At 40.1% G+C, this 288,358-nt stretch overlaps 10 protein-coding genes across 15 annotated transcripts; 9 read left to right on the plus strand and 1 right to left on the minus strand.

Annotated features, from left to right (window-relative positions):
• Positions 1-495: 495 nt before the first annotated feature.
• Positions 496-21,204, plus strand: TNFRSF8 (TNF receptor superfamily member 8; the record flags this gene model as incomplete). Its single annotated transcript, XM_082328712.1, has 11 exons — positions 496-567; positions 10,238-10,328; positions 13,745-13,870; positions 14,291-14,446; positions 14,550-14,643; positions 15,020-15,276; positions 15,489-15,599; positions 16,154-16,201; positions 17,388-17,413; positions 19,257-19,464; positions 20,960-21,204. 11 exons carry the CDS (start codon positions 496-498, stop codon positions 21,202-21,204), a joined length of 1,434 nt encoding a protein of 477 aa, XP_082184838.1.
• A 5,565-nt stretch (positions 21,205-26,769) lies between these two features.
• On the plus strand, positions 26,770-44,351 carry LOC309598344 (tumor necrosis factor receptor superfamily member 1B-like). Its single transcript, XM_082328825.1, has 10 exons — positions 26,770-26,826; positions 34,516-34,618; positions 36,756-36,884; positions 37,620-37,769; positions 38,660-38,753; positions 38,838-39,031; positions 39,805-39,879; positions 40,861-40,898; positions 41,371-41,641; positions 42,211-44,351. Exons 1-10 carry the CDS (start codon positions 26,773-26,775, stop codon positions 42,507-42,509), a joined length of 1,407 nt encoding a protein of 468 aa, XP_082184951.1. The 5' UTR covers positions 26,770-26,772; the 3' UTR covers positions 42,510-44,351.
• A 560-nt stretch (positions 44,352-44,911) lies between these two features.
• Positions 44,912-154,220, plus strand: VPS13D (vacuolar protein sorting 13 homolog D). 4 transcript variants are annotated; one of them, XM_082328884.1, is made up of 69 exons: positions 44,912-45,046; positions 47,669-47,839; positions 48,789-48,866; positions 49,105-49,295; positions 49,607-49,687; positions 51,010-51,126; positions 51,351-51,455; positions 51,803-51,973; positions 52,948-53,048; positions 53,670-53,838; positions 55,617-55,709; positions 56,431-56,641; positions 57,229-57,408; positions 57,838-57,968; positions 58,732-58,804; positions 59,331-59,501; positions 60,695-60,825; positions 61,729-61,861; positions 63,109-65,328; positions 65,691-65,842; positions 66,620-67,654; positions 68,573-68,663; positions 69,211-69,337; positions 70,265-70,445; positions 71,474-71,656; positions 74,274-74,496; positions 74,956-75,166; positions 75,291-75,462; positions 76,832-76,944; positions 77,489-77,698; positions 79,723-79,988; positions 80,170-80,303; positions 81,243-81,398; positions 81,985-82,210; positions 83,066-83,140; positions 83,866-84,072; positions 84,548-84,637; positions 85,633-85,773; positions 87,070-87,192; positions 90,329-90,434; positions 90,791-90,943; positions 91,635-91,770; positions 92,787-92,834; positions 93,597-93,747; positions 94,390-94,600; positions 96,337-96,584; positions 97,262-97,453; positions 98,061-98,187; positions 99,131-99,273; positions 100,145-100,275; positions 100,524-100,699; positions 100,830-100,953; positions 101,803-102,038; positions 102,796-102,904; positions 103,542-103,702; positions 104,059-104,167; positions 106,106-106,285; positions 106,552-106,668; positions 106,997-107,146; positions 108,109-108,258; positions 109,111-109,207; positions 110,922-111,070; positions 113,574-113,708; positions 114,055-114,222; positions 128,611-128,743; positions 130,614-130,809; positions 148,520-148,651; positions 152,902-153,142; positions 153,977-154,220. In XM_082328884.1, exons 2-69 carry the CDS (start codon positions 47,743-47,745, stop codon positions 154,106-154,108), a joined length of 13,110 nt encoding a protein of 4,369 aa, XP_082185010.1. In that variant the 5' UTR covers positions 44,912-45,046; positions 47,669-47,742; the 3' UTR covers positions 154,109-154,220. The 4 variants fall into 4 exon arrangements, with proteins under 4 accessions (XP_082185010.1, XP_082185011.1, XP_082185012.1 ...); XM_082328885.1 differs by having other exon boundaries at positions 74,277-74,496; XM_082328886.1 differs by lacking the exon at positions 106,552-106,668.
• A 27,221-nt stretch (positions 154,221-181,441) lies between these two features.
• On the minus strand, positions 181,442-209,792 carry DHRS3 (dehydrogenase/reductase 3). 3 transcript variants are annotated; one of them, XM_082328876.1, is made up of 6 exons: positions 209,107-209,792; positions 185,926-186,069; positions 185,504-185,623; positions 184,520-184,758; positions 183,383-183,508; positions 181,442-182,106 (listed from the first exon to the last, which is right to left on the minus strand). In XM_082328876.1, the coding sequence occupies exons 1-6, from the start codon at positions 209,299-209,301 to the stop codon at positions 182,022-182,024; spliced, it is 909 nt and encodes a 302-aa protein (XP_082185002.1). In that variant the 5' UTR covers positions 209,302-209,792; the 3' UTR covers positions 181,442-182,021. The 3 variants fall into 3 exon arrangements, with proteins under 3 accessions (XP_082185002.1, XP_082185003.1, XP_082185004.1); XM_082328877.1 differs by lacking the exon at positions 209,107-209,792 and adding an exon at positions 208,868-208,877; XM_082328878.1 differs by lacking the exon at positions 209,107-209,792 and adding an exon at positions 188,477-188,531.
• An 8,585-nt stretch (positions 209,793-218,377) lies between these two features.
• On the plus strand, positions 218,378-227,331 carry LOC309598339 (arylacetamide deacetylase-like 4; the record flags this gene model as incomplete). Its single annotated transcript, XM_082328816.1, has 4 exons — positions 218,378-218,548; positions 223,084-223,300; positions 224,805-224,868; positions 226,560-227,331. 4 exons carry the CDS (start codon positions 218,378-218,380, stop codon positions 227,329-227,331), a joined length of 1,224 nt encoding a protein of 407 aa, XP_082184942.1.
• A 5,448-nt stretch (positions 227,332-232,779) lies between these two features.
• LOC309598533 (arylacetamide deacetylase-like 3) lies at positions 232,780-255,620 on the plus strand (the record flags this gene model as incomplete). The annotated part of the gene is made up of 7 exons (XM_082329213.1): positions 232,780-232,935; positions 237,317-237,533; positions 238,349-238,412; positions 239,430-240,183; positions 250,906-251,122; positions 254,444-254,507; positions 254,846-255,620. The coding sequence occupies 7 exons, from the start codon at positions 232,780-232,782 to the stop codon at positions 255,618-255,620; spliced, it is 2,247 nt and encodes a 748-aa protein (XP_082185339.1).
• A 2,082-nt stretch (positions 255,621-257,702) lies between these two features.
• On the plus strand, positions 257,703-262,081 carry LOC309598338 (arylacetamide deacetylase-like 4; the record flags this gene model as incomplete). Its single annotated transcript, XM_082328815.1, has 4 exons — positions 257,703-257,879; positions 259,994-260,210; positions 260,606-260,669; positions 261,307-262,081. 4 exons carry the CDS (start codon positions 257,703-257,705, stop codon positions 262,079-262,081), a joined length of 1,233 nt encoding a protein of 410 aa, XP_082184941.1.
• A 2,270-nt stretch (positions 262,082-264,351) lies between these two features.
• LOC309598534 (arylacetamide deacetylase-like 4) lies at positions 264,352-266,487 on the plus strand (the record flags this gene model as incomplete). Its single annotated transcript, XM_082329214.1, has 2 exons — positions 264,352-264,734; positions 265,734-266,487. 2 exons carry the CDS (start codon positions 264,352-264,354, stop codon positions 266,485-266,487), a joined length of 1,137 nt encoding a protein of 378 aa, XP_082185340.1.
• Positions 266,488-268,068: 1,581 nt separating this feature from the next.
• On the plus strand, positions 268,069-272,172 carry LOC309598372 (arylacetamide deacetylase-like 4; the record flags this gene model as incomplete). Its single annotated transcript, XM_082328870.1, has 4 exons — positions 268,069-268,236; positions 270,221-270,437; positions 270,639-270,702; positions 271,398-272,172. 4 exons carry the CDS (start codon positions 268,069-268,071, stop codon positions 272,170-272,172), a joined length of 1,224 nt encoding a protein of 407 aa, XP_082184996.1.
• Positions 272,173-272,686: 514 nt separating this feature from the next.
• On the plus strand, positions 272,687-276,093 carry CFAP107 (cilia and flagella associated protein 107; the record flags this gene model as incomplete). The annotated part of the gene is made up of 4 exons (XM_082329215.1): positions 272,687-272,977; positions 273,994-274,107; positions 275,000-275,177; positions 275,807-276,093. 4 exons carry the CDS (start codon positions 272,687-272,689, stop codon positions 276,091-276,093), a joined length of 870 nt encoding a protein of 289 aa, XP_082185341.1.
• Positions 276,094-288,358: the final 12,265 nt, after the last annotated feature.

Genomic DNA, 288,358 nt, shown 5'->3' on the forward strand with positions numbered 1-288,358 from the left:
ACTGGGAACTCTCCTGAGACTTGGTTGCAGCTATTGAGCGTGTGGTGGATGGACGGGGCAGGGCTTGGACTCGTGCCTGGCCAAGGCTTTGGGGTAGTGAAGTGCTCTCTGAGGGCAGCCTAGATGACTCAGGAGCCTGTGTATCTGCACAGCCAGCCGGGTACCTCGGGTGACAACCTTGGTGCATGCAACCAACGCACAGAAACCCGACAGCTCTGGGACTAAATGATTGACGCGGTTTTGTTTTGTTCTTTTTTTACTTTTCTTTTTTGGGCAGGCCCCCCCCCCCCCCCCCCCCCAAACTGTTTTCTCAGCTTGCTTGAGTCTCAAAGCCTGTCTCCTGCTTGTCTTGAACAGCTGGAATGGCTCTGGACTGAATGAACAGACACCGAGCAAGACTGGGCTGGACCCTGGGAGGATCTCAGCCTCCAGGAGGAGCAACCTGGCTGTGTAACCTGCGATGCTGGGAGCTAGGGAGATTTAACACCGCTGCAGATGGCTGCCTGCAGCCTGGCACTAGGACTGTGGCTCCTGCTGCTTCTCCAGGATATCCAGGCAGCCCCACAGGTAAGGCAGGGTGGCACCAGGGTCCTGCAGCCCCTCAGGATGCAGGAGCCTGGAGAGGTTTGGGGGCACCCTGGGCTGTAGGGCTATCCTGCCCACAGGCTGGGTGCCGGGTAGTGGGCGTCCACAGAAACAGGCGTTGTGATCTGCATCTTTTTGTTGGCATTGCTAGTGTTGCTGCACCTCCAGGCACATCACAGCTAGGGAGTGAGGAAAGATTTGATAGGGATGGAGGACTGTACTTGTTTGTTTGGGTGAGTGGCTTTTATTTTTGCCTGCATGGCCAGCTGCTCTGTGACAGGCACATTCCTTGCAGAGCTTGATTCCAAGGACTTCTGCTCACTCTGCTGATGTGAGTCAGGGCTGGCAAATTGAAAGGTGTAAAGGCAAACAAAACAACAAAATACTTTCTCTTTACAACCGCCCACCCCTCTGACACTGAATTCCTCATGAATGGGCTATTATTTCTGCATCAAATTGACTTAAAATAGACATAGCCCACTAGTTGCACTCAGCTGATGCTGTAGATGCAAGCTAGCTCCCTGCTCAGATCGTATCATCTCTTGTGGGTTTGCCCCCCCTCCTCCCTGGTGGATCACATGGCAATGAGCCCTCAGCACCTGGCATAAATCCAGGTAATTTCCCTGGTTGACACTTACCAGCGCGCACACATGCACGCACGCACACACACACACACACACACAAAACGAGGTCAGTTGCAGAGGCTCTTTGCACAGGTAAAGTCAAGCAGGTGAGCAATTGCACACTGTGTTGGATCCTGAAATTGTCCCTTTTCCCTTTCAGTGGAAATACGAGCATGTATTAGCCTAAGACACCTGTCTGTACATTGTAACTGAATGATATAGCACATCACTTGGGCTGTCAGGAGATTTTTTAACAAGAAACTGACTCTGATTAGATCTTTGAAAATAACCAAGTCCTGCATACTCTTCATAGACATTTGAAAAATATCCTTCTGGCTCTTCTGGTAAGAGTAGGAGTTTGCTCTTGTGTCTTTAGTTGTAAATTCCCCTCCCACATTGCAAGTTTCCTCTACTTTGCCCTGGTTATCTGTCCTGCCACTGTCTCCTTCCTGAAGGATCACTGTTCTTCTATAGGATTGGAGTCTGTAGTCCTTACTCAGCTGAGGAATACTTAGGAGGGCATTCAGATAAGCTTGTCTGGTCTGCTGAACGCGAACTGCTTTAGGAGACAGGCAATAGAAAAAAAGATGATGTTTTTGCTATTTGACATCACTTTTGGTGTTTTGTTCACAAAATGAAAGGGGCAGAGAGAAAATTTGGTTTTCTGATACTCATTGTCAATGTTCAGACTCACTGCAAAATCATCAGTTACCTGGAATAAATATGCAGATCTTGCTGGGATAAGCAACTGGCTTTTCACTGTCTTTCTGTATTGCCTCTATCACAGCAACGCTTGCTTTTACTGCTACTGGAGTACAAGTGATACCATTTAATGTGAGCAAGTCACAGCTTATTAGTCATATTTTAAACCATATTCCACCTCACTTGAGTCCACAGTTTGGGTTTTGTTTGTTTTAATATTCAATTAACTCTCAGTTGTTAATAATGTCTTTACTATCAAGCAGATGAAGCTTGACTACTTGAAGTCTTAGATTATCAGCTTCTTTTGTATTGTCAGAATTTGGATAGAAGCTTGAAAGGGAGTCAACTGTTTTGCTACAGTATTAGTCAGTTCTAGAATAGCGCATGCTGGTAGAAGTTTTTTTTTTTTTTACTGTAATATGCTTTCTTCCTGACTTACAGCTCATTTGTAGCAAGCTGATTTCTTACTCTGCCTCACCATCACTTTTTCTCTATGAGCTCAAAAGACCATAAATAAATGAGTCAAACCTTGTCCTGACTGAATTGCAGAGTAGCCTGCTGAATTCAGCACCATCTTTACAATTGCCATTATTTAAATTGGAATAGCAAACGTGTTTGTAGATACAAGGAAAGCCTATTTTCTAAAACAAATTCTCAAAAGCAAGCACTGAAAAACGCAAATGCTTTGTATCAAATATGTTTGCTTTATTTAATTGGGCTTTGATCTGCAACGCTTTAAAAAAAGAAAAAGATAGTTGGCCTGATAGGTCAATGAAAGCAGTAAGCCAAGGGATCCCTGGCCATCCTGTTACAGAGCAGTCCAAACAGGATATGAATTGTGGTCTTTTCTTTCACAAGATGTATTCCAGCTTCTTTTAAATCAAAAACCTTTATTTGAAGTGCATGCAGGAAAAGATTAGTGAAAGTCAGTCTCTGCCTCCCTCCAGGTGAACAGTACACTGAAACGAATTTAAGAACTCCTTGTATTAGAGCAAAACCAGATGCAAATTACCAGTCTGATATAGACTCATGGCTTGTTCAAATTTTTTCAAAAAATGCGGACAGATTAACTTTGCCGTGGCAGGCTTTCTGCTACACCGGCGGTTGTTCACTACACCAGCTTACCTTCTTGTTAGTTTAAATATTTATCTGTTCCTCTACAGCTGGCATAAAGCAGCATTAATTGTGCATTGGGTCCTCATGTCCAATCCAGATCAAATCAATTCTGATATAGCATGCAGATGCAGAAATAACGTCTGTGAGGTTTCCCGTTACAGCTGTGCCCATCAGCAGAGACCTGTCACACAAAGGGGAGGCCCTGCTCCTGGCTACACAGTGCCACCAACTTCTTGCATTGAATTTAGTGCGAGTGACTGTGCAGCCACGGGGTGAGTTGTTTCAGTGCAGTAACCCCCTGAAAAGCAACTCCACAAATTCAGAAAGCAGAGTTTTTAGTCAAATGAACTCCTAGAACCGATTCGTTCTCTGGAAACACAATTGCTCTGTCTTAAACAATCAAGGAATTAGAGGGGAAGGAAAATGTGGGTACAGGCAAGAGAGGTGAAGTGGGATTGCACCCTTGGATGGCAAAGAGCCACAGGGTTAGCGTAGCTGTAATAGACACATATTCCCACTTTGCTAATACATTCTTAGTACAGACCCATCCATTCCGTTTCCTCAGAATCAGAGGGAAGGACAAAGACGTACTGTTCACCACAGCTGGATTCCTTGCCCCTACCCACCAATACTTCTGTGATCTTCCTTGAATTTTAAAGGTTTTTTTTATAATACATATTAATGGACAGAACTGTAAGTACTAATGGACAATACTATATATATATGTCATTGGGATAAAATTGGTATTTCTTCATTGAGACTCAATTATCTTTTGGAGAGAGGATAGGGAAATGTACAACGTCTCCTCTTTTCTTCAGGAAACACTAGGAAATCATGCCTTAAAAAGTGAAATTGTGCTAGAATTTTGCATTTCCCTGGCAGAACCTGAGTTCTGTTTCTGTCTGTCTTGAGATTCAGACAAGAGTGGATAAGGAGGAGGGACAGTCAAAAGATGAAAGAGAAAAATACTTTGAACAGTAATTAAACAGGATTTTGAGGTTACTGCATTTCATTCTGTTCCTTGCAGAGATGAGGAGAGTTTGTTCTGTAAAACTTATTGGAGATTTCCTTGACGAAGCAAAGCCACATGCTAGTTGCTGCTGAGTAGGGATTATACCACACTCTTCAGTGTTTCTAGGCATTCCAGGAAGAGGAGGGAATGGGGCAGAAGTGAAAGTTCTTACACACAAATCCTTCCCTACAAAGTAAGTAGTAAGGGGCAGAAATCATGAAGTGAATCTTCTCTCACTGGCTAATTGACAATTTCTGTAAGCATACTGGAGCCAGGAGAAACGGCCAACACTGTAAGCGGAGAATTTCTTAGCACCTTCTTTTTTGTGGGCTTCTACGCACAGGCACCATGGAATCAAGAAGGTGAACCCCCCACCACACCCTAACACTCACAGCTAATACTTTTTTGTAAGAAGGTGATAGTGTTGAGGTTTTGTAATGCGAGGCTGAAACTTTTTTCTGTCCCCTTTGCTTTATCCCTCCCTTTCATTTCAAGAGCTGTTTATGAGCAACTAGGACCTGCTAAGTCAAACCTTAACTGTCAGCTTCTGCCTAACAAAGAGTCTTAATTTAAATAAACTGGTTTTGCTCTGGAAAAATGAGTTTTATTAGTGATATTCACACAATCCTGAGTCAAAGTAAGTTCGTATTTTTTTCTGAGACAGGGTTAAATTTCCACTGTCATCCTAGAACGTATTAAAAAAGGATTCTTTGACTTAAGTTCATACTAACAAATGGGATAATGGTCCAAGGCAGAAGACATTCACTATTTCATAGTTAAACCTTGTCTGTCTTATTCAATATTTTATAATGCTTGGTTTTGTCCAAGCACTCGCAACCAGAAATATATTAGAAATGTCTTAATGCTGAGATTTTTGTTGTCAATGAGAGCAGTAAGAGCACATATGCTTTTCCTTCCCACTGTGTTCTTCTTGAGCCCTCGTATGATAAAGGACCGCTTTTTACATTAATTTTTCCCCTTTTCTCCTCACTGCCCTTGTGATTCCCTCGCTTCTTTTAGGTGATCCCTGTTCTGATTAAGGCTTGACAAGAGGGACATTGTCTTTAAAAGCTTCCACTGTTGGCTACCATCATCTCAGTCACAGTACCGGAAACCCAGTACATAACAGGCTCCCACAGTTGCAGCCGTTGGTAACGTAGGTCAAAACAGGTCTATGCAGCTCAGACCAGTATGTATGTGTGCTGAGGAGATCAATGCTGCTACTGTTGGTGGGAATTTTTCTCAGAATTTCCCTCATCTAAACAGGATCATTCTGTGCTGTCACCAGATTCCTTTGTAGCCACAGTGTTAGCAGACAACTAGCTTTTCCTCTGTCTGTTTTGATTACAAACAGCATGTGATGTCTTTCTGAGCAAACTGCTTACCCAAGTTTTTGAGTGGAAGCGTACTTTTATGTTTCACTGGAAAAGCTAGAGAGAATGTAACCTGTAAGTTCTGCTGTAGCAGACTGACCTGTCCTGGTAGTAGTTATCCTCCCCTTAGCAATTGAACTGCGAGTGTTGGCAGGATAAGAAGTGTTTACAGCACCATTGGTGATAGTTTGGATAGGACTTGGTAAAACCAAGCAAATCTAAAGTTGAAGACCCAGTGGGATGGGAGGGACAGTATGTTCCCTATGCCCTTACAGAGCCTATCTGGCGTTCCCCGGTGCTACCACCACAAAAATACCTGTAATTGTAGATAGACATTGGACTCAGTACCGCAAGGACTTTAAAGTAACACATCTAAGGCTGAGCAATGATGGAGCCAGGCACGGAACCACCAACCTCAAACATTAAGCTACAGGGCCTTTTCCTGTCCTCAGCCTTGTGGTGGCCTCACTGTCACGTTGCTGTGGGTTTATACAAAGTTGAGCCGGGAGGTCCAAGCTCAGACAACAGGAGTTCACCCAAGTCGTTTTGATATTTACCAGGTGAGTATTAGAAATCCGGTTTGTGTTCCAGCTGCAGTTTGTAGTAGGCTTACCACTATATAGAAAAGATAAGTTGCTATTGAAAATAGACATGTCGGTTCAACAGCCTTCATTTCTGAGAAGTCGTGCTTGTATGTTGCTTCCATAATTCTGTGGAAATCTAATGCTTTTTTTGGCCAAGCCACTGAAATATTTTTCACTTTTTAACAGTAATGGTTAATCAGCATTAAAATATTTCATAACTCCAGCACTCAGTTGTCATTCTGTCCAAGGAACAGCAGGACAAATATGCATTACATATTTTGCAGTCCTTCCAAATTTGGATGGATTCGATGGTTGATGTCTAGATTTCTGCTGTTAAAAAGGAGTAGCCAACAGCTGAGGAACAAAAAAACCCGAACGCATCAATCTTATCACTTGAAGTCTTCTTGCACACAGAGATCTAAGATGATGGTCAAATCAAGAAAATGTATAAGATATCTCTGCAGAAGCACTGGGTCACGAAGGGATTGGGACTGGAAAATATGATACCTAGAATTCCCTGTATTTCTTGGTGAATTGTTTCCAGTAATCTCTTCCTAATTATAAATACTGAGCTCATCAAAATGAAAGATCAAACAAGCCAATATTTTATTGCAAACTTGCACCCTAATTTCCCTAATTGTAGATGAGATATCAGAGGTGGTATTTGACATGTGGGAAGAGTAGTTACATGTGGTGAAACTGAGGTAATTCACATGTTCCGTCATCGAGTGGGTAAATTAAATCAGGCCTATTGGTACCCCCTAATAATGCACATTTTTGTTCCCTTTTCACTTCGTATCTTCGGATGGTTATCTTTTGTTTCAGTTAACTTATTACACATAGACAGAAAAATTAAAATTACATTATTGTTGTATGGCTGACTTTCCTTCCCCCTTTTCCCAAAAGCAGCCTAATCAAACCTCTGCAGAAAATGAGTTGGCACCATCATTTTATGGAAGACTTAAAACATTTTGACCTTGGTCCTTCACCTCTGCCATTTCTTCAAGGCATGTTCTTTGTTTTTAGGCACCAATTTGTTTCATTCCCCCAAAAACTCATAGAAGTTTTGGTGGGTTCTTAGTGCAAGATTTTTTATTCCAGATGCATGAAACCTTGAAATTTAGCTTACAAAATGCGTTGCATAAGTTAAGAAGCAGAGCCCATATCATTTTTAGTGACACTTACCTTTCCACGCTGCCAGTTTTGCTTATGTAATTTATTTTGGGCTTTTAAGCCTGAAGTGCTGGAGGTATGGGGGCTTGGTTTATACTCAGGTCCTCACCTTGAAGTATGTTGTCTACAAAGGGCCAATCTTTCTGCTTAGTTTAAGAGCAGAACTTTGCATCATTGTATTGCTGTCACAGGTCACATTAGGAATCAAACAGTTTTAGGATTTAGAGGGAAAAAAATGACAAGAATGGGGAGATGATGACTGATGCTGCGCATTGATATGTACATTATTTATCACTGAAAGGATCTATAGTGAGTTTCATACTCATGAAACACCTCTACTGAACAGATGGCAACTCTTAAAGATGTTTTGCAGGTAGCTGCGGATGTGGGGGGTGGTCTTCAGAAGGAAGAAGTGGTGAGGTCTTCAGAAGGTGGTTTCTCAGCCATAGAAATCATGTTATGATTTGTTAAAATGAGTTCTTTTTACAGCAGAGCACCTTGGGCTTGGCTGAGTAAACGGTAAAGGTGGCTACAAGGCTGTGCTTGTAACTGGATACTTGAAAGCAGCATTTTTTGTGAAGCTGCAGATGTCATGTATTATGTAGCTGGCTGTAGTATATAGCTGCCCTCTTGTGGAAAGGAGAAAAAAAAAAAGGTTGAGTACTCCCTTTCGTATGTATATTTTCATAATTTGTGTAGTACTTATGCATAGTTCATGCAGTAATTTATCACAGCACTAGCATCAGGTCAAATTAATAATCAGAATTTGCATTGCTCTAACTAAGAGCAGAATCTAATTCTAAACTGATTTCAATATTTTAGACAAGGTGACTTTTTAAAAGCAGCCCTTCCCTCACACTTTTACACAAACAGTATTGCTTTATTTAAACCCCAAAAGAGACAAATAAATAAGCTGTAAGCTTATGTGCTGCATAAACCATTCAAGAATTTTGTTCCCACCCTGACTTAAAATTTAACATCATTTGCAGCCAGAGTTGGTTGCCCAGGAGAACCAGGAAAAGAAGATCAGGTTTTTGTGGTTACTTCCCATAGCTAGTACAGAGAAACTAATCCAGGATGACTTAGCTACAGCCAGCATGCTGTTGTTTCTTAAATTTGCTTTTTAAAACTAGTTAATTCACTTCATGTCACTGAAGTGACTCCTGAATGACCCTCTGTCTAGTGGCTGGTCTCGTCGTGTCATTTCCTGTTATTCAGTTCAGTCTCAGCGTGGCTGGCTAACCAGGGTGCTTCTCCACGCAGATGCGAGGAGATTCCACTTCCTTTTCCTACAGTCTAGGGCTTCCTCTTCAGAAAAGAAAAATACAGGGTGAACATTTGTAAACTTGATTTGAGTCAGGCTGAGCAAGCAGCCATCTGCTATTTCCTCTATACTGTAAGCTAGTAAAAATGCTTTGTAGGGAGACTGTGTGGCCCAGTGGTTAGTGCTGAAATGTGTCAGGCAGGATTTCTCCGTTCTATTACTGGAGCTTGATGAAATTTAATGGTTTCACTGTGTTTCTATTTCTTGTCCTTTTGTTAATTTCCTCCTTGACTGAAAGTTCCTGTTATCTGATGTAACCTGGGGCAAGTTAAATAACTTCCGTGTTTTATGGTCCTGCTGTGAAAAGAACAGCGTATTAAACAGGAGAATACGGCTGTGAAAGTAGTTAGGTACTAAGATTCTGCACTGCATACAAAGGCAGTAGGAGACAGTAGGTATTATTTCAAAGGCCAATGGGAAATTCATCTGCAGAAAGTAAGATACAGGTTTTCTGAAATATTTAACTGCTCTAGTAGTATCATGTGGAAAAATCTCTGGGGAATCTGCTGATTGAGTCTTAAAAAAATGCCATTTGTACCTTCTAGCAAATACTGAAAATGAAATTCAGATAACCACATTTTTAGGGGATTATTAAGGGAGATGCCAAATTAAAAAATCTGATTTTCTCATCAGAAAACTTGCAGCACTGTAATTTCCCAGAGCATGTAGTGGCCTTGCCACACTTCAAAAATGAAGTCTTATTATATGCTTCTTGATACAATTCATAGCTGAGTCTCATTTTCTAAGCTAATATTAGAACTATTGTGTGGGTTTTTTTTAACTAAACAAGTATCAGTTATGTAGTCAAACAAAAGGTTGTTCCTGAAAACCTTCACTCACAATAGAAGTGGCATTAGTTATTTGAATAAAGGCTTCATTATGTATTTGCAGCATTCTTTTCAAGGCAATAACCTCTTGTTCTCAGTGTAGGATTTGTCCCTAAATGATAAGTAAAACAATTTATTGGTTTGTAATAAACACATCTTTAGGTCACTAAATTCAAGCATTATGAGTGCATAAATAACTGAACAGAAAGACTTGTTTGCTGCAAACAAGAGTCATCTTTGTGGATTACAGCCAATCTAGCTAGATTTAGATGATGCTGACTATGACACCACCTCTTATTCCAGTGCACACAGAGCTGGAAATCTGTTACAGATGTTAGGGATTCTTTTTTTTTTATTTTCTAAAAAATATTTATCTCAAATTAACATGGGATCATTTCAGGACAGCGATTTTTAGCCTTTTTTTTTTTTTTTATTTGCTAACTGCTACAAGATTTCTAACGGAGATGCAGACTAAGAGACAGGCTTTTCTTAGTGATCTTACTGATCCTGCAGCTAGGTTTCTAAGGGTGTTTGGAGGATTGGCTGAAAAGCATTTTTTGTAGGGAATACCACCATCCTTTTTATCGTATGAAACAAGGAGTTAGTTTCTGAGTTCCGAAATGCTTGATACACGCGTTGGGCTACAGTGTTCCATTCCTATGTTTAAATGACTTGCAGATAAAAGAGCCTGCTGAGTGAAGACACAGTGAATTATTGCTAAATACACTGAATATTGCAATCTTTGCTTAAGCATATGGGCAACAGTAACTTAGTTGCTTTGGGGATACTTGAACTTAAAAATCTGTAGGCTTTTCCTTACTGTCTGCAGCTACCATCTCCTGAGACGGATACTGGGATCTGCTCAAATATAGAACTAATTGTTTTCTAATTGTGGCTTTTGTCTGTTTCAATTTCTAGACATCGTTAACCCCATCTCATTCCTGTGAAACACTTGAGAATTGGTTCTATGATGAAACTTCACGGAGCTGCTGTTACCAGTGTCCCTCAGGTCAGTATGTTTGTAATTCAGTTAAATTAACATGGAGCCTTTCTCGTAGAGATAGTAGGAACCAGGTATATCTGCAGAATTGCATTTTGTCCCTGAAGAAAACTGCAATTTCATTAATCACTATCTAGTGTGGATCCAGATGTGAACTTTTTCTCCACTGCTCTGCTCCTGTTCAGTCTGCGTGCAAACAATCTGTAAATTGCAAACAAGATAACTTGCGAGAATTTTTCATGTGTTTTTTATCAGTTGACATGACACTCTGAAGTAGCTAGAAGCTGGCAGGTCAGCATTAATTTCAACTTGCCTCAGGGTGTGAAATAGCGCAGTGAAATTAGGCAAAATAACTTTCTGATCAGAGACAAAAATATAAAATGAAGGTGTGGAAAATCTGTCATTATCCTCATAGTCAAAACGGTTTAGAAAGTGTCTCACATGAGAAAGGGAACAGCCCCTTGTCGGGGGACAGAGTGAGCTTTGCTGGAAGCTACGTGTGACTCAGAGGCACATGAGGTCAAAAGCAGGAAACACCTTGGTGAGACAAGAGTTGTGGAAATGTCTGAAACTCCCCCTATTGGCCAAAAAACCCCTCAGTGGGTGGGGCATTTTAGGGTACTTCACCATCACCAATCTCTTCTTATAGAAATTTTTTCTTTTTCTTTTTTTTTTTTTTAAAGGAAACTTTTGACATTTATTTGTGCTCTAATAATAAAGAGGCATTTAGCGCTTGGTTGCTAGCATTTGCATGCAGTTACATCAGGGTTCCCACTGGGACATCTTGTACTGCTAGCCACACCACTAGGATCGCTCAGAAGTTGTATGAGTAAACAAGACCAAGGGACGGAGAAACTGGTCCTGTAAAAGAAGAAAAGGGGCGGGGATCTGACTCTGAGCCGATCCCAAGAAAAGCTCTTTTCTCCCTCAAAACCATACTTTGCAAAAGCTCCCAGATGTCATAGTGAGGTCTTGTGAAAAGCAGAGATCTGATTTACATCTAGCTGTAATGAGCCACCAGTCTCAATCATTTCACCTCTGCTTATTCTTGAAACTCATTTTGTTGCCACAATCTCATGTCAGTTTTGGACATCTCTTCACATCCTCCAGGGCCTCCTTCACAACAAAAACTGATAAGAATCCTTTTTCATTTTAATCTTCCACTACTCCTTCAAGAAATAACCTGTTCATACCTGCTACTAACTACTCACTACATAACTGCTCACTGCAAAGAAAGAGAAGCTTTTCTAAAATTCCATTTAATCAAAGTGGAGCATCTCAAACTCTTGATGCATTCTGGCTTTACTTTCCTTGGTGTTCCACCCTACAGATGTACAGCTTTCAGTCTGAGAACACGGGCCCACATGCAAGCCCTCCTCTGTTTCAAAGTTAATTTCGTGTTCAATTTCAAGATAAACTTCAAACCAAACCTCAGAAGATCATTTTAATCAATTTCTACAGTTGCCACACCTCTTCTCATGTACTTAATTCTTGTGCAGGTAAAATGAGACTTCATACCTGGGATACCAGAAGAATATTTTCTTTCTGTTATTACAGAACAAAACATTTGCCTCCTGTCAAGGGGAGGAACAGAGACTTTCATGGGAAATAATGGTATATGCTAGAACAGCTCATGTTATGCAGAAGTTGGTATTCCACTTCACTTCTGTTTATTCTCTCTGTGGTTTTTTACCTTTTTTGTTTGGTTGTTTTTTTGGTTTTTTGTTTTAGACTCTAAATCAGATATCCAGCTCCACAACATAGCACTGCAGTCAACACTCAAGATAATTTCCCACCCACAGTTAAGAGCAAATTCTCAGGAGTGAATGAATGCACATACTCACAAAAGAAAAACACTTAAAACACTTATTTCATCTACTTACTTTCAGTACATTTTTCTGTACAGGTGATTGCAGCTGGTATTCCTACTGTTCAGGCTTTTATCTGGTGGTTGAGCTATGAACACAACCAGTGGAGAACAGCACCAGAAGACACTGTTAGGCAAGCTTCAAACTACTGCACCTGGGGCACACGTCCCCCAAGGGAGGGACCCGTGCGTACAGGAAATCTCGAATAACTGAAGTTAAAGCTTTTGGGTTGTTGCGGGAGGAAGGGGAAAATGACACACACGTGCAGGTACACGTGTGCAGCTTGAGTGCTGAGATTCAGCAATCATCCCCCACCTTGAAAAGAATACTCAGACAAGTAGTTTTGAGGAGGTGGGAGTGACATGGTTCAGGCTTGTCTGGTGGTATTTAGTGGGCCAAATATAGCACAGCTGTTTTTACCTGCACTCCTACATCATGCTTGCCAAAATGCATAGTAGGTGAGTTATTTCCCTGCCAGGTTCCCCCTCCCTGTGGTTAACTCTTCGTGACCCTTACCACTGCGCCTTCTAATTTCTTTGGCACTATGGCCAGTGGTAGAATACCTCATCTGTTGCTTCAGGAGCTGAAACATTAGGAATGCTTGTGTCCTAACCTTTCTCGTACTCCTAGCTGGTTATTGTACGTAGCTTGCCAGACAGATGCTTTTAAAAGCTAGTCGCTAGAAAATGATTACCAGACATAAACACAGAGTCATAGAATAGCTTAAGTTTGGCAAAGACCTCCAGAGGTCATCTAATTCAGCCAGCTGCTCAGCTTCATGCCTGCTGCATATACACAGAAGGTCTGCGAGATCCAGGGTAGTGTGCTTGCAGCTGGGAGTAATGAGTCCAGGTGAGCTGGAAGTCTTGAGCAGAGAAAGTGTATAGTATGTACATCTAGCATCAGAAAGACATACGTATGTAATTTGATTTGTTTAAAGGAAAACAATTGAAAAAACATCTCACAACTGTCAAGGCAACTGTAAAACTAGCAGGACTGCTCAGAAAGCAACCTACTGCAAACCTGCTAGGGGTATATAGGGCACAGCTCAAGAAGTACCATCTTGTAACCTCCCATTCTGAACATGGGAGATGGTGTTGTCCCTGCATCAATCCATGTGCACCTAGGTGATTCTGGCAGCTTTTGAAAGGAAAAGTGATGTCTTAGGTAGCAAAATATCAGGACTTGGTTGCTACAGTCAAGAAAAAAACATGGAAGACAATTGCCTGGGAACCTGGTAATGGCAGGACGATATTGCCCTCACTGCAGACTTGGCGGTCTTGTCTAACTGGCAGCAGATGACTTGCCATGTGCCCGTTCCGCAGGAATCCACACTGACTGTGATAATGCCATGCATAGTGTTGCTGTAACAGGACAGGATCCCTTCACGCTTGAATGGGAAAGGCAAAAATGTGCTAGAGAAGCCAGATGACAGGTACAAAGAGAAGACTGTGGTAGTGTGTCTAACAGGTAAATGAGCATACAAGAACACATCAGGATGGTTGTCTCCTGTGATTCTGGACAGGTATCCTGCATATTTTGTTTTTCTTTCTCTAGGCTACGTTAAAAAGAAAGCATGTCCTAGGGACCCAGATGAAGACTGCATGAGATGTGGACCTGAACAATATGTGAATAAAGAATCCCCAAAGCCACGATGTGATGCTTGTGTATCATGTGCAAAAGGTTTGCTTTCCCTCACACATACATCGGAGTTATATTCTCTCTCTGTATTTTAGTTACACTTCATTTATATTTTATTCATTTAGAATTTCCAGCAGCAAAATTATCCATCCTTGGTTACTGATTTGGAGAGCAGAATGCTACCTTGCACATAATCAGTATTGCTTCCTGTGTGACCTGGGACTAACTAAAAATTCTCTCATTGAAATCTATCCAAGTCTGATTCCTGCTTTCTGTCTTATATTACAAGCCATTGTCTATAGGCTGCTCCAATTATTCATGACTTAAGTTGCCATTGCGAAGAGTGCCAGCAGCCTGTTCTGCTTCCTGCGCCTTTGAACTGATGTCGCTCATCTTTGGCCCCTGCTTTGCATTTTCCTTGCAGGGTGATCCTTTGTTACTGCATCTGTTTCTTCCCCACAGAATCTGACCTTGTGGAGAAAGAGCCCTGCTCCTTCAATTCTAGCCGTGTGTGTGAGTGCCGACCAGGCCTGTTCTGTCAAACCGCTGTTGAGTACACCTGCATACGATGCCAGCAGCACACTGTTTGCAAGCCTGGTTTTGGAGTCAAAGTCAGAGGTAGGAATGTCCTACCTGTCTAGCTTACCTTTCCTGATCTTGGCCATAGGCCTGGACCTGACGCATTTTGGTTGGTTGATCCTCACTCATTATTTTTATTCAGGTACCTCAACAAATGATGTTACTTGTGAAGAGTGCCCTTCTGGAACCTTCTCTGATCAAAACTCCAGCACTGACATCTGCAAGCCCCACACAAAGTAAGTCCATAGTTCTTTAAAGAAAAACTGATTAATTAAAGCTAATAAAGGACAAAAAGGGACACCTGTCACTTTTGGTGCAAAGTATACAAATTTATCTTGGAGGCAATGGGATAGCTTTGGGCCTATGTGTTTAGAAGGCTTCTCTTTATACCTCTTGCACAGCTGGAGGAAGGAAGGAATCCCTCTTTCCTCATTTTTAGTTTACTAAGTACAGTGGAATCATACACACATGTGAGTATCAGTATCACTGAAAGCAATAAATGCAGGTGGTACAAAAATGACCAAAGGGATGTTTGTCACATGGAAAATACTCTTGTCTTGTACCATGGCAGTTTCCTCTAGCGCTGATACACTGTTCTCTTTCATTGCCTAGCTGTGCCAAGTTAAACAAAGTAGCACTAAGCGAAGGAAATGCCACACACGATCAGGTTTGCCTGGACCAATTGCCCACCTACCTCACCCCAAGCACTTTGTCCATCAGATTCAGCAATGAAACAAATAACTCTGACCTAAGGAGGTCTGAGGAGAACCTGGTGACCATTGCTAATATCCTTTTACATTCAACTCCTGAGGAGAAGGCTCCGGCTGGCACTTTTCCCACCTCAGCCAAGGGGGAGATGACAACAGGAGGTAACAAAGATAAAGTATTTACTCTGTCTAGCATGTTTTATTTGGATATATCTTTGGTAAATGCAATTTTTATGTGGGAGCCTCTGGCAAATCCCCTACAACTTGTGAAATGTTGTCCACGGTTCTATGTCCAAACACATAGATATACTAATAGTCCCCCCTCTGCCTTTTCCTGGCCTTTCCTATACTCCCTGTCCCTTTCTGTGCTGTAGGTCTAGTTCTTTGGGGAGTGATTCTCTCTCTGATAGTGCTGCTTGTGGGTATGCTGTTATTTTGGAAATGGAAGGTTTGCAAGAAACGGATCCTCATCCTCAAAGGAAAGCGTGAGTTTTTAAAGCTATAATACATAGTGTGCTGTTTGATCTCTGAGTATATGCCAGCTGGGAGCTCAAATATCCCAAAATTTTGCGGAGGTTGCTGGGGAAGAGAATGTTGCCTGGTGGAGGTGGGCCAGATGAGTGTCCTAGGCAAACTGTTCATGCAGTGTGTTGGAGAACATGACAGAAAGATTGAAGTAGCTGTGAATTTATGGAGGAAGATACTACAAGCTGGGTGGGGAAAGGGTAACCAGTGGTTTCTTCTCTCAGTACAGACACTAATATTAAATGATACCTGAAGTGTTTTGTGAGTATTTGTGGGTTCCTGGAATAGGGTTGGACTTTGAGCATGAGAGGAAGAGTGATTTTTACTGATACTGACTCTCTGTAGCTTTGCGGAGGGTTACATGTGGGGTGTGCCTGCAGAACCACATTCCCTCTTTTACAGAAAGCAGGATGTACACGTTGTAGGTTAGTTGTAGGCTTGTGGGTGTGGTAAAGCTGTTAGAGCCTTTATGCTCCATGATGAGTTTTGCTAAATGAGTGGTTTCTTTTATCAGAACATCTGCATGCCGTCACTTCACACAAATCCGGGCTCAGATCTCAAGGTGAGTGACTGATGGACCAGGAATTGTAATCTATATGTCTAAAGAATAAGTGGATAGTTTTAATATGGAACTTTATTTTGTGGAATTTTAATTTAAAATGTGGAACTTTTCCATGGAAAATGTATGTTACCTGCTGACATGCAAAGGCCAGCTCTGCTGTCTGTCCTGCACAGGCAGGTGACGCTCTGGATGTGACAAGCCACTAGATGGCACTTTTTTCCCACTGCACCTGAACGGTTGGGCAATGTGTCAGTGCAGGGACGCTTTACGGGAAAAATGCCCAATTAATTTCTGGGCACTCAAATGTGGGAGACGTGTTCCAAAAAAAGTGGATGTTAGCCATAGCAACCTGTACAGATCCCCTAGAGTACACACGTTTAGCCCAATTAACTAATCGCGTCTCAGCACTTCCATTTCCATTGACTGATTTATTCTCTTCTATTGTGTTAGATTCTCCTAATCATCACACATCAGAGCTTTTTATACTCCTTTATTCAGGAATACAATTTAACACCTCTTGTGTGCAGCTTAATTTTCTCAAAATGGAATTTTTCCTTCCTCATTTGCCTTACACAATAGAAACTGTTACTGTGCAGCATTATAAAGCTGATGCATTGAAAACAAAGGTGGCTGTGTGTCAGGGTGAAATTAGATAGTAGGCCTGAGCCTGTCTAGCTTCATGGTACTGCAGAAGGATGCTGTACACTCCCTCCGTCCCACCTCTCTTTTTTCCCCAGTGTTCCTTTCCTCCATCCTTGCATAAAATCCCATCCCCTTAATATTCATCTGCCCACACGATGAACTGATCCAATTTGTTAATCCAGTAGAAAGTTATTAATATTTTTAAACTTTTTTTTTTTATAAGCCTGTCTTCTGCTTATCTAGAAAGTTTAATCAGTTCATAATTTCATTAGATGAATACCAGTTGTGGTGTGGGGAGAATGATAGGGATGGCCACAAAGGGCTTCGGGGAGAGCAGGACCTCACAGTCTTGGCAGCAACATGTTGCTGGTTCACCTCAGCCGTGTCATGTGAGTGTGCCCTCAGTGGTAAAGAAAGCATAATGCGGGTGGGTTGGGCAGTAGAGCAGTTTAGGACATGGCTAGGTGATATTTCAGAGCAAATATTAACATTCTTGTGATTGCTGTGAATTTTCTTCTGATAATTTTTCCTCTTTCCATTGCAGGTTCTGATCTAGTGGACGAATATGCAGTAAGTGCGAACAATATCCCAAAACAGATCACTTTCCATTCCAATGTAAATAATGGTATTTTTAAATGCCCTATTAAAGAGTGCCAGCCTTTTTGTTTGGACTTTCCTCTACAATGAGTGATCCTCTACATGCGGCGATGAGATGTACTAGGACTTGTTACTTTCATGTCTTGGGCTGTGTTTATTGTGGTGTTAAATAATGTGATGCTGCCAATCTTGCTTGTGAAGGGAGTATTTGGTTTAGTCTTATGCTATTCGTGTTGCATCCTATGGGACGAGATCCAAAATGACAGGATGAACATGCCTTTTCTGCCTTCTGGGAGAACCTTGTCTGTCAGTCCCATTTTCTCTTACTGCTTCAGTCACACAAGTGGGATTTGTACTCTTCTTCTGTTTCCCTCTTTGTAGGATTTGGCATGACTGTAATATGGGTACACAGTGGGTATTGTTTGTCTGGAAGACTGCGTCAGGACCAGCTTCTGGTTTAACAGTATAGTTTGCAGATGAACAAGACAAATATCCCTCAATATGGTAACAACAGAAAGCAGTTCCTCAGCTGCTGAAATCATCACAGCTGTCTGATTCCCCCACTTCCAGTGAAATTACAGCAGCTTTCATCCTCTGAGTCTTCTCAGTTTATTAGGCTTGTTATCTTTAAATGTCCGTATCTGCTAAAACGCTCTTTAGACTGTTCCTTTTTTCTTTTAAATCAGTTTGCTTTTAAATGTTGTATATTTGCATAAATACAAGATACTACTTATTCTAATAAATCTGGTTGCAATCAGCTATCATAATTTCAGTGTGTCATTGCTAATTTCTGAGTTGTGGGGAGCTTCCACTCTTGCTTTCATAGTGACTCAGACATCAGCAAGAGTTTTAAACTGCACTTTTCAAAATCTTACTATGGTTTTTTTTCTTTTCCAACCTTGTGGAAACAGAAACAGAGCTAGGAACCATCAGAAATTTGTGATGCAGGACCTTTAGCCTCTCTCAGATTTTGGCTTGTCTTTTAAAGGACTGTTTGTAATTAATTCTTCACCTAATAGCTAGTTTGAGCTTGTTTCTCCTACCTGAGGTTTTGCTGAGGCAATTCCATTTTGAAGTTCAACCAGTTCAACCTCTGGCTTGTTTTGTTCTTCCATAGGAGCGCGGTAGGTCTTTGCAAAATCTAAGAGGAAGTTAAACCATATATTTTCAGTTTTGACTGTTTGACTCTCTCACCATATGACTACACATCTATACAGGTTTGTCCTCTGATACTTATCTCACAAGTAAATATGAAAAATATCTTGTTAAAGTTCTTTCTGATCAAATCCCTTAAAATTCTTACCTCCAGCATCTATCTTTCTTACTGATGTTATACTCTTTGCTGAAAAGTGCTACTGAGCATCAGCCCCCCAGAACGCAGCTGCTACTGTATTACAGGAGAGCAGACTCTGCAACAGAGCATACAACAGAAGACTTGTGGCAAAAAGTCAAAATGACAAATAGGTGGATTTACAAAGGTTCATCAGCATCTAAATTGCAGACAAGGCAGTGGAATTTACCAAAGCATCCATGCAGGTCCAGGAAACTGGATTTCAGTGGAAGTGAGGTACATTCTTGCAAATGTCATCAAAAATCTGTGAATTTAGCTTAGAAACACTATTTTAAAATATGGCCTTAAGTGATGCAGGAACCTAGTTCAAAGAAACACTTTGGACTTTTTTACTGCGTGTGGCAGTGGTGCTATGAAGTACAGTATGTTATTCTGACTGCCACAGAAGGATTCTGTAGACCTATTGCAATCTTCAGTGTTGTTTTTACATTCACCCCACTTCTACTCTGCTCTTTGTGTTGGCAGAAGATCATCCTGACTACTGAGAGTGGGCCAGAAGAGAAGGAGTTAATTGACAGAACTCTCCCTTTGGAAACCAACAATAACTTGGTCTGCAGCACAGAAAAAGCAGATATTCCTGATCTGAGTCTGACTGACGTGACACAGAGCAATGGAAATGCCCCAGATTGCCCTATCGATTCTCGAGTGAGAGACCACACAAATAATAGAATTGGTGAGTCTTGCTTTTTTTTTTTTTTCCCTCTTTCCTTTTCAATTTTTCAACCATGGGCGCATAATGTCATTCTGAGATTATTAGTAAGCTGCAAAGCGTCCAAAGCTTCTAACAAAGATTGGGGCTGAATCTGCAGAACCTTGGACACACAAAATCTGGTATATCTAATCATTTGAATATAATGCTTTCTTATTTTCACATTTGCCTTAGTCACTTATGAACCTGACAGAAAAACGCTTTGCTCTTCTTCCTCTTTTTCATTCCAGAAGATGTAAATTTGCAGAAGAAATTTTAAATCCAAAATTTATCAGCTGGAAAACGATGCTGTAATACTTAATGAGAGTTGTACTTCGCATGTCTCAAGCTATCATTTTTTCTCTTGGTTTCACATTAATAGCTTGAAATGTGTCTCCCATATGTTCCCATAAAGCCTTTGACCATGGCACAGTGTAGGAGATAAAGTCAGGCAAGGAAGCTTACTCACAGGGGGAGAATTGTTACCTGAGACACAGCCTGCATGAGACATTCTGGCAATGTTTCCAAACCCAATTTTGAGGGCATTTGAAGGTTTGTTTTTGTTTTTTTATTACTAGAGTTGACCTTTCCTTATTAAATGCCCTTTCTGTTTTTTCTGTGAGTGATGGACTTGGGATGAATGTGATGATTTGACTTACCATACCCAAATATCTCCAAGCAATTGTGAACAATAACCTACAGTGTCTGATTTGCTGCATCCTTCTGAATAAAATGTAGTCGTGCAAGCCATAGCAAAGGCCTTATTTACCTTTTGTAAAGAAGTAGGTTCAACAAGTTGGACACAAGGTTCAAGTCTATCTCAGAAAATTTCGTAGTTGATTCTCTGCTGGAAAGAAACTCATTTCTTAGGCAATTACCTGGAATTTCTGTACAGTGCTGATCCTTGCCCAAAGGCTGCTTTTAATGCAGGTATTGTTGCTTCTTGAAACAGCAGGAGCATAAACCTTCAATTCTCCATATCTACCTTCCCCAGATCCCGGTTAATGGCTTCTTCTAACAGACTCTTGTGAATATCTTACTGCCTTTTCTAATTTGCCTTTTCCTCCTGTAGTCCTAGCTATAGTGCAGTGGCTTCATCACATGGGAGCTAGATCTACTTGATCTAAAATGCCCAGGGTCCCCTTGACAGTGGTCCAAAACCAGACAGTGTAGTATAAAATGTGCTGGCCTTCTTTATCGCTTTAATATGTTCAAGTGCTTTGATTTCAAAATTAAAAGCACCTTATGAATAAACAATGAAATAGACAACTCATAATGTGCGAATTCCAAAAGCTGTAGTGGGTTAGTGAATTCTGTGTTTTCACAGTGATGGGCTTGATCTGCATGCCTCTGATTAAAAAAAGAAGCGAGGCGGGGAGGGAGAAAAACTGAGTACCAAATAAAAGTTTTGCATGAAAAGGAACCATCTCTAGGGTCAGCAGTGATAACTATGCTCAGCAGTATTTTTTTCCTTCCTCAGAAAAAATATACATCATGAAGGCCGACACTGTTATTGTGGGGTCCATTTCAGAAGTGCCTAGTGGCAAGAACTGTGCTGCTAGAGGATGTGAAAGTAATGTTGATGCCCAGGAAAACGTGGAAGAGGAACTGGCAATGCACTATCCAGAGCAGGAAACAGAGTCTTTCCCAGGGAATGATGTAATGGTTCCTGTGGAAGAGGAGGGAAAGGAATTTCATCACCCCACCACTGCCACTGAAAAGTGATAACCCACTGGGAAGATGTGTGAAGCTACAGAAACATCATGTGACACTAAGCCTCAATCTATGACAAGGAAGGTAAACACTTAGTGCCTTAGATTATCTGAAAACTCATGTAAAACACTGATACACATTCAAACAAGGAGTGCTAGAACCTATTTCATCCAACGAATGAGAGGATCATCCAAACCGTTGGCGTTCATAGCTGACGTCAAATATTTCGCTTTGCCTCTCTCTCCCAGTATCATAGAATCATAGAATTGTTTAGGTTAGAAAAGACCTTTCAGATCATCAGGTCCAACCGTTAACCCAGCACTGCCAAGTCCACCACTAAACCATGTCCCTAAGCACCACACCGACATGGCTTTTAAATACCTCCAGGATGGGGACTCAACTACTTCCCTGGGCAGCCTGTTCCAATGCTTGATAACCTTTTCGATGAAGAAATTTTTCCTAATACCCAATCTAAACCTCCCGTGGTGCAACTTGAGGCCATTTCCTCTTGTCCTATCGCTTGTTACTTGGGAGAAGAGACTGACCCCCACCTCCCTACAGGCTCCTCTCAGGTGGTTGTAGAGAGCGATAAAGTCTCCCCTCAGCCTCCTTCTCTCCAGGCTGAACAACCCCAGTTCCCTGAGCCACTCCTCACCAGACTTGTGCTCTAGACCCTTCACCAGCCTTGTTGCCCTTCTTTGGACACGCTCCAGCACCTCCATGTCCTTCTTGGCGTGAGGGGCCCAAAACTGAACACAGGATTCGAGGTGCGGCCTCACCAGTGCTGAGTACAGGGGGACAATGACTGCCCTAGTCCTGCTGGCCACACTATTCCTGATATAAGCCTGGATGCCACTGGCCTTCTTGGCCACCTGGGCACACTGCTGGCTCATATTCAGCTGGCTGTCAACCAGCACCCCCAGGTCCTTTTCCGCCGGGCAGCTCTCCAGCTGCTCTTCCCCAAGCCTTCAGCGTTGCCTGCGGCTGTTATGACCCAAGTGCAGGACCTGGCACTGAGCCTTGTTGACCCTCACCCAGCTGGCCTGGGCCCATCGACCCAGCCTGGCCAGGTCCCTCTGCAGAGCCTTCCTGCCCTCCAGCAGATCGAAACTCCCACCCAACTGTGTGTCGCCTGCAAGCTTACTGAGGGTGCACTCGATCCCCTTGTCTGGATCATCGATAAACATATTAAACAGAACTGGCCCCAGTACTGAGCCCTGGGGAACACCACTTGTGACTGGCCGCCAACTGGATTTAACTCCATTCACCACAACTCTTTGCACCCAGCCATCCAGCCGGTTTTTTACCCAGCGAAGAGTACGCCCGTCCAAGTCATCAGCAGCCGGTTTTTCTAGGAGAATGCTGTGGGAAACTGCGTCAAAAGCTTTACTGAAGTCCAGGTAGACAACATCCACAGCCTTTCCCTCATCCACTAAGTGGATCACCTTGTCATAGAAGGAGATCAGGTTGGTCAAACAGGACCTGCCTTTCATAAACCCATGCTGACTGGGCCTGATCCCCTGGTTGTCCCGTACATGCCACATGATGGCACTCAGGATGATCTGCTCCATAACCTTCCCTGGCACCGAGGTCAGGCTGACAGGCCTGGAGTTCCCCAGATCCCCCTTCTGGCCCTTCTTGTAGATGGGTGTCACATTTGCTACCCTCCAGTCAACTGGGACCTCTCGGTGAGCCAGGACTGCTGATAGATGATGGAAAGTGGCTTGGTGAGCACTTCCCCCAGCTCCCTCAGTACGCTTGGGTGGATCCCATCTTGTCTATATGGTGTAGCAGATCACTAACCATTTCCCCTTGGATTATGGGAATCATGCTGGAAACAGATTTGAATCAAAGCTACAAAATTCAGAGGACATCTGGATGCCAACTCAAGTTTTACAGTTTGCTTTGTCTGCACGAAGGAATGGATTGAAAACGATGTCTGATTACTTCTATTAGCTATGAAAATTCCGGCCAGAATTCCGAGTTAAGTTTGAGACCGCCATGTTTCGTATGTTGTTTCTATTCTAGTATTACCAGTACTTCCAATTTTGTCATCTATTTTGCAACATTTGGTATTTTTCTTAAGGCCTCAACTCTTGAATAAAAGTAATGACGATTTCAGTTTTCCCTAACACAAACAGAACTCTGAAGTTTGTGGACTTCATGTTTCTTGAAGAAACGGGATCAAAAGGTGTCAGACAGGCTCAGAAAACAGAAGGCAAATAAAACGAATTGAAGTCCACTGTACTTTAGGCCATTCTTTCTAACTTTTGAAGTCTGATTCATGTTTTTTGACTACTTCAAATCATCAGTAACTGTACAAAATGGCCTCTTCTGATGGAAGCCAAACTGGCTGAACATTTGGATGTTGGATGAACATGGGTTTAGCCCAGTGTGGAGTCTGTAAAAAAGGAAAAGAAGACAATAAACTAGGTTTCTACAAAAAGGGAGGACTGAAAAACAGGCACAGCAGTTATTTCCTATAACATTGTTAATATCCGCTTGTTTTAGAAGTGCTATAATCATCAGAGTGACACTGACTTGCGTATCTATTCTTTAAAAAAGTCTGTTTTGTGGTCAGCTGGCTTGTGTTATGCTATTTCTCAATCTTTCATGCTACTTGTTTGATAACTGTAAATGTAATAGTGCTGACTATGTTTTTGCACAGGACAATGGAAAATGAGCAAGATGACAAAGTGTGCCTCAATAGTCAAAAAAAGGAACCACAAAAACAATTACTTGCTTTGTCGTTTTACCCTGGACAGAGTGCTGTAATAACAGCTGTGCAACTTCAGCGTCTTTTGTTTTAGAACAGAGAAAAGGAACATAAGGGCATAAAAAACACCTTCTTGGGCCAGACTAGTAGTACAAGCCCAAGATTTTCTCTCTGACAGTCGCAGTAAAGAGATGTAATTTAGGAAGAGCACATAAACCTGGTTAATATCTGCTTTTGCATTCCTCGTAGTTCTGCAGCATCAACTGCAATTGGATTAAGGATGTTAAAGAGTTTGTCCCAGCCTTTAGCATTCATTCACATTGCCGTTAATTTTTCTTCTCTCTTTTGAATTGCCTGGTACAATCTGCCTCCGTAAGCACCTGTGGCAACAGGTTACAGATAGTTACCATTCTACTACTACCATAGTAAAGAAGTACTTTTACCACTTTTAAACCGATCTCTTACTTATTTCAGTGAGTGCCACTAGTTCTTGTATTACAGAATTTAGTGCAATACTGAGTTGCTTTTATGATTCTTGATTGTATCCTCCTCAGCCTCCAAGCTAGGTTCCCGTCTTTTTATATTTCTCATGTAAGTTAGATGCTCCACTGCCTTGGTCATTTTAGTTGACCTCTTCCACATCTTTTCAAACTTCACTACTTCTTCTGGACATCTGGAGGCCAGAACCATGCACTGCACTGAAGAAGAGGGGTGGCCCAAGGTTTTAAATAGTGGCAAAATGATACTTTCTGTTTTGTTCTCAATACCTCTCTAGATGATGCCCACCATTTTGTTTGCTGGTTTGGGCTGCCCCTGCACACTAATCAGATGATTTCAGAGAACCATCAAGGATGACTCCAAGATCGCTTTTCTGAGTAGTAGCTGCTAGATGCCAATTCAGCACCACGTACGCCTGGTTTAGATTATTTTCCCCTAAATGTATTGTCTTATGTTTATCTATGTAGAAGCTCATTTGCCACCTTTTTATGAGCTCCTTCTGGCTTTATTTGCCTTCTGTGTGTCGTGTAACTACCTGGAGAAGTTTTGTGTTGCCTTCACTGTGCGGGCGCTCTTTTCTCTACATCATTGATGAAGATACTGAATAGAACTGGCCCCACCTATCCCGACTGCTAACTGTTCTCTATCCTGAAAAATTACCATTATGCTGTGCTCTTTCCTTCCTGCCTTTTAAACAGCCATAACTTTTGTAGCCTGCAACCTTTTAGCAAATCCATAAAATGACCTTTCCTCCAATCCTGTGACAACTTTGTTTTTCCACCACCATAGGTGTGGAACCTCATCAAAGGCTTTTTGAAAATCACCATGTAGTAGCTCCACTGGATCTTGTTTATCTATTAAGCCTCACAATATAAGGGAAGGTATATTATCAAGGTTTTGTGATTGAAGAAATAAATCCAGAGAAATTCATACTTTTGTGGAACCACAGCCCCAGAGATGAAGTGGGAGAATCTCAGCATTATGGGATCTAGTCACTAACTTTCAGCAGTGCATAATCTACCTGTACTACACTTGAAAACTGGTTGTAATTTCAAGTGTTGTTAGTTCCAGTATTTACTTCCTGAATTCCGCTCTTCTCTGCAAGTCCAGAACATAAAATAATTTCTAAAAACAACTGCTGCCACTGTATGTTTTATTTCATCTACCGAGTCTTGCAAGAGAGGTGATTACCGAATCCTTTCTGTGTACTTCTGCGTTTGTACTTGGTTTATTTCATTCTGAAGATAATGCTCAGATGGAAATTTCTTTTGGCTCTCTGTATTGCCATGTCAGCAGCAGTTACGTGAGGTGAAGAAGGAAAGAGAATTAACCTTTTTTGGTTTAACTGCTAGTTGTGCAACAGAAGGTCAAGTCACCAAGCACTAACATAAAACAGCAATGCAAGGAAGAGGGAAAAACTGTGTAGGACAAATACTGCTCCCCCTTTTCTCACTTCCAGTCAGGGTAGTTTGGTAGTTCATTGTTTTCCGGTGCATACGCTTCATTCTAGAAAAAGACAGGAACTTCTATTTCATTTTAGAGAACACCAATTTGTCTGTCCACAAACTGTGAATAACCATGTTCACCTGGCTGTGATTGTTAAAGGATGTTCTGTAATGACAGCTAATTGTATATTTCAGCTCTGTATATAAATTAATCTTTTTTTTTTTTTTTACTGGAACAGCTTTCTAGATGAATCATATGCATTGCAACCTGCTAGATGTATTATAGTTGGTTAGTTTAATAGTGCTGGTAATCTTTGAATTAAAAATTACATGGATTTTAAGCCATAGCCATGCTTTTCTTGTCTGATATGTAAATGTTTCATTGTTGATAATTTCAGTACATGTATCAGTTGCAGATAAAATATTTTTGCAAGAGAGCTGTTCAAAACTTACAAAGCTATTAGTCAACTGGAGTTTTTCTCAAGAGCAGAGCAGATCTGAATTTACATTAAGGTCTCCCTATACCATCCCGGCAGCGTGTACGAGACGAGCGAACACGGTGCAGTGGTACGGTGGGTATTAATGAATGCCAGAATGCTGCAAAAGGTAAGTTCGTATTTTGGGGCTAAAGGAGCATAAATACGAGTAAAGAGACCCTTTACGCGTGCTGGGAGTCTCTTCTAAGACACTTGAAGTAACTTTTATGTCCGGCCAGCAGGCAACACCGCTACCTAACCTGGGGAATCGTGGTCAGGCTTATATTTAGCGCCGCGCCGCGCTGCCCCGCAGCCGCCCCAGCGCTGCGGCCGCCTGCCCCGGGGCGGTGCCCCCGCACCGGGGCCGGGGCCGGGCGCCGTCGGGCAGCCGCCGGCTCAGCTCAGCCCCGCCCCGCGCCCGCCGGCGGCCTCACTCGGCGGCGGGATGGGGCCGCGCTGGGCGCTCCTCGCCGCGCTCCTCCACGCCGCGGGCGGCCGGGTGAGTGCGGGGCCGCGGGGAGCCCCTGCGGGGGGAGGCGGGGGGCTGCCCGCCGCTGCGGCGTCCAGCGGCTTTCCGGGCTGTAACGGTTGCAGTGCAAGGTGTCACGCAGGCGGGCATCGCTTTACCGTTATGCTCGCAGCGCTGTAACGCAGGCGGGCATCGCTTTACCGTTATGCTCGCAGCGCTGTAATGCAAGCGGGCATCGCTTTACCGGTGTGCTTGAAGTCCCTTGAGTTATGTCTCCCTCTGCTTGTACTGAACTCAGCGTGATCTCTGCAGGAGCCTCAAATCCCACTCTGAGACTTATTTGAAGCTCATCCTCCTCCCTTTGACTATGTCGTTGTTATTTCCTGGCTTCCCAAAGCCATGACTAATCGTTTTTCCTGGATTTTCATTGGAAATGGGTTGATTTTTCAGGCTTGTTTGAGTATTTGCAGAAACCATGCGTGTCCTGGGAAGTGCAGAGCATAACTCTGTATGTATTTTACACCACTGTTTAAACAGGAAGAGCTTGTTGTGCTCTGTTGGATCCCTAAAACTATTCCCTATTTACATAGAAAAGCCCTTTAATTTACATCTGAGACCTAATGTGATGCAGCTGTGACTGTTCTCTTCTATATCCAGCTGTACCACTTTTTGGCAATGAATGCTTTTAATCCTTTAAACCAAAGAGCTTGATGGGCCCTATTTGACTTTGATTGTCTCTATGCTGTACTAGTATATTGATACCATTTTTCTATCTGATCTTAAAGTGTCCTGGATTGTGTAGATAAATATGGAAATGCTGCTGAGATGTCCAGGTCATTGCTTTTTCATGGGATGTATATGTTATTTACATGTTTAAGTAATCATATTCATTTAGCCTTGATAAGACAAAGGTTCAGTGAAACTAGGTGAGGATGTCAGAATGTATATTGAACCTGGAATTCCACAGTGGTCTTTCAAGGTGTACTGGGTGCTATAGTGGGTTGATAATATATTAAACTAATTTTTTTTAACTGCTTCTCACTCATTTTGAATTCAGCCCTGGTTTGTAAGGTGATAGTATTTTGAACCTGATTCACTGAACACCTTGGAGTGGATAGGATAGAGCAGGTAAAGAAGGGAGAGTCTCAGAATTGTAGAGGACCTTATCACCAAAATTTAAGCGTAAAATTTGGTCATGCTTCTTGCTGAACAAAGGGCTTTGATTCAAAAACAATTAACTCTTATCTCACGCTAAACATAATAATGGAAATCATGAAGGAAATTTTCAGCATCACTTTTTGCATTGTGACAAACCAAAGAAAAGTCCATATATACATTAGAAAAACAAAACCAGTAGTTTCAGAAATACCACATCTGCCACAGAGCTGGGAAAAAACTGCCTGTTACATCAATTTTAAAAAGTGATCAGTTAAAGAAAACTTATTTTGGTTTTGAGGGAGAGAAACTGGCAAAGCAGTAGTTCTTGAGTGGCACTTTTTCGTGTTTTTTCTCATTCAGCTGAAATTATCTGAAAGACTCTAGCCTAAGCCCCTGTGTTACTCATAGGAACTGAACATAATTTTTGCCATTTTGAGCAACTCAGTCACCAGATATTTTTGACAGAAACTTTCTCAATAGCGTCAAACCGAAGTAGCTGTCCTTTGCAACGCAGCGCAGCGTGCTCTGTGGTGTAGTTGCTGGTGTGTGCAGAGAAGGTCATCCTCTGGGTGTTGCTGACTGGTTGTAGGGGAATGCTGCTGGTACGTGGAAGGTGTGTAGATAACCACACCTTCACACTGTGAACTACAAAGGGATGAGCTTAATGGAGATCTTGTGGAAAAATACTGAAATAAATCCCACTCAGATGTCCCTGCTTTTTGATGGTCAGAGCTAGGAGGGCTGTGGGTGACCTGCAGCTTTGCTGTTGTACGTATCCACGCTTGTGGTTGTTGCGTCAAAGTTCATGAGGACTGGAAGTCTTAACAGAGCATTGCAAAAGCCATTTGTGATACAAGCAACACCATCCCAAGAAAATTATTTGTTTCAAAATAATAGAAAAATGCCAATTCTGGCATTTGGCCTAGCTGGAAGACAGTTGTCCCCTCTGGCAGTCTTTTTGGCTGGTACACCTGAGGCATCTTGGGAAGGTTCTTCATCTGCCGTCTTTACACTTCGGACTCACATAGCTTCTCCTTTCCTGCTCTACTCTCAACATCAGGTATCGCCCTGTCTCCCTTGGGTGCATCTCCAGGATGTCTCCATGTAGGGTCAAACCTAATGTGGCCAGTCCTGACTTGCTGATCCTTTCTTGGGAACTTGCTCATCACCTGTCCTTCTCTGACGAGTGATGAGAATAAGACCTGCCTTTCAGGCCTGCAATCTGTTATTCCTCTTGCTTTCACTCCTTGCTTGCCTGAGTATCTTCGCTTTCCACAGGGAAACTGTAGATTTTAAGGCTCATCAGCTTTGACAGTGCCTGTTACTGTAAGCATCAGATCTTGATTTAGTGGAAAGTATCTTTCATTAGGGCAACCTTTGGGAAAACAGACCAACTTTCAGATACATAAGCCTGAAGTTTTGAAACAGAAGAGCTGGTATTCCTGAAAATGTGTATGTTTTTCCAAATACATATATAATAAAATATGCTATGTCTTCCTACAAACTTTAACTTGTTTCTATAATTTTTTCATGTTGTCAATAGCCTCCATGTTCTATGCAGCCTCATGCCATCTCATTCTGGGAAAATATTATGGTGGTGAGTGGCAATGAAGTAGAATCCCTAACAGTAAGCAAAAAGATACTGTTTTCTCAGGGAGGGCGAACGTGGAGTTGTAAATCTGTTTGTCTGTGGCTATGCAAGGACTCGTGTTTTACAGAAGTAAAGTACAATATAGGATGGGAGAACAATTCACATAATGGACCCATAATCTTAGAGAGATATTTGCAGGAAAGCAGCTTTAAAAGATGCTTTATGGTTTGAGTATAGTTGGTACAGCTTGATGCAACTCCAGCTGATTTTGGTGAGACTTGCTATTATGTGATAACTAATCTTCAACAGAATGATTTTTGTAAATGACCAGTTTAAATATTTTAAACAGAATTCTATTTTTTCCTGTCTTCAGCAGGTTTGGTAGCTAAGCAAACATTATCTCTTTGCCTCAAGTCCTTTCCATAGCAACAGATTTTTACATCAGACTCCTTGGTGACTTCATTGTGGTTTCATATGCGTAAAGAACATTATACACCAGATGTAGTTCCTGTTCAGACTCTTTTGTTTGATAGCTTGACTTTGAAGAAGGCAACTGTATGAAAAGAAGAAGAATAAAAATGTAGACATGTGAGTTAGGATTAAAATATATGCTTAAATATCGTTGTTTAAATGGCCTCCTTGAGTGAAGATGAATGTTATGTGAATGGATTAATATATTTATCCATTCATCCATTATATTAGCATATTTTATTTCTGTTATTGAAGATACTTAAATTTGATTGCATATAAAGTCCAAGAATACAGGAGCAAGTTGTAAGGCAGGAATTAAAGGAAATTATTTTCATTATAATTAATACTGAGCACACAGGGAACGCATTACATTGCGACGTGTGGTGAGTAGCTGAGACTTGGACTTCCTCACCAATAGGTAGAGCCAGGCTGGTGCATTGGACCAAGCCCTTCTAATTTTGAAGAAGTCTGAATCCAAATCTTGTTCTGTAGTTCATGACTCGGGCTCAGCTGTGGTACAGACATTAGGCTCTCAGTTGTGGTTCGCCTCTGTACGACTGTGTGGGAGGGGACAGCCCACAGGCCCTTTGCCTTCGCTAGTGCTGCGCCACACAGCACAGATACAGCTGCAGGCCTGAAAATCATGAGGTACAGGCACGTTCTCCGCTAGGTTTATCTTCCAGTAGGGAATCTTGGAAACAACTGTGCTTGTGCATACATATTTAGAAGAGTGTACTAACCTCTCAGCTGGTATGGAAGCTGCTGATAGCCCACTCCTCTCGAGTGACAAACTAGGTCACCTATCTGCTGGGTTTCTCTGGTGCAGATGGGAAAATGTTTCAAACAATGCAGGGACGAGAGAGAGAGAGTCTTAAGTCATTGACTTTTTGTATGTAACTTTTAGTTATTGCTTAATACAAAGGCATTGCAAAAATCTCCCTAGTGAGTTGTGTCGTCAAAGGCAAGCATAGTTTACCCATTTCTATGCCAAAATATATTGCTTAATTTGACTGCTGTGCATAGAGCTAGGCTAAATTTCATGTTTAATAATGTTTGTACCTCTGCTGCTAGATAGATGAGGCATTGTACTTCTACTTGTACCTGTCAAATTAAATTAAGACTTAATTTTAAAACTTTTTGCTTAATTAAATTAAGTCTTCCAACGTCTTCATTTTGTCTGTATAAATGTCTTAAAAGTCTGGTGCCATTAGACACTACTACCTAATGTGAGAAGTTCTAAGGCTATAACACAAAAGATGCAGCCTGATGTTAGTCTTCCTTCACACAATCTGCTTGCAGAACATTGAATCACAGTAAAAGCAGAAGACAAAATAAGGACTTATGAGAGATACAAACAGTAACAAAATGTAAAGATTGTGGAACAGAATCTGTCCCCTCCTCATCAGTCTGTCAGCCCAAAGTAGCCAATGGATCTAGATGCCAGAGGGTTTGGTTTGGGCAGCAAATATTGTACTGCCCAACTCAGACCTTAAAATTGGTGAGACAGCTAGAAAAAGCGGGGTCTTCTTGTAGCCAAGAAATCCAGGAGAGTTTTATGCCTAGTAAGAGGCCTACACTTCCCCTGATGTAGTAGGAGATTTGGCTGCTGGCCTTGACAGCATTGATTAAACTAGTTTACATTGAAAGTAATTACTAAAATTAATGGCATCCTTCCAGTGCAAACAAAGCTGAGCTCATGTGTGTATATAAATTGTATCTAAGTGATTTACAAGTCCCTTTTAGTTTCCCATAATGTTCTTTGAGGACAGTTGGCAAGAAATTGTCAATTGTATGTCATTGAGAGCCACAGCTCATCAGATAAAATTTCAGGGAGATTGTATCAGACAGTAGACATATCCTTTCAAGCACAACTTAAGAGAAATAGATGTGAACCCATCAACCAACAGGTTTTCCTGTGCCTTTAACTGCAGGGCAGTATTTACAACAGGCAATGCAGAGGATGAGATAAGAACATTTTTTGCCAGGAAGCATCACCAGCAGGATAATTTGTGATGTGGTTTATTGTATTTCTCCCCTTTTTTTTTCCTGTGTCTGCTCTTGCAGTGAAGTTTAACGTTTTAAAAAGACTCTCAAGTGCTTGTTTTAATGAAGTTGATCATAGTGACTACAAAAATGTGATGACAACACTTGATCTTTCTTCTTTTAATAAACAAGAAAGTAATTTAAACAAAAAAATACTTTCGAGAGCAGAGTCCTTTTCTTCTCCTTCGTCAGATTTTAGTGTCAGCTCACATTTGCAAATGGTATGGTTTATCGTTGCCTATCATATGAGCGTATAATACCAAGTCCAGCATTAACAGTTATTACTGAACCTAGAAGGTATTGAAAAGCCTTGGTTTTGTTTTTTAATTATTATGGTGGTTATTCTCATGAATAATGATGAAACTGATAATGCTGAAGCCAGCCTCCTGGTTCTGCTTCAAAGTCTTCAATCCTTGTGCAAGCCCCCTTTAAATAAGCCTTCTTAACTAGAAAGCAAAAATGGAGGCCAAAGTAGATTTTGGAGATATTTGGGGTTGCAGCATGGTTCCTGCAAAACTGGCTTTCTTCTCATCAAAAGACAAAGAGCAGAATTTGAAAAATGCAGCTTGTGCTCAGCAGCTGTTTCTTACTTCACCTGCTCTAGTGCTTAAGAAGGAGAATGATTTTTTTTTTTTTTTTTTCCATCCTTCCCCACCCCATCACAGTTTCTAGCATGTTAAAAGCATCTTTACAAGTTTGTTCTTCAGTTTGCAACTTGACTGTTTCTTGTTGATCTGGCTGAGAGAATGGGGTGAAACCCATCCCTGGTCTCCCTGGTTTTGAGTCTTTAACTCAACTGACTGATCAGAAGAGATCAGAATTGTCCTGATGTCTGGTCAGTGTTACCAGCTTTCACAGTGTTTTAAATAGGAGCAATGAAATTACTACTTAAATAGTTTGCTTTCCTTTTTTCGTTTCTGGAATGAATATTGAAACTCAAGAAGGCCTTTCTCTGCCTTCACATACTCAGGAAAGGTACTTTTTGACACTGACCATTAAGTAGATGGGTGAAATCCTGTTTCTGACATACAGCTAGATAAGAGGTAAAATATTTCAACAAGCTGCATAAGAAAATGTTGGGTTCCCTTTAAGTAATTGTTGAGAGTGGGAAGTGTTAGTCTGCTTTATCAGTAATGTGAAGACACAATAGATAATCAACATGTTTTTTCGGTAAGGAGGAAGGATATTTTCATTACCGGCCTCCAAAGGGCTTGTTCCTGTTTTGATTTCTCTTTTTAATAATATTTTAAAAGTACTTCTCTAAATGTGTGTAGATTATACATGGAGCAATCTCTTCAGACTGTAGAAGATTGAGCAGTGTCACATACTTTTTGAACAGCATCTTTCTGATCTAGCAGGAAACTCCTACGCTTATACTACCTAAAATTAGCCTTTTTCTTTTGAGTGAGTATATTTTTCCCTTGAAAACAGATGGCAGGTCCTCAAATATTTTGACACTCGTTCATTGAAGTCACTGAGCTGTGTTGATTGGTATGAGCTGAAAATTAGGTACGCTGTATTTCATGACTGTTTCTTATGCATTTGACCTGCCATGTGAGGTAGGCTTTTTGGTTTTGTTCAAGTCTTGTAGTTAGTTGCTCCTTTTCAGAAGCAGCAGTGCAGTTTTTGGAGACATCATTTTCAAAACATCAAGGCCTTTCTCATTCAGAAAGGAACCACAAAGTATCTGGAATGGTAAAAGCCTTTTTGACTGAAGGGACAGGTTATCTTGCCTGGATACTGCATGGGTGTAAGCGTGGGCATAATGAACATAAGCACAATAGAGAATTAGACTTAGTGTCCTGTGTCCTTAGCACCCACTGATGAAAACAGAAAGATTCCTTCAAGCATTGCAGTAGTGCTAGACCCACAGCTCCCTCTTCCACTGGCTCAGGAGGCCTGAGGGAATTAATAAGTAGCAAAGTCAACCTTCTAGTTTTCAGCCAGGGCTCTAAATGTGTATAGGGAGTAGACCTACTAAGGAAGAAGGTACCATTTTTAACATAGCCACTTTGCAGAAAATGCTTCCCCCCACAAACCCACAGGTAAGAATTTTAGGTTTCACTGGCGTTTTGTCAAAGGTTGTTTGAATCATGGCAACTGAGAATAGGTACGTAGCCCTTTGGTTTAGGGGATGCAGTAGTGACCAGGTGTGATGCTAATCCCATAGTTCCATTGCATTCTTTTGAACATGAAACCTGGAGAACTCACTTTGTTCATTGTGACAGGTCTTTGAAAAACAGGAACCTCTAAATGGTCTCAAGTAGCTTACAAGCTGGGCATTCTCCTTCAGCTTTTTGGCATCTGCTGCTTTCTGTTTCATCAGGCGTACATCAGGGTCTTGGAAAAGAAAGTGGTTATAAGTGCACTCATCTTTAGGTGTTTGCCTCTTTTAAATCTCTACTCTAGGGTCAGAATGGACTTGTGACTCATGATTTTCCTTCAATTTCTCCTAGGAATATTCATTGCCTTATACACCACAGTTTGCACAATGCAAAGATCCCAGCACTGAGTTCTATGAAGAAGAACTTAATAAATGTTGCAGCCAGTGCCCTCCAGGTAGGTTATAATTCAAACTATTACTGTACACAGCCAAATGCAGTCAATTTTCAGGTGAGCATAGTACGTTTTGATTTTTTTATACATCTTAAGAGCATCGAATTTTGGATGTTGTCTAGCTGGAAGACAATAAAATGCTGTAACTGTAAAAATATATGCAAAAGAAACACACTGTTCATCAGAATTGGAATTCTGTCACAAGGTTAACCTGGCTGGGGCTTATCAGGAGGTAGACTGCTGAGCTCTTGTAAGCACAGCTTTGCATGGTGTTTTGATTAAAGTATTTTTGAGTCAACATTTGGGGGAGGGAGCAACAGCTCACTAAGGGAATTACAAAAATTAGACAACACATGTCAGCCCCAAGCCCACTAATAACAAATATATTGTAAAACAGGGCATGAGGTAGAGCTTGGTTTCTGTACTTTGATAATATCACTTATATAAGGGGCTTTCCATTGGACAGGTTAATCTGTAGTTGCTCATTAAGGGAGTTTTGTTGTCTTTTACTGTAAATCAGACACTGCAGACCAGTATCGGAGACTGGGTACAAGACTACAGAAACTGTCTGCTTTGAGGTGTCATGTCTTACACTCCAGTGATAATTATTAGCGAGCTTTTGTTAGCAAAAGTTGTTCACTGCAGAAAGGTGGGTGTGTGGGTTTGGGTTTTTTTGGGGGGTAGTAATGCCGTTTCAGTATTTTAATAATAGAGTTTTTGCAAGAAGTTGTCATTAGACTATTACATTAGACACAGCAAAAAACTGCCTATTTGTCTCATTACATGCTGAGCAAACAAAATTTGTCTCCATAAATGCTGAGTTTCTGCCAGAGAGATCCGGAAGTTGAAGCAGGAAATCAATATATGCTGAAGCAGCCACAGTTGCTTCAATTAACCGAAAATGTCTAGATAGATCTGTCAAGCTTCCTTTGTTAAAAACACAACGGATGAAAGATGATAACTCATAGGTAAAACCTTTTTCTGTTGTGGTATGTATTGTTCAGTCTATTTCTCCTTAATTTTAATTTTTCAGAATAACAAACTCTGGGCAACAAGTTGTAGGAAGTCTAAAATCTTTATTTTTGTTATTATGAATTAGATTTTTTTTTTTACCATAATTTATCAAAAATTGAAGCCTAAATCATTAGCAGGATGTGGGAGGCAGAATTTTAAGGTTCAAGTAAGTACATGGAAAAACAAAATCTTTGGAAATAATTTCTATGGCTCACCTCCAGGGCCTCTTCTTTTGGAGAACAGAGATTTTCCAAGCAGCTTCAAAGGCTTTCTCAGTGTTATTCCTGCTTTCTGAGTATGTTTTCCAGGATATTTCTGTACAGGATATGAGACATTGATTTCCTCCTTTCAAGCAAGGGGAAATGGCAACTGAGGTGTTTTCCTTTCTCCAAAATGGATATGTTGGAGCTCATATTTACTTATTCCGACTACTACGCTGAACTCTGTTGTTGGTGAGAAGCATTGGAGAAACTACCTTTGATAGCTTTTGATTTTGTCTGGAATGCCACTAGCTTCAGAAACTCATTGCTTTGATCTGTTAGGGCTGGCTGAAGAGGTGAAGGAAAAAGAGTGAGCTCATGCCCCTTCAGTAGTGACAAGTGGTGAAGTTCTAATTCAGGTCTGTTTGTGGTAATACTTTATTATGTGTTCTTCACTTGCTGCTTGTAAAGGTAGTAAGGGCCTCACCGAGACACATCTTTCTAGCTCGTGCCTGACTTTCAGCATGAAACACCATCCTGTGCTTCACCACAAAACACAGCTTCTATGAGGATAAAAAGTTTGTTTTATGTACTGTGGTAGCAGCATCTAAGTATATGCTGAGGGGTTTTGTTCAGGATTGAGGCCGCCTTGTTTTGAACATGGCTGAAATTCACTGAAATGAATGTAGGAAAAGGGGTCAAACACAGATAACATAAAAGAAATCAGAGTTTCCTTGTATATACATGCAGTCCTCCTTTAAATCAATTCTTGCTTGGTATATGTTACCAATCTGATAGTGGCACTGAAAGGACAGGGTTTCTACAGCTAAGAATGAAACTTAACCTTAAACAATTCCTAGTGATCTTTTCCAATGAGATGCTTTCTCTGTTTTGTTTTGTTGTTTTGTTTTGTTTTTTTTTAATAGGTCAATATAAGACAGCGAGCTGCAGTCACACTGTGGACACAAAGTGCAGTCCCTGTAGCCCTAGCACGTATACGGCAATCTGGAATCGGTCTCCTCAGTGCTTTGCCTGCTCACCACCCTGCAGGAAAGGTAGGTTTGAATTATTAAAGAGGCATTTGTGACTTTAACAGCCTGCTCAAAGAGTGGGCGTGGTTTAACCTAGTCTTTTCTCCTAAGAAAACTGGGAGGTTTTGTCTGTTATGTATAGTCCCATTCTCATGCTTTTGGTACTCATAAGATTTGGGGAAAAGAATCAGGGAAAAGTCTTGCAGGGGGCCCGGTCCCTTTTTCTTTCTAAGTCCTAAAAATGTGACACCAGTCTCATATGCTTGGAAACTAAGGTGCTGCATCACTAAAATAGGTACAAATGTCATCAGTAGAGTAACTTCCTGCTTATGCTCTCCATCCAAGGGAGCTTAAGACCTGACTTGCACAGGGGTAAATTGATAATTACATTTCCAGCATCCAGTCATTCCTACAAATCTTAGTATGGCCCCCAGATGCTGCAGTGATGAGCACAGGTAACACAAATGTGCGTATTTATAGTTATGATACAATACAATGCAACTGCAGGTACAGAGTTTCATGTGTGAATTCTACAAAGGCAAATCTCTCCTTTCCTAGAGAGAGAGAGGAAACTAGTCTGAAAATGTAGATGTTGGGGCATATAACATATTTGTATTATGATGGCATACTAGGCAGAAGCTGCAAAATTGTCTTCAGTTTGTGGTATGTGAATATCACCTCATATTCATTTGAAACATTGCAGACTATGATTTTAAATGTTGCTAATGACATCTTGCTTTATTCTTGTTTTAAAAACAGGGTTTGTGCAGAATCAAACATGCACTAGGTCGCAGGACAGAATCTGTAGCTGCCCACCCAATGAGTACTGCATTTCAAAAATATACGAGTACTGCAAAATATGTAAAGTGCATAAAAAATGTGGAAAAGGTTACCGAGTTTCCAGAAGAGGTAATTTAATTCTGAACACTCTACACACAAAACAGTTTTACTGTATGAAGGGGGTTATTTTTTGTGTTAATAGTCCATAAATATTTCTGAATCTGCCTCCAACTCAGTAAATTACAGGAATATTGTCTCTTAATTCCCTATAGTTATGCATTCTTTTTAGTGCAAGCATTATCTTAGCAAGTAGGTAGTAACTGGAGCAACAGTATTCCCAAGAGGCATATCCAAAGGGACAACATGTTGCAATTTGTTACTACCATATATCAAAAAGTTCCCGAATCCAACTTAATCTTCCTTTCTTTTACCCTACTGTGTGATTTCTTTCATACAAGTGGCTCAGATTCAAGACCACTTAATTCCTGCTTAAATCCTTGAAACAGGGCTTCAGGTTGAATTTTGGTTATGGTAAGTAATGATGACTCTATGCTGTCCTGCAGAATTAGTCTGTCTTTATTAGATGATGAAAGTCACCACTCTGATAACGTAGCTGTCTCAAGATGATGAACAATAGTCGAAGAGGTGGAACACTGAATATTTTTAAGAAATTAAGAATAATTTGAAAAAATACAGAACTCCAACAGAATGGAATAGGTGGTCAGCCTGTCAGGGACAAGTGAAAAAGCTCAGCTCTGTCTGCAGTACCACATTTTAACCTTTTGGTGGGTTTTTACAGTCTTTGAAAAAGACTATCAAGGGCGCCAAACTAACAGCACCGACTAATCTTCTGATTTGTGTTTGGGTTGGGTGTTTCAAATTAATCTCTTCTGTGACAGTTAAAGACTGTATTTTGTGTACTGCCTGTGTATCACTTCCAGGATCTGTACCGCAGACCTTGATTTTTCATTTTTGTTTCTCAGTAGATGACTAACGGGAGTTTTTCTATTTCTTTAAAGGGACAGATAGCACAGATACGGAATGTAAACCTTGTCCTCCTGGCACTTTTTCACATGAGGAATCTTACGACACCAGCTGTAGACCACATACAGTGTAAGCCAGTGTTTCTGTCTAGTAGCAACCTTAACTGTGCACAGGGTTGCTTTCTTTCCTAACTTCTCTTTTTGTTTCTTGCAGTTGTAAATCAGTGGCTATTCCTGGAAACAGCATGAATGACACTGTTTGCAGTGAGTCAGGACCAGCAGTTGCCACAGTTCTACCTCACACTATTTTGAACCTGCTCCCGACCCAGAGCTTGGCTTCCAACAAACCTGAAATAATAACTCGACCTGTCATTTTAAACTCTGTACCTGACATGTCTCACATCATTGGTGAGCTACTCACCAATTCTCATTTAAAGTCATTTTTGTCTGGCTAGGAAGCAAGTTTATATTTAGTTCTCAGTTTCTTTCCAAGACCAATTACCCATACCCAAGCAGAACCTCAGAAGAGCTGAATTAATTCAATAGGACACTGCTTGTAGTGAGTTGCATAATATTTACCTATGCATCTGTGCTACCCCAGTGCATTCTACTGTCCTTGTAATTCTGGAAATATTTCTAAAAATCCCAAAACTAGATTATACAAGGCATTTCCTGAGAATTGCTGCTATGAAGGAGCTGGTAGACAAGGTTGTATCTTAGATTCTGGACTGAGGCAAGGCTGACTTCATAAACCTCCTGGTGAGAGGTCTTTGGAGACTTCTGGCAGCCTTTCCCGAGACAGGAAGTCCTTATACCATTCACAAGGGTGGATGTATTCTCTCCTGTTCACAACCTATCCAGAAGGCATATATGTTTAGGAGCATTCTGGACTGCCTGGCCTTGTATTTAGCAAACTGTTGCTAGCCTAGAGAGATATCTTTTGTGACTGAGGCCAAAAGTCTGTCCTTACTTTTCAGGACAGGAAAATTCACTTTTATGAGACTGAAATGAGGCCTTGGTATCCAACAACAGAGGCATCAAATGTGAATGTCAGACACACCTTATACTTGTAAATTTAGCTTTTGTAGCCATGGACAGAAACTACAAAATTAAACTCTTTCTAATTAGATCCTTTGTCAGATCAACCTGCTAAACAATTTATCTTTTTCATTTATTTTCAGGATCAGTAGCAGGACCATTGTTACTGGTCCTGATAATTGCTATTTTGGCGTATTGCTTAGTCTCCAAAAAAAAAGGTAAGATTCAGGAAATGAAAGCAAGCAGATCTGTAAATATTGGAAAGAGTGTCACCTTATTTCCTACTAATTTGAGCCTAGTGGTTGACTGACTTTAGTGTCTCAGAAGTTAGCTCTCTTTGAAGCTTTTCTCATGGCTGGATATGGATGAAGTATCAGTAACGTGTAGATTCTTTGGTGTCTAATAATATATGAGTTAGTTAGGTTATTTTTTTCCAAGGGGACAAGGCGACGATTTACGTGTTTCTGCCTCACTAGCTGGCAACCTATAGCTTCATGAAACCTTGAGGAGCTTTTGAAACCATTCCTCTGTTACATTGGGGGTGAAATTGGCCAAAGGGTTCACAGGCCAATGGAAGAGAGACTAATAGAAAACTCATGCAAATCAGCTTGATCACGTGAGCTTTGCAGCTACAAAAAAAATAGAATTAAAAAAAAATACTCCAGGAATTCCATATGTATTTAGAGTAAAAGTATCTTTATTAAATCACATGGGGTGAAATTAATCTCAATACAGGGATACAGTGAGGCAAATGTCCCATTCAAATCTCTCTTGTTCCTCAGATTTTAGATGATTGTCTCAACATAGAACATCCCAGTGGAGATGGGCAGCTGTACAACAGTTGCGCTCCTACTAGAGCTTGTAAAATATTTTGTACTTCATCATTTAAATATTAGACACTATCAGATGTTATTATTCAACAGTCAGAACTGTAGTTTATTGTCATCAATACCTTTTCTCACTGACACTGTAGAAAAATTATTAATTCACACAGAGGGTCCCCTTTGCTTGCTGGCTAAATTTAAGTCACCTTACAAAATCAATACAATATAGCTCTCAACATTTTCAAACACTGTGTAATAAATGTACATTTGGAGTTTATTCCAGGAGCAGAGGATATCATTCAGACTAGTTAAAACAGCAGCTTTTGCAAGTGAAACAAATTTAGGTGCTAATGAACTGTCTTTCCTCACTTGCAGCCCTTGTATATTCTCCACCGACTACAGAAGCAGATTCGGTCAGTGTCACTCCTTCCTTTCCATCTTTTCCATTTCTTTAAAAGTTATATAGAAATCATGCAGTCTTATCTAATTACAAGTAGAAGAAAACTGCACAGCAGAAAGACAACTGGAGCGAGAATGGGGTGGTTTGGTCCCCAAGCTAGAGTGTAAGATGTACCTTACATAACCTACATAATGTACTGTCCTCGCTTTATGTTAGGCTATATTAGCAATAAACCATGGGTGTGGTTCACAAGACCAAATTTTGGAGCTTTTGTTCGCTAGGTAATCAATGAAGTACTGTAGGTCCCTTCAGGAGACAGGTTCATTTTCTTGAACGCCTCATGAGCTGGTATGAATTTTACTTACAATCATCACTATGCAAATGGCAATTATCAGTGGTTTCTTTAGCTGCATAAGTACTGACCAGTTCTTTGTTAGTGTTTTTAAAAAAGATTAATGTTTTGCATTTCTCTGCAAATGTTCCAGCCTTTTTCCCCTACAGAAAAGCAGTGTGACAAAAAAGTAAGAAATACAGGCTTGCAAAACTCCAGCAGTTCTGAACAGGAGGAACAGCATCTCTTGGAAACTTCTGGGTCCAGCAGTAGCTCCCTGAATAATCCAGCCAGGCCTGCAAGAGTCAGTGTAGTAAGTAACAAGAACAATGAAAAGAAAGAAACAGAAGGATTTCAGCAGCAACATTCAGCTGCAGAAGGTTGTAAGCTTCACCGTGGAGACAGACACAACTCTGCGAGTTCAGGTAAGAATGTGTCGGAATGATCCAGAATCTCTTGAAATTTGATTATCACTTATGGGTCTTTTTAGCAGAAGCTTAAATGGCAGGATAAAACATCAGGCCCATGTTGAGCAGAGAGAGTAACTTTTGAAAAGAAAAAGCAATTGTTTTAAGTTGTCGGCCTGAGACAGTAAAGAGAGTGTGCTCAATGGAGAAAAAGTTCTTTGCAGACTAGGGGATCGGTGTGATGGTAGGCACTTACCTGTGAGCGGGAGTAAGAGCCAAAGGGAGCAGTAGGAAAAGAACATTGTCAGAAGCACCTGAAATGGCAACAGATGGGTAGGGAGTTGGCTGTGATCCAGGGGTCTGTATTAATTTTTATGGCTTTTTTATTTCTGGGATGACGCGTGGATTTTATTGTACCAAAAAACCCCTAAAGTGTTACAGAACCAGCTCCGCCAGCTTACCTAAATTAAGTGAAACAAGAAGATATTTAGTGTCTATTTTAAGTCAAAGAACTGGATAAAGAATCCAACCGTCCTGTTCTGGGTTTCCTTCTTCCATGTTTAATGTGTTTTCTGTTTATTTGACAGAACATTCTGGTAACGGAGGAACGCAGGTGAATGTGACTTGTATTGTTAAAGTATGTAGTCCAGACTGCAGTTCCCAGTTCCCAGAACAGACTAGTTCATCTAGCACGGATTATGGAAACGTTCCCTATTATTCCCCAACAGGGGAAGAAATTCCCCTTTCAAAAGAAGAAAACCCCTTGAAAAAAGAAACTGAAATTCAAATCTCAGTGGAAAATGAGGACAATTTACTTCAAGACTTACTTCCAGAAGAAAAGAAGTTTCCTCTGGGTATTCAAGATGCAGGGATGAAAACCAGTTAAAGGAAATTACAGATCGTATACTGATTGACTGATAAAATTAATCAAACACCTCCTTATTTTCTAAAATAAACATTATGTTAAATGTTCCATTCCTACAGAGACTTGACATTTCAGGCGAATATAGACACTGATGCTTTTGAGGTTTTTAATCTCTTTTGTCAGCTTTGAGAGTTGAAGGATGATCTTTGCAGTTTAAAAAAAATTGAACGATTTTTCATTTAAACTGAATGGCCACCTCCTCCCTTTCTTCTGTGATACCTTAGAGAGACCTTTACCGGATTTGAAAAAGAACATTTTTCTAACTTTATGCCATTGATTTTTGTGCTGAGACTTTTTGTGATGATAATTTGGGTTCAGGTATGCCACCTGTCAAGAACATGCCTGTGACCAGCACTTCTAAGAGACTGGAGTTAAATTATCATTCATTCCATGCTAATGAATTATCCATTTGATTTTAATTTTAAAACTATTGCATTCAATTTCCCAGCCCATATCTTCATGGACATACTTTCCCTCATCCTCCTGGATATTTCTTTCATTATTACAGTTTGCTTTCATGCAGTATTGGACCAAACTTTTCAAATCAACCTTAAGTATATCAAGGAGTGAAGTCTTCTACAGGAGCTTTTTTTACTAGATTACAACTATTATGTCTAAACAATAGCATTTCATTAACTGTACATCGTTCATTTTATTTTAGAAGAGAAAATCTAGATTAGATAGTTGTTATCCTGGATTAGGAAGTAAGGTCCTTTTATTGACAGCTCTAAAGTTTGTCATCTTTCTGTCCTGGCTGATTTAATATGGTTCCCTAACTGATTCTGACCTCATTTTTGAGGTTAACCATCAACCCAAAATATTTTTCCCTATGTTCCAGTCAATATTAGAGAAGATCCATGTGAATATGTCTGCCAGATAGCTCACGCCCATTGACCTCAGGAAAAGGTCTGTCTCTTGGTGATTGCATAACGCAATCTGTAAAAAGTGGAACTGACTCAAACCTCAGAACCAGAAAATCCTGTTCTCCTTCGCTTCTTGTGTGACACTGAAGATCCCACCACCTCTTACAGAAAATGAGTAGTGGTTCTCCTTGAATCAAGTGGGAGTCTTTTGGTTCTGGAAGTAGATTTTTAGGATCCCATTTCCCATAATTATATTTTACATATGTGACTTAACTGGCAATTGTGGTGTCTGTATTCAACCAGAATTTGCAATGCGGTGTCTGAATTACACTTGAGTGAAGTCATACAGTAGGCATCACTTTTTTTCTTTTATGCCATAAAAATATACTGTTGGACTAGATGACCATTGTACTTCCCTTCCAACTGAGCTATTCTACCTCAAGTGAAACTAAATGCAGTAGTTGCTTCTGAGGCCTTAGACTGAAAAAGGATATTTTGCAATAGCATTTATTCTACAGCTACAGAAGAGATACATATTTTAAAATACAAATTTTAAACTTCCGCAAAAGGTATGAAGCTTACTAACATTGTTTCTGGAACCGAGAACTGCCAACAGGTCTTTACTATGAAGAAACCTTTTACAACTGTATATTGTACTTGGAAGTAATTTTCAGAAAAGACTTTGAAAAAGGCCGCACTGAAGCTATTACAAAACTGAAGGACTTAGGCAAGAAAAGAACCTAATTTTATACCGCGCTTTGAACCTTTTGCACTGTACTGAGTATTTTCGTGCCCAGCGTTGGGACCACGTTGAAGCAGCAGTGGAAGATTTTTGAAGAAGTTTTTAAAACGTTAAAAAGGAGGATCCTTTTACAGCAGTTAGTTTACTGCGTTTTCAAATTATGGACCTGTGTGACAGAAGGAAAATCCAAGTTTTATGTCGAAGTAGGAAAAATGTGCTTGCATTTGCTTATAAAAAGTCTGTATTTTTATCATTACGGGTGTCTTCCAGTTCCCTGACCTTTCCATTAAAGAAAATTCTAGTTTTTAGAACGGGTTCTTTCATTCCATAGGTTAAGCTGCTGCTTTCCAAACAATTTTATATCCTAACGTTACTGCCTAATTAAAAGAGGACTGCCCTGCTGCAGCCTGTGCATGAGCACCGCGCTGAGGGGGACTCCATCAACCAAGGCTGCCCTTTCACTTCAGCGTGGATGAACCACGGCCTCACCTCCACCTCCAGCCCGGGCACAGGCACCTTTGACGCTCTTGAGAGCCGAAGGACTTTGATGACTGCAATTCACTGAACGCGACCGCGGCTCCGAGCCGCCCCTCGTGAGGATCCCGCCCCGATAAACGCTTCTGGCCACGCCGGCTTCCAGCCCCGCAGCCGCCGCCGCCCTCCCGCCGCCGGGACCTGCGCGGCCGCGGGCGCCCCTGCAGGCGGCGCGGAGCCCGCCCGCCCGCCCCGCCCCGCCCCGCCCCGCCCCGCCCCAAGCAGTCGGGGGAGGCGCACATCGACAGCTCGGCGCTCCCCTAGCCGGGCGTCCCGCCGCCGGTTGGCTCGGGATCGATTGGCCTGCGGCCCGCCGACCCCGCGCACCATCGAGGAGGCGGCCGGCAGCGGGAGCCCAGGTGGGTACCGGCGGGCTGGGCAGGCGGGGCGGCGGCCCCGGGCCCCGGCTGATCGCTGCCTGCTGCCTCAGCCTCCGCTCCCAACGCGATCGCGGCTGCGTGGCGCGGGCCCGGCCCTGAGGGGCCCCTCCCTGCCTCACGCCCCTCGCCGGGCTCCGCCCCGCCGTCGCGGCCCCGGGGGGGGCGAGGGGCAGCCCCGCAGTCCCCGGTCGCTACGCCTCGGGGCCGGGGAGGGGAGCGTGTCCCCCCCCGGGGCTCTGCGTGGCGCCTCCGCCCTCAGCCCGGTGGCCGGGCCTGGAGGGTGGCCCTCAGCCGCCCTCCCCGCCTGGCGCGCGCCGTTTGCCGCCGGCCTCTCGGTGGCTCCCTCAGGGCTCTGCTCTCTCCGGCCGCCTCTGGGCAAGGTGACCTTTCGCTTCGACTCCCACAGGCGTTGCGTGCCAACAGGTCTCCTCTCGCCTATCTGCTCCTCCCCACGATGTGTTTGCTTGCGTGGAGAGAGACGGGAGAGAGTCCTGAAGGCTCCTCCCCGCCCTTTTTTTGTGTAACCGGGCGCTGAGTAAAATGCCCCCCTTCTCCCTTGCGCTGACAGGAAACATCATCCCGGCTCCCTTCCCTCCCTGCCTTTGTGCTGCCCCTGGCCAACCGACCCAAGCCCCACTCCTTCAGGGCCCCTCTCGTCCTCCCTGTTGGAAAAATTATATCTTTCTCCAGAAAAAGTGAGCCAGCTTTGAGTGAGGTCCTGGCTTGGGCTTTGGTTCTCATCCTGATAAGCGCTTACTGTTCCTTTTTTACTATGTATGTTAAGAAAATAAAACCACTGTCATGGAAAGCAAGTGTTTTGTTTTTCTTTCCAGTGGCACAGCAGTGGACTAGAAAGTTACAAATGTAAAAGCCTTAAAACATATGAAAGATTCCTGAGTAGTTACTTGTGTTCTACAAGTTTAGGTTAAAGAGGTGATTTACTTTATTTGCAGTTCTTATGATGACTTCAGGCATGGAATTGTTCATGCACTGGAGGTTTTCAGTCACTGGGATGCTAACCTGCTCTGTGCCTCTCAATAGTTCCTCAAGATTTTCTTCTGATTTGGCTCCTAACACCTGTAGATTTCTTTTTTTGTATTTTTTTTTTTTTTATTTTTTTAAGGGCAACATTACAAGGATTACTGTATTTGCTTTTGTTTAAACTTCAGCTTTCTTGTTAGTTTTATTATAATAAAAGCCTATAATGTAAGGTGGTAGCCCCGTGTGTACATCTTCATTATGTGGAATACTACTATCGTTTTTGGAAAATGTTGAGAAATTTTACAAAGATAATAATGTTAAACATGCTTAACATGAAGACACACTTTATTTGAATGTAGCTTCCCTGTGTTATTTATGATGGGTGTGTTTCATTCTGCATGACAGCATAGTTCCGCTTTTCAGCCTTTAGAAAAAGCCTTTCATTATTTGCTTAATTCTGGTTATTTTATTTAACTGTATTAGTTAAATATTTTCACTGGCTTTTTTTTAAAGAAATAAAGGCTTAAATGGAGGTGCCTAAAATCAAGCAAACCTCGTTATGGGAAAACCCTGAATCTTAATATAAAATTTAAAATGTAACTCTTGAAGTTGTCATTTCCATCTGTTGTCAGACATAAATAAGTCTGACACACCTTGCTTTTCTGCTCTGTAGTGCTCAATCTTACATATACTGGTTTAGGGAGGTATGTGGCGTTGGGAGACTTTTCTAAACACAGAACTGATACATTTACTGCATTCTGACTACAAGATATGGCCTGCATGCTTTTTTCCTTACTGCAGTAACATGCTTGATCCTGCCCTTGCAGAAGCTAATAGTGGTTTTGCAATTCACTGATTAAAAACTTGAACAGGGACTTAGGGGTTTTAATGATCTGGTTACCACATAAGTTGAAACAGAAATGGTTGGAGAAGAGCATGAAGGGAAATGTTTACACATATGACAAGCGTTGCTTTCCTAATGTAGCTTTTTTCCCCTCCTTGATGCAGTAATCTGTGCTATCGGTTTGAAAACCTGTTAGAGTAACTGCTGATGAGCTATTTATGGGACTTGTATCTGATTACTTCCCACATATACTCTCTTCCAAAAAAAGGGGTTTGGGTAGGGTGAGTTGTTTCACAGATGTCGTGTAAAAACTCTAGAAAAATGCAGTCGAAGGCTCTGGGCTGTTACTTTAGACCAGGCTTACAAAACCATAATGCTGGCAACTTGAAGAAAATAATGGCAGCAGAAGTTGAGGAGGCCAGTGCAAAACTGCTGCAGATCAATGTGGAATTTTAGTCTTCCCTGTTCTGGAAGAGGATTGTAGATTGGCCTTCGTGATATTTGCAATAAAATGTGGTGTTTTGATTAGAAAAAGGGTGGAAAGATGAACTTAATTTGCAAATGGGAGTGGTCTGTAATCATCAAAGCTCTATATGAAACTCTGCTTTGAGACTTAAAGGGCATAACATAAAGCATTTTTTTAAGGTAGAAATCAAGCTTAGTGTTTTTACTGCTTTTTAGATTGATTACAGTAAGAATTACAGTGATAGCAGTATGTCTGCTCTGCTGGGAGTGTATATTTCAGACCATCATTTTCTTCATGTTTTTTCTTTCAGAGCGAGACTGTAATTATGGAACAGAAATCCAGAAAATGACAGAAAAACGTTAGTTTCCCTCTTCTAGGACAGTCATGTTGGAAGGATTGGTAGCCTGGGTCCTCAACACCTATCTGGGCAAATATGTCAATAACCTGAACACAGACCAACTTTCAGTTGCTCTTCTAAAGGGTGAGGCTTTGTGGTATTTTCTGTAGTGTTTTCATACTGTGATTTAAAAAAAAAAAAAAAGTCTTATGTTTTTGTAATAACTGGAAGGTGGAATAGAAACAATCACTAAATATCGTGTTTAACATTTATATAAACCCTTTCAATATAGAGTTTTGTGCTAGCACTTTACAATGAATAGTAAATTCTCTTGTGTTCCTGTCTTTGTTGCTTTTTATCAACGCTGTTAAAGCAATTTATATGACACTTTCAAAAGTATGCTTAGCATATCTTAGGCATGTTTAATTTATATAATATTTGAGTGTCATTTTTCTTCATACTGTTCAGTAACTTTCCTGTTGAGGGACTGTGGCAGGAAGTATTTGTAGTCTTTCCTTCTCATGTTTTGGTGCTAGTAGTTACTCCCCTGTAATTAACACTTCTGGTTTGTGTCGTGTTATGTCATGTTATGTTCATGAGTCTTGTGCTTTTACAGAGTCCTCAAATCAGTGTTTTCTAATTTACCTTTTGTTGCTGTTACCTGCTATTTTTGAGAGAATATTTTATAACACTTCAAAGCTTTTCTGTGTGTGCTTTTGTAATATTGAGAAAATACTTGAAATATCTCTTTTGAAAAGACAAAGAGTAGAAGCTTTCTCTTTGGTTACAATAAATTCAGATGTAAAACCTTGCAGAAGATTGCTTCTAGATGACCTCATCAAATAGTCTGAGCATGGCATTAGAAAATTAACAAATATATTAAATAACCATTGCAATTGTAACACAGCTTGAAGTGGTAGGTTGGCTGTTCTCATGAAATCCTGTTTGATTTTTTTTCTTTAAAACATGATGCTAGTCATTTTAGGCTTATAATGTTCAAGCTGGCATTCTTTAACATCAAGCTGGCATTCTTTAACATAATTTTGTTTAACATAATTTTGTTTTGACTTGCCTTTTTTTCTGCTTTGTATAGGTGCTGTTGAATTGGAAAACTTGCCGCTAAAGAAAGATGCCTTGAAGGAACTGGAATTACCATTTGAAGTAAAGGCAGGTTTGTATTTTGCTTGTGTGTGCAGGACAAATATTTATAAACAGGAAGTATTGCATATTTCAGAAGAACCTTTACCTGTGAGTCAGAAGCTTGAACAAATGAGATAACTTGGTTTTCAGGTAATCCAGTTCTATTTTAGCTTGTTTGTTTCTTACACCACTTTTTCTTCCAGTTTTTACAAGGATGATAAAGTATGTTTACATGGGAATCTGATAGCATCTGTGTTTTGTATATCTAGGTTTCATTGGCAAAATAACACTACAGATACCTTTTTATCGCCCACATGTGGATCCATGGGTGATATCTGTCTCAAAACTGCACTTAATTGGTGCACCAGAAAAAAAAGAAGATTTTGATGAAGAAAGGGAGAAGTTGCAAGAAAGAGAACACAAGAAAGCCCTTCTTCTAGCACTTGAAGAAAAATGGAAAGTAAGTCACCCTTGTCTTTCATGGTGAAGAAACCACTATGGTAGATGGATTGCATTTAAGTCTCCTAACAAATAGGAGAACAAATGCATAGGAAACTCGGTTAGAATTTGATTAATGCATGCTAACATAGTGCAATTTCTGCCCCACCCCACCCCTGTCATGTCGTGTGTCCCACATATGTTGGAGATACTGAAGTCGTCGGGTTTTTTTTCTTTCTCCCAGTTCACAGTAGTTTCAGTATAACAAGGTATGTTGTTTCTTGCCCAGTTGTTACAGTGGTGGTTAATGCTTATCCCTATTTTCTCTTTTAGAAAGAACGACAACAGAAAGGGGAATCTTACTGGTACTCAGTTACTGCATCTGTAGTCACAAGAATTGTAGAAAACATTGAAGTAAGCCTTTGCATTGTAGAGCTTTTCCCACTTGTTAAGACTTACCTGTGCAGCCCACCATGCTTCACATTGTGTAGTCCCTAGAAAACAAATACGTGAATCAAAGGTAGATGTTTGGCAGAGGACAGTCCCTTTTCAGACTGAACCTTCATAACTTCAGTCTTAAACTAGTCCTGATAGGGACTTCTGGAAAGGAAATACCCTCCATCCTGCTTTTACCAACTTTTTTTTGGTTTGTAACAGTAGGTGGATAATGAATTTGCATGAAATGTGATGGGTTTTGCTCACATTTTAATTCTTTTATTTATAAGCCCACCAAAATATTGAATTGCTTATGAAGCAGAAGAGCATGATTTATTTTGATATAAAGATAATTTGTAAAGAAACAACTCTCAGAGTGTCTGCTGATCTACGATTTTGATTATTTGACTGTGTGTTGTCTCTCACGTTCTTTAATTATTCTTTTTCTACTACTAATAAAAATCTGCCATGTGTCTCTTAAGTATCAAAATGAGTCAAAAGTATGGCTGTTACACTCGGTTGCTTTTTCTCTTTGGAAGTCTTAATCTAGTTAATGATGTTTTAGCAACAGTCACATCATTAATCATTTGTGTTTAAGAACCAGAAGCTTTCTACATATTACTTGCTAAGGTTTGTGTGCTTGCCTCCATGAAAGGGCTGTCCTTTTTTTTTCCTCATGTGCAGATAGACTGACTATATTATTTGGTTGCATTTCAACTCACTAGAGGCAATTTAGAAGCAAGATACCTCAGGGTACTTGGTTTTCCTGATATGTTTGAGATTAATTTGGTGCAGGAGCTCAAGGCGAGAGTATCTATACTTTTCGTAGTCCTGGACTCTACATTCTCTGAGAAACCACAGTAACTCGGTGCTCTCAAAGGTTTTACCAATATGAAATTAGAGTTTGGGTCACCTTGTACTGTTACTAGTTTGTAATTCCAGCCCATACATGATTCCAGTACCTAAAACAAATTTGAGTCTTCGGTTGGCAATTACGCATTTGCCTTTAAAATGGAGAATAATAGTAGGATAGCAAAATAAAGTACACTGTCTTGTGAAAGTGGCTAGTTGTTTTTGGGGAGAAGGGCAGGGACTAGTGGTATCTGAGGAGAAGATAGAACCAGAGAGTACAAAACCAGAAGCGAGGAATAGGATTTTTATGAGATCTGAATAACTACCAGAAATTTGTTGGAGAATTGCAGAAATTAAGTATTAAATTGCTTCAGTATTAATGAATAGTACTGCTGTCCACTCTAATGATGTAAATAGTTGCCTTTAGTAATGTTTTTTTTTCTGTCTAGTTAAAAATTCAGGATGTCCATTTGAGGTTTGAAGATGGTGTCACAAATCCTTCGCAGCCATTTGCGTTTGGCATATGCATCAAAAATGTATCAATGCAAAATGCAGTATTTGAACCAGTAAGTATAACTTTTTGTACTAGAACTCATGGCAGCTAAGATGTGGTGCTGTATTTTATGGGTGCTAGTAAATATTTAGTAAAAAGCGTGGCATTTTAATAATCTTCTGGTTATTGTAATACATTTATTTTTGGCATTTCATATTGTTTATTGAGTATGTAGAACTAAAAACTGCATGGCACATGGTGTGTGATCTTGACTTTATTCCACTTTTTCTACTTCAGGTGGAGAAGCGGATGCGGAAAAAACAGTTGGATGTTGCTGACTTCAGTATTTATTGGGATACCAGCTGCACTTTATTGGGTGACCTGCCTCCTGGTCAGCTGCAGGTACAAGAGAGAGATTTTGCATATGAGAGAGATATTTTGTTGTTGTTGTTGTTAGTCTCCTTTCTGTATTGCAGACCTACTTGACTCGGAATTTATTGGATTTGGTGCTTTTAAGAGCAACAGAACTTCATGGTTTCATGCTATAATGATAGGATACGTGTGCAACCCACAAAGGTTGTGCTGTGAAAAACCTTATTTTACCTTTGAAGAGAGAACATGTTTAAGAGTTGTGGTTTTTTTTTTTAATGGACTGGCATGCTAAGTGTATTCTAGTATATGAAACCGATGCATCCCAGTAAGCATTGTACACTCATTTCTTAGAGAATAAATTTGCTTGTAACCCACAGGAAGCAATGGATAAAAGTATGGAAAGTCGTGATCATAATTACATCATGGAACCTGTATGCACTTCTGCGCTTCTTAAGCGAAATTGTTCTAAGGAGCCTTTAAGATCACGCCAGACTCCGCGGCTTGAGTGTGACATTCAGCTTGAGACTATACCCTTGAAGCTTTCACAGGTGAATACCAACCGTCTTCATTTAACTCTCAATATCTGAAACAGAGACTGTTGAGAAGAGGATAAATGAGGCTATCATGAGCTCTTTGCTATTAACTGTGTTAGGCTGTCCAAACTAGGTACTCTTCAAGACTGCTTGAGTATCTGTATGCTGTATTGCACACTACTTTATGGTCAGTTTCTAACAAAGTGACTGATTGAAGAAGATATTCCTTTATGTTTTGGTTACCACAATGTCTACAAATTCAAATTGGTAGTTTGACATAGAGTGTATTTTTTCCTACCTACGTGCTGCAACTGTTGCTTGTATGTCAGTGCTTCTGAAGATTCTACTGGTAAAATGCCATCTTGAATTATCTGTCAGTTGCTGATTTGAGTTGCTGATTCAAAGAGTGAAATACCTGTAAGGGCATTAAAACTGTGGTAGTGTTTGTAACAGCTTAAATACCAATTATTGTAGCACAAAATTAATACTTTCTTAAAGACTTAGTTTTAGAGGCAACTGAAAGGGATATACTAAAGAAGTTGTTTGTTTTAAAACCAAGCATTCCAAATTATTTAATTGTTTTACTGCAACTGATTATTGCAAAAAAATTACATTCTTGTTTGTTTGTTGCAGTAATAGGAGAGATGCATATGGTTTTTTTTAGCCTATCACATGTACAATAGCAGCTGATGTTAGGTTGATAACCCGACATGGAACGAGAGTTCATTCTGTGTGTTTGTAAGTATGGAAGCCTGTAAATTGAATGTCACACATTAACTCCTAGCTGCTGGGAGCAGATACGTGACACTAGAGAACCAAATTATGAGTTGTGATTAACATTAATTTTAATTCTGAAGCCATATGCAGGCCATTGATGCAGATAAACTGAGCCTGTGGTTGTTTTTTTGTTTATTTTGTTTTTTCGTCCCCTTTGCTTTGGAAAGCACTCCAATGTTGCCTAATTGATCTGTGTATTGTTTTACTAAAAGACGCAGTATCGGCAGATCATGGAATTTTTAAAGGAACTGGCTAGAAAGGAACGACAGCTTAAGTTCAGGAAGTGGAGACCAAAGGTTACAGTAACAGAGAAGTAAGTATATCTATATATGTCATGTTGTTAATATGATATTATAAACTGTATTAGGGAGACTAGAACGAAGACAAATATAAAAAGGTAGATAATAATAATATATTAGAGTTTCAGTTTTCATGTTTTGTTCCCCTGCCTCATTAATTAGTTTTAAATATTCAGATGTAATTCAAACTTAAAATAAAATTATTCTTGCCTGAGGCTTTAAGGCCTTCTTTCACTGCTTCCAAGAACTGAAATTAAGTCAGAGGTTCTACCCCCTCACACGCACTGTGGTGTTCTTAAATTTTCTCTGTGGAAAGAGCTCCTATTAAGTTTCTTTTATTGATAAATAAGAAAGACGGTATCAGTTCAGACCAGAGGTCTGTGTAACTCAGCATTTTGTTGTCTATGCCTGATATATAAAAGCTATACTAAATCCCACTAAAGTGATGGGGACTTTGCACAACACTGTTCTACTCAATTTGTAGAACTAGCCCATATATACTGTCTCTAATGCTGATGCTTTTTCTGACCAGTTGCCCTCTGTTTTTTCACTGAACCTCTCCCAGGCCTTTCACCAGTTTGACATGCATTTGGTTTTTTACATATTGGTAATACAGTAATTTAAAAATGTTTCAGCTGCCGAGAATGGTGGATCTTTGCTTTGAATGCTAATCTTTCGGAGATCAGGGAGCAGAGGCAACGTTCTACCTGGGAGTTCGCATTACATCGGGCCCAAGATGCAGTATCTTACACTGACATGTATTATAGCAAGTTGAAGGGAGAACCACTGTCTACTGCAGAGCAGGTATTTAGATTTGAGTTTCCTACAATGTTGATTAATCATCTTATATTTGATTTGTTTCATCTTCTCAAATTTAAAATCTGTTCTAGTTTAGAAACATCTTTAGTTTTACAGCAGGCCATTTTCACTGAACAGGCTGTCTTTTGACCGCAACTGAGTTTTTAATGCTTGAAACTTGGGCTTGTGGGAGGTGTGTGTGCAGCAGGGTTCTTGTGTTTTTGTTTTGCTATGCAAAAAGCTGTCTTTTTTTTGAGCTGTAACTGGTTTTCACCACAAATAACATTAACTCTCATAGAATGCTCATGTCAGTTTGACATGCTTTCTTAACTCGTGTTCTCTATAAACTCAAAATTATTTAAGTATCAGAAGTGTGTCAGGTCACCCATATGGCTGGGTAGATAATGTGGGAAAAATTGTGGCTAGTTGACAGTGTTTGGGGATGCTTTGTTGTTTTTTTGTTTTTGTTTTTCCACAGTTGATTTTAGGATGAAGAATTTAGAGGGAAAGTGCCCCTGATAATGAACCTGTGTCCTACTTCAGAAAGAAAAAAACCTATAATCAGCTGCTTTTTATCTTTAGGTGTATTGGGACTTTTTTGTTAAATCAGTTCAGGGCACCATGTACCTTACCTGCCTTAATTAGAGGTGCGATTCTATTGATACTTTAAGTTTATGAAGAAAGGCTGAGAGAGTTGGGGTTGTTCAGCCTGGAGAAGAGAAGGCTCTGGGGAGACCTCACTGCAGCCTTTCAGTACTTACAGGGGGCTTAAAAGAAAGATGAGGACAGACTTTTTAGCAGGGCCTGTTGCAATAGGACGAGCGGTGATGGTTTTAAACTAAAAGAGGGGAGATTCAGACTAGTTATAAGGAAGACATTTTTTACACTGAGAGCAGTGAAACACTGGAACGGGTTGCCCAGAGAGGTGGTAGATGCCCCATCCTTGGAAATATTCAGGGTCAGGTTGGACGGGGTTCTGAGCAACGTGATCGAGTTGAAGATGTCCCTGCTCACTGCAGGGGGGTTGAACTAGATGGCCTTTGGAGGTCCCTTCCAAACCAAGCTATTCTATGATTCTATGTAATCCTTACTTGTGTTCTTCAGACATGAACTGTAGGAGTAGGTCAATGTACTGGAAATTTTATAGTACCTGGCAAAGCGCGAGACTTTTACTTTGATATAGCTTGTATTGTCTTCAGGGCAATGCCATTGGACTAGAAACGTGTCTTTTGCTTTCTTGTTTCATAATATATTTTTTAGACTTGGGTGACTCATAAGCTTCCACGAACAACTTCTTAAGCAGTTCAAAGAAGGCAACATGTCTAAGTAACTGAATCTGAATACTACATTGTCCTAATTTATGCAGTTCATTTCCTTTACCTTCTTTACTCAAGACAGAAACTTTTTTTTGCTCCTGGCTAAGCTAGGCATTCTGTTAAATCAGATTCTTTTCCATGGCTTAAATTTTGTGCTGCAAAGCTTGCTTCTGATGCGTGATAGGAGGATATAGTTGGGCAAGGAATTTTTATGATGAAAAGTGTTAAAGGAATGTATTTTACAATGCAAATAAACTTTATTTGTAATACGGGGGAATGTCAGTGTTACGGTTGCCCACGTGACTTCTGGGTGTTTTCATGTGCTTAGACACTTGGATACTGGCGTTAATGCCATGTTAGTTTTTTCTGTGAATCTCTAACTTACTCAGTGCAGAGATGTTTGACATGTTTGTGAACAAGATGCTGTATTCTTTTAGTGCAGTTACTTTACCTTTTTTGTCTTTTCAGGCAGAAATGCATCGTATTGAGGAGGAGCAAACTTATGAAGAGTTGAAGATACTATATGAGATAGTTCATGATAAATTTCATGACCTAGCTGAGGTGAGGAACATTCTGCATACAGGCTAATATTTGGAATGTTTAAGTGGGGTATTGGGTTCTGTTCTGCTGGAGAGTGCTAGCATGTATTTGCTTTGATTTAGAAGTGTGGCATTAATGCTAAAATTGCAAACAGTGCTCAGTTCCTGCAGTTTTTACTGTTGTGTCGCTTGCACAGTGAAATCTTTTGTCTAGTCATATGACGATCTTCCTCAATAGTATCCTTGCCAGAATTCCTAGGGCAAGTACTCTTCATCTTAAAAACAGAGAGTGGAAGTAAGGGCCTATAATGAGTATTTTCCCAGAATAAATATATGGCAAAAGTGAGCCTCATGTAAATGGCTTTCTGAGCACACTTCATAAAATATGGACTCATCTCTGTAACAGCACAATGTTGTCTCTCTCTCAAATACAGTTGCCAAATTTAGAGCTGTGTCTTATGGTATCAAATGACTTCTTATTTGATTTAGTGTTTCTAGACTAAGATTTAAATAATGCCCTATGGCTTCCTATATGCAGCAGTTAACTGATGATATGTTTGTTATTTCTTTGCTGCTGCTCTCCTAATAAGCTACATATTGATTGAAAATATCACTGCTGGTATACTGAAGAGTGCTGAGTAAATAGTAGATGGAATTGTATTTTTATTGTGATGGTTTTGTATGTTTGTGGTATTCTTTCACTTATCAGCAGTAATGTGTATGTCTTCAATGTTCAAACATAGAGTGTTAAAGAGCCGTTGCCCGATTCCCCTGGAGGTTCCCCTACAGCAGAATCTGCACATGGCAGCAGCACTGGAATGCTTCAGTATCTTCAGTCTTGGTTTCCTGGTTGGGGAGGTTGGTATGGATGTGCTCAGCAGACATACGAAGGTGAACCTTTTGAAGGGCTGCTGCCAGACCCAAAGGAACAGTGGAATCCAGAAGACATACTAGGTATGGAAATACAGGGTTTTCTGTTTCTTTTTAAGGCTGTTAACGCTACCATAGTTAGAATCCTGGTAAAGGTGAACAGAAACAACTCTTTGGTTCTGTACTGTTAAAAGATGACATGTGTCAGCTGATGTACCTAGGCAGCAGAGCCTGTCTGAAGCTTAAAAACCTGTTAAAAAATCTCAGTACCTGGTGTACCTGCTTATTTCTAAAGTGATACATGGAATACATTTGCTTCCACTATTACAGGTATTTACAGCAAAGAGCTTTGGGACTTTTTCTGTTCAGGTGGGTGGGGGTCGTGTAGGGTGCTGTGACTGGGTATAACATTAGCAGTACTGGGTTGTTGGGGTCTTCGTAAGTTTAGGTTTACATTACCTTAATTGAAATAGAATATTCAGTTTTGTTAAGGAAGAAAGTATATAATCTGCTTTATTTTTTTTTCTATTTTTCTTCCCTAGAGCTGGGGAAATATTTATATTCAAATTCAGAGAAATGTTTTTGTTCTTCAGTAGCCTTCCAGAAACTTGACTTATTTAATGGGTTGGTTTGTGTTTTGTTTTTTGTTTGTTTTTTTTTTTTTTAATTAGGTGCAGATGAATTTTTTGATCCTGCTGCAGATGCTTCTAGCATGAATACCTTTACAAAAAGAGATCATGTTTTTGCTAAATTAAATCTACAGTTGCAGGGTGGCTCTTTCACTCTGTTGCATAAGGAGAAGAAGGTGGTGCGTGCTGAGGAGACTGCTTTTATGCAGCTGGAGTTTTCAGGTATTAAGTCAATTCTGTTCTTTCTCAAAAAAGACCAGAGCTTTGTCCGCTGTCAGACCTTCCTTTGATTTTTGCTTTTAATTATTTAAATTACTATACTGAAACAAAGTTCAAAATGAAAATATGAAAACAGCTTGTGGAAATTGATGTATGCAGTGAATTTAAGTTTCTCTCTTCAGATGTGTGAGTGATTTCAACACAGAAATCTAATTTTAGACATTGTTATGTGTGAAAGGGAGACAGCTATAGAAATATATGCTTCACAATCATTCCAAATTTCTGTGGTTTAATTTTTTTCATAGAAATAAACATATATAAGCAGTTCCAAAAGACTTGTTTGTTGGATGATATTTGTTATCTGTAAAATGTAAATAAAACCTATGCTATGTACTAAAAGAAATAAAAGCATTTTATGTATTTATATTCCAGGTGTAAAGATCTTAGCAGAATCCCTTCCTCGCAGAAATTCCTCGCTTCTCAAAGTTCAGCTTGGTGGTCTTTTTCTGAGGGATTTGGCAACAGAAGGGACCATATTTCCTGTTCTTGTTTTCCCGAATCCTGTAGGTGAAAAAAACTCTTTAAGTTACTATGTAGGATGCATAAGCGTGTATGAAAATAGTTATGTTCCAAAACTCAACATGTATTTTTCTTAGTTTGTGTCTTATCCGAGAAAGAGAACACAAAAGTCTTGAAGAAAAATTTCCACTTGTTGAACTTAGTTTTCCCCTCCCTTTCCAAAGATCATTCGTAGAACTCTTCATTGTTTGCTCTGTATGCTTGTAACTTTAATGTTACAGCGTTGGGAAGAAGATAATTTGTTGAACAAGATTTGATTTTTGGAACAATCAGCATTGCTGCTTAATTAGTGATTGTTCTTTTTCATATAGCTCTTTGGTCCAAGTAAAGTTTTATTTCACCTGTATACTGTTACACTAAAGGCAGAAATACAGAAGGTTTTTTTTTCTTCCTAGTGAATTGCTGAAAAGATTTCAAATATCTCTTCTGAGCAAGCAAAATTTGAATCTAATGCCATGAGAATTTTCCATGAATTTTGCACTTTGTAATTTATAGAGAACTGACTGAAATATGCACTTCCGACTTTGGTCTGTCTACTACATGAATAGATAGCATTAGCTCTTAGTCGTGCTTCCTTCTCTTGTTTGACTACATCAGGGAAAAAAATGCATATAATAATCTCAGACTATGCATATAATTCACTTATAAAGTGACCATAAGACTAATACAGAAAAGTCTTTTATGCTTATATCAGGTGGCTTGGTTGATTTTATCTAAACAATCTTTTTTCTTTTAAATTCTTTTCAGCAAAAAGAGGTTGGCTGCATGTCTTCCTTTGGACTCCCAAGTTTGTCCTCAGAAATGACTAATCAGAACACTGGTAAAGATTTCAGTTTATGTTTGATGATAACAAGCATATGAGATAATAACTACAAACCAGGAATTTCAAAACCGAGTGCCTAGAGTTTGAATTCATGCAAATGCTTTTTGCAAATAGTAAAGATAAAGTCGTAGAAGCTTTGTTCAGACATGAGGGTGCATGCAAGTTGACTTTAAAGAAAGTGAGTACAAAAAAACTTAGTTCAAGACAATGAGAGTTGCACTTGCTCTTTGTCTTAGTTTTAAAAAAGAAAGAAAAATTGTTAGGAGTTCAACATCAGGATCCCAGTTCTGAATATGATTTTGTATATACAAATATGTTGAATTCTGTTGATTGTAGGAGTTGATCATATTACTTGCTTTTCTGTTACTGAAGAAGTTTCGGACAGGTACTACTTTCCTAGTAGTACCAATCAAAAAATTGTTATTAAATTCTTTGGGGTTTGTTTTTTGCTTTTGTCCATTTGTTTGTTTTGTTTGGTTTTTTTTTTTTACAACTGCTTTTTGTATTTCATTTTTTTATTCAGTTGCAGATCCTGATGCCCCAGTGTTTGAGATGCTTTATGAAAGAAATCCAGTCCACAGCAGTTTTGAGAGACGCCTGGAAGTCAGTACCAGACCTCTAAATATTATTTACAATCCACAAGCCATTAAGAAAGTAGCTGACTTCTTCTACAAGGGAAGGGTTCATACCTCAGGTTAACCTTTAATGTGTTTTTTTTGGTGGGGTTGAGGGTGTTTTGGTGGTATTACATCTTTTCTTATCTCTGATTTTTATTTATTTTCATTCTTAGAAATATAAAGCACTAATCAATGAATCTCCACTTTAAATTCAAATTAAGCTGTACTCTGAGTCTTCTCTGGATGATTCTTTTTTTGTTGTTTCTTTGTTTAATTGAATCAGGGATTTTGCTGGCAGACTCCTGAAACTTCTACTTTAAAACTGCAAGTTGCTACTATGCCACATGGTGGATGTTCATGCTGCCTAAATTAAAATGCATAAATAGGAGGCCTGTTTCTGTAATCTCTCCTGGAAACTGATGGATAACAATAGATTTTTTGAGAAGACAGTTAAAAGCAGAATATTTTCTATAGTAACGATACAGGGGAAATTGCATTCTAATTCCCATTGTATCTCTTCTGTTGGTTAAATTGTCTGACCTTTGTTACAGCTGCTTTTGAGGTACCTTGTTTTTTAGATGTTGAACATACTGCTTCCCTAAGCTTCTAAGGACAGCAAGATTTAGGAGTCTAGTACCTGAGCCTGTAACATTGTAAAGTGACTGCCTTTGCATTTTTAGTTGTTAAAGTTCAGTTTCTGAGGAGATGGGGTGAGAATAAGGAACATTAAAATGTTCTTAAAGTACCAGTTCTTTTTCTGCTGATTTTGGCAAATACCAAAAGATTTAAGTTACCTAGCATAAAGGTGTGAATGATACTTACCTTTTGTCACAGGATGGGAATATTCCATAAATGTTAGAGGTAAAGTTTAAAACAAACAAGCAAAACAAACAAACAAACAAAGACTGCCCACACATTCCACAAACTTCTTAATGTTTAGTCAGAATTTCCTCTGTTGCCATACTTATCACCCTTTTTGTCTCCCTCAAATTTAGTAACTCAGGTTGAAGGTCTGTCAAATAAAGACCAGAAGAAGGTTTGGGAAGTGTTTTTTTGGTGGGATATTTTTGTGCTTAGACGATTCCCTTTTTCTGTGAAGCAGCCTGATGTGTAGGTACAGCCAATGGCTTTCAACTGCTATGTTCTCCTGTCCTATATTTTACTGCTAAAATTTAAAATGGATCTTTTTTTTTCTTTTTTTTTTTTTTTCCCCTGATTCAATAACAGATGAACAAAATTATACCTCGTTGGTTTTGTATCTCTTGTGCAGGTTTTGGGTATCAATCTGAGTTAGAGGCAAGAGTGGCTGAAGCTGCTAGAAGACAGTACAACAAGCTGAAAATGCAGACGAAAGCTGAAATCAGGCAAACTATTGATCGTTTACTAGTAGGAGACTTCATTGTAAGTTTTTGCTCCCAAGATGTTTATGTAGGCTTTAGGACTTGAAGCTCTAGAGAGTGGGGGTTTGTTGTTGTTTGTTTGTGTGGTGGTCTTAATAAAGTGGGAAGTTTTACGTGTGGTATTGTAGTATTCCTTTTGCTGTCAAACAATCCATTTTTGTGGTGCAGACCTGTTGTGATTAATGGCAGAATAGTATTTCTCTGTTCTTGACCCCGTTACTGAGATGACTTCATGCCAACTTGTTGGTTCCAGTGTGTGTTGGAGCTCCTTTACGTCAAACGTATTAAATTTGTGTGTAACTTATTTAAAGATTATTTTCTAAATTAAAAAATTGTTCCACCTTTATTTGTTTTTTTTTTTTGCTCGTTCTTCAGTTTTCAAGTAATATTAGTATATGTATCAGTGTCATTAATCCCTAGCCTTGGAGTTAGGTATATTGATGCAAGATAGTTGTTTTATATTGTTCTCAGTGAAATGAAAAAATATTTGTTATGGAAAAGTAATAGTTTGATGTTTGATGAAACAGTGTAGCACGTTGTATTTATGGATAGCCTTGACAAGGATTTATCTGATCCAATGTCGTGTAAAAGGTAGATGCCTTCTCTTAGCTATGCAGGTAGGTTCACTCTCCTCAGCTTACAGGTGGGGAGTCCCTCTGGAGAGGGATTTGTTGCATCTCTCTTAGTATGGGACGCTTCACCTACTGAAAATGTCCCTTCATTGACTGCAATGGGAGTCTGTGATTTAACAAGCTACTGAACTTTAGCGTGGCTGAAGTTTGTGAAGGTTAGCTCTTCAGGTGAAAAAGTGGCTAAGTAGATTGATGTGTTTGACGCGGCTTTTTTTGTATGTGAGGGGAAACTGTTTCTTATGGGCTATTATATCTTTCTTCTTAACTTCCAGGAAAACAGCAAAAGCTGGACCGTGTGCCTTGATATTTCTGCCCCTCATGTGATCTTTCCAGATGATTTCAAATTTGTGGATCCAGTGTTAGTTGTTGTAGATCTGGGAAGAATATTACTTACCAATTCTCAAGGTATGATCCAGAATTATAGCAGCTTTCCTTTTCTTTCCGCCTTCTCCCAGGAACTGGTTTGTCTGTGCAGAAATTAGAGATGTCTTAAGGTAATTTCCCCTATATATGCAGAGAGTTTCGCATAATAGTTCTGCTATTATCAATAAATTTTTAATTGAGATTGATACACAGTTTTAAAAATAATGGGGGAGATGTGAATTTTTTTGTTTTGTTGGGGGCTTGGGGTTTTTTGGGGATTAACTTTTAAATTAAAGGCTCCTCTGTGATATCTTGCACCTCTTGAAGACTGTGTGTCAGGCATTTTACCATAGATAGGATTTTGGCTTAGAGTGGTATAAAATTTAGCTGTCGAATACTTTTTTGGGACAGTGCTCCCAGTGAAAGTATGCTTTGAATAAGCCCTCCAATTCTGGAGTCACATGGATCTCTGTTCTTAGCACATATGTCTATAGCTAGCCCAATAAAAGTGAAAGGCAAATTGGTGTCCTTTGTTTGTATCAAAACTGCTTCTTAAACAAATCATTGCTTCTTTCCTGTTCCACTAAGAAAACAATGCAGGAGAATTAAAAAGAAAGTACAGTGCAACTTGCAAATAAAATTAGACGTACTTAAAATCTAGCTGTACTGTATGGTGTGTGAGGATATGGTAAAAAAAAAAAATGGAAGAGTTATCTATGTGCTGTTCATTTCCTTTTTTAAAAAGTACAGCTGTAGGATGAGCTGTTTGGTGGTGCAGTGGAAAGTTGAGGTGTCAAGCCCAAAATTGTTTACAGTGGAACGTTTTTATTCTGGATGTCTTGAAATCATTCGGTCTTTTCTAGCACCAGCTAATCTCTGCAAGCTTTTAGTAGCTTCCCTTTTAGTAAGTTCTGTCTTAGGGCAAACTAGAAAAAGAACACAAACTGTTTATGCAAGATTGATTTGTATTTCCCTGTGAAATTGAGGCATTGGGCTGTTTAGAGTAGCTTAAGCTTAAAAAAAAAAAAAAAAAGAGTAAAAATGTACAGGAAAGTTTTGGGGGGTGTTCCTGCTTTGTAGAGTAGAAAAAATCCTTTTCTTATGATAATAAAATGAAGGTTAGTATTAGGCAATAAAGTTAATTGGACAAAAACTTCTGATCGTAAATATATTGTGGTTAAGTAGCTCTTACCTTTCAATTGGTTTTGAGGATCAAAAGAGTTGCGCAGGCAGAGTAATGGATTTTGTTGTTTATTTGTTTGTTTACTACTATGTTTTTTAATCCACAGAAGAATCTAAGAGGAGTGCAGATACTTTTTCTTCAGAAGTCAATGAACTGAGCGATGAGGAATATAAAACACCTCTTGCAACTCCTCCCAATACTCCACCACGAGAATCTAACACTAATAGTGGCATCAAAATGTCTGAATTTACTGGAGTAGAAATAAGTGAAGAGCAGCTACAAGCACACTTAATGAGTAAAAAAATGTATGAGAGGTACACGCTTTCATTTATGGACCTTCAGATCATGGTGGGCCGAGTGAAAGACAACTGGAAACACGTTCAAGATAGTGATGTGGGTCCAACTCATGTGGTAGAAAAATTCAATGTTCACCTGCAGTTGGAGCGCAGATTGATATACACATCTGACCCAAAATACCCAGGAGCTGTCTTGTCTGGCACTCTGCCAGACTTGAAAATTCATATCAATGAAGACAAAATATCGGCTCTGAAGAACTGTTGTACACAGCTGAGTACATCTGAAACTAAGTCTTCTGATGCCCTACATTTAGGGAAAGACAAGATTTTTGCGGAGGTAGACCAGCTTGGCAGTTTGCATGATTCTGTAATGAATCTAACACAGAGTGTTGTAATGCTAGAGCAACATACCAGGGAAGTTCTTGTTGAATCTCAGCTGCTTTTGACTGAATTCAAAGTAAACTGTATGCAGCTGGGTGTGGAAAGTAATGGACGATACATCTCTGTACTCAAGGTTTTTGGCACCAATGCCCGTTTTGTGAAAAGGCCGTATGATGCAGAAGTGTCCCTGACTGTTCATGGCCTGTTACTGGTTGATACCATGCAAACATATGGAACAGATTTTGATCTTTTGATGGCTTCTCATAAGAATCTGAGTTTTGATGTGCCAACAGGAAGTCTTCGAGACAGCAGGGCTCAGTCCCCAGTTTATGGACCATATGATGTACGTCCCATTGATGTAGCTAGTTTGGCAGAGAGATGCACTACAGCCTCAAATACTTCATCTGGTAACAATGGAAAAGATCAAGAGTCCCTGATAAAATTAGAGTATCAGTTTGTGAGTGCAGAATGCCCATCGATGAATTTGGATAGCAGTCTGCAGGTGATCTCTGTACAGGTGAACAACCTGGATATCATCCTTAATCCAGAGACTATTGTTGAATTGATTGGGTTTCTCCAGAAATCTTTCCCGAAGGAGAAAGAAGATTCTAGTCCTCAGCCTTTAATAACTGACTTGGAAAGAGATTGGAGGGAGCAGGAAACCATCCAGTCTACTTATGCACAGAATACAGAGGTAGCAGTTGATATTCACTGGTTAAATATACTCCTCCTCAGGACAGTTGGCATGACAAATGGAGAAAAATATGGCAGAAAAATTGCAACAGCCAGTATTGGTGGCACCAAAGTCAATGTCTCCATGTGCAGTAAACTTGATGTAAATGGCTCTCTTGGATGCCTTCACCTGATGGACCTAACACAAGATAGTGTTAAGAACCGATATGTTGTCAGCATAGGGAATACAGTAAGGTATGAAAATCTCATTGGTGATGTAGACTACTGTGAATCTTTATTCTTTAGGCTTGATGATGGAAATAGCCTTCCAGATGCTTTAAGTTTCACTTTCACAGAAAAGTCAAAAGAGGAGTGTTCTCTCAACCTCAAAATGGCCTCCTTACACTACAACCACTCAGCTAAATTTTTGAAAGAACTAACTTTGTCAATGGATGAATTGGAAGAGAATTTCCGCAGCATGCTGAAGAGTGCAGCTTCAAAAGTTACTACAGTCTTGGCAACTAAAACTGCTGAATACAGTGAAATGGTTTCTTTGTTTGATACAACACCACGATCAAGAGATGTTGCCAACTTAGAAGATAATGAAGGCTATGCACTTGGATCACAACCTCTCCAAACTGATACTATTAAGCTTATATTAAATGTAAACATTGAATCACCGATTGTCTCAATACCTCGAAAGCCTGGTAGCTCTGAACTGCTTGTAAGTCATCTAGGACAAATATCTATTCAGAATTTTGTACCAGGAGAAGACGAATCTACAAGTGACAGACTGCAAGTTGAAATTAAAGATATTAAAATGTATTCTTTAAATAGCAGTCAATTTACGAGCAAGAAGGAGCCTGCAAGTGAAATACCTCATGGCCTGCATTCTTCAGGTCCTGCCAGCGTTAATAGCCAGGAAGAATCCCATTTTACTCGTCATGACTTCTTTGAATCGTTACATAAAGGCCATGGTATGTTAATCAGAGGACTCTTAATTATTTTAATATGAGTAGTACATGGTACTAAAAATGTATATTGACCATAGCTCTGATTGTATATTCTGTCTCACCCATCCTCCTGAAATATACTGCTCAATTTTAATTACAATGGATAAGTTATTTTATTTATATCCATTTTTAGTCTCCTAAGCAAAAACTGAATAGTGCCTTTCATGCAGAAATTTAACAAAACGTAGCTGTATATACTTACTTCAGCATTGCTAAGAGATTCTGAGCAAGTTAAATAGCTACTATGTTATCTCTCCTGTACAGTCTTTATAGGATAATTAGTTCACTTATTACAATGTTGTTTTAATCTCACTTTCTCTTGACAGCTTTCCACATTCTGAATAACACCACCATCCAGTTTAAATTGGAAAAGATACCACTAGAGAGAGATTTGGATTTAACTTTTCCTCTGAGTAATGAAGACTTTGGAATATCAAGCATTATGAAGATTGAAGGGAAATTTGTGAACCCTCTTCAGGTATAGTAATGTAGTATTTCCACTATCGATATAACAGTATTTCCCTGCATAGAAGATAAGTATCTTTCAGGCAAATATCTTCAGGTTTAACATGTTGGTAGTTCAGAAATCAGATCCTTGTACATGGGGTTAGAAGACACAGTCTTAAGTCGTAATAAAAATGACCAAAATTTAATCTTGTTTTGGGGCATTTTAGACATCTTTATGAATTAGTCTAAGTTTTACTTACTGTGAACACCTATCACAGAAGGAAAAATAAATGTATCGCTGTCCAAATGCCACTGTCCAAATATGTCTATTTGCAGTTCTAGTAGAAACTAAGAATTAAAATGCTATTATCTTGATAAAACCTCTGCAGGAGCAGAGATTTTAAACAGAGGAAATGGAAACTTCTAAAGCTAAGGAGACAAGCAATGATGGCTAAGGAGAGAATGTTTTTCCATATATTACTGTATAATCTCAGCATGGTAAATTCAGGCTAGTTTGTATGGTGAATTATTTTTAACTAACCCTGTGTGGATGCTTTTTGCCTAGGAATACAAGTATCCTAGTCTAGGATCCTAGGCTGTACGTTTTCAGATTGTGTCATCTTACAGAGCTAATAGAGAAGAATTCTTTTACTTTGACTTTGCATTGTACCTTGTTCTGGATTAACTTAAAATTTGTCTGGTTTGAAATTCTGCAGTCTTTCCACTTGTGAGTTTTAAAATATATGTACTGATTTTATTAATATAGAGAGCTCTAACGTGATGATTGTTTCTTTTTTCTACATTGTAGGTGGTGTTAGCAAAACATGTGTATGAACAAGTCCTGCAGACTCTGGATAATTTAATTTACAGTGAAGACTTGAACAAATTTCCAACCACTTCTGTATCTTCAACTTGTCATAGTTCTCCTTCAGCATCACTTCATAGTACAGGCGCAGAATTCTCAAGTGAACGGAAGGAAAATGGCTTATTCAGCCATTCTAGTTTTAATTCTGTTCCAAACAAGTCATTAGCTATCAGAGAAACAAAATCTTTTACTCAGATTCAAGCAAACTTTCATATCTCAGAGCTCCAGGTTCAGTTAAGCGGTGATCTTACACTTGGTGCACAAGGCCTTGTCAGCCTTAAGTTTCAGGATTTTGATGTTGAATTTGCTAAAGATCATCCTCAGACTTTGTCTATTCAGATTGCCTTGCGTTCTCTGCTGATGGAAGATCTTCTGGAAAAAAACCCAGACTCTATGTATAAGAATCTCATGGTGTCCCGTGGAGCACCCAAGCCATCCAGTTTAGCACATAAGGAATATCTTTCACAGTCTTGTCCCTTGGTATCCAATGTAGAATATCCAGATATGCCACGTTCCCTACCTTCCCATATGGAAGAAGCACCTAATGTCTTTCAGCTATACCAAAGACCAGTTTGTGCCTCCCGTAAGAAGCAAAAAGAAGATGCTGATTCTGAGTATCCTCTGACTCCACCTCCTTCTCCAACAGCAGACAGATCCAAGTTACCCTGTGGAAAAAGTAACTTTGATGATTCATTAGTTCATATCAATATATTTCTAGTGGATAGGAAACACCCTGAGTTTTCTTCTCACTATAACAAAATTAACCGTAGTGTAGATGTTGATTTTAATTGTCTAGATGTCTTAATAACTTTGCAAACTTGGGTAGTGATACTGGATTTCTTTGGGATTGGATCCACTGCTGATAACCATGCTATGAAGCTGCAACCTGAAGATACTCAGCAGACAATCAAATCAGAAATAAATACCTTGTCAGCTTCTCAAGCCCAAGAGCCTGTAAACACTAAGCTGGATCTGAAGGTATACTTGAGATACAAAATAGTAATTGGATTGTCTGTCATAAAACGTCTGGTTTATAGAAACTTAAGGTGACATTTAAATCAAATGTTTTATATTCTAATGGAGAATGCACATAAGTTCAGAAACAGTAGATTTAAAGCATGCATAGATGTAGTTAAAAAAAAAAAGTGCAGAAGTTGTAGAAAAGCAAAACATTTGCAAAATGATTGGCTCCCTTGCTCTGTGACCCTCCTTAGAGGTGTGTACGCCACTTGAAGGGAGGCTGAAGTAGAATGCTCCGTGGTCATCCAATGGAGCTCTCGTGGGTAGCGTTTGACACCCACCCCCCAGCCCACCCAGTCTGCTCTATGCCAGAGGGTCTAAGGAAAGTCTAAGTCTTGGGGGCAGTGACTGTTATTTCCCTGGGATAACACAGGGCACAGACTAAAAGTCTGTGATATCTTAAATGATAAGGTTACTTCAATATTAAAGACCTGACATACTGAAATTGGCACTGTGCTGTTCTAGGTACTGTGCAGTTTATTTTTCAGAAAAAAAGTATATACTTTTATAAATGTATATACATATGTCTCTCTGTGTATAAATGTGCTTTTTTTTAAATTATGCATGTATATATATGTAGTCTTTGTCCAGAGGTCCTGCGATCTAACTTAAAAATGACAAATCTTGAAAGAGAAAAGGATGAAGATGACAGTGCTAGGATTTGTTGATGACCTGATCATTCTGAGTTGCTTGGGAGACCTGTTAATGTGCCAACAGGGAAAGAAAAGGGTTGCTTTCCTCCAGTGTCTCCCAATCAGATAATTCTTGTTTGCCATTTACGTGTTAGAGTGCAATTGTCTTGAAAAAAAATAACAAGACGTTCTAGCTATGAAGTCATATCGTTTAATACCAGCCTGTTCCTTTTTGTTTGACCAGGTCCATTCTTTATCGTTAGTACTGAATAAGACAACTAGTGAGCTTGCTAAAGCCAGTGTGTCAAAACTTGCAGCCCACTTGGAGTTGATTGGTGAGTAGATTGGAGGGCTAAGGTTGTATGCAGTTTAAAATAAAAGGAGGTGTGCACTGGAGTTGTGATTTGAAATGCTTTTGGTTTGGTGCTCATTGGGTTTTTTGTGTGTTGTTTTCTGGGGAAGATGCACATTCTTTTCCCACCGCTTCTTTCTCTGCTTTTTTAGGCTTGATTTCAAATCCTCACATCCCTCCCAGTTGTCAAACGCTTGATCATTTTTGCTGAGATTGGCTAGGATTTTAATACTTTACTTTCACAGAGCAGAACAATGTGTTACTGTTTTAGAGGAAAAAAAGTTCTATGTAAGCTTTCACAAATCATAGTGGTGTAATCACATTACGTATGTAAAGCATAGAGTTATGTTTGGGTTAATATAATCTTTGTAGCAGAAAGATGTGATTTTCATTGAACGTGAGGTTTAATGTTTAATTGAATGTGATTTATTCAATTACTTGTAATGAGTTTATCCCACTAATAGAAACTTTTGGGTTTTAGTAACTTATCTGTCTTTGAGGATCCTAATTGTCTGTCTCTTGTTTTGCAGAGGGAGATTTAGCCCTGCAAGGAAGTATTGGAAGTCTGTCCTTAAGTGATCTTACAGCTCATGGAGAATTTTACAGAGAACGTTTCACTACAAGTGGTGAAGAGGCACTCATTTTCCAAATCTATAAGTATGAATTTAAACTTCTTGTTATTTGATATTAATACCATTAACACTCCTCCCCCCCCCCCCCAAAAAAAAAAAAACCAAAACCAAACCAAAACCCAAACAAACACCAAAAAAACAAACCCACAACTATCATCAGGTCTGCATGATTCTGCTTTGGATGTTTGTGACTTAAAGGAGACTGAACATTTTCAGTCATAAACTTACGATTTTTAGCTTTTCTTTATCCTGCAATGTACATGGCTTATCAGGAAAAATAGTTTTTTATTTCCCTCTAAAGCTGTTCTTGAAAGTATTTAGGTGATAGTTTGTTCCTAGATAAAATAGTAGTTGCTTTTTATAAGTTGCAAGAGGTTTTCAACTGATGAAATAAATTTTCCATTGCTCCTTACTTTTGGAATTAAAGGTTTACTTTCGTCATAGTGTACTCTTGAAGTTCTGCTTTGTGTAAAGCAATAGTTCTTCTCCTGTGATGTTTCATGGTTTTCCACCCCCTCCTCCACCCACTAGAATTAATCAGATTAGAAATTATCCAAGTAATGTTATGGAGTTAATTTCAAATGTAACAGCACACTGATTCAGAGTTGAATCTACATATTATCATGTGGTAGAGTACTTACCTTATAAGCCACTGTTCAGATGTATAAAACCACCAAAGGTGTATCGGTTAGACGAGAGATTAGAGGTACATTCCAAATGTAGAATTTTCCTATTTGCTTAATTAAAACTCAGTAGCACTTAAATATACATAATTTAGAAATAACTAATATAAAACCAGTTTCTCATACTTATAATTTAAATAGTTTCAATTTATATACTGTGAACATGAATTAAATCCTCTATATTATTATTTTGAAAGCAAAAAAATGAATAGGACTATTCGTAAAATGTAGCTAAGACGGCTAAATTTTACTTTCAACCTTTGTCATAGATACGGGAGGCCAGATCCGTTGCTACAGAGGGAGTGTGATATTCGTGTCACTCTACGAATGGCATCTGTTCAGTATGTGCATACTCAGCGTTTCCAGGCAGAGGTGGTGTCTTTCATCCAACATTTTACTCAGCTTCAGGATGTCTTGGGGCGGCAAAGAGCAGCAATTGAAGGACAAACAGTATGTCTGGGTTCTTTCTCTGTTCTTTCCTAGCCTATTTTTGGAAGTTGAAATGCAGTATAAAATTTATGTTACTTCAGCAGCTGCGTGAGTTGAAATGATGGGAGGTTGTGAGTTCTGATGTTAGTGGAGATTGCTCATACTCATGTTGTAGTTAAAAGACCTTATTTAGGACCACCTTGCTGCTATTTGAAAGTGTAGAATGCCAAATTTACACATTACTTAAAACTTAGGCACCTGGATCCTGCCGTATACACGGATACAGGTGTTTTCTTATCTTTGTGATGCTGGACAAAAAGGGCTCAAGATTTTATCTTGCCTTTTTCTCCGCTCTTCACCAGGTAGTTATAATACCTGAATAAGGAGAACCAAGTGAGAGGTCCCGCTGTTCTATTCAGGTGTATGTCTTTGATTAAGTATGATGGCTAGTAGACTGAGAAAATCAGATGCTGAACTTCTCCACAATAGAGTATACAAATAATCATGGCAGTCACAGCCTGTTTTGTACAAAACCTAATGTGGGAGTGATTAATACAGTTAATAGTAATAGTCTTGTTTAAAAAGTCGCTTCTTATAATTGGGAAAAAGGCAGTTAATACTTGCATAAATTAAAATGCTTCATTGCGCATCAGTTAGGAAGTTTGAATCTGATTTTGAACCATCTGTTGTAAGTATTTTTTTTTTCCTTTTGTAAATAATTTTTCTTAAGTAATCTTTAAGTAGTGAGCTGAGTAGTGTGTTATGCCTCTTAGTTTGGTGGTGACAGTGTGCTTCACTCCTGATTGCTGCACCTGTTGCACAGGTGTGTGCTGTTTGCGTCATAGTCCTTTTTTAACTAGCCTTTATCCTCTGCCTAAAACAAGAGTTCAAGGGGGGGGGGGGGGGGGGTGTGGTATAAAATTTTGTCACATCTTAATTTTGTAAATCAAGGAATAGTGTTCCTGAATTCAGTACTAGTCAGTGTGAAATATTCACCCACTTCCTGTATTTTTTAAATTTTTTTTTTAATGGATTTTTGCTCTTCCCAGGTGAGAGATAAAGCACAGCGAGCTTCCCGAGTTCTTCTTGATATTGAGGCTGGTGCTCCTGTTCTGCTTATACCTGAAAGCTCAAAGTCTAATAGTCTTATTGTAGCTAATCTTGGAAAATTGAAAGTCAAGAACAGATTTCTGTTTGCGGGTATGCCGGGTACTTTTTCATTAAAGAACAAGGTAAGAACATTACTTTTTAATTTAGTAGCTTGTGGTTTTTCTAGTTCTTGTGCATTTTATTTCTATATCAAAATGGTAAATGATTCTTAGATTTTACTTTATATATACACTTTGTACTACTAGTAGCGAAACAGTCCATGGCAGTATGCTGGGTAATCTTCCGGATCTGGCCTGCTGCTGATTGTACCCAGCTGCTCCCTTCTGCGCCTGCACCTGGTCTTGCTTTCTGAGACCTTCAGGGCAGAGGGGAGACTGTTCTGTGGAACTCACTAGAACTGGCCTTGTTAGGAAGCACAGGACGCAGCTGGGCGCACACCTGAACGTGGGAGCGTAACAGGCTTTCAGCTAACCCTGGTTGGTAGCTTCTTCAACTCTTCACCAAACAAAATTTCAACAGTGTGAGTAGCGGAAAAGAGAGATCTGTATTGGCTGAGACTTCCTGGAACATACTGGAGAACAGAGTTGTTTGGTTGTTGTTTTTTTTTTCTGCTCTTATGAAACTGAGTGTGTGTAGTTGCTTTGATTACGTGAAACCTAATCTAGTGAGTGCTTGAACCTATGGCTAGGCGCAGGATAGGGAGTAGTTGGTGTTGCTGTTGAGAGATGCAGCCACAAAATGTGGGGTAAGGAAGATCTATCTTGGATGGCTTTCTGTGTCTAACCTATGCAATAAAATGGGTAGTTGTTCTGGGAACCCCCTAACCTCATTTTAAAGGGGGGCAGAAATGAGGTGGACTGAATTGCTGCGGCAGTTTTGTGGTGTGTCTGTTACCTCCATGTGATTCGTATCTACCCACGTCTTTACTGTAAGGAAATATTGGACTGTAATATTGAGTTGTCTTCTGTACTCGAGCGTGCTGACGTATTTAAAGGTTTGTAAGTGGTAGATTCCTAAATTAATGTTAGAAGTTAAAAGAAAGGATGTGTGCATAGTAATTTTATTTCAACTTAAAAATACTCTGTTATGTAGCACTGTAGAAATTTGGGGGTTTGAAATGGGATCAGGTGGGCGGTTGGAGGTTTTTTTGTTTGTTTTGTTTTCATTTTTTCTTTGTCCTGTGTTTATTTTTGAGGATCTGATTTTACAAGGCAATGCATACAAGGATCCAGTTTTATTTGAGGTATTTTCCATCTTTATAGTAGTGTTCAGGTGCTGCTTATCACTTTAAAAAAAAAAAGGAAATTTTCTTGTGGAATTTAGCACTTTAAAGGTTCCTTTATATGTTAAAAATTATGTTTCTCTTCTAAAGACTTTGCTGAATTCTCTAAGAATTGTATTTAAATTTGTTGTGGTGTGCTCTTTATGCATGTCTGAGGAGCTATTAACTTGGATTTATTGTATAAATTCATAGATTTATAGATGATGTGATGATTTTTCTTTGCATGCAGTTTTCAGTCTTGTCTTTACAGTATAAAGTTAAATGTTCATGTCTTCAAATTTTTAATCTTAAAATCCTTGATCATAGCTGCAATGATTTTTTCCAATAAATAATACTTAAAAAACATGCAAGGCAAGTAAAATTAATAATTAAAACCAGAAAGAAAAGTTTATGGGTAAGGATTTTATGGTGACATCAGAAGCTGGATACAGAAAGAAGGTGGGAAATGATAGTAACAATACTGCAGTCATGGGTAAAGTGAGCAATCCCAGAGCAAGGAACAAGTGGATCACTAAAGACAGAAGATTGTTATCTGCTAGGGCATGTGAAGCTGAGTAAAATTGAAACATGAAGTTAATAAATTTGCATCAGGATAGACTAAATGAACCCTGAAATTGGCTTCAGAGTATAAAGGTAGTGTCAACCTGTTCCACCAGACATACGTTTTTGGGAGAATAAATTCCTAATGTTGGTGTGACTGTTTTACCAGTGAACTATATCCTTTGCAGGTTTTTGATGCTAGACAGCATCATGAAGGTGGAAAAGCTAAGATTTTCACTGGATATGTGGTGGTGGGGAAGTGTCTAAAATGTTATACATCAGTATAAGCAAGTTTTTCTTTTTTCACCTGTGGGGATTTTAACAATTAGGGTAGGGATTTATTCTATCTTAAACTTAGCTACTGCAGAAAAATTTTGGGACACATTTTGGTATGATGACAAGTATTTAAAGTCCATAAAATGATAACTTCATGTATAGAAGTGTTGGTTCACCTATTCTAATACTAAGTTGCTGACGTGATCTTGCAGAAATAATGGCATATGTTGTTTTCATCATCTGAAGATGTTCTGAGAAACAGTGTTAAATATTTAACAATCGTTATTCTACAGAAATGCTTGATATCTTGACAGTCTTACCTTTCTATTTTGTATTCATTTCATTTGCATGTTTTTTTTGTTGTTTTGTGCAAAACCCACAGTTTTTGAATTAATTTCTCATTGAAAAGATTTCACAGTTTTTTTGAAAATGTTGCTGAAATAAACTTTTTTTAAAAGAAGATGTTTTAATCTGCTGTTAAGGTTATAAGTTTGGCCATCTTTCTACAGTAAAAGATACTGGCATTCAAATAAAATATTTAGTTTTTTGAGAGGAATTTGTTACAGCTTGAACCTTGGTATATTGATTCTTTAGAATTTAAATTAAAAATCTATTGTTAATTACAAAATTACTTTCATTAGCAGGATTCAGTTCAATTTTCATCTCCTTTGGGAACCCCGAAACATAGCGTGAAGAAAACAACAAGTGCTGATGAATCAAAAGTTGTGATGGAAGGATTGTTCATGAAAAAATCATCAGGAACAAACATTTCTAGGCTGAAGAGTGAGCCTCTGCTGAATACATTGAGTAAGCAACAAGGGCAACAATCAAAGCTACCAATTGTACCAAACCCTGACAGCCCAGGTATGTGATAGATAGAAACCCCATATAGCTCTTCTTTTTTTCCTTGTAAAATAATGCAGTGCAATTTTGCTTGTATCTTATGTGACACTGCAAAGGCAAGGCTCTGGGTCTAAAGACTGTAGATTTAAAAAGACATGACTTCTTAGTTTCAAGGTTGATTTTTTGCAACTTAAAGGATTAGAGAATTGTAGTTCAGTTTCTGGAAGAACAACACTGCAGTTTGGCATGTTTTGAGATACATATTGCAGACATATAAGGCATATAGTTGGACTCTTAATTAAAGAGTTTACATTTACCTGTGAATGAGGTTGGTATCTGGTAGTTACAGCTAAAAAAAAATCTTAATAACTTCCAGGAGAAACTAAATTTCTTTTTAAAGTAAGTTGTATTAGTTTTGTACAGATACTTTTTTTTTTTTTTTTTTCCTCTCTTAATATGTTATCTCCTGTGCACTTGCAGAGGATCACATCTGCCTCTTAGACTGCATTGTGGTTGATCTGCAGGACATGAATATATTTGCTGCAGAAAGGTACCAGAGAGAGTATTCAAAGGCTGTAGAAGATACAAGTGCGGACTTGAGCTTTCCATCCTACTTCGTGAGGCAGACGGGAGGAAGCCTATTGACAGAACCTTTCAGACTGAAGCTACAAGTAGAGAGAAACTTAGACAAGTGAGTTCATCTAAACAGGATCGCTTTATGCTGTCAGCCAGTGTTTTAGATGCCTTTTATCTTAAAAGTATTGCCTGCTGTATTATAGCACTTTGAAATACTGAGGTTTTTTCCTGTGTTGTAGAGAGCTAAGTCATGCAGTTGCAGACATATCGATACATGGCAATCTGTCATCAGTCCATTGCTCTCTGGATTTGAATAAGTATAAACTGATACGTGGACTGCTGGAGAACAACCTTGGAGAGCCTATAGAAGAGTTCATGCGGCCTTATGATTTGCAGGATCCAAGAATTCATGTAAGAGGAACTATATGCAGTTGAAATTCTGTCTTGAAATGTCTGGGGCTTTTAATGATTGGGCTAAATATCTGTTATTTTTTTGTAGTTTACCAGGTGAACTGGTAGATTTAAAAAAAAAAAAAAAAAAAAAAAAAGAAAATTTAGGTAGGCAAACAGCAAAGGAACCTTTTTGTCTGTAGATAACTACTGTGAATTCAGGTTTGTCTTGGCAATACTGTTGTGTTTTCAGGTATGGCTTGCTCTTATGATTGCTTCATGTTTCCAAGATTCTAATCTTTAGAAGAGATGTGTGAGAAACAGCTGTCATTGTTTGTATTTGTTAGTTCATTTTAGGTCTGCTGAAATATATCGGTGGGGAAAAAAGTTAACAAATCTATGAAAACTGTACTTTTTTTTTCTGCAGTATTTAAGCTGAGCTGCTGTTGCAGTATATTTTTGGTACATTAGCAAGCTTAAGATTTTTCCATTTGAATGGAGCTTTTTGGAGGGACTTGAAGGTTATCCTGTAATGATGTGCAGGGTGATGATTCCTTTCCCATGGTGTCTATGACATTCCTAAAGACTTAGGAGATTGTGGAATGTGTGTTACTTTGTTAAAAGCCCTCTTTTTGTTCTATAAATCTGAAAGAAGAATTTCGGTAATAAAAGGTTTACAGCAGAGCTGAGCCATTCTCTTTTTTTTTTTTTTTTTGAGCAAGTTCTCAAGTATTGGCTCTTTGGCTGTTGTCACATACTATCCTTTCAGTAAGAGCGTGGGCAGCACCTGGAAATAATCAATATTTATCCTTATTACTGGGAAGGGAAGCTGTTGAATAACATGTTTTGTCTTGATCTTGTGGGGCTTCTAAGTGTTGTCTGTGTTGTACGACTGTAATCTTTGCTTAAGAAGCAAATATGTGACCACAGCAGGGGGAAAAATTGCAAGGAGGCATCTAGGGTTCTCTTTAAGATCTGAGGAAAATACAGGTATGCTCTTCATGTCAGGCTTTTCACCTAAAACTTTTAAAAAAAAAGAAGTTTCAGAAACTACAAATCCAATTTAATAATAGAAGGTACCTGAAATAGTTTGAAAGAGTTGTTGGCTGTTTTTTTGCAGGGGATGATGCAACATTTTGTTTAGGAACATTTTGTTTAGGAACAAAGAAGCTATAGAACAGTAGTGTGAAAATGGTTAATAGACATTTTTCAAGTTGAAGCCTACACTGTTGTGAAATGTAACTTTTTACCCAACAATGGTTAATGAAACTCTGAAGGAGAAAGACACTACAGTTGTTTCCATTTGTCTGAAATAAGAAAATTTAATTCAGGAATGAAAGTTGCTTAAACAGATGCTTTTAAAAAGAACGTTGGTGTTTTCCACTTTCAGACAGTTTTGAGTGGAGAAGTGTATACTTCTATGTCCTTCCTCATTGACATGGTTAATGTGAGTCTGGAACTGATGGATCCAAAAGGAAAAGATGGATGCAGCTCTTTAGCCAGGTACAAATTTTCTGTTGTTACTTTATCCTAAATCCTATGCTCATCTGAGAGATTATAGGACAGGAATTGGCATAATACATGAAATTATGGTTTAATAATGCAATGAAATAGAATTTCTTAGAGTCCAAATTGAGAGTTTCAGCTGATCTGAAAGATGAAAGGGAATGACACTGTTCAAAAGATACCATCTGTGTCTTTCAAGTTGTCCTTGAAATCACAGTTCAGTAATCAGTTGGCTTGCCCAAGAGGAATTATATTCTAATTAAGAAAATGTTGAGAGGTAATCTTAAAAAACCCCCAGATTTCTGCTATGTTGTTTTGTTTTTTTAATCCAGAAGGTTCTGCATCAGTGGAAAATATTATTACATATAGTATAGATCTACTTTGTATCTCTGTGACATGAGATGTGATTATAGTTGTTTTAGAACATATGTAAATGAAAGATACCAGCAGTATACCATGCATACTTTTAAAAGAAGTAGCTTCTAGCAATAAGTGAGCTACAAGACTCTTAAATGTATTGTTTTGCTTTTTATTCTTTTAGGTTTGATTTTAAGAAATCCAAGTTGCTTTTTGAAAGCTCTTCAAATGGAACAAAGTCTGTAAATTTGGTTTCTCATTCCATGATGGCATTTGACACACGTTATGCTGGACAGAAGTCTACTGGAGGCACGCCGAATGTGTTCAATTGCATCTTTCAGTCATCAAAGAACACTAGTAGTCCAGGAGCAATCCAGATTGAATTGCACTTCAGGTTGGTAATTCTGGGATTTGTTGGTTGGTTTGTTTGTTTTTAATGCTTACATACTCGATGACGATTGTCTTGGTTTAGTACAGCTGTTATTAATATCGATAAACTTGCTGGCATTGTATTTAAATCTGAAGACATTTTTGGGGTGGTCATGGTACTTGATAGATTGAAATCTGCAGTTAACTGAAGGTTGTTGGATTCCACCCCCCACACACACACTTCCCCGTTGCAATAAAAAAAATTTAGGTTTGAATATGTAATGTATCGCATGAAGTTCTGGCCTATTAAAATCGGTAGTGCTTAAAGCTTGGTAAGTCTGACCTATCACTTGTATGTTTGCATGAAACCATATTATAGAATTTTTAATATAGGTTGTGCAAAAGCTGTTTTCCAGTAGGTGTCACACTTGCCTTTCTGGGAGAATCAAATAAATACAGAAATGGCACCTCTTTCAAAAAACAATCTCTACATTCTGTTCTGTATTCTATCCTACCCTGTTTGGTTTTCCTTATCCAAATCTCTTGGAATGCTTAAAGGCATCACAGTGGATATCTGTTTTGTTCTAATTTAATATTGAAAATGGGAATATAAAGTATAATGTCAGTATTTACCTGTATCAGCATGGTGTTTTGTTGAGGGATGTTAACTAACAAGAAAGAGGGTGAAGTGAGATGATGAGAGATGTTGCTTTCACTTTTGATCAGGCTCACTGACCAAAGTCAGCTTTCTAACTCTCTTGTAAGTGTGATAGCTTCTGAAGCAGTTGCAGGAGTAACACAGAAAAAAGTCTGTAGACTATTTTAGTCCAATAGAAAATCTTGGAAGACATTTGTTCATAAAGACCAGACAAACTTTAGGCAATTGAGAGATATTTGTTGTATAGATTTGGATACTGCATGATGGTTTTAGGTGCTTAATAAGTTTGTGTTCAGAAAGGCACCAAGATTTTCATTTGAATAAAACTAAAATGCCATGGGATTTAGGGGAAAAAAAAAAAAAAAAAGGTTTCATGTAACCGTTGATCTAGTATCTGCCTGGATTGCAGGTTAGTTTGCACAGTATAGCCTAATCTGGTTTATGAGTGATAGTTACGGGAATTTTCTTCCCAACTCTTGTGCTTTTAAATTTTAGCCACATAAGCATGTGTTACGTTTTTACTGGTGAGAGCATCCTTGGCACTAGATGTAAGCTTTTGCAGAGCTCAGTGATAGTGTTATACTGGCTCGTGCCTTTTGGAAATATCCTGGAGAGCCAGGGAGGGTTAAAGGCTTTTACTATTGGAAGCAATGCAGGCAGGCTGCTTCTCACAAAGGAATTACAGTGCTTTAGAGATTTTATAGTTCAGAATGTGTTGGATATAAAATTGTTTCATGGTATTTAAGCCCTTAGATTATTTTCCAGTTAGCGTGACCAAATATAATTGGTATTCCAGATCATGAAGCCAAACACTTCCACCCTCCTAGCCAGATATTGAAAATGTGATGCTAAAAGTTCAGTAAGGCTAGCATTTTTTCTGAATGACAAAGAAGCTTCCTGTGCTGCAAAATGCTGTCAGAGTGTGAGAGGAAACACATTGTATGTCTAATCTGAGGGATGTGGAGCCAGGTCTAAATTTCACACGCAGTACGTTAGGTTTGATACCGAACAGATGTAAAATAATAATAAAAAGATCAGTTTTAAAATTTGAGACTTTGCAAATTAGTATTGATAATGTAAATGTATTAAAAGAGCTTTTATAATTTAATTTCTTGTTACATGGAGATTTTCAATTCATCTTTTGTATCATTACAGCTTAGAATTCATGCAGTTAAGCTCTGTTGGGTTTCTGTGGGTACAGCAACTTGCTGAATTTCAATCTGTTTAAATATATTTATATATGTATTTTAAAGGCAAGACACTCTGTAAACTAGGTGTATCCCTGTAAAGTTCCCTATAGTGCTTACTTGCTAGATACTGGTAGTTTTCTACATCATTTTAAATATATGCAAGATATAAAGCTCATATGTGTGCTTCTCTCTTCTTAAAAGGTCTACTAAGGATTCCTCCAGTTTCACAGTTGTTCTGAACAATCTTCGTGTATTTCTGATATTTGACTGGTTGTTACTTGTTCATGACTTTTTATATACTCCTGGAGATACCAAAAAGCGAGAAAATCACCTTTCTTCCCGGCAACGCACTTATAGCAGTGAAACAACTGTAATCCCAAAAACAGTGAAAAGTGGAGTAGTTACAAAACGTTCATCGCTACGTGTGTCTGCAGAAAAACAACTGGAAGTTAAGGTTAATGTGACAGGTAAATGTATTCTTCTCTGGTGCTTTTTTAGGAGCTTTTCTGGTTAAAAGCCATGTTGTGCTAGTGGGGAAAAAAGGTCCTTTAAAAGATGGAAGATCAAGAAACCTGCAACAAATGCTTAAAATACCTTAATGGTATTTGCAATTGCCTTGTTTATTATTTGTCATTTTGTTTTGTTAAGGAACTGAATTTGTGGTTGTTGAAGACATGTCCTGTTTCGATACCAATGCAATTATTTTGAAGGGGACTACTGTTCTCACTTACAAGCCCAAGTTGTTAGATCGTCCTTTCTCTGGTAGTTTGTTTGGCGTTGAGGTAAGAAGAAATAAATTTGCTTTTGTAAAACATCTAAAATTAGAGAAGCTTGTGAAGATACTTTACTATAAATATATATACACCAGGAGTAGTCCACAGATGACTTTTGAAGTTTGTTAGTTCCTCATCAAATGCTCTCATTCTACATCAGTTTTAAGAATGGTTTTATATTGTTTCTGTTAAGACGTTGAAACACTTGACTATAATCTCAAAATATTGCTAGTTACTAATCTAGCTTCCAGCCATAAAGTGGCAAATTAATTGAAAGCTGAGGAGTGACTGGGTAGACAGAAGCCCATGTGGTCAGCAAAGGCCTGCAAGCTGTAATCGTAACTGACTTGAGGTGAACAAGCAGTATCGTGGCCTTGGAATATGCAAGTAGGGATCTTTTGCGAGTAGGAATTCTGAGTATGCAAAGTGATCCTTGCATCCCGTTCAGCAGAGTAGGAGCACAGCTGGAGCGCTGTGGTCAGTCTGGGGGAGACAGGGCTGAAGAAGCTCTGAACAATTGTGAGAGCAACAAGAACACTCAGAATGGAGCGGTACATAATATATAGGGAAAGTTTAAAAGAACTTGCTCAGAAGAACAGACTGTGCAGAGATGTGGTAGATCCTAAATGGTTGTTGTAGACCAAAGAACAAAGCGTTTTCCATATCTGTGATAGGAGGAGTAATGGAGTTAAGCTTAGCAGTAAAGGGAATGTTTGGCTGCATATCAGAATCTCTTTTCCTGAATTTACAGCATAGCTGGGCACTGGAATAAATTGTCTGGAAAGATTTTGGAATCTCTGCTGTCTTAAAGTTTAGAAAGGAATTGTCTGTAGAGAACAGTTTGGCTATAGCTCATGTTTTGTGATAGAGTCAGTCGTTGATTTTGAGGTTCTTGCCAGGCCTGTTTTCTCGGCTCCTAATTTTTTTAAAACTATTTTTAATTTTTAGGTTTTTTCGTGCCGGTTAGGAAATGAGCAAGAGACCGCACTGTCAATTATTGATCCAGTACAAATTCAGATGGAACTTGTTGGGAATGCTTCCTACCCAAGTGGTTCAGGACTGTTGGATGCTTTCAATAGTGAGGATTTTCCTCCTATTCTAGAGGTAATATTAAAGGCCTGAATAAAGCTATATGCAATAGAGAATACTAGATCACGATCTTGCACAGATTTTTTTATGCCCATGGATTCCATAGAATACTTTCAAATGTATAAGAAAAGACTAAGATAAATTTTTCCTGAAGTGGGAAAGGCAAAGAAACAAGCATGAAGAAAGTGGTCTTAGTGGTAACGAAGGAGTGGTTTCTGGGATGTATTATAGAGATTAATAGTGGGGGCAAAAAGCGGGCTGATACTGTAAATGTGTTAGATAGTTACTAATAACTGAAAGAAAAAGGTTTATTTTCTGTATCTCATTGCTAATGTTTATTAGAGGGGAAATGTATTTAGAGAATTCTTTTTACCATTATACCAAAGGAAAACTTTATTTTCCCTGATACACGCTTTTAATGCTTTTGGTTGTTAGTAAATGATAACGAGTTTGGTAATTTTATTACTGGAGCTTTAAAACAGTGTGGTCATCAGATTTTAATATCAAATTTTGTCTTCCTTTGGGAAAAGCTTTGTTAATATCCAAAGTACACAAGAAAAATACGTAGAAAGGGGTAACTGAATCTTAATTTTTCATTTAGATTCAGTTGCAAGCACTGGATATCAGACTATCATACAATGATGTTCAACTCTTCTTGGCGATTGCAAAGTCAATTCCTCAACAGACTAGTGCAGCTATGCCTGACTCAACTGTATCGATTGCTGAAAATACTGCTAATCCTTCTAGTTTAGCACTGGTGAATGAGACTTCCTCCTTGACACATGAAAACAGAGAGATATCCAAACGTGTGTTGGATCCTGTTCTTGGTATGTTTTTAACGGTTGGGGCGAAGCCGGTTTTTTATATCTAAAGGAGGTTTCTGCAGTGTCAAGCTAGACTAGACACTAAACACAAAAGATGTTGATATCTTCATTGTGTAAAAGCCTTCATTGATTTGAATTCTCTGATGATAGCATTATACTGATGGTACTATTAAAAAAAAAAAGTAGATTTTTTTTTTGTTGTTGTTTTTTCTGCTTGTAGTATGACAGTGAGTTGTTTTATAGTAAGTTTTATTTAGCATTGCTTGTCATTGTAAATCATCATGATGGAGTACTTCTTAGGTAGCAAACTTTTAAGGGGGGAGTGAGGCCACCTCTTCAAATTCATTAAACTGGAAAGCGTCATAATTACCAGTTATCTCTTTGTGTCTGGCAGTCTTTTGTTTTGGTGACATTGCTTTTTTACAAACCAAAAATTGTGTGTGGTCGGAACCACTGCCTGACAATAATGAGGAAATACACACTAGTGAAAAAGGCTTTCTCTGCTACTGCACTTGAGAGCCATGTGGGGAGTTCTAAGTAAATAAGTAATTGTACTCTGAATGAAGGGCTGGTTTACAAAAAAAAAAAAAATTAGTCCCAACTGAAATTCATGGAGTACGTTGGCTTCCTGTAGGAGAATAAAAATAACCCATATCTTCTGGAATATAAACATTATGGGTTGGGGGTTTGGTTTTTGGGTTTGTTTTGTAAAAGCAGTGCTGAATCATATGCTTTTCCTACAGTTGCAATCTTACACAAACAAAGCCCCATTTTTCATACAGGCATATCTTAATTTTAAAAATGAAAGCAAGTAGATAACTGTCACAGGTTTATGATGGGTTAACTGTTCGATTACAGAGGTACAGCTGGCTCGCCTCCAGGACTTGGGATTCAGTATGGACGACTGTCGTAAATCTCTTCTCATCTGCCAGGGTAACCTCAGATGTTCTTACTTGACTTTGCAGGTTGTTCATATTGCCTAACTTGCAATTAAGTAAAAACTTTCGGACTGTGAGGCAGCTGATGCACAGGCAGTATTACCTTCTCTTCTCTACTTTGGCTCTGCGTCATCTTAAGAACTTTCATTTTTCTGTTCTGCTGTGTAGAGCCCACCCCCTAAAGATTCTTCTTGCCTTTTGAGATGTCATGTGTGGGGTGTTTGAGTGTATTTTTGTCTGGGGCTTTGGGTTGGGGGTTTGGTTTTGTTTTGTTTTATGGTATACCTGTTCCTTGCTATTATCCATCTCTTTCTCTTTAGAGCACGTATTTTCATCTCTCCTTTTTTGAATCATGTATTTTACCTACTTCTACGTGCAATATATGAAAAGTAGATGGAGCTTTAACACAAGTGATTCTTTTTCTTTAGCACTGTCATGTTTCCCGCCTTATTTATAGGCATTCGTAGTATTAATATAGATTTATATTATGTTGCCACTTGGTTTGCAAACTTCAAAACATTTCTTATTCTTAGAAAATATCAATGCATTTATAATCTTTTCATATTTATGTTATTAAATAGAATGCATTCAAGGTACTGTTGGTGTCTTGCTATACTTCTTAAGAGAGAGGGAATTAGTTTGCTTCCGTATGATTTTTAAGTAAGTACCCTTAATTGAGAAAATAGATGATGATTGATTGGTTGTTTGGTTTTATCTAAGGTGACTTGAAAAAAGCAGCGAGTTGGTTATTTAAGAATGCTGAACCTTTCAAATCGGATTCCCTGACCTCTTCTGGTCGAAATAGCCAGGGGATTGTGCCTTTTCAGTTCATCTCTGGAGTGGAAATAAAAGCAGAAAGTATATGCATTTGCTTTATTGATGACTGCATGGACTGTGATGTTCCCCTTGCTGAGTTAACCTTTTCACGTGAGTATCTTGTTTTGCTGAGTGAGTTGCATGAAATTACTGTTGGTTACTGTGTATGTGCAGCACCATGCTCCAGTTTCTTAGGACTTGTGAAACTTCAATTGACAGTGTTGTGGTGGTGGTGGTTGTTGTGTGGAATCTTGGGGTTTTGGGTCTTCTTTTGGTTTGTTTTTTTTTAGTTTTTGTTTGGTTTAAGTTTTGTTTTTAAGAAGATTACAGTCTTTGTAGGGTTAAGATTCTGGTTTCCCCTTTATACATCACATAACAAATGGAATGTGTCCTCAGCAAAACCCTAGGGAGGCTCTGTGTTGTAAAGCATGTCTGTCTATAAATGTTATTTGAAGAGTATTATGATACACTTTTGTACCATTTCAATTTAAAAGACAAGACAAAACCTTCCATTGCTTACTTAACAGTTCACAAAATCAGGAAACTTGATTGTTTTGCATTAGTATAACATTCACTTTTTTTGCAGGTTTGAATTTTCTCCAACATTTGAGAGCCAACCCTGAAGGCTACGCTCATTTTACCCTCTCTGGAGATTATTACAATCGTGAGCTTTCAGGTGAAATACTGGGGGTTTTGTTGTTTTCTTAAGTTCAGGAAAACAGCCTTGCCTACTACAGTAGCCTGAAATTCACCCAATGTGAAATACATATAAGGGAATGTGAAAGATTGACTTTTGTCATCGTGTGTGTGTGAGAACTTGTGATCCTAGGCAAGATATCCTAACTTGATATCGGATAGAGGGATGTGGAAAGCAGAGAGATTGCTGATATGAAAGTTGCACTGAAGTTTTCAAATGTAATTGCCTAAAAAGGTTATCCAAGAAGATGACAGTTACATAACTTGCTGTCTCTGTATTCGCTTCTCTTTTTTAGTATTTAATTGTTTTGATGCATTCAATTTGTTACTTATTTCAGGGAGGAAAAGCACGTGAGGGTAGGCGGTTAGGTTGAAGACAATGGGTTAACATAAGAAGACCATCATAATTTATATTTTAGATATAAAAACGCAAGTTATGCCTCAATACAGGTCAGCCACTGACAAAAGAAATAATCTAGTTGTGTGTTTTGTCTGAACTGAGAAACTAAATCTGTTATAAAATTGGTGGCCACAACCTCAGGAATTATCTGTCAATGGCAAGGTAGTTTTTTTTGGTTTTTAAAAATATGTAGAGTGGGTTTTTTTAATAGCTTTTAGATCTTTGTCTTTTGTGATACTGAATAGGAGGCCAACTTATAGCGTGAAATGAATTTCAAAACTATTTCAGAGAACTTAGTTCCAGCTAACTTCAATATGAAGCTGTAATTGCCTTCTAATGCTTTCCTTGGAATTAAGATATTTCTGCAAGACCCTACATGTAGTATACGCTGGTTCAAATGGAGAAGCTGGAGCAACTTTGTCTTAGCTAGTAAATTAAATCTGTAGGCTTACAAGTTCATCTTGAACGCAGATTGAAAGTAAAGGATCTCATTGTTAAATACTTAAGTATGTAAACAGCATTTCAATGTGGCCTTCAAATGTGTAATACATGTGACGTTTTCTGTTTGTTCTCAGGCTGGGAGCCATTTATTGAGCCATGGCCGTGTTCCGTTTCTTGGCAACAACAAGCTTCGAGCCGCCTCCACCCTTCCCGACTGAAGCTGGAAGTAAAGGCTAAACACCGTTTGGATATCAACATTACCTCTGTCTTCATAGGTATGTAGCAGTACTCCCCGAGAGCATCACTGTACCGTCTGATCTTCACTGTACTGAAAATGACAGCCGTTTCTGATTGAGGCTTGCTGGTGTCCCATAGGTGGAGAGAGGGAGATTTGGCACAAGCCCCTAGATACTTCACATGATATTGTACACAGGTGTGCATTTAGGCAGCCTGTATTTTATCAGATACCGTGAAAGTGTAAAGACATGAGCTACATATTTTAGAGGTTAGTAGGAATTCTTTGTCTGGTCATATGAATTCTATCAAATTCATATGTTGTTTGAAATTTATTTTTAATCAGAAACAGACTTTCATTTAAAGCTTTCCATACTTTACAGTACTTAAAAATATTTTGATAAGCTCATCATTTTTCAATACATCGACAGGCATAGTGGGGAGCTACTTATTTCAGTTCTGCAGTCTCTGAAAAGCTGAGCTGTCAGTTCCCACCTCAGGAAATCAAAATATTTTGTTCATCATTAAGTCAAACTTCATGCAAGCTTCTGTGTTGTGAGACTATGATTGTGTGCATTTCCTAGAAATATTCTTGCTTAGTCTGTATGCAAATCTGAATTAATTTGGTGGTCATAATAAAAAAATGTAAATGGCTGAGCTTGCAATTGTGCAAGCCTTGCAATTGTGCAAGCCATGGAAGAGCCTTCCATGTTCCCTGAATATTCATTCCTTTCTCCTGCAAGGCCTGTGGGATCGGCAGAAAGAGGGAGCTAAGGTGGGAGGAAAAGACACAAATCAATGATTCCTAGGAGTTCCCATGATGCTTTTTAATACTAGTGATAACAAGTAGTGAGGCTAGTTTATGATTAATGCTGTGCCAGAGGACTCCGTTGGTGTCTTGATATTTATGCAGGAATGTGCATGTACCTCTTAAAAATAAAAAAAAAAAATCAGAAACTGCTTCTAACCTGAGCATATTCAAGGTTAATTGCCTCCTCAGGGAGAGCTCTTACATTGTCACAGGAGTGTCTTAGGAACATGGAATTCCACTGAAAGTTTTTAAAAAAAACAACAAAACAAACCAACATAAAAACCAAACCAAACCCCCCCCCCAAAACTTAAGAATATAAAAAAAATTGGTTTTGAAGACACCGCTGTGATTTTGTGAGCTGTTGTTTGTCTTTAGCTTATGTAAGAGGCTCACAGAAAAAGCAGTGAAATAAAACTTTTGCTGTTAAAGTGGAGTGACTTCAGTGTTATGAATTTAACATACTTTCCAATTACTTTGTTTACTGCTGCCTTGGAGACATTTACCGTCTGTGCTTATACTCCTCTAGAACAATACACATGTACCAAACAGTCATGGATGGAAGATTACTGTAAACAGGACAAAGAAGTGAATGTCATCAGTTCAGAAGACTGGATGGGTTCTTCGGTGGATCCACCATGTTTTGGGCAGAGTATGATACTCATTAATCACACTTTATTTGAAACAGTCCTGACATGCAGAGTCATCTGTCTAACGTATTACAAACATAAGTATTTGGTCTTCATAGCATACAATGAAGTGTTAGAGATATTTGGCAAAAAAGACAAAAATGCTATTTTCTGTTCAACTGTGTTCAATTCTTTAAAAACAAAAACCTTTCTGGCTACTTAGCTTTGAGTGAGAACTTTGCACTGCTAGTTCTGCTTCCTTTTTTTGTCACGCTTTCTCAGTTGATGAGCGACTATCCTCTCAAAGATTAAATAAGAGTATCGAGTTTAGGGTATGTGCAGTTCACAGGTGATCTTTTTCTTTCTGAAAAAGACCTAAATGACTGAGTTTCTGGAAAAAATGGCTTTTATATTTGTGAAACAATTCTCTAAGTAATAGCTGTTGATATGTGGCAGGTTTTTTCAGCTGCTTTTCTCCCAGTGTTACTTCTGGAAGAAATGTTATCAATTCAAATGCCAATTTAGTGTAAGCAAATGGGTAGAGACTCATACACTGATTGCATGATGCCAACTGTCTGTATCTTTCCTGATGCATGATGGGGAAGAGTCTACCTGTAACTGTGTGTTTTTTCTTACCTGCTAACTTTGTCTTTCCTGTCTGCCAGGCCTTCCTCTTGTCTACCTTAGAACTAGGAGTACAGCCAGTTTGACTAACCTAGAGCATCAAATCTATGCTAGAGGTACTGTATAGCAGAGAGAGACAAAAAGGCTTTTTTCTTCTTTGGAAGGCTCTTGTACAATAAATACTGTGTTGCATGTGTGACTGGCCTCTATATTTAAAACAAACAAACAAAAACCCCAAACCTAAGCAACATAACAGCTACTTTGCTTTTAGGCTGCTTAACTTAATATTTCACCCTATCTTTCTCTTATGTTCCTCTCTGGGCCCTTCAGGAAAGAAGGGAGAATCCTGTGTAGGAAGACTGTCTTTTTGAGGAAGGTTGTATGAGTTGTTGACTATTCAATGTCCCTTTTCTAGGAGAGACAGTATACTGTGATTAAAAACAGTGTAATAAAATCACAAGATTTTTTTATTTTATATTCTAAAAATATCCAACAGTATGTTCGATATACATACTTATGCTTGATTCAGCATGTATATTTAGCTACTTAAAACTTTGCCTTCAGAAGGAACAATCTGTTTTCAATAAGCCTTAGGAAGTAAGGCATTCCTAAAAAATATCCTGTTAATTTGTTTGTTTTATATTTGACAGTACAGTCTTTGGGCAAAACCATACAGTTTAAAGTAAGATTTTTAAAAATTTTTTGTTTTTAAGATTTGTGACATTATGGAAGACAAAACAGCACGCTTGATAAATATATTGCCCCTGTAGAAAAGTTGCTGAATGGGAGGAGAGAAAGCTTTCTATAAACGTACATCTGTGGCCCGTTCACACTGCCCCTCAGAAACATTTTCTCTGAGTGGTTGCAGACAGTTCATAGATGTTTAAAAAAAACCCTCAAAAATGGAAAATGATAGAATGATTTCTTTTTCTGAGGTATTTTTCAGGAAGTTGGGTTTTTTGTGTGTGTGAAAAGAACAAACAAACAACAAAACCTCTTAATATTTATTGCTTGGCTTTTATAGGGTGTTACAACTAAATGACTAAATGAATTATGAAAAAAGCCTCCTTGTAATGGTAGTCTTTATTTTCAGGCAATAGTCTCAAAATGCAACTTTTACATTATGTTTTCTTTTGAAAATCAGGCCACAGTCCCAAAAATTCTTTTTTAAAAGTCTCAAAAAATAAATTAGCAGATGATTAAATGCCAGAGTAAAAGTTAATTTGGCTTCTGGTCTGTAATTTTGTAGAACCTGAGCTAGCCAAAAAATTGTATAAAGTCACGCTCCACACTAAAAAGATTGTTTTATTTGCGGTTGGCAAAAATCGGAGTTTTCATTTTCAAGAATTTCATCTTCTTGCCATTTAGTTAGAAAGAAATTTCTCTGTAAGCTTTAGAGAGATCAGATTTAAGTCTTCAGTGACAATGTAAGGTATATAGGAATTTGTTGTCATTGGTGTGGAAGAAAGTTGTATGCGATCATCAATAATGCCTTCAAAAACTTGCCTACCCACCCTGCGTTATCCCTTCTTGCCTCTGTAAACCTGTGCGTAAGTTATTTGTAGTTAGACACATGTTGTAGTGGGATGAATGGGTCTTGGAACATGAAGTACTTCAGCTTGATACCCGTCAGCCCTTGGAGTGACTGCAGATAAATTCTGTGGAATAGATTTCATTTCTGTCTCACCTTTTCTTTAAGCAGCTGATTTATTGTGTGTGCCTTCTTTCTACTTCTCTCGTACAAAAAGATGCATGTGTTTAGGGAGCAGCCATTTATCTTCCTTTTTAAGTAGTTACTGGAATTTGACAGGGGTTTTTTTCTGTACAAACACAGTAAGTATTTTCACAGATATGATGTACTGCAGTACGGAAGACGAGAGTAACACTTGTGTGCTTGTTAGTAGTGCATACTTGAAAAAAGGCAGACATGGTAGGTGAAGTTTCTTGTTGTGAGGTTTTGCTGTCCCGGCATTTTAACAAAACCAGATTACCTTTGGTTGCATTCAAATTAGTTTTCATACTTTTTTTTACTAGGCTTTATCCTGCGTAGGAAAATATTTCTACTTGTTCAGTCTTTGAGGATAAAAGTCCCATTTCAAGAGAGTACCGGATAATCCTGTATTCCTCACGTTAAATAGAGCATAAATCTTACTGATAAGTGAATAGATGTTTAATACCTCAAGAGCATTTGGATGTACATGAAAAGTTACTGATCATGATTGGGTTTTTAGTTAGGTTTTCTACATGTTAGTTATAACTGAAGGCATAGTATTTTATAAGACTTGATATGAAAAAACAAAAGAACATGTAGATTAAGCTCAGTTCCCGGGGCAGGGGGTGATGTAGGGAGAGACTTTCTGTTTGCTTTGTACCATTTATATAATAGTTACTACGTTTTTAAATGTTTTTAGTAATCTGTTATCCAGTTTCTTTGATCTGTTTTTCTTTAGTTAGTGCAGGTTGTGGTTCTCCAGCCATTGTGTCTCATCCTACATTAGCATCTGATGAATGCTTCTCTCATTTTCTGTTTTATAGCTGAAATGAAGACTCCAAAACGTAGGCAGCCATTTGTCCCATTTGCTCTAAGAAATCATACTGGATGCACTCTGTGGTTTGCTACCCTAACTACAACACCTACCCGGTAAGAAGCTCTTGTGGGATCACTCAGTATTTGTCTGGCTTCTCTAACGTGTCAGCCAAACCCTGTTGTTTTCAGTGCTTTTGTTTTCTTGCAGAGAAACATAGGCAACTCCCAGTCTGTCTCAGTTAAGAGCCTTTTCCTTGACAGTGAGCTAGTTTTACTACTAAAAAAAAAAAGATATTTTTTTTTTTTTCCCCCCCCCAAGAGGCCCAAGAGAATTTGAAAACCGGTCAGATACATTCATGATGTGTGTGTGTTTACTGCAGGACTTCTGTGGACTGAGGCGGACTAAAAAGCACTTGTGACTTGAAATAGTCATTTTGGCAGTTTGTAAAATGATGTGATTCTCTTCGCAGGGCTGCACTGTCTCACAGTGGGAGTCCAGGTGTTGTTCCTGAGGAAAATGGGACATTGCTGGATGATGCCCATAATGTCAGCGAATGGCAAGAAGTTATCACTGGGGAAGAGATTCCGTTTGAATTTGAAGCCAGAGGGAAACTCAGACACAGGTGAAGGGACCGGGCTGTGAGATGTGTTTTGACAGACTCATATATGGAACACGTAGGATTATAGTTGTGAGGACACTAGCAGATATTAAATTAAATTTAATATTAATTAAATTAAAAGTAAATTAAAGTGGATTTTTTTTTTAAATCTCCTGTTAATGTTTTGTTCCTAAATATCTAAAACTCATGTTATAGAGTGAAAATATCAGTTGTCTAGTAAGCAGCATATATTGCTGTTGGTGGCAGCCGTTCCTAGATGTGAGTTGGATCATTATGAGCTTTCAGAAAGACTTAGGGGCCTCAATTACAAATCATATGTCCTTTATTCTAAAGGACTTGGGGGGCGAGGGGGGCATTGGTTGTTGAGCATAAGCATTATCAGTGTTAAGAACTAGAAAAAATTGTTAACAAATACGTAGTATGCTTTTATTTTTGCTTATATGACATAGTTGTACTTCTGTATGTTCGTTAGGGAAGGTGGAACAATTGAACAGACAAAATCAGGCCTATTTTTATCCATGAAATGGAAAAGCTTTTGAGACTTTTTTTTTTTTTTTTTAAATGCTTCAGTGAGATTCTTTATTCAGAATCCAGAGGATGTTCTTGGTTTGAACTGTTTGGTGTTTACACTGTATAGTAATGCTTAATAGCATTATTATAATTAATAGTAATTTAACTTAATCTAACCTGGTAGGCACACACATGATTTAAGAATTCATCAGTTGCAAGTGAGAGTAAATGGCTGGGAAGAAGTCAGTCCAGTATCTGTAGACAAAGTTGGAACGTTTTTCCGATACGCTGCACCAGATAAGAACTCATCCTCTTCTACTGTAAGTTCTGATTTGGAGTGTTAGTTTTAATAGCATGTGTAATTTGGGAGTGATGATGTCTCCAAGATTTTGAACTTAAAGCAGCTGCTGTTGTCTGATTGTCTTCTTTCCAGTTAGTTTGGATTGGGAGAGTTTGTTGATGCTGGGTTCCTAACTGGCAGTTTTATGCATGACCAAAACACAAACAGAGGAGTCAGCAGTTAGTCTGTGCTTAGCAGTCAGAGCTTCCAATGACAGAACTAATAGATTAGTGACAGTGTCAAGGACTCACAGAGATTGGGCTTTAAAGCAGCACAGCATTTCAGCAACTACTTTTATTTCTTCTATTGCAGGAATGCTTTTCATGTGTTTAATTTACTTAAAATAAACAACACTGGCAATTTCCTGTAAGCCTAGAGATTGTTGAAATATGTGGCTGCTTAGACAAAATATACTTGTCATGAAGGAAAAATGCAATTGTAATAATCAGCAGGCTGGCAGTTGGTCGTTGAGGCTCGATGATAAAAATGATCTTGTGGATTTTGAAACTAGTTAAGTTTTGAGACTAGCTACTGAAAATTGTTGACCGCTGGAGAAACTGGAAGTTGAGATCTTTTCGATATAAAACAGGATTAGAATTTCATTTCATGATACTACTGACAAGACCCAGTGGTCTCTTATTTGAATTGTTTCTGATGTTTTCCTACTGAAGCATAAAAAGCATCATCTCCCTGTAATTTGATTTTTGAAGGAAAAGGATGCAAATTAATGAGAATTGCTGTTCATGAACATCATCTGTAGCTTTTTTCCTTTTTTTTAAACAAACCTTTCTTTAGCTTCATTTCTTTTTAAAGCAGTATTACAAACAGGTTTTGCTAATACAGTTGTGACGTGTTTTCCAAGCTGTACTGGAGATCAGAAACACAAAGTGATAAAAATATTTAGTTTATTCTTCTGTAGTAATGTTCTGTATTACAACTGAGAGTAATATCTTAAAAGTTGAAGAATTTTAACTTTCTTGTTTATTTTTCTCCCAGCTTGGAAGCCCAATAAGTAGAACAAATATAATACATCCACAAGTCTACGTGAGTATATATTTTCCTATTTTGAGAGCTACTTAAATAAGACTAGCATAATTCTACAAGTGAACTGGCTTTTCCATCCTTCTAGAACCTTTTCAATAGAAAGGAAACAAAAGTCAAGCAAACAAAACGAACTTTCAAATCAGAACAAGTATTTAACACGACTTACCATTCCTCACCCATGTAGATGGTTGTTTGAAGAATGAGTCTTACATTCCAGTATGTGAATTCCAGCATGTGAGCCTATATAAAATGTGGTTTTCAGGATCGAAGTGGCAATGGCTTTGTGTAATGTAGGAGATAAAACACCACAGTAGAAGGGCAGCTAAGAGTGAAGAAAGTATGAGTATTTTAAGAAAGCTCCGCCTTAGTTTTTAGTTTTGACAGATAGGAATGATGAGTGACTTAGTTATATGAGGCTTGGAATTCAAACTCCATGAATTTATAAAATAATGTAATAGTGAGATAGCGTATGAAGTGTTCTTTTAGGATCTGTGTTGCTCTTATTTGAACTTGCATCATTTTGAAAAAGATAATGGAGTTAGTATTTAGAATTGCTTTTTCATAGTTAATTTTATTGTGTTTTGAGGAGGAGGTACAGGATTATAAATCATTATTATGAAACTATGTATACCTTAGGTGTTGCATGTGGTTGGACTCAGTTGGCAAGGTTTTACTCCAGCAGTTACTGCTTCAAACTTGAGGTGTCCCTCTTCTAGGTATAATCATTACCTGAGCTTTTTAATGCTTTTAAATATCTTCCAGTTTTCTTCATTGCCTCCAGTTCGTGTGGTATTTGAAGTTACCATGGAAGGTAGCGCTCGGAAAGTGATAACAGTGCGCTCAGCCTTGATTGTCAAGAACAAGCTGGAAACACCAATGGAACTAAGACTAGATAGTCCTTCTGCTCCTGACAGTAAGTGTTGTGTATTCCTTCCATACCATGGGGAATCTTAAGCTTCCTCCCCAAGGAGATTCACTGTTGCCTCTAATGGTTAACGGCAAAGCAGACCCTCCTGGAGGGGAAATGGCTAATCTTAAGAAGAAAGTGATCAGCAGGGTAAGCTGGAGAACCCAGTAGGATTTTTCCTTTTTGTTCAGGTAAACAGGAAAAGCTGAGACTCTGTAAAGACTGAACCTTATTTCTGTATGTAGCATGTTCTGTCTTTTAGCAGTAGTCTAGAAGGTTTCAGGTGTTAGCATGCAAAGGTGCAATCTAGAAATGTAGTGACATGTGATCACGTACCCAAAATGTAATGAATGAGGTCTTTTTGAAATAAACATTTTCACTAAAGCATCCAAGGAAAAAGAATTTGAATTCCAGCAAGTTTTTAGTCTGTTTCCAGTTTCAGATTTACACACCTAAATTTGCCTGCTGCCACATTGTTAATAGCACTTAAAACGGCGGGTTGCTGTTTGAAACATACATAAAGTAGCTAGTGTTTCATGTTAAAACAAGGTGTGTTCCTGCAAAAATTTGAGACTTGCTATTTTAAAATTTTATGCTTTTCAGTAAAGCGGCCTGTTTTGATAGGTGTATTTTCTTCTCTGGTTGCAGAACCTGTAGTTCTTCCAGCAGTTATGCCAGGAGATTCCTTTGCTATCCCATTACATCTTACATCTTGGCGTTTGCAAGCCAGGCCAAAAGGAATGGGAGTCTTTTTCTGTAAGGCTCCAATTCATTGGACTAATGTTCAGAAGACAGCAGAAGTATGCAGCAGCAAGCGCGAGTGTCATTCGATGGAGTCTGAAAATAGCCGATTTTTCAGGTAATTAAGATCTAATTATTTCTCTGTAAGCTGTGTTATCTTCTTCTGATAAATGAAATACTGTGAAAGTGAATAACAGGTATGGTGGTTTAACCCCAGCCGGCAACAAAGCATCACCCAGCCGCTTGCTCCCTCCCCCGGCCGTGGTGGGATGGGGGAGAGAAGCAGAAGGGTAAAAGTGAGAAAATGCATGGGTTGAGATAAAAACAGTTTAATAGGTAAAGCAAAAACGGTGCACGCAAGCAAAGCAAAACAAAACAAAACAAGGAATTAATTCACTCCTTCCCATTGGCTGGCAGGTGTTCAGCCACCTCCAGGAAAGCAGGGCTCCATCACATTTAACAGTGACTTGGGAGGACAAACACCATCACTCTGAATGTCCCCCTGCCTGCCTGCCTTCTTCCCCCAGCTTTATATGCTGGGCATGGCGTCATATGGAACATCCCTTTGGTCAGTTGGGGTCAGCTGTCCCAGCCGTGCCCCCTCCCAGCTTCTTGTGCACCCCCAGCCCGCTCGCTGGTGGGGTGGGGTGAGGGGCAGAAAAGGCCCTGACTCTGTGTAAGCACTGCTCAGCAGTAACAAAACCATCCCAGTGGTATCAACGCTGTTTTCAGCACAAACCCAAAACATAGCCCCGTACTAGCTACTATGAAGAAAATTGACCCTATCCCAGCCAAACCCAGTACAACAGGAAAGAAAATACTTAGAGGTGAAAGCTTCTGCAGTTTAAGGGGATGTTTTGTTTGGTCTGTTGAATAATGAGAAAGCATTGAAACGTAACTGCTCTATTTCTGCAGGGCTCCTTGAAGCCCCTTTGACAGTGCCTGTTAGCAAATGTCTGAGAATACAAAGTAAGCACGCTATTAATATTGCAAAAAAGAAAAGGTTAGAAAATAGAATGTGGACTTATGTTAAACTATCTGGTCTGTCTCACTAAAAATAATGAGTGGTTTGCCATAGTGTGTTCACAAATACTCATTCCTTCTTCTGAACATCCTGTACTCTGTTCTAAGCCCAAAAATGTCGCTGCACAGTGAGGACTTATTGGAATTTTGTAGTTATCTGATATGATGGATTTAAGGATGCTTTCAGTTTAGGAATAGAGATTATGGAAATTGTTTCAGGAAATGACCTTTGCGTACTATATAGTTACTGCTGTGTGTCACTTCCATAGTTCGTTTCTTAATACACTGTTTTTGAATGTATCAGAGCAAGGAAAATAAACAGATTATTTAAAATGAAGGTTTACTTACTCTATTTTTTACCTTAACTAATGAAAAACTTAAGTGTCAGGTGGCCAAAGCAAGGATACTGGGAAGAAGGACACGTTCAGCATTTATGTTTAAGAACATGATTATAGTTTACTTTAATAGTGAAAATCTCTTTTTAGTAATAGTTGATAACATGTTTCTGTGAGTTTATGGAATTTGGTTTTAAAGTTGGTAATCTGTAAAAGCGATTTTGTGTTACATCTCTGAACAGATGAGTTTTTTCAGTGATGAAATTAATTCTTTGCTTAAAATCAGGAAACTCCTGTTGCCTTAACGTTAGGCATAAATACAAAACATGTTATCATCAAACTCTAAAGTGATTATGTGGAGAAAATTCTGAATGCTGGTTTTGCTATCAGTCCTGAAGTTACAGCGTGTTGTGGGGTTTAGTGCAATACACAAAGACAGGGTTCAATTATTCCATCGAGTTTATTGACTTCTTCTCATATACGTCTGCCTTCACAGGTTTTGTGTGGCTATAAAGAAAGAAAATTACCCGGATTACATGCCTTCCAACATATTTTCTGACAGCGCTAAACAGATTTTCAGACAGCCTGGGCATACTATTTATCTCTTGCCAACGGTGGTAATCTGTAACTTGCTACCTTGTGAACTCGAGTTCTATGTTAAAGGAACGCCAATTAAGGGGACGTTAAAGCCTGGCAAAGAGGCAGCATTGCACACGGCCGATACATCTCAGAACATCGAGCTTGGTAAGGTTCTTTTTCAGATACCACTTTCTGATCCTCCTAGAGGAGTACCTCAATGTAAACTGTTTCTTGTACAAGGAACTATGGTGCAAGAATGGAAAAATGTAAAAAATGAAAACATTTATATGATTATTTCATTAGGTTGCAGGGTTTCTTATAGTTAGTAACGAAGTGCACGCATCCAAAAAAAAAAAACCTATTATTACCATCATTCCCTCAAATCTGTCAGCCGTCTTGGTCTGTTCCTTATTCGGCTCTTTTCTCATTTTCCTGAGAGTGGAAACAGTGGAAGCTGGAGAGAACAGCGATAAAGAAGGGAATAAATCAAATAAGTTCCCAACGTTTTGGGTGGTTTTCCTGTTTTCTTTCTGACAGAAAAAGTTGTTGTTGAGAGTACGTATGGAATTGTTCAACGCTGGCGGGACTTCTGGTGCCTAAGGCAGTAATTTGCCCTAAGCAGGGTTCTTTACAGAACTCTCTTTGCTGCTTGTGACTTAAATTGAGGCACTTCTTCATGAGGTCAGAGGTTACTACACTGGGCAGATTTAAAAGTTAATCTGGGTAAGCTGTATGGAATATTCAGAAAGATCAAGCCATAGGAAACACCCACCTGTACGCTTATCAGAAACAAATGTTTCTGCGTGGGTGATGTTCGGGTTCGTTTTGTTTTGTTTCTGTAGGGGTATTGCTAGAAAACTTCCCAGTCTGCAAGGAGCTGTTGATTCCTCCTGGGACACAAAACTATATGGTGCGGATGCGATTGTATGATGTCAACAAACGACTGCTAAATTTGACCATAAGGATTGTGTGTCGTGCTGAAGGTTCTCTAAAAATACTGATTTCAGCGCCTTATTGGTTAATCAACAAAACAGGTAAGTTTACAGTATTTTCTTTCATAGCTGTAATCATGAACTGGGAAATAAAGATTTCATGCAGTGTTTTGATTTGCATTCTAGCCAAGTAGTGCTTTTTAAACACTGCTTAAGAGGGATTAAAGTTGCAGGATTTTTTTTTTTTTTTTTTTTTACAGTGCCAGCAGCTATTGTTTGATGAATGTTGCAGCAGATAACTTAGTTGCTATATTGCAGATTTTCAAACATGAGCTACTGTACCGCTAAATAAATCAACATAGATTAGATCACTGTTAAAATTGTGGTTTTCAAAGACTGAAATGCCTTGAGAAAGCAACAGGTCTAAATCGCAGTTATTCTATGCTGACATCCATTGGCACTTTCAGAGCTACAAGAACTCCTTTTCTGCGTGGACCAGACTCCACGGCTCGGGGCTGTTAATAGGTCTAGCTGTTAAACAGGTTAGATGGAGAACGCGAGGGAAAATGCATGCAGACTAATGGCTAATATTACGACCAAAATATTTTAGGTCGTTTCTTAATTTGAAGTAGCTTTTACCATTTTCATTTTAATTTGTGCAAAGGTGAAGTGCAGTTTGACACTCCGTTTTTTTTGTGTTTACTTAAAGGATTACCACTTATCTTCAGACAAGATAATGCAAAAACAGATGCTGCAGGTCAGTTTGAAGAGCATGAGCTTGCTAGAAGCCTCAGCCCACTTCTGTTCTGTTATGCTGATAAAGAACAGCCAAACTTGTAAGTAATACCACAAGAAGAGCAGACAAGGAGGAACCTTCCAAAGTATGAAAGTAATTCACAGAGGGTTGGGTGCTGATACATCAGAATGAATATCATGTAGGAAAAGTCCTTCCCTATTAAGATGACCTGTTAAGTTATTAAGTTTCTAAATACTAAAATAAGCATATTGGATCTTTAGACCTTTCCTACTGAAAACTCCTTGATTGGCTAATTCTGTTGTGTCTGCAGGCTGCTCTGGTTTTATTTTGCATGTTTTGAACTCATGCTTCTTTTGTAAGAAAACCAAAAAACTTTTTGAAGAGACTTATCGAGTTGTATAAATTACTTTGCTGCCACTAAAAAAAAAACCACTCCAAACCCCTAATCCTAAATTCTGAATGTTGATAGGGAAGTAGTAGCAGGCACTTAGTAGGAAGTCCATATGCAGCAGAGCTATTGTGATTCTGATGTAAAAGGAAAGGCAGGTTTTTGGAAAGGAAACTTTTCAGCTACTTTATCTGGCATCAAGGAGAGAACTTGCTTTTTCCATGAAAATAAGAAATAAGAACATGATTTAAAGTAAATTTCTCTGAAATGTTCTGGGATTTTTGCTCAAATGAACAACAGTTTAAATTACCATAAAAATTTATTCCAATTTTTTTTTCTTTTTTTCTTTCAAAGAAAAAAGACACACAAATGCTGTTGTGGTTAATCAGCCTGAAAATTGCCAAACCTTTTACAAGAAATGGTCACTGAATCTTGACCAATATGTTAAAAGAGCTGATGGCAGAAATGCAGAATGAATTACTCAAGAAGAGATTTATTGTTGCTTCTAATGCTTTTATATTAAAACACAGGGTGTTCTTTTTGTATCTGGGTATGTGTTTGGTCATCAGCATCGTGTTGATATCTGATCCTTCATTTAAATGAGTAAATCTTTGTGTTTTCTTCTTGCCCTTAGTTGTACAATGCGGGTTGGAAAAGGAATCCATCCTGAAGGTACGCCTGGCTGGTGCCAGGGTTTCTCCCTGGATGGCGGTAGTGGTGTCAGGGCCCTGAAAGTGATCCAGCATGGAAACCGGCCAGGCCTCATTTATAACATTGGTATGTGTTGAGAGGAACATTTGAGAAATACTGTTGAACTTGGTAAGACATGATGTCAGTGACACCAGAAACAGAACAATTACAGCAGGGCAACATATGTTGTTAAAGGTTTTTGAGGGTCCAGAGGAAATTATTAAACAAAAAATAGAATTCTAAGTATTTGTACGTCTTTATTTTGAATTTCATTAGCTTAAAAATCAATTTTCAGTTGTTTTTATTTGAACATTTCATCATTGAGTGTTAATAACTGCATTTACAAACTGTTCTTTCTGTTTCTCTGTCTTTATTCCCCCTGTATGTTACTTGAAAGTACATTTGAAATCCTACCGCGTTACTGTCTTTGGTTATTTTGAGCGTCTCTGTACAGTAACCGTTCAGCCATGTGCTACTTCTGCGCCTTTTGCTTTGTGGTGCCTCTGTAGGCTGACGTGGAGGAGTGCAACTTCTGTCTTCCTTGTGCTCCTAGTGTACATAAAGTACAATTTCCTCGGAAGCTTTTAGTTTTTAATGAAATGACAGTTTGGAAGTTACTCCACAGTGATTTTTGAGGAATTTTTCATATGTTTAAAAGTGGAATAATTACTTGCATTGATTTACTTGTGATTGGAAATAGTGTTTTGTTTTTTTTTTTTTTTTATCTTCAGTGCTTATTATCTCTAAATTGTACTTGAGAAACAGAGGGTAACAGGTGGCATAAAATTATGTTTACTGTTTAAAATAATGTTTCAAAATATGGCAGCGTTATGGCAGAAACAGTGCATCTCAGGAACCCAAGAAAAAGAATTTCTGTTATGTGAAATATATTGTGGCAGCTGTCTTTTGTTTTCTCTTGTAAATAATAGCTTTATTTTTAACTTGTTTTTATTACTAGGTATTGATGTTAAAAAAGGCAGAGGCCGTTATATTGATACATGCATGGTAACATTTGCGCCCCGTTACCTATTAGACAACAAATCAACCTACAAGCTTGCCTTTGTTCAGCGTGAATTTGCCAGAGGTCGGGTAAGATGCTTCCTTTTTGTTACTTGTTATTACACCACCTGTAGTTAGTCACAGCGTCTTCTAACCCAAAAGAACACAAACGTTATACTTGAAAGCATTGTTGGCTGGTTATGAGGATCTTTCTCATTAGTCTAATACCAGCATCCACCTAACAGAAGAATTGCTGTGTTCATATCTGAGAGGTATATAGATGAATGCTGTGTTTTCTAATACCTATAGGACATGTATTTACCAATTTCTCTCACTAGGGAACATCCAATCCTGATGGCTATATCTCCACGCTTCCTGGTTCCAGCGTCGTGTTCCACTGGCCGCGGAACGATTATGATCAACTGTTATGTGTGAGACTAATGGATGTCCCAAACTGCATTTGGTCTGGGGGCTTTGAGGTCAACAAAAATAACTCGTTCCATATTAATATGAGGTAGTTATCATATATAAATCTTCTGTAGCATATTTCCATTTTTTTGGTAGAAGCAGCTGTTTAACACTTATGACCGTGGGTAACGCAGATCAGAAGCCTACCTCTCTTGCACTTGTTTGTTCTTGTTCAGGGACACCCTGGGAAAATGTTACTTCTTAAGAGTAGAAATCACTCTTCAAGGAGCCACATACCGCATTGCGTTCAGTGACACAGATCAGTTACCGCCACCTTTCCGCATAGACAATTTTTCCAAGGTAAAGAGCAAAAAAGCACATTTTTTTCTTTTATTTTTTAGTAAAAAAAGTAAAGTAGGAGTTCTTTTATTTTCACTAGAGGAGGGAGCTGACTAGCTTGTATAATGAAATAAAATGAAAGTGCGTGTAGCAAGAGGTATTTGTATATAATAAGTGTAACTTTCTGAAGTTTTAGTAAAAATTGATAGTACTCAACTACTTCATCTTGTTCAAATAATAGTGCTAATGTTGTGGCTTTCCTGAGTGCATAAAAAGTCTTACAAGGAAGATCATTATTACTGATGAGAATATGGTGCTAGGGTGATAGTTTACAATCTGTTCTGTGTTATTTTCAGCACTTGAATAACCTGTAAAAAGAACTTGGGCTACTGCTGCCACTTCCTTTCTCTCTGTCTTTGGGCTTCCATGTCGGTGATGACAAAAATCAGAGAACTTACTTTGCGTATTTTACAGTGACTTACTGACTGCTTTGTGATCAGAGCAGGAGACAGAGCTCTTAATAGCTATTGGTTCTCGTTCTGGATTTTGGTACTGAACTGTTAAATAAAACTGGGCAAGTGTCTTAATTTTGGTTAGGAGGGTTTGAGGTGCTACCATGGGACTAAAGACATTTTGAACCGCGGATGACTGATAAAAGCAAAGGCGACATTTCTCATGCCTTTGAGACTATCCTTAATTGAGACTCGAGTGGAAGAAAATGCATATGAAACCACTGGGGGCTGGGGTGGGAGGAGAGACCTGAGTATGTTTCGGTCATCAACTTCTGAAAAATGAAAAAATTATAGCAAAAAAATCTGCCTGATTAACAACTTCTGTGTGAAACTAAATCCTCTGTCATAACTGTTACAGGTCCCAATTGTTTTTAATCAGCACGGTGTTGTCGAGCCACGACTCTACACTGAAGTGAAGCCCATGACCTCTCTGGATTATGCATGGGATGAACCTGTTCTGCCACCTTTTATAATGCTGACAGTTAAAGGGGCAGGCTCCTCGGAAATCGTCTGTAGCATGAATGACTTCCAAGATAGCAAGCAGCTTTACTATGAAAACTTCATTTACATTGCTGCTACATACACTTTCTCAGGGTAATTCTTTGTCTATTAGATGAAAATACGTTCAATGTTCATGATGTTCTTTGGGCTTTGTGTTCATGTTCTCTTAATGGTTGCTGTTGGAAAGTTTTTTCAGATGGAGCTAAACTTTTGTCAGCCTTGTAGCTAGCAGAAGAAATGCCGAAATTCAGCTGAGTCTGGCAGCAATAAGCTGTGTATCTTGCCTCATTTGGTTGTGGTAACTTAGCTTTATAGGTGCAGCTTGCCATTGTTTATTTTGTCACATAGTGAGAAAGATTTAGCATATGGCATCTGCTGTGACCCCTGATCTTGGAAGAGCAGGGATGTTTAGGGTCATGCCTGGGGGCTTAATCTCATTTCGTGGATTAAGAACACTTGACTACAGGACCTACCTGTTTTCGACATGCATGTGAATTTTAAACTTGCACTAGTCTATATGCTATTGAAAACAGCTCTGAGAGATTGATACGTGCTTTGTTGCTTTCCTCAGTATAAGGTGGGAAATTTTCTTTGGAATTCATCTTATTTGCCTGTGAAGTTCCTAGTGGCAGTGAGAAATCAAAGCCCCTTTTAAGAATGTACTCAAATTGACAGCTTACACTGGTAATTCCAAAAATAACAAGAGGAAAAAAAACAATATAAGTTTTTGTCTGATTGGTTGTATTGGAAGCGTAAGCTTCCTCGATTGGGTTTTGGTACAGATCTAATTCAATCTACAGAGGAAGCGGCTACTCTGAATAAACACGATGACGTTTTCTTGGTGTTCTAGTTTACAGGAGCCAGGTGTAAGACCAGTTGCTTCAAATAAGGATGCTGCATATGCAGAGCTTGTCCTTGATGTTTCTCCAAAGACTCAACGAGTTGTACTGAAAAAGAAGGTACCAAGACACAACTGATTTTATTAAAATGCTATTGCTGCATGCTAAAGTCAAATCGTGTCCTGCCAGAAGGAAAAAATAAAACATTTTCATGGCAACTTTTAAAGGGTGGAGACAGACTCCACTGAAAGCAACAGGTTATTGCAATTCAGGTTGCTTGAATTATAGTGGTGCTTCCATGTAAGACTTTCATGGGGATAAGGGAAACAGAAAAGGGAATTGGAATAAAAGTAAGGAATGTTGTAAATTCCTCCAAGACCAACCAAGTGTGGTAGTTGTATGTTGGAGGTTCTAATGAAGTTACAACATAGGGCATGCTTCCTTTTTGGTTGTGTTGTAAGCTAAGGCTTCTATTTCCGGAGCTCTTAAGAAATAGAAACTGTATTTAAATATTGCTGAGATTAAAAATAGCTTGTAAATACAGCTCTGCATCTAACAATGCTAACGTGGGATGCATATTCATTGAATATCAGAGTTGAATTAGAAGTTTTTATACAAACTAGTTTCTAATTCAGGGCTCTGAAGTTACACAAGTCATTCCAAGAATTATAATTCAAAGCATCTGATAGCAAAACAGAACAGAGATATTTGCTCTATACTGCTGTGTTCATTTAAATGTTGAATTTTTATGCAACAGGAGCCAGGAAAACGATCCCAGCTTTGGAGGATGATGGGCACAGGAATGCTTTGCCATGAAGGTTCTTCAGTTCCTCATAACCCCCATAAACCTTCTCCTCGGTCTGTGGACTCTTGTATGATTTTAGATATTGCAGGTCTGGCAGCTGTCACAGATAACAGGTATCGCACACACAGTTTCTCAGGAAACTGATGTAGATTCTAACCATGTCTTTGAAAGCATACTTAACGTGATATTCTCTGAATAAGGAAAGAAATGATTCTGAAGGCATGTGGAAGAGCTAGATTTTATCCGTCTTCGTGAACGGACCTCATGATCATTTTTGTGACTTGGAAATATTTTTAAAAGCATGGCTAATGTATTGTCAGCAGCAGATTGTTAAAAGAGCACTTCAGAAGTGAGATTAGGAAAATGAGCTTGAACAAAATTAGAGTAAGTGTTTGGCATTAACGCATCTCAAGAGTAAAACTGAGAAGTTGGAATCCTCTAAGTATTGGGTGGCATGCTTTCGTTGCAGGTACGAGCCCCTGATGTTGAGAAAGCCTGATCGACGGCGCAGTACTACCCAGACATGGAGTTTTCGTGATGGAAAGTTGACCTGTGGTATTCATGGACTTGTTGTTCAGGTCAGTATTGATTGTATGTTGAACTTGCTTGGACTGTTGCTGTTAGAGAGGACAGAGGCATTTGGGCTTAGTATTGCGGTAAACTAAAAGTTCTGAGGCCAAAGTTCAGAATACAGGGGAAACCAGACTTGTGCAAACAGCTTGTGTGGTTTAAATTCATGTTTGAAGGTTCTTATCAATTTCAAATAATTAAACTATTCATTTGAAAGTAAATAATAGTACACTGTTGCTGAAAATGAACAGTATAGTGATAAACAGGGCCTTGATATTCTAACACATACCAAATGTGAAAGTGCTGCAGGTTCCGTCAGTTACTATCACTGGGGAAAGTCAAGGTTTGCGTATAACCAGCGCTTCTGAGAATCATGGTTCTAACATTTTAGTAATAAGAATTTTAAAAGTGGTTTGAACTGTTTGCTCTTTCTTTGTGTTCCAGGAAACTCTGACTTGCAGACAGCTAACGCTTGCAAGCTATTTGATAATTCTGCCTGCTGATGTTTGAATTTGTACTCACAGACACTGGATTGCTCTTACAAATTCTAGAACTAAATACCAGAAGAATTTTGATGCTCTTTTTTTTTTTCCTAGTGTTTCAACCATATTTATCCATTGCTTACAAACAAATTCGAATAAGTTATCCTGCATATTGTTGAAATAGCAATATATGTTTGTGATGAATAATTACATTATTTCTAATGTTTTATTTTGAAAAATAAATTGTGCCAGCTATGTCAATGCAAATCAACCTCAACTCAGTGGAAAAAGTACCTCCCTAGTGAACATGTTAGCTCTGTGATGAAAGTGAGTCTTTTATGTGCACAATGAATCTGGAATGGGTCTGTAAAGTATGGAATGATAAGATCACTTTGAAAATCCTGCAAATAGGACACCATCATGTTCTACTGGAGATCTCTCTCCCGCCCCGCTTCCTAAATTCCTTGTAATTTCCCCAAAACACGGGCTTTGGGTATTTCTCAGCAATGACAGAAAACCAGCATCTTGGTCATTTGCTCACTCTGTAATAGCAGGACAGTATGTGTCCTCTGTGAAACTAGAGGTATCCTGCAGAAACCAATTTTTGAAGTTTCAGATGCTTGTTCTGGTACAAGCAAAGAAGAAAAAGTATAGAAAATACTCCTAAGGCTTCACAATAACCTTTTAAGACTGTATTTGTAGTTCTGTTCTGATTAATTTTAAAGGAATGTAGTAGCCATAAAAGAAGGTTCCAGCCTCCAGAATAGATAGAGTAAGGACAGCAGCAATGTGGTGTTCCTTTGCCACCTTTAATGCTATGTTTCAATTCTAATACTAAAAAAACAGATCTAGAGAAAAATATTTTACTTAGTCCCATGATGTTGCACGAATCATTTTGTGATCAAATTACTGTAGCTTAATAAGTTACTACTTGTCAGTTTGAAGCACCCGAAAAGCCCTGCGTTGCTGTTTTAAGGTGTTTACTCAGTAAGGATTTACATTCTCATCTGCAGATCCAGAGTTCATCTTTTAAAAAGCTTTCTATCATTTTGAAAATATTTTCAGGAAGGTCTTCCCGTGTTCGATCATGATATGATAGCTTCAGTTTCTGAACGTGCAGCGGGAATGCTTAGTATCTTGGCTGTTTGATCTTGGCCTATTGATCTTGGCTGTTTCTTCTAGCTGCCAAGCTGATTAAACATGAGTTACCAGAAGCTTTAGTAATATCAAGTAAAATGCTGCTGGGCTGCTTTTCTTTTAGTTCTGAAGAGTAAGAAATGTGTTAATTTCCCTCACACCCAGACTACTCACTCTGGGATGGAGTCTCAGATGACTTTGTTCTTCAGCTGTCTAAGGAGAGGAAAGTAAAAGACACTGTTCAATCAATGTATGTAAATAGTTGTCTGAAGCCTTTACCTGTCACTTAATTTTTTTTTTTTTTTCCTTACTCATTTCTTTCTCCAGGCAAAGGGAGGAATACGAGGTCTTTATGATGGAGCAGAAGTTGTTCTTGGTCCCGATACTTCACTTGAACTTTTGGGGCCTGTTCCACCTGAACAGCAGTTCATAAACCAGAAGATGAGGCCTGGGTCGGGAGTACTAGCTGTTAGAGTCATCCCCGATGGGCCAACTAGAGTTCTACAGGTGAAAGTCCTTCATTACCTAGAATCTGGTTTCATTATTTGCTTGTACTTGAAATACCTTTTTCTGTATTGCATCTCTTAATTCTTAGAAAAAGTTAACTGTCTAATGATATGAGGGGGAGGGGAATATCATAAAACAGAAATAATTACAAGAAACGTTTTCATTGTGTTTATTTTTAAAAAAAGAATGATTTTATAAGGTAAGACAATATAGCTGTAATTTATAAATAGGAGAGTGATCATTGTAGTAATTTATTTGTTTATCAGATAACGGATTTTAACCAACGTAGAAATGATCGTTTATCCAGTGAAGCAGATGAACTTCCAGTTACAGAACAAGATCTACGCAAGTTAAAAAATCCAGATACAGAGCAGGAATTAGAAGTAAGATTACTACAACTAGTATCTGTCTCTTTTATTTAGCCTTTTCCTTTCTAGATTTTAGAGGGGGGTTGGAGGGGTTGTTCATGAGCTTTTCCCCATGATGACCTCTTGTTATGAACTTGCAGATTTTCCTGCTAAAACTCCTCATTCTTAGAAGTTGGGTTTATATGTCTTAACACCGCACTTAACATCAGTGAGCTGTTTGGCCTCTCTGGAGATGAGTCTAAAAAAATAACTTCTTTGCAGAAGTATGTATTCAGTATCACAGGTGTTTTCAGTGTTGGTTTGTTAGTGTTTGTTTTTTTCTCTTCAAATATTTCTTTCTCAGGTGCTTGTGGAACTGGAAGGTGGAATAGGATTGTCTTTGGTCAACAAAGTTCCTGAAGAGCTAGTCTTTGCAAGCCTCACAAGAATTAATGTCCACTACACACAACTGTCGACAAGTCAGGTGCTAGAGCTCAATGTGCAAGACATACAGGTATTTGCCATTTTGAAAGGAATTTATTTGTTCATGGGTCTTCTGTGGTTTTTGTTGTCATAATAGGCTTGAAAAACGTTTACAGCTGTTCCTGAGATTCAATTCCTCAGTATCATAGAAGTTTTGTTTAACATCCATGTTTCCTTTTTTCATTGTTCTCTGCTTAGTAATAGTTGAGACAATGATGTATGGTATTTCATGCTGTTGATTTCTATTAGGCAAGTGAGAATCTTTTTTGTTTTGTTTCTCCCTTCCTGGTTTTTGGTTCTTTGTCATTGCATAACAAAAAAGGCAGCTACTGAAAGCAGGAGTCCTAATGCTGGTAGTTCCACAGTATAAATCATAGAATCATAGACAAATAAGACAAATACAAACCTCTCATATTTTTTTCAACTAGATTTTGTTTCCAACTTTGCAGAGTTTTGCCTTTACCTTTGTTTTCAGTTCAGTCTTCAAAAATTCAGAATTCACAAGTTAAACTGAAGACTGTAAAGACTGTTTTTATTCTGCTAAAAAAAAGTCCTCTAAATTACTAGAATTCTGTTCCCAATATGTAAGATTTCCTCGGAAGGGGAATTGTGTGTACGGATGTAGATTACATGAGATAAATGGATACTTACATGCATCAGTCAAACTTAAATGCAGGAGTAGCTTAACTCCACTGTTGTTTAATATTTTTGGCTGTGTTTTTTGAAAAAGGAAAAAAAAAATCACAGAGAACATAGCAATTTTGTTATAGGTTTTGTTTGTTGGTAGCTATAACCACTGTTTTTAATGGAGGACATTTCTGAATATTTTTTGGCATGGTCTCGGTGGTGATCAATAACCAAGTGTGTTCAGGATCTCCCTGGCTCAGGGACCATGTATTTCTGAAAGCTTTTAAGTCCTCAGTGAAACAGGATCGATTTTGCTGTTTATTGTCACCTATTCAGATTTTGCCATCTGTCTTGTCCACTCTGTAGGTGGACAACCAGCTTATTGGCACCACACAGCCTTTTATGCTCTTTCTGACACCTAAGATGAGTGAAAATGAACCCGCGGAAACTGGGCCTGCAGTGCAAGTAAATGCGGTGAAATTTCCCAGTAAAAATGCGCTGACTGATATATACAAGGTAAACCACAGTCTTCTGTTTGTGCCATGCAGGTATTGCTCTGTTCAAATGACCTTTTTCTGTTCCTAGTTTTTCCTAGTAATCTGAATTAAATAATTTGTGAAATCCACTTTGTTGAATTAATACTGAGTCTTAAAGGATGCTCTATCTACCTTCTCATGTTCATTGTGTTTAAAGCTGCAGTACAGTGATGAACAGGATAATATGTTCAAAAATATAACAAATTAGGCCTGACCCCTGTTTGTTCATGTCTGTGACCTTACTTTTCAAGCCAATTATTCTCACCTCAGGATTGATAGGTACCATTGTAGCATGGTGAACCAGAATATCTATGTTATGCTTTTCCCAAGTTGTGTACAAGGCTATTACTTCTCTCTGATAAGCAGTTACCTTGCAGCACAAAGCCTGTTCTGGGTACTGCAGCTATTGATGTTGTTTGGAAATTTATCCACCAACTGTGGTTTGCGTTGTGAGGGCAAAACTGAGTTGGTTATCAAGACCTATTTTCTCACTTGGAATCTTCACCCATGTATTTTGACACTATTTTGAAAAATAGCTGGTTTTGGTGTTGGAAAATGGCTAAGCATCAGATTCTGAAGTGTTAGTATTAGGTAATGAAGCACAATACCTTCCAAAAAATTGAAACAATCATCACTAGTTGTAGGTAAGTGAAGAACTAGTGTAGGTAAGTGAAGAGAATTGCCAAAGACGTTTTGAAGGTGGGAACCTTACTATGAATCCATTCCAGTGAAAACAGTCCGTTGAAATAGAACACATTTTCCTGTTTAATGGCTTACATGGATCGTATTTCTAGTGTTAATACTGTAAACTGAGACTTGTTTATCTTTGTAGCATCTGATGATCACTGCTCGAAAGTTCACAGTTCAAATTGAGGAGAAACTACTTCTGAAGCTATTGAGTTTCTTTGGCTATGATCAGTCTGAATCAGGTATAGTATAAAATTACAAAGACCAGTTCTACAGCATACAGGAGTATTATGATCTTTGCATATGAAATAAGTTCAAAAGGCCTAGGAAACTCTTAGCTGCTTGGAAGCTTCCACTGTTGAACAGAAAGCTGGAAAGCTACTGCCTCAATGGCCCCTATAAAGCTGTTCATGTATGCTGTGCTTGGTACAGTATTCAGGTAATGACCCACGTAACGTGCTATTGTCCAGTACACAGTGGCTGAGCTCAGCCTCTGTGGGAAGGAGCTTAGTATTCATCTTCAGTTCCTGTCTCTGGATTCATCTAAATTGGGATAAAAGAAATTGTGTTATTAATTTAGCAAACCACTTTGTTTAGTAATGTTTGTTTATTTAAATCCAAGGCTAGAAATGGGATCTCTGTTCATTTGTTCCTTGGGCAGTTCCTCTTGCCTAACTGAAGGAAAATTTTGGCTGTCTGACTTTTTAGTTGTGGCATCCATACCCCGGGCTTTAATTTTAATATAAGTTTTCTTCATTCAGTGAGGCAAGACAGAGCTCTTGAATCTTCTCATCTCATAGATGTTGTTCTAATCCTTCTGTTGTAGGGCTTATCTGTACTTTGGAAACTTTCTGAAATGTCTGTTTTGGAGTGGCAATTGAAAAAGTCACTTTTATTATGCAGTAGGGTGTGTAGTGTTATATAATGAAATAACTGTTGCAGGAAAAAACTATTTTTGGCATGATTCCAAATGTGGGCAAGCCTGCAAATGATGCTCAAGAGTGCTGTGTCTGGCTAAACCACAGTATTTTCTGAATTGTTTCTGAAAAAAAAAAAAGTATTACGTTTCCCAGTTTCACAGAGGACTTAGATTTGTAGCGATGAAGAAGAAATAAAGATTTTGAGTTTTGCTCTTATGCTGTTTACTGATCTGTTCTTTGTTGTGGTTTACCCTGATGCTTTTGCTGTTTTTTTGTTTCCTTACCCACTGTCCCCTCTCTGTAGTTTATCCACTGATGCTGATGATGTCATCCAAGATTCAGACAAAAATGATTTTGTCATTTACATTCAGCATGTTTAATTGTTCAACCTGAGTTCATAAGACTTTTGTCATCTTTCGTCTTTCCCCCTGCCTTCTCACACCAGCAAGATGCTTTTAGAAATAACATGTGAACCTGTTAGCGTCAACCAAATTTGGCTCACTCTGTACATAAATTGAGGTATTGAATGTCTTCCAGGTAGGCATTCTGTCCAGTCTGTAGTGATAATTGAACAGATTGCCAGCTTTGCTTGCTTTGTACATTATATTGATAGTTGAGCGTGTAAGGAAGTATAGAGAAAGTAGAGAGGAAAACATATTTTAAGACCACAACTACGCAGTAGGAAGCATTGCATAGTTACGTTTGTATCGCCTTGCTTCTGTACGCTGAAAGATCAATTAGAAGTGAGATTAAAAGCTCAAATAACTTAAACTATGCACTTGGATGACTTTTTTTTTTTATCTAGCTACAAATACATTCAGGTTTGAGAGATGCAGGCAGATCTGAAAAAAATTCTCGAGCCTCAAAGGTCAACTTCATGTCACAAGGCATGAGTAATTTTGCTGGCTACGCTAGCAGTCGCACATACTTTTTATTTGTACAGAGAAACTATTAACTCTTTACAGAGTATGCATTCATAACCCCGTATTTATTTATATATAATCTATTCTGATTCCTATGTTTTGTCTGGATGCAGAGGTTGAAAAGTATGATGAAAACCTCCATGAAAAGGTTGTTGAACAAGGTGGAGGACAAAAGCGATACTACTTTGAAAATCTGAAAATTAGTGTGCCTCAAATCAAGTTGAGTGTCTTCACTTCCAACAAGCTACCTTTGGATCTCAAGGTACGTCAATGCATTCACAGAGTGCGCTTCCAAGTAAAGAAATTCTATTCTAGGAGGAAAAGGGGAACAGAAACTTTAACTTACTACTATTAATTTCCATTTACTCTTCCACTATTTAAGTTACAAATAATAGAAGTTCCAATAACTTCTGTTGTTTAATTTGCATAATTTCCAGTCTCTTCTGTAATATTCTATCATTTTTGTAATTTCATTTGAAGCACAGCCAGCTTCACCTACTAACTCACTACTTTACAAAGGATCTTAGTTACATCAATGGTAAAGAGGTTTAAAGGGAATGACTATCATATGGGAGGGCTGAGGTGAGGGTGAAGAAAAATAAGTTACTCAACTTAGGGAGCAGAAATACAGGACAACTCTGAGTATTTCCGTCCAATAAATGTTGTTTCATTGGAATTGGAGGGTTTGCATGAGCACTGTGCAGTTCGGTTCAATATTAAAGTTAATTCAGATTGAATATGGACTTAAACAGGTAGAAAATCTGGTCCTTTTCATGTGGTAATAAATGTTCTGGCACAGTCATTCAAACAAACCAGGGATTCCAAATTATAGCAAGAAGATAATCTGTCCAGTATTCCCAACTTGTGTGGTGGGACCTTCCTGGACATAATAAGGTGGCAACAGTCAGCAATACTTCAGTTCCCTCTGAGCTAACACAACCAATGTCCTCCAAGGTGGGGGAACAAAACCAACCAACCAAACCATAAAACACCCTCCCCACTGTGGAGGAACTGAGCTGCTGCCTGTTCAACCTGTGTGTTCAAAAAACAAAATTGAGACACTGACCAGGCTTTTTTGTGCCCTTGATATTATGGACGTTAAGATGTGCAAGCTTTTAAAGACGTTTAGTTTCGTGGAACAAGTGTATATCATGCAGTCCTATCAAGATGACCCAACAATCCTTCATTCTTGTGTTGCTTTTACCAAATCCTTGTGCAAAGGAGGACAATTCAATAGCTAGCTGTAATATTCCTTACCATTCAACAACATCAGCAGTGTCTTGAATGTGTTTCCACTTTAGCTTCAACACAAAAATGCTTATCATCTGATTATCCCAAATTTAGAGAGAAAAAACAGTGTTAGTAGTGAGTGGCTTTAAGGAACTAGTAACGTGCACTGTTCTGTTTGGATTTCCTACCGCCTTTGGTATATGATTGCACATGGATATGTCTTGGCAGCTGCCAGCATTGTTCCCGAGAGAAAACTTGGCGTATACATTTTTTCTCCCCTAATGATAACAGTTGCTGACTGTATTCTGTATATTAACTTGCACAGAAAGAGTTCCATTCAGTTTTGTAGCAGAGGAGAGTTCAGGGTAGGAGGGAGAGAATAATCACAGTAGAGCCTTTGTAGAAGTTTTTCTAACTACCTCTAATGTTTCTGGCTTGGACATTGCTGTCTGGTAATTTGGTGTAGACAGATTATTTTTATTAGGTACCAGTATTAACAAAGTTGCCTTATATAATATCTGATAGTTAAACAGGAAATTACTTCCTACCCAAGTGAATAATGAGGACTACTCTAGTTAGTCATCCATTTACTGAAAAAATAAATAGGTCCTTTCTTACTTGCAAACTTAAATCAGACCTGTAATTTACCTTAATTGCCTGCAGATGGCAGAAAAACTCGTATTACTTACTACCAAGCATGCTTTAGTGATTAACGTAGAGAGATATAACACAAGTATCAGGCTTCTTGCTTTCTTCAGATTTTCTGATGTTGGTGACTGTGCAGATGCCATTATCAAGACGTGAAATAGAGGCAATCTCTGTCTTTCTTAAAAGATTAGTTTTCTTGTTAATTTTTCCAAACCTGTTTTATTTATGTGTGTGTGGATATATAGATGTATAGCTTGTTCGCCTTAAATATGTTTTTGATGTATAGATTGCACAGGTTGCAGATGGCCCATGGGCTAATTACTGTCTTAGTTTTCTTCCTTGAAAATAATTGAAAAAGCTGGTTTAAAGAATTTCAGTACACCATATGATGTTAAGAGATGAGCCTCAGGCTTACAGGAAATTGTGTATGTTGTTCCAGCTCATCCTGACACTTAATCCATTCATAGAACTTCAGCAGGGTGGAAAATACCCAGTTTTGTCTTCACTATGTATCAAGGAAATTCATTTAGGGTTCAGTTTAATTGAACATTAGAGCAGTTACAGCAAAGCGCTAAGCATGGAATCTTAAATACGTTTTGTTTTGCAATATTCCTATCAAGTGTAGGAAACAGGTTGCGTCAGGAGGAGTGTTTAGTGACTGTCTGGTTACTGAAGAAATGCGGTTCTAATAATTGATCATTGCTTACAAGTAAAAGGTTTACGGAGTGACGGCCCTCTATATCAAAGTGTCTAAATGGCAGTGGTAAACTACTCCAGCAGCTTCAGATAATTTTGGTTTGTTACCCATTTAAAGATTAATTAATTTGGGTGCTGTGAGTGAGAAGTAGAGAGAAAAATTAAAGTAGTGATATCTTTTCTTTAATTAGGCATTGAAAAGCACACTAGGATTTCCTCTAATCCGATTTGAAGATGCTGTGATCAATCTGGATCCTTTCACTAGGGTCCATCCATATGAAACTCGGGAGTTTATCATTAATGACATTCTGAAACACTTTCAAGAGGTAAGTGTCATACAGATTTTGCTGTGGCTGGGGCTGAACTTCTCTTGATTGATGAGCTCTCTACTGAGGGTGGGAGAACTCTTTCTTGACTATTTACTTAAGTGTTAGTGCTGTATCGCTTCTTTGGTATACGGAGAAATAGTATCACACGCTTCTAAGAATACGCTGCGTTTTAAGATGAAACTATTGCTGATCTTACTGGTATTTGTGCGTTCATTTCTTCAGTAAAACTGTCTGGTTTTGTATATGCTTTTGTTGTGGGTGGGACTTTTTTTTCTTTTAATCAACCTTGCTGGTGTTAATGTGATCCCTAAGTGGTATTTCATTCTTTCTGTTGATTTTACAGGAGCTGCTTAGTCAGGCAGCAAGGATTCTAGGTTCTGTGGATTTCCTTGGCAACCCTATGGGTCTATTGAATGATGTTTCAGAAGGTGTTACTGGACTTATAAAATACGGCAACGTTGGTGGTCTCATAAGGAATGTCACACATGGCGTATCAAACTCTGCTGCAAAGGTAACAATTATGATATTAAAGTTTGCTAAAACAATAAGCAAAAAACAGTCAGGAAACAAGTCAAATAGAATTATTGACCATCTTTAAATTGCTTTTATGTCCTGTTTGGTTTGTAAAAATTGTGTTTGACGTGTACATTTTTTTAACACTTTATATATACACTTCAGGGATGCCAGAAACCCTGCAGGAGTCAATGAAACCACTCAGGGCCTTATTCTTGATATACACACATTTTGCAGATTGAACGCAGTAGTTAACCAGAGTGAAAACTAAAATGTTGCTCAAGTGTGGCGTCATCTCCTATGTGCAAATGAACAAAGTTATATTATATTATGTATATGAGAGAGAGAGAGCGTGCATTATAGACATGGGGAGTATTTAAGGGGTTATTTAGTGTAACAGGAGTTGTTAACTTATTTCTGGAAAGTGATTAAGCTGATGTGAATATCAATTATTATGCTAACGCTTGAGTTGTTTTTTTTTTCCTATGCCACATAGCAACAAACTAAGGAATTCCTAGATTGCTACGCATTTATCTTTAGTTTAATTCCAAAGTCTCTGCATGATGAACATTCTTCTGTCCTTCCTGATAACGACTGAGAGAATTCAATTATATCAGTGTTATCAGTGAAAATAACTAGTGCCTGAGAGAGGTATGATCTGAGACAGCAGCCAAAAATAGGAAGTGATTTTGATCATGGTTGATACTGTCCTTGATACTGAACAAACGTATTTTTCATTACGTACATGGTGTGTCAACGCGTACTGTAAATGAACTTGGTGATCACGGGTAGAACTGGAATAATGCTTTCTTCACATAAGGACGTGTTGTTAAAATTTGGTTTTGTGAAAATTCTTTACTTCCTATTATTTTCATTTTCCAACCCGGTAAGTTTGTACATGTATATTATCATGCTTCATCCTTTCACAACCTATTCAACGTATTTGTATACAAGGAAATCTACTTTTTTCCCCACTTCAGTGGGAAAAGGTAATTCGGAAGATGAGAAAGGTGAAATGTAGAGCTTGCATAATTACAGATAGCTCAAGACTAACGTCATCAAACCTACTTAAACTGCCATAGAGATCCCCAGTCCATCACCAAGTGCATAGCTGTGAGCATATGTAACCCAGATAGCTGAACCCTGAGGAAAGATGACCTACACCTCCTCTGTCATAATTATCTTGTTGCCAGCATTAGGCCATTTTGGGCAATTTCAAGAAATTCAAACAAAATACCATGTCGTTGATATTCCTGTTTTAATCCTGTGCTAGGCGATTCTGTGATTATCAGCGCTGCAAACACAAGCTTACCCAAGCAATCTGGTAGAAGACTTACTGAGCTTCTGTAAGGCGGTATCCATCTGTGCAAATGAGTATTTTTGTCCATACTTGCTACTCGTGGTTCTAGTCTCTTGTGACCCATCCGCTCCACCCAATAGAGTGTGTTTCTTTAGAGTTTCCTTTCTATAAAGTGTTGTTTCCTCATTGCAGTCACATCTGCAGCAACAGACTCATAAATCTTTCTTTAAAAGGCACGAGTCTTCCTACGTTTCCCACAAGGGCAAGGTCATTCTTTGAACTTTGGAGCCATTTGTAACCAAGGGTTTTGTGAAGGAAGATTTTCAAAGGCAGAAGGGCAGTTGGATGCTGAACTCCTTTCAAAATTCAACAGGAGCTGAGTGCCTGCTTCCCATTTATACCTTTGAAAATCACCCCATGCACTATTTATCTGTCTTCCCAGGTATTTTTTTCTTTCTCCTTGATATATCTGAAATGTCTGTGATGCAAGTCTCACACAGTTCCCTTTTAAAAACTTTTCATATGGATTATGTATTTCTCCTTTCAGAACAAGGAGAGAATTACATCCTTTAGGAAGGCTCAATAGTACATTATAGAACTCCTTGATTAATCCTCCTTCCAAAGGATGGATCTTAATTCTGCTCCATAGAAGATAACGGTAAAAAAGGCTCAAATAATCAGGATGAATTCTTCCCTATATGTTGCACTGCTTTTAGGCATCTGAATCTGCCAGAAGACTAAGCCAGGAATGTCCATACGATAAACAGTTGACATTGCAAGTGCAGTTTGTTACGTACATGGTACAGCATGAACTTTGTCCTTTGCTCCTTTCTCTACCGTGTATATGCCTTATGATCGTGTCTAGGATATGTGAAGTTTCAGTAAAGAGAAAAAGTGGGGAAAAAAATAATTCCAATTACTCAAGAAAAACATGACTGAAACAATAGATCATTTTCATCTTGCTATCGGTGCTCTCTGTAGGGAGAGTATTTTAAAGTATATTTTCACTGCATAAATTTTCACCCGATTCAGCTGTGCCACAGAGGTCCCCATTTTCGCAGCTTATTCTGTGGAGCTGGTAGCTAATGCGGCCAGAAATAGGTGAGCCTGTGTTCTGCACAGAAACTGATGGCTGAGAAAGCACCCGCTTTGGTGGTTCTCAGCACCTGACTTTTAAAGTGTCTTAAATAAAAATCTATCCTAGATTTTAGGATGAGTTAGCTTTTAAGGTGTGAGTAGATAGATAAACAAACTTTAATACTATAATCATCGCTTTAAAAGTAACACTGCTTGACGGAATTGAAAAGTAAGCTATTTGAGTTGTATCTGGTTTTGTCATTTTATTGCTTTTCTATTTTATAGTTCTGTTGATTATCCCTGTAATGGCTTTTCCATGCATTTCAGAACACGCAGTGGGTAATGCCTTCTTTCAAGTGGAGAGCTGCAGTGTATTTAAGTTGGCACAAAACCTTAGGTTAAATAAAGTTCACTACAGACAGTTTTGTAGTTTTTATCCCTTGGAGACTCCAAGTTCTGTATTTTAAAAAGTTCTTTGATCCTAAATATAGACACCTGAGGGAATTTCATTCCCTCTGAATGGAGACTTCTATAGCTGCCATATGCGTAGAAATGTCTTACATTCTTGGCATCCACACTTTTTTTTTTATTCCCCCCATTAGGCATGATAGTACTAAATCCTAAATTATTCCTGTTTCAGAAGTGTTTCAATTAGAAATGAATATTGAAGACTGAATTAGCGTCTGAACAGAAATATTCTGTAGCTTGTGTTCTCCAAATGGAAAATGAAGTGTGGTTGTACCTGTTATGGCAAATAGGTGTTGTGCTGACGTAATGAAATTCCTGGTAGTAAAGGATTGAAAAGACTAATCAGCTTGTCGATACTGTATTGAATTTGTCCGATTCTTTAAACCCTTACAAGGAATTTCATTATCTTTTATGATTTATGAGCACGTAGTAATGTAGTTGTTATGACTCTGCAGCTAGGCTTAGTTTCTGGAGATATATATATATATAGGATGGAAATAATTGTTGTGTCCCTCCCTTCCTCCTGAAAAAAATAATATAATGGACTTCTTGAAAGAGCTTAATTTTCATATTGAACTTTGAAGTTTCCAGTGAGAAATTTAATTAGGCTGCCTAAGGAGAGGTAAGCCATCAGCCCCAGCTGCATTTCCTCGTTCGGTTTTTGGGGAAGCTCGCAGCGTTCCAAGAGGCAGGCTTCCGCAGGCGTGGGAGCAGGCACCCGAGATGCCAAAACTTAGGTATGGAGGAGTTGCAACAAATTGTATCGTGGGCGTTTGTTTTCTTTTATGGCTGAGGAAGAGGCACAGAGGAACTTCTGCCCTGGACTTTCATTCCATATATTTATTTTAATTCAGTTCAGAGTGATGGCAGAGCTGTTTAAGTGCTCAACAGAGACAGGAAAATCAGCAGGGTGTTGGAACCAGGTAAGACTACAAGCCTAGTAAGGATGCGAATATTGCTCCAGGCGAGTGTTTGACATGGAAGCATTTGTAGAAAAGGAGCATGAAAGCAACACGAAGGGAAATAGGAGTTTTAACCCTCGTTGTAAGATAAATCAAAGCAGAATCTCAAGTGGTTGACAGTGACAGAAAAATAAAGATAACTGAATGGAGAATGAAGAGGAAGTAATAAAGGGATTATTTAAAAACAAATCATGAAGAAGTGTTTGACTCGTATGAATGTTAACTTTAACAAAACTGGCAATAAATAAGATGAGAAGTGGATATAGCAGAGCACAGAAGGTAGGCACAATTTAAGCAGGTTCTACCCGGGAACAGAGAAACGTTTCCGGCGCAGTCAAAGCTGAAGGTTCCCTTTTGTTTAAAGCTTCTTTAGTTTGCGTAGCCATCCGCTCTTATTCGATAGCATTCAGCAGCAAGAACAGCTGGCATTCTCGCATCCTTGGAAACACTGTGGTTCAGTAGTTCTATGAATATTAGCTCAAAACGCAATTCAAGTAGCTGAAAAAAAAATTGTATCTTGGTGACAGGGAACTTCTGACAAAAGCCTTTGTATATGAAGGCTGAGAAAGAAGTACGTGGCGTTGCTCTCCTCAGGAGAGTATTAAACAAAATAGTCAACTGATAACGTAGAAAGGTCATGGCAGCATTCGGGTTCTGAGTTTCCTACCATTCTATATTGTCACAATTTTCTTTTGACTCCCTACTCTTCTGTTTAACTGTTAACAGCAGAATGTGTATGATTACTGGCAGGCTCATACTGGATAATAATAAGGCAGGCTGGAATACATGCCATCTTTCTGGGCAACTTCACAGATTTGAATTTGGGTTGTACTTCGGGAAAGCTGACAGTCATCCTTTATAAGGATAGTCTAGGTATTGAAGTTGTGGGATTTAGCAGCAATTGCCATAAATAGTTTTTTCTATTCCTAGAAGTGATTTATACAGTTCAGGTCAAACGTAGCTTTCCCTGTGTTTTCTTCAGTGTAATCTGAAGATTTTTCTCCCCGTGTCTTCCCCAGTATCGTGTCGGGGCTACTGCAGCTTGTTCAGGTCATGCATCCAGGTGGCACTGCAGATCGTCTCCAGTTTAACCTGGGTTTCATTCAAAGGTTAGCGGTTCATGGGCAGGTTCAAGTGCTGAGCAGTGAGAATCTGTATGAAAATGTGCAGATGATGAGATGGAAGGTAACTGAAATTCCCCGGCAGAAATTTTCAGTGCTGGGAGGAACATTCTAGAAGAGGCCATTTACCCATTTCCCAGCAGTTTTAAAAGCCAGCAAGTTTTATGGCCAATTAGTGACAATGAAAAGCCATGGAAAGTGTCACTTTTTATGTGCAGGACGTGGTATCTGTGATCGGTATCTTTGAAAGAGTTTTTGGGATAAAGGATCGTCTTTGAGAAGTTTTGAGGTATTATTTTGTTCTTCCTGTTTTTGATTTGTACCATGGGATAAAACGTGTGTGGCCAGCATCCTGGCTGAAAGTTTTCTTTGCAATTCAGGTTAAATTCAGCCTTTCTTTTACAAAGCTGCTTATACAAAGTGTTTGTGAGCCTGCTTTGAGCGCAACATACTTTTATGGGGGGAAATGGGCATGGGTAAGATCAAACAAAAACGGCCGTGTATTCTATGGGAAGAACTGTTTTGATCTGGACTTGATGTCTTAAATGGGCACATTCAGAGTCGAACCGGCACTTTGGTGGGGGCTTTGAACGAGCCTTTTCCAGGGGAAATTACTCAGTAGACAGTGAGAATCCTGCACCAGTGCAACAACGGCGATCAGCGAGATGCTTCGCTGCATGCAGATGTCTGCAAGTGACCATCTTGACAATTATAAAAAGGGGGGGGGGGGTTAGAAAGCTTTAAGTTTTACACCTGCTCTAGAGCTTTATTTTAAAGGGTTTTACCAGCTGATTTTCTTGCAAATTAGAATACAGTGTTCCTGTTTTGCTGACTCATTGGGGAATTAAGTGAAAAAAGGAGAATTTAAAGCGTGGTATGCAAAATGTTGCCAGAAGCACAAACTGTGAAATTAGAAATAAGCATTTGTCATAGAGATGAAATGAAATTTGATCTTAACCTACGGTTTTTGAATGGTTAGCACGTCATGAAAACAGGCACATGTATCCCATATATCACAATTAGCATCTAAGGCGGGAGAATGGGGGGTGGGTTTGAAATTAATGACTTCAGTCTTGACAAAAGGCTAACTACACCTCCCTGCTGTATAAATAAAGTCATGTAGTTGTGTAGAATATGTTAAATAGTACAGATTTAAACTTGAAATTCCTTGGCTGTGTATGCCTGAGGAGGGAAAGCAATATTGTTATGTCCCCGGGAGATGGCCAAGGTATCTTCTGAAGCTGTACCAAAAGACGATGGGCATCAGTTCAGCAGAGCCAAAGGCGTCATCCCGCAGAGCTGTTTGCTGTTTACACTGCGCACGTGATGGCAGGCCCAATTAACGGGGTTGCATTGGGTTTCCTTCCAAAATGTAACGGAACACAGAAAAGCTGTGGGTTTTTAAATAGGAGGTTCTTTCAGATCCCAAGCGTGGTCTCAGGTGGCCGGCCGGAAAGAGACGGCCTGCCGGGGTGCGCTGCCCCAGGGAAGTGCCCTAGGAAAATAAAAATCAACCGAGTTGGTAAAGGTGATGTTAAAAAGCAAACTGAATCTGCCGCCCTCTGAATACCTAGCTGTTACGTGTATCTCGAGGAGCTGGACTAGATCTCTTTGGGCTTTTTCTCGGGTTTTCAGCCTATAGAGGGGTTTTTCAGGAGGGGGCCGTAAGGGCCAATGATTCTGTTCCCGAAAAAGAAACGAACAGGAAGACCTTAAAGCTTTGTAAGAGTTAACGCTGGGGGGAGGGGAATTATCTGTTAAGAGTATTAGTTGTTTAATAAAGCGCGGTTGTCCTCCAGATGAACCCGCCAGTGACTCTGCAATTGGGGTCATTCCAAGTTCATGCTGTGGACTTTTGACTGCCTTCTGTGTCTGTGCAAACAGCCGGCAGTTCCTGCAGGGATCACTCACTCGGCCCTGTAACACAAGCCTATTGCCAAGGGGCACCTGCTGGCGCGGCTTCCCAGGGGGTCCTTGAGGGAAGCTCCCCAGCTCCTCGGGCATCTGCGGGGATGCAAACGGCGGGGGCTCCCCTGGGATACCCGGCTAATGGGGCAGCCAGGCGGGCAGCGCACCGGGGGGCCGCGCCGATTACCCCGCAGCACGCCGGTGTCAGGATGCATTAGGAAGCTTAGTTAACGATGGGATGTGAGCTAATTAAAGCGCCTTTACTGTGCTTATATGACATAAATAGGGGTGGGGAACGCAGCACAGAATCCCAAGAAACATATGTTTGATCAGTGGGAAAAGCCGTTGCCTCCTCTTGGTTGTCAGTAATTTAGAGAGGGTCAAAGTTTATGTGTCTCTTAAAATGAGAAGCTGCTTATAGCGTTTTGCTGATTTAGTATTTTCTAAATTAAGACCATGTCAGTTCTAGTCCTGGTCCCATTACACGTTTCTCTCTGCACAGTTTGACTCGGTTATAAATGCATTTTGGGCTCGGCCTGAACCATCCTTTCTGTTCAGGGCTGTAGTTAACGGTTGACCTGTGTGTGTGTGTGTTAATGTGTAAAGGAAAGTGTATATAGCATATAAATTTATCTGAATTCACAAACTTCCCTGCTTGAGTATTTTGTGGAACAACTTCAGATAGCTAGGACTTCTAAAGCTGACAAATAAGCACCTGCTAGTTTTTCAAAGACTTAAAGCATTTCGTTTTTCAGTTCCGGTATATAATGCGCAGTTGACCACAGTGATGGGAAAGGAGGAGTTGTGTTGTCTGTCCGCTTTCTGATGTCCAGTTTGTAAAATTAAATATGTAGCGCTTCCATTCCACAACAGTGCGGGTATTGATTAGTAAAGAAGCTACTCTGAAAGGTTTTTTTTATGGTAAGTCGCAGAAATGTATTAAATATCAATCTTGAGACACTGCAATAAAAGCAAGGAAACTTAGGCCGAAGAATTTACTAGACAACTTTATCTGTCCCACTGTACCTAGTCATTACATATATATACTGCATGTCTTTTTTAGTTTTACACTTTCAAAAGAACAACACCAAGGATGGCTCACTGGTCTAAAACATTTTTTAACTATAACAAATCCTAGTAGCACGTATATATGTCTGCTTAGCCTACGACATGTACGCTGTGAGGATTCTTGCCTCCATATAGCAAAATACAAGCTTAATTTTGAACTGCTGTAGTTTACTGTCAGTCAGCGTAAAAATTGGCTTCCTCTAAAATACCTGTGACGGGTTGGAGAGATGTAGGAAATAAAGGTGATTTTTAATGATATTGCTAGAAGGCGAGTAACCACAAGGGATTAAACTTACAGATCTGTGTTAAATATTTAGACGTAGTCCATTGTATTTAATCACTTGGCCGAACACTGCTTCCAAAACTGTTTAGCAGGGAGTCAATGTGGGTTTTTTTAGAAAACAAAAACACAACTCAAAATAAAGTAGCCTTTAGTTTCTAATGCTATCAATCTACTTGAGTTTATTATATAATTTATAGCTATGTTTTATGTTAACTGTTTTAAATATATATAAAATGTGTTGACATTTTAAATGTATTAGATAATATCTAAAGAAACAGATCATCGTTTCATGCCAAAAAAACAGCTTATTAGAATTTTTAAAAAAAATTGTAAAAATAATGTTCTGTGTAAAACATTTTGTACTACATTAGAGTCTATATTTTGGGGCAGGAGGGTGTCAGTATTTTCCAGCTAATATTTACTGTCTATATATTTATTAGGGTTTTACTGTTAGGTTCACAGTATGTGCTGATTTGAGATGTTTATTCCTTTCAAGCCGTGCTGCGATGCCTTCTGTTGGCAGCACGTCAGGAAGAAGGTGAATGTTCGAGGTAGCAGAGAGGAGGAAAATTAAGTTCCAAATGCAGAGTTCCTGCTTAGGGCTGGAAGGAACAATGTATTTAACAGAACTCGCGCTCAGAAATCTGATAATCACTGTTCTTTCTTTACCTATACAGCCTTTGTTTCCTGCGATGAGCAGCTCTTCTCTTGCACGCAGACAGTTAATTATATTTAGGGGAATTACTGCTGAAACTGTGGAATGACTTCTAGTCGTCATGACTAGGGATTTTCCTGTTTTAGAAAATGTAAGAGTGTGTGTGAGAACTGAAGATGACAAAATTCACGGTTTACAATAGACTTCCTAAATTAAATAAATTTTAAATACTCTTTCTACCTTGCTGAAATAACACACTTAAATTTGTGCTTTGGTCTCTGAGAACCAGCTGTTATTACTGGAGATGAAGTATGAACATCATCAATGTGTGGTGGTCAAGGCTTTTTGGAAAGGTGGTGGTTTGGGGGAAGAGTGGAATGGAGTTCAACAATGCAAAGCGAAGATGAGAACTGAGTAAACCCTGTCATTTCTCATTGAAGTGCAGTTCGCTGTGAGTTTTGCACAGGAGTTATAACTGACCTTTATTTAATTTCATCACTTTCTCCCTTAAAATTTCATCTTGGAATGTACTGCTTTGCTCAGTCAATAGAATTTGTAAATGTACCGTTCTCTGATGCTAGAATTACAATGGAATGTTTGGACTAAAGTCATAATTGTGTATTTATCCTTTTGGGATGTCCTTCGAGAACCAGGCGGTGCCAAGAGCTTAAAAAGACTTTAACTGAAAACTTATTTCCATGCTGTGTGCTTCATGCATCTGGCTTAGAAGGAACACGCAGTACGAAGTCTAGAATTAGTTTTCATTTGCTTTCAATTCTTCTTGTGCCCCATAAGCCTTAGTGTTTGGCACCAGCTTTGATTCACAAACACTGTATATGGGTGTTTTTATTTTTCTTCCATTGCTTGAAACAGCAAAGGATACATAGTCAGTGGTAAAAGTTTTTGTGGCAGAACTTCCTTAATTATTGGCCTTTAAAAAGAAAAACACACACACACACACACCACGAAAACCCAAAACACCACTAGATTAGTTTCTTGTACAGATGCTATTCCAACTGCTTCTGCAGGTCATGGCAGGTAGTTAACATTGACTGGTGACACTGTAAACATAAACCCAGACATGAGGAGTCCTCTCTTTACTTAAGTCTACAGTGGTGAAGGCCAGTGTGCCCCGGGCTTAGGAAGTGTAATAACATTTTCAATAAATGTGAAGTGCTGAGAGTGGTTTACGTGTTGTTCGAACGGCAGTGTTCACAGTAGCATAATGTCCCGGAATTTGGAGGGAAACGTGTAAGTCTTCGTATTTCACCCTCCTCGGGAGGGTCAGTTTATGTTAGACCACGTAGGCTTAAGTTCATGAAGCGCAGTGGGTCGTATTTTCTGCTTGCAGTGTGTTACCAGTTGGTAGCTTCACATCATATATGAACCAGTGTGGGGTGGAAACCAGGGATCAAGTGTCTTTAGACTGCAGACCTGGAAGCAAAGGTCAGTGTCCCTCGGAAGAGGGGGAATGCAGGAAGTACCGTCTGCTTCGGGGACGGACAGAGCCGCAGGAGAAAGAAGGTATCTGTGAATGAAGGTGGGCGAATGTTCAGGCAACTGGAGCTTCTTGGAGAGGTTCTCCTTTTTCTGGCCAGGCAGAATGGATAAGGCAAAGGATTAAACGGTGCATATTAATGATAAGTTGAAATATTTTTAGTACTTGAAATGACAGAACTTTTAATTAGGAGTGTGGAAGACGCATACTTTGCTTCATTTGGAGATGCCAGGTTAACAAGTAAAATACGCGGCTTCTTACATGGGCCCAACGTGTGCACTGGCTTCATTCGGTAACGCTTTGGTGCCTTTTGGTTAGGAAGCAGGTAACTTATCTTGGCTGATACTGATGTATTGGGTTGCAATTCTGTTTCAAGGAAAAGGATATCTGAAATGGGGAAAAATGCAGAGATAAAAGACCAAGTTATTAATTTCTTTTTTTTTTCCATCAGCAAGTAGACAAAGAACTCATTATTAAAATTAGGGTAGAGAAGGAAGGGGACTGGTTTTTAGAGGTCCCTTGATTAGTTTCATGTTTGTTCCACAGACTGTTGTATTTGGTTTTGTTGGCATTTACATGGTCTTAAGTAGGCTTTGAAGTTATCAGGTCACACCTTATTAACAAAAGCGAAGGAAGACAAGGGTGGATCGCACTTTTGTTGTCACCTTTGTTTATCTGGAGACTGTTTTCTGCGTGACCGGGTTAACAGCTCAATAAGCCACCATCGCTGCTCTTCTGCGAGTCTTAATATCTGAATCTCGGTATCTAATATTGCACTTCTCAAAGGAGGCATCTAAAAAAGCATTCGGGGGGGAAAAAGGCAAGTCTGCTTTTGTGCTCTAACTTGGTCAAATCTCCCTTCAAAGTTTACGTTGGGCTTAAACTGCTTAAATTTGTGATGTTTACTCAAGTTTCTGATCCTGAAATAACTTGCCACTGCTGAGTAACTTTTTCTTAATACAGTGATTATAATCTGCACAGACTGGGCATAAGGTGTTGTGCGGGTTTGTGTTTGGTTGGTTGGTTGGTTGTTTTTTTTTTTAATGTTAGAAATCTTTATTTTCCCTTTTTATACAGGTAGGTACAATCCTGTTTTCTGAAATAGGCTGCAGAAACCATTTCAGGGAAAGTATTTCTGAGGTGCACAGAAAAGGATGGTTAAAAATGTCTGATACCCGGCAGTTGTTTCACTCACGTGGTATGACCTGTAGTGGGCAATATGAGAGATGAGGTAGGTCTTGCTCAGATCGCAAATCACCATAATGCGGAATCCTTATTGCAAGTAAGAGTCTAAACTTCACAGCAGCAACCGGCGAGTGGCTCACTGGCCTAGCAGGCCTTAATGCGACTTGCTAATGCCTGTGAAATGGGTCAGCTGTCTGATTTCACTGGCGTTTTACCTCTAACTGGCAAACTTGGTCCCATTACATTCTGTACCTCAGAGCAGGACAAGTGCTGCCATGTCCCCAGCTGGAGGTTGCTCAGAAGGGACCATTCACGTGTGCTCACTGAGGTAACCCCCTGGTTTAGGTCCAAACGTTACCGATGACTCCACAAGTTTGGCTTCAGTCCTTGTTAAATGAGGCCAGAAAACAAACAGTACTGGGGAGGGGGGAGGAGGCATGTCAAAAAGTAACCCAATGTGAAGTTCATGCTCTGTAGTTAATGTGTGTTGAGTTTAGATTTTGGCACCCGAGTCAGGGCAAAATGGAAGCATTTCGTAGTACATTTGGTACATTAGAATCCTTAAATTGTTCTGTTTACAGCTGTAATTCAGTGTTACTTTCTAACAAAGAAAAATGTCCCCGTTTAACTTTGGTTTTACAGTTAACGGAGACTATGACTTTTAAACTGTGTGATTTTTCCTTTTTTCCCCCTACGAGAATAATTTACTATTACATTAAAATTTGTTCTAGACACTAAACAGAATTGTTATTGACTCTCAGGTGTCAGATTCTGCTTCACAGAGGAAGGAAGCTCTGAGGAAAGACTGGATTGTATTTACTGGGAAAGCTGGTAGAGGGGAGCTGGCCAATTTAGACAGAGGGAGGGGGAAAAAACGCCACAGCTGTAAGGAGAGGTTACCAGTTTTGATCAATATTAATAAGTTGGGTTATTCCTGCTGGCTGGTTGTCCGATCATGCACTAAGGTAGCTTTCAAAATGTGTTCTTGAAAAATCATTTTCAGGCCTTGACAGATTCCTTAATGAGGTTTGAATTTTGAAGGCCTATTGAGCCTTTTTATAGCAACTACTCTAATCCTCTTAAAGCAAAGTATTTGTCCAGAAAAAAAAACAAACAACCTTAAACACGGTTAATAGATAGCTTCAGGTTGGTTTGTATTTCTAGGCTAATTTAAAAAAAAAAAAAAAAGAACATCTACATTAAGTTCACAAAGAGGTCAGGAGTAATTCAGTCACTGATGACCATGCTCTGTTTAGTGTCCATATGATCAAGTCACAAGAAGGGTCATGGGATTTAATTTTCATTCATGTTGTTAAAGTCTGCTTGTTTAGATAATTGGAGCCACTGGACTAGTTTGTCTTTGAGCTGGAAAGAAGTATCTAAACCTAGAAAATCATGTCATTAGTGAAAAAGAAACGCAGCCTTGGAAAAAATGACAAAAAGGAAGGGACCTTTGTCATCGCATCAAGCACATAAATTAACCGTTTGTCTGTTTCTTTTTTAATCTTTAGTGTATTAGAACCAGAATTTCACACCAGGTTTGAGTTGTCTTCTGGTGCACGCCTTAACCACATAGGTTTTTTAACATAACCAATTCTTAACATAACCAAAGGAGATAGGACTGAGCAATGGAAAGGGCAGCGTCCATGTACAGGTCTGAAACAATGAAGTACTTGTTGTAGAGGAGCTATGACCACACGGGACAGCAATGACTTCACTGCTGCAGCCATCGAGTCTCTCGGACATTCCTGCGGCACCTGGGACACTCCCCAGCCCTAGTCTAAGACACAACAAAGCATTAAATTATCTTTCCTTTGCGGAGGGGTGGAAAAAGTTCATTTATTGAAAGGAGGTTGTAAGAATGCTGATGCTAGTTGAGCGAGGTGCAGAAGATGAACAACTACACATAACCAAAAAATAGCTGTGTTTTCAAGGTTATTCCAGGAAAATGCCTGCTAGGAATCCTTTTCTATAATAATACCCTGAATATGAGGTAAGGTTTCAGGGTTTTTGTCTCCTTTTCTTGCCTCCCTTCCTCCACCAAGCTTCTGTTTTAGATCTGATTATGTCAACTAAAGGTCAACAGATCACAATAGATCATTTTTATTTGGTGCTTTTTCATTGACTGGTACTCGGTAATGGTCAGAGTTCTCAGAACAAATCCTGTTTGCACTTAGGTGTCTTCTTTTATCTGTAAATATTCCTCAAGTCTTCCCCCATACTGTTAAAGGTAAGTGTAAGGAGTAAAAATGCTCCACAGGCACATTCAGGGTTCCCCTTAGACTTGTTTTACACTGTACAGCACCTGGGGACGCCTGCCGACAGGGCCGTCGTTCAGCGGATCGCCCCGCGTGCTGCAGTGACCGTGGCGTGGCTCCCCCACCAACTCGTTTCACAATAGAGCCATTTCTACCTTGTGTTACTAAGAAGAATGCAATTAACTCTTGCCAATTTTTTAGTTTCATGACAGGCATATTTACCTTGAAGCTTTTCACGTATCTTTGCAGAAGAAAAGCTTTGTATCTAAATAGCATTCTTGTGAGTTTTCGAAAGGCTGCAGTTGGGTCTCTGGCACTTCTTTTGGTGCATCTTTCACAGACTTCATTTATTTTGGCTTGACCGCGGCAGTTGAGCACCTGCTTGGTTTTTGACTCGGGATTTAAGTTGCACCAGTGGAAAGCACAGGTTAATGTACTTAGAGCTTTCTTCGTGGCAAAAAAGCTGGAGTGACTGTGTATGTGGAACAAAACGAGTTGTATAAATCTGTGCTTCACAACTAGAATGTAGGAATTTTCTTCAGTAAATCTACATAAGAGAAGCCTTTTATTCTCTTAATAACAGAAAAGGTTGCTCTCTTACAGTTCGCTGGGACCCTGTCAGATGGTTTGGGAAAGACAATGGATAACAGACATCAAACGGAACGAGAATACATTCGATATCACGCTGCAACTAGTGGAGAACATCTTGTAGCTGGAATCCACGGACTTGCACATGGTAATCCTTAGCTGTAATTTTAACTCATTTCTCTCTTAAAAGTAACGATCACATTGAAAACAACGGTTTGTATTACTCTTGGGTGATTATTTGAAGCCAGGGAAGTGGAGCTATAATAGGCTTTATATTGGAATCTGAATGCTTGCAGGTCGGGGTGGGGAGGTTGTTTGTTTTTTAAGTAGACAGAAACTACATTTAAGAACAAGGTCTTTTCACGTGTACCTGTAAGTAAAAGCGTTTTTGCAAATTAAAATGAAATTTCAAAGAAAATTTATCCAAAACTTCTGTTTCTTTGTAGAGTCATAAAACAGTCACGCGAACAGTCTTTTTGAGGGCCAGACATTAAAATAAAAATTGGTATGGTTGGATTGTAGCTTTCTTATGTTTGCTTTCATTTCCAGAAACTGAGTTTCCTCAGAATCAGTACAGCAGTTTAAAGTAACATTTCACCAGTTGGGTTATTTTGTGGTTTTGGTTTGGTTTTTTTAAGTCTACTAAGAACTAGAGAAATGAATTTGTGTAAAAGGCAGTGGACTAGTCTTAATTTGGCCAGAATTTCACATCAATTTAGTTCATGATTTATCTGTTGAAGAAAGTTAAATCAATACAAGCCAAGTTTAAATCAAATATTTATATTTTGCATCATCTTGACTCAGTTTGTTTAAATGTCAGTCTTCTAGTGCAAGGGTTGCAGGCTGTGTAAAGATAATCTGGCTTTCACTGAGAGGGCAGTCTGTTCTCTGCTGAGCAAAGGTCCCTGTGCCGGACTTCTGACACCCAGAGACGCTGCAGGTATCAATGGATCATGAGAGAGGTTTCTCTCACACCAGCGTGCTGTAAAGTCTGATACAACTTAAGAGTGGTAGAAATGCAGGAAATCTGAAATATGTCTGTCTGTGCTGAAAAGTCAATTATAAAAGCACTTCATTGTCTTGTACTATCCGGCAATTAGCAGGACCGTTTTAGTTCAATTTGTGGAGTTTTTAAAGGCTTCCCATTCAATTTTTTTCAAAGAAGCAAATAACTGTTAAATCCTATCTGTTGAAATGTAGGAATTAACCATGAACTATAGTTACTCAAGAGAAGTGATATAAATACTTTGTGCTTCTCGAGTGTGGAAGTTAAGATGCTGCCTGGTCTGTACTTCAGTTACAGACCTTAAAAGAGAGCCTGGCTGCTGAAAGCTGGAGAGCCAAATGCTGGTCAGCTTTTTTAAGTGAGCGCTTAAGCCAGTTCACTCAAACTTGTGATAATCTAATCGAGGAGATGTGAAATCCGTAACGCGCGTTCTTGGATGATGTGAGCTGGTCCAAGTCTTTTGCAGCCTCGGTAGGTTCTTGATTTCTTCAGAGCATTTAGATTCTCAGCAACGGAAATGTGCACGGAAATGTCTGTCGGCAGCATCGCAGTTAAAATCACACAATGCCTGTTTAAAATTATTGACTTTTTCCCCACAGAGAAATGCACTTTATTTTCTGTCTCGAAATGTGTAAATTTTTGTGGTAATAGAATTTTGTCGCACTGTAAGTAACCGCTTCACCTCAGGAATGGATGAGGACCATTTGTGTAAATACAGCTGGGAAATAGTATAGAAATATTTTAAAATACATGTATTTAATAATGAATTAAATCTTTTTCTGTGGGATATTATTTTCTGTGCGTATGCAGGCGTATACTACATACACAAAGTATAAAGTTATTAGCTAACGTAATCAGTTGTGAAACAGTTTTTGTATGACGTGAAGTGCACAGCACGTTTCTGTCAGGCTCGACAGTAAATCATTTAGGCAGACAGCATCAGCTGTGACAAGGTTCGATGATTTTTAGAGGCGGTACTTCTGGCCTACTTTGCTGTTCTTGTCTTCGCTAGGTATCATTGGAGGATTGACAAGTGTAATCACTTCAACAGTTGAAGGTGTGAAAACCGAAGGAGGTGTCAGTGGTTTCATATCAGGCCTCGGGAAGGGGCTGGTTGGCACAGTAACCAAGCCTGTGGCTGGAGCTCTGGATTTCGCATCGGAAACGGCGCAGGCAGTGAGGGACACTGCAACGCTAAGTGGCCCCAGGTCAGTAAGCAGTTTATATTTCCAATCAATAATGCTGTAAAAATGCATATTAATACCTGCTGCAATTTTGGATCTGGTCATCTTTCCTTTCTTTCTAATCACGTTTACCATGAGCTGTTATTAGTGATGTAGCCCATTTAATTCAATTTGCTTTTTCTTTAAGAGATGGCATTTGTTCATACTATAAAAAGAGTGAAATTTGCAGGGAAAAGCTGCAACATAAAATGGGAATTATTAAGCTACAGCATTAGATTAAAGCAAAATTTATTAAAGGCTATATATAATGAGATTAAACTTCCACCATGGAATCCTTACGCAGAGTTGAAATGGAAGAGTTCTCCTCCCTGCTCTACCTCCAGCTTCCATTTATCTGTGTAGAAAAACAATTCTCCAAAGGTCTGAAGAGTTCTGGCACCAATATAGTGTCATTATCTTCTACTTTTCATTTTGTATGATAGTTCTCACTCACGAAAGCGAGGATCTATGCCCTTATGTCCACATGCTTAGCTGTTTACCCATACATATGTGGCTGCTAAGTGTCAGCACACCGGGACAGATGCTTTGGCTTGCTTCCTGTGCTCAGTTACTAGCACAACGTGCTCTCTGCAAAATAACGATTATGTTTAAAGTAAGTGAATGTTCATTAGCACTGACTGAATTTGGAAGAGGGAAAGGGCTAAGTTCTAAAAAGGCTGCTGAGAGAAGGTTCTTTTCACCCTTTGTGGCCAAGAGTTTAGTTTATATGACGGTACTATGCCAAGAAGTCCTGTTGTATGTACAGGAGATCCTGCATGCTGAAGAAGTGAAAGAAAATCCTAAGTAAATCTATTGGCAGAAAGCTTAGAGAAAAATGTTAGCAGAACGCTGGGTTTTCTGGTGTTTTGTCTTCCCATTTGGCTTTATTGGAGTCCTGAAGTGCCTGCCATCAGCCTTTCAGTAAAGAACAATAAGCTTGATGAAGTGTGAGTGAGGCGCAGGAAGCTTTGAAGAGTGAACCTAGGTGTACTTGGTGACAATGGAAGTCTTTACGTGTATGTCTTACGTATTTGGTACTCGGCTTGGTTTGTAAAACCCAGAGGTCAAGGATTACAGTTTGATAACTACATATGCATACATAAAATGACATGAGAACTCTTGAGTGCATCCCTGAGAAAACACATCTACTGTTTTGCTTGTACCTGTCTTAATTTTGTGACTGTACAGCTTGATTTATTTATTTAAAGGTGGGGAGAAACACACCTGGCTGTACTGTTAGTTGTCTTACCAGTTGAGCTGTGTTTTTATTACCGTTTGTTTCAAGATACACATATATTAACATTCATGTTTTGACATACTTCTATAAGATGCAGCCTATGCACAGTAGCGATGATGTTATCAACAGCTGACAAACGAGACGGCACCCGGGAGAGGGCCTCCAACCCACCTTATCTCTAGCGTGTTTGCCTGTGTGGCATATTTCCCTTTAACTTGTTAACTGTCAATTAAGAGATGAGGTTAAGACAGATGAGCTGAACCACATTTTTGCTTCCGCTAGGTTCTGAAATACTACCGTCATAGATGAGCACTGTGAAATTATTTCAGTGTTTACACACACTCTGCAAAGTTTCTGACCCAGCAACCTTCTACGAGGAAAAAAAAAACAACAAACCACCAAACAAAAAGAAAAACCTTTCTCACTTACTACACTTCTCCAGTCTACAGAATCTGATCAAAACTTATTTTAGATAAACAAATGTACTCGAGATTGGGGGGGTGGGGGGGAGGCGGCGACACAAAAAACACAGCACCACCTATAAGCAACCTTGCACTCCTGTTTTGTTAGGTAAGGGTTTTTTTAATGTGCTTATATAATGAAGCAACCAAATTGTTCTTTCGAGCGTATTAAAAAAAAAAAAAAAAAAAAAAAAAAAAAAAACCAAAACAACAAAGGATTTGTACATTTTTTAGACTGCTGTGTACCAATATCCCCCTGCCGCATTTGTTAACTGTTCAAATATGTGTGGTTTGGAATCAAAATAGAAGAGTGTTCCAAACCCAAGCTGCTGGCTCCAGTTGAATATTCTGTGTACGCATGCTGGGCCATGTAGACTCTTCCAAGCTAAGTACACAAAAACAGCGAACCCTGATGAATGTAAGTTTGTGGCAGTGTAGTTTTGAACCACTGAAGAACGGGAGTTAATAGGCACGGCGAGAGCCACCCTGACCCCACCTTGCGACTGGCTGCATACGTGCCAGTTTCCGCTAGTGGTGCAAAGGGGAGTCAACCAGTTAATGACAGTTGCATTTACATAGCATGATACAGAACTGTAAATTACAGGCGCCTTGCAATTTGCTAATTACATGGTTGAATTTTTAAAAAGCTCTGAATTTAAGCTGCTTGACTTGAACCATTGGATCAGTTTTGAGTGAGATGAAGAATTTTAATTGAGGTTGCAGGTTTTCCTAAAAGGCATGTCCTAATTCCAGCCAAATTGCTGAATAGAACAGAACACTGAGGAAGACTCTGTAGCGTGTGTTACTGTGATCATGCTACATGGACGTAAGTCTCTTCTGGCTTCAAAATGTACTGATCTGTGTTGGGACTCGTGCGGCTAGCGCAACCCCTGTGCTTGGAACGTGACACCAAACTAACAGGGCTGAGATGCAGACGATGGCTTTATGGCTTCTGGTGGTAGTTTAAAAGGTGATGTGTTTAAAGTACACGAAAATGTTTTTTTAAATCTGACTTTAGGCAGGACTTTTTCAAGGCTAATCTTATAACTTATTATGTAATCATGTCATTTATTATGCTTGTTATTTATGAATAAAGCTGCCTTAATACTTTCAAATTTTAATGCAGAGGAGAGCATAAAATAGTTGTTGACAATGCAGCATACATCTAATTTATAAACAGTTAATGCCTGTGACTTGATACCTTTTTTTGAGTGGGTTTTATGTGTTCCAAGAACTCTAGTGTCACATACAAGAGTTCTGATTATTTCCATATTTGTCATATACTGCCAAAAGTCTTAAAGACCAGTTCAAAACAGGAAGGCTGCTATGTCTCTAGATATGCTTGGAAAGCTCTCTCCTAGAAACGTGTTTTAAGTCCTAGTGCAGCAGAAGTAAAGAACATTTATATTTAGACGTGTGTCTAACTTAACAAGTAGTGCAGGAAGCTGCCATTGTGGCTTCCTCTCAGGCTTCTGCCAGGTCAGTGCACGGTTAAGATTATTCTTCAACTGTTGTCGCAAGGGTTTGTGTTCTTTTCTGATAGTCACAATGTGAAGCTTACAAGGAAGGAGGTAACTTCATGACCTACCCAATTCTCCTGAACTCTCTCAGGGAACTAGGCCGTATTAGTTAAGAACAGTTTGAGACTGGCAAGCCATGAACATTTGATTCTTTTAAATGTACTTCACCTGGAAAGAAGCGGCCTGCACTGTTGTTCTTTTGTTCACCGCTTTCATGCCATCACTTGGAAATGTGCAGTGAGGTTGCAAAGTCTGAGACAATGTCAACAGCAGGTGATTTTAATTTTTTTTTCCTTGTGCGTCCATCTCTCTGTTAGCTACGATTTTGTTTTTAAAGTCAAAAGCAGTAGACTTGAGAGCATGAGTATCAGTGATACTGAGAAGAAGTAGAAAATATGTACCTCACTGTGTGGAACACCAGCCTAGCTAATATACTGCTAAGAGTATATTCTCGAGGTTCACAAGTTTTAAAGATAAGTATTGCTTGAACCTTAACACCTCTGTATGTGTCCCAAATTTCATCCTGACCTTGGACTCGATCGAGATCTGACTTCAAGAGTCTTTACCGTAACGTCAGTCATGCCTGGGCAGTGACTCTGGTGAACGAGACGTTACTCTTCTCCTGGTAAGCCCTTCCTGAGATTTTCCAAGAAGCCAGAGAGAAAAATCTACTTATCGGCTAGTATTCATTGTGTTGTGTGAATCTGGAAATGTTGCATACAGGACAGTTTAGCTGATTTATCAGTCTAATCTGTAAATGACTTGGGCAGCGTGATTTCCTTCATGTCCTCTTTCCTTTTTTCCTAGTGGGATAACAGGTCTTTATAATGATCTGTTTTCTTTTGAGCAAGTTTGTCCATTTTGCTCCTGTGGCACCCTGTTAAATGGCTGTAGACACTGGCTTTTCCTCAGTGTTAGCCCTACATCCCATCCTCAGTCACTGCTGAACTTGATTTTATGGGTTTACATTCCTCTGTCATTAGTCCATCCAGATTCTTCCACTGCTGTCGTGGAGTTACTCTGAAATCCCCCCACCCGGTAAGTTCCCATCAGTATTGTGTGAACAGGGACCGTCACGTCCCTGTTCTGTGACAAGCTGTGCTCTGCAACTCCTCCAAAATTGTGCTGGCTGGGTTTACTGCCATATCGCATTGCAAATTGATATCCAGTTTTCTGCTTGCTATTTTCCCCCAAGAGATGTTTTTTTTTTATGTTTTATTTTACTGCTTTGCAAATATCTCCTTGTCATTTAATATTTGTGTTCTCGATTATTTTTCCCCAGGTGAACCAGGTTGCAATTTTGCAGGTTGAATCCCATTTCATTTCCTGCCATATTTCTGACCTCTTCAGGTTCTTTAGTACTTCACTGTCCTCACTGGGGTTTTAAACGCCTCTTAGTTTGTCCTCTCCAAATATAATTTTACATGCTGCTTCTACTAGATCCTTGAAGTTAAGCAAGCCTGGTTTTGTGCCCACACATTCTGCAGCACCTCAGTAGGCGCTTCTCCCTGCTTTCATCATTTTCTGTTACCAGTCTCACCTGCTCAGCAGTATTCTCTTAGGTTTTAATTTACCACTGGTAACTTGGGTGTGGAGTTCTGTTGGAGATCCTCTTCTTCAAGTGTCTCCTCTTGCTTGTTGCCTAAGTGAATGTACCTTTTCTGGTGGGGGAAGCAGTTCTTCAAGCTGCAGCCCTGTACCTCCTCAGCACGGATAATTTCATCTCGAAACCTTAATCTTTTTTCTGAAAATGCACCTCAGCTATTTTAGTTTCTTAACTAGAAAGAGACAATAATCCACCATTTAAGACCTAAAATGATTTCTAAATAAATGAAGGTACCTTAAGAATGAACAGAAAATGGTCCTTTATTCCTTTTGGCTATTCAAAGAGTGCTTCTGACTGCCATGAGACGCTTCTGGCTTGTAGTTGTGACTATGGTTTTCTTTTGTACAGCTTTCTGTAAGAACGATTTATTTTTTTCTTGCCCTTACTCAGAATTATTTTCCAAAGGAGTGACTCAGATTAGGAAGAAGTGCAGTCTTCCCTAGACTACACAGAAGTGAGTCTCACATGCTGTACATCAAGAAGCTAATAGGGCTTTTTGTCAGAGAAGTCTCAAGTAATGACTGCATTTGACTGTCAGTGAAATCCTGTCAGGAGTGCTTTGCATATTCGCTCCGCCGGTCTACTTCCCAGTGAAGCTCTATGGAAGGAATTCAAGCAGTTGAGGCATGCGGTTACTCTTCTGGAGTGCCTAAAATCATGAGAACTGAGGATGGAGTGTGCTGCTGTCTCACATTTCACTGCACTTCTGAATCCCTACATGCTCATGCAGTGACTAATCCTAGAGAAGTCAGTCTTCAGTCGACAAAACTTATTTCAAGAAATAAAAATATAATTTTCAAAGTGACCTGACTGTAGAAAGGAAGGATAGTGGAGTTAAGCCCAAGAACTCCTGTATGTGAGAAGGGGGGGGGGGGGGGGCAGGTTTTTTTCTCTTTTTTGTTTTGCGCCCTCCTCCAGGAGCGCAGGCTGGGCATCTCAGCTGTTTGCCTTTGCCTTCCCCGCTAGGACAAAGAGCTGAAGGATAAGTACTTGGGAGCACAGCCTCTGTTCTTCACAATAAAGCAGAATTTACTATGCATGGTTGAAGAAAATAACATGTAGTTTTCTTTTTTTTCCCTAATCCACAAGATAGAGTAAAAGAAAGATGAACCTTTAAAACATTGTTTGCTTAATCCTATTTTATTGCAGAGTCTGTCATTCTAGAGCTGCACGTATAAAAGTCACGATTTCCCGTGTTCCTACATCATTCGTTGCAGGAAGGCACCGTTAGCTGCTTAGCACCACTAGAGGAGACCGGATGACTTGGAGCATCCGAACGCTGTGCTAGCACGTCCCTCTCCCTTTCCTTTTTAGAGGGTTGAACGGACATAAATGGGTCCCCGCTGTAAAACCAAACTGTAACGCCTTTTTATGCATTACTGCAATACCTTGCTTTACGGCTGAATAACGTTTGCAGGAGGTTATTGCTAGGTATCTGCATTACTAGGTACCATTTATATTGGGAGTATCTGTGAAATCAGTTGTCTTTACAGTTGGCTGGTTTTGTCCCCCTTTTTGAACTTCGCTCAGTGTAACTATTTGGAAGGAGTGGAAGAAAAGAACCACAGTGTTTGGACCTACAGCAGCAACACACGACTTCGTTAATATTGTACAGATGTGGTTACTTTCACGTCTGCTGTGTATGAATGTTTTTAAGTAATAGGAGGTCTTAGGAAAAAATAAGCGATTACTGGCTTGCATTAGGCTGTGTTTAATCATAGAGGTCTAACATTTTACATCTATTACATCTGATTAGCCGCTGGAGCTTACGAGCTAGACTTTGAGTAGCAGGGTCTGAGATAGGAAAACTTGAAAACAAACATCTTACCTGTTTTTAAAAAGATGCTTTTTCAAGCCCGAGGGTTAAAGTGGCTAACGGTTGTTCATTAGGGCTCCCCTTTGCATTTTACTTCTGGGGTTTCATGCACCCTACATACTAGCAAAGAAGTTCTAGATGGTTTAAATTCCAATAGGGAGTGCTAAACCTTCAGTTAAAACTTGTGTAACTTCTTCTGTTTTAAAGCCTTTGTGCTTTGCCATGACAATGTATTCCTACTGTTAAAACTGGACAAAAGCCTGGTTTAAGAAAACAGTGAGGTCACTGGGGTTTGCCATTGGTAACGTGTCTGTTAACATCAAAAAGAGAGACTTTGTGTGGGACTGAACCGTCATGCTGAATACCAGCATCTATTTTGTAAGTAAGAAGGATTTTCCACTAAAGCATCAGCGTTTAACTTGACACTTGAGGGCAGGAAGACACCCTGGATGCATTCAGGCTGTTGGTTCAGGGACAGAAAGGGACGGCGCGCTGGAAGGGAATGTTGCAAGGGGAGGACAGATGACTGAAAATGGGAAACATTAATACTGCTGAGTAGTTAGCTGGGCATAAAATGTGGAATTATGGTTTTCTTTTTATGTCCATTCATTATTAGCAACAAGTAATTTCAAAAAGATGACTGAATGCAGGGTTCTTGCCCTGACAGTCTGCACAACTATTTACTAGCCCCTGGTAAGTTGCGACTAGCGGCAAGTATGTTTCCATCCCTGGTTAAGGGGTACTGCCTCCAGTGAAACCGCATGGCTTTTGCGTTAAACGACGACTCCTGCTCTGGCTGGGCTCAGAACAGGAACCAGATTAAGCTTGATGTCACCAAGAACGGTAACTGGTTTGGAAAAGGCGTGAGTTCGTGAGGAGAAGACATTATGTTGTATTAGGCCAGTCTGGTACGAAAGGAGAGATGGCTGAAAATGGCCATCGTGGATAACCGCTCGCTCACTTTCAAATGTGACCCTTCTGACGGCGCGGGGAAGCTGCTGCTTTTCAGGACAGGCAGGCGGCTGCAATAGGTAACTGACGTTTTCCAGTTAGGTTGAATCCGAGGCACTGTCATGTAGGCCTGGCGTAGCCCATCAGAAATTTAAGCAATTATGAACTTCCTTCTGAAAAGAGCTGATAAATCCTTCGTTGGATTTACCACAGATTTATTTTACTACTTACACTTTAAGTGATGATTAAGAGGACTGCACTTGCTCCACAAAACGGAATTCTCATACTGCGTGCCCACGTCACAGTTATTTAGCTATTAACTAGAAGGAATGCATCTAGACCGGAGAAACTTTTAGTTCCTTAGGAAATACCTGTATTTCTAGAGCCTGCATATTTTGTCTAATTATCTTAGATTTCAGCAAAAGCTTTTGGATGCCAAGACCAGAAAGTAAAAGGAACACCTTTTACTGTGTTGTATGTATCCTGTTTTCTGGCATTCGCGTGTTTTAGAACCTTCCTCATTCAGAAAGCACTCTGCTAAATGATGCTGCTGTTTCAGGGTATTCCATGTAACAGTTTTCTTGGGTTGAAACGATTACAGAGATTTAACTAGTCTGCAATGGTACCTCCTAGAATGGAATTAAGAGAGACTTTGAAAAAGAAACAATTATATTCAGGTGTTAGCATCAGCAGAACAAACTAAGAAGTCATCAAAGGCCAGGCAATGAAGTATTCACAATTTCCATTCACAAATCTACTTGCTTAGAATGAGGTGAAAGCGTATGCGCACCAGAAACGAACAAAAGCTTTATTCAAACCAGACGTGTCTGCTGGAATGTACCAGGACAAATCATCAGACTGCATTAAACCAGTCGGACTTGATCCCCAGAACTGAAAAAAATTTAATGCACATTCTGGGGGTTTTTATAGTATCTTTTGGCCCTCTTACTAGTATTTTCAGTTCATAAAAATAGCAGGAAAGATGAAACTGGTGTAATGCAATAGGAATATAGCATTTGTTTATTTACTGATTTCTAAAGCACAAATGGCACGAACGGCTCGCCAATGCAGTGGCTGTATGACCTCATGTCCCGAAATATCTGCTGCTTGTGCCACAGGGGTGAGGTCTGGTACCGCAGGTCTGGGAATCGGTTTCACTAGGCTCTGCAGTGATGAAGGTGAGCATAGATGTTTTCTGTACTGAAGAATAAGTACACGAGTACCTTATATCACGTGCATGATCAGTAAGAGTCCTTGTGGTTTTCCCTGTACGTATTTGTTTCTCTTGCGTGTATTTGGAATACCATCTTTCAAGTTGTCTTTCCATTTACTTCAGCTCCAGATGATTTTGCCTTGAGATCACAGTAAAGGCTTCTTTACATCCTGAATTTTGTGACCTGTATCAAGAAGTGGCCTTTAATTACCACAGTAATAAAGCTGAGAGTTGAGAGTATCTGAGCATACCCAAAGGTGGACTTTTTCCATTCTGAGACCAAATACAAAGAGGTAGGAGATGCCCATTATATACAAAATGGACGTCTTCCCTGCATACTGCATTTCCAGTAGTTCTGTGTCTTACTAGAATTACTTCCTATGTCTTCCTCTCCAGCATAAATATCACGGCGTCAGGTTCTCTGATGTTACTCCACATGTTTAAAATGGTAGAAATATTAAGCCATGGACAGGTAGTACTGTTTGTACTGACAGGTTTTATTTTCAAGTTAAAGATAGAGCATTGCTTTAAAACTCATACCCCTTCTAAGCAGTATTTTAAGCCAGGATAGTTGAGGTGCATATTTATGTAGTAATTACAGGCTTACTTGAAAGCAAGGGGCCTTGCGGCAAGGTATGTGCTAACGTACTGCTAGGCTGTTTACCTGTTACTAGACAGACTTTTTCCTTTGTCGTTAACGGTGAGGTTTTCTGTTCAGTCCTAGTCCAGAGTCTGTAGATGGGAGCCCAGGGCCTGCTGGGATGGGGTTTTACACTTGTGCTGTCCTTTTGCCCTTCCACTGAACTCTTTTCATTTCAGTCATGAGCAAACAGTCAGTGCCTGAACTAACAACCCTGCAATCCTCCAAAGCACGCCTCGCTTACAGTACCAAACAAAGGGAGGCCCGCGTGGGCCGGCCCAAGCCAAGGAATGCAGCTTCGGGGTTCTGCTCCATAAATTTAACCAGCACGACAAAAAGGAGATAATATGAGCCTTCGTGATGATCTGAAAGGGGGAGGTTTGTGTCCCATTGATTGCGGTCTGGCCTATTGCCAGGCCCCGAGCCTGACCGACAGTTGAACCATATCGTGAAGGCGTGTAATACAGCTCAAGTCTTGTACAGCAGCCAATGAGTACATATCCAGAGGGCAAAAGTTTATAAAGAGTTGAGCCTGTCCTGTTTAACCCTCTCACACTGCATGTAATATATACTGCTGCCATTCAGAAATAGTCACATTGCTATTAAAAATGTAAACCTTCAACTTTCTTTACTTGGAAAAAGTACATGTGTGTCTGATTTCTGATGTGCAGCAGATTTATAAAGTGATCTGAGAAAAATATGTAAAGCTGATTTATTTTTTTTTTTAACAAAAAAAATTCAACCCACTTTTTTTTCGGTACTACTTTATCCATAGTTAGTTACTTTTTTGTTCAGAGATGTCTTCTGGGTTGTTCTACAGACTCTTTCATACAGATGGAGCTATTTATTGCCTTGATGTCACCTCGTTTAGCATGTGGCTGGTATTTTTATAGATCATTTTTTCACCTAATGTTTCTGTTAACATGTGGAACGCTCTTTATCAGTTTTGTAAGTACAGCCAGTTGATTTGACTTGTTATTGCAACTGCTAACTTTAAAAACCAAAACAAACTTTTGAGTAGCGTTTTGTTAGGTGAAGTTTGTGCTAGAAGACTTTGCTGTGCCTGCTGCATCCCTGGTTGTCCTAACTGAAGAGCATATAAAGGAGGGCCTGAAGAGCAAACACGTCCAGTCACCAGTTCATTGCACACAGCTCTTCATGCACACCTAGCTGTTCGTGTCTGGGTGCTGGGCAGGGGCCCCTGGCTTGCTTTCTTCCCCAAAGAGGATTTGCTTTCCCAGAAAGATGGGAGTACAATACGGAAACGTTTCTCTTACACTCCAAGTAAGGTGACCATGTTTGCACGTACAACAAACGGGCACTGCTTGGCCAGCACTGATGGGTTTGGATGGGCCCATTATAAACATGAACACAGAAACAAGACTAATGCTCCATCTACTACACTGCCCTGCCTGTCAGCAGACTGTATTCAAAGTTTTAAGACCTCGCGCTGTGCCCTGAGGCACAGTAATGTTATGGCCCTGGGCCCCTTAATCTTCACTAAGGCATGTGCAGCTCTTGGTTTTTCAGATAGGGGTTTGCAAGAAATCCCTGCTAAGAACCGTATCTGTTACACGGAGTCAGAAGGTGAATGGGAGCGTTTTTCAGCACATTTGTGAGACGGGAATCTTTAAGGTGACAACTCCAGTCGTCACCCTGTGAGCAGTACAGGAAAAGTCTGGGGGAAGTTGGAAACCGAGATGGCAGCGTTACATTTTCTTAACTTCTTAAGCTTGATGATCTCAAAGTGCTTGAAAAAGTGTTTGAGCAAGTGCCAAAGGTTGAACACTGGTTGATGCACAGAGCATGACTGGTGTAGGTGCCATGCAGTTGTCCAGTATGCAACCACATCCAGCTTACACACATCTTGGACTTGTAATATGGACGTCATAAGCATGTGCCATTTGGGTGAGTGCATCTGCTGCTCTGCTGTTTAAAGAAGCAATTCTCGATCTCTTAATTAAGCTCTTCTCGCTTCGTTTTGAACTTGGAGCCAGAAGAAGTTGTATACAATCATAAAACCAATGCATAGTTTTCGATTTTGTTTTGATCTTGTATACAAAAGAAAGGGGAAGGGGGGAGAAGAGCTACAGCTCTAAGAAGTAGGCAGGAGCAGCCTACATGATAAACAGTTGCTTCTTCAGCATGCTGTAGTTCTCCTGAAAGTATATTGGGTCAGATAAAGGTCTTCAGCATCTGAGCTGGTAGATCCCTCAAAAGAGGAGGGATTTGACTGTAAGTGGGAGGTTTTAACTCTAGGCACCATTTATTTGCATGTTTCTGCCTGAAACTAGCATTTTGGGAACACATTTAACAAGCGCAATATATTCCATGCATTTGCTGGAATAAACGGTGCATATAAGCTTCCTCAGATATGCAGTCAGCAGGGAGCTGTCTGGCTCGTGATTTTACACATTCTTGCATCTAACTGAGACATTCTAATGCCAAGTCCAACACTCAGACGGACTGCACTGCGTGTGCATTTTTAACACACCTTAAAAACATCTGTGTCTGAATCGGTGAATGAATTCCATCAGAGCTGTGCCAAATCTCTGGGTTCAGGCATCAAGTCTTCAAGAAATTATCTGCCTGTTGGGAACTGCACCCCCAAAGCCCAACACTGGGAAGGAGGCAACTGTACTTACCCTTTGAAACACAGCATTACCGTCTGCCAGCAGAGTCACAACGCAACATGAAACCTAGATAGATTGCCACAGGTTTTTCTGAAATTGGGCCCAAGTCATTTAATGTTCTCGGACACAGAGCACCAGCACATAAAAAATGATGCTGTCTGTCCCCTTACGCTCAGGCCATTCCTGCTTATCGCAAGGGTTCAACATTGGAAACAAAGTAAGTACATCCATGAGGAAAGAATTGTGGAAATAGTGGCTTCTCAGTATTTTGCAAAGATATGATATGAAGTACAGACCATATCAGATATGGCATACATTTGTTCTCATTTTTTATCCTTATGATCCTGTGGCAGGACTGCATCATCTGTAGTTTGTTGCTGCGACAGCTGAACTTTTAGGATCGTTTTAAGCTGTACGTTGGTTAGCAGTTAATTGATTCTGGCACTTCTGAGTGTGCTTTACGCTGTGTCCTCCCACTACACGCCTATGAGGCACGTACTGTCTTCGCTCTGCGTTCTGCGGGAATTCTGTGCCTGGGATGACGATACTTACAGAAGGCTGCAGGTGCAGCTCAGTCTTGAACTCAAGCAACTGTAGCAGGTATTTTAGTTGTTGCATCTTTTATAATAGAAGGTGTAAGGCTATTATTTCTCCTTTAACTTATCAGATTAAGTCACTTCTTAATGTCTGGAATGCACTGAAGCGTCCTTAGACAAAGCACTCTCTGTATTTATGAAGCAGACTTTTTCCAGAGCCAAGTAAGTAACAGGTTTGATATTATTTCTTCAAAATACTAGCAGCAATTGAATTGTTTCATAGGCTTATATTACCTGCCAATTTTCCTTTGTTTGAACTAAGGTTGTTTTATAATTATTTCAAGGGGATAAAAATTGTTCCCAGGCTGAAAGTCCGTAGGCCAAGTTACAGCCCAGAGCGGGCTTTTATCAATAAATTTTATGCAAACCTGAAAAAACAAGTTTACAATGGAAACACTGACAGAATTTGAGCTATACCAGAACCAGTAAGTTACTGCTTTAAATGGGTTGGAATGATGAGGTGGTTAAACTGGGACACCTTTATGAATGCGGCACATTGACGACAGTTGCTGGAAGTTGTGGCAGCAAGAACTGGGTCTAGCGGAAGAAAATGACTACCAGAGAGCGTGGGGGAGCGCCCCGTGGCCAGGGGTCACTTTGGAGGGCTTGCGAGGCTGATCTGCACACCAGTGCTTCTCAGCTAGAAGGGACTCGGGGTTTTGGTGGCAGGCAGGCAGCACAGCAGGTGACGTCTCTCTGAAGAGCCTCTTCCGTTAAATACTGGTTTCAGGTGCCAGAATTGCACCTCCTTGCACTTACAGCTGTTGTTTGTGCAGGATTTGGGGTGTCCTTGCACGGTTACGGTTCAAAATCTGTATCCATGCTCAAGTTGGGCTTTTTGAAGAGATGCCAGTGCTGTGCTCTCACCAAGAGGACAGGTTAGAAATTCCACATACACATTTTAAATGAAAAGTTGTAGTGATTGCTGTGTCGGTCATAGCGTTTTTCCTTGTTGCTTTTTTTCTCTCAGGAGAAGTTGCTACGTTTCCTAAAGTTGTTTTATTCTGAATAATAATTCTAGGTGTGATACTGAGGAACCTGAAAGGTGCAATAGCAAAAACACACACACACTTGTATTTGTATATGATTTTAGAAGTGTTTTGTTTTCACAGAATATCATCTGTTGATATACAAAGTTTGATACCTTCTGTTATTTATTTTTAATGTTTTTGTCAAAGCAATCTAGGGACACTTCCAAGGAAATTTTTTAGGTCCAAAAGACACTCAAAGATGAGTAACAGTTACTGTTCTCAAAAACACTGTGTATTTATGCACCTCAGGAAGAATCACATCTACATACCTGATAGTGTAAACCTGATAGGGGTAAACATGTAGGGAAGGAACAAGGATAAAAGTAACGCTGTAAAACACGCGATGTCTCTTGTAGTGTTTTCCAGTCTAAGTTGGTAAATGATGATCACCAATAATACCTGAACAACTTCCTTCCATCAGTGGGTCAGCAATCTGATTGATTACAAAACTTCTGGCTTAAAAGTGGTCAACTGAATCACAAGAATTCTGTGAACTGTTAAGCAAAAGCCAACCAATTAACACTGTTAACTGGTTTTAGTGTGCATACAGTCATCTGACATGAGATTCTCCAGCGTTCAGCTTTGTCTGAGCAGCGAAGAACTGGAGTGTGTGCCTCAACCTTCTGACACCATTTCCAATCTCTTTGTGTCTTCATTCAGCAGCACTCTTCCCTGCTGTGACCAGTAGACGCGAGGGCATTTCTGTCTTGTATTGCCTTTGTGTGCTTATTAAAAAAGAATCAGCAAATCTGTTGAGTGCATGTTTAATGTAACACAGATGTGGGCACACCACCGTTCATCTGCTTTACAAATCTTCAGCTTTTTGTATTTCATCAGCATTGGTTATTATTTACAGAATGTAACTTGAGACAGTAGAACAAATTTTTAGATTAAAAAAATCAAGTCGTGTGGAATGTTTTTAGCTGTCCAGACCAAACAGACCAGTTTGCCAAGGGGCTGATGGACTACATCAATGCAATTTATGCTAGCACTAGTGGCACTGGGTTGAAAAGCAGCTGACTTTCTTATCACCAGGATGAGAATTCTCTTTTATCAACAGGGTGCACACTTTAGCATGGAGGAGCCCTGGGGACAGTAAGCACTGTACTTTTAAATACTTCTTTCATTTGAAAACACAAACAAAACCTAAAAGCACCACACAACCAAACCCACAACTCGGGAATTGCCACGCCTACCAGAAATTCATTGTGGTGCCTAGCACTTTTGTAGTACTAGTACCTTCTCTCTGACCTGCTTCTAAGCCAGACATCAGAAACCAGTGTTCGCTGATGTTCTGGTTTCTACGGGATAGGTCTGACTGAAAGGCCCTATTCTTCCCTCATTTCTACAGGAGCCTTGCCTGCTATGCTTCAGATACCTCTTCTCACGGTACTACAGAATATTAGAGAAAATAGCACAGCTGAATGTTTATTTGAAAGGTGGTTAATGTAAAAACCGTTATGCAGTGTTGTTGCTCGCTCCCGTACGGATGATTATTTAACTTCCCTGAATACGTAATAGGAAAGTGTCTAACTAAAAATTTATTGTTTGGCCAATAGTTAATTAAAACCTGCACATTACACTGCAGACATCTGCTCTTTAAACTCGGCGGTAGAAGCCGCAGGTGCTGTAGGGAGGTTTAACAGCCAATGGGGGCTTCCTGGATCAGTGAAATGTTGCCGTGTTACTGCTTTTGGGAGTCAGGAAGCAGGACAAACAGCAAGACGTGAGTTACACTGCTTGGAACCCTTTCATTTCTTGGGAACTTTGCCTCAACATTTTGCCTTTCACGAAGGCAAACACATACTTTTGTTTACTACTTTGTAAGAATCTAATAGGTAAAAACAGGCACTTATTTCTGTGCCTTTGGTGTAGGTTCAGAAAGATAACAATACTGTCATGTAACTCTACCTGGTACAGATGAATCCTCTTTGTATCTAAAAATCTAAGGGGCAGGAGAGGTGACTTGCTCCAGAGTCGTAGTACTTAATAGTGATGTTCTAACCAGTGTGTACAGCTGTTATTCAGTGGAATAATTTTAACATATACATAGGTTGTAGAAGTCATCTCTTTACGTAGCGTTTAGGTTATTCTGACTCAGAGAAATGCTACTAACGGAAGAACACAGTTTTACAACATTGCACTTCTTGCAGATGAGGAAAACTAAGTACCTTTATGCGGCACGTGGCAATTTTCATGCTGGCATTTTTAGCTTGGATGTGTAACGCTGTAATTACCTAATGAATGTCTAACCAAAACCGAAAGCAGTGCAGCAGGACAGATAAAGCAGTGAGAACATCTGTCAGCAGAGGTAAAACTGAAAATTTGACTGGTAACATTTTACTGGCACTATTAATGACAACATTTGTTATGGTTTCTTAAGCCCTTGCTCTGTTTTGCATTCTTTTAGTTGGAGAATTTCCACTCTTCATTTCATCCTCCCTGCTGACAAACTGACTTTCCATCTTGACGTAACCATAGTTCAACTGAAGTGAAGTCAAGAGCTTTTTGTTTCTCCTAAAGTTTCTCTCAAAGAGGATCAGTGATAAGCACTACTTCTGAACCACTGTAATTTGTTACGCGGGTCAGGGCTGTAATAATCTCATTAACAAAATCAGAACTCACCAGATAGTCAGAATGTATTACAAATATAAATTGGCTGATGTTTTGCTGTGCTGTGCTGGAAAGCCAGTATCTTGTTTGCAAAATAATGTTGTTGATACCAGACAGAGCGACAGTCACCAAAACAGACTGAGAGGCCAGTCGCCCAGCGGAGAGCAGCGAAGATGATACAAAGCCCTGAATGACACCTAAGAGATTCTGTTCCAGTAACAGTTACTGCAGCCAGGAAGGGAAGGGGCAAAACCCCATGTCTGTCACCATTAAACAGCAAGGGTGTCAAAGACTCGAAGGGAAACAAATGTTAAAAGGGTGCATGGGTTTCAAGTCTGGGACAGGACTGCTGAAAGGGAAAGGTAACAAAGGAACAAGGCTCCAGAGAAAACATCTGCAGAAAGCAAAGCTTAGAAGGCAAGTACTCTTGTGTGCTATTGCCAAGCGGCTTAAAAAGAAAACGCGAGGTTACATGGGCTATTTTTCCTGTCTTTTGATCAAAAAGGATAGAAGCAGTTCATTGTACAGGATCTTTACAAAGCATCAAGATGGGAAGTAGAGAGCACTAATCAAAAATGGTGCATTTGGCTTGGAAAATTACTAACGGCAGTAGCCTGAACGAGAGATGAAAAGGCATGTGGCAGACCCAGTGATGCTGTTGGGAAAGGACAGAGAATAAAGAAGGGCTAGGCAGCCTGTAACACTATTCTTCAGGGGTAGGGCGTTCCAGAAGCTTAAAGGAATTCAGAATATTATTTTTTAACAAAATACTGCTAAGGGAGGAACCTAGCCTGCAGTTCTTTAGCACTCTAGCCAGTATCAACCTCTGATGTCTGTTAGGCCACATGTGTGTGTCTTTTTGTCATTTTTTTAATAGATGCTCAAGAAAGGTAAAGTATGCTAAACCCTACTACAGAAACTCTAAATAACCATGGATTTTTATTTTGTTTTAACTGCATGTTCCTATTTCTATAACCCTTCAATTTTCAAACTACTGATGCTCTCAATCAACGTGAGCTCTATCCCGGTCGATGCACTCTTAGTTTTCTGTGGAGAAGTGAGAAGAAACAGTCAAATCTGCAGAGAGTATACTTAGTTTAGGTTGCTTCTTCCTATTAATTTAGCACACTGCTCCTTAATTGTAGAGGAAAACTGGGAGACATTTCTTTGAAATGTGAAGCTATATGAATAGACCCCCTGTCTTCCAGGTCAAGTATTACAGAATCTGTGTGCTGTATTTGTGAAGACCTTGTATTTTTCAAGGCTTTGTCACACCTCATATTTCAAAATAAATAAAACTTAGTGTGTTGACAGGTTTAAGTGGAAGGAAGCACTGCCGTTGCACTAAGTCATTATTCTGCATCTCTTCTGCATGCAGGACACAAGCGGAGAGAGTGAGGAAGCCACGCTGCTGTAGGGGACCTCAAGGGCTCTTGCCCCGCTATTTAGAAAGTCAAGCAGAAGGCCAAGAACAGCTGTTCAGACTGACCGACAACATCCAAGATGAGTTGTAAGTACTGACTTAGTTACTTCTGTTTGCTGCCATTGTATCTTCATGTCTTTGGGGAAGAGGGACTAAAATGGCTTTACGCACGCGTGTGCACATATGCGCATACGTTTCGTTTGTCTTCTCTTGGTATGGATTAGCAGCGCAGCCTGAGCACCTGACAGCTTCCACGCTGGCCTGTCCACCAGCTGCACGCAAACATCGCTGCAGGTGCCACAGGGCTCCTTTGGTCCACGTGCGGCTAACTGCCGCTGATCACACAGCACATACAGGCCGGGGAAGAATCGGAGCCTTGCTTTGTTGACTCCTGCTCCTGTTCGTGTCCCTGGTCCCCTTCTATCGTTACAAAAAATGAAATCTCAGTAAGTTTCTAAGTAATTGTTAGTCCATTTAACATGCATAACACATGTCCAACCCTCCACATGCATTGATAAAACAAGGGCATGTTTTAACCCTGTGCTCTTCTTCCTCTGCAACACGCACACAGGCAGAGCTGGTCTCTCTTCCTGTACCTGTCCCTTATCGTCTGCTTCTCACAGCCCAAAGCCTAGGACAGTGGCTCGTGATTCCGTGACAGCAACAGGGGAGCCGCCACTGACCTGCACGGAGCGAGCTCTGAGGTGGCTCTGGTTTAGATGTGAGAGAAGCTAACTTGGATAGCTGTGGTACACGCTATTCCTAAGCTATGGCTGTTAACAGTTAATAACCTGCAAAAGTTATTTTTTTTCCCAGAAAAGCCAATACTGAATAATTTGCAGGGGTAGTACACTAAAGGCACATCTACGTTTGAATGCTCTGGATGTGGGTTCACGAAAGCAAGTGAAAAGAGCGTATAAATGTTGTTAGTGGTCACGTTTGAGAGCATGAAAAAAACCACATACAGAGTGAACGCGTGGAAAGATACCTGTGCGTTTGTTTCTACAGGAGATGTCAGTTTGTTGGATTGGGGTCTTAAGGCCTAATTCATTACTTAACGCGAGCTTTACCACAGCTATCTGAACAGCTGTTTTCAGTGGAGAGTGTAAGATACTGTGGTTTGCATCTAGTGGCCATCAGAGGATCTGCCGAGGCAAAGCAGTTAAAACTGGCGATGGTGAAGCGCGTGGCTGGGGGGTACCAATTCAGCAGCATCTCTTCATCTAGCCCGTGTCCGTGACCAGGCTCTGAAGGCCGTGTGCTACTCTGGGTTCTACCTTGAGCTGCCTGCGAGGAAGAGTTTGTAATCCACCACTTTTTTGCAGCCCTGTGATCTTATACTCTCGTTATCCTGTTTTCATCTCATTTAAGAGTCTTTACGCATATACGGTCTGGCTCTTGGGTAGGGAGAATTGAAAGAGAGCAATTTGTGACCAAAAAAGTTGTCAACTTTTTGCAAGTGTAGCCCGTAAGCAGATCAGTGGGCTTTTGTCATCGAGTCACACTGTTCATGCACTGTGACTTTCACCATTAGGAACATCATGCAACAAGAAAACAGTGTTTCTTGTCATGGAAAATAAGTACAAAATTATGCCTCTGACTTTTATCCTAGTATCGTAATCAGAAACACATTTAAAGACCTGATTATTTGCATATTTTCCTTCAGAGTTAAATCCATAAAAAGGGGTTTAATACCTTGCTCTACTGTTCTAACTAAATGTTTCCACATTTTTTCCAGTTAGGCTCACTGTTTCACTTCTGGAAAATATTGTGTAATTACTTCCTGATGTTGTTAAAAAACCCACAAATTCTCCAGAGATCTGGTTGCTTCTACTTTGTTCTACTGGATCATGTTTCATTTAATTTTTCATTTTATTAATTTGAGATCTTTTTAATAGTGTAGCAGTATGGGTTTAAAAAAAAAAAAGTAGTATCTTGAAGTAGTGTCTTAAAAGGTTAAATACCCATTTTGAGAACTAGACACAGAGAAGAAAGTTGGCAAGAGAAAATCTGTAATGATGCATGACTCAAACTTAGAACAAAATGTAGAGCTTGAACTACAAATTAGCTAATGTTTCTGTGCTTCACCATTAAATCACTGACCTCTGTTTCCATTCCTCAAAATATATACATGACACCAGTGAAAATCTTATATGGAAAATTAAGATATGTTATCGGTTGCTCTTATGGAGAAAATACAAACCTGGAGTCTGATTACCCAGTTGTTTCTGCTGAGCTTTATAGTAGCTCTTAGTGCTTCAGTCCTCTCCACGGATGTCCCCCGTATCGCGGGCGGCAATACCATACATCAGGAAACAGCTGTTCTGCTTTTGTGGGTATACAAAGCCTCCTCAAGTTCGTCAGCGTTGCTGTGACGATTGCTAAGGACAGTGGTACAGCATTAGGGGTTTCGCATCATCACCTTTTCAGCTTCTTTCCCCGCTGGAAAAGAAGCAAGGCAAGCCAGTGTGCCAGCAAGTCTCCTCTGGTTCCGCTTCTAGCGGAAGTCTGACCCGAGTCAAAGCTAGGATCTCTGTAAAATACTGTTCTTGCTTTTATGTGCCTGTCCTAAGGAACAAGTCTGTTATTCTGCAGGCTACAATGCTGCTCTATTTTAAAATTAAGTTTTCTATGACACTCCATAAAAAAATATCACTCTCCATCCTCCTTAACTTATTTCAAAGATTTATGCCAAAGCGTTTGATGGAAAACTGAGGGGCAATTGCTAGTTTCAGTAACTGCATTAACAGTGTCTTTCACCTAGGTTTTTTTTAAGATGAAATACACATTTTTGGCCGTTTTATTTTACTTAAAGGAACGCAATTCAATTATCCTATCCTGTAGTTTTATCCAAGGTTAGAGCTGGGCAAAGTATATTACAGGCTTTTTTTTTTTTTTTTTTTTTTTTTTTTAAATTTAACTAGAACGGCTGTGCTCTTCTCAGCACTTACTTACATGAAAATATGAGTTGTTAACTTGAGTAAGTGCGTGTGCCTTTCTCAAGTTTATGGAAGCAAGGGTATTTGTCAGCTGACATGGCTAGGAGGCACAGGACAGGGAAAAGACAAGTTCAGTGCACAATACCATCCTTCAGAGGACTATCAATAGAAAAGTACTGGAATTATTCTTTTATACCACAAAAAGAAACTGTGATCTGACCTCTTGAAATATTTTTGGCTATTAAAATCCCATTTATAGCATGGGTTCATTTGGATATAGCTCAGAGTAATTTGTGCAAAGTGTTACATAAATGGTAGCGCCGACAGTAGTTTTGGAGATGATCAGCTTTTCTGAGCTACCAAAAACGCTTAGTACGGACACTCTTCATTGATTTCAAAGACAGGGAGTACTTTGCAGAACGTATTAGGACAACAGCAGATGGATTTGTACAGGCGACGGTTCAGAAAACAGCAATTTTGAACCCACCTGACAGCATGAGAATCCTAGTTTTACAGATACGCTTCTACTGCTGCGGGCTGTTGACAGAGCATTATTACTCTGTCTAACACTCTTTCTTAGTCATGATTTCATATTTAATTTTCTGAACTTTTCAGCATTTTAAAAAGCCCATTAATGAGGTTCATTTCAGTAGTAAATCAGAAGTGGGGGAGAAGCGTTTGTGTGCGAAATACCTATTTGACTTTTGCATTCCTTACTGTTACTTTTTTACACATCAACCTTTTCAGCCATCATAATTCTCAATATTCTTAACCCACTCTTTTCTACCTCCACTATTCATCACTCAGACTAATCTCTCTGGGGAAACCTGCTTGCTGCTTAACCTTTCACCCCAGTGTTAAACAGCTAATTTCTCTTTTCGAGCTACTGATCCAGGCAGCAGGTTAAACTTGTTTTTTGTTTTTAAAGGCAAGGGAGGTGTGTGGTAAAAGGAAGCACAGTAGGTTTACAATGTGTCGAAGGATAATGCTCTTGTCATAAATGTCTGCAAACCTTTCACGTATCAGCAATGGAACTGAAGTTAGTTACAATTAAACTTCAGTATCAGGACCTGCAGTGTTCCAATGCAAGGAAATTACTCTCCTTAAGCCTTGTTAAAGGATATTTTTATATGCCCTTTTAATGTCCGAAGCTAGAAGCCAGGCATTTAGAGCTAATACCTGATTTACAGCATCATCTTTTTTAACTGGGTGAGAGGGTACTTCATCAGCTTGATTTTTAGAACAGTTTAAATTAAATACAGATGAATTGTACATGTTTCGCTATGACTTTTTCTGAAAGACTTCTAAAGGTCACTCAAAACAGAACAGGTGAAGACATTTGTTAGTTTACTATTTTTAGCTTCAAGTGAATAATTTTTCTTTTTTTCTTCTTTGCAGCTTCATAGCAGTGGAGAACATAGACAGCTATTGCGTTCTCATTTCATCTAAAGCTGTTTATTTCCTCAAGAGCGGCGATTACACAGACCGCGAGGCCATCTTCCTAGAAGTCAAGTATGATGATCTCTACCACTGCCTTGTTTCAAAAGATCACGGGAACGTCTACATACAGTTGACGAAGAAAGCTGTTAATACAAGTAGTGGTGTAGCAATGCCAGGCCCATCACAACAAAAACCAATGGTAAGGATCTAGCACCTCTTGTTTCATTCAGAGGGGGTTTCTTTTCCCCTTTATGCACGTACTGGTGCTGGAAGTGTTTGTAGTCATTAGTGTTTGGTTTCCTGTGCTGCGCAACAATGAAAACTTTGTTCTGTCAGCAGTGAAAATAGCTGCTGCTGAAAAGGTTTAGGTGACAGCAGAACTTGCTCCCTAAGCTCCTGAGAAAAGCTGAAGGCAAAATCCTGCAGGCAGGAAAGTTACAGTAGGAAATGTGCCTTTACCTGAGAAGGGCTTTTAACTTTACAGTACGTACATGAAACTGAAGTCCTTTGCTGTCCATTTACTCTCGACTGCTCTTCTCCTCCTATACGTGGTATTTTTTTACTGCAAAGTATTTAAGATTGGAAAGAGTGTTTATGTCACGCGTGTAAAGGGTAATCGGAACTCTCACTTCTAAAACCCATTACAGGGGTTTTTTGCTTCATTACAGTAGTTGCTCAGGGGTCTGTTTTACAGACAAGGTTACAAGCTCACCCCTGACCCAAGTCAGTTTACATTCCAAACAGACAAGCCAGATAAAAGGTAGGAGGGGAAGCAAAGGAAATAACTCCAAATATTGCAAGATGTTTCTGCTCTCATCCTAAAATACCTCTCTCCATTTACCTGTCTCTCCCTCTCTCACTTCTTCCTTACTTCAGCCTCAGTGCTGAGAAGGAATCTCCACTGAAAGAGTTTTGTTCCTTACAGGAGACTTCAAACCTCATCCTTTCAGTTAGTGAAGTAATAAAAAATAAATATATTCTGCTTTAGACGATAGCAATACCACATTAAGAAAAATCACATTTCTTTTTGCAGGTGAAAGTGAAATCTGAAGTTCTTGCAGTAAAGCTATCTCAAGAAATAAACTATGCAAAGAGCCTTTATTATGAACAACAGCTTATGTTAAGACTCAGTGAAAACCAAGAACAATTAGAGCTGGACTCTTGAAACCTCTTCCTTACTGCCAGAGTGAATTGCAAGTGTCAGTCTGGAGCCGATGGTATTCTGTAACTAGAAAAAGTACTACACGGGAAGGAAATAAATATGATTTTAGTATTTAGCTACATGGAATCATTGTGCATAAGAAAACAAGTGAGGTGGGCTTTTTTTTTTTTTTTTTAAAAGCATTAGTTGTATAACAAAGATATAGCTGAAATGCATCTGGTTCTGGGAGAAGCCCTGTATTTTGCTAACATGTATATATGTAAAAGTGTTTCATGTAAATAAGAAAGTACAGACCAGGGTGTTGGTATAAATACAAGTCTGTTTACTGTGTAAAGAAATTAAAGGAGCTATGCTGAGTCTTACTGCACTACTTGAAACTAGCCATTCTCTCTCTCTTTTTCTTGAGAAAGCCGATTTTCACAGTGCAGGAATGTAGATAAAAGTTTAAAACATTAAGATAAAATTAGGAGTTAATTGCAGCTGTTGGAGCACAGGCGTCCTGTAGTTTGGAGCTTTAACACTGTGATTAGGGTGCATTGTTTGGGGTTGGTTGTTGGGGTTTTTGGGGTTTTTTTCTTAAATCACTAGTACCGCTAAATGCACGTGTACCTCGTGTTCCACTGAAATTTCATCCTTGTTTTTTAAAAAAAGAAAATGCGTTTTGTTAAACATTGCAGTGAGGACTCACTAATTCAATTACATTTTCAAAGTATTAGAAAACAAGAAGCCGATTCTGTTCTGAATGCAGCACTCCAACTTAGCAAAGTCTGCACCTCTGAAGGCCCCTGCTTCCAAGTTGTTTTTAAAACAGTTCAAGTGAGCAGCCCTGGAAATTGAAATCTTTAACTTCAGTTTTTCCCTTCACTCGGATTGAGTAAGTGTATATAGTTGGCTGGTTAGTGTGGAATTCTGCCAGCAATGGAAATGCCGGGGGCGTGGGGGGGAGAGGAAATCACTGCATCATTTGTCTTCATGACAACCTCTTCAAAATTAAACTTTTTGAAATAATAAAAATACCATGCTTCTTCAAATGTTGTACATCAAATCAGTATTTGTCTCGTCAACTTTAACGAAGCTGAAGACTGAGGAATGAGTGTACTTACCTTTATTCACAGCAACTAGGAAATCTCCTTTTCATGTTTGCTCCCTGGAGATACTTCAGCAACTGTGCTGAACGTCCGTGTGCACACAGCATTTTGCCGTGCGAGGTTCAAGTGTGAATACACAACTTCCCGAGTAACCTATATTCTAAAAGTGTTCTTTTGTAAACCTTTGACTCAAAGTAAGGAGCCCACTGTAGCTTTCAACTTAGTTTACCTTTTAATACCCTTTCATAAAGGCATACAGGAATATTTTTAAACTGAAGGTTAGAATTAAACTAATTCTCAACTCCTGTAAAGTGAAGGGCAGAGGATTATTGTCTAAGGAGAAAATGTGGCATCAGTCGATGTGTGTACGGTCTGTGACTGGAAATCAAAATCCATAAAGGTCCGTTACGCAAATGAAACTGACTTAATGCATCACTTTTGTATATTTCTCTGTATAATTTTTAGTAAAATAAGGAATTCAACAAGTGCATTGGCTCAACAGTGCTTTAACATGTCAGTCCTGTTGGACTCTGCTACCAAGACTCCCTGCTTCTCTCCCCTGTAAAATTCTTTTTTAATGCAGCAAACATCTAGCTGCTAAAGACGGTAAGTAGACGGGGAAGGAAAATAAAAAGTAGTTCACAGCTCTGTGTTGAGAATTTACTGGAGAATGGCTTGAATACTTACGTTTCCTAACAATTATATAAGGAGCTGACATGCAAACACCTGAAAAGCAGTTTGGTAATACACCGTTTGAGCTACCTGAACTCAGGGAGCCAGAGTAGATAACGGATCTAATTTGTGTATTCGTTTATTTCTTTTGGACTGTCCTTAACCTGTTCTTTTGACTGTTGATAATGACTAAAGGGAATATTATTTACACCTTTGCAAAGTGTACCCAGCAGCCCGGACGTGTGCGAGTACCACGGACCATAACTGGCTTAGGTCATTCCAGTATGTTACGATACTGTGCTCCTCTTGAGTACGGTGGCTGAAGTTGCTCCCTTGTCCACGGACAAGGCAAAGTCTTCTCTTAAGGGTACACACACAGTGCTGATTACAAGGAGTGATGTACAGACATAATTGAAAGAAGCATATTGCCTCATTTAGCATTCCAAAACAAATTGAATTAGAACTTTGTTCTTTTAAAAAGCGCAGATGATGTTATTTATTGCTGTAACTCAACTATTTTTATATAATTTCAGAACTCTTACTGTGGACTTCCTATTGCTATTGGCACTACTAACATTATTACTCAGTGAATAAATATAACTTTCAGATTCTAGGAGCCATACTTAAAAATAGTTTACAGAGGATGTGGAAAGTAAGTGCAAGTCTCCAGCTTTCACTCAGATTCTTAAGAACTCAAACACAAGCTGTAAGCAGACAAGACAACGTAATAGTTCCATTTACCAAATTCTGCGAAGTTCTTCAGATTCTGAGCCTTACGAAGGCAGTACGCTTACCATGCTTAGCCTGGTTGCACTGGAGGACGTATGACTGCTGCAGCAATGAAAGCAGATTCAGTCTTCAAACTTCAGAAGCTGGGGAGGAAAAAATTCTCACGAGGGACAGAACAGCAGCTTTCTCCCCCTGCCCGCTGTCTTTAGCACACAGCCACTACAATTCAGGGAAGACAATGCTTGTTCATGCCTCTTCGCTCAAGTCTTTATAAAAGCTGTTCACCTTCACACTCTAATAAAGATTAAATATCCCATCAACAACACAGGCAGTATTTTAAAAACCCTATAACCCATGCAGTGATATGCTGAGGTAGAAATACTTTGCTTCAGCCCGTTAGCTTTGATTTTACCTATACTTTGCTGAGAACTGTACAACTTGTTCTCTGTCTACCCTGACGAGCTTTGTTTTCTTGCTGGAGTTGCTACTGAAGAAATGTAAAATAAAGATTATTGACGTAAGAGTTATTTCACCATAATTCTGGAGAAGTGCAATAAATTGATTCCACCCACGCTCTTCATGTGCCCTTGCTTGCAAAACCATTGATTATGTGCAGGAACAGAAAATGACTGTAGAGGAATGAATAATTCTCTGTTAGACACATGCTTCTTGAGGGGCGGAACAGCCCTCAAGACTGTTCTTACATCACGGAATTCTGCTGTTTGAGGTAAAACCTGGACAACCCCCTGGAATGTTGGTTGTCACTGCAGGTCAAACCCAGACTTACACGGGACACTCAAGATAATCTGTGTTTGAGACAGTGTCATTTAAGAGTGGGAAATCTAGATGCTAAGCTATTTAAACTTCAAAGAAAAAGCACATCTTGTAAAATAAAACCCAGACAGCTTTCTTACACGTCTGGATGACCAGTGTGGCTGATAAATGCTTTTGTGCTATAGTAACACCTCACAGTACACGTCACCTATCCAAGCTAAGTCAAACAATACATTTCAAAAAAACGGCACTTTAGGTATTAATATAATTTTATGGGGGAAAAAGGCATCCTAATATTTCTAACACTTATCCAGACCCATGCGTTCTGCTGTCACTGAAGACAGACTTGTGACTGAATTAGGTAAGCGTTTTTAATGTGCAAGCTATGCAGAAGAACACAGATGGCAATGTCATTTTATTCTAGAAGCAATTCTGGACAAGCAGAACTACAAAAGTCCTTTCTGTTCTGACCTAAATCCACAGCTGTGGCTGCAAACTTCCGTTTTGCTGCCCTGTGTCTGACAAAGCAAGCAAACCATGGAGAATCACTATTTTTGGATCATATTGTTTTAAGCTCTATGATATGCTCGTAGCTAACAGGAATGTGACAAGGCCACTGAGACACCTGTTTGTGGGTTGGTTTTTTTTTCTGAGGCAACTGTATTACAGGTAAGCAAGCTGGTACTGCAAAAGTATAAAGATACAGGGAATATGTGCATACAATGGCTGCTAAAAGAAGGAAACCCCACACCACTCACCAATACATGGTTTTGTAACCAAATGTAATTCCTGGAGACAGTCCTCAGCTGGTAGCAGGATCTACCATGGTTCAGGTGGGAGGAGCAGATAAGGTGTCTGCCCACTTGCTGCCTCGGGAAGAAGAGAAATGAATCACTTTCTGAAGTCACAGAATAAAACCAGAAAACATTTGGTAACTTTTAGACACTTTACCCAAACCAGGGGTGAGGTTCTGCATGTACTTAGGCATCTTACTACGGTACAATCAGGCTGAAACACTTTTTGTTATAGTCATTACTGGATCATAAACAAATCTGTTGCCCACTTAAACTCAGCCATTTATAAATAAAGCCTAGGCAGTAAACCAGGAAATACAAAATGAGGTATGCCTGAAATGAGGCAAACAGTGTGCAAGATGTGAACAACAGCCTTCCCTTCCTTCGGCTCCTGAACAGATTTCCAATAAATCAGCTAGATGATACTACCTGAACAGCTTGTGAATGCTCTTTACCAAAAGAAAGTGCAGTGCTTACATCTTTGTGGAGAGAATGTAAGTGGCTAAACGGTCCACATCTCAAAACAGAAAAATAAGCATAACATTTCCCTATGACAGGAGGCTTTGATTTATTTGCTAGCCCGTTTCCTAGACTGCATGATGGTTTTCAGCATTTATCTGTTTTCTCATCAATACAATACTTTTACTTACTTTCTAGGATCCTAGGCCAACTATGAATAGTTTTTAACTTTTTTTTTTCTCTATAACACAGCTTAGCACTGACCTGTTTCCTACAGTGCACGAACCACTAGATGATGACTCCTCTAGGAATAACCTTGCTTGCTCTGCTTCTCTTCTTAGAAGAACATGCCTCTATTTGCTAATCACAATGATGTCACCTCTGGTACCTGGGTCTGAAAAAGCAGGTTTCAAGGAGTATACTCTCTTCAGGTTACAGGCTGCTGCAAAGATCTTAAAAAAAAAAAAAAAAAAAAAAAAAAAAACACAAACCACATTTTTATTAAGTCAACGGTTGCTCAAAATCCACTTATACAACTTGGTTTCTTACAAAGAGTATAAATGTGTATGTCTCTGTGTGTGTATGCTTATATATACTACTTTTTTTAATACACACACGTGCGTATATACATCCATACTCATACTGGTTTGTGGTTTTTTGTTTTTTTTTTTTTTTTTTTTTTTAAACTTATCTTGAAACATGATGGCCATACTCCAAACTCCTCTATTCTTAAAAGCACAGTTGTTATAAAGAAGAAACAGATAGTCTTATTTTTCTGAGGAAAAAAAAATCAAACTGTGCCCAATGCTTTGGATGTTATGATGTATGATGTAATGTACTCAGTACGTGTTATGACGCTTAGTTTTATCCAGTGCAGGGCTAGGACCAAAACACGTCCAATTCCCCACTTGTATCATTGGTTCCACTTTATTACAGCCTATTTATTACAGCCTACTTGTAGTAGGCCCAGTGCTCTGACAGCCTTAGAAAAGGAACTGGGACAGCGCAAAGCCAGCTGCCTCAATAATACCATAACGTTACCTAGCTGAGAAAATGTTTCATTAACAGAGGACACAGATTAGTTTGACTGAACCATATGCTTTCCATAGCCCTCTATCAGCAGATTTTTTCTGAAGTGGGAGAACGTGAGGAAAAAACAGCACCAGATGTGGCTGGGTCCTCGCACTGTAACTGGCTTTGCACGTGTCTCAGATGTGAGAGTGCCGTGTTAATCATATGAAAGGAGGCTTGCCAAAAAGAGGGGGAAAAAAAAAAAAGTTATTCATTAACCACTGACAAACATTGGGGATTTTTTTTTTTCTAGTTTCCTCAGTAGAACTACAGCACATTCTAGTATAGAAATAAAAATAATCTTGGAGCAAAATGCAGTTACATAAGCGGTGCATGCCAACTGCGTTGTATCGGTTCTATTAATGGCCTGTTCTACAGTTATGTTGCCTCAATGCCTCCAGCATCACAAGGGTTTTGTGTTTTGGTTTGTTTTTATAATTTTTTCCTCTGTTGCTGACACATTGCTGCCCAAGCAATGTGCCCAGCACAAAGAGTTCTCTCGGTGGATAAGAATAACCTTGCACCTCAGGCCTACTCTGGTCTGACTCAAAAGTACTAAAAGGCCATGAGAGAAGTAAACAGCTTTCATGTGCATTTACATTTTGGATAAATGGACGGGTCACCCAAAGGACAAGGACTGTGTATCGGAGCTACAGAACAATTGTTTCTCCACACTGAAAATGCCAGCAAAAAAAGTCCCCTGGATGCTGCAGCTGTAGAGAAATTTTAACAAATACCTCTAGACCCTCTAGACACAGCAACAGCAAACATTTGCTCTGACCTGGGAGGGTGACTCACCATAGCTAACGACTGTCGCTTCAAGGCCCTTGGCAAACAATGGACAATCAGCAGCACAAACCACCGGGTATCAGCATAATGATGTAGCAAAAAAAAAAAAAAAAAAATTGCGCCTGCATGTAGTTGGGGGGGAGGCAAACCACCATTTGCAGGACCAGACTTCCCCCCCAGCCTCATTTGGGTAAGGTGTATTCCCCCCCCCCCCAACACAGCAAGTCAAATACCAGGGAGAACACCACCAGCGATATTTTCCCCCTGCCTATGTGCAATTCTAGGCCCTTTGAATAATCCTCTGTGTGCCAATACATTTTCCAGGATTTCTTTTAATGGAGGGAACGGTATTTGAGGTAAACATCCCAGAAATGTGAAGATTATATTTAGCACTACCTCCTGTGCCAGACTATGTCTTTATTTGTGGTACAACAGCAGTTGCACTGTGAGTCTTCAGAGGGTTATGCAGAATCAACATCCTTACACCCCGAGTTCAGACAGGTATATGTAGACTACAAGAACACAATACTGTATATAAATGGAGTAAAATTATTCTTTCTGACCTAGCTCAGTATAAAGCTGATCTCCAGTCATGCTATTTACTGGCTACCTGTATTAGTTTCCTCTAATGCTTCTTAAGGGCTTCTCGCATCTGTACCAGCCTCAGTATGCAATAGTATGTCACCTTGAAATTTGACCGCCTTGTTAGTTTTTGTGGCAGGAGAATCTATCACTCACAGTGCTCACTCTTAGGTCCTGAAGCATGAAGCTAGTTACTACTTGTACATTTTGCTTCACTGACACTAATTCCAACTGCTGATCCCACCCATTAAAAAAAAAAAAAATTAAACCAATATCCACCTGGAGAAACTATCATCTGCTGATAAAATGTTGTGAGCAAAAATAAACAGCTGCCAAGTTCATAATCACACCGAGATCACACCAAGAGCTGACATTTATAAGCAGCTTTAACAGCTAACTCCCCAGCTTTGAGCTTCCTGATTTCAAATGCTAAATCCACGTAACAGTAAACCTTCACCCCACCTTTCTTTTCAGCAGCTACCTTTTTGCCCTCTCCTCCGAGCACACGCCAGAGGGAAGCTGTCATGCAGAAGAGCATGTATTTATATACCAGAAACCCAGAATGCATCACAAGACATCCACAAATTCCCACAGCATCAGCAGTGTTGGATGCACTCAGAATTTGACAGACACGCATCCATTGCCAAAGCAGAGGTTACATGCTTGTTTGAAATATTAACCATCAAAGACAGGCAGCTTAGCGCTATCAAGCACTTGAGCCTTAGCTGTATATTCACACCAAGATTACGGTTATTACTGCAGGATCTATTTGCTGCGGGTTCCTGTGGGAGTCTGAAATAACCCCCACACGGCACCAGAATCCACTTTTGCACTTTGCACACACAAGCAAGCCTTCTAGACGCGTGGCAGTAACTGGACTGCTGTGGGGAGAAAGCAGGGTTCTCTGCACCTTTCATGCACAAATGCTGCAATATGAGCAATTTGTGACAGAAACCGTGCCACTGACCGACTGACGATCAACACAAGCACAGCACAGTGCCTGCATATTCCACAGAACAAGCACCTACACCCTTTCTGGGTTACGTTCAGCAACGCTTCTTCCCACTACCTGCACTGAATAGGTAGTGGTAAGCAACGGGTTTCCACCGCAAGCAAGACACCCAGAAGAGCCGCTCAGCACATGCTCTCCCAGAGACAAGCAGAGAGGAGGTATTTCTGGAGGTCTGGCTCCTACTCAGAAGAGAAATGTTTCCCTTGGCTTGTGAAAGTTGCTCAGACGGAGAGCAGTAACAGGCTGAAGAAGCCAGCTTTCCATTCCCTGTTCCATTACTCTTTTTGATTGGCACTTTAATGAGGGCGCTAGGGGTCGACCCCCTGCCAGGGGGCCGGTTCATGCCCCGTTTATCTCACAGTCCATGTAAGACTAAAATAACACGCCAGGCTGAGTTTCACTGGCTTGTGATCCAACAGCCCACCATGATGGATTGAGTGACTGCAGCAAGTTGGCAGCTAAAGTGTGTTGTAACAGTATCTTTCTGTCAGCACAACACAATGGATTTGCTGATTCCCGGGTTTTCCCAGTGTTCACCGTTACCATCGGCTCAGAATTTTCTAAAGTTCGTTTTCCAGGGGGCTGCAAAGTGATAATAAATAACATACCAAAGGTTACGCCAAGCTTTTCTTCCCCTTACTGTCCTACCGCTGACAAAGTAGGGGTTGTGGTGCCAGCTTTACTACATACACAAGAACAGCCATAAATTCACTTGCTTTTCCAGAAAGGAAGAAAGGGGGCAGCTACATTGATCTTTTTGTGTGAGCTCATTCCGCTAGGCCAACACATGCTACAGAGGACTTTTCACCCCTGAACAGAACAGTGAATATAATCCAATACAAGAGGAGGTTGCTATGTAAAGCAGCTCTCTCCAGAAGAGCTGTCGGTTTATTTGGGGGCTAAGTTCACAGGCTGCAGAAACATGGCTGACGAGCCACAGTCCTTGGGATCATCTTACTGATTCGCATGGCTTAGAACCATCAAAATAACCCATAAGTGAGCTAGAAAATCCAGGAATCCTGTGCGAGGGATGGATTATGCTTTAGATCCCTTTGTTTAATATCATAACATATCCTCATATCTCCTCTACAGGAAAACCCCAAACAAGAGGGTTTTTTTCCTTTAAAAAAACGGGGTATTAGGAAATTGACTGTATTTTTATTAGTCATCTGAAGAGGTCCTCTATGTCCTCTAATTAACTAAGACCTTGTCTCTGTGCCCCGTTTCCTCAATACCCTTTTCTACTTGCCGCTGTCTGTGAAATGAACAACTCACCTCAAATACTGGGCAGAACATTCTTATTTTCAGTTGTTGCCATCCCAGTCCCTCCCAGCAAGAGTGAACAAATGAGCTCCACAACAGAAGAGGCTTTTCACTTCCTGTGTAAGGATTTTTGACAGCACGAATTTCAACAAGCTAACAACTCTCCCACCCCTCAAAGTCAGATTAACACTCCGCCCCTGGGGCTAATAAATAGGGAGGGTGAATGCTGTTTTCTTTGCTTAGGGGAGAACAACTCTGTAGATCCGTATGATTGTATGTCTACGGTTTTCCATTTCTTTTAGGCCTTGCACGAGACAGTCTAACACAGCCAAAATACCTCTAAAATCAACTTTAGAACTGCAGCTGCCCTAATGTCAATGTGTTCTGAAATATCTCATGGTGGGCATCCAGAACTGATCCAGCTTCACTCTTTTCCATCTCTGGGACTCTAGATTCAGCTAACTCTGGGAAAAACCAAGTGTGTTCCTGCCAATAGAAGAAATTACTGAGAGAGAATGAGCAAGGAAGGTAAAAGAAATAAGAAGATGCGGAAGGGACTCGGACAGGCAAGATCAAGGAAGAATACATAGGGATACGAAAAGAGAAGAACATGATGGGAAAATGGGGCCAGACTGAGGAGCTGCTTGAAGAAAATACAGCTGCTCTCAACAGCAGCTTACTGCTTCCATCGACAATACGGATCCCTGCACAATACAGATTTCAATTCATGGTGCTGGAGAAACAAGCCTCATGAGTTGAAGATCTTTATTTGTGAAAGAGAAGAAACAAGCAAAACTACAAACTGGAAGAGCAGCAGCACATGGGGTTGCTACTGGTGCAAGTCTTTGCTCGTGCGAAGCATGTACTTAGCGTAATTCTTTGCAGAACTCCTCTAGAGAATCCGGTCTGTAGTTCTGTGCACCCCAACACTGTAGCGTGCAGATACATTACTCATCTAGCTTTGAACTAGCTACCTCAGAGACTGCCAACACCACCATCACAGCAGAGCAAAGCAGATGTGCTGTGAACGCGGTCTGAAGCTTTATTGAATCTGCCAGTAGTCCATCTACCTTGCTAGTTCAATTCCAGCTTGTATCATCTGCCTACGCAAGTTGCTGCAGCCAAGCCCTAAACGTTCCTCTGGGGAGAGCTAGATACTTACACCTTAGCACAGTAACACAGAAGAGGGCATACTGAGCCTCCAGCCAGAAAGCCTGGGAATTATTAGGAAAAACGAGTGGGTGGGGAAGCTCAAGGGACCAGTGGGAGGATGCGGGAAATCAGTAACACTGATTTGAATAACTGGTAACAATTATTAGATCTTTTTTTGGTATGAATCATGTTTCAGAGACTCATCATTTAAATGATGTCACTCAAGGGGCAGTAAAAAATGCAGTGGAAGAAACAAGCCTGCCATGACACAAGGGTTTCGAGCCACAAGGTGAATGGCCAAATAGGTCTGGGAAACTTCATCAACACGTCTAAAAGGGAGCAACTTTTGTGGAGAATACACACCCTGACAGATCAGACAAGCAAATTTGTCTTCAGGAAGATTATGATGTTACTTAGAGCTCTGCTGAATCTGCTTAAACTGATGGAAAAGGAGTGTCTTGCTTATCTGATGACCACTGAACTTGCCCTTGCCCCATCCCCTCCCCAGTGGTGGTATCTGCATTTGAAACTACAGGTTGTAAAATGAGCCAGCCGGAACCATCCCAAAGGAACAAACCAAAACCAGAACAACAAACAAAAGCCCAAAACAAGCAAACAAAAAAAGTGAGTTTGAACAGAACCCATTCTCTGATTGGGCTCACCAAACCTACAAAAATGCTCCTGTCGTTGCAGGGGAAGGGGCAGCAGAGAGCAGTGCTGCCTTATGCAGATTTCAACTACTTCTTTTATCTTTTTAAACAACTGCATGAGAAGAAAAACTGTTTGATAAACAACTAGTAGCATCAGCAACAGGCAGGCTCAGGAACTCAATGGCAACCACACCACAGTTCACACTTCGTTTCTCCACACCTTCTTCTAACACCCCCCCACTTTTCCCAGTCTACAGAACCATGGCCCTTTTCTGTCAATAGAAATACCGAGCTCCTGCATCCAATCCTGCATTTGTTTCTCACCTGATGGGCAAAATACTGGAATGTTAAGAAAGCAAAATTGCATTCTCGTCCTCTGGTACAAGAGGCGTGAGCAAATTGCAAGTGGTAGCAGTAAGCTCTACAATAGGCATGGCCTTTCTTCCCCATTCTTTCCCCCCTAGTTCTCCTGTAACCAAGAGTGGCACCGCTGGGATAGCTGACGCCAGCTGTTCTACTGCAATACAGGGTGACCTGAATGCACATCTGGACAACGGCATCCTGTCGGTCTGAGCTCCTGTCCTTCCTCAGCACCCAGGAATTTGGAACACCAAGGGAGATGCTGTCAGTACTACTTTGTGGCCAGTCACCTAACATAAACCTGGCAGTGAGCTGTATGTGAACTGACATTTACATGTAGTCCGAGAAGAACTTGACCTCCTTCCCAGGTCCAAAATGGGGGGTGGAAATCATCATTCTGCATTGAGCAGAGCAGGAGGCAAAACTGAAAACATTCACTGTTCCAGGAAGGCTCACAGCTTCCTGAAGGCAGAGATTATCTCTAGGTTTATACAATGCTCTTTCCATTTTAGACACAGAGCTCCCGGCATTTACCATCTGAAAGTGCACTACCGGTAGAAGTTTCTTAAGGGGGGTCTGCAAGGACCCCTGTTTTATGGAATTTAGGCAAGCACACACAAAAATACAGGACTTGACTTAACTCCTGGAAATACTGTGTGTTAGACAGCTTCTATTGGTTTCAGACCTTCCTTACCTTCCTAGTGAAAAGGAAAATCAGAAGAGAACTTGAGAGTCCCAATTTCGAAACAGTGATTTTAGCCTAAAAACAAGGCTGAAGTGCTTTACCGCATATTACTCTCCAACAAACCTGCCACACCACGAAACAGAAAAATGGTCTAAGAAAGCGTATCAAAAACTTCAGCCTCACCACTATGCGCTGATTGTGGTGGAACAACTACTTAAAAACCAGTAATTTGCTTGTAGCTTTCTTGGGAGAAGAGAGAGGGAGAGGAATCAGTAGTGATTTAGGAAGGGGTCCACAGAATAAATTCAGCTCTTGGTTCCACACTCACTCATTACACAGAGGTGATGTGAGTAAGAGCCCAACTATGCCATGTCTAGTTATCAATATATATTATTAACTAAGAAAAAAATTAAGCTTAATGGTTAGCATAATGCTATGTTTTTACAACATCTGTCAGCAATTATTTGTATTTACTTGCACTGCAAATGCAGAAGAAAAGTCAGAGAAATATAAACACCAGAATTCACTGAATTCCCATCAGTCTTGCGTTTTCCCACAAAGAATGTCTAATCATCCCGGTTTAGACACTGTCATTTGTTCCTTGCCCTCTCCAGTATGGAATTTCTTCCCAAATCTCTACGACCAGAAATTACTGGTCCTCGTCCTACACTGGAGCAAATAACAACTAACCCCTCTGCAATTAGTGGTGTTAACTTCAGAGCTCTTAAGACAGCAATTAGAACTGTAATATTTCTTGGGACTCAAAACAGCAAATCCTGCTCTCCCCTTGGCCATGCTTTATGCTACAGCAAAAAAAAGGAGGCAGGGAGAGCAAGGGTTGCGCTCTACTTGAGTTGTACTCCACCTGTGCAATGCAGGGTGAGGAACAGGTTAGCTGGGTGAAAAGTTCACTGCAAGCTGAGCTGTCTGTTTCTCTTGCTTAATTTATCCGATATTTGGCTAACCTTGCTCTGAACCCAGCCCCCAAGACCCCCTTCCTCTCATCCCTCCCCAGCGGGTTCGTGTCAGCCAAAGACACCGCCTCTTATTCCCTTCTCCCTGACCCTGCTGAATGGAGCGGGGGCTGGGACCGAGGGCCAAGCACAGAGCGAGAGCCCTTGCACTGGAGAGATAATAATTATTTATGCTCTAAACTTCAACAGGCCTCATCCTCAGGAGCAAACAGAGAAGCTCTACAGTCAGCAACATTGCCTGATACTGCGTTCAAGCTTATCAGTTTTCCTAAGGCTGGATGGCACCCACCCTGCACCCCCACCTCCTCTGCACCCTGTCGCTCTTGCAAAGATGCAGCACTTGCTAAGGCAGCTTATAACGGACCCCAATCCATTTTGGCAGCCCTTGCAAGGGGACTGTCACACAGTTCTACCACTTTCATGATCTCCAAGATACCGGTTAGCCCAGCATATCCGCTACCTCGTTTCTGCAGCTCAAGACCCTCAAAAGGAACACAACAGACATACTTAAAATACTGCAAAGAACAGAGCAGTAACACGGAGCATAAGCAGGAAGACCCTGGATGGTTTTTCTCCTCTCAAACCCCATGAAGTCAGTGAAGGAAAGGCTGGGGTAGTGAGACGTGCTACTGCTGCTCATCGGAGAACAGGATTCCCTGATCCATGGACCTTTATGCATACAAGCTACTTGTACTGCAGAATATAGAAAAGGTTCTGCTCAGAAACTGCTGAGCGGTTTCCTCTCAGTGACAGTCTACAACTTTCCCACACATCCTCCCCCGTACCCAAAAAAAGTGTGACAAGAACACCCTGAAGTTACCCCCACTGTGCAGGCAGTAGCAGGGCACCGATTTCACCTCCTAGAAAACACATTCAACGCCACCTCTTGCCACCTCTTGATTCAACACGTCAGAGCTCCCCATCAGGTGATGCAAACTACTGGAAAAGCTGCCCAAGAACTCGCATTTCTGGCAGGCTTCCACTATTTTCCTGCTGTGCTCAGGACTGCTCCCAGCACTCCCCGGGGCAACACAAAGTGTATTTGATGGCCTTCTCAATGACCGGATACATCATCAGAAAACAGTGCACAAACCAAACCTGTCCTGCTTTCACTGCTCGCCTGAGCAGCTAGTCCTCTCTTTCATGTTTAATCTTGGACTCCCAAGATCAACACGCTTTTATACCTGCCTGCTAGCACTCTCTGCCTCTGAGATGGTGAGTTAGGATGTCACTAGACTCTGCTAATTGAGAAGAATAAATGTTTCCTGTAAACCTTAACTTCCTTATACTCTTTGACCTGACAAAGGACCTTACAGCTGTTCCGTGACTTTGATACACCTAAGCTGCTTTAGCTCCAGCAGAAACTCTCACAAACAGCTTATTATTATTAATAATCCGTATCATCACAGTGCCCCAAAACTCCACTACAGTATCGCTGTACACACAGAGAACAAAGTTGCTGTCCTACTGATTGGGGGTGGGGGCAGACACACAGCCTGACAGCTTTACAGTAAGTGGAAATTCCTTGTGGTCTAAGAATAATATTAAACTGGCTTCTCAGGATCACCAGATGACCTCGCCTTGACACATGGCTTAATTTGTCTGGAAGCAGTGCAGACCAGAGTAGTTCTGATGTGGTCACTAATTTAGTGTCACCATCCATTTCAAACTTCACCACTCCCCCACCAAGGTAGCAAAAGACCAGTTTGCAACAAAGAGTCCTTGTTATTAAAGGAATCCCGGGCCCTTATCGAAGAACACGATCCAGCATCCCCCACCTAACCCCTGCATATTTTCAAGGCATGAAAATCGCTAAAAAGAGCCAAGCAAGGTTGTCAGGAAGACATCAAACTTCAAACTGCTACACAAGAAAACAGAGGACACGCACCAAACCCTCAGCCCACATTGCATAACTCGCCCAGTATCTGTATTTCTCAACAGTAGGGCCAGTGCAGATACTCGCTTACCATTGCATCAGGATAATTAAACTAATAAAATAACAGACAGCAGTAATTTCCATACAAGGAGTTCTCTGTGCAAACTTTGCAAGCCTTTGTTAGAGATTTTAACACCTCTTCAAAACTGCTGAAACTATTCACAGACAGGTAAAAAGGCACGGTATCGATACAGCACATGTCAAAGACGATGCCTAAAACCAATCGAGTTCAAGTGCCACAGATCCCAGTTCTTTGCTCCTTCCATCCACCACAAAAGCCAAAATACTTCAAAAGATACCATACCAGCATGGGAAAATTAAAGGCAAGCTGAACTGAAATGCAGTTCAAATCGTTTACAACCTGCGATTTAAGAATCACCTTATTAAAAAAAAAACTTGACGTGGAGATTTTAATCGTTCTGGCCTATCCCAAAAAATCCAGTGTTTGTTAACAACAGAAAAGAGCTTGTGAAAAGCCGGCGTTCAGAGAGAGAAACGGCTCTCGCTTTAGAAAATGACAACATACAGGAGGACAATTAACACGTCTTTAAAGGAAACCAATGCCCTCTTTTCAACGTACCCAACTTAAAGGCTTCTAGCTGTTTGTGAAAAAAAAAAAAAAACAAAAAAAAAAAAACAAAAACCCCAACACCTCCGCCTCCTCCTCCCAAAAAAAACCCACATGATGAAAACATAAGAGGGCAGCAATTGGAAACTCAGCATTTCGGTCTCTCTGGCAGGTTCGTTTGTTCTGGCCGGTTCCACAAATCGGAGGAAATCTCTTTCCCCTGCGATCGCAGACAGACCTTCACAAACATAAATCCTCCACTTCCAGATACTTAGGGTTCAATGCACTTCCACTTGTTGCTTCTGTCATGAACGCGTATCTGGACTAACTCTGACAGCAGACCCTCATACTGAAGGGGCAGGCCAATTACCGAGAACTTTACATACTACGCTTAAAGCGGAACGAAATCAAATCAAAGCCAACGACATGAAAATCACCCATCTGCGGGCAACGGGCTTCCACCAGAAAACCCTCCCACGGGCGAGGCGCAGGGCTCCGGGCCTGGCTCCGCTCCGTCTCCGGAGGCCACGTCGCGGCTCGGGCGGGTGGCCGGCCTCACCCGCAGCTATCGCGGCCGATCACGCTCTATCGTGGCACCGATACTCCTTCACAAGCTGATAACGAGCACTTAGCATTCACCCCTGGAAGCGCGCTCCGCCCTCTGCCTTCCGGGCAGGTTTACTCGCAGCCAGTTCCCGCTCCTGTGCCCTGCACCCCCGGCCCCGCTCCCCCCCTGCACGGAGGCCGCTCTCCTCGCCCACCCTCCGCGGGGCCGCCGGGCTCCCCTCCCCACCTTCCCCGCCTAAGGCGGCTCCGCAGCGCTCGGCCCGGAGGGCGGCGAGGGCAACAACGCGGGCCCGGGGGGCGGCGAGGGCAGACAGACGCCGTCTCTTTTTTGCTTTGGGCGAGATCAGGGGTTTTTTTCCGCCGCCTCCCTCCCCGAACACCCGCCCTGCAGCTCACCTCAGAGGGCGCCGCGCCTCGCCGCCGCCGCCTCGCCGCTCTGGAAGGTTCTGCAGCGCGCGAGCAGGCGCGGCTCGAGCCGCGGTGCGCCCCCCTCCGCGCGCGCGCGCGCTTCCAACGGCCCCAACGGCCGTCGAGGGGCCGAAAGGCGCGGGACGGGATCCGTGCCCGCGGCAGCGCAGGCGGCGGGCGCGGCCGGGCGCGCGGGGCGGCCAGCCGGCGCCGCGGGAAGGCGCGGGGCCGGGGCCGGCTGTGGCAGGGAGCGGGGCTGCATCCCCCGGCACGGCGACGGCCCCGGTCCGCGGCCAAGACCAACCGTCCCACAGGCGGGTTTGCTACCTACTGAGCAACCAAAATATTAAAAATTGCTAACATGTGGAATCTATTAGGACGTTTAGAAGGAATTCACGTTCATTGTTTCACTTGAAATATAAAGGTTATAAAACTTAATGGCCACATGACAAGGAAACTATATGAAACACTCGGAGATTTACAGAGCAACTGTTATGCTCTTTAGGCATGTGGGCTGAAAATTGCTTTACAATAGGCAACGCAACCTGTGGTTTGAGCGCTGAGGTTTTCTGGCAGTTTTCTTTTTTTCTTTTTTTTTTTTCCTGTTGACCTTGCGGACTGGTATTCAGTTACCACAGCAGCTCCAAAGTAAAACAGAAACACAGCTTCTATCTTCTTTCAAGTATTTATTTCTTTTGTCCTGTTAACATCAAATAATGAAAGGAATTGTAAGGATTTGGGGGGGGGGGGGGTGTAAAAAGAATGAAAGCAAGAGAAAGGAAAAAAAATACCAACATAATGGCTTATTTCTCACAGCATGTGCTGCGCAAATGAACAGTAAACACATACCACAGAAAAATGCAAACAAAGGCTACGTTTGCTAAAGGTTCCAAGAAAAAAATAACATCGTGAGTGCCCCCAAGCAAACATTTCTGCGATTAAATCCTCAGAGCCTTTGCCTTTCCTAGGCCAATTTAGCACAGCAGACATCTTCCCCCAAAGCGCACCTCGGGGAGCGGGCAGGCAGGAGCCAAAGGGCCAGGTTTTCAAGCCGTGTTTTGTTTTAAGGCATGGAAATATTGCAATTATGGCTGTAATCTAATCTAAAGGGTCAAGTACAAGTGTGAAAGCCCGATTACAAATTTGCCACTAGGGTTTGTCTATACAGAGCGACAGAGTTAAGTAAGCAACAGTTCATGGGCAAATATACCCTATTTTGCTGTGCTTGTGAAACCCGGATGGCAGCAGCGGCAGCGCTTGCCTCTGAACCACAGGCCAGGAACTTAGGAGCTGGGCTGCCGTCACGCAAAGGCTTTAGGGTGACCCTAAGGGTTATACCATCAGCGCAATCATATATTGTGTCATTCTGTGACACCAGGCAAGACCATACAGTTTTCTGTTTCACCCTTGCCCTATGCGTATGATAGAAACTGAAACGCTCTGGTAGGGCGAGGTTTGCAAAGGTGTATGTCAAAATAACCATGCTTTCAGTTTTGGTATAGGAGTTTCAAATCTATACCCTGAAGTCAGTATGAAGAGGGACAATATGAACATCAGGTGAGTTGAATTATGCTTAGCAGCAAGCACAACCTTTCTGCTAACGCACCTGTGTTCCCAGTGCATTCAGACATTCTGCTCTTTTTTCTACATTTGCTCACTTTCCAAATTTAAGTGGCAGTGCAACTTCATTCCACTTGTGGTTTTATTTTCTTAAACGAACTAGGGGTGAGTATGCAGCAAAACAAATCCCAAAAAATCATAACGCCATTCCCCTTGTATGGAAATATGCCATGCCCTGATGTCAGGAGGTCACTTTTATATTAATTAACTATTTCCAGGATCAGTCCAGTGTGATTTTTTTTTCCCCTGACAATCTGAGGCTAGGAGAGGTGAATCCAGTGAAAGAAACAAAACCAAACTGTGAAAATTTGCTGCTATAAGTAAAAGCAAATGCACTTTTGACAGTATCCCAAGTTAGTCTTTTTCCCTTGAAAATGTATATAAGCACATTTTTGATCACAAGATTGGAATATGTCATGAGAACGCATTCAAGTATGCATTTGCATTGATATTGTTGCCAGAAGCCAGCTCACAGTCATCATCAGACACACTGGAGCCCCTAGAAAGCTTTCTGTGGGATTGGAAGGCATCCAGCCAGGGGAAAGCAAAGCCACCATGTGATTTGGATGGCCAGTTCCACAGGAAAACTATACATTAACGAATGGCAAGCGCTCAAAGTGGTAGTTAATGGTGAATTGCTTGCGAGCAAATCGTTGGCCGAGACCCATTAAGTATATAAAGTATTTGATAAATGAAAATTTGAAAGAAGTCTATTTAAAATAATCCATCGAAAGAAAACAGGCTAATTTTACAGCAAGAATTGCCCATGTCAAACAGTACTGCCAGCTGTAATGAAGATGACTAGAATATGAGTTGCCCATCCAGCCTTAAAGCATAGCCAACATGATATGTACTTTATACTGCAAAAGGACACTTTTTAAGTATTCCTGAATGGTAAATTATCAGAAGAAATCAAACAGCAGTGCTGGGGACCCTGCAGTTCAGGGCTTGCACCACATTTCCATTATTCAGACAGATGGAAAGGGTTCATGTGCTTTGCTGTGTGTTCATTTTCTACTTCAGTACTGACCTAGAAATGCTGGTAGATCTACAGTTCAATTCTTTGTCCCAGAAAGTGGAAATGTTGCACCTACACCTACCGTTTGCACTCTCTGGACTTTTCATGCATATACTGCCCATTTCAGCAAACCTTTCTTCTTTCATTGCTTGACTTTTAGCTTATGATTCCCCCTTTAGCCATAAAGTGACGTCCTGGCCAACCACTACCTAGCAGTCCTTCCCAATTCAAATTTAAATCCTGTAGGTGTTAAAAAGAATATGAAGATATCAACTCACCAGGCAGAAGTAATGCTAGCTCTCTGGGCTTTTGGTACACTTAATGCTTTAAAGGAAGCTAATCTCGAAGACATTTAGGGCAGTTTGCAGTGTTAATGTATGAGAAGGCGTGGACACAGGCACACACAGGTGAGAGACTGCCTGAAGGGAAGGCAAAGAGATGAATAATCCGCATGCACAGCATTCTGGCTCAGAAGCTCTCAAAACACAGTCCTCCCCAACAGGAACAATTGGAAGAGACAGGCAAAATGATGAAAAATGAAGGGATCAGCAAAAATCAGACCTAATAGAAACCCAACTAAAATAAACTCAGCTGGACTCCTGTGGCTCATTCAAAGGAAGGTCTTCTCTGAGAGTTCATTTGCAAGAATGCAGTTCACTGAAGAAGAAAGAGGATAGAATATAACTTCCTCTGTTGTGTGCGATTAGGAGCCATTGGCAACCCTGCCTGACAACATGGAGAGGTTTTTAAGGGGAAGTAGTGAAGATTGCAACGCTACCTGTCAGGTTGCATCACAGGAACCACGACATCTCCAGCCAGAAAGTGTCAGTGCTCCTAAATACTGGGCTGAAGGGTTTGAAAGAATTAAGATTATTTTCTTAACTGATGTAGGGAATGAGAACTGTGAGGCGTACTTGTCTGAATTAAAAAACAAATTATAGTTTTTACATAAGAAAACTTACAATTCTAATTTGTTTGAACAGAGGGGACGTGTATAGGGAAACCTATTTTTAAAACTGGAATGAAGATGCATTGGCTCTGAACGTTTAAAACAATCAAAATGAGGTCAGAAGGCTCAATTCTGCAGCATTCTCAAGCAAAGCATTCCATTGAATGATTAAAAGTGGCTGTTTGTACATGACTTCTTTGGTTTTTAATGTATGTAGCAACTTTTGCTGCAGGACATCACCACTTTTTTTTTTAAGTTATTTTTCTGTGTCAGCATCAGATCCCTCCTAAAGACATTCAAGGCTATATTTCATTTGATTAACATGATTGTTAAACCTCAGCTATGCCAACAGGACAACAGAGAAGCTGAATGTTTTAGGGTTCAAAAGTGTTATAATAGTTGATGTGGGTAAAGAAGGTTTTTTTTGCAATAGCAGACAGTTGAGAAACATGTCAGATTGCCAACACTGAATACTCAAGAATATTAGAATATTGGAAGTTACAGACTCTTCAGCCACCAAAGCACACACAATATTGCTTGCTGGTGTCTCTCTCTCCCCCGTCTTTTGCAGAGCCCGTAGATTAGTAACAAAATACTGCCCAGCTCTGCAAGTATTCCCCATCGATTTGCAGCCCTGACGGGAGTCCAGAAGACACCACAAAGTATTTTATTGCTGGGGAAAAGAAAGCCGAGCAATAGCTCACAAACTGATTTGTGATTCTGTGCAACCCTGTTGCTGATTTGAGTCAATCATATTCCTCCCACTTTATTTATTATTAACAAGGGGAATTGTGGCCTGAGACCTCAAGGAATCAGCTAGGAGATGCTGTGGCTTCTCTTTCTGGTACCTGAGAAGTCTTCTCCGTTATCTAAGGCTGACGCTGAACCAAAGAATTGCTTTGTTCTCTGATGGATGGATTTTTTTTGTTTTTAAAACACACTTATTTTGCTGCATTCAACAGTTGAGAGAGCAGAGACAAGGAGCTCGTCACCGCTGCTATTACTTGCAATAGGCCAAGTTGCAGGGGGTATAACGAGCATGCGAGTGAACTGGCTTCGCCCTGGCACGTCTGCAGGAAATCGGCATTCCCAGCAGGCTCCAGGAAGAGGAACTGTGTGTTCGGATATCACTTGTTTTCCATTATGACCATTTCCATCTTCTGTTAACATTCTTCTGAGATGAGCCCTTATTATTATAAACCCTTATTCCATGTGACAGCATTTTTTCATATAGCCAAAATATTCCAGAAACTTATCTCACCCCTGCATTTATTTCAGGCCTCTCTCTGCATAAAGGCACTAATAGTTGACTTTCCTGGAACAGAGAGCAACGAATTGCCTCCTTTTCTTACAGCTAATGTTAATACTGTAATGTGCCAGAACAGTATCTGGGAACACTCATCAGATCAATAGCGATGCCCAAAGCAGAAGCGGCAGCTGGTGGCTCTGCTCCAAAGTGCCCGATACTAAAAAAGGAAGACGAAGAAGCGTTTCAGGTAATGTATTCACAGTGCCCAATGTTTGCACATGGTGGTTCAAGGGAAGGAACCAGACAGGGGGCAAATCTAAGGAGGGACTTCTGGGAGCCTTGTAGGCTGCTCTCAGGCACCAAAGGGCAACTAGAGACCTCACTGCGCTACTTGGGTTTGTACTGGCTATCACGTGTCATCTCATTCTTTAATCTATTTCTCTCAAAAGTGTCTTGCGGGACCAGAATTTTAAATCCGTTTGTTCAGTGATTATACGTGCCTTGGCTTTCCATGCCGTCTTCCTCCGTACTAGTGCATCGTAACAGTGGCTTGCTCAGGTAACCAGTCTCAGTGGCAAACTGCCTCAGACGACATGTAGGAAGTCAATTTTGGAAGCCAGGGTAATTTCCATACAGAAGCCAGCAGGCTTTTGAGGTGTCTAGATTTAAGGCACTGATATTCCAATGGTGTTCCTCTACAGTAATTCCGCATTGCTTGCAGAAGAAGATGCCTGGGGAAGACGTCAAACAGCAACTTCTCACTTCTGTATTCTTTTCATTATCATTTGGTTAACATAGACAGGGAAATTTCATGCCTAAGATGCCTGTCTGTGAAAAGCCTGTACAACACAGAGGCAACTCCTCAGATATATAAAATTCAAATTTAAAAAAAGCTTTCGCATAAGAAAAAAACAGGAAACTGAACTCCATCCACCTAGTAGCACTAGGACAGGCTGATCACTAACACAAGCCAGAGAACCATGTCCTTGTAATACCTGGGCATGAGGGATGACCTTTGCAGCTGGCTAGGAAAAAGTGAGTGGTGAGTCAAACTGACCCTTCCTTTTTTTTACCTATATGGGTTGCTTTCCCTTCCTCAAAAAACAAGAGACAGCAAAGAGGAACTGGTGTGTTGGGGTGTTCTGAGCCAGCAAGCTGCAACGTTAATGGACTGCTTTTTAGGGCATGGTGACCCGTAGGAATGAGCAGGAGTAACAACACGCTTCTTTTATAGACTTTGTATGTGGATGGAAATCACATGCCTCTGTTGTTATGTAACTTCAGGAATATAAGGTGGCATCTCACCTCTCTCTGTGTAGGGCCACCACACTCCCCCTGCGATTGCATCTATCCTCTATTTGGTTTTCTCATATACTGATGCTTCAGTCACTCTCAAGCTCAAATTAGAGTGCTTTCTTCCCTCATTTAAGGAGGAACTGTTCTTTTCTAGATTTATGCAGAAAAATCAGCATATACATTTGGGTTGATTTTTTTTTTCTGCGTGAATATGTCGTGATGCCCATAGCAAAGGTGAGCATAAGGAATGAATACGTTTGGACTCTTTGGGAAGGTGTGAAGATACAAATTGTCTCCTCAGAGGTCTATGCTTTTCAGTTGTATCCAGTCCCCACAGGCTGGATCAGTATGTGTTTCTCCTAAAGCGTCAGCTTGAGGGATCTGTTATGGGAACAAAAGAGGATGTTATGTTTCAAGAAAAGATGATGGGAGCGGGGGAACTCACTACATTCCACGGTACTGGCAACATTCACGTTGTGTCCTGCGTCTTCCATCTGTAGTCTACGGGCTGGGGTACCTCAGCCCCACCAAAAGAGAGTCTGGTTTTCTCTCTAGCACATTACCTCGCTGATCTGACGCTCCTCAAGAGTACAGAAAGGGTTGTTTCTGTTGAAGCTGTCACCTCCCTGAAGGCATTGAAGAAAGGTACTGAGGTGATCTTGGTAGAATAGAGGGTGGGAAGAGGGGCAGTTTATCAGTCAGAAAGGTGACTCAATTGCCAGCTTCCCATAGGAAACACTGGATAAAAGAGAATGGCTAGCAGGGAGGAGGTGAAGTCCTGGTTTTCTTCATGTCTTTCTCTAAGTTAGTTGCTGAAATCTGTGAGAGGTGCCTACCACTATCCACACCTCAAAATCTCCTTCAGAAAAGCACTCTAACAAAGAGGATTCTGTTCACTAGAGAATGTAACTGCTGCTGGTGCCTGACAGGTTTCGCTCAGGCTCCAAACTCCAGCAGGCTGAGAAGCAATACCAGGCTGAAGGATCTTAGCACCAGGGAGGTGAGAGCTACAAAGACAGTAGCTTTGAATATTCTGATTCTCAGGGCTGTTCGTTGTTTGGTGAAAAATGCAAAAGATTACGTTTGACATAATCTTGCTTTGCCCCCAAACTTATAAACAAGCGCTGTCAAAAAAGTGGCTGTCACCCAGATTAAGTTTATTAAAGCCACATGAGGAAATAAAAACAAAATAGATGATGCAAGGTCACCCTGTATTCTTTTCTCAACAGTTGCATTTCAGCTAGAGGAAAAACACTAGGCCAAATTAATGTCTGCTACAAACAAATGTGTTCTTTTTGAAATAAATGCACCCACTTATGCTCTGCCTGCATTAAGTCTGTTACTGGGTTTTTATGAGATTTGGCAAGTGCAGTGATATCTGTTAATATCTGAAGGTGGGAGTGCTCAGGGAGTTGTCTGAAAGGCTTGCAAGACTAGATCTGATCATATCCACCCACACTAATTAACACATTACATAAAAGTACAACACGTTTCTCTTTGCAAATATCAGAATCACTTGCCTAGGCACTTTCTGTGAAGTTCTAGAAGAACTATAGGGATGGACTCTGTCACTTTTTAACCTCAACAGAACAAAGGATGAGTAGGTAGGGTAGAGTTCCCACTGTCAGGGCTCCCTCCTTTCCTTCATCTGGCTAAAACATGCCATCAGCAGGGGTACAACTGGAAGGACCTCTTTAAAGTTCACCAAGGGTGCATGAGGGAACACGATTTTTTTTTCTCATCAAAAACAAAATACAAAATCAAATATTAAACATAAGGAATCAGATTTACTGACAAAGGACTCCTCCTTTCCCTGCCTTGCCTCGCTAATTCTGAAAATTACTTTGTACAAACTCCAGCCTCTGAAAACACCTGGAACTGAAAAATCCTCCCATTTAAACAGGGTCTGTTTATGTCAGGAACACATATGTCCCAAAACGGCTAACATTTCTCTGTCATTCCAATTTTAAAACAGCAGTTATCTCCTGTATAAAGACTAGAGAAGACTATATAGTCTCCTTCATAGATTGGAGCAAGTAAAACTGGAAGAGCTTAGCTAATTTCATATGAAACTTCTGTGACCTGCTCCTACAGCTTCATGTAGATTCCTCCAGCAGGATAATAAATATACACCCTGATTTCGATTTACTCCAGACTCTCTGTATGACATCTGGCTTCAAGATGGCGGCACTGAGAAGTGCAGTAATGACACAGGAAAACAGAAGGAAAAAAAATGTGCAGTGGAAAGCAGGAGGCAGTGGAGAGAGCGGGGAAAACCGAAATTAAAATAAGTCACAGGGCGGAAATTCTTTTGAGAAGGCCTTAGGCTTCAACAAAGCTTGTCCAGATTTGCAGCACTTCAAGATTACCCAATACTAACCTTATGTGAAAAGGGACAGTAGACCTCAGCAGGCATTCCAGAGGAGCCTTTCTATAAAGAAAAAAAAGTCTTCAAATGTATCCATCCAAATTTGCAAGTAGTGTGGAGAGCATTCTATCTTGCAACACTCGCAAGAGAAGAAACTCTCTTACCCAACTCTTCCTTACTATCTGAAAAGCAAAGTCAGTGTTTTCCTCATTATTTTCTGTTTGCTGCATACCTCTCCCCCACTGTGACTGCTATTTGACCTGTCGTCCGCTCAGAGACCCTGAGGGAGAGAGAGAGGGAAGTTTGTGTGTATGAGAGGAGTGAGATGACGAGAATCTCCGCTATGTTTGGAGTTGTTTATATTCATTAGAAAGAAATCAAGAGCATTTAGTATGTAAGACAACCTCTGCAGATAGGGAACATCTTTTACGCAGTGCAGGAAAAGAGCAGATTCATTTAAGGGACAGGATTTGGGGATGAGTGGGGAATTAATTTCAATGTGGGTACTAGTTTTTACCTCACTTTTGCATTAGGATGTCATCAGGGAACAGAATCTCAGCATAAAGGTTTAATTTAAGGGGGACGCTGTGGGGGGTGCCCTCTTTCACCAGTTCTGTCTGCTCTTGCATCTACAAGCCTGGCGTGCCTGACTGTGAGTAATGAGACACTGGAAAGGATTACAGTGCATAAGGGGAGGTACATATAATCATCCCTTCCCCTCCCGAGCGTCTCTTGATAATTAGGGTACCTTCGTTACTCCTGGCAGGTCCTGGGAGGGTTCTCCCCTCATTGCACTTGTGTTTTCAATGAACTGTGTTTCTTCTCAAGAAAATTGACAAAAAATAAAGCTGAAAGCATCTATTAAAATCACAGAGATCCAAGTTTCTTTTCATTCTCTCCAGAGAGCCTCAGACATCCAGGAATTCAAAGCAAAACTCCGTTGTAGGAAACCTTTTCAAAGCTGGCACAGTGCTACAGCTTGTATGTTCTGCACTCGGAAGGAAAGCACTGACCCAGACAGGAGAGCTCCTCAAAATACCCATGCAGGCAGAGGCGCTTGCATCAGTAGCACTTTTGGCAATATCTTCCTCTTGAACTGCTCAGATATAGCTACTGATTTGCAGTAAGGTTCAGACCTTCAGACTTCAACATTCACATCATTGCACCACTGGTTGGTCTCCACTCTACACAGCAGAACGAAAGGAATCTCTCAAGTACAGCTCACAGCTTTTCTGCTGCAACTCAGATCTCTTTTAGGAAATGGCATATGGGTTTTTTCCCCTTCTAAATTTTTGTATAGAACCTCTTGGTTTATGACCAAATACCGCTTTTCCTTTGTATAGCATGTTCCATTTGAATTTGCTGAGCTTTTGACAAACATTTAGGTAGTCGGACTTACAACTTCTGAGGTAGGGAAACACTAGAAATATCTGCTTTGCAGGTCAGGGTGCACCTTGAAATTATGCAGCTTGCCCCAGGTCACACAGGACATCTAAGGAAAAGCTCAAAATTCAAGTCAGGAGCCCTAAATTCACTCCTTTCCTTTAACCACGTAGCCTTCCTTAAGGCGCTTCTCCAGTTAGGCTTGCTACTTTCCTGTATTGCAATTATATTAATTTCTTTTTTAGTAGTGTTCCAATATGTTTAAACTACGTTACTATGCCTAGTGCTGCACACTGCATCTGGCATAGGAATGCAGTGTTGCTCTTACTAGGCTGTCAAAGAGAATATATCATTACAAAAATAAATAATGTCTAGCTGCTTCTGGCATTTCAGTCCAAGCAGTATTTATCACTTTTGGCTGATCGGTGCCTGATTCAATGCCCCTGAAAAACAATGGGTATATTCCCAGTTGAATTCAATGGGCATTTAATCAGGTCTTTGCTAACTGTGCTTCCAAACTTCACATTTCATGAGTGCTACAGTACTGTCTCTTCTATTTTTAGAGCATTATTCCACTTACTTCACTGTGCAGATTGATACAATGGATTTTCTTCTGCATGGATTATGTCAGTGAATGTATGTTTGTACAAGCAGGCTCTAGTTTTAGTTCTAGATTTAGTTAATCCCCAGTGTGATGCTGCCTACATGCGTGGCAATCTGGGATTAATGCTAAAAATATATATATATTTTATCATAAATGAACAAAAATATTCAGAAAGACAATTAGATTTCATATATGAGTTCAGTGACGGACAGAATCTTCCACTGTTCAAACTGTCTGCTCTTCTGACTGAGCATTCCTCTCCAGCCTTCACGGGTGAAGACAGCTTTCTTGGGCCCAGCACAGTCCTTCCAGACAGAAGTCCTGGGTGGCCTTTAACAAAGAAAACATTGCTCCACAGTTTGCTCCTTCCCTGATGTCAGTTGGGAACAGCTTCATCAACGGATGTAAAGTGAAGGAAGGGAAGGAAGCTTCCATTAAATGTCCATAAGTTTTAGTTCTTCGAAGCATTTTTTAAGTTCCCCATTCAAGAAGCTGAAATGAAACCAGTAGCAGTTTGTAATTGCAGTTCCTCTGAAGAGAGGGGATAAAGTATGGGGTGTGACGTGCTGCCTCTCAGCTGGGACAGCCTACAGACACTTTAGAAACAAAAATTACATCTTAAAACTATGAGTAGCTTTAACAATTGAACTCTAAAGAATTAAACATCATATAAACATTTCACACTTTTTGTTTTTCTTTCCAAGGGTCCATAGTCTAGTCATTCAATCCTGTGCAAAGGTCATGTTACTATGGATATGACCTGCAAGAAATGTGTTGCCTCAGAGCAGTGCAAGTCACATGAACAGGCTAAAAGCCAAGACTGCTGATTCACAGTCTTGTCAGGATTTGCATGCTTGTGTTGGTTTCACTGAAGAATAGTCCTTGCACCATCAGGTCTATGTTCGTCCTTTAAAAGTGTTCATGCAGGTGTAGCTCCCAGAAAACTTGTGGATTTCTTCAAGTGCTGCCTGAGGGAGAATGCTGCAGGAGAAGCAGAAAGAAAATAAGCAGACGAGACAAACCTCTTAGTCTATTCTAATAAGAGGATGTGTAAATACGCGTTTATGTACACACGTACATAAGGACACATATTCTCGAAAATCAGCTAGTGAGAGCGCACAGACAAAACACGTGTCAGTATCCTGCTGTGAGTAGGCCTAAAAGGAGAAAGTTGTATCAAGTCACTCTTTCTCGACAGAAATATTTATCCAAAAAGGTCTGTAAAAACTGTAACTTGGAAGATACCATCCTGTTTTATTCCCCCCAAAGATTGTGCAGAATCTTGTGCTCTGAAATACACAAATTTAAACTGAGTTCTCTGGTTAACTTGCCATCTATTTGTGCTAGGCATGTGGCCTCCTTATCATAAGGTATGGATATAGATCTGATTTCCTGACAGCTACTGTAATGGAAATTAAATGAGTAATTCTTACAATAAAGGAGAAGGAGAACAGCCCTTTTTCAGTCTGTAGAATTTCTGGGAACTTTTGAGGGTATCCCAAATTTTACATTCAGAGCAAAGCATTTATTGTGACTTATTTTTTCTTGTTTGAAATGCATTATTGTAATTATTTTCCATAGTGTCCTGGTTTCGCCTTGGACAGTTAACTTTTTTCCTAGTAGCTGGTATAGTGCTGTATAGTGCTGAAATCTTCTGGCTTTGTTTCAGTTCCTGACTGAAGGAGGTTTTCCAAAGGCTTTAGTGCAAACTCTCACGGAAACACAATTTTAAATGTCCTTTCTCTTTAGTTGTTTCAGGATATGAAGTTATGACTTTCTTTCTTTAGGGACTCTAAAATTCCTGTCCTAATCATACACAGAAGTATTTTTTTAATAGGTTCATTGCTTTAACACAAGCAACGCTCTCTAAATACAGCTGTGATGTACGTACCTTATTGCAGAGAAAGCCTTTACAATATAAAGCCCAGAGTCCAAAGAGTGGCTTACTAAATCAAAATCAACTACATGCATATGTTAATTGTTAAGAAATTTCCTAGATACAAATACCAGTTCAGACCTCAGGAATCCAAATTTTGGGAGTGAAACTGGTTTCATAAAGGAGTCATACAAAGGGAATCTCAGAAAGTTTTCTCCCTTTTGCTTCTATGACTGTCTTTCACGGGAAGGGATGAGCCAATCTGATCCTGGAGATTGGGCTACAGTCAAACTGAGGTTTGCCTTGGTGGACAGACACAGAGGACTGTAAGCCAGTCGGGCCTGACTGGCTCGGCCATTGCTGGGCAAAGGAAATATTTACCTTTTTAGGATGACAAGAACATGCATTGTCCATGGAAGGAGCAGGAAGGCTTGATTCATCTGAACGGCTTCTACTGTCCTCCTAGCCACTGTCTCTGGCTTGAGAGGAGGAAAAAGATTAGGGAACCTGAATAAATAAAGTAAAAAAAAAAAAATTATTTGTTAACCAAACTCCTTCTTTAAGATATCAGTGTCCAAGATCCTGTTACTCACTAAGCTATCACTGGTTATTAGCATTCAAACATGCCCCAAGGCACGCTGAAGGAGCAGAAAGTTCCCATTCCAACCAGAAAGCTGGAAAGCAGAAAGCCCAGTTCCAACCAGTACGACTACCTTAGCTAAAGGGTTAAGAATGTACATGTTGGTGCCTTTAGGGAGAAGTGGCAGAGAGTATTCAGAACCTCGATTCAGGGATTTTCTTAAACTGTATGCAAACCAATACCAAAATGCTGCCCTTTCAGTGTTGGTGTTTTTCCTCTTCCTTTCTGTTGCTCTTTGCTTGATTCAAATTCTTGACAGGTGAAAGACAAATATTTTCCCCCATTGCTTTTAATACCAATCATAAGGCTTCTCCCAGCTCCAGCAATAGCTTGACACTGCGTATTTTCTTGACTAAGAGAGCACAAACTATGTTAATAGGTTATTTTGTCCATTGTAAAAGATTAATTTGGCCAGCCATTAAGATAGAGGTAAAAAGGAGGTACTGATAGCTTTACTTCACTAAGTGGCTGTCATTCCTTTCAGTGGGAAAGAATTAAGTATTTCAACAAATAAAGAAGGAATTTGTACTGTTCATTCTCAAGTAATTTGTAGACTGCTTCTTTTGAATGACCTCAATTTTCAGATTGCCTCCCCTCCCTCTCTGGTGGCTGCGTATGGCCCAAATACACTCAGGGAAAATAGCTTTCAGTTTTCTCTGTAGAAACAAATGTCTCACTCGGTACAGGCAGGCTGTATGAATATGCCAGCAAACTGAGGGAACCAGTCTGATGAGTCCCAGGTGGCCTGGAGTGACCCCCTGTTCCCAGGCAGCCAAATGAGACATCAAATTCTCTTAACTAAGTGAAGCATTAATTAGGAGTGTATTCTGATGATTCATTTAAAATGAGATGCTTTATTCTAGTTCCTCTGGACTAACCTGATTCTCATGCCCTGAAACATCTCTGTGCTCGTGTGGAAGGGCAGGACTGTTGTGGCATTCACTCCCGGACAGTCTAGCAGCCCCAAGGTCAGGCTCTCCATAAAGGCAAAGGACGAGGCTTTGGAGGTGCAGTAGTCAATGGCACCGGGGATGGCTGACAAGGCCAAGACAGAGTTCAGGCAAACAATGTGTCCATTCTGCAACTCCAGCATCCTTGGCAGGAATGCTTTGGTGGTCTGAAGAACAACAGAGTAAGGAAAAAAAAAAAGGTTTACTCAGCAGAGATACAATAAAAATAATAGTTGCTGAAAAAAATAAGGTGACACAGAGACAAGAAGCCAAACTGTGCTGTTCATTATGCTAGGAAAGGAGTGGGGGAGTACGTTGTTGCTTTGTCATTTTCTGAAAGATTCTAAACAAGCAAAGTTTGTGTAGAAACAAAACAAAATCTTTCCTAGCACGTAAGTAAGCAGTACCCACAGATAAGGCCATGAACAGAACGTTTTGTATGTTTAAGAACTTCTTGTAAAGGATAAAGTCTTCAACAAAATGATGAAAGCACAAGAAGCTCTTTTTTTATGACTATTATCTAATTCAGAACGTTTCAAAGTTTCACACTAGTTTCCTTCCCTGAGCAATGTCGTCTCATGCTCCTCTGATGTTTCACACAAATCACTGTAGAGAAAACTCTCCTCTGTGAGCTCAAGCTTTCTCAAAAGAAATCAAATGTTTTACTGTAAATCTCAGAATGGGGATACAAGAGCATCAAATACCATGTTACTACTGGAAAAAAAAAATTTTTTTAGACTTCTTTCCTCTGGCCTTTGCCCCTCACATTGTTTTTTCTGCCTCCTTTTCAGGTCAGACTGAGTTTACCAAGCACCATTTAGAAAGACGTAGTAGCAGCCAAGTGTTTACTGGCTGTAATCTGTCGTTCTCGTTCCCAATTCTGAATACATGTGATACAAGAGCTTATCTTACCCAGAACTGTCCCAGGGTATTTATATGTTGTGATTTGAGCAGTGCATCATCATCGCTGTCCATCAGGCTCTTACCATGGACCACAGCAGCATTGTTCACCAGGATAGTGATATCGCCCACCTGCAAAAAAAGCAAATGACTTGTTACAACTAATATCTTTCCTCACGAATCAGCAGTCACCATTATAACTGAATATCTATTATTGCCTAAATACATTATTATTTTCATAGCTTTTGACATTCTTGCTTATAGGCCTCGTAATCCTTCTGGATCACTTAAAACAGGTAGCTAAACTTTGTACAACATAATCTGGATGGTCACCCTTCTTTTTTCCCAATTTGCCAATTTCCCAATTTTTTTCCTCATCAAATATGAGTCATTACTAAATTGTGCCCACAGACAGTGTTTCCACAGACACTAACCTTTTCCCGCACAGCTTTGGCTTGCCGATAGACCTCCTCTCGATTTCCTACATCACAAATGAAATAATGGCATTCTGTCCCCATCATCCTGATTTCCTCTGTGGTCTCCTTCAGGCATTTCTCAGTTCGACCCCACAGGATGATCTGCAGCAAGAAACTTTTGTTAGAGCCAAACTGCTTCTGCTTCAAATCTAAAATAATTAAAACATGCTTCTAACTTCGACAATTTGATGAACATCTTTGATGTCATTTCACTGCCAGCCCTGTTGCATTGTTTCATTTGAGACTAACAATGCTTTTCTATTACATGGGGATGGGACTTGAGTATCACGGTGGTAGCTGTATCCCACTGCTGATACTCTATTCACAGGTTCTTTACAAGCAACACAAAAAATCAGATCTTTAGCCTAACATGACAAATATATGAAACACTTGGCAAATTTTCTGCATCATGAATTTTCAAATCTATCCCTGCTTTTGCTATACACACAGAGAGAAAGATAAATTTATTCTAAAATCACAGACCATCCTAATACAGACATTTAAAGTGAGAAATTTCAAGCATGAATTTATTTTGCAACTAGCATATGCAAGATTTCACTTGCTACTCCCATTTAACACAGTAAAAATGATACAATACTTCTTGTACAAGAACAATTCTGAGTATCATGTAGCATGGATTTGATATATTGAAGACATAACCAGCGCAACCCTATCAGTATTTCTACACCATCGTGCAGGTCAGAAATAGAAATAACTTGAAAAGTTACCAGTTCATTAACTTTCATTGTGGGGATCCATCCAGTATGGATGATCCATCCAGTATGATTTTTCCTAGTGAGACAACAATATTAGTCTCAAGTATGAGATGGTGCTTCCACCACTGTCTTTCAAACATTAATCTACAGCTAAACAGATTTAACCAAAATATTTCTTTCCTAGTATATAACCTTAATTTCTATTTCTTTTAAGGCTACTGGAAGGAATAGAATTTCACCTCTCTGTTACCCAAGACATCTATATATGAATCAATCCTCTTTGCTCTTCAAGCTAAGCCTTCTCAACTTTCATCATGTTATGAATGGTGAGTCACTTGCCATTCTGCAAAACATACATTACTGAATGGCGTACGTTACTGAAATCAGCTGACTGCTCCGCGCGTCCAACAGCAAGATCCAAAAGAGAAAGAAGGAAAGGTTGCTACTGCTCACAACTGCAATTGTGAGCATTGATAATGCAAAATTACTATTTAGTACTAAAAAAGACATTCACATAGTCAAATGCAGGTTTACTCTGATCAGGGGACTGGGGAAAAGGGCTTTGAAAATGGAAACAGCTTTGTTGCTCTCAGAACAGTGCTATTTCCAAGCAGCGGCTTTATCACCTGTGATCAGGATTACAGTTGCTTTCCATACCACTGTGTACTGCATATGAATCTGACTGGTATACTGATTTTTTAATGGTTAAAAATATGCTTATTTTTACCTAAACTTTCAAGGTTTAATAATCTTTGAATTTTCCAAAAGTTGAAAGAACAGGGAAAAGAAGTCTAAATTATATCACTCAATTAACTTAGTAACAGCAAGATAAACATAAAAATTCAGGACCTGTGGTATTCCATCCCCACAACAAATCTCTGGCAGAGAGTTTAACATGCTTAGTTTTAAGGACTAGTTAAGCTTATCTCATAACTGGTGCTAAAACTAATCTCTGGCAGGGTCAAAGAGCTCTTCTAGTGCAACTAAGCAAGGCTAAAATGCAGAAGTACCTGGGTCCTCAACTGTTTCCTAGAGGAGTTAAATTTCCAATTAATCCCATTTATAAATCATTGGCACATCTATGAACATAAACACACACAGACTGAAAGGCTTCTATTCTCAAAATCACCGAAGGACTAACAAGTTGGTTAACCAGAAACTTCAGAGCGTGTATAAATATGCCAGGGCCATTTCATGGGAAATCTTATCTCAGGGGACATAATTTTCAAGGAAAAAGCTGTGATCAGTCTTAAAAACTGTACAAAAGCATATGGCTAAAAACGTGGCTTGTGTATTGGCCTGTCTTCGAAAGTCTCGGCCTATCCCCCCTGGCCATCAGGCTTTGGCATCTACACAAAGCTTGTAAAACTGATGGCGATTTACTCGCTTCTGAACTCAGAGCTAGACTGGGTGCTATTTCTTATGCCTACTCTGCAGACTTGAAGGGAAATCAAGAACATGTGAGAAATTTCACAAGCTTTCAGGAAATATTTACAAAATACTGTTCAACTATAAGCATACACACATACTTGCTCTCTCTTTCACAACCTACATCTCTGTGGAAAGGAGAGAAAAAACACCAGAAAATGTCAACTGTAAGCATCAAGTTTGATGCCCACAGAGTTTGCATCAGTGTGAACTTCAGCCTCTTGGCAGAATTGGATCAGTCAAATGCAGACACTAAAACATTAACTGACAAGTTGAAGAGTGATGGAAGGTAGGAGAAGAAGAGGAGAGAAAGAGAAATAAGGTGTCAGACAAAGGGAGTAAGGCAAGAAACCGACCTCACATACCTAGCACTCGAGGGTTTCACACTGCTATTGCAAAATACAAAGTAGATCACTCACTCTTCGCTTTAACCTGTTTCAAACATCCATACAGGCTCCTATTCCCAAGAGTTGCCACTGATGCATTGAATGTCAGGAAATATACATGCAAGAGTAGTTAAGCAAAGGACGACCTGTCAAAGCAACATCCGTCTGTGATGCAACTCTTGGACATAACATTTTTTATGCCCCAACAGCTACTTTGGGACCCCTAATATCCTACAAGCACGTCTTGCAAGGTGACCCCATTAAAATCTGGGCCATCTGGGGAAGACAGAATTTGCTGGTTATCCTGCTGACAGCATTAACTTCAGTACTGATTTTCTTCCATGGGAAGTTTTCGTGCCCTTGATACTGTTCACACTCAGGTGAAGGCTTCAGCCTGCGTAAGAGAAAAGCAGTAAATAAAAGACCATTCTTTGGGAGAGGTGAAAGTTCCCTAACGACACAGTGGGAAGTGAGGTTTCCTGCCGTCATTTCTGCTACTTTTTACAGATGGATAAAACTCAAAACCCCATACAACATACTTTTGGTCCAAATTCAAGCTTGACTGCTCCTACAAGATCATACGAGACTTCAATTTCTCTCTTACATCTGGCCAAATTAAATTGGCACGGGCTTCCCTCTGGCCTCCTAGGATATCAGATCTTACAGAGAGAGGAGACTTTTAGTTGCTGCATTAGCCTCATAGTTGAGGCTTCTGTTGCTCCCGAACTCCATCTCTACAGAGGGCTTTGGCTTAGTGTTTCTGTGTAGGCAATACTTCTTTCTTCTTTTCTTGCTTGCAGCGGTTTCATCAATGTTCTTCTAGGTCCTTACTCTACTATTGCCTCCTGAGATTTCTACAAACCTACTCATCAGTCTTCTGCTCTCCTGAATTCACCTCCTTCTGCAGAATCTGCAATTTGACAATTTGCTGTTTGGCACTCATAAGGTTGTGTTATTTGTAACATTCTCACTAAACCATTCAACTAAACACTTAAGAGTCAGGGATAATCGTGCATGTTCTTAATGCTCCGGAACAAAAACTTTTGCTCACTGTTGAACTGATGAATGATTGTGGGCCAGGGCCTGTGTTCTGCTGATGCCTGGTGAGCTCCAGTTAGCCTAAAGCCGTGCTGTTGGCACTTCCCTTCCCTTTATATGCAGGCAAGCATGTAAGGAACTCCCATTTTATTCTTTGCTCAGTCGACATCAAGAAAGGCATCCTTTAGTTTTGTCCTGCCCTAGTTAGGATTTGAGGGCTCTGCATTTGTAAGGAGTCTAGATCGGCAGTTGAGGAAATGGTCCATTTTACTAGCAAGCACAATTTTCAAAATGTAGACGTGGGTCCCAGTCTGGTCTGTGTCTCCTTTCCTTTTTAAGTTTAATTCTAATTTGGCAATAAGTGTGTCCCAACTGGAGGCTAAGTCCTGGAGAGAATGACTCTTGCAGACGCAGAAGTTCCTGTCTGGGACAGAGGAAAATGCAGAGGAATAAAGGAGAAAAGAGACACGGCGTTCCTTGTTACACAGCCTGTCAGGATGTTGCACAGCCACCTATTCACGGTAATTTAATGGTGGATAGAGGAATATTTAATTTGTGTTTTGGAGAAGTTCTTGGACAGACAGTTTTCCGTCCTGGAAAGAATCCAGCCACTATTTCTTCTCCCCCTTCATCTCTCGTCATCCTCTCCTGCCTGCCCCTCCCTACCGCACTAGACACGCTCTCCTTTCAAAAAGTTACTGACCAGAAAATTGTCGAGGGCAACAGCCCGGGGAGGCGTTTAATCCCCGCTGCGCTGCGCAGGCCGCTCCTGGAGGCTGCCTGCCCTGTGGCTACCCCTGGGTGACCCCGGGCTGGCAGTCGGGAGGCAGGTGGAATGTTAAAGCAATCGCTTCTGCTCCAGGCTGCGAGCGAGAGGCGGTGGGAGCCCGGGCAGCAGCAGGGTAGGCGTCTTCCTGCTATTGGACATACGAAAGAATAGATTTATGATGACAGAGCAACTTAGCACGCCCTCCTCTTAATTAACTTTAAAGTAGTTAAGGGCTGTGACATCGCAGCTTCACGCAGATTTTCCCAGGATTTATTCACGAGCAGATTTTCGCAAAACAAACCTTATCTCTCCATCTTCTCCCCTCTGGCAAGTCACAGAACTCCTTATCTGGCCTCAGGAAAATCATTTCGGCTAGAGTGGCAGGCTCAGTAGACACTGTGTCCTCCGCTCCCAGAGGACTCGTTTAACTCCGGACTTAATCTGCTACTGAGCCATGCCGTGAGGTCGGAGGGGAGTCAAAAGGAAGGTTTTAGCTGCTGTTGGACTAAGGCAAGGCTTTCTAATAGAGGCCTGCACTGGCTACTTGCCAAAAGCCCCAAACCTGACTGCGGGTTTAAATCCTGATTTTCACCGTAACACAAGTAAGAGTTATGCTTTTGACTGCCACAAAATCAGATAAAGCCACTAATTTATATAAACTGGTTTAGATTGAAGCTGCTATCAACCACAATATACACACATGATCTATGCTTCCAGAGTCTTAAGTATATTATTGGTGCAGGAGATGAGGTTAGAGCCAATTTTACACTATTTCCAAGGCTATTTAACTTGTTTGGTTCGATTTTATTGCCAGCACAATTCAAGAACGGCAGGAAAGGAGTGTTGCCCTTTTGCATCGTCAGTGAATTTGGCACTGCATCTTCAGCAAACCCGCTGTGCTAGACTTTGTCCCTCCAGGTGAGCTAGACAGTATTGGAAAGGTGTCCCACAACAAAAGCATTTCTGAGACTGAACGCGTGCCACTTCTGACACTCCCCTTGGATTATCTGCGTTGTATTTTAGTGCAGAATTGTTCACTGTTAGTCTTTTCCAACACAACACCGTGCATGGTGATGAGCAGATATAACTTCCGCTCCAAAATTTTCCGCATTTTATGATTCATGAAGCAATTTTCTGTATCAATTTGAAGACACTGAAAGATTAAAGTATTGCGGAGAGACAGGAAAGTGCCCTTCCTGCCTGATCTCATTACTGCTGCCTGCCCAAATCAACCACAACTCCTCGCCACAGATCAGCAGAGATAGTAGTAGTTGGTAGGTCAACACATTTCATTCCCCTTTCAACCTCCTTCCTAGTCCAGTGAAACAAAAGTTGCTCCGTTGGAGCTGGTATCTGTAATTGCACAGACTGCTACCTTTGTTCAAACAGAGAAAGCCTTTCTGCACCCAGTACCGAAAGTTCCTGCCTACTTTTAGGAAGTACAAAGTGTGGATAATCCACTGAAGTATGTCAGTCTTATCCCCATATATTTACAAAGCCTGATAGTACTAATTCACAGTTGGCCCTCCGAAGAAATGCATTCCAGCGTATCCCATAATCCTGGCAGAGTTTTGCGTATCATGAGAACAGGAGGCTAAATTCTACAGCCTCAAAAGTGCTCATGTATTTGGCTTGTCAATGGCATACGGGTTTTCTCCTCCACCCCTTCCCCTCTCTTGCCCCCAGGGCAAAGTCAGACAAGTTCTTTCAGGAGTCCTGCTTGGGAGAGGCAGGCTAAAGACAGATTGCTGGGGAGTGAAAGGTGTGGCCCTTCAGTGTGAAAAGCCAATCTTTGCTTTAGAAAGGAAAAAAGACCCTTTTGATGCCTGAAGTAGGTCAAAATACTTAACCCAGCCCCTTAGTGACACTTGTATAAAAGTAAGTAAACAAAGCAGGCCAGTGGCAAAATTTTCTCAATTCTCACAGTGGAAAGTGAATATCAAAGCTGCAAGGGACAGGCATAAGAAAGATTACAGGTAAGCATGGCGGAATCAAGCGAGTAAGCCCATTTAGCTATTTTACACACAAGCTTTTCTAGATTAGTTGTAAAGACATTATACTAGAAGAATTTAATTTAAATTTAATCCTGCCACCATGGTAAACACAAAACAGAGCATTTATTATAAACTGGTTTGAGTTAAGGCCAGGAGTAATATACAGTAATGAGACTAAAAGTTAGGTCTAAAGAGACTTTAGAAGGAGACTGAAAGAGTGAACTCCACTTCCTTTAGTCTAGAGTCAGAGCTTTTATTACTTTATATGTTGACTTAGCACTCAATGGGATTAACATTATTCACCTAAACCACCGTCAATGCCAGTTGTGTCCCAGTCCCCCTTTTTTCCCCCTGAAGAAAACAAAACAGCACCTAAAAAGTCATAGGGAAGTATGAAAATACCTGTCTCCTATTCAACAGAGGCCTTCCTTGGAAAGAAAATTTGTAATTTTCTGTCTGCATACAGGCATTTAAGACCAGCTCCCTCTAAAGAAGTAAACAAATGCCTACTGTTCTCACAGTCAGGACTATTTAAGGACAGGTGGCCCCATGCTGACTTTTTTTCCAGTGGTTTTTCCAATTGCTTTCGTCTGCAACATGAACTGCGACTCCAGACTGCCTTGGGAGCAACACTTTTCAGCTCTGTTCTTCAGAGCAGTTGAGGAAGGGGAAGGGTTAGGGTTGTTTGCAAGAAGAGGTCATGCAGGAGTCAGCCTTTACAATCCTATTAACGCTGGGACAGGGTCAAATGGAGTGCACGTTCCAACAAAAGCACCAAGTGGCCACAAGCTGTCACCCTGCAAAGGTTCATGGAAGCATTTGTGGGGGAAAAACCGACAGATTTTTAATGGTGAATGTCTGCCACACCATGTGTTCGAACCGGCCTCTGCTCCAGGGAACCGAAGCACACAAAGAAATATCCAGCAATAAAATTCTCTGGCTGCAAAGCAGAAAGAAGTGGCATATCTGGGGGGTGGGGAGAGGGGTAAGGTTTTTAAAGTCATGTATTTGAGGTAAGGCTTTGAAGACATCTACCAACAGAAATATAATACTCCATCCTGTAAAAATAACTAGTGTGCTGCCGCCTCCATTTGCTTGGCATGCCATCCCTATAATCCAGATTCATATAAAAATGTCCACAGAGATCTCAGGAAATTGTGGGGAGGGTAAATATGCAGGTGCAGAAGGGCCTTTTGTACTGCAAGCGCAGCAGACAGGATGAAGGGATAGAAAGTCAGTAAACAACATTTCAAAGGAGAAAAAAAAATACTGGATCTGGTTGACAAAAAGGCCATGGTCCAAGGTTTGCTGTTTGCACATTTTCCTTCCAAAGTGCTGCATTATTATTTTTACTTATTGCATATACCTCTCAGGGTAAAAGAGTTCTTAACATGTGACAGGTTAAATAGTCGGGGAATATAGTTAAACATTTACTATGACAGAAAGTTATGTTGACACTGAATGGTAAGAGTGTTTATTTTTGTAATGCTAAAAACAAACAAAAGTTTAGATTACAGGGTAATGTTAGAAGTAAGGGATATGTGAAATTAAAAACGTGGATCCAACACAGTATTATTTCCATCACCTGACTGGGTGAAAATAACTCCTAAAATTGCCTGGTTCAACCAACAGTTAACTGAAAAGTCTGATACTTCTTAACTAACAAATTGGAAAAATCAGACCTAACATAAATTTATGGAAAAGAAGAATTAAAGAGCTACAAACCAGATGCCAACAGAACTGGATTGTTTTTTAGAGCTTGCCTTTGTATTTATGAGATTATTTCTGTAAGAGTACCTAATCTTGAAATGCTGAGTGGTTTTAACTTCTAGTGGAGAAGCCTGGCCACTGCATCACCACCTTTGAGACAGCACGGAGACCCCGAGGGCTCCTCCCCCCTGTAGCTTACAGAGGGATCAGTTATGCTGGGTTACCAGTTTGGAGTAAAAAATTGTCAGCTTTAATTCAGAACGTCTTCGGTTTTGCTTTAAGCTAAATCATGATGAGTATTTCATCAGCACTTCACTTATTTTGGGGAATATATACAATTCCACTACAAGCTCTATAAAAAAATAATAAATACAATTTTATCCATTAGATGCTATACTCAAAAGGTAACTTCATTAGCCTTCTGATGCTGGGCCGGTTCTGAACTTTGGCAGTCATCTGTGATCACTGCTACGTGAACTGGAGCTAAGTTTACTCCACATTGTTACGTAGATCTGTGCTACGTCATTATAGTCCTGCTACCGGGCAAGGGGACTTTGCATTTTGCTGTGCCGTCACATCAGTAGAACCCAAAAGTAAGGCAAATGTGTTAGAATGGTAAATGTATTAGAAGCTCTGATGAACGAGGAAAGCCGCAAGGAACATTTACAAGCCCGAGGAAGGCACAGGCAGACAGATGACCCCAGCTCTTCTAGGAACATCACAGAAAAGGAAGAGTAGGGGAGGTGTTTAAGTTTGTTGAAGTGGAAGAAAGCTTGCAACAAAAACAGACATGGAAACCTAAGGATGAATAACGTTTCTAATGCTGTCATTATAAACTACCCTCCAGAAAGACCTAAAATATGCTCCAGATCATCCATGTGCACAATATGATGCAGCTCTTGACTGAAAAAGTAATTTCTCCCATGAGGCTACTGGAGAAGTACTGGGAGTTAAAATAGCCTACATGAAATCCGTATAGAAACTGAGCGCCAGCAACAGCTCCAGACAGGCTCCCCTACAAGCCTCCTTTCTTTGCCTCCAGAAAAAGAGAACTGCTACCATTTTCAAATCATCTAAAAGCTGTCAAAAGCAGCTTTTCTTATAAGTATTTTAGTTAACGAAATAAAGGATACTGCTTAGAAGAAAGCTTCAATATTTAAATGCTTAACTGGTTTCCCAGCTTTTTATGTACATTTCAAAGTGTTATTTTTTAATGGTGGCTGTTGCTATGCAACAGGGAAGAATTTCTAAAATCTCTTCATCTGTTGTACAAATGACAGTTTTCAGGACATTTAACTCTCTCAGCCTATGAAGTCAAAGGAGGAGGATGGGAATTGGAGGACTGTAAGCTCCCAGAGCATGCATCCCCCAAAGGGGTACAGCATGGCTAAAAAGGGTCTTTCACTGAGTGTGCCAATTTTTTCAATGCACTGTTAAGATAAAGTACCTACCCTGCTTCTAAAAAATGTGAAAAACAGCACAGCTCTAGTTAAATAAAATGATATCTAAACGTAGAAACAAAACTTATGATCATTACTTTTATCCAGAAATGATCAAAGCAATTCTAATCAGATTCTGCTACAATGATACTTTTTTAAACTAGAGGGGCTTAGTTTAGGAAGTCACCATCCTTTGGATGTGATCGCCTATCACACGCATGCTTTTTAGGCTACTGCAACGCAAAATGACGTTAATTCACTTCAACATGAACACAGAATCAATTAAGCTATCACAGAACATGAGATAAGCTTTACTTTCCAGTAGAACAAACTATATAAAGTAACCTGGTCAGTAACGAAGATGTAGCTGAGGGGGGCAGTAATATAATATCGAGGCACAATAATTCCTTAATGTGTTCAAAGTCGTTAACAAGCACAGCTCTATGCCATAAGGGTTTCCTACCTACCAGTACGCTGCAGAGCACTGGGGATCTGTAAACTACTTCTATGAACTGTGTGTGAAATTTAGCCCTAAAATACAGGCCCAGTGTTGGTTGACTCACATCCATTGTAGAGCAATCTTTACTTCCACTGAAAAATATTTATAGGTACATAAAAAGACTAAAATAATTGAACTAACGGACATGGTTTGCAGGAGCGCTGACTGACAGCAATCTCCACGTGCATCAATGGGAAATGTGTAATGTATTGTCATCGTTGAAATTGCACTGAGAAGCCTAAATCCTGATACAAATAATGTGACTTGGCCTAAATCTGTGACTCAAAAGCAAACCACAAGTATTTTAACTGTTTTTACTGATTTTAGTGGCTGAAGAAGCCATTCTGACTTCATGCATTGCAGAACAGTTCATCCCAATTATACCGCCTCCCTTTGAGAGGCATCTTTTTATCAATCTCTAACCAGCATTCTGATTATTTAGGTGCACTAACAATTTCAACGACAACATGAAATACTGCTCTTGTAATATAATTTCAATGGTTAAGAATTTTCTATCTTTTATTTTCCCTTTTAACTCAGTCAGGAAGAAAGACTAGAATCACTTTATAGGAGTAAGATGCTTTTCTAAATTTCTGGTTTTGCCAAAATGCTGGACTAAAATAAGATAATGACAGTGGTCAAACCCATCAGCCTAGCAGTTCCGCTGGGCGAGCAGTAAACAAGTGCAGTGATGTCAGGAGGAGCTGGCTGACCCGGTGATGAACTCGGGGCTGTAAAGGGGATGCAAGGTGCCAGATCACTACACACACGCTTACCCCCACACATACACACACGTGTGCGTCCATACGCACGCGTCCCTACAGCATGAAAGGCGGCATAGAGCAGTCTGCAACAGTTGCACATCATCATCTAGGGAAACGAAACCCTGAAAAACCCCTTTGACGGCTAAACGTTTTGCTTTTAAAGAGGCGAACCTCTTGCTTCCATAAAGCACGCTTTCAAATATAAACACAACATGGACAATAGTCTCTAAGGGGCCTGGATTAAAATCAAGTAACAAGCAACACAAAGAACACTCTACACCATTGCACAATCAGCGTATCTCAAAACCCAAAATCAAACAGCTCAGTTCAGTGAGACAGGACTCCCGTGTTTCCCAAGAGTCCTGGAAATGTTCTTACATCATTTCTGACAGCTCACTGTGGTCAGAGCCAGCCCTGTTCTATTACCACTTTGGGAAAGAAGTATTTGTACCAGCTGGATGTCTTTAATATTCTACTTGGAAGCATGACCTCTTCTCTTGAAGGCAGTAACTGAGTTTTGTCCTCACTGGTAAGGTTTTTTTAGGAGGCAGGGCACAGGGAATTTGAGTTTGTAGTCAACATAAAACCAAGCTGGTGAAAGGGGATGTCAGGATTTCCCATTCCCTCTCCAGACTACCCCAGCCAAGTCTCGCCCAGCGCGTGCACTGACCCGACAGACGACGCGCCTCTGGTTACTCCTAGCAAGGAGATTAAAATGACAGATCTAAGGCAAACACTAATTTAATCTTCATGTAGAAAATATCTGACTGTCCACTGTTATTGTTGATCCGTTCTTTTTAAGGGCACGGAAAGGTGAACTGCGCAGTGTCTTTACAACAACAGCTTCCACTCCCATTAATTTATTTTAAGTCTAGTATACTTGAGGTTTTTCTTAAGGTCCAGCACCCAGCGTTAAAAGATTATCTAACAATTGCTGCTTTCAGTTAAAGTGGTGCAAGTTTGTCCCCTCCTCTGATATGAAGAAAAACTTGAAAATGTAACTTGGGTGTACCCAGTGATTCAAAGGGCAAACGGAATGGAAAAACAATTATAATTACTTAAAGTATCATGCTTTTTTTGAGTGGTAGCTCCTGATCTCTTAACGCAGGCCTAGCTATGCAGAAGACATTTGCTGCACAGTGAAGCTTCTAAGAAACACTGAAATAAGATTTTGTTCAGTGTCTGAAGTTTTCACTTTCTGAGACAAGTCAGCACTCACAGAAACACAGCTGGCAGTTTCAGTCCAGGCCTTGCTGGGAGAGAGGACGTATCGAAAGGACAAACACTACCTATCACTACAACTGGTGCAAGCTGATACCCGGGCCGACCAAGAGGAGGAACACTGACTGAATGAGAATCAAGCTTGAACTCCATTTGCAGCTATTTTAAATGGTTGTTTCATTTAGATAAGGGATGAAATATATTAGGCAGGTCATACCAACTGCCACCCCACCTTTATATAGACTCTTTCTAACCTGTGGCTAAAAATATATCATACTACAGGATAATCACAGCCCAGAATCCTTCCAGCCATAATTTTTATACCACTTCAAAATATGTATAATTTTAAGTTGTTTAAGTGTACTCAGGGGTACAATGCCACTGATTACATACTGAGAGCCAGATTTATCTCCTAGTCACATACGTAAAGCATAACTGATTTCAGCAGAGCTGCGATTGTACTTTCAAACGCTATTTTGTTGTCCTAAGTGGAGCACTGACGCATTTGCTCAGGCAGTTAGACAACAGAAATCCCTATGTTAATCAAAACAAGTAAGCTCTGTAGCACTGTATTCAATAAATTGTAATTAAGAAGGTGGCAACATAAGGGTGGCTGTCCACAAAATCCTTTTGTAATTATGCATAGTTTATGGCTAAGCTAATAGGATGAACAATTTAAATTAGTTACAAAGTCTGCCAAGGTACCCATCTATTCCCAAGTCTATTAATTAGAATCTATTTAATCCCCACTGGGATAAAGGTCAAACAACATGTATTTGACCCTTTTCTACTGGCGTCAGTGTTATCAGCCAATGGATCTGGCAGTGCCTGGGTCTGACTTGTTCAACTCCTCAGCATGTTGACATGATGCTTTGAAGAACAGAGCCTGGGCGCAGCTAAAAAGATCTCTCTAATAATTTCTGCTTCATATTCCTGATAAGCACACAGGTTTAAAAATTCCAGAGTTTGTTCTCTCTCGGTGGTCAGCTCTGAGGCTGTTGTTCTCTGTCTTTAAGATTTTTCCTTTTCAGTCTCCTTTTCCTACACAATACCTTAAAGCCGCAATGGTATTAGATTTGTATCTTCAGTTCAGTCCAGAAATCAAAGTGAAAAATGAACATTAAAAACTAACCAACATTTGTTAATGGATTTTAAAACAAACACTCAAATTCAATAATCATTAGCTGACATTTCCAAACTGTCCAGGAGGAAAGATACAGAATTTCTACACACTTGCCCAATTTTATGGGAAGGAAATAAAGAGAACTGTTGGCTTTTTTTCTTCTGCCCACAGTTCCTGTAGAATTAACTGGCTGCTTCTGTGGAGTTCATCATCATCATCTATTTGTCCTCGTTCCTTTCCTGGAAAAATTGTCATACTACTTTCATACCTCTGAGGTTACTGTAAGGCTAAGTTCCTGGTCTTGGCTGTGGTAGTATGATGTAAAATCAGCTAGTTCATGGTGTATGTTGTTCTCTTTGAATGTTGCTGATCTGTTTGAGGAATGTAATTCAGAGTTTTCTAAGTTCTTCCTTCATATTTTTACTATCCACTGCATAGTATCACCCTATCAAGACAGGTTTCCACAGCAGGGTAAAAAAAAAATATATTAAAAAAAAAAATCTTTGATTCCTTCTAAACTTCAGTTAGAATGCTTAGAAATGTATGCAGGGCTTATGGTCCCTCTTAAAGCAAATTGCTGTGCCAGACTAATTAGCCATTAGCTCAACAGCATGTTTAATTCATTTTATAATGCAGTAAAAACTACCTGTGTATGTCAGTGCTTCGGATGGAAACAGTTCTACAAATCTGAGACAACTTTTTCCTAGCCTGTGCCAGACTCATGACATAAATGCAAAAGAAATACACAGCAGCACATTTACAAGTCACTGTAGGTGATGAAACCACGCAAATAAAATAGGGATGAATCACTTCAGATAAGTAAGGTCCAATCATAGACCAAACCCATCTTGTCAGCCATGAAATTCAGAAAAGCAGCCTTTTTCCTTTCTTTGGTACAAATAAGACTAAGATCACAGAATCACAGAATGGTTGAGGCTGGACAGGACCTCTGGAGGTCATCTGGTCCAACGACCCTGCTCAAGATCACAAGTCTACTGCTTTGACCAGGTCAACTCTCATTTTGAATTTCACTGCTTCCTCTTCAAGCTTTCCAGATCTAAGCTTCTGTGTTCCCTTTCAAGGCCGCTATCCCCATGTTACTGATCACCTTTCATTTAGCACCAGAGCTCCTATTGCAGCCTTTACCTCCCAGCATTAATTTTTCCAACAACCTTTGTGTTTTCTACCACACGGTCTGCACCTCTGTAAACATTGCCCAAAACTCTTCAAATCCCACCTTAAAACCTCCGTTGCTGTGATGCCTTTCCAAAACCTTAAAAATGGCTAAATAAGTGGTGCTGAAATCACTTGCTTTACAATCCCCATCAGTACGGACTTCTGTGTTTGTATTCAGCTGTTGCCTCTTGGTTTATATCTACATTGTAAACCCTGAGGTAGGCAATGTATTTTTCTGTTGTCCTTATACAGCACATTTAGCAGCTTTATGCTAAATTATTTCTGGTGCATAAGTGAGTTTCTGAGGCACTACAACAACATGAATATACAACCTCATCTTTAAAACTTACCTTAAGATTTCTTACAGCATTGACACAGTCCTTATATTTTGTGGGAAGCCTCATTTAACTGTCTTGATGCCAGCCCTTAAGCAATTTAAAAACTGCTGGATTTTGGTGTGCCAACACAGCACGGTCTCACTGGGACAATATTTTCACATGACATCACTGTATCCTGATGCGAGATGACAAGCCTGTTACTCTGCAAGTTCCACTTCTCGTTAGCATTATTTATTCTCTTTACAACATACTCAGTAACAAGACAGGTATGTTCTGAATTATAAGCTAAAACAGCTCCAGCCGGAATGCTGCTTCACAGACATCAACAGATCCAATATCTGATAAATTCTGGCTGTGCTTGCCAACCAGAGACACTTATTCAGCATGTTGTTCAAACTGCTGGCCTTGGCACTAGCACACGTAACAGGCTTAATGCCATCTAAGCCTGGGACTTGAAACAAGCGCTCTTCTGCCCATCCTCAAACTCACTCAACAAAGAAGTGAGCTGCCAACAGGAAGCCATTAAACAAAGCTGCTGTCAGTATATAATCTTTATAGAAAGAAAGCCTTTCTAGAGACCATAAAGCGACTCAATAAAATCTATTCTGTCATAGTTTACCAAAAGTTCCAAATTAATATATTATTTTGCATGACATGGAAAAACATTCACTCCTCAATTCTTTTCATATACTTCTGGTTACTGGTAAGTTATGACATGCTGTAATAGTTTGCTGTAAGATTAAGTGCTTAAATTTAAATAAGATTAAAGTAACCATCATTAAAAATATGTCTGAACTGTTCAGTTCCTATGTTTTTTTTTCAGCGACACACACAACAGGAGAGATTAATTACCTAGAACCTGGTATTTGCACTATGGGTAAATATTCTCATTATACTAAAATATCTACAACATAGAAAATGCAAAATTTCCTTTTAGATTCCATTATCTTTTTCACTTTGAGACATGTCAGATTGCCTTTTCAACATGGCTAGTTACTTATTTGCATTGCTAAATTACTACAGAGAAATCCATTAGATACATGGACTACATGTCATTCTGGTATCTCCACAGGGCATAAAAAGCACTCGGTATGTGGACAGATGCTTTCTTGACAACATTGTCTTAGTACTGGAATCTAAAAATATATATGTAAATTTTACACTCAGCCTTTTTAAAATTATTATACACCAGGCCAGCTCAACATCTGTTTGTGCAGTACATTTGCATACTGCATTTGCATTGGGAAAAGTACGTCAGAACTGTGTCCGTTTCTTTTATAAACATCATTTTGAAGGCTTTATGATTTCATTATATTAGATCATGGTGCCTTTTAAAAACAAGTACATGGTGATTAATTATATGCTATGGAAAACCAGTTCCTCTCAGCTCTGAAATTATGTAATTTTAAATCAGCTCTTTTCCTTATATGAGAACTAATCTCCTCTGGGGTGGCCAGATCAGGTCTGTTCATGTTCTGAGCTCAGAGCGAATTGCAGGATCCATGTCAGAAATCAGTTATTACTTGCAGAATACAAGTGCCTTCTTGGTGAGCGGCCGAGCCACAGTGGATTTAAAAACTGACAGACAGCAAGCAGAAGGACTTACTGAGTTTACTTCAGGTATGCTCTCATCCCTTCCCCACTCCTCCAGCACATTATCAGAAATTATATGCCTTTGTACATGACAAAAGAAATGTTTTCAGGTTTGGAACACTACAGCCCATCTGGATGGAACTCTGTGGCAGATTAAAATTCCTGCGCGTTAAGAATTTGATGTCAGGTTCTTCTTTAGGCAAGAGCTAACTCTCAAATACAGCTTAGTAAGTATTCTACAGGTTCTGAAAGTGAAATCAGAGATGAATGTTTGAGAGTGACCAATATTTTAAACGACATTCTAGATTAAGAACTCTTACTGAAATCCATGTGAGATACTAATAGCTTTTGTCCTACACCTTAAAAAACATCACAGCTCTGAATGACTTAGCATCAGTCTCAGTATTTTGCCCTCACTTCAGGAGATTGTTATTAATTTCATTTCCAGCAGTAGTCACAATGAAGTTAATCTTTTATCATATAGCATTGGTATATGTTATAAAGAAGTTTTTAAAAGGTATTTACTAATCATACAAACCAGGACAATAATATGTCAACATGATTCATAAAGACCAAAGTGAAATATTCATAGAACTACAGATGCAGTTTGTGTAGATAATGTGGGAGGAGCATGCCATTGTAGAAACTCATTTCAAAACTTGCCGAATTTTCCATTACTGGGAATACAAGCCTAAATTCTAAGACCTGACACCATTTTTTACATAACCTCTCTGCAATACTCTCATCCTAAACAGAATTTATAGCCTAAAAATCTCACTCAGCTAAAACTCCCTAATTATACATGGCTCTCAAGCACCTGCAATTCCTCTGAGGTTTTCTCTTCTGTTGAATTCAGTGGAACATTGAGGAAAACCGGCTCCAGGTTTCAGCAGCAGCACGGACTTGCACAGCTCTCATCCCTTCCTCAGTGCTCCTTCCTCCACTGACTTCTTATTACCATCCAGTTGTAACTGAACTGAAAGAGGATCGCACGCTCAAATGACAAGGTATCTTCCTAAATGAAGACATTGAGGTCTGACTTTGAAAATGTTGTGAAATAATGACAGAAAGAACAGCTGAGATTTCAGGGTGTTTTTTTTTTTGGTGGGCTGAACAAAATCAGGAGTGATATAAGCAAAATACACACCAAACCAAGAACAAAATCTCTGATTGGTTTTCAGTGCAGAAGTTTTCAAGTAGTGCCTTCAGGATCTTTGTTCACTGTCCCAAAATAATGACCGTATTATTGTGTTTGTGGCCTTCTGCAGCTGCCCATCACACTGCCATCCTGTTAAAAGTACCTTGCAGGCTTGCAGACATAATTGTCTAGACTCCAGTGCTGACAGAGTGAGGTCATGGCTATCAAGCGGTACATTCCATGCAAGAGCGAAGTTTCCGTTTCTTGTTTTTGTTGGTGATACTAGCTCCTTGCCATCTAGGAAGGGCTCTTGTCTGTCCTGATATTCCAGAATGCTTACCTCATCCGCTGCCCAAGCATGCAAACCCTTTGAGTCACCCGGTCTCCTGCAATACAGGAAGCGAATGTCCAGAGGACAAACAGTGAAAGGAGAGATCTTTCCGTGTATTTACGAGGTCATTTCTTGCACAGCGGTGAATGTGAAGAACTCTCAAGAAGGTTAATAGGAATTGTTCAACTCTTCTCTGCAGTACTGTCACACTGACCCAAGGCCAGGGCTGCCCCTAGCCCATTTGGTATTTTGGAGACTTCTCTCCTGCCAAAACACCCCTGATTCCCTAGAAACCCTCTTGTTCATTCATCCATAGCTACAGTTACCAAAAAGGCAAACACATCACAGCTGGGGGGGGGGGGGGCGGGAAGGCAAAATAGGAGGACAAAGTAACAAAATATGCATACCTTGAAAGAAACTGAGATCGCAGAAATGATCACAAAGGAACAAAAGGAAAGCACTGCTGTATAAGATCCCTTGTAGATACGCTACTGAAGATCCATACTGCTGATTTCTGAGCCCAGAGCCCTCAGTGTAAATAAAAAACCCAATGAAAATCCATGGCTTTTGACCAGCCTCCCACCAGGAAAGGCCTAAGAAACTCTTCCAAAGTCACTGTCAGATAACCTTGAATACTAAAATACATACTAGAGTTGGGGAATCCTTTTCTATCCTATAATTATATCCTTTTCAGTTACTTTTATTAGGTTTTGGTGACATTTAATAATCCAGAACGCCTAAGAACGAATCATCTCTTTCCTGTTCAGTCAAACCTCAGATTAAATAATCTGTGAACAAAGTAAATTAAAATGACAAGGAAAGTTTTTAGACATCAAGGAAATGCCCTAAAAGAAAACCTAACAAAGAGCAAGACATATAAATGACGTACAAAAGACATACGAATCAAAACTTGATCACTGGAGATCATCAGAACCAGGGCTGACAACTCTCTGGCAAGGGCACTATAATAGAAAATGCTGTAGGAAAAGCAAATGGCTTGGAGGAAACCAGAAGCATTTTCCAACTCTGACCACCAGTGAAAGAACCCATTCAGCCCCCACCTCCCCCTGACTACTCCCATCTGCAGAGGGCTGTTCTTCCACATAAGAAATGTTGTTCAAAGGGGCCAGTCTTCCCAATGTTAACTCAATTATACAGTATATTCTTTGCAAAACACCATTAGGCTTTGGAAGTGGATTTTTATTTCATAGGCATTAAATCATAAACTCATAAAAATATCTCCTTCCCTCCTTTTCTCCTTCTCCCTAACCACAGAATATCAAAAGCTAAGAGCCTGAACAAAGCTACCAATGTGTGAGACTGAGGCAGAGGCGATGCTCTATTGGTCAAATACTTTTAAGGTGTAGTCAAAATTCTCAAGAGTTAAAGCCAACAATAATGAAAATTTTGAATTTCACAAGCAACCAAAAAGGAACCGAAAGCAAAAAAATACGTTTCTCCAGCAATTCAGCAGCAGCAAAGTAACTCGTCAGCTGGCACTTCTGAATCTGGACACATCTCTGGGGAACAGCATGAAAGTTGAATTACAATACTTGAGTACTTCCAGAGAAAATTCAGTGCTGTTCATCCCTCATAACAGCACTAACATGTCCCATATCATCTGCAAACCACTCTTTCTCTGCATACAGCAAATTGACATGCTTTTGGTTTTTTTTCCAGAAGTGCTACAGGAAGCATTCAGTTGTGTTCAGCTCTGGGGCCCCCAACATAAGAAGGACATGGAGCTGTTGGAGCGAGTCCAGAGGAGGGCCACAAAGATGACCAGGGGGCTGGAGCCCCTTTCCTGTGAGGACAGGCTGAGAGAGTTGGGGTTGTCCAGCCTGGAGGAGAGAAGGCTCTGGGGAGACCTTACAGCAGCCTTCCAGTACCTGAAGGGGGGCTACAAGAAAGCTGGAGAGGGGCTTTTTAGAAGGGCATGTAGTGATAGGACAAGGGGTAATGGTTTTAAACTGAAAAAGCGTAGATTTAGATTAGATATAAGGAAGAAATTGTTTACTATGAGGGCGGCAAGGCACTGGAACAGGTTGCCCAGAGAAGCTGTGGATGCCCCATCCCTGGAAGCGTTCAAGGCCAGGCTGGATGGGGCTTTGAGCAACCTGGTCTAGTGGAAGATGTCCCTGCCCATGGCAGGGGGGTTGGAACCAGATGATCTTTAAGGTCCCTTCCAACCCAAACCATTCTATGATTCTGTGATTTAAATACACAATGCCTCCAATGACCAAGTAGTTTTTGAAAACTTCTACCCAAAAGTAAAAATGGAGCATGGATCCTTTGACCTCTTAGTATACACCTGAACAGGGATTATCTAATGATTAAAGTCTGCCTTTGCCTAAAAATCACTGGTGGTCTTAATTGAAAAAACTAGAAGATACACACTTCTGTAACTGAAAATACAACTGACACCGCTTTGTCCCCTTATTGGCCATTTCATCAGGGCCAATGAACAACCATGAGAAAAGAACCACCACCTTAGAAGGAAATGTCTCCTAGACATTTACCTGTCCAAGTCATATTTGAGGCACAATGGCAGAGCAATGGACTTAAAAGAATGGGGGCAGAGAATGGGAATCAGGATGGATTTACGTGATCATGCCCAAGAGACTTCCATTCTGTTGGATTGAGAATTTCAGTCTCCATGCTCATCTGTCAAGCAGAAGACACTGTATTTCCATTTGCATAAGCCCTTTTTTGATTTATTTCTTGCCATCTTCATAGCTTTAAATGCAAGATCAAATTTTACAGTAAAAAAGTTGCAGATGTGCCAATTCATAATCTTAGTGAGATACAACACTTGTCATCTTAGGTGAAAACTGCTGAGATACATCTCATTTGTGATTAACAAAACCAGCCTCTGAAAATTGATAGAGTATAAGATGAAATCCAATCCAGTCTAATTATCAGAGGAAATTTCATATGCTAACAGTCTCAACTAACCTATCTTTCAGAAGATTCTAATCTCAAAAATATGGTTATATATCGCCGCCTACCTCCAAAACTCCGCCACTATGTCTGTGTGCGCAAGCGCTGTGATGACTTTTTCAAGATATACTGCACACCCACTATTAGAATCTGAACCCGTATGTTACAGTTTCTGTTCACCTCTATTTAACACTGTGCTTGGCCTCAGAATTTCATGCCTTTGGGGGAAGTGTTTTTCTAAACTAGGAATACTGTGACTACACCATCTGATAATCAGAATCTTATAAATTATTGATTATGATCAATAATTCAAGCTTTGTGTATAATTGTAAAACAGTTAACTGCGTAAGGAGACAACAGAAAAATAGAATAGTTAATTTTCACAAGCCTTATTGAAAGATGACTTGCTAGCCACTTCAAGTCTTGTTCGCTTCTTTTTGATTGTCTAAGGCAAAGCATAAAATTGAAGAGTAGTGCCAAACAGAGGTCTTGCATTCTACATGGAAACTGCATTAAATTCACAAAGTTAGGGTTGATCTAGGTAAAATTGACATTAAAAATGTTAAGGAAGAAAAGGATAAGCCTACTTCAGTGTTGCATGGAAAATGTGCCGCTACCAAAGGCAGAAAGGCAGTGCCACTACCAGAGAGGATCAAAACTTGCCGAGTGCCATATTTGACTTACTGGATAGCCATGATGTAACTGAAAGGAGAATCTAATTCAAATTCAGTAAAAGCAAAAACTGAAACACCTTGATGACAGACATGAAAAAACCCATAAAGCAAACCCCCCAAAGTTCTAAACAATAACTAGCAACCACACATCATTTCACAACATCATATGAGACAAGTGCAAAGGTTCTCAACAATTATTCTCATTTATTCTTTCCTTCTCAGATACGTAGAGATTTTATATGTAAGGCATACAAATGAACTACAGCCTATGTTTACAGTAATGTCATCGTCTGCTCTACATCTTAAATAGCTCCCTCTCCTTTTGGCCCACGTCACCTGGTTCATCAGGACTGACTGCCATTGTTCAGCTGCTAGCTGAACTGCGGCTGAGCAGCTCTTGAATTAGCTGTAGAAACGGTGGTACTTTAATACCAGAGCTTAGCATAGCAACCAGCTGGACTAAATAAATAAATAATGAAGCATGGTGTTCTAGCAGATAATATAGATACCTTTCAGCAAATTGCTTGGGTCCAAAGGTCTGTCAACTTGTTTGCTCTGTCTCCAAGAATTAGTAAATCTCAACATGATGTTTAAACACAAGCATATACAAACATCAAAGTTCAATGCTGACATATTTTACACCTCAAAGTTGTATGCCAGAATAGCTCAACACCACACATAGAAAACTGTAGTGCATGTGTAAGGAAGTGACAAAACACTATCCCAAACTAAATGCAAATTTTTCTTTAAATATCCTCTCATTCTGTATTTTTCATCTTCTTTATTCTCTATTTAGTCTCATTCATCCTCTCTCACACGGAGAAGTATTTATGCAGCTGTCTAATTTCACAATTCCTCCCTTTCATTACCCATAAACGGGGAAACGGAACTTTAAATCTCAAGCCTCGTTTCAGGGTGTATGTGGTTTTTCTGTTCCTGATTGAGTCACACACAGGGAGACACCCGTACTTACAAAAACACAAAGTTTCAAGGTAAACTACCAGTTCCTGAGCTAGGGAATGGACAGAGCAGCCACACTGGCATTTCCAGGCTGCTGTGCAGCCAGACCAGTCTTTCAGCCTCTCTCCCTTTCCCTCTTTCCTAAAGGAAACGTGCGAACAGTCTCACAGCTCCTACTCACGTTGTGCTTTTCTTTCTTGCTAGGGTCTCATTCATCTTACCTTTGAACGGCTCTGGGCTGGCAAAAAGCAAAATAGAGGGGACTTCAGAAAGCACGAGAAATTAATTTCGCAAATGGAAAACCACGGGGGTGAAACGGAACTCTTCTCCCCGCTTTCCCGAGGGGATGCGCTTTGAGGACCGAGAGCCAGAGCCCCCCTGCACACGCCGTGCCCCTCTCCTGCGGGGTGACAGCGGCCGCCGGGCCGTGCCCAAGCAGAGCCAGAGCTGCGCCCAGCCCCCGGGCTGCAGCCGGCGGCCGGCTGCGCCTCTCCGCCTGTGCGCAGCCCCGGCAGCAGCCTCCCGCCCAGCAACGCAAGCGAGCACCGGCCCCACGCGTGGGGATCGCCCCGCTCTCCTCTCCCTGCCGCAGGAATCCTGGGCTGGAGCGAAAACCTCTCCTTTGTCAGCAGAGGAGAACTCACGAGGGGGCCCCTTTCTCACCTTCACGTGTTGTTAGACGAGGTGGGGACAGACGGGATGCAGGGCAGGAGGAGTGGGCAACTTCCGAAATCTAAGTCAACGTGATGGCTCAGCACGGCAGGGTTTTGCAAAATCAGCGCCCCCTCTCCCCTTTCCAAAGCGACCCCCTCAATCCCACCTAGAGGCGAGGGGTTTTAAGTCTCCGAGCCGGAGGGCAGCAGGTGGGAGCTCCCTCCCCTCCCCCCCGCGCCGGTGCTCACCTTTCGGGCTCCTCGTTTCGCAAACTCCCTGGCCAGGTGGCGGCCGATGCCTCTGCCCCCGCCGGTGACGAGCACGTTCTCCCCGGACAGGTCTCGGAGCTTGGGCGGCAGCACCATGCAGACGGCAGCCTTCACCACCAAATAAACCATCTGCACGGGGAAGAGCAGCAGAGCGCCCAGCCACTTCCAGATCATCCTCTTGTTCCAGGCAAGTCAGGAAGGCAAAATTCTCTTCCGACCCTTCACAAAACCAAGTTAACAGAGAAAGAAAACCAATACCCTTCATGCACCCCCAGAGGGGTGACAAGTCTTCAACCCCCTTCCAAAACTCGGGGGCAAGAGATTCTTGGAGTGGAGAAATCCTTCTGTCCCCCTAAAAAAATGGGGGTAGGAGTAAAGTAGTGCAGAAGACCACGTCACTCCCCTGTTTCTTGATCGGTGTCCTCTGGGATTGTCACATGCAGGTAAAACGGTTTCCTTGCTTTTTAACTGGAAGACAGTTTTTTTAAATTAAAAGAGAGACAGAAAAAAGTAAAATTAAAAGTAACCATGCATCCCTCCGCTTCAAAGACCGACATGAAAATCCAGCATCCAAATGGAAGGCTTTTATACTTGGAAAAATAAAATAAAGCAGCCTATGTCTCCAAATTTCAGCCTGCAGTGCCTTCCAGGCAGCTCATTTCTATTCTTAGACTCAGGAAATTGCTTAAATAAGACAGAATTGCCAGGACCTTCTTTTTAAGAAAGCCTCTATTCAGGGTAAGGTTGTTGCTTTTGTTTTAATATCTATAAATATCTATAGACGTTCTGTCCCGAGCCGGTTGCAAAGGTTGAGCTGATAACCGCCTCTCTGCCCCCTCTCCTGTTTTTTTCACTTGGAGTATCTGTGACCACAGAGCAGGAATTACGCCGTGCACTGTTCCAGCTCTGGCTCTCACTCACTTCTCCCTATTGCTCTCTCTGCCTATCACAGCCGCGGCGCTGGGGAGTTTTTATACCCCATTAAGCCTGATTGACAGTTAAAGTGTTGGGGAGATTTCACTACTGTTTCTGTGAGTGGCTGGCTTTGCTCTCCCCTCCCCCAGAGCGAGCTCGGAGCCGCTGCACGGAGACTCGCACATGCGGCAGGCTGAGGCGTGCGCTCGCCTCCCAGCCGCAGCGAGCAAGTCGGGGCTCGCTGCCTGCCGCGCTGGGCTCGCTGCCTGCCGCGCTGGGCTCGCTGCGTGCCACTGCGGGCTCGCTGCCTGCCGCGCTGGGCTCGCTGCGTGCCACTGCGGGCTCGCTGCGTGGCACTCCGGGCTCGCTGCGTGCCACTGCGGGCTCGCTGCGTGGCACTCTGGGCTTGCAGCTGGAACGGAGGTGCACCGCGAGCCAGCCAGGCAACCCCTGCCTCCTCCCTAACGCGCCCACGGCAGAAGGAAGGTGCTGCGGGCTGACTTGAGCCCAGGAAAAAGCAGTTCCAGCAGCAGTCAGGGTTAAGGTGGAGTTCAAGGGAGCCAGCTCGGCCTTACAGAGCTCTAGCAGAGAACTGCTTGCCCAGGATAAGCTGGTGTGGATGGGGAAACGTCTTTCAGCCCTAGGTTGCCAGGCTGAATCCAGCCTGGGCTGGCAATCACCAAAGTCTGTTACCCTTGGACCAATGTTTTTATGGACATGACAACTCACGGATTTTCCAAGCTGGAAGATGCTTGCATTGCGGAGAACTGGTGATTTAGTAGCTGGGCAATTAAAAAGGCAGGCTCTGCATGAAGGAGGGAGACTCACTTCCTCACAACAAAGGGTGGTTTTTTCCTCCCCTTTTCCAAGACTTTCTTTGTCCAGTTATGAGGGCACAGTTGCAACACAAGAAGCACTTTAAACTATGTTGTAACAGGAGAAAGGGCAAAGTGTATTGCAGCTAGGGCCCCCAGCTTGGTTGTTTGCACTGTTAAACATTAGGCAGGTAAGTTATGTTTTCAGCTGTACTGGTTCAGCCTTTCCGAGGAGGATCTAACTGCGTATTTGAGCTGCGAGCTCTTCGTGCACAGTTAGTAGTTGTGGCAGCAATCAGAAATAACCTCATATGCAAAGCTTTGAGGCTGTCAAAAGATGCTCAAGGATGTCAAACCTCACATTGCTGCCTTCACAGTTGAGCTGGAAAGAACTTCGTTTTTATGACTGATATATCATTAAGAATGTGCCAAAACGACTCCAATCCCGCATGGTAATTCAGGAGGTCTGGATCTATATCCACTATCCTGGGAAGCCATCTAGTGGTAAAAACTAGAATTACTGAAAAATGACAAATCTGAAAGACCTCAAAACTTCTTCACATCTATAGTTACTAAAGCACCACTGCAATGGAAGTGTATGAGTCTAAGCATCTATACACAGGTAGCCAAGTTACATTACACAACCGATAGAAGTGAGTTAGGAAGCTGAATCCCTTTGAAAATAAATTCAATCTTATGCTTTGGAATCAAACAGGTATTTTTGAAAACAGGCGTTGTTCAAAGTGGCCATACGGTAACAGAGTGTTCAGGGGTTATGTTTGCAAAAAGAAGAGCAACCGAGTTTCTGGTGCCACCTGCATTTAAAACCCATATCACACATAGGTTTTTTTAACACAAAATATGAACAATATCTAAATCCGTGAATTTCAGCTCTGGTAAAATTCCACGGAAGTTTTCAGAAAAAAAGAAAATAAGATTTAGAGAGAAAGTTGCAGCGTTCTTACCTTTAAATGCCAGGTTACCTCAGATGAAATAAGCCATATGACTATCGCTGCATCACCATAAAGCGTCGGGAGAGAGGTTTTTGGAGAGAAGAAGATGAAGCGTTCTAACCAGAAACGGTACGTCTGTGCACATTGTCAGGATCAGGTGGCATTCCCTAACTGAGCTCCATCTGAAATAACCAGAGCTCAGAGAATTTCCATTGCCGCTTGGCAGCATTTAGCACCTCTGTGTGTTTTTACAGTACTACCTTGAGAAATGGAGCTAGGGGAGGCACCTGGCATTACAGTTTTCCTCTCAGTCCAAAAACTCTGAAGGGGAGAGAGAAATTACACAGAGAGCCTAATGTCTGGTTTAAACAAGAATGACTCAGTGTCTGGACTGGTAACAAATACAACAACTTTCTGGTATGGAAATAAGGAGCAGTGTTAAAAATGAAAGGATATGAAGTTCATCAAAGTAAATGTGATTTTTTTATTCCTGAGTTCAGTCTCTTTATGTATAAATCACCACAAACACATTTAAAACAGAAAAGTCAGCAATATTACACAGCTAAGCTGTTCAGATTAAAAACAAAATTAATTATTATTTAAAACATTTGCAGGTCCTTCGAAGCTAGTGGGAATGGAATAATCTTGTGAATACTGATTTCATGTATCTGTTTCCAGCTTGAACAATATTTTAAAATGTATTGGAAGTGGGTTTTTTTTAATTCATTATAATTTCAGTTTATTGATTTATGTGCAAAGCTGCTACCAAATTTGGAGTGGGAGTAAAAAGACAGTGCTAGATATTTAAAATTTTCCTAACCCGTTCTTCAAATTTCATGAAAGTGTGAACTGTTTTACTTCTTTACTACTCTACTTTAGATTTACCTTGAAGCAGTGAAAACCAGTAGTTACTACATTGTACAAATGTACAAAAGCAAGAAGCAAAAGCAGACGTATAGTAAAACTGAAGTTACTGCATCTTGCCTGTAATAAATACGGTGAAAAATATATGCAAGTTATTTTAAAATTCACCTAATTCAACCAAAAAGTCAAATAGCTGTAAATTCTACATGTACTATATAGAACACTGAGAACAGCTGAGGTTTGTCCCTTTTAATTGCAGTTCCACTGCGAGAAGTGGCAAAAAAGTAGGATTCTGAGTAGTAACCTTCTACTCACAAGTCCTTAACCAGTGCACTGGAGCATTCAATAAGGAGGCCTGTTCATTTTGTAAAATTGCATCAGTTGCTAATGCTATCACTTAGTTGCAGAATTAATTTTGCATTTTGGATAGTTGCACAGTACTGAACTATTTGTTTCCTATACAGACAATGACAACAAAGTATAAATTGCAAAACCCCCCAAAAACTTGGTTTAAGCCATTTTCATGGCACTTTAGACTATGTTTTATTCCAGTCTGCAATAAGAGCAAGAAGGTAGTCATGTAATACATCTCAGTGGTCACTCATTCGATTTTGGCTTCCACTTGTCTGTTTAAACTTCTGGGTTTGTCCTTCTTAACAGAAGTGTAAAGGAAAATGGCTTTAATACAGTTTTACAAATCTATTCTGAATTAATAGGTTTAAATTTAGATCATTCCTGAATGACCCGTTCCTGGGACCATAGCTTAAAAGATGCGTTTATGCTTTCTGAATATTTAACCACAATAGTGCCTAACGGTAATAGTCCAGCTTAAAATTAAAGCTGTTGTTCATATTTAGGCTAGCTAATGTAAAGGTAGGTTAGGAACGCCTATAGTAACTGAAACCCAGCTTTTGGATTGTAGTTAGTGCAGATTTACTCATACTCTCAAGGAGAGTCATAGAAACCTATTTTTTCTTACTTGCCCTGTCTTGAAGAAATAAACAGCAGTGAAAAAGCAACTTTTACCTCCACAACAAGTTGATACACTCTCTATACACATTACTTGCATAATAAAAGTCCATTTTTGCAGAACAATGTTACATGGATCTATGAAGAGGCTCAGGCAGAGGGTCTGAATGCTTAGATCTTGATGTTGCACCGATATCTGTTGGCAGAACTCTAAATTTGTTCGTAGAGCCTTTGCAGCCAAGTTCCTAGCAAACTTGGAAGTCTGTTTGTGCAAATGAAGTTGCTGAACTGCAAGAACTTTTGAAAGGAAAAGGAGCTGGAAACTAAAAAGCATGCTCAAGGCATGTCTGAAAGCCATTTGGGCTAACAATTCTGTGTTTTCAACTTAAAAAAAACCACCCAAATACATACAGTACATTGGTAAGCAGATGTGAAAAGCTGGGAGCACGGAACAGCACTGTTACACAATGGAAAGTCTGTGTTACTAGGGTGTCAAGTAATACCAGTTTTTTACATCAGTGCAGGATTCTTGACCATGGACAATCTATCACGATCACAGATTAAAACTAAACCTCCTTTAAAAAAGGAAAACCTTTTGCCAAGCTGATCTGTTTTTTGTTACATGAAGTACTGCTGTCAGATTTGGATAAATCAAGAGCTAAATTTTTGTGCTTCTTGATTTCATTCTCCCCTTGAGTTCACATTTTCCATTTGAAATACGTCCCAGTGGTTCTATGATTTCACACTGTCCTCCTATACGCTATTAAGTATTAAGAGTCTGATACTGTTGCCTTGTAAGTGGAGTTTTGCCACGGACTAAGCTCAAAGGGACCAGGTTTCTGTTTAACTTCCAGCCTTGACAGAAAACAGTCTGTGTCCAGCCTTGTGCAAAAAGCTACATTTGGACGTCTTACTGCTTTCCCAGGGTCTCACAACAAGTCAGTATCATGGATAAAGATATAACAAACGTCTTACTGAGGAATTCTAAATTCTAGATGACATCCCTTTCTAGATTCAGTATGTGTAAAAATAATTGTCTTTATAAGCAGAAGTACAGCGTTTTCCAAGTGCATGTAGGTGCTACTTGGAATTCAGACAAAAGGATGCAACATCCAGAATGTGGTGTTTCTTTGAATTGCTTAGTCATTTTAGTACATGTTAGATTTTGCCATTTGTACTAACTGCCCTTCTTTCTTCTCACCTATCTTTTATTAGAAGCCAAATCTGTCTCAATCTGTTAGCCTGCTTCATATTGGAGGAGAGAACAGTGAAAAAATTCCACATGTAAACAGGACTGGAGCGACTATATTTTGTTAAACTGACTCATCTTTTATTCTCTTTAGTACATTTACCTCACTTTTATGCCAGTCAATATTTACCATTCCTTCTGACTAATTCCTCAGTCCTGACAAAACTTCTAAGACAAACAAGGAACTAGGGAGGCAGAAGAATTAAGTCCGTAAGGCCCTCAAAATTAGAGAAGCTTATTGTTTCAAGAGTCTGAACTGAAATCCTACTAAACCAACGTGATACGGATTTTGACAAAAACAGAACAGTAGGTTAATGCCTGTAATAAGTTTACACTGGAAGCTTGTAAACTAGCTTAGGAAAAAATCTCAAGATAAAATGTTCCCCGAATCCTTTCTAACAATGTCTTTTTAAAAGAATTCATTACATGCCGCTCTAATTCCTTTTCAGAGCTAGTGGTTCACTAGTACATACAGAGCTGAAATAATTCAAGTCCTCTAACTGTCCTAAGCTTCTTCAAACTTCACAATTCTAGAAAGGAAGCCAAAAAGAGGGGGAATATTAGGAAGAGAATGCTGTTGTCAAAGGCAAACTTTTTTGGTTGGAAGGCTAGGATGGATCAGCTTTAGGTGTATGAATTGACCTGGGGGAATAAGATTACATTATAAGTTGATGCTGGGAAAATAAGATCTCCGGAGAGATTCAGCTGAGCTAAGAGAAGGCACAGAGGGATGCTGGGTTCTTCATTCAAACAGAACCCACAGCATTTTTGAAGATGGTCTGAGCAAGGATAAGGTTTGGATTTTAAATAATTTATCTTAATATTTCTAGAAAGTAACCCACTGTTAGCAGAAAGTCAATTTGCTCATTCTTGCTGAATCACTGCTATTACCCCTACAAATTGGTATCACTAATCTTTTTAAGGGAAGAGCAGTTCTGGAGCAGAACATTGGAGCAAATGGTACATGGGGTAAACAACACAGGGCTTCCAAAGTCCAGCTGATTCTTTAACTCATTTATGGGGACTGCTGCCTTTTTAAAAGTTATTTTATCTTTCCTGATATGCACAATGGCACAGGGCAGTGAGGATCAGCTGATTCTTTGGAGGAAGAAAGATCCATTATAACGGTAGCATGCATAAATCCAGATGTTTCCTAGAAGCTGACCTGTAAAATAATTAACAGAGATGCTTTTTCAGAACACTCATCCCTGCCCTCCAATTAAACTTTGTCCAACACTATTTGATAAAAAAAAAAATTCCCCTAAACCAACCAACCCCAAAGTCCAAGAACCCCTCTTCATAGGCCGCCTGCCTCCCCTCCAACTCTCATTAGATGCTTGGTTGCTGGTCTGAAAGTCTTGATATCATGGGAAAAAAACCATGTATATTGGGAGCTCCTAAGTGATTTGGCAGAAGGTAACTGGTATTTTGACATCCAGCTTTTATGAGGGGAAATATGGGTATTCCATGATCTCCTCAGATGATAATATCAGTGGGGTGTTTAAATCCACCACAAAGAGAGCTAAAAATCAATAAAGAAGAAATGTCTTTGAACTTTCACTTGTCATATTTAAAAGTATGTTTATATGGGGACATTTGGAACTTAAAACCTATTAATTTTAGGATGGATTAGTAAAATTCATTAAACCCCAACCTAGATACTCCTTCTCAGAATATAAAAGTAGCCTTCATTTTTCCTTTAATTTATGTTGTTTTTTTTTAAAAAAAAAAACATTCAAGTTAGTGTACTGCCACAGGTCTGGATGGAGTAGGAAGTTGGGAGGGGCTCAGTTAAGTGTTCTGCACCTCATGGTGATGGAAGAGATCATTTATTCCCCAGCTTAGTCAAATAATTTGAGTCAGTATTGGAAAGATGCCTACTATGATCACAAGTTCCAGGCCGGCTGAGTTAAGCCGAGAGTTCCATGTTATAACTTACATAGATTTCGTGGTTTTCTTACCCTCAACACTGATTTATTTGTTTAAATTTTAAACCACATAATTCAATCAGTTGTACTTGCTGACTTCCACTGAAGTTAACAATTAGGCCTATTCTCTTAGGAATGCAGCCTGGTCACTCTCATCACCTGGTACTCCGTCTCTTATGACTCAAGTTATTTACCCTAATTTCACACAGCTAAATATTTGTTTACCCTATTGAATAATTCACATGAAAGTTTCTCGCTCTTTCCTGTAATGCATATTTTGCAAAAATGGAATTTTTCTAAGCAGATATATTTCATCTGCTTCTTTTAAGGGTATAAGAAAAGCAAGAAAGGATTTGACTTTTTTTAGTCAAGATTCCACTTTCTGAGGGAATACCACTACAGGTTTGTTAGCCAAATGCAGAATCTTATGGCTCATAAAAAGGAGTATTTCTCTTCTATGACCACGATTACAAGCTTTTATAAGGGCTTTAAAATGGAATATCTGGGAGATTAGTGGGAATAAAGAAATATTTCAGAGTGTTCAGGGGATAACCATAGGTTGCACTGATTATGTCACGCTGAGCTGATGTTTGTTCACTTTTTACTTTTACTCAAACAAGTTTTGTCCAGTCACATGGTGGACAGAAATACACGCAGTTGCGCCTGGTCACTCGTTCCTTCACTACCATCACCTCTGTTGGTACAAGCATTTGGCTAGCCACATGGTCTAATCACAGCCTAAATTACAACACAGGATAACATAGAGTCGTCTTGGCAAAAGATATCCAACTATGAAGTTGTAAAGACATCAAAATCCTTTCTTTAGAATGAATCAGAATAGAGGGTTAGGGCCAAAGCTCTCCAAGTCAAGGGGGAGTTTCCCTCTGGTATCACTGGACCATCGGTGAGCCCAGAGACCCTTGCTGCACACTCATGTAGGGAGCTTCCAAATAACTGAGAGCTCTACATGAATCTCTAAAAGCAAAATTCCTTTAGATGTACTTCAGAATGTTTGTTCTACCTGTTCTGGCCAGCTGTCTGCCTCAGCAATATAGCAGGGAAAAAAAAAGATCAGCACTAAGCAAAAAGCCTTAGAATCATACTTCAGACCAGCTCCAAGAGCAGAACCATTACAGTTCCTGAACATGGAGCCTGGAGTTCAGCATTGCCAGTCTTCCACGGGTTCTTAAGTAGAGGTAGTATCTTTCATTACACTAACTAGTACACTTGCAAAAAATCACACATAGCTTTTCAGGCCCATAAAGCAGAATACAATGAAACCAGATAAAAAATAAAGTTCATTTGCGATTTTGGAATATAAAAAATAATGACATTTCCTGGATGTGAGTCTTCTACATATTAACTTTGGCCATGCTAAATAAAGTTGTAATAGCCGGATGTTTGTACGTCTCTAGCATCTGGCAGCTTTATCTGTAGGATGAGGGTGGAGGAATTTTGGTATGCAAATTACTCCTCTGTGGAGTCAGTCTGGAGGATATAAATATTGACAGAATCATATCAAACAGTTCTCTAATAAATTATTCCCACCAAAGAAAAATGGAATCCTTTTATGCTCTGGCTTTAATAGCAGGAATTCTAGTTGCTTTCGTATTACTGGTTTTAATTGCAACTTATCATAATTCCTTCAAGGCAGAGATTCCTCCTGATGTTGACCAGCCATCAAAGCTCCGCTTATATCATTGCATATATACTCTGATGGAAATTCTGGTGAGTTTATCATGCTCCGTGATATTGTGATTTTCAAGAAAGGAAAAACTTGAGTAGAACTATGAAGATATGCATCTAAATATTGCAACTATGTGTAGTGGGAACCACACAGTAACACAGATTTAAAGGTAAAGGCCAAAGTTTGAATTAGTATTCTATTACAGCATATAAAAGCAGCCAGTATGAGGTGAGTTCTTATAAATACTGAGATATGCATTCTTATGCCGCAGTTGTGATTTGATTGCCTTCTACAATGAAATGATTGGTCCTGTGGATGACAGGAGGGCTGCGGATATCATTTACATGAATAATAATAAATAAAGCTTCTGTATCTCAATGCACTTTGATATACTTAAGGTAATTTCCCAAATTTTGAACGATCTGCAGTAATTTTCTTACCTGTGATTCTGTTCTTATTTCTGCAGTGACTGAATTACTGTGTCTTAGTTAAATATCGTAGAATCATGCAGGTTGGAAGGCACCTCCAGAGGTCATCTAATCTAACCTCCTGGCCAAAGCAGGTTCAGCTAGACCTGTTGTCACTTATTATTTAAGTACTTGTAAGCCAGACTCACTGTGCTGTGTGCTTTGCCATCAGAGAAAGAAACAGTTTTTGTCCAAAAAGCTTTCAAAGAAGGTAACAGGAGTACATAAGAGCAGCCTAAGCCCTGTCACGTCTGGCACACAACATGTCAAAAGAAAGCCTGCAGGAAAATCACAGAGTGGTTTCATTAATGTTTGTATGGAGCTCAGCCCAAGTAAAGGTATTCTCTAATCCCCTAGTTATACATAATGAATGTAGTAACTAAGGCCCACATCCTGAAAGGTGACCCATTAAAGACTTATGTGGGTTGCTTGAACTTCAATAGCAGCATTCACCAAATCCAGTAATTGCCCCTGGTTCGCCCATGGCCTAGGCCCCACGTACCTTTCTGCATTGTCTGGCATGAAAGAAGAGTCTACTGTCCTCACGTATCTCACACTGCTTTTCACATGTTAAGCTATATATAAACTTAATATAATAATATGACCGTAATATAATAATATCACTGTATGTTTTTAAGTTCTCTATGTTGCTATACATGGTTGGATGAAAAGATTCTTTCAGATGATTCTTTTTACCTGCTTTTACAGGTTCTAAGTGGCTGTTATGCAATAGTACATATTCTATCTTCATCGATAATATGTTCCAGAAATTTCAGCTTCCTTTTTTCTGGATAGTTTTAAAGACGCATTTCACCATTTGCTATGCATTGAATCTATTTAGTACCTAATTTTCTTTTGAAAACCTTTAGACATCTGCTGGTACTTTTGGTGAATTTCTCGGTTTATGTTTATACTCACAGAAGTAGCCCTCATAACGAGGACTTTACAGGTTTCTTATAAAGTGCATGATGCTTTGTGCACTGCACATGTGCAATGAACATAGCCTGCTCACTTTGATGAATGTTGCTCTTCTTGTGCCAGTGATGTGTCTGTACTGTATGTTGCAGTAAAGACCTCCTTTTCCCGCAACACAGGACAGTCTTTTCCTCTTTTCTTCTACCCTACTTGCAATATGTCTTAGAAAAGCTGCATCAACAGTTAAATGTGTACCTTCTACAGCATAGGTGTCATACAAACAATGCTCCTGCTGCATCTATCCACATACTCTGTCATAAAGAAATCAGTGACAATCCCAAATGGAAGAGATAAGAGAAAGCCTCCTAGCTCACATCCTAGCTTTTGTTTTCATCTATTCATACAGACCTGCATTTAGATTAACTGTGCATATTGCACGGTGATATAAAGCTTTGATGATAATTATTTCGGCTGGCAAAGCATAACACTTCAAAGTGACGGACAGAAAGACTGTCTAATGTAGTCCATGAAGTTCAAATTGAGTGTTTTTTGCTAATTGGTATGTGATTTCATAATTATTTTTAAAGTAAAAATCTGGTCCCCTTATGATCTTCTACATAAAAAGCCAGTTTATGCCAGAATTTAGATGTTCCAGCAAATAGTTTTTCAAAGACCTATTCCACAGGAAAAGGTAAGCTGACATGCTGATCTGGGTCCTCTTTTTCTTACATATGTACACATTTTATAGCCTGGCTTATATAATATGTTTCACCTACTAACACTGAGCACATCTGTCTAGGAATAGTCATACCTCTTATTTTTTCCGTGTATTGTTACTGGTTCTGAAGTATTTTGTAATTATTGATCAAGAAGTTTTTCAACAGAATACATACCAAATTCCCCATTCTCCTTCATGAGAGTCTTTTCCCTGAATCTGAAGATGCCTCTGTGACGTCAGGAGCTCCTAAGATAAGGAAAGAGGATATTTAGATAGATAGAATGCTCTGATACCAAGTTTATCGTATATATTACTATCTGTCATCTGAAAGCTCTGTAAAAACTCAGGGATGTTAGAAAGTACAGATGAGTTTAAATAAACATGGTATGGTTCTGCCAACTTTGACCATTCTAAAATCAAAACTCTGACAAAAAGACTGACTGAAGAGTCATGAGAGTTTTGAAAATTGCTCTTTGGGGAAGGTTATATTGACCCTCTGGTTTCTGCCACGATTGCCTTGGCTCTTATATTCATTTTCCCCTTTGCCATGATACCTAAACATGTGCATTTTCAAATGTAAGGCAAGAATTATATCTATCATTTCCCCTGCTGGACCCTGCCTGCCGGCAGCATTTCCCCTGCGAGCGGCGTTTCCCCTGCCGGCCCAGGCTGCCGGCGGCATTTCCCATGCTGGCGCCTGCCTGCCGGCGGCATGTCCCCTGCTGGAACCAGATGCACCGAAGTAAAGCTGGCCATTAGTTTATAAGGCATTGATCCAGCAGTGTACGCAGAAGCTTTGGTTGCTCAGAAGGGAACAATACAATTTGCAAACTGCTTGTGATGATTATCATCATTCCAGAAGAATGAATTATAATAGTCCATAAGGGCAATTAAGTCACCATTTAATGGGAAGGGAAACGTTGTCCCTAGCAGGAAATGCATCCGTTACAACACGTGTTCAAAATAAAGGAGGATTCCAGTGTGATCTTTGGGCTATCTTAATTATCAGCAGTTGACTGGCCTTGGATAAGAAGACGTTTTGACACATTTAACAAACCTCCCCTGTCTTCAGAACATTTGTTTTCCCTAATTAGATGTAACAAACTGGCTGCAGAGCCATTTCATGAATACCTGTGAGATCTTAATAAAGGCAACAGTTTCACTGACGGAGAAGGAGATAAGATTCAGAGCCATTTTTGTCAGTTCTTCATTTAGGCCAGCAGCCCTTCGTTATTGGTTATAGGCACTAATGGTTTTCTTACAGCTTCTTCTCACTGACCGTGTGGCATGGAGGTGACCCAAGACCTGTAAGGTACTGAATCTTGCACACAAACTGGGATGAGTCTTTTTCTCCCAGTATACTAAATGCTGTCATGCTAGGGACATTTTCATCTCACCTAACCTTAAATACTTTAACTAACTGAGGCATCTGAAGTACACAGCCTGCCTTTATAATCAATGGAGATGAACAGACATCTCCAGAGCATGATTTAACACACCTGAAATTGGAACCATCCTCAAGAAATGCCTCTTTCTCTTCACTGATTAGAAAAGGAGCCTCAGGCCTCATGACTCCTAACGTCCATACTGTTGTGGTTTAACCTGGTAGGCAGCTAAACACCACACAGACGTTCGTTCACTCCCTCGCCCCTGCAGCGGGATGGGGGAGAGAATCAGGGAAAAAAAGTTAAATTTGTGGGTTGACATAAAGACAGTTTAATAGGAGAGAAAAGGAAGGGGAAAAAAAAAACCAAACCCAACAACAACGACGACAACAACAATAAAAGACTATACAAAATAAGTGATGCACAATGCAATTGCTCACCACCCGCTGACCAATGCCCAGCCCCTTCCCAAGCAGTGGTCGCCGCCCCCCAGCCAACTCCCCCAGTTTCTGTACTGAGCATGACGCCACACGGTATGGAATAGCCCTTGGGCCAGCTTGGGTCAGCTGTCCTGGCTGTGCCCCCTCCCAGCTTCTCGCTGGCAGGGCACGAGAAGCTGAAAAGTCCTTGACCAGTGTAAGCACTACTTAGCAAGAACTAAAACATCAGTGTGTTATCGACATTATTCTCATACTAAATCCAAAACACAGCACTATGCCAGCTACTAGGAAGAAAGTTAACTCTATCGCAGCCAAAACCAGGACACATACCTAAGCAAATGCCTGATGCTACTTGTGGTAAATCCAGATCACAGAAATTAGAAGATATTTATATAATACATCTCATGGAACAAGTATTACAACATTCTTCCAGAAATAATGGTACCTCATATCGTGAAGATGTACATTTTCACTTTCAAAACTGAAATCACAAAGCCACTAGAGTTATTTGTGATAATCCTATAAAGTAGCAAATAACCAATACAATTATCCTAAATATAGTACATAAAAAGGTTGCTTGTGGCCTTTATAGAGTGGCAAGACTTGAATTCCCTATACTAACTTCTCATTTTTCCTGTTATATCTATCTAGGCAAAGAACTTAGAAAATCTGGGTATCTTTGAGGAGCACATACTTATCAGGTTGATTACTGATGGACTGCCAAAATGTAGGGATTCAAAGCTCTTCATAAAGGATCTGCATTTTGATGAGGTGCCAGTGAGGATCTACCTCCCAAGACTACCATCTGCAAGCAAACGGAGAGGAGTCGTCTTCTTCCATGGAGGATGCGGGATGTTCGGAAGCATCAGTAAGGAACTGAGAGAGAAAATATGATTATTTAGGATTGTTAACTACGTATTTTTAAAAACCCTCCTGAACCTAAGAAGTGGCTGAAGCTTAGTTTGAGATACTGAGAGACAGAAAGCACTTAATGTTTGTTTTTACTTTTTAAACTCTCTAATCTGCCCTTATTTAGTATCTAAATTAATTTTTATAGGACACACTTTATGGCATATATATTCCTTACAGTAAGCAGTGCTGCTAAAGAAATAAATTCTTTTTCTGTCTGAAAACCTGACAGAAGTTATTAACATCTGCATTCCTCCCTTTGATCTCCAACTGCAGCATGTTTATTGGGACTTCTATAAACAGTGTTCGTGGCAATTCAAGTGGCCTATAGCACCCACTTTAAAACATGTGTCCACAATGCGTGTACTTTAGTTACGTTGTCTTTTTTTTCCAGTTTAATTCATTAGAGAAAGCAGATAATCGCAAACATGTAATTTAAAAAGTTCTAAAAGATACTGTTTCAACAGGCAGTAGACATGCGCATATATTAAATGGTGTTAGAATTGTGTAACTGAAAGAACACATCATTGAGCAAATCTGTAAACCAAATCTTCTAAATGCAGCAAATTCAGAATTAAGGTTGAAGAAAAACTCAATGTATTTTTAAATACATTAAAAGAGGCATATTTCTGCCCACAACCTTAACCTGGAATAATAATATAATTAGAGAATGTACTGTAACACTATTTGGATGCCTTAGATTTCTGCCTGAATTAACCACACAGAAATATACTGATTTCACAGGAGGCATACCATCTGCACCCTTCATTCTTCAGAAAATAGTCAAATCTCTGCTTCAAATACAATATTCATTTAGACTTAGCTGTAGTGCTACGATTAGCATTTCCACATCAGAATGATATGACATACCTAAGTCAGTCTCAGACTCACAGTTACTTAAAACAACGTAATAAGCTTTTACAAAGATCTCAAGCTATTTTATCCCTTACAACCACTCTAAGCAATTGTACATAATAATCATAGAACTGTTTGGGTTGGAAGGGATCTTAAAGATCAGCTAGTCCAACCCCTCTGCCATGGGCAGGGACATTCACTAGATCAGGTTGCCCAAAGCCCCATCCAACCTGACCTTGAACACTTCCAATGCTGGAGCATCCTGTTCCGGGCAACCTGTTCTATTGTCTCACTACCCTCATCATAAAAAATGTCTTCCTTATATCCAATCTAATTCTACCCTCTCTCAGTTTAAAACCATTGCCCCCTGTCTGATAGTAATAATCATAATAATCATCCTAATAATTCCTTATTTTCCTTAAAGAACTTTACAGTGTGTCCTGATGATCAAAAGTCTCGATTATTTTTATCCTAGAGAAAATCTGGGTAGCTCACTAAATAGGCAAGGGCCCACGCTCAATCGTGGCAATATGTCATAAAAAAATAAGGGACGACATTTCTTCAAGTATTCTAAGATATTAATTACATTAACGACATTTGTTCTTCAGGAAGTCATGAAAGAATATGCTCGACCATAGCCAGAAAATCCGACTCAGTGGTTGTGTCTGTTGGGTAAGTGAGCTCCACCCAATGCTACGCCCAGAATTAGATAGTTGCGCTGCCTTCCCCCCTGCTTCCCCCACCCCCCTGGGCGAGGCCCATTCTGCGCTCACATTTCTTTGAATATAAGAAAAGAAACTGAGCTCTGGTGTTGTCTACCCCTGTGGGTTGTTGTTATGTGTGAGCAAGCATGTGCCATGAAATGACAATGAGAAATACCCGATACAGGTTTATGAAGTTACAAAAGTAATATGTATGCCAGCTATTTTCAAAAGAACAAAGAGATTTGTTCGTTTTACATCGTTATCACCACAAAAATCATTGCCTTGGTTCAATAATAAGGAATTATAAGCTGTTTTCCCAGTTTCACGTTTTAATATTTAGGGGGCTTTGGGGATGATTTTAAAGAGCAAATAATGAATCTAAAATTTAATATTTTTTTTAAAAACTGCATGAACTACTGCTTCCTTTTAAAAATGTTTTGCTTATGGAAAATAGCTGATGGTATGAAGAAGCTTTAGTTTCCAGCAAATTCTTCCATGAAAAAATTCATTACTAAAGAATTTTATTAAGTTGGGAGGAATTGGTTTTGAGAATGAATTGCGTATTCCGTATCTCATCTGGGTAAGTCATGATGCGTTTAAAGTGACTCTGAAATAAGATACTGATATCCTTCTATTCCCTGGTTATTAGGATGTTTACTTTATGAATCCATTTAATTAATTTCACAGAACAGCGAAAAAACAGAAAAGCAGAAATAGTGTGCCTCAGCAAACAGTGAAGCGTTAAGAGAGAATGCCTGCACTGTTACCTTTGTAGTATTTATCCTTTCCTTACTGAACTTACTCTTCTCCAGAAAGCCCTAAGACGACGAATACAGAGAATAAAGAACCATGGCTGTTAAAAATGTAGTCTCAAAGCAGTCTTCTATGTCATTGGAATCAAATTACAACACTTTAACTTGACTGGGTATCTGACTGTTATGCCTGCCTTGCTTTTCATCATATGAAAGTAAGTCGTTAGTTAAGAAATAAACAAACAGATTGTTACTTTAACATCACGCCTCTGTAATTCACTTGTTCCAATTAATAAAATAAATGAAAGAATTGTCTACAGGAAGCTATTTTGTCACCACAGTATATTTACTGTGAGATGGTTTATAATATATTATTAAATTATTCTTCTTATATTAAAATGTAATAATAATATGCACTACTGTGCTATTATATAATAATACAATAATCAGTGTCCCCAGTGTAAAAAGCTCAGGAGCCAGAACTTGGCTGGATCTTGTGGGCAAGCAGGACTGACTCACAGCTACACACCCACGCAAGGTCAGTCCGAATGAGAGAACTGCGGACTTCCCTGCTGGCATGAACTGTGATTCCCAGGCAGGTGCACTCAGATCGGGGACTGGGTAAATGTGTGGCTTTGTATAACATGGGTGATTGGACTGCACTGCTCAAGCCCTCATGCTCTTCGATTATGCTAGAATAAACCTCAATGATTAATGCTCTCTGGATTTTGACAGAAATGGGAGGGTAAGCTTCTGGTTTGCTTCAGCATGCAAAACTTTAAGTAAGACATACTGGTTTTGGTGACTTTTTGCAAATATATAATCCGTGGATGCATTTAAGATGCCACACTCAAGCAATTAACAAATGTAGGTATTTGTAGTAATTGCTGTCTCCTGTACATTTCAGGTATCGCTTATCTCCTGAGCATAGGTATCCAGCCCAAACTTTGGACTGTCTCACTGCTACTGTACACTTTTTGAAGACTGCAGAAAACTACGGGGTGGATCCTCATCGGATTATTGTTTGTGGGGACAGTGCAGGGGGCACTTTTACTACTAGTGTTTGCCAAGAGCTGGTAAACAGAAGCGATATCCCAAAGATACGTGCCCAGGTCCTGATCTGTCCATTTCTCCAAGCATTGAACTTTAATTTGCCATCTCACCAGAAAAATGCTTTCATTGCCTTCTTGTCCCGGGAACATACAGTCCGTTTTATTCTGAAGTACTTGAAAAAGGACTGCTCTATGAAGGAAGCTATTTTGGCAGGTTCTCATGTTCCCAAGAGCATGAATTTGAAATATAGGAAATGGATAAATCCAGATCTTATCCCAGAGATATTTAAACTGGGCTATAAACCACCGTTACCCACTTCATTTTTACCTCAAGTCCATGAAAAAACAAAGGAACTGTTTGAGACAAGACTTTCCCCACTGTTAGCAGAAGATGCTGTTGTTTGCTGCCTACCCGATACTTGTATCATTACCTGTCAGCATGATGTGCTCAGAGATGACGGGTTGCTGTACAAGAAACGGTTAGAGGACAACAACGTAAAAGTGACCTGGTACCACATGGAAGAAGGCTTCCACTGTGCACTGGGATTTTTTGGTTATGGTATTTTCTCTTTTCCATCATCAAGTAAAATGGTGAACCACACTGTAAACTTTATAAAAGGCTATTAAAATGTTTTCTTGAATACAGTGAACTGGTATGCAGACAGGGTGTATTTCAATTAACTATTTACTAGCTATTTGTACATCAGAATCTAGGCAAGAAATAATAAGTTAAGATTAGCATGGTCTGCTGAATACTGATTTTCAATTGCTGTTACTTGGGAACATGATGTATTTTTCATCTTTTTTTTTTTTTTTAAAAACCCATGAATTCGTATGCTTATTTTGCTGTTCTCTTCTTTCGTTCTAAGAATTTTTGTTCTCTTCTTATGTCAAAGAATAAAAACTCACCATAGCAAAATAAATTTTAAAGCATGCAATATATGAGTAATCAGCAATGTGCATACGCATAGCCACATAATACACACAAAATCAGCATGAGAGCACAGATAAAATGCCCCCCCAACGCCTCTGGAGATTGAAGATACTTCCAGTACTTCCAAGATGAGTAGTAATCACCATCAGACTATGTGTATAGGCAACCAGTAGCTTTGGACTTGGTTGTAAAATCTGAAGGAAGGAATTGGGTGCACTTACAAATCTGATTTTAAAGGGAAATGGCTGACACAGAAGGGAGGTACAGAAATGTGAGCTGTACGAGATGGCTACCTGTAAGTACCCGAGACTGCCCACACAGATGCAGGGAGGGAGAACTGCACAAACATAACTGAATGTCCTCTAAACTGTACTCCATCAAGTGCCCTTCTGAGAAGCATTTGGTTGTATTCAGGGAAGACAGAGACATAGTGGGTTTTGCCTTTTTGTAATCAGATAAAGATAATCAACTTATTTACTTGGAATTTGGGGACAAAGTATGTAAGCAGCATGGAAGCTGCCAAAATAAATTCCGCGAATATCCAAAACACAAAGGGAAAAAAAAATCTCAGCTCAGTTGTTACATCGCTTATTAGGACAGATCCGCCTTTGCTAAACACAGATGCCAAGGTAATTGCGATTGCATGTCAAAACAGCTGGCCATGCAATGCCTAGGAATTGTAAAATATTTCATCATTGTTAGGCAATCACCTTGCACTTGTAATATCTATGCACTCACAAGTGTGGAAAGAGGTTTGTGTGTGTCGTCATTCTCTGCCAGCCAAACTGTGAGTAGGAAGAAAATGGTGGGTTAAATTCTTCATGTTGTCACCATATTAATTAAATGTGGTTACAAGTTAGCAGTTACAAATCTGTGGAGCAACAAGTTGTTACTTGTGAATCCTTGTTATCCAGTTCCTCTCAGGAAAATGAAATTATGTTTCTTCATGCTCTGTTGACACAACAGATATGTTTCATTTTTCCTATTGCAGGTTTTAGCAATTTACTCTTCAAGCAAAGAAATTCTTCCAGGAGTAAATAATATGATAAAAGTTCCAAATGTTCCCCTGTTTGAGGATTAGACGATTTGCCTTGGTTTTACAACCTGATGTGAAACTGGGGATTCGTTTTGGTTTCTGATCTCAAGATGAAGGTTGCTTTACCAGCTTACACGTTGGTGGCTGAAGCTAGACCAGCAGAGTTGGTATGTGCTGTAAAAGCCAGGCAAAAAGCTGGATAATGTTTGAGTGGTTAATCCATGTCTGTTCTGCCATGGCTGTACTGTTATCTGTACACGAGCAAGCTGGCTTAAAGTTAGTTTGGTGTGACTCCAGGAACTTCAGTCAAACCTCTGATAGTCATTAGGCTTATCTTTATTTAAGATCATTTTTATTCACGTATTGCTCTTCTTTGCATCTTCTATACCAGGCTTGTTCTTTTGATGATTCTTCGCAGGTACAGATGGCTGGCAGTGCCAGAACTAAGGATGTCCATACAATTCCACTTTGTACATTCTAAGTTGAGATGATCACATATGATCACATACTATTTTACACACATCTCATACAGTGCAGCGTGTATTATACTCCTTGTCAGCTCAGCAATCCAATACTTCTTTACATTAGTAAATCTCTGGACTCATTTATGGGCCAATGTCCAAACTCTACACTGATCTACTCCTGAGATTCTTCCGTGGTCCTTTATCTGCAGGTCTTAATTTACTACAAATATTAATAAATTCATCTTTATAATATGTCGGCAGAATTATTAGCTTTCTTGAACACATGCATTTTAATCTGTAGAGGGTTATAAACCATGGTAGTGCAGATGGGTAAGTAGAGAACAGCAAGTGCTGAAACAATGTATTCCTTTTTCAGTAGTGACTCCCATATTTTCTAAAATTTATAAAGTTGCAAGATCTAATTGTCTCCGCGGAACTCCCTGTCCTCTAATTTATTTTAATCAGTTACAGATCTGCTATGTGCCTTGCATTGCCAAGATAGAGTGCTTCTCATTTGAGGACATTTTATAGTTTCCAAAGTGTGGAATTAGTTTTCAAAATTATCACTCATTTAAAGTTTTTTCTTTCTCCTAGGGAAAGACACGAAACAAGTTTTACTAGCCTCTTTACACAGACCCTTCGTGACAGGATGTTCACCTCACTGTCAGCACATTCAATGAGCTACAGTCAAGTACTTGAAACACAATCAAGCACAAACTTGCAGTGCAGCTACACAATTATGCACACCGACGTCTTTCCACAAGGAATTATGCATACAGAGAAATAATCATAGATACAGGTGTGTACACACAAGTCATCGCACAAAATAAGCCCTTAACAGATCTTGTCAGTGCTTTGCATACGAGCTTACGGCTAATGGCAGTCCGAGGGCGTTGGTGAGGACTTGACCAGGCTAGTTCCATTTCCAAGTTCAGACTTCAAGCACCAGATGGCTCTCACGCTCTGCAGAACTCAAAAGGACCTTCTTGGGTCAAGCAGCCACCTCCTCTTGGGAACATTTCCCAGTATCCGAATACAGGCATCCATTCACACTTGGTGTGTCCAAATCTAAGCAGGTGAGTACCCAGTTGCGACCTGATCAGCACCATGATTCAGAGACAAGCAGAGAGTTTTTGGGACCGCCTGAAGACTACATTGCAACTGGCTCAGTCTCTGCCTCCTCTAGCGTGTGCAGCTACACAACAGACAAAAAGCTTAAGGATGCCAGCTCAGTATTGACAGGAGTTCAGCCACTGACATCTAGCTCTTCACTAGAAATTAATAAGAAAAGGAGTTCCCTGGGGTAGGAGAAAATGGGATTTTGGCCTCAGGGACCAATTCCTCTGGTCAATCCTACAGGAGCAAGAGATAACGTTAAAAAATCAGAAGCCAGAGAGAGCATACATTTGAAAGATTACTTAGGGGATGGTTCTCCATCCTGCGACTCAAGCAAGCTTGTACATCACTGAGTCTACGCTTATAAAACATTAAGTATTACCCTGTATACCTGCAGTGCCCAAAGAAAAAAAACAGTTTATTACTTCAGGATCCAACTAGTTTTTTTCTTCTACAGCTGACAACAGATTCCAGCACATCCGGTCTTTGTATGGAGCCTCTGGGTTTGGTGGGGGTGCTGTGATGTCTGGACCTAGTTGACATGCTCACAAGAGTCCAAGACCTACCAGCTGTTGGTAAACTGGCTACCATAAGGACTGGCACCAAAAAGATTTGGAAAACAGCTGAACAATAGGTGGTAAGAACCTTAGTACAAAGGATCTGTCATAAGTGTCAGAAGACTTCTTAGATCTCCAGAGGGGCTAAATCTGATAAGCATACTGAGACCACACCTAACTCACTGGGACAGCACAGTTTCGCACAAAGCTGATTAATTACTTTCACTATTAAATGCTAAAGAAGGGAGCTGCAACCATGCTTTGTGTAACAGTATTCCTAATGATCTTGTCTGAGCTATAAGAAAGCTGAACGCCATAGGCACCTCGGTCCTGACGGGTTTGAATTCACCACTTCCATTTCCCAAGAGAGTGCCCCAATTGCCAGGCAATGTGCCTTTCACCAGCATCCCTTTTCGAGCTGGGCAACTCTTATCAACTGCCACAAGGAAGAATAAACAAAAAGGAACCTGAATTTATACTTAGCATGTAAACAACCTTCTGGCACGGGAGGGAGAGGGATCGGGGACATTGGGAAATGAAAGTCCACAAAGAGTTGTTGGATAAAATGAAGAATACAGAAACAGTTTGGGCAGAGGGAGCAGAACACTGAATCAGCTTCTTCTCAGACAGCGTTATCACCAGACTCGAAAATCAAGTTCTTTCCTATTTATTCTAAATAATTAATAAACAATTTCTGAAGTCAGGAATCAAGTCTGAGGTCTTCTTTCCTATGCAGGTCATGGATTATGCATTCTAAAGCTCTGGGGTTCTCTGCGTTTAGCTTCATTTTAATATATATCTCAAGGTCAGCTCATCCCTTGTACTCTTTTTCTTTTTTTTATTTAAGAAAATATTTTACACACTCATTTTACCCATACTGCTATTTTTCAGAGTGAGAATCTGCTGCCATCACAGTTTGAGCAGACTGGTAAAAAGACACTGTTCCCAAAGGTGATATCATGTGAGCTGAAAAAGCCTTGCTTTACCGATTTTTTGTTTCGGGTTAAATCTCATCACTAATGATTTGTGTACTGAAAAATATGTTAGTTCCAGAGGAAGGCACGGATCCTAAAGCTCATCTCAGAGTATACAGAAAAGAGCGGGCTGCTGACATCTAGTCATTGCTACTAGCACTGAAACCATGAAGTCCAACTCTAGTTTTCATCAGCTGGAATCATATTTCTACCTGGAATGACACCTCTAATTAATATATTAAGGAGAAGACAGAGACTGCAATACTGTAAGGCTCAACCAAGAGACCGTTAAAAAACCAAACCCAAACCAGACAAACATAACAGTCGGTACAGGCTTTCACCTGCTGGAGAAAAGCTATCAAGGAGGATCAAGCAAGACGCAAAGGACTGACACTTCAGGCTGCAGATGCTGCTGGTTCCATTAGACTCAGAGATGCAACGGCACAGCAGTGTACAAAATCAGTCACCAAACGTGATGAAATGTGTTTGCCACACTGAAATCTTGACTTCACTAAAAGTCTGAAGAAGTAAGGTGTGGAGGCACAATAAAACAAGAAACTGAGCAGCTCTGAAGATGATTACTAAGAAATCCTGTTCCACAGGAATGCATGGGAATTCGGAAATAATACAGACTTGACTGTATGCAAGAAATAGGGAGAGACGTACCAAGTTTTTGTCTTCTCATAACACTGATGATACAAATGATATATCAAGCACTGCTTCTGTCGTGATAGGTACAGACTCAAAACATGTTAGCTGCAAATACAAAAAATTGCTTACGCAAGCCTCTCCCATGACTAATTTTTACCGTCTGTTTAATTGTATGGTTTGATTGCCACATGTTTTCATCTTCCTAGTGGCATTTTTAAAAGCTGGATGATGGGATATGAAGAGAATTGCTAATCCTGCACCTTTAACTTCAGAAATACCTCAAAAGTCAGAGGGGGAAGGAAGCCACAGCTGGTTCTTCCATTTGGCTCCTAACAACAGTGAGATGGAACTCCTGCTAGTGATTTTTCTTGCTGTTTTGACTGTCTTTGTGGCAATAGCATTCTATCATGAACACCCCAAGGCAGAAATCCCTCATGGATTTAGTCAGCGCCGAAAGCTTTACATTTGTCATTACGTCCTGAACTTTGGGTTTGGCATGGTAAGTAAAACTTGATTAAAGATGGAGTTTTTGATTTAATTTCTGATAGAGGGGTAATGGATTGGTGAGGTTTTTAGAATCAATGTTTAAATATATTGCAAACATGCAACTGGATTAATTTGGTGATGTGAGCACCACTGCAGATACCTTCAGCTCAGCTGGGTATAACAGACTCTACTGCTTGCTATACAGCACCAAAGGTAACAATATTGAAAAAATAAAATTCTGCAGACTGTGTAATACTCATTTTTAATATTAATATTTAATATTTAATATTTTTAATATTACTCTGTAATACTCAGACTGTGTAATACTCAATACTTCCTGATGGCTTATGTTTTAGCTTTTTAATCCTGTTGCCTCAATGCAGCGCTGGAAGGTTTAAGAAGCTTACTGCACTGTATATGTGGAACTGCTGCTCTGTGTAACAGTGCTTTTTTAGAGAATGAGCAACTAAATGATGTCCGTGATCTCAGTTCTCTTCTACAACTCTATCACGCTGCTTCTGAGCCATCTGAAAGACAGCTGCCACATTCATAATCTTTTGCCTTTCAATATGTCTCTATGACTTTCTTTTTTGAGATAGTACACATAACATTAAAGCTGTCTTTCTGTGTCATTGTTTTTGGCACATTCTTGATCCCCTCCTTGTTTCTCTTCAAAACTAAAATGTGACTTCCACTTGTCTTTCTGTTTCATCAATTATCCTTTCCTGAATTAATTGTTGCCTCTGTCATTTTAACAACACTTCTTCTGTGATACCTAAATCAAGCTTCTTTTTTTTCAGTTGTTTAAATTGTGAAAAAACCCTTTGGTTTCTTTGGCTTGTGCATTACATTTCACTTCAATTCCGTGTTCTAATGTTATAATTTCTTCCTCCATTTCTCTGCTACATTGCTTATTAAGTTTTGTTTGAGGTCAGCCAGTAAGCGCCTAAGAATGTGACTCACTGTGTCTCTTGAGCAATGCAGTAAAATAGGACAGTAATAGAAGTCAAATTAAATTTTCGTACATCTACCATACAATGTGTGGATTTCCACATTTTCAAAACACTCTATGAATACTCTTTATCCGTCAGACAAAGTTCTATCTTTGTGTAATTCATATGTAAAAAGCTAAACTGCAAAATTTAGAAACTTACTGGTGATTAATGTAGTGTGTAACTTCTGATCTTATCATTTTGTACCCTTTTTGCTGGCTGGCAAGAGGCCAAGCAAAAGCTCATCACCTCAAAGGAGCAGAAAGGTAAGAATATTAACATATGGCTATACAAAACTTTAAATGCAAGTAAACTCCGAGTCACATAGCAACTCTTGGTATTGCTGTTAGGCCAATTACTTACGCCGAAGTAGGGAAATCCTTTCAAGGGATGACAACCCATGATGTCAAAACTGCAGGGAAAATTAAAGTTTACTAGCATATCCAGTCTTCAGCTGGGACAAAAGATGCACGTGAAGTCACTGGAGACAAACCAGTTTGAAGTAGTTGTGCTCAATCTAATAGATTTTATGAAGAAATGTCTGCATCCACCTATGAGGATATACTTAAATAAAACCAGCTATATCTCAATGTTAATAAAACTTCTTCACTGAAAAATCTATTAACTCATCCTTTATTTTTTCATCTAGTATTCAGTCTATGAGAAGAAAAATTGACAGATCAGTAAAGCTAAACAATAGCCAGGGGACTTATGACTGATCCTGTCCAGGAAATAGAGGGGCCGATCAAATTATGCTACTTACTGTGTTAATAGTTTGTAAGCGCCTTGTACCCCGTTTATTCTAGTAATGATTTAGATAGAAGGGCTAGCACAAAGTGCAATTCAGGTGAGTTCTGGGGTGTACACGGGAGGCCTTTGTACCTGTGTAAAGAGGACAAAGGACGCTAACACCACGGATAGCACCGCTCCGTCACATCCCTCCCACAGAGGTTACTATATGCACGTTGCTGCAGGCCCTAGTCCTTTGCCTGAACATGTATCTGGACTCCCACTTCTAAGCTAACTCAGCTCTTAGACGGCTCTTCTCCTGGTGCATGGCAATCTCCATGGCAGTTGTTGTCAGCACGATCAGTTTTTCACTATTTCACTGTGAATGCCAGACACGGTTGCACTTAGTGTGACTGCAGAGGCTGAGCTAGCCAACGCTTCAAACGAGGTCGCAGTTCTCTAGTCCCAAACTTCGACTGTCTTATGCTACCTGCAAGTCTTTATTAATTTTCAAGCTGTCATGTTAGCTATAGTGTTAGAAGATCCTTAATGAATATAACCAAACTGTCCAATTACTGGTTTACAAATTACACTACTAAGCAGTCGCACTTATTTACCAATGTCCAAATGTAGGTCATGTTTGACTGACTTGGTTAATCACCTGCAAAAGAGCAAGCTTTATGAACATGAAGATCCTGAAAGTGGGATTTCTGGTAATAAAAAAATCAGTGATATACAGTTTAGTTATATTCTATGTACACATAGCCCAGTCTTGCAGCTGTCATGGAAGTGATCACTTTTTTCCAGAAACTGTAGGCCAAAACCTAATACCTCACATTGAGGGAGCATAGATACTAAAAAATGGACTTGAATCAGAAAACAAAGCAAAAATGCAAATTCTGCTGGTTCTTACAGAATTTCTATTCACAGGAACTGTACAATTTAAAACAATACAATCTAAAACAACAGCACAATATTAAAATTTCATTTGCATATTAACAGAAATAACTATGAAGATTATGTGTGATGATACTAATTATGGATGTCTGCCATAACTGTACGTTGTTGCAGATAATCCACAGAAGATAGTCACAGCTAACGGTGAGGTGACTCAGCAATACAAATAAATGCCAATCTCTATGGAAGCTGACCCGTGAAGCCACTGCAGGTTTAACAAAAACGAGATGTCAGACTGCCAACACTAAACACAACGGTTGATAAGGACTCCTATTTTTTTTTTTAGTATTTCCAAGACAAAGACAATCTCTATTATATACATACAATATAGGTAATTACAGATTTAACCTTTACTGTTACGGAAGTATTAGTGTGAGGAAAGAAAATACAAGAGAGAACTGGGGGATTAAAGAAACAAAATTATTTTCCCATGGACATCATACAGGAGTTCTGTAGAAGGAATCAGTATGAGACTAAAACTTGGCCACAAGATGATCCTTCTTGCATATGGGATCAGCTCCCCGAACGGGCTAAAATAGGATACCTACATCAAATTTAACAGGACGACATCCACATTATTCGGCTACATGAGGTCTGTGAAATGTGAGGTGAAAGCCACAAGACTTATTGTGGGTTTTTAAGATACATGCAGCATATACCTTTGTATAGGCAATTCTTTTTGAAATACATATGCATGAATAACTGCAACACAACAAATTAAATTACTCATTAGAGAAGTGTACTGCTGAAGAAGAAAAGTACAAAATTTAATCTGATATAGCAGAAATAGTGATACTGCCTCATATTTTTCATCTTGAGCAGGAATAGACTAGAGCAGACAACTGAAACAGCTTAAAGCCTTCCAGACGCAATGAAGTAGAGTGGCTCAGAGTGACGTAAGAATCTTCAGCCTGAGTGCTTAAGTAAGAATCACTGAGCTGTGAGAAGATCAAGCTAAGGTTCAAAGCTATTCTTGTTCAGAAGGCCAGCTGTGGTAGATGCTACAGAATTTTTTTCTGCAAGTTAAAAAGTTGCATGAGTTTGGGAAATTAAAGTATTAGCCACATTTCTTCATCCAAAGCTGAAGTCTAAAATGCTGTAACTACTCTCTCCTTATTTTGTTCAGGCACATGGCTACTTAAACATCTGAGAAGTGGAAGTATTTGACACCTTCTTTTATCTACTATTAATAGCCTGATTTTTTTTTCTACTGATAAAAACTAAGCCAGGATTTCACCACTGAAGAATGACATGGTTTGAAAGCCACCATGCTCAAATCTATCATTTCTAATATAACCTAGAAATTACCACCGAAGCTAACCCTATGTTCTGCTAGACAGTACTGGTATCATTTTGCCGGAGGGGTAAGATGGTATTAATACGCCAAGTTACTGCACTTCTGTGAAAGCAACTCTCAGGCTGGCTTTCCCACAGGCTCAAAGGCCTTGCTTTTAGGGAAGCACGGACACAAGGTAGCTACAGAAGATAAGTTCATCCATTCCCGTCAAATCTGCTCCTCTTTGAATTTCAAATTTCAGTAGGTATTACATTACAATGAAGGTGCATCCAAATCATCATCATAACTGGCCGCTTCATTGTAAGAACCATTGGGAGACAAAGACTGAATTGACCATGGAATTTTAAATTTTTCATGATCAATCTCCAGGTAAGATGGAAATTTGCACTAATTTGTGGTTTCTTTCCCTTTATTAACAGGCAAAATTTTTGGAAAAACTAGGTATCACCTCAGAGATCTGTGTCCTCAGGACTCTAATGGATGCAATACCGCCATTAAAAGATAAACATCTTTTTATCAAGGACTTAAGTTTTGAGAAGGTTAAAGTAAGAATTTACCAGCCAAAAATATCAACCACTGGCCAAAGAAGAGGAATTGTTTATCTTCATGGAGGAGTTGGACAGTTTGGAAGCATTCGTAAGTAATATATATATAATGTGAGCTGTAACTATAAATACTATGTAGTTTCTGATCTGACATGGTATTTCTTAAATGACAAGAAGAGTTAGCAGCTTAAGCATTATAAATAACAAAATTAATTTCAGGAGAGCAGAATAATTTTTTTTACATCCAGTAGGCATCATGTTAAATTGTCTTTATACAGGTCGTGTATCTAGAACTTTTATTCTCTGATCATTTATAATGCCTGTTTTCTTCCTTCTTCTCCCTCATGCTTATGAGAAAAGATGAAAATCTCATTAGAATTTTATTTCTTATTTTAAAGAACCCAATTTATGTTCACATGTGTGTGCAAGCTTGTGTATATGTGTCTATACTGCTGTGGGTCCTTACAGTGGCAAAACAAGGAAAAAACACATTTTGGCATTTGAAATGGAAAGGCGTAAGGGATTAGATGGTGGCTCACGCACAAGAAAAATTCTTGTGCTAGATTTAGCAGGTTTTTTTTGTGTTTTGGTTTGTTTTTTTTTTTTTTTAAATAACTTCTCATCTTCGATACCACTTTAGAAGTGGCAGCAGTGGTGCTTTCTATTAACTAATGTTTCAAAGAGGAGACTGAAACAAAGCATTGGTGTAAATTCCAGGTTTCTTACTGGCAAGAAGATTCCCACAGGCGTCATGAAATTATGAGCAATGTCCAGATTAGACCATGCCACAGTAAGAGAATTACAGTGTAGCATTCATCACAGAATAGAGATAAGAATTTCAGAATATTTTAATTCAACTTATATTTAAAGCAAGTTACAATTCCATTGAAATATTTTGTTTTACAGGGGCCTACGAAAGAACATGCTGCTATTTCGCTAGAAAAAGCAATTCAGTGGTTGTGTCTGTTGGGTAAGCGGAGTCAATCCAGACACACATATGATAGCCATTTGTGCCTCCTTCTAGCTTTGTATGTCTTTAATGCATAGTCACCACAAGCCAAGTTCCCTGTGAAGTACTTATACTTAATGATCAGCTGCATTTCACCAGCACTAATTACTCTTAGAAAGAATTAGGCACCTAATCCCCACTTGCTTATTTCCAAATAAAATCCATTATAATAATTTTATAATTTGTAGCCACCACTAAGAGGTCAGGATGTTTTTGTTTCCTAAAGCCATATCCAAACCCCCGTAGGTTGAAAGCCAACACTGTGTTTGAAGTGTAGCTGTTTCTATTAAAAGCACAGTTGCCCAGACTACTAAATACTCATTTTACTAGTAGTCTGAAAAACTGGGGGGTGATATCCACATTTAACATGCAGTCAACCTGAAATGAACATTTAAAATATTTTTCTGATGAGCTGTAATGCATTTTTAAAAGAACCAATTTTTAAAAGTTCGGGAAAAGAGTTGATGTCTTGGAAACTGATTAAAGTTGCACTAATTACTATTTACATCCTGAAATACTTGAAGAACCATTAACTCTCATTGATTCTGTTTATAAAGAATTCAGCTTATAGAAACCCACTGAAAACCCTTCATATTTTCATTATCGATTTTCTACACTCATATTCTCTAACAATTTGTTGGGAAATGTTCACTTCAATTTCTAACTAGAATTGCTGATAACTGACTCATACATACCTGCTTTGCCACCTAATTCTACAAAAACTCTGCATGTGCCTTCAGTGACCTAAAAGATAGGTAAAGAAGTGTTTTGCAAAGACAGAATAGTGCTCTGACTCCCCCAAACATTAACGATAGTAGCAAGTAATACATCAAAAGCAATAATTATGATCAGTTCTATTGCTGTAATTATAATCTCAGAATATTTTCCTATCTTCAGAATGAAATATATGAATGAAAAGATGACAATGGGATCATTCCCTAGATATGACTATGTTAAAACACTTTCACTCCTATTTAGGTACCGCTTAGCTCCTGAGCATCCATATCCAACCCAGTTTGAGGACTGTCTCACTGCCACCACACACTTTATGAGGACTGCACAAGATTATGGAGTAGACCCTTCTCGCATTATCATCTGTGGAGATAGCAGTGGAGCTACAGTCACTGCTTTTGTTGCCCAAGCACTGGTGAACAGAAGAGATCTCCCAAAGCTGAGAGCACAAGTCCTAATATATCCTTTTCTCCAGTTCGTGGACTTTAACTTGCCTTCTTACCAGCAGAATAAGAGATTCCCCATTTTGTTAAAGGAACGAGCCCTTGCTCTTGGTTTGAAGTATCTTAATCAAGACTTATCAATCATGGAAGCATTATTTAATGGTTGTCATATTCCAGAAGATTTGCAACTGAAGTATCGGAAATGGGTGAGTCCTGACTACATCCCTGATGAGTTTAAAACAAGAGGCTACAAACCAAGTACAACACATCCATTCTCAGAAGAAGTCTATACACTGATCAAGCCTATGCTCGACCCTGTTGTTTCACCACTGCTAGCTGAAGACAGTGTTATTGCTGGACTTCCTGAGGCTTTCATTTTGACCTGTGAATTTGATGTGCTTAGAGATGACGGACTGCTGTATAAGAAACGATTAGAGGATCATGGTATAAAAGTGACCTGGTGCCATCTGCAAGAGGGATTCCATGGAACACTATTCTTAGCTGTTTTTTGTGGGCTGATAGCATTCCAATCTGGAAATACAGGCCTCGAAAAGATAGTAAATTTTCTAAAATTGATGTAAAATTCCATTTCTTGCTTTCCTTTCCTGATTCCTATCTCTTATGGCTTGCAAAGATTTTTAAAAAACATCCTCAATCTTCCTTTTCGTAAATCATCTTCTTACATTTCTGCATTGCATCTGTCTTCTTTTTACCCAATAAATTGATTTGGTGATGGCTTTTGCTTTGTTATCTCTTATGAGAGGGAAAATCAGGTGAACTTACCTTTCTTTCCTCTACCACCTCTTCAGAGTTTTCTCCTGTACCCACAGAAGATCTGGTCCCCATGGCAAATGTTTTGCAATGCAGTTTGGCTCAATAAAATTCTGGTAATATTAAAACACAAACCGTGATTTGAGGACAACTTGGGGCAGGTAACAGGGCATGAATCTACAGGCTAAGTGTATAATAAGCACGGTCAATGATTTATCAAAGCCTATATCTGGTGAAAGCTGAATTTGAGGCAAGCTTAAAGAGAATTGAATATAACAGGGAAGATTTGAGCATAGACATAAAAGAAAAGTAGCAGGAAAGGAGAGGAGGTCAGGAAAAGGGTTAGGCATGGAACTACAGATGTTATAAAAAGTGTTGATAAGGAATACAAAACCTATTAATAATATCATGCATACACCTTTTATATATAGACAACGATATATGGGAATATACAGTAATATCAGTTACTTTACAAAGAGCTTGTATTAACTGTAGGCCTGCACTCTGTAAAGGAGGAAGCACTTTCTCATAGAGGGACAATGGAAAGTGCACGCTGGTTTTGGCTGGGATAGTGTTCATTTTCTGCACAGGAGCTAGTATGGGGCTGTTTTGGATTTGTGCTGAAAACAGCCTTGATAACACAGGGATGTTTTCATTATTGCCAAGCAGCACTTACACAACGTCAAGGCCTTTTCTGCCCCACCAGCAAGCAGGCCGGGGGTTCACGAGAAGCCGTGAGGGGATGTGATCAGGACGGCAGACCCCGACAGACCAAAGGGGCATCCCACACCACGATGTCATGCTCAGCATAGAAAGCTGGGGGAAGAGAGGAAAGGGGGGGACGTTCGGAGGGACAGCGTTGGTCTTCCTGAGTCACCGTTACGCATGATGGAGCCCCGCTTTCCTGGAGATGGCTGAACGCCTGCCTGCCAATGGGAAGGAGCAAATGAATTCCTTGTTTTGCTTTGCTTGCGTGTGCGGCTTTGGCTTTCCGTATTAAACTGTCTTTATCTCAACCCATGAGTTTTCTCACTTTTATCCTTCTGATTCTCTCCCCCATCCCACCAGGGGGGAGTGAGCGAGCGGCTGGGTGGTGCTTAGCTGCCTGCCGGGTTAAAGCATGACAAGTGCCATGGCAGAGAAAGGAGAATGAAGGAGAAAGAACAAACAAACAAACAAACAAATCAAAGTTCACGTTGATCTTAAAATGTTTACAAGATGAGATGAATGATCAAGTAAAACAATACAAAATATAATGGCATAATAAATGTATAAGGATATTTTCTTAGAAATGCAAGCAAGTATTGCCAAGAAATGTCAGTAAATGTTTTAATGACACTGTTCTCCTGAGGTGAATGTCTCAGAGTATAACTGTTTCCCCTCTGTTTTTATTATAGTCTTATATCCTGCATTATAATAATTTATCATGTCATTAGACTCTAATATCTTAAATTCTTCAATAAGTTACACTTGGAGGCATGATGTATTTCCACGCAGAAATGGAAGCAGGGCTAGGATGCAATTTTACTTACAGTCAAAACTTCTGACTATCTTTGCTTAAATTAATACCTGGTGTCAAAGGAGAAGCTGCTGCCCAAGCATTCGCACACCATTCGGGGAGTCGCACACACACCGCCCGAGACTTTAACTGCTAGGGCCGGAGTCCCTTCGCAGCGGGCAGCTCCGCTGAGCTGACGGGTGCCCCTTTCCCACTCCTTGCTCACACACCCACTCACCCTCGGGCGCTTTCTCTCCCCTCAGGCTCGACCCTAGGTTTCCCTGAAGCAGAGTCTCTGACATGACCTACACCAGACAAATTTATTGAGTGGTACAGTGGTAAAAAAACAGTTCGAGCTGGGTGCCTCGAACAACGAAATCCCTGGGCAATTATATCCTTACAATTTAAGTTCCCCTCCCCTCACGAGACGGTTCGGTCCGATAGCAATATTTGGGTCTGGGGGCTTCTTGTTCCTCACTGGATCCTTTCTCTGTCTCCAGGCAGGACATTTCTTTTCTTATCTTAATGGATGCAGCTTCTGCTGATGGTTGTGGCTACCTTATCTTTCTGGTTTGCACCAGTTTCAGGGCCTTCCTTCACGTAGGTAAGTAAAAGTTCAAGATATGGCCAGCGTATCTAGGTGAAAGTTCACAGCTCGCAGCCTCAGCCTTTAACATGCCTTGCTACTAATGCTACGTATTGGATTCTGTTTGAGCTAGAAAGTGACTGCTACAACACTGGAACACTACCCACACTATGAATTACTTTTGTTCTTGTCAGGGAAATTTCTACCTCTATCATTTAAAATTAATAATCTCTTTATCTGATGTTATTGTACATATTTTCTGCCCACTACTGGCTTATTTAAACTATAATCAAAAGCAAAGCATGCTGCAGACAATTACCTACGGTAAGTGTTCAGGCAGAAGAAGATACCCTAGAAACAACGGAAGGACGTTCTGTAACGCTCTGCATGGCTATGTTATTTATATTCAGCATATGAGAAAATAAAGCCTGCCAGAACAATATGAATGCCATTGAGTTACACTCACACAGTATAGTCAGGAAAAAGAGGAAATTTTACAGGGCTCTTCCATATGGCCTTTCTGAATTAATACAATTTGAATAAGCAAAAAGCCCTCAAAATCTTCTACAATATTTTCCTGATTTCTAGGCACAGGTAAGAGTTAACACTGATGTTTGAATGCTGCCTATTTCTCATATGGGCAACCTATCCCACTAATGTTGACGTTTATTTGCTCCATTGACATCAGTGTCCATCAAGTGATAGAAGAGTACATTCCTAACACTAAAATACAGAAGTGGTCAGACTAAGACAAAGGCTGACAACCGTGAAATCTCTTATGGGTATTAAAACCCAAAGAAGACATGCTGAAGATACTAGAGATTTTGTTTGTTTGTTTGTTTTTTGTTTTTTTCCTAGATAACTGCTAGGTTATCAAGGAGTCTTTGCCTATGAAGAACTTAGGAAAATATAATCTTGACAAATAAGTTTCCTTCGAAGGGGCAGTTACTTCCCATCTCGACAGAAACGACTAGTTCCTTCCAAAAGGGCAGGTGAGTATGCCTGAGGTGATACTTTACTCCAGAGTTTGCATCCTGAGTAAAGAGACAGACCATGCCATGATGCTCTCCAGGCAGTAACAGGGCATGGACAAGGCTGGTCCACTCCAGAGGTATTAACCCTAAATAACACGGACACGAGCCACATTTCTTTAGCTGGTCTCTAGACTTTGGCACAAAGGCAGTATATCACAAATAAAAGGATTCAGGAATAGACCAGAACACTGTCAAGACCTGAAAACTAGTGAAATGCTGGAAAGCTCAGTACAGCTGGGAAGTCTTGACACTATTTAACAGCTATGTGTTACAGGAAGATGCTAAAAGCATTTAAGAAAGGGAAAGCAAATTGTGGTGCACCATTCCCATCACCAGATGTCAGTACACAATTGAGTTTTTAATGCCAGCAGAATAACCTGGCAAACTTCTTTGTGCTCTGGGCACAGAATATGAGTACCCAAAAGATATTACAAAAGGTCAATCTGTGTTTTAGACTTAAATATTTTTACTGAACCTGTTGTTATGCCTTCATAGACTAAAGCTGTACGTTTAATAACAGAGCACATTTTAAGCTGTAACAATTTTCAAGTTAGAGTACCTGTTCTAAACCAATCGAGTTACAGTGGTTTATTACAGAAGCCTTACAACTTCAATTATCTTCTGCTTTGCTATCTTTGCATCACCTCTTTGTAGCACTCTAGTTAAAAGTCAACATGCAATAGCAAGTATTTTTAAAAATAAGCAGGCAATCAGAAAACACTCCAAATTTAACTCTATTATTTATTTAAAAGCATTTTACATTACTCTCTGCCTATGATGCACATTCTCTGTACTTCTCTGGAAATAAATAGGCATAATCCTGCAAACTATGGCTGCTTTTATTCCTGTCAATCTTTCACTGACTGCCCATTACCTCAATGATTCGTTGTGTTTGCTGACTCTCTCATGATAGCGAAGAAACCGCTCACCTAAATAACTAGAGTAATGAGTCTCAGACAAATCTGGCCACAGCAAATTAAGGCCAGTAGCAGTTTTTATGTTTACATTCAAACTACTTATGACTTAATAAGAACACATTTTGGTGTGGTGACCTGTCATGAAATCCCAGGTGGATATTCCAGGGCAGCTTATTTGGACTCCATTTCAGAGCAGAGTTGATCCATTCTGAGGAACAGAACTGCACAGCTACCGAGACACATATACCCAAGAACTCGTCCACATTTCAAAATGCTACATAACAAAAACCTTCTGTCGAGTCACCATTTCAAAAATGTACCTGCTCTGAATTGTACAGCACAAGATCTGAATTTCCATCGCTGAATACTAATACATATTTATCATAATTTTTATTTGATTATTTTTTTATACAGTACAGCTTTTTACCACAGAATTTGTTAGCAGATGTTTAACCTAGGAGTCATTTGGAAGGGACAGACTTTGAAGAATAACTTAGAGGAAGAAAGGAAAGGTTAAAATAAAGATTTATGGCAGACTAAATGGCAGATGGCTTTCAGTCATGAGTAAGAGCAAAACGCATAGGGAGTAGCTACTAATTTGGGTGGGGAGATGGAGATAACAAAAAGGGAGGACACCGAAAGGGAGGTAGGAGGCAGAGTAAATGAAGAAGGAGATCAAGCAAATACATAGCACCTTTAAAAAACAGTATCATAGAGCACGTATGAAGCTGTAATTTCTGAAAACTTCTTATTGTCACTGTAAATGGCATACTAAATCCATCCCACAGATCAGAAGACTAAGGCTTACAGGTACGAAGAGGCCTGAGATGCTTTCAGTCATCTGTTTACATAAATACAAGAAAAGAAATGTGAACTGGAGGACGGTAAGTTTCTTACATGCTCTACTTGGTAAAAGCGAAGTTAGTTAAATTGCACTACAGAGTCTAATTGTCCTACTAAATTACCTGGAGTAAATAAATAAAAAAAAAAGCCAAGCAAATTGTATTTACCAGAGTGTTTAATTTTGAAACGTACATTAAAAAAAAAAAAAAAGGAATGTATCAGAAGCTATTATTTCTGTTTTTAATTCTTCTTTGGAACACATTATTTTTTCCTGTTTTCTTAGCTTTATGCCTTCCAGTTAGTTATTAAGCCTGGATATACTTGACGGAATTGATACCTCAGTCATTATAGCTGGCTACTTTAGTTAATCCTCATAGTATTTCCTGTGTTACACATAGTAGCTCTGCAATAGTCAACTAACTATAGGCTAACTGCAGGCTGTGTTTCCTAACACAGCCTACAATCAGAATTGAAATGTTTTGCAATATTTTAGAGAAAGACATTACAAGAAAAACAGTAACACATGACATCGACATAACTCATTAGCACCAACTACCCTGACACTTTTGCCTAATTTATTAGTGTTTGGTTTGAAAGCTGCCTGCCTCTTACGCTGATAAACAATTGATGTGAAGTTGATGAGTTTTACGCATTCTCAATCTACAAAGCGGTCTGTGACTCCACAGCTACATAAGCCTGGGGAAAAAACAGCAAAGATCATATTTCTTTTAATAGGTATTGTTATAATACTTCACCTTCCCATCATTACTATGAAGAATTTACTCAATTATCATCAATTCTGTACTCACCAACTCATATATTAAACATGTCAGTCTCCAGCAATGCTACATGCAATGAATAAAGTATCAATTTTGTGACCTCTGAGCAGCTGTCTGTTTTATAAGAATAAAGAACCGTATGCATATCCATAACGCACATTACAATGCCAAACTCCAGGCTGTGTTAATTCTCATCTATGGATAGCTAAAGACTTTGTGGAAGCTGGGGTTTTGCAATGAGCTTGCTGAAAGAATAAAAGAATGGATGTAGGAACACACATCAGCAAACACCTACAGTTTAAAGAGCTACTACTAGGATGGATGTCTATCTACTGCCAGAAAGAGAAAAAGCCTTTTTGTTTGCAAAGATGTAAGGTACTCACTTCATGGAGGTGACTGAAAGGGAATAAAACATTTTTTTGACAATTTAACACCTCAAAAACAATTGGGGAAAAAAAAAAACACCAAAGAACCCACTGACAGAAATGTGAGAGACTGACAGTGATCATAGATATTCCTACCCCTACATCTGCAGGTACAGGAATGGCTGACCAGACTGGAAATATTGGAAGCATCTCTGAACAAGCATCAGTAGAAAAGTGACATGCAGCAACAGGATTATTTGAGTCACGTGAGCATTTTGGAATATAAGGCACCAAGTATCATGAAACAGTTGTGAACATGAGCATCCCCAGAAGGACCGAGTAGCTCTGAGACCATGGGATTTGCTTGATTCTGGAAAAACATGGAAATTGTGATAACAGGGCAGGGAAGAAGGACTGAGGTGCTGACATAGCATACAGTTAGAATATGCTCTAACTGAGCATACTCAGAGTATGCTCTAAGAGAAAAATATTAAAATATTAAGAGAAAAATATTAAGATATTATTCTGAAACATTACTTAACCAACATTTCTTTAACAACGGAAGGGCTATAATGCATAACTGAAAGATTTTTGTTCAAACTGTCACAACTGTACAACAGATTGTTACTGAAGACAACTGCCAGGGCATAACATCAAAAAGCAAGCAAACAAAAACCCCAAACTGTTCCTTTTAAAATTTATTTTTAAATAAAAAAGACAATAAAGAAATATTCCTTCCATTCTATCAGATCCATCAAAGTTTCAAAATAGAGGTGGCATCTGTGAGGTGTTTTGGTTTTGATTAAAGGTGTTTAATTATTGACTCACTGAATACTGTGAAGTAAAGACTCCCGCCAGTGCAGCGTCAGCAACAGTTCATACAGCTACAGCAGACATACATGTCCTCTTTGGTATGAAGGTTTCATAATCTGAACTGATCTATTCCAAACATCAGGTATTTAATTAAATTGTTATTGGTTGCTCTCAAAAGTTTTATTTACTGCCACTGCAGGAACAAGTGCCTTTATGAGTTTATTATTCTTGATTACAGGTTCTTTTGAAAGTGCAGAATTTTCCTCCTCTGAGGATTCAAACATAAGAAACCATCAAGAATGCTGAAATACAATAGCCATAGCTGACCTCTACGTGGAAATTTATTTCATGATATTTTGATTGATGGCACAGACATCAGAAATAAGCACTTAGTAAAAACTGTGTTGTTCTGCTGTTTTGCCGGGAATATATGGCAAAACAAATACTCAATAAAACACCCAGAGGCTGTGCTATATCACACTACATAGAAACTATTTACAGAACTAATAACCCAAAACATTGATAGGATGATCCTGCTGTGTTGCCCTATGGATAAATATTGATAAGCTTAGGACAGAACGAGCACTGACCATGGGTATCTCGGTTTGGCTTCAACACTCCACAGTCTGACATTTGTAACTAACTATTATCGCTAAATTTGTGCTCCATGTAAGGGAAAGGCAGCCCCAAATCAGCCAGCTTCAAAGAAAAAGCCCTTACTGTGAACAGCTGAGGCTTTGCCTGTTTCACAAATGTTGGGGCAAATCTGTGTTGCTTTATCCCACACATTCTTATCTCCACAAGCTAAAATTGTGCAAATCAGCTGTCATGATTGCTTTGCTTTAAATACTATGCTAATGAAGCTAAGGACTAATTCAGTTTTCAGACTGGAATTTCATTTTAAAAGCCAGGACAGGAAAAAAGTTTGGGAGCTGTAACTTTAAAAATGTGTGGAAAATGAAATTCCAATAAGAACACACAACATAAAAATTATTTCACCAAATAACTGCCACTAACTTTAATCATCCTTCACTAATAGTATACATGTATTCGTAATGCCTCTACGTTAAACTACAAACAAGAATTACAATGAACATAAAATTCTGAGAGTTTAATTAGTGAAAAGCTTTTACCAGAAACAATAGTGTCTTGAATCTACAACCACACCACCATGTATCTGGAGAGACCTTAATGCACATTAAGACTTGCACTGTGCATTCCACTATGAAACAAAGTTTATCCAAAAAATGTGGATTTGAATATTTTTCTTCTCAGAGAAGTATATACCTTGATGACAACTGCAAGTAGCCCCACATCACTAAAATTTAACGCTACAACAGGAATGCCCATCCATAATGGAACTACAACAAACCAAACCCAGACAATCTTCAACTTGTCTCTCCCCCCTCTGATAATTTCTGATTGTTAGTGAAGAACTCATGATATAAATCATTCCATATACTCTGAATTCCACCTTTTGTAAAGAGTAAAACTTCCCCCTCTCTTTTTTTAGTATAAGGAAGTGTTGTCATTAATATCATTAGCAAAAGACGGGTGGAGAAAATTAGGGTATTGCAACATTAATAAACTTTTTATTTCTGCTTATGAACTGAGTGCTTAGTCTCCTGTGAAGACAACTCATAAACACTTGAAAACAAGGCTTAAGACAGCATAGGTTTTTTTAGCATTCACTTCTGTTGAAGTGAAATGGTATCTGTTTATACAACTTTAGCAATGATAGGAATGGTTTTCATTTCTCCTGTTGTAATACCAGCGCTGTTTTTTGGGGGGGTATTTTATGATTTTTTCAATTCAGAACTGCCACCTGGAATTGACCAACCTCTAAAGCTTCGTTTGTTCCATTCATTGTTGATTACAGTCATGATCTCGGTAAGTTAACTTTCTTAAAACTGGGGATCTCGCTTTTATTTTGGTAGGATATTTGGGAGCTGGAAGATAATGGCTTAAGAAAAAAAAGCAAAGAAGCAGCAGTAATTCACCCCCCTGAAGCCTGTAAGCATTGTTATATGAACCAAATCATGTTAAATTAACTCATAAAACTGATATGACTAATCTTAAAAGCTTATTTAGATTTTTCAATGCACCTGTCAAATTGCAACCACTTTACATTGGAAAACTGTTTCATATGAAAATTAAAAAAAATAATTATATGTATACTGTACGTATTGAACTGCATGTACATATAATAATGCTATCTATTCCGAAGCAAGCCTACGTTACTCCTCTTCACATTTGCTTCATTCTGTATTTATTATCCACAATCATTCCTATATATTCATAGATTTATACACACAGTGTACTATGCACAATAAAATAAATAAAAAATAGAAATGGATAGGAATGGCGAGGTCTTTCTTCTTGTGCAGCCAGTTCAGAAAGTAAGATATAGGTGTATTTAAGAACAACGTGTTTAGGCTTCACTTATTGCTTAAAAATGCCTTTGTGTTTGTGTATTTACTCACATGATAGTGAATTTAACATAATTCCAATATATCCATTTCCATTAACTCCATAACATAACGACAAAATGAAAAATCTTTCAAATGGGAAGTGGAAATGAATTATTATGAAAAAAACATAAAAATGGGGTATTTTCAGTTTCAAAAATTTTGTCTATTTTTTCCAGTTCAAGATAATTGCAAACCTATTCCTTTTTACAAACAGTTATGGGGTCGACAAGTCATTTCTTGAATGCAAGTGTTACAGAATTAAAAAACTATCAAGCTGGAATTTGTTCCTTCCGTCTCTAAAGTTGTATGATACTGTCAGCATCATAGAAACTTAGTACAGATTTTTAGAGAGAGAAAAAAAATCAAGATAAACTGAGTTCTTAGCGAGTGTGTTAAATCACCTTCTAGATCTATGTATGTTGGTCTTAAAACATCCATTCCCTTGGGCTAAAAGTGACCACTAATCTGCTCCCTTACAAATAGCAAACTATTTTGATACTGGACTTCAAACCAGTTGATTTTAAAGTTAAGACATTATGGCGCAGCTTGAATACAGTATGCCTCTTGTTTCCCACCAAACCTCTAAGTTTCTTCTTAGGGAAACAATTTACTTTGTATTTTTTCATGCAAAACATATAGTATCTTTAATACAAGAAATACTAAAATATTCTAAATTATTACCCTCTTTTCATTATAGCTGTAAGAAATAGAAACAAATGCTATTTGTCTTCCTGACCATGCTATATGCCAGAGCCTATGACAATCCCATAGATTTTAGCAGAGCCTACTTTTATAAACTACGGTTCTAATCTGCTTTCATCACCCTCACACCCATAGTCACTTCTAACGTGTCAAAATCAAAGATTAGTCTTCTCCTTTCCCCCATATTTTCAGCTTAAATACATTTCTGATTATTTTTAGATTCACAAAAATGAACATGCAAAAACAAACAACGAGCAAGAGGACAACTGGCTATGCGGAATGGGGCTGACACATTACTTTTTGGCAATCTTCAGCAACATTTAATTCAATCAAAACTGCCCAATGATGTCTCAAAAGTCACCATAACTCCCCTGAAGCACTGTCTCCAGTATCTCTTGAAATACAACACAGCAAAATAAATGCAAGATTTTTTTTTTTTAAATTACAGAGAGTTGGAACCTTTCCCACTAACCATTTGCTGAATTCTTTCTTTTCAACAGGGAAGGGTTTTGGAGAAGCTAGGGATCTGCAGTGATTTAAGCTTATTCCGAGTTGTGCTAGATGGAATACCACCATGGAGAGATTCAAAACTGCTTATCAAAGATCTCAAAGTAGATGACGTACCATTGAGGATTTATCAGCCTAAATGGCCACCTACTGGCAAAAGAAGAGGAATACTATATTTTCATGGAGGCGCCGGCACATTTGGGAGCATTAGTAAGAAATCAGCAAGTTTTATTTTTAAAATCAAATCCAAACCTTTACATTTTTACCTTCAGACATGCGTCAGTCCATATCTCACCTGTCTTTCCTAATGACAATAGTCTTTGCAATCTTAATACTAACTGCAAAGCGCCTTGCGGAATTAATAGTCTAGTGCAGAGCTAAGGGTAATCACATTTCTACTTCCTTTGGGCTACAGGGAAAGTTCATGAAAGCAGCTCTTAGCAGATCAGAGGCTTCTAAATCCAGAACTGTGACGCAGAAAACGCCCAGTCGTCTGTCAGCTAGCAGCAGAGGGACTCTGCTCCTCCTCCTGTTGAAGTTGTTCTGAGAAAGATTCAGTTTGCTGGGGCAGAGAAAGAGAGACCATTAAAACAAAACACATATGCTCAGGTCACTGGGAGGGAAGTCAGCTCACAGGATGTTCTTGCACCTTAACTAATGGCTAGCTGAAAATAAGATACAGCAACAGTCCTGGAGTACGGGTTGGAATCCATGTCTCTTCCCTCCTTCTCTGTACTCCATCTTCTCTGGAAATGTAACTTAAAATCCTTTTAGGCTGATAGGGAACTCAGCCTAGATCTACTTCTGGAATAATTACAGTATCATGAAAATGGCAATGCTGTTGCTAAAAACAATACATTCTGGCTTCATTCTTTGGAACAATGCTTTGGTTACTTCTCAAGGAGAGATTTTTAGTTTTGGATCTCAACTGGACTAAAGTGTTTCCTGTAAGCTTGGATAGGTCCTCAAAGCACAGAATTTAAGATATACTTCTGTGCTCGGCACTCAACTTTTGTATAGAAACATTACAAAAGTCAGTGTTTCTCAACTTGCAGACCATGCATCAAAGGAAGTCTAAAATATATATAACATGATCCACAAAAGAATTTAAAGAATACATTAAAAAAATTTGTAAATATATTCCCATTCATGCAAACAAGGAATCAAAATGAAGGAAAATATAAATAATAAATGAGCATTAAAAATAGAACCAGTTTGGGGGAGTTTGATTCTTGTGGTAACACTGCACAGAATATTTCTTTTTCAGAAAGGGAGACAAACCTTTGATTGTCTCAGTAGCTGCTGGCTCAGCCTCCTAACTGTTCTGGATCTCCCTCTGAGCAACCAAGTCTGTGTGTGCTTTGTCTGGAAGCCAAGGCACCTAACATGGAAATCTAGATTTCATTCCAGGAGTCAGACAGGGAAGTTTGTGGGTTTTGAACCCTTTACTGTTTCAAAGGGTAAGTCTCCACTGGCACTACGTTATGCAGACTTCAGTTATCTGCAGATGAGTTTGAGAGTCTACCTGGCTTCCTTTAGCATCACGCAGAAACAATAACTTAACTTCTAGTAACTTTGGTCCCGTTCTGCACTGTGGCAGAAATAATCTACCCTTGTTTTACTGCAGAGCCCGTTAGCCTGGGTGGAGTGTCAGGCTGACACCGGCTGTGATGCTTCTAGCTCTAGAGCTAGTTTGGGTGGCAGCGAGGACTTGAGAGAGAAGCCTCGATGATGTAAGTGAAAGGTAAATTCCTTTTGCTGGAAGAAAAAAAACAGACCGCAAAGTTGCATAGTTGTAGTTGTTCACGAGACAATTGCTGTTGCACAATCAGCACGCTGAGGGAGCTATATCACATACCATGGCTTAATATAATACCCATACTGATACACTGACTGTAGTATGTGACCTTTCATTTGAATTCTCGTTGGTACTTGGCAGCAGGAAAGCAAATAATGTAAGGACAAGTTTTTAAAAGGACTTGGGGAATCTACATACTAGCAAGCCTGAAGTCTGAAACTAGCAAATTAGCAGAAGCTACAATGAAGAGCAGAATCAGTGGACAGATAAATGTGACTTACTCCTTAAAATCCATACAAATGGAAATTGTGGTTCACAAATCAGTGTAAGCTTTTTAAATGAGTCAGTAAATACATGAACAAAGGAGACTGAGCTGATAAAACCTAATTTGATTTCCAAAAGAGTCTCTTAAAGAGGCTACACACCCATGACACAAGAGGGAAGGCCTTTCATTTGGATAAAAACTGATTAAAAGACAGAAAAAAGATGGGTTGTGAAAGGTTCCTGTGAGATTCCCACAAGGAGATCTGTGCTGGGACCTGTGCTAATCAATATATTCAAAAACGGAAAAGACAGTGAAAGCTGATGCCACACTAAGTCCTTCAAGGTAGTAAATGGATGGCTGAAAAACTGCAGAATGTCTTTATGATAGTAAAATCAAACGACAGGTGAAATGGCCTGTAGAGAAGTCAAACAGATGAACAAAGCATCCTAACTTTATAAATAAAACAACAGACTCTAAGCAGAATACTCCCTTGCAGGAAGAAGATCTTGGGATTATGGTAGAAAATTGCCTGAAAATGTTGACTTAGTGCACAGTAGCAGTCAAAAAGCAAATAAAATGCTAGGAATTATTATTAGGAAAGGACAAAGCAGGAAACTTCTTTATGCCACTGTAATAAATACATAGTGCATCTAAATGTAGTATACTGCTTATAGTTCTGGTTCCCATACCTCAAAAAGGATACAGCAGCACCGGAAAGACTCAGAGAGAGGCTGCATAGGTGAGAAAAGTGCTTCTGTACAGAGAATAAACTAATAGACTATGACTCTTCAAGCTGGAAAAGACAGATAAAGACAGATACACTAAATGTCTACAAAATCATGAGAAGCAAGAGAAGTTAAACAGGGCATAATCATCCACCATTTTGTATAGTACAAGAGTTAATGTCACCCAATGGAAGTAGCGAATGCCAGGTACACAACGAGCAAATAGAAATGGTTCTTTACACCTTTGTAAGCAAGCTATGGCATTCTTCACTGCACAAAGTTGTTAATATTAAAATCATGGGTTCAAGAAGTGGTTCAAATAATTCAGGGAAGAAACATTAATCAAGTGCATTAAATATTAAGACACAGTTTCTGTCTCAAAGGAGTGCGCTGAGCCTCAGTTTCCTGTATGCTTATTACTACATGCTTGTCCTCAGCTTATGCTTCCCCTCAGACATCTTTTGTTGACCACCAGCTCAGATGATACCAGCCTCGACAGAATTCTGGTTTTCCTAGTGTTACCATTCTGACATGCTTATATTATGCCCTAACAGCCACTGATCAATAACCAGAAAATTGTTAACATGTAAAGACACGTTGCAGTGTGCATGTGCATGGCAGAAGTTACTCATCTGTCTCATGTTGCAGTGCCTTCCACAGAGCATATGTTCAAGGACCTATATTTTCATTTCAAAAGGATATTTAATTTTTAAAATATCATTTCTGATAAACTTTCTCCTTAGGAGCCTTTGAAAGAATATGCCGCTACATTGCCAAAAAATGCAACTCAGTGGTTGTGTCTGTTGGGTAAGTGCTACTTTTACACAGAAGTATTTATGGTAATACAGTTCACAGTTGAAAGATTTCTGAAAAATACGCTGAAAATATTTACTATTTTAGATTGTGCTCCCTATTTTTCGCTTTAGCCTTTCATTTAATTTAGAAATGTGCTTATAGGCAAAGTATTCTAAAATAGCTGTAACACCATTAGTTGTCTTTCCAATCTATACTAGTTAAAACCAAATATAATATGTAAAAATTAGGAAAAAAGGCCTACATAACTATCATACCAGTCAATCATGAACAACGCAAATTAAATTTTTATAATTACTTTGACAATAACTGCAATATCCTTGACATTTCAGTTATCGTTTGGCTCCTGAACACCCATACCCAGGGCAATATTGTGATTGTCTCAGTGCCACCTTATACTTTATGAGGAATTTAGAAGAGTATCACGTGGATCCTGCTCTCATCATCATTAGTGGTGACAGCTGTGGAGCTAATTTTGCTACGGTTATTTGCCAAATACTGCTGAATAAAAGAGATCTCCCAAAAGTACGTGCTCAGGTCTTACTTTATCCAGGACTACAGGGGCTAGATTTTCATTTGCCTTCCTATCAGCAGAATGCTTCAGTCCCCATGTTGTTTCGGAAGCTAGTTATCTACTTCTGTTTTCGTTACCTTAATAAAGAACCATCAGTTTTGGAAGATGTCCTACAAAATTGCCATGTTCCTGAGAGTATGAAACAGAAGTACAAAAAATGGGTGAGTGCTGACGTTATTCCTGACGAATTTAAGATTAGAGGCTACGAACCACAGAAATCCACTCTATATAAACCTGAAGTCCATGAAGCAACCAAGGAACTTCTAGCAATCACGTTTTCCCCACTTTTAGCTGAAGACTCCATTCTTTGCCAGCTCCCTGAAGCCTACATTGTGACCTGTGAGTTTGATGTACTTAGGGATGACGGACTGTTATACAAGAAGCGATTAGAGGACAATGGCGTTCAAGTGACCTGGTATCATTCTGAGAGTGGTTTCCATGGAATTTTAGCCTTTTTTGGCTATGGGATTTTTTCCTTTTTATCTGGAAATAAGATAATGGATAGTACTGTGAATTATATAAACAGTTTATAAAAGTATTTTTCAGAACAAAGATGCAAGTCTTACATTTTCCTTGGCAAATTTATACTTGGCAAAGAATGTAAACACATTTGATTTATGTTTTGGATTTTGACTGCATTTTATACTTTCTAATTTCTGCTTCTGCAGTGACTCTCAAAGAAATGTTAAGATTATTTAAAGCACCACCATTCTAGAAAACATTATTATAAAAGCACACGAATAAGCTCAAGATGCAAAAACGAGGCACCTGGCACATACTGGCTTATGTTAGATAGGGAAACTACAGCTATGCATTTTAATTTCTAGAGTTACTTTGCACAAAGACTACACTTTGCTTGAAAAAGTGTAGTCAAAAGAAAGGCTCCTGTCTGAAGCAGAAGTTCTAGATTGGAACTAGTATGGGTTTGATTTTGTTTGGAATCTCAGAAATGATATTTCGTTTTGGAACTCGATTCTTAAACTGGAATCCCTAAACTTTAATGACTGTGTACATGTTAGGGAAATGCAGAGGGGAGACTTCTTTTCCTTTTTTGTACTCTGTTTTTCTTTCAAGATTATATTATGCTCAAGACTACCTGTTATGCTACCTGTTATGCTACGTTTGTTGAAAAAGTTCTGAAGATCACAGATGTAAGAAGGCAGAGAAGCACAACAGTATATTATCTTATCACTGTAATGCTGTGGCAATTTTGTGATGCTTTCAACAAAAAAAATAAAAAGTAGCACTTCAAATATTTCTGTTACAAGAGCAAGTTACATTTGCTAAACACATACTCGCTGATAAACCTAAATGAACACCTCACGGTGAAAGGAACAATGCAACACCGGTGGACAGACACCACAATCTTGCTAATTCTACCTAGCCAAGCCTGTGCTGTGCACGGTAATTAATTTACCAGACAACTGGACTATCCAAGACTTGTATATAATCACATAACTGTGGAAACAGTACAAACTGAAAGTCCAGAAACACTATTGGATGGGCTAGTTTTTTTTTTTAATCTGGACTTTTGCTGTTGTTAAACAAAATATTTCCTTCTACTTCTTCAGAATATTTTATGATGACCATGAGCCCTATTAAAAACACTCAACTTCTCACTGGAAAAAATTAAGAAATTTCATTTTTTATAAAGTCTTCTAACTAAAGTGACACAGTACTTTCCCTCCATCACTTACAATTTAACTAAAAAAAAAATTATAACATAGCTGCTTAATGAAGTTAGATTTTTACGTCTTTCATTTCCCTGAGAATTTGCAATTTCAACAATGTTCTGACATCCTAGTTGTTTGAAGAGTAACAAACTCAGATTCACAATTAATACCTCCAGCAGCATTTAAACTACAGCATCTCTACCTTAGCACAATCCCATTCTACAGCAAGAACAACGTAAAGCAGTTTGATTTGAAACTCTTTAATTGCTGATTGCCTTAAGTCATTTTATGCTGTACCTGTTGCACACCGAGAGTTACTGAAGTTTACCTGATACAAGGTAACCTGATAATCTAAACTCAGCCTCCTGTGGTTTTTTTTAACCATGTTCTTTTAGAAGAAAACACAAATACTAAAAGAAATTCAGATTGAGGGAATGACATAATTTTATAGGCACGCCTTTCCAAAAATCATTGGTGACAATCCATTTGACCCTTTAGAGTGATAATCATCATATGCAGGCTCCTATCTCTGCATAACCCTAGGGGAACTCTTCTTCCGAACAGTGTTTTGTAGTGTCGTAAACTCAAAGCACACAAATGTCCTGTGCCCATTTCCCCCCTCTAATTAATTTAATATTAATGCAGTTTATTCATAACACACTTCTTCCAGCTAAGGACTGGTTTCTTGCAAAAATTCTGAAATTCTGGTGTAGACCTTTTAATGAATTCAGGACTTTGACAAACTTACCTTTTGTGAAATAAAGGGAGCAGGGGGGAGAGAGCGGGAGAGGGAAAGCTATCTACTAATGTATTTGTAAAAGGGAGGAGAAAGGTTTTTACTAGAACAACCTTATGACGAACAAAGAATCAGGAAGTAATAAGCCAAAGATACCTGGGAAAGTCAAACCAAAGACATTTCAGATCACTTCGCTGCTCAGCAGAATGGCCGTTGTTTACACACTGCTGGTGTTATTCTTAGCAGCTTTTGTTGCTGGATTTATATTGTTGGTCATGGGGGCAATTAATTTTGATTTCTCCAACTCAGAAATTCCTCCTGGAGTGAATCAGCCTGTAAAGCTCCGAATCATTCACATAATTTTAATAAGCAGAGCTGTGGTGGTAAGTTAACCCGCTGTGATTTCTAGGGGGAAAATGGTGAACCTGTAGATTTTAAACTTAATGCAATGCTAGAACTCTGCTTGGAATTAATTTTCAGAGAGGGGAGCAGGGCATAGCTATCATGCTGCATGTTGCATTTAGAAGCTCAGTTTTGCTAAAGAAACCTTTACCAGATTTTTTACGCTGCACTGCATTATTACAGTCCTGCCTAGCTCTTACATTAGGCCGTATGTAAGTGCTGCCTGACACAAGCATTTGAAAGTCTGACTGTGCTTTTACAATGGATTGCCCTAACCTAGCAATAATTTGATTAAGAACGCTTATACATGTTGGATCATCTATATTTCCATTCTAGGTTCAGAATACATCAGATGTCTTTGGGACATGCTTTCAAGCTTTTCTTGGACTTGGGGATGAGGAGTTATGTATTTATTTTGAAGATAAAATTAGAAACTGAACATGTCAGAATTGGTTTTGGGAAGAGGGAGTTTTTGTCACACAAGTGACAAAATTAGCTAACATTTCCCAAGATGAACACATACTTATAATTCCTGCAGCAACTAAGCAGGCTTGTCTGATGGGAACGAAGGGTTCTGGCCAGCCCAACTTCTTCAGGTGCCCTGGCCTGTAAAGGAGTGGGAAGCTAACCAGTCCACAGGAGCTGAAGCTCTTACCAGCACACAACTTCTTGTGATCTCTGCTGACAAAGGATCTCACTGAATCAGGAGTATTTCTGTGTAATGATAGATGCATAGATGCTGTGATGATTCAAAGTGTTAGAAATACATGAGATCGCAGAAGTTGTGCATATATTTAATAAACTACTTAAACATCTCCAAGAGGGACAAACTATTTAAAATGAAAAGGGAAAAAAAAAAAGAAAAAGAAAAAATTCTCGGTCAGAAATATTCTAGATTATAGTAGACCCTACTAAAGAATTCTAGATATATATTCTCATGCTTTGGCTGCACACAAGTTGTAATTACAAACCGATTACTTCACTTAAGCAGCTGGAAAAGCCAGATCTCTTGCTATCATCTATACACTGCCCATTAGTACTATAAACCAGAATTGTACGCTGCAATGTAAACAACACAGGATGAAAGAAACCAAACAAGTTGAATGTAAAGGTGAGAATATTCCTTGTAGTTGTTCCATTTCTGCTTGGAAAATAGCAAATACAGAAGAATAAATAATTTTATCATGCTTGTATACAATCAGAGGCACTAAGACTAGTTTCTATAACAAATTAAAATCAGTATGCTGCAAAATGTATTAGTTTCTTCCACCTCAAAATCAGGCGAACATTATAAATAGCTGGAGTCACTGAAGAAAAGGTCTTTCCTAGGTAAATATATTGAGTCATAACACGGTACTGACAATCCCTACAAATGTGGCAGTATAATAAGAAATATTCATGACAAAATATTGAATATTAAGAGCTTGATCCACATCTTCATAAGGACTGAAATACTGGTTTGGCATGACTGAATAATCTATTTCAAAACAGAGGTTATGCCTTTTTTTTATTTTTTGCAAAGTTATATTGGACCAGCAACTCTCATTTGTATTCTTTTCATCTTCTGGTGCCTGTCATACCATGCAACAGAAGTTTAGGCCTACTAAATATCTCAGGATCTTGTTGCCAGTGCATTGCACACATCAGTGAAGACTTGTGAGATGAATCAAAAAGCAATTACCAAACATATTCTCAACTTAGTCAACTCTACTTTGGGCAAGTGTCCATATCATGAAAATCAGCACCAGAACTTCCACCTTTCGCTATGTTTTCACATCTCCTCAGGGGCAAGGACGAATAACCAGTGAAAACCAAACTCATTTTCAATGTTAGGTAAAGGATCCTCTGAGAAAGCAAAGGGATATATTTAATCAGTGTTTGTTAATGCTGCATTATTCTGGCATTATGTTCTTCGTGTGACCTCGCTACTGTTCTTTGTTCAGTTGTACTATACCTGATCAGCTACTCAAATATTTTATGACTGCCCTAAAATATACGATTTAGACATTGTGAGTATACTGCCCATACAGTTCCTTTACTTTGGAAAATACAGAATCTCTTGAGTGAAATCCCTATTCTCTTTGCCTTTGAACAGGGAAAGATTTTGGAAAATATTGGCATCTGCAGTCAGGTTAGCTTTGTTCGGTACGTGCAAGGTAGAAAGACTCTAGGAGTGGACCCGAAGCTCTTCATCAAGGACTTGTGGTTTGAGAAAGTGCCTGTAAGGATTTATCAGCCCAAGGTTCCATCTGCCAGCCCAAGGAGAGGAGTTATGTTTTTCCATGGAGGAGGATGGGTATTTGGAAGTCTTGGTAAGACATCTAACAGAAAAAATATTATAATTTAGTTAAAGAAGTATCTACTTCATAAATGGTAAAGTTAATTGTTGCTTGATGTCTAGCAGTTACAAAGTTCTAGTGTAACCACAGATGCACACTCCTAAGTCTTGCTGTCAGAAGAAAGCATCTGCTGTACATTATGTGCATTTTTCTTAAAGACAATGAGATATAAGGGTAAAAAATACAGTAAGCAAACACTGAAACAGGAAGATGAGGGGGTACAAAAGATCTGAGGAGCTATGTAGGAAGGGGCAGAGAAAAGTAGAGAGTATTTTCTTCTTGTAATTCTTTGATTTATGCAATAGACAACACTAGTACTCTGGGAAAAACAAAACAAATCCAAACCTCACCAAATATGTTTCTTTCAGAGACCCATGAAAAGCTTTGCCGCTCTATGGCCAGAGAAAGTGAATCAGTGGTTGTATCTGTTGGGTGAGTCTTTCCTCATGCTGTTCTTTAGAGATTATTTCCTAATAGTGTAAATATCATCTTATAGCTTCCCTGATCATGGCAACAACCATTCTCAGAGAAACGTTTCGATGGGATTTGTCAATCAATGTTTTCAAATTCTAAACTCATAATTCATAGTAAATAGACAGTAAGCCATATATTCTACTTCATCCTTATTCAAGGAAACTCTGCTTGATGCTTACAGAGGCACTATGAGAACAACAAGCTAATATCATCATCAATATACTGACCTAACGATTTGGATTACGCAGATATAGTTGCACTATAACAGACATAAAACACAGGTATTGTCATTTGTATCCGACACATGGAAAGCTAAAGCATAAACCGACTAAATGACTGTCAATAAAACCTAGGCATAGTTGGCAGCTGTGTTGTTAAAGACCTGAAAAACATTCTAAACAGCTGATATCCTAACAAGTTAATCTGCACCACCTGGTCCAACTAGCCGCATTTTATTTATGACAAGCTGTAGAGAAACGGAAAATTCTGAGGTAATCATCAGGGTATTGGTGGTTGCAGGAAGCAGTATTTTCAGCAATACATTTAAAGCCAGTATTTTCCTCTCATACTTTTGTTGTCTCTTTCTGCATACTAGGTATCGTTTAGCTCCGGAACACAAATACCCCGCTGCGTATGAAGACTGTCTTAATGCTACCATACACTTTATGAAGAATATCGAGCACTATGGCGTGGATCCTGCCAATGTAATTGTCTGCGGGGACAGCGCTGGGGGCAATCTGGCAGCTGCCGTCAGCCAGACCCTCGCAGGAAGATCAGACCTCCCCAGGCTACGTGCTCAGATCTTGATCTACCCAGGCCTTCAGGCACTGGACTTCAATTTACCATCCTATCAGCAGAATAGGGGAGTCCCTCTCTTATTCCGAGAACGCGCCGCTTTCTACGTATTACAGTACTTAAATGGGAATGCATCAAATCTGGAAGAGGTCTTGGAGGGTTCCCATATTCCTATAGATATTAAATTAAATTATAGGAAGTGGGTGAGTCCAGATAACATCCCCGAAAAATTTAAGGTCAGAGGCTACAAACCACATGTGCTACTTGACTGTACAACCGAAGTTTATGAGACAGTGAAAAGATTCTGTGAGCCCAACCTGTGCCCGCTGTTAGCCGAAGATGCTATTGTTCAGCAGCTGCCTGAATCTTTCATCTTGACTTGTGAGTACGATGTGCTGAGGGACGACGGCTTGCTTTACAAGAAGAGGTTGGAGGACAACGGTGTTCGAGTGACCTGGTACCACCTGGAGGATGGATTCCATGGAATCATAAATTCATTTAATAGTGACTGGTTGTCATTTTCATCTGGAAAAAGGGGTCTTGACAATGTCGTGAACTTTCTAAAAAGCTTATAGAAACAATTTTCTTCCCTTCTATAAGAACCGCCAATTTTCTGTGGTCTTTTATGCTTCTAAATTCCATGTAAGAGGTTTAGATAGGACAATTTGTCAATGAGCAATTATGCCAGCGCGACCACTGAAAAACATATTTCAAGAATGCTATGAAAGTTTCTTTTAGTGCTGTTTGAACTATTCCATGTGCAGTCTGCCTATTTTAATGACCTATTTGGACTAGGCACTTGCTACCCTCTCAATAAATATTAAAGATGCAGTAAAATTTTAAATCAACATCTGGTCTGACCCATTTTATTCAATTATGATCTATGCTTTCGTTCTTCCTAGAAGGCTAAGTGTGTTTTGGTAAAGGAGATACTGAAATTACAACGCTGTAACACATTGCCTTTGCTATATGCTACATGTAGCATCCGAGTCTAAGACGCCCAGTCATCAACGTGCACAAAATTTCTATGGGCCAGGTAACTGGTATTTTAGACTTGAATAAATGAAGTCAAAACTGCAACTGTCCCCAACAGAGATACTCTATTTTGTTACAGTAAATTACAATGGAGGAAATGCTCTAAGTATTTTCCTATGTTTATCAAACATACGAGTATGCTGAAAAACTTGTTCCTGTGCTTAAATACTCTTAACAACAAAATAAGATTGATGAATTTATTTTTGTAGAGCACACATTAGCTTTTTTTTTTCCCCTAATGTTAGTTCCTGTTTTCTTTTCTAAATGTCCTTGTTAAAACCATATATTCAAAACCACTTAAAGAATATCCACAATACAGGAAGCAATATGTTGTGGCTGTAAATCGGATGCGAGAGACAATTTAATCTCCACAGTAGCTGGCTCTCCTTGTAATTAGCAACCCGTCATAAACTAGAACTTCATTCAGTACTTAACCACTATCTCTGAACAGTCATTCATAGCATCTGCAATCCAAGATTACCATGCAGAATACCAGGCCCTGTATTCAGTCCCACAATTAACGTCAAGATAAACAGGAAATTAAACACATTGTCCTCCACCTCTTCTCCAACGTGATGCGTGCTGGCACCTTGCACAACATTTCCAAGGACTTTAAAGTGTGCGGCAGCTGCAAGATCTGTTGTAACTTGGACTGCTCTAAGGTTTACTGTTATCTGAGAAAGCTAAATCAAAGATAGGCATAAAGACACCTCACCTCTGGTTAAGTGAAATGGCATTTTTTTATATACTGCCAGTGATACTGCTGGTGATTTTTACTGCTTCATTCATACTAGCAATTATGGGAACAATTCATTCTGAGTACTCCAATTTCAGTGTCCCTCCTTTAGTGAATCATCCTGGAAAGCTTCAAATTTCCCTTGCTTCTGTGATTAGTACATCTGCTATGGTGAGTTACTTTGCCGTGATTTCTGGCAGAAATGTGGTTTAGGTGTTATTTTTGTAAGGTTATATGTGTAAATACCAGACTCCTGCTGGCTGCATCAAGACTTAAATGAAAGCTTTCCTTTTTTGGGGGCTGACTTTACAATTTTTGTAAAATCATTTCTGTTAGACCTCATAGTTTCAGTCAGGTTTTCCCTATTACATAGGGATGAAGCCAACCATAAGAGTCCAAGCTTTATCAGCTGAGCTTCCCCAATTCAGTTTAAATTAATTATTTATAAAAAGTGAGATTGCTTTGATTTCCATTTTAGCTAAGCACAGATGATTTTTTAGGGCATTCTTGGGGCTTTCCAGTAACACTGATGGAAGGCCAGGTGCTTCTTAAGCAGATAAAACCGGAGACTCATGGGAAACCTTAGAGGAACGATATTTGGGTTGTAAGCCTGTAAGTGGTGGGAAGCTGGTATGAAACCGAAGGACTTGGTGATGCTGAGAAGGAAACACCTTTTTTTCTCCCCTAAGAGACACATATTGCCTGACAGCGTGTGAGTCAGACGCGTGGGCCTACCTGCTCAGGCGCACGGTGCCAAAGCAACCCCGCTCGCCCAGGCGCGGAGCCTCACAGGGGACCGCCACGGCTCCATCTTCTCCTGTGCCAGCTTTCTGGTGAGGACCAAACCGCAGCAGCCGCTAAAGCCGAGGGTAGAGGCGAGCGGCTCTGGAGCAGACTGGAAGCCCGGGTGCCCCCGCAGCGGCCGGGGGAAGGCAGGCGCAGGGTCTCCCTCACGGCAACCTGCCTGGCGTGGTGTGGCAGCCTCCCCCGAGGCGGCCCGCGGCTGCTGGCTGCCCGCGGGGAGGCCGCCCTCCGCTCAGCCGGGCTCTCCTCCCTCTCTTCGAAGAGGGAGAGATGTTGGAAAGGACGGGGGTGCGCAGCCAGATCGCCTTCACCCGCTACGTGCGCTCCGGGACGATGCTGGGGCCGCGGCGGTTCGGCCGGGTGCCGGTGCGGGCCTACCGGCCCCGCGCGCCATCTGCCGGCCTGCGGGCGGGCGCCATCTTCTTCCCCGGCGGCGGCCGGCTGTACTGCAGCACCGCTGGGGCGGGCCAGGTCGTTCCCCGCCGCAGCGCGGCTGTGCGCTGCCGCTCTTATCTTCTGGAGACGGGGGGGGGGGGGGGGAATAATTCTGCCCCGAAACCTGGCAGAAGGTCTGAAATCTGGCTGAGCTTTCCCGTCATCTTCGGCCAGCTTAGTGCTCGGGGTGAGGCGGCAGGGCTGGGGCACGAGGGGCGGTGAGGTGGCGCGTGAGGGGCACGGCCAGGGCGGGAAAAGGGGGCTTCCACCTTCCTTGGCTGTTGCACCTGGAAACGGAGCGGGCAGCTGGCAACCCCTCAACTTTTTGCAGATTCCCATGAAAAGATCTGCCGTTACGTTGCCAGCGGCTGTGTCTGTTGGGTGAGTTATGTCAGTACCACCCTATTGAAGCCTTTTTCCTTCTTTTCACCTCTCCGCACCACAGTGTTGCACGTCTTGTGGGAACGCTCCTCCTCAGTAAACCATTTCCCCAGGATCCCAGATGGTCAGACAGAATTTCAAGGGGAATATCTTCATTCCTCTCCCCCCCCAGTCTGCTAATGCAGGGAGAGTGCAAACAGACCCCAAAGTAAGGTTCGTGTATCTCACGACACAGAGCTATGCTGGCACCACACACACAAAAGGAATGCTTTCCAAAGAGTTTTCTTACATGTTGAGAACTGACTAATAAACAAACATGGAAGGTGGTGATTCAGTGTTTAATTAGATGTAATCCTCCGGTAAACTTCAAGGAGTTTTCTAACAGTAAGAATCAAATGCTAATATATTTTAATACTAATAATGCAAAAAATGTAACTGTCAGTTATTTAAATACACAAAGAAAAATAAAATCATTCTCAAGAGAAAATATCCTAAGTAAAGGTGAGGAGCAGACTGATGAAATTACTTCATCCACAAGCCAGACGCAGTCTACACCAGAAGAGGAAAATGAACTTGCATCACTCAAGTTCTGATCACTGCTGTTCCCAGAAGATCCCAACTACGCTATGTCCTTGCAACTTCATCCTACTGGCTATCATTTATCTGTGATAACTTGCTGGACAAGTACCTGTTTAGCAGACAATGACACCTTTTTTTTTTTTCTGAAAGAAAAATACTCCAAACAACACAGGGAAACCCAAGGTGCTGTAGGAAATTTGTATTTACAGTTATGACATTTCCTTCTCTTACTTTTGTTGTCTCTTTTTGTGCATTAGGTATCGTTTAGCTCCGGAACACAAATACCCCGCTGCGTATGAAGACTGTCTTAATGCTACCATACACTTTATGAAGAATATCGAGCACTATGGCGTGGATCCTGCCAATGTAATTGTCTGCGGGGACAGCGCTGGGGGCAATCTGGCAGCTGCCGTTAGCCAGACCCTCGCAGGTAGATCAGACCTCCCCAGGCTACGTGCTCAGATCTTGATCTACCCAGGCCTTCAGGCGCTGGACTTCAACTTACCATCCTATCATCAAAATCGAGGAGTCCCTCTCTTATTCCGAGAACGTGCGGCTTTCTTTGCTTTGCAGTACCTAAATGGGCATGCATTGCATATGCAAGAGGTCTTGGAGGGCTCTCATATTCCTCCAGATATGAGGCTGAAGTACAGGAAGTGGGTGAGTCCAGATAACATCCCCGAAAAATTTAAGGTCAGAGGCTACAAACCACACAAGCCCTATGAGTTCAAGCCCAGAGTTTTTGAGAAATTTAAAAGATGCTGTGAGCCCAACCTGTGTCCGCTGTTAGCCGAAGATGCTCTTATTCAGCAGCTGCCCGAATCTTTCATCTTGACTTGTGAGTACGATGTGCTGAGGGACGACGGCTTGCTTTACAAGAAGAGGTTGGAGGACAACGGTGTTCGAGTGACCTGGTACCACCTGGAGGATGGATTCCATGGAATCATAAGCCTATATGATTATTGTGGTTTCTCATTTCCAGCTGGGAAAAGGGGATTGTTAAATTCATAAAAGGCCTGTAAAAACAACTTTCCCTTTTTATGCTTCTCCCACTAATGTCTCCATTTAGGCTCCCAAACCTCAGGTAGTACTTGTCAGCAAAAATGTGATACCCTCTGATGTGTAAAATACCAATTTTGATATTCATGAACTTCAAATACTGTCTGAACACTGGTCTTTGTCCTCATGAGACTATTGACAGTTCAGTCTTTACAGTTTTAATATTTTCCACATGGTGTGTTTCAATCCCTTTTCTTTCAAATCAGCATCTGATTGATTCCTTGTATTTAATTACCAGATGATTTACTTCTATGTAAATAATGTCTGTGGAATGATTTGGATTAAATAACTCCTGTGAATTACAGTCAGGATCTTTGTGATTTCCATTTGATAAGCTCCAAAGCATGACTTTATTTTATTTAGGTAAAAAGTACAAGTTAGGTACATAGTGAGCTGGGGGGAAGAGTTAGAGGAAAGCTCTGGAAAAAGAGGCAGAGATTAAGGTGTCAGTGAGGAGATTGAACGTCTCTTCCACAGGCATGGCAGAACCAAATTGCAAGAGCAGCAGTACGAGGCCTGAGTTAACTGGGGACACCTTGCTGGAAGCAAGTAAGGGCCGCCCCGACTTTGAAATAACCGTAGCTCTGCAAACTCCTGTTTAATTTTGGGATGTCTCCTTTATGCTGACTGAAGCTCAGGGCAGAGATACTGGTTGAGAGGGAACACCTACATCAGGTTTTAGAAAGACAGAAAGGATCAGTGAACTGGGCTCTTGATCTGTGTACTCTGGAAGGTTTAGCTTAAAGGATAGAAAATATAAACCAAAATGTTTTCATGTTCTTTCAGAGAGCGGTTCCCCCGGTATTATTTTTTTAGAATTTGTGCTGTGATATTTCTGCATGTTTTGAGTTTTCTTTACAGGACAAGGCAGTGTATGCCTTGACATGATGCTTCATTATACCCTGCTGATGAAAGAAGGAAAAACAGTAGTGAGCATACTCAAAATAGTAAGACTGAGGAAACGAAAATCCTAAGGAAAAAAAAAATCCCCAGACTGAGGAAATCAGAGATTTTTACAAAAAGAAATGCTGCCTTCCATTCAGATTTCGCAGTGCAAAGGCAGCCCTTCCTTTAGCCTCCTGCAGGCTCTTTAGACAAAGAACCCCTGAGCCTGAGGGCAAGCGCCATACTCCCGGCCATCTCAGGATGGATCCCTCGGGAACGCAGGCGCCCTGCAGCCCACGGGGGCTGCAGATCTCCCGGCTCCTTTGAAACGGCGGTGCCAGCCGCAGAGCCCGGTGCTGCACCCCTCGGCGGGACGCGGCGGCGGGCGCCTTCCCGCAGCGCGCACGGGTCAGGCTCTGCCTCCTTGAACCGAGATTACAGCGCGCCCCGGGCCGGCGGCGCGGCCTCCCCCCGGTGCTCGCTGGCCGCCCGCACCATGACCCCGGCGGCGGCTTTGCAGAGCTGTCACAAACGGCCCGTGACGCCGCCGGCCCGGGCCGCGGTGGCGGTGGCGGCGCGGAGGGGGCCGGGCGGCCGCTACCGGGCCCCGCCGCGGGCCGGGGAGCCCCGCGGGGCCGCCGCCGGGCCATGGCGCTGCTGCCGGCGCTGCTGCTGCTGCTCCTGCCCCTGGCGGCGCTGGCGGTGGCGCTGGCCGCGGTGCTCCTCGGCCTCCCCAGCTACGACATCCCGCCCGGGGTGAACCAGCCCGCCAAGCTGCGCCTGGTCCTGGCCGTCCTCCTCGGCACGGCGACCCTGGTGAGTCGCGCCCTCCGCCGCGCTTGCCCTTTCGGGGGACGGGGGAGCGTTTCCACCCGAGCCGGGGGGCGCGCAGGGTTTCGCGGGGCCGGGGTCCCCCGCGGCGCGGGTGGGCCGCCGCGGGCGGCGGGAACCCGGGGCGGCCCGGGCAAGCCCCGGCCCCGGGCCGCGCTAGGAGGCAAAGGAGCCCCGAGGGAGCCTGGATGACGATCCGCACGCCCCTGCCGCCCTCATGTCATGCTTGCGGCTCCGCATCGTGGGGAGAGCGATGCGGAGGAGCAGCCTCAGTCGGGACGCTGCTCATGTCCTGGGCAAAACCCACTTCACGTTCGGAAGTTGCATGCTGGGGGGCTCGTTAGCAGAGATTGCCCAACTTGCTTGTGTTGATTTAGCTCGAATTCAGAGCTGAGCTGGTGTTTTGTCTGTTAACTGCCCTCAGCCCTAGGCGAAGTCACCTTGCACAAGGAAAACTACAGCCCTTCAGCTGCTCCTGCCACGGCTGACATTTATGGTACAAAATCCGGTTAGGGCTGCTTTAGTATTTAATCCCTGGACTCCCCTTTACAGCATTGCATAAACGGCATTAGAGCTCTCCTGAACTCTTCCTCTGTCACTTGCTGTATCGTTTAATTTTTTTAAATCTTCAATTTTCTCCTTCACTCCTTTAGCCACAACATCGCCTTTGCCATCACACAGACCTTGTTTTCCTCCACGCTGTTCCTTACACCATTTACATCCTCTTGAAATTTACTGACAAAGCTACCCAGCCTTCCTGAATCCCATTAGCCGGTGACAAGAAGGGAATGGGTAAAGACTCTCATTGGGCATTTAAAATTGGGATCTTGTTTAGTTAACTGAACTGTAACAGTTTATTTGTTTGATTCCATTAATTAATTTGGTTCCCAACTTTTTGTTTGTTCACTTATTACATCAGATTTATATTCTAGCTTGCAAGATCATTGCAAGAGCATTGGGAAAGGGAGCTTCTTGATTTTGCTCAGTCAATCTGTTGTGCAAATAAAAAGCAGTAATTAACTCGCACAACACAACTCAGCAGTTAAGATTTCCAAATTCACTGAGTTTTATGGTCTATTCAGGACTATGAGTTTATGCAATGAAGAACTATTAAAGCTTTTATTGCTGTTTCTATAAACAACGTTTCATTGTTGTTATCAAGTATAAATGACATAAGAATGAGCACAAAGGTGTGCAAGACAATACTGACAATTAAAATGTATACTCCGAGACAGCCAATTTGGATGGCCTATATAAAATTTCTGATGTAATATTGGAACGACACTGGATTTGAGTAATGGCAGGAAATTTTTTACAGTCTGTAGGCTGTGAGAGCTTGGGAAAATTGTTTTTCTCAAATCAGAGAGCTTTATTTTTATCAGACAACAGGGGTCAAATTGCTGTATGTGAAGCCTAGGTTTTTCAATCTGATTCTTCAGATTCCAGCCGGTACGATAAACAGTAGAACTTCTCCTGTTTGGTAGAACTAACCTAGGCAAACTTAAAACAAATACCGTTTTCTGACTCTGTCCTAGAATCTCTCACTTTCTTAGGACTGGGCATTCCTATTAAGAAAACCAACTGTGGAGTTGCTTTTCCTCACTGCTTTCCACGGGTTAATTAAGGCAAAAGCCCAGGCCCGCCCAAGCCAGCAGAAGGAACTCTCCTGTCAGCACCCAGTATAAAGGAAGCCATTTAGAGAGGGGTTGGGAGACGCTTGCATGGCCGTTATCCTCCTCTGTGAACAGTCCTCACGGTAGTTATTCTAGCTTCTTGTGCTGTTATTATTATATCTACTTATAGCGTATTCATATTTTACAACATTACCACATGGGGGTTTTTTTTGTAAGCTTTGTGTTTCTTTAAAATTTCCCTCGAATACAGTTCAATGTAAGTATGATGCAGAGTTTTTATACCTCAGCTAACTCAAGATTTTTAGAGAAGCCTTAATTTCTTTTACCTTTAACAGGGAAAGATTTTGGAGAAGACTGGACTTTGCAGTCAAATCACTTTTGGCCGATACGTGCGACAGGGACGGAAACTAGGGGTGGATCCAAAGCTCTTTATCCAGGACCTGCAGTTCAACAAAGTACCTGTGAGGGTTTATCAGCCTAAAGCTACCTCTGATGGGCGAAGGAGAGGTATCATCTTCTTTCATGGAGGAGGCTGGGTATTTGGAAGTCTTGGTAAGATATTTGCTGGAGGAATTATAGTGACATAGAAAGAACATTCTCATCTTTTTATAAAATTGAAGTAAGACGAGGTTTCAGTATGTGGCTTGGGAGGAAGTCTGAAGACAAATACATGTCTTTCTGGAATGAACATTCCCTAGCTGTCTCAAAGATGAGGGCAATAGCAAAGCACTAATGAAAATATTTCTTTTCCAGATACCTATGAAAAAGTGTGCCGCTACCTATCCAGAGAAAGTGAATCGGTAGTTGTATCTGTTCAGTAAGTGACCCCTACCCAGTTCTATTGTTTGGGGATTATTGTTGCTGTGGTGCCACAGCAGAGCTGCACTGGTTTTGGAGATGTTCTTTTTCGCAGAGAAATTTCTATAGAATTCAGCAAAGTCCATAAAGAGACAAATAGTGATAATGGAGATTTCACAGCTCTTAACTGTTCATGCCCCGATATACTCAGAAAAGACCCAAATGGAAATATTTGGCACACTACGAAAATCTATAAAAGCCAATCAAAAACTTAGGTAAAAGAAGTCTTCCTTATGCTGAGCATATGAACACGTAATAACATGCTCCAAACAATTGTGATTTATAGAAAAAGAGAGAATAATCACACTGTATTACTCCCATTTTACACATAGGAAGCAGAGGCACAGAATTATTAAATTACCTTGTCCAGAATACACAGGCAGTTTTCAGCATGACTACCAAATGTACACAGTCTCGGTCAGACTCTTACTCAGAAGGCAGTCCTACTTTACTGACTCCTTGTGATTGAATACACAATTTACAGCTTATCCGCAATCACTAACTGAGGAATGCCTGATTGGGACGTAATGAATATCCTGACCTGGAGGAAAACCATCCCAAAATGACAGGGCCGGAAGAGAGCATAGGATACCATTTCCTGATTAATACTAATGACATTTCCTTCTCTTATACTTGTTTCTTTTTGTGCATTAGGTATCGTTTAGCTCCGGAACACAAATACCCCGCTGCGTATGAAGACTGTCTTAATGCTACCATACACTTTATGAAGAATATCGAGCACTATGGCGTGGATCCTGCCAATGTAATTGTCTGCGGGGACAGCGCTGGGGGCAATCTGGCAGCTGCCGTTAGCCAGACCCTCGCAGGTAGATCAGACCTCCCCAGGCTACGTGCTCAGATCTTGATCTACCCAGGCCTTCAGGCGCTGGACTTCAACTTACCATCCTATCATCAAAATCGAGGAGTCCCTCTCTTATTCCGAGAACGTGCGGCTTTCTTTGCTTTGCAGTACCTAAATGGGCATGCATTGCATATGCAAGAGGTCTTGGAGGGCTCTCATATTCCTCCAGATATGAGGCTGAAGTACAGGAAGTGGGTGAGTCCAGATAACATCCCCGAAAAATTTAAGGTCAGAGGTGTGAAGCCACTCACACCAACAGATTTTATAGCTGAAGTTTATGAGACAGTGAAAAGATTCTGTGAGCCCAACCTGTGCCCGCTGTTAGCCGAAGATGCTATTGTTCACCAGCTGCCCGAATCTTTCATCTTGACTTGTGAGTACGATGTGCTGAGGGACGACGGCTTGCTTTACAAGAAGAGGTTGGAGGACAACGGTGTTCGAGTGACCTGGTACCACCTGGAGGATGGATTCCATGGAATCATAAGCCTATATGATTATTGTGGTTTCTCATTTCCAGCTGGGAAAAGGGGACTGGACAGTGTTGTTAACTTCCTAAAAAGCTTATAGTAAACGTCTTAGATTCCACGAGTCTGTTCATGCCTCAACCTAGGAAAATATCTTTTTAGGATATTTAATATCAGGTCATGGGTAGTCAATCAAGGGCAGCCATTAATGATGATAAACAATGCTTATCAGAACCTCATTCCAGCTATTAGTTGGAACATGGAATATGCAAACCTTATACAAGCTTGTACCATGCTGCAAGCCCTTACCTTTAGCTAGGACAATAAAGAACATCATTATTTTGAATGGACACGCTGGTTTGTCCCACTTGTTTAAAATAAAATGTGTCTGTCTATGAAGAGAGACTCTGTGTCGTGCAGGTATGTGTGGTGTGTTGGTATAGAGGAGTACGTCACTTACACCACAGTGTTTTGAGACGTACTCTGTGCTCTGATTCTGAACTCTGTTAGAGAAAAAAAACCCAGCTGACTTTAGTGGGTTAGGAGCCACTCTGTTGCTCAACAGTAAATACGATGCAGCCTAGAACGTGGTTACCGGAACGACAGTCACCGCGGGGATGACAAACACAAATGGTTCTATGGCCGAGCAGCTCCACGCATCACCCACGTTTCTCAGCACGCAGGCAGGCAGAAGCGCAGCCCCTTTCTGCCCTAGTTTTAGCACTGGACCGCTGACTAATCTTTCACCCACAAAACCTGAAGAGCAGTTCCAACAACCAGGGAAGGCAGTGCTGGTGAGGCAAAGCAGTATGTTTGCATCGCAAAAAGATGGACAGGATTGTTGGAAAATCGAACCCAAATACTCTCCTAAAGTTCTCATTGGAAACTGGCTGGAAGAGAGGAGCAGGGTAAGATCAGGAAGGAAGCGTGAGAGCAGGGACAGAGTGGGTCAGAACCAATGCTGTGGGGGGAGCCGTGAGCTAGAGTCCAGGCTCATCTCGGAAGCGTAATAGAAGGGAGAAGGATAAGCATCTTGCTTGGCCTGCATTAATTCATTTGGTTTATGATCTGCCATTCTTCTCTCTAAGGCAGCACAGAAGCAATGCCTGAGCGTGGGTTATATTGTGTGGTTCACGCTGGGCATAACTTTAGCCAATTAAAAATGCTATAGCACTTTTTAGGGCAATCACTCAGACTGCTATGCAGCTTACATGCAACTATACAACAATATAAACAACTTAATAATATATACCAACATTATACAAGAGAGGCTTCATTAACCCTTCCCTAAGTTAATACTTATTCTTACTCATACCAGAGGATCTTTAATAATTTGGATATTGGTTTCATTTGCTTGTATAAAGCAAGAGCATCTTTGCTAGCAGAGCTGCTCTACAGATTGCATGCCCTGCTTAAAAGCCGAGGAAAGTTTTATCATTAGACATTTAACTTTGTCAGAACATGCCAGTTAGGTTCAATATTGGAGCTGTTAGGGCAAATCCTCCTGACTCTGCTAAAATTACTTCCTTTAGATTTCTTTTTTTTTTGCTGGAGCAAAATGCTAGACTATATTGCAGAGACTGGCCTGCTGCCGCAGAAGTAGGAACAAAGGGACAAAAAAAAAAAGGTTCATTTGTCCTTTTCAGAAGCTAGTTTACATGGCAGCTGAAAGCATTTATCACCAAAGCATGAATAATTTTTCAAGGGCTGTAGAGAATCTTAAATTTACACCAAGGAATCAATCCAGAATTGTACAATGGCTGATTATACCAGCCGACTCTATCATCTGAGTAAAAGTACACAGCACAGACATCTTTCCAAATAAGTGCTTTTTAAACGTGTAGATGAAGAAAGCAGCCCTGGAACAGAGCTTCTGTAATTATCAGATTGCCTTAGCTATACTGAGTGTTGTATATCTCTCCAGTTTACAAAAGACACTGGGAAACTCGGCAGCAGCATATACAGAACAGACTTCATTTGCTTCCCAGATCACAAACTGGACCAGACACTAAGGAGAACCATGATGGAGAAATGTGAGGTAAGTAAAAGAAATTTCAAATGTAGGGCTGTGTGTGCCAACAGTCCAAACAGCGATGATCTTTGACTAATACTTGAATCATATTTTATATCCTTAAACAACTGTATGTGTAAAAGAAGGCACTGCAGCTCCGTGGCCAGTTTACAGGATCCAGAGGTCCCTGGTGTATTTGATGGAAGTAGGATGCCTTTCAGAGGTAGACAAACAGCACATACTTCTTGGTACTCTCTGTTGTTTTCCCAGTCTCTGCCTCAGAGAGTGACCAGGGCACATGAAGAAAATCAGCGTGTTACTACCAGCTAGGAGCGGGTATTGTGTCTGCAGGACGTTCCATGGGCTATAAAATGAGCTTGCTGGTAAAAGAGGATTATTTTCATCAGCACACCTCCGATTCATAGGAACAAACTGCACTTAAATGAGTCCCAGATCTTTCACAACAATACTTTCCCCACAAGTAACATCCGCTAGAATGTCCCTTTCTCCAAGGTGCCTCTCCGCCCCCAAAGATTCTTATCGTTCTCTCCTGACGGACAGTAGGAAGGTAGTATACGTAATGCTGGCGCACAATGAAACACTTAAGCAGCACAAGACAATCAGCTTTTCATTTGCAGGCTTCTTAAATGTATCTGCAAATCCATGATGCATGTCCTGAAATCAGACTAATCAGATCTCATGACATACAGGTGTAGTTGCTTAATTTAACTGGAAATTTACTTTACTTGAAATGCAAATGCCCTTATTTTCAGGGATTAAATTCTACGTAAAAGTAATACAAGTACTGACAAAATTTTGTGCTACCACTGGTAGTACAGTCTGACTCAAAAGCTTGCGAAGCCATCTGGATGCTATGTACAAAGACAAATGGCATGGTTTCATGTACATCTCGTTTCAGGGCCTGCCAATGCAGCACTTCTTCACCCATCATGACGAACCACGAAGCCGAAATTTAGTATCGGAGTATGACGATAAATACAATAGACACGGTTACAACCCTGTGCTGCCTCCCTGCCGCAGCTGGAATGGACGCACGTTTGCCTGGATTCCTGAGAAATCAGATTTCCCCATTCTTGGTAGTTTCTGGCATTATTAATTTGATCAGCAGGAACACGGTGCAGTGGTCAATATACAGACTTAGAACCAGGAACCTCCTTCTGTTTTAATTCTGAAAATGGATCTTGCGGTGACTTTTGGCTGCTTTCTTACCCAGTCAGTAGCTTATTTTTCTGATTGAAAAAGTGGAAATGTTATCCATACAACAATACTTAATCACCCCAGGAAGCAGTGAAGGATAGTGTCAATCGATAGATTTCTCTCCCCTATGCAATAATGCAAGACATCAGCTGCAAACAAGGAGAGCTGTGAGATACAACTAGCAGGAGAATTCACGGAGCCTTGATATGTTTCTGAATTCTAGTGACATGTACAGCTCTCCTAACTTTTTTAATATCTACCAGACAGACTATGAAGAATCAGGACTCCTTACATATATACCATTACTGCTGTCCTACTGACACCTAACAGTGACTTTCCCTTCCAGCCAGAAGGTAGACACACATGCCCTGGGAACAAAAAGATCTGTTTTGTCCTTAATCTGCTGTCAAAATAGTACAAAGATTCCCTGTGACAACTGTGGAGTAAAAACACCAGGACCAAAAATTTAATTCTATCATTTCTAACATTTAATCATTTTCTGTCTCAGAACCACCCACCAACTATGGCCTTCTTGATCACCTGATGAAAAAATGGCACAAGAAAGAAGCTGGAGTGATGAAAAGTGTCTACACCATTTCCTATGAAAGCCCACCGATTTCTGCTTTTGCTACTCGTCAGCTGAGACAACCAGCTAGAATTCACGGCCTCCCTTCCCACCAGGGACATCTTCCCCCAAACGTTAATAGAATCCTGGACTACCAAGGGGCTCAGAAATATCTGCAAGCCATCGGCCAACTGGTGAGAGACAGAAAAGCAACGGACGCCTCTGTGTAAACTGCTTAGGGTGATCTTAAGCGCTACTTAATATAGCTTGTTGCTTATGTACGTAAGAGTGATCTGTTCCATGCGGAAGGAATGAGAATTAGGTTATCTAGGCGGAGGGCTGTCTACTAGCTAGAACAAGTTGCTGGGTTACATTCTGACCTGCAGATGGCTGGGAATATGTCAGAAGATATTAAATCACTGAAAACAAAATTTTCATCTGTTGGTTTCTAGTCAATGAATAGTTGCAGTAAGAAAAAAAAAATCAGAGTGGGATTGAACCTGAAAGGATGTAAATCTCTTAATTGCTTTGTCCTTAGTTGTTTTTTTCATTTTTACAGAGCTTGCTATACATTTCTTTAAAGAAAGAGGAGAAAAGAAACTTGTGTTATTCCACAATATGTCTGAAACATCCAAGAATAAAGTAAACATATGAAATGGCTGCATATCTAAGGACAAGGTGAACCAAGGTTTCTCCCAATGCAGTGAGCACGCAGACCTTGATTGCCCTTGGCTTTACGCACTGAATGGCTCTTAATGGTAGATAAGCTGCAAAGTGAACTACATTAGCTGACCTTACATTACCAAACAGTAAACCTAGAAGAAATAGCTGTAGGTGGCTTTTATACTGCTGGATAGGCCACCCTGATACTTTACTCAGTTGAGAAAGCATGTGACTGACCTACGTAAAAAGCCCTGACAAGTCCAAAAAAGCACAGAAGTCCAAATTCTTATTGCACTGGTGTGCAACTTCTGCATTTAAAATGACATTTGGTCCACAGGACATATTTGCTACGTTCAGCTGCCATTGGTCTGAGGCTCAACAATGAACTTGCAGCAAGTTAAAGGCACACATTAAATATATCTGGAATTAATTCAATGCATATTTATATCTTCATCAATTTTGCTCAAGATTAGCAATAATATAATTACTTTTAGGAACAAGATAAAGCACAAGATAACAACCTCAGTCTTGGCATGGACAAGCCTCTGGCTGTGGTCTCTATAGAGTTTTACCTCTGCAACGTTTTAGTCACTGTGATTTAGGTTTGCTTTTTCAAGGTTGGATTTTCAACTGAAGGACATTGACGATTCAGATGTGTGTGTAGAGCAACAGTGGCACGTATTGCCAAAGTGGTTCTTCCCTAATCTGTGAGACATCCAGAAACATCTGCGGGAGAGGTATGCAGCCCCTCAGCTGGTTGCACAAATCAGAAAGCAGCATTGTTATTAAAATCTTTCGGAGATGCAAGAGCCCTGATAATTAGATAGGCATTATACGGGGTTTTTTTGGCTTCAAAGCCCCAGGGAGATCAAAGGCAATTAGAAAAAATTGAATGCAAACTAGGTGAAAGTAGTCACTGAAACACAGCCAGCTATTAGCGCTGTGTTATAAAAACCACATTCTCTTGAAAAAACATCTTTAAAATAATCCATAAAGAAAGCATGCCTTACAATGGAACAAAAATTGGCAGATATAGAAATTCTTGTATCCACAAGGAAGTCCAACCAGCTTAATTTTATTGCCAATACGACTATAAAAAGTGTATTTTTCTGTTACCCATATGCTAATATTTTTAATGAAAATACCAATCAGGCATGCATCTTAATAGCACAACAAGGCCCATATAATATTTAGAATACAGCTTAGACAATTATACAAAGGTAGTCTTCATTTCACACAACTCTATCAGTTTGCTTAAAAATCTGGTTATCAATCATTCATAATTATTAAATATTTATAGTAAATGAAACATTTATGGTTATTATCTACTGTGCTTCTAAAACCAAAGCTCATATATGGAAAAAAACAGCCAGCTTGATGTACAGGGAATTACTGAGACGCACAAGTACCACCTATGAAATGTGTAAGAAAACATTAATTCCAAATCCGTGAGCTGACTGGGCAGGGCTCCCTGAGCACAGGGCTCATCTGTTCAACTACTGAGCCATCTACAAGTAAAATACACGACTACGACACCCAGAGGAACCAAAGCAAGCATGCTAGCTAACTGGGTGAAATGCATTTTGATAGAGAGCTTCTTAAATAGAAAAATGCACAACTCTACGAGACATGTCAGTTGTGATTAATAATACCCGGTAGCAAAATATCTGCTTTGAACTGTTTAACTGATTAGCTGTTTTCACTTCAGCAATACTAAATATGCGTCACAGATATCTAGCTAGCTTTTTGGTGCCTCAAGCTGAACTCATGACAAAAAGAGTCAAGGCTTCTCCATCTCTTGATCTGAGTTCAGTAAAGGTGGAATCAAACATCAACCAGCCAGTAACAAAAATGGAATGAACGTATCTTTATCTCAAACACATTGCTCAGATATCCTACAAGATGAAATTTCAGACAGAATACACTGATAATCAAGGGTTTTTCCACCTTTTTTTCCTACAAAATGTAGTTGACCTAGATCATTCCAGACAGAACCCCCAAAACTGTAAGGTCTAGCCACTGCTGAAAGCAACGCTGCAAACACACGGCTGCACTAAGAATACCTCATTTATATTTTCTTGCTGACCACTTTGATTAGGTCATAATCCCAGGTTCTGATCCTGTACATCTGTTTTACTGCCCATAGGCAGAGGTAAGCATATACATAATTTTTTCCAAGTACTGTACTGCATCTGGCAGAAGTATGTTGAAGTAGGAATGGCAGATGAAAATGAAGGATACCTACACGTATAGTTTATAGACAATAATTCTTGCTGAGACAAAGTGCTGTTTAATCAGTTACAATATTGCTGTGCTACAGATTCCTTTAATAATAAATATCCTTGTTGAGTCTAACACAAATATATTTCCCAACTCCCTCAAATCTTCAGAAATTACAGGGACTTTCATTCAAGATAAAACCACTAAAACAGAGGTCATTTTGCCGGTGCTTCAAGAACAGGTAAAAACTGAAACAATTAAGATGTTCGCAGCTACCGTGGAAAAGAGGTGAGAAAATCTGAAATTACATCATTAAAAAATTTGCAATAACTCAGAAATCCATTTACTAGTAAATGTAAAATGCAGCCAGCTAATGAAAATGTACAACAGAAAATGTACAACAGTGGGTTACACTATGAAGATGTACGCTTTTCAGGAAGAGGGGACATTAATGATGAAAACAGCATAACCTTATAAAGAAATGTACAACATACATATGTACAACAACATACAAATGTACAACAACAAAACAGCATAACCTTATAAAGAAATGTACAACAGCTAATGAAAATGTACAACAGAAAATGTACAACAGTGGGTTACACTATGAAGATGTACGCTTTTCAGGAAGAGGGGACATTAATGATGAAAACAGCATAACCTTATAAAGAAAAGAGATCAACTTGAAATATAGACCTGGTGATAAAAACTCTTGAACTTGGAGACCTCTGAAATATGAATCCAGTTCAGAACTTAAGTACCTTTCTATCAGACAAGTAAATAGGTAATGTTTATTCTGGTACACTCTGATGTTGTGAGGCATAATTAATTCATGTACAACAAGCACTTTGGGACTCCTAGGAATCATTATAATATGCAAAGGACTACGTTTTGCTGATGTGTCAGATTTATCCAAGCTTTTTTTAAGAAACTTTTTTTTAGTCTCAGGGCCTTGTGGTCACTTGTGACTGGAAAGCAAGAGCGCACCAGTCTCTTCAATTTTTCATGGAGCAAATAGATGTTTTGATACAACTCTCTGTTATGAAAACATTCTAGACAGCCTTGATTGCATGAAATCAGCCTCATATTTGAACTTCTGTGACATTAAAGAGACAAAGTGGTAGTTAGAATTGATGCACATCTCTCAAAGCAAGCATATTTCTTGCCTTGAAGGAGACGGATGTCAGCCTAGATGAGCTGCATAAACAAGAAGATAGATTCTTTGGACTGAGAATCGCAGTCAGGGTTGGGACTCAGACAAGGAACACTGATTCTGGCTGGCAAGTTCTGCAATAATTGGGGACTGTGGATGCCAGCTGTGAAGCGAGGGTGGTCACAGAGACTAAATGGCAGGGTTTCAAGGGGAAGAGAAACAAGCTGTTGACAAGAGGTTGTTCGCATGGTCAGGAAGCCTCTTTCAGGAAGTTATACACATTCCTTGGAAGGTGCTTAAAAAGAGCTCTCCGAGTCAGTTAACTGGTAAAACAGCTCCAGTAGTCTGAATTTGAGCACTACCTAACAGGGACACAATGGCTGCCAAGTCCTGTCCTCCAAATCTGCACATTCCACTGCACTGATTTCTTTGAACAGGACCTTTAAGCACGTATAGCTCCTGGGACTGGGATTCAGACTCGCCCTGCACCCGTAAGAATATAAAAAAGCTTTCTTTGATGGCGCTTACACAAGGCACGCATATCCAGCAAAGCTTCTTTGATATTTAAACAAGTATTTTTCATATTGGTGATGAAAAATCAAACTGTCATTAGTAACTAGCCTTTTCCTTTTTAAAATGTTCATACTGTTTGTTGAACTGAGCTGAACTGATCAGCTCTTCAAAGGCACCATCTTAAAACCATGCCATTGATACACTTTTTTCCCCTGTAAGTCTAAGCAGTCTAAAGAGATTTCATTTGCAATACACCTATGACAATAATCTTGCTGCCATATGGGGTTGCACCACTTCAGGAAAAAAATTAATTTACTAGCTTTTAAAAAGAATTCATATTTGGTCCTTCTTTTCTAGACAGCGCGGCTTTCCTCATAGAAATACTGTTCCACATTAGCCAGAACTACAGCTCCCATCAAGATTTTCATCAAACAAAGCAAACACCTGAACAAAGTGCTCTGTCACATAGCTCTTAAAAGTGGCACAGAGGACACGTAGGGGCATAGTCCCACTGACTTCAGTAAGACTAAGCTAACCATTAAGTAAGACTAAGCTCACCTGAATGAAGAGTGCATAAACTTCCCCAAACGTGACACATTCCTTGCAGAAACCTCTTACTTAATCTATGCTCCACATTCACATTCCAAAGGAGCCACTTGTCTTCAAGAGCAGCTATAAGCAACAAAAATGCAGCAGCACGTCATGAACCTGATTTGTGCTATAAGCTGTCTCTAATGAAGACACTCCCTTGGTTCTTTTTTTGGGTCTTGTTTTCTTATGATTTAAAATCTACACAAGTTCAAAAGGCTATTTGTGGGAATTACTTCACAAAGGAGTAAGTCTGGGATGTTGAAGAACTGCCGTAGAATAGAATTATACTTTTCTGTATGTAACGGTGAGGTAGCTCCTAAGCTGGTTGGCGTAGAGAACTCCGTCCTGACAGCATATAAAGGAAATAATTTTGTAGTTGCAGTGATGGGGACATTCGCTCTGGGTACTGAAGGACCCGACTTCTATTCAACAATGACCCATAAGGAAATGGTTATATAAATAATATACTAGTTGTTTTGGGGCAATAACGTTTGCTAAGAAGGAAAAAATCTCTAGGCACAGTCATTTCACAGGGAGTTGCTCTTTATTGTCACATGCTTTTATTCTTTCAAGTGCAACAACCCCTAAGGACGCCAGCCTCATTGTGCAGAACTCGGTGGTAAACAGACAATACAAAGACAGCCCCTGGCCCAGAGAGCTCCCAAGCCTAGGATTGTTTAAATACTCTTGTCAGGATTTTAAAAAATACATTGAACACACCAGTCCATTTTTTAAAAATAAAAACTCAGGACTGGCTGGTTAAATATGTACTTACCTGCTTCAGTGCTGTAAATATGTAATTTAGGCTGCTGCCTCATGACATATTTCATGTCTAATTTAAGGAACTGTATATTTGGACAAGAGGGTCTGGACGCCTGTCAGGTAAATATTACAAGCTGTAAATTTTCACAGCAGATTTAACACTAAATTTAGTTAGCACTGTATATAAAGAGAACATTGACCTGATGGTAATCCTTGTCCTTGACAGTGGTTGGCCTGAGAGGTTGTTAAGGATTCCTAGGGGAATACTGCCGAAGTCTCCCTTAAGTTCCAGACAACTACATTCTGCCGTGGCAACCCTAACGTCCTTCGTATCAGCACTTTGGCAGCTTCAGCTGGCAGGGAAGCTTACAGCCTTGTCCTCCCCCGTTCACCTCAAGGTGGGGAACACTCATACCAGACAGAAAAGCACTATGGAGAAGAGGCTTAGAGGCTAGGCATTGCCTAAGCTTCTTGTGCGTCTCAGCCTAGCAGCCAACAAAGAAAAAATCTTGGATTTTTAAAACTAAAAATAAAGCAATTTTGAATTCCTGCAGTGATACAGAAGCTACGGCTTTGCACATGCTTGTTGCTGATAACTGCCCACAGAGTCAGCTTTCTAATTTAAACTCTTCACTTTGAGATATCTAGAGGAACGCTATAAAAATCCACTGGTTTGTACAGGCAAGCCTGCATTTTTCTTCTGCTCCCTCAAATGCGTGAGCTTTGAAAGGACCTTTAGTTATGTCAGTGCTCTCACTGGACAGCCTACTCTCCCTCAATATTCCTGACATTTTGTGTTATCAGTAATTTTACTCTTAAATATATACTTAGCACAATCCAAGTATTTGCTTTTGTAAAACAGGTGTGGACATTCTTCACCATGTATATCACTACATACTGCATGGACGCTTTTCATTACTGCTGTTACTCCAAAATATTGAAAGCAAATCACTTAATCTAGCCTCTCAAGTGTTTTCGGCTTAAACACAGCAATCGCACTGGTAAACACAATCTCAGTAAAATCTCAACCAGGTTAGAGCAGACCAAGGCTTAGCGCACCCTCAAAACAAGGGCGCTGTAGCTGTGCAGGGAAGCAGCAGGTGGCAGAATTTGCTCTGGTTTAGGGCTCCCTGAAGACGGCACCACGGTGCCTTGGGTTCTCTGGCATCGAAGAGTTGCTTATGAGGAGCTGTCTCCTGGCCTGCGATCCGTGACGCCCGACCGCCCGCGGACGCCGCGGCTGCTGCGCGGCGTGCGGAGCCCGAGCGCGCACCGAGGGGCTGCCGGCGGCTGAGAGCTGGGAGAGTCCCCAGTGGCCAGAGCCCCTCTTCAATTTAAGGGCAATGAGTACCCTCTCTTTCTTATGGGCAAGGAATTTCTACGTGTTCCTTAAAACAGTGCCACATCTCTGCTCAGAGGATGCAGCTTTTCCAAATGTTTTGAAATCCCTGGAGATGAAAGGTGTCGTCGTCACTATTCTTTATTTCTACTACAGTAGAAACGAGGCCAAAGCAGGGTCGAAAGTAAACTGTGCTTGATTTTATGCAACCAACACAAAAAGCAGACCTTGGCACAGGTAGCTGTTAAATGGTACACGGCTGATCGGCAAGGTAGCAAGAGGTCTCGCTCTCCTCCATGAATAATATTTTTTCTGGAAATAGTCAATGCACTTACTACGGGGTACGTGGAAGACGGCAAACGTTGCTGCAAGCCAGCCCAAAATGACCTGCAGTGTTTTAACATGAACAATTTGCACGGTCACACAAATTCGTGTGCTTTACACACTGGCCACTTTCACCTGCCACACTCCATGATGTAATTTTTGAAGACATTGCTATATCCAAGAAATGTCACTCCCACAGTTTTGAGGCGGAAGCCGGCCCTTTGTCAGTGATTAAATTACAAGGAGGCAAGGTGATTTGCCTGCAGCTAGTCAGCAGGAGAGCTGGAGAAACAACAGGCGTTCTGATCCTTATTTCCATATTTTAAACACTTGACTAAACTTTCTCCCTACAAAATGCTGGCGTAGCCCAAACTGTTGTTGACTGTTCAGACAGCATTGTCAGCCTGTGTTTACATGATCAGCGTTAGGCAGGGTTGTTGGTCTGTACCTGTTTCTCTGATAAATGAGTCTCTTCTCTAGTTGGTCAGTTCACAGAAACAGCTTCTTATTTTCTATTTATAGGGACTATTTGCAAAGCCACCTCAGTCAGTGGCATTGAAATCTCATAATCAGCAAACTGCTACAGGGAAAAATATGTTCCAATTAATATTAAATGAGAAATGTGCTAATTTTTTTTCCTTTTTTCAGAACTGCTAATGAGGAAAATCAAAATAGCATCCTCCAGTGAACTGGTGACAGATTTAAGGTGTTAAAAGTTTAAATCTGAACACAAACAAAGCACTCTCAAGCCCCCAAATACCAATCCCCTTAATGGGAAAATGTCAAAAATGCCTGTGAGGTTTCAGATGGCCTTTTAAAAAACTGAACACTGGCACCAAAACCCTGAAATAATGGACCAGCTTGTTAGCAAGCTGGAATAAATTTCATGTTTTTTTAAGGTGAATGTAGCTTTGGCTTATGGTGCTAGTTTGACAATCTTAGAGATCACAGTCATCTGCTTCTGCCTCGAGCTAAGACAGCAGGCGCAGAGGCAGGGTGAATTTATTCAGAGTGCTCTAATTTTATTCAGATTTGTTAGAATAAAAAAGTGTATTTAGCTTCAGACAGTGAGAAATAGCAGCTTTTAAATCATGTCTTTTACAGAGACTACTGCTGTGGAATCAAAATGGTAGAATTTGCCAGCTTCGTAGTTAAAATAACATTTTTCTTTCCTTAAAACATACTGAGTCATTGCAAACTTTGAGCCATTTTTAAGGCCTATTTTAAGGAGACCCACCATTGGTAATTATTGTCTTCCCTTCAGAATTCTGCAACAGTAATTATTTCCTTATTTTCACATAGCTGATGGAACTCCTACGTCAGGAGTACAACAAATTGCCTATATAAAATAAATATTGACATGCAGATTTGCTGTAATATCAGCCACTGTATAACTAAGTTGAAATACCTAAGCAAAAATTTGCTGCGAAACTTGCATTTATCATTGTAGGTCCTTAAACTCTGCTGGAAATGGCTTCGTAATATACATAACACAGCAGGGACCCAGACTGTATTTCCAGGGGGAAATTAGGAATTCTACGGCATGAGATGCATTACATACAATATGGTCCAAAGCAAACTGAAAACAGTGGAAAGATTTCCAACTGTCTGTAAAAGGCTTATGGTCAGGTTGTTAAGACTTAATTCTTAGAGCTGCAACTCTTGGGATTACAAATAATTCTAGATAATAATTCTATTCTAGATAATAATTCTAGATAATAATTCTAGACCATGATGATTCACAAGAAATCTCCCTTTTCTTGCATCCGCTCGTCCACTTGCACTTCAGAGTTTTGGGGGACATTCTTCCCTCCCCCCCTTTTTGTTTATAGATTAAATCACACGCCATCCAATTAGCCAGTCTCAACCTTGAAACCAAGAACTGTCACGATCAGATTCTGGTGGCAGATAGCTGCATAGCACCACCAAAGGTTTCTCCTTTGGCTTCAGAGGAGGAGTCCCATTGTGAAAGCTGGATCCCCCCTGCACCCTCTTCTCCTCTCAAAACGTCGGGACTTTCCATAAATGACCACAAGACATTTTAGCAAAAGGTACCGACCGCGGTAAATCTGTGTTTAATTACCCAAGAAAGCACGTGCTGGCATTGATGCAGACATGGGTGGGTCTACAAACAAGTCACTGATGCGAGTTCAGCGTTAGGAACACAGCAACTTTTAAGCAGCAAACCTGCATGCTCGTGGCAGTCTCGCTCTAGCGCATGGAGCTCAACCTTGCGGTGGGGTTTGCAGCCTGTGCCACACGCTGCGCAGCAGTGATGAGACAATTTCTTTGCACCCAAGCTAGTTAACGCCGCAGCCACAGTAGCGGTACGTCTTTCAGCACTGCAAATAGTAATAGCACTCATCCTCCCAGCTCGTATACAGCAATACAGCATTACCAACTTCAGCATCTGCATTTCTCTTCTCCAAAAACTTTTAGGTGACATTCTGGCCCCACTGAAGTCAGAGATAAAAGTCGCATTTATCCAAACCTGTTAGATATGCAAAAAGATCTCTGACTTGTCATTTCTTCCCCCTTCACAGATAGGGAAAGGCGGTAACTATCCATTCACTTGCACCAAAGCTTTTGCCATCCTGAGTTCGATTTCAGAGACAATTGCCTTCAGGCCTTACAGCAAAGTGCAAAATAAATGTTTGAAGAGGTTATTTGAACACTTGGCCTCTGCACAGCACAACAGGCCACCCAGGAAACAAATTCCAAGAGCACGTGCCTGTAAAAAATAACCTTTAAAAAAGACAGCTGTTGACGCTACACATCTATCAGACATTTGGTTGGCCAGCTTAAACCTCTGACAGGCTGTGGCCACCTACATGTGGAAGCCATATTCCATCTGAATATATTCGTATTGCAATAGAGGTGGAATACCAAAAAACCTGCAAGTCTCCACTTACTAAACTAAGGGATCAATTCCCTAATTCAGCTGGGAAAAGTCATCAAAGCAGACCGGAACAGTCACGTTCAAGCCAGCAAACAAGATTGTATTGTGTGTGTATCCGAAAATAAACATCATGTGAATGCTCTACTTGGCCAAGAAAATGGAGGTAATCAGGAAAGGGAATCATCATCTTTTGTGTACTGATCTATTGATTGACGTGTTTTGCCGTAGCTTAAAAATGTGCTAAGAAGTAGAAATTACAGGCGTTTGGGGGCTTTTGGAAACAAATTTTACTCCTTTGCTGTTCAAAAAACTCATACAAACCTCAGGGGTTCTACCTAAACTTCCGGGGCTTTTCTATTTTGCATCCATACTTAGAGCGGTCAGGTGTTATTTCAGCCAACACTTAAGTAGTTCCTCAACTGGGGGGAGGGAGGGAGGAAGAGAGAGATCCGAATTTGCCACACATCTAATTTTACCTGCCTAGGCAAATACATTTGCCTGAGCAAAGGCAGACAAGGCTAATGAAGTAGCTGCTTCACTGAATGAAGTGCAGAGAAATTGTTAAAATTCCTAAATCTAGAGCACGTATTTATTACAAAGTTGCTTAAAACAAAACTTATTTGCCTCAACGTCTCAGAGCTATAAGAAGTCCAAATCAGGGACATTTGAAAAAAAAACCAAACCAACGTTTTTTATTGGGGAGGCTGTTTTGCTTTTGTGGGTTTGGTGGGTATTGGGTTTGTTGGGGTTTTTTTTCCCCCAATTCATCATCCTCATCAGATTCGTATGCACGCTGAGCTCTGCTCTTTGCTGTACCACCTTGGGCATAATACAGCATGAAGTGCTCCAAAACACTGCTGAAAGGTAGCGGAGACCAATATTTCTGTATCTAGGGGGGCAGAATGTGCTTGAACTGAAATTTAACAGGAATGCTGAGGCTTCCCAGTACTCTTACTTCTATGTGAAAGAGAATACACAGGCTCTAATTAAGATAAGCAATCAGAACATTGCTTATGAATACAATAATCACAACTTGCTGGTATTATAATTAACAAAAGCAAGAAAACCAATTAGAGATACACCTGGGTTATCATAACTAAAATCTTTATCAACAAAGACTACAAAAAACAAATAAAAATCCTATCTACTTATTAGATAATTGAACAAAAACTTATTTCACCATGAAAATACCTTGCTGCCCACTGGTGTCATAAAAATGCTGCTGTAAACCTGAGCCATTTAATGCCTGCCCTTTTTTATTTTGCTGGTTGTGTTACTCCACAAATAGGTTTAAAAGGAAGGTGTTTGGGGCAGGGATGATTTAGACCCATGTTGTTACATGCCCTTGGACGCTGCCAATAATTCAGCAGGTGGGTTACTGCTATTTTGTATTTTGCAGATATGCTTCTTTTACTGGCAACTTCCATGCTTTCTTAGCCCATAAATTGCCTATTTCTCCTCCCACTTCTGCTTTTGTCATTGTTTTTTATTTGAATCTTGCTCTCCTTTTGGGCACTGCACAGACACAGGAGATCCTGACCTTGGCTGGAATGGGGAGGCAGTTCTGGAGAGGCAGAACGCCCGTCACCTCCCAAAGCGAGCCACGGCAGAGGGGAAGGACAGCCTCGAGCTGATGATCCCTTTTGAGCGAATTGCTAGCAAACACATTTCACTGAGTCACCAAAGGGAAAAAAAAAAAGCCTAAGAATTTTTGCTGATAATTTTTTCTCCTCTCATTTTAGAGAAAAATAACGCTTGGCTGGATATACTCAGCCAAATGTTTTATGAATTGGGAATCTCCCAAGCTTTTTTATTTAAAGAGCTCTTGATATTTTTTTCCAGGATGTCAGCAGTACTGCAGTAAACACTGAGCCTTTCATAACCTTGCTATGTGTGATCCCTTCTGAAAGTCACTCTGCAATCAAATGTACTGGGATTTCATAATAGCAATTTGCCACACTGTCAGAAATAGGCTTATCGTGCTGCTGTCATTGGTATCATGTGAACATCACTCAGTATGCTGTGCCCTTC

Source organism: Platalea leucorodia, assembly GCF_965183815.1.
Source record: "Platalea leucorodia genome assembly, chromosome: 17".
NCBI classification, from domain to species: domain Eukaryota; kingdom Metazoa; phylum Chordata; class Aves; order Pelecaniformes; family Threskiornithidae; genus Platalea; species Platalea leucorodia.

Excerpts from the sequence above, each read along its gene's own strand:
- LOC309598344 (XM_082328825.1), top strand. The coding sequence starts at position 26,773 with ATGGGGCCGCGCTGGGCGCTCCTCGCCGCGCTCCTCCACGCCGCGGGC. Across the intron at positions 38,754-38,837 it reads AGCTGTAGACCACATACAGT|TTGTAAATCAGTGGCTATTC; the intron begins GTAAGCCAGTGT and ends TGTTTCTTGCAG. Across the intron at positions 40,899-41,370 it reads CGACTACAGAAGCAGATTCG|CCTTTTTCCCCTACAGAAAA; the intron begins GTCAGTGTCACT and ends CAAATGTTCCAG.
- VPS13D (XM_082328884.1), top strand. The coding sequence starts at position 47,743 with ATGTTGGAAGGATTGGTAGCCTGGGTCCTCAACACCTATCTGGGCAAA. Across the intron at positions 55,710-56,430 it reads AATTTCATGACCTAGCTGAG|AGTGTTAAAGAGCCGTTGCC; the intron begins GTGAGGAACATT and ends GTTCAAACATAG. Across the intron at positions 61,862-63,108 it reads ATTACTTACCAATTCTCAAG|AAGAATCTAAGAGGAGTGCA; the intron begins GTATGATCCAGA and ends TTTAATCCACAG.
- DHRS3 (XM_082328876.1), bottom strand. The coding sequence starts at position 209,301 with ATGATCTGGAAGTGGCTGGGCGCTCTGCTGCTCTTCCCCGTGCAGATG. Across the intron at positions 184,759-185,503 it reads ATACCCTGGGACAGTTCTGG|ACCACCAAAGCATTCCTGCC; the intron begins GTAAGATAAGCT and ends GTTGTTCTTCAG. Across the intron at positions 183,509-184,519 it reads TTTCAGGGCATGAGAATCAG|GTTCCCTAATCTTTTTCCTC; the intron begins GTTAGTCCAGAG and ends TTATTTATTCAG.